The sequence below is a fragment of the Dama dama genome, chromosome 21 (assembly GCF_033118175.1).
Source record: "Dama dama isolate Ldn47 chromosome 21, ASM3311817v1, whole genome shotgun sequence".
NCBI lineage: Eukaryota > Metazoa > Chordata > Mammalia > Artiodactyla > Cervidae > Dama > Dama dama.
This window is the reverse complement of record NC_083701.1, coordinates 17717825-18006182: the sequence shown is the minus strand read 5'-3', so window position 1 is coordinate 18006182 and position 288358 is coordinate 17717825. Positions and strand designations below refer to the sequence as shown.

At 38.7% G+C, this 288358-nt stretch overlaps 1 long non-coding RNA gene across 1 annotated transcript; it reads right to left on the bottom strand.

The window, feature by feature from the left end:
* Window positions 1–117691: 117691 nt before the first annotated feature.
* LOC133042276 (uncharacterized) lies at window positions 117692–247552 on the bottom strand. Its single transcript, XR_009689465.1, has 4 exons — window positions 247470–247552; window positions 196401–196507; window positions 182341–182413; window positions 117692–117785 (listed from the first exon to the last, which is right to left on the bottom strand). It is a non-coding gene; the product is annotated as an uncharacterized LOC133042276 (long non-coding RNA).
* Between the last annotated feature and the right edge of the window lie 40806 nt (window positions 247553–288358).

Here is a 288358-nt window from a genome sequence, read left to right as displayed (position 1 = left end):
GTGCCCTGAGTCAGTCATGAGTTTCTAATGAAACTAGTTGAATAAATTGTTATGGGGCAGTGAGATTATGCTCCTTTTAGCATATCTTCTGGTCACTTTTTTTTTGGTCTTATTAATTATGTTCTCTCATAACTTATTACATTTGTAAGCCAGACATGACCTATCTCTAAACTCACAATCTCCCCCTGTTATCAGAGAGTATGTAGACTGTGCTCAGGCTGAGAAGTTCTGGGTGCCCAGTGTAGCATCCAGGGAAAACACACTGTGCTTTATCATTATAAACCAGATCTCTACTTTCAAACACAGTGAAAGATTATTTTTCCTTTTTCAAAAAAGTAAGTCTAGTCTCATTGTATTGAACCTCATCCCAGTGACTCAGTTTTTTGCAGGCTTGCTCATCAGTCCTGTTGTTCCCCATTCACTGACAACTGACATGCTCACTATTTACTCTGCCCCAAGGGACTTCTTGAGAAATATCAGGCAGCAGCAAATGAGCGCTATTGGGACCCACCAGACCCTGCTTTTCCAGATCACTGCTATAAAATCTTGAGTGTCATGAAAAGAGCTCTGCTATGTTCTTCTTAATGGGGTAAGATAAAACAATCATTAAAGGGAAAGATACTGACCACATAATATACTTTTCTAGCCAGGATTGTTACACTGTTCAAAGCCACCAAAATGTCACCAGGAGAGAATCTGCAACTGTTTTCCATCAGTATCTAGCATCTTTATAATGCTGAGCTTTCAATTCTCCGCCATGTGGTGGGGTTAGCTTCATGTGCAACCAGTTGGACTGTTATTCCTGGGGACTCTAGGCTGACTTCTATAACATGCAACTTTTGTCTGAAGGAGGCCCGTGTAAGAACTTCATCAAATGACTCAGAGAAATACACAACCTTTTGTATTATTTTTCAGCACTCCTGGGGGTATGTCAGTACAGAGCACCCTAATAAACAAATGGAACATAATCAAACTTAAACTTTTGCACAGCAAAGCAAACAATCAACAAAATGAAAAGACAGTCTACAAAATGGGAGAAAATATTTGCAAACAATGCAATCGAAAAGTGGTTAATATTTAAAATATACAAATAGCTTACAACACAATATATTTAAAAAAACACAAAAAAAATAAAAAATTGGGCAGAAGACCTAAATAGATGGCCAACAGGCACATGAAAAGACGCTCAACATGACTAATATTAGAGAAATGTAAATCAAAACCACAATTCTTACGCAAGTAAGAATGACTGTCACTAAAATTTCTACAAATAATAAATGCTGGAGAAAGTGTGGAGAAAAGAGAACCCTCCTTGCACTGTTGATGAGAATGCAAATTGGTATAGCCACTATGAAAAACAGGAGTTTTTTTTAAAAAAAGCTAAAATAGAGCTACCATATGATCCAGCATTCTCACTCCTGGACATATATCCAGAACAGACAAGAACTCTAATTCAAACAGATACATGCACCCCAGTGTTCATAGTAGCACTATTTACAATAGCCAAGATGCAGAAACAACCTAAGTTCCCATCAACAATTGGTTGAAAAAGGTGTGGTACATATACATAGCAAAATACTACTCAGCCACTAAAAAAGAATAAAATTGTCAATTTCGACGACATGGATGGACCTAGAGAATATAATACTAAGTGAATTAAGTTAAACAGAAAAAGACAAATCTATGATATCACTAAGGATGTGGCTCTAAAAAACAATACAAATTAATCTAAGTAAAACAGAAACAGACTCACAGATATGGAAAACAAATTTATGGTTACCAAAGGGAAAGGGGTGAGGGAAGGGACAGATTAGGAGTTTGGGATAACTGATACGTATTACTATAAACAAAATACATAAGCAACAGGGGATGACTGCATAGCACAGGGAACTGTATTCAGTATCTAGTAAATAATGGAAAATAATCTGAAAAAAAATATGTAAAACAGAATTACTTTGCTGCACACCTGAAACTAATACAACGAATCAGCTAATAAACTAATAACATGGCAGATCAGCTGTATTTCAATTAAAAAAATAAACAGTCTAAAAAGAAGAATGTAAAATATTAACAAAGTTTAATACTGATTACATGTTGAAATGATAACATTTTGGGTGTATTATGTTATCTAAAAATATTACTAAAGCAATTACAACCCTCCCCCCAAAAAAGAAAATTACAGAGCACCATGTTGACCCCTTCTGTCAGAGAAAGGCCCCAGCTGGACTATACCCAGACATCAATTTCAGTTTTCTGAGTATTTGGATTTTTTTTTCTTTTATTGTTTATTGAAGTTTATTGATGCTAAGATTAGTTAACTTTTTTAAAAAGAAAATGATAAAGAGGAAAATTAAAATTACCCCAGATGTAGCTATCCATCAATAATTATTTTAAAGATATGAATTTAACTCTCTTCTCTCCATCTCTTTTCCTTTTACTTAAAATGAGAGAGGCTATGGTACATTACAAGAAGTGCATAGTTTGGGGTGGTGTGACAGGAACTTGGGGGTATGGATAGGAGTCATATATGTTTAACATTTTTTCTCTCCCCAAAACATAACAAGAGGCTTTAGAGAAAATAAATATCTTTTACTTATGAATGGGGCTTACAAACAAATCAAAATGAAAAATAATGTTTTAAAACTCTTGAGCCATATTGGCAGAGTGCTGCAATAATATTGAGAATGTGTTGGGAACACTTTAATACCAAAAAAATAAAACTGGTAAAGAATATAAACAGTGCACACACACACACATATGCAACTAAACATACATATATGCACAATTGACTTCCCTGGTGGCTTAGACGGTAAAGAATCTGCCTGCAATGCAGGTGATCCAGGTTCGATCCCTGGATTGGGAAGATACCCTGGAGATGGAAATGACAACCCACTCCAGTGTATCTTGCCTGGAGAATTCCATGGACAGAGGAGTCTTGTGGGCTACATAGAGTTCACGGGGTCACAAAGAGTTGGACACGACTGAGTGATTAACACTTACTTATTTATGCACAATTTTATATATATATGAAAGTGAAAGTTTCTCAGTCGTGTCCAACTTTTTGTGATCCCATGGACTATAACCCACCAGGCTTCTCTGTCCATTTAATTCTCCAGGCAGGAATACTGGAGTGAGTAGCTATTCCCTTCTCCAGGGAATCTTTCTGACCCAAAGATCAAACTCAGGTCTCCTGCATTTCAGGCAGATTCTTTACCGTCTGAGCCACCAGCTAAGCTCAAATATATATATATATATATTCAAAGGTCCTTTGTCTTCATAAGACATCACTAAGAGACATGGTAAGGAATAAGATTTTGTATCTACAATAGTAGAAACAGGTGAAGTTTTTTTTTTTCTTATCTTCCTATCCTTTGCTTGTTCTATCCTCCCTTCCACTCTTAATCTGCAATCTCTCTACCTCTTCTGCAAAGGAATTTTCATCCTGTTTGTTGACTCAAAGACTTGGCTCACAAGGTCCTTTCTAAAATATACCATGATTCAGACCACTTTTTCTTCAAATTTCTTTTGTAATCTATCTGCATCTGAATCAACTACTATGAGCTGGAATTATGCCTGTGCTTTGAAGGAAGAAGAGCAAGAGAAAGTTCACAGCATTATTTGCATCTTAAATCCAATTGGCCCCAAAGATTTCTCTACTCCTGGACTTCTAAGATAAAAGAACTAATAAATCCTCCTACTTGAGCTAGCTTGAGCTGGATTTCTATTGACTTTCAAATCAAATAATTAACAATAATATAAAAAGTGAGACCAAGATTTTAATGTTGGAAATAACACTCCAAAAAAAAGAACAAATTCAGATAGAATAAATTGAAGATGCTAAGAAGGGAGAAGTAAAAGGGAGCTCCATTAGTCACACATTAGGAAAAAAGATGGTTAAACTTTCATCTGGATTTCAGTCCATGTGCACGGCAAACCAGGAAGGGTGAAGAACTTGGTAGAAAAATCTCAGGATGTTGGGATATGTAAGTTGGTTAGTTGTTTTTTATGGTCTTCAGTAGAATTCTTATAGAAAGGAGCCAATTTCCATGTAAGGTATCATGTCTGACATTGGAAAGAGTATTGCATGCAGTCCTTTCCATTTTGAAGAGATGCCATTTTCTATCTGATGCCAACAATACCAGAGTATGGAAAATCAAGCTTTGGTCAAGAGTCAAACAAAACATTTTTCTCTAAGGTTATGTGCAAACAGACAATCCAGCAATAGGTACAGTGGGGATTAATTTTTGGATTCAGGAGTTTATATAAAACTGTATTATGTTGATTCCCCTTACACCACTCCTCCATTATCTCCTGCTCCATTATCTCCTCCTCCTCCACAAGGCAGAGGCAATAATTGCTTCTTTGTGGGATGCATCCTTGTGACAGGAAAACATTGGACTATGCTATTGTTAACCCTGCCTATTATTTTACATCATATCTAGGTACAACAAGAATGAATGCCATTACTCTGAAAGCTATAGGAAAACATGGAAAGGATCAAAGACTATTGCTTAGAAAAAGAAACCACTATCTGATTCATATTCTACAATTTCAGATTTATAACATTTTGGCAATTACTTCTTAATTCATAGTTTTTTACCATAAACAAACTGACTAACCATCGAGTAGGGTGCTATGTTTATACCTGAGAAATTTCAAACAATTTTGTACAACAGCCTAAGTGTTTTTTTGTGTGTGTTTGTTTTGTTTTGTTTTGATTTTGTTTTTTTAACTGCAAAGCAGTCCTTAGGACTGTAAAATCTAGCCAGTTGAAATAGATGGTTTCCTGTCCACTATTATTTCCAATTAAAGAGCCCTCGGTTATGTCATTGAACGGCCAGAGATGGATACAGTTATCCCAGGGAGCATAACAATGTGTTGCTAGTTGTGAGACTAAGGAATTCACACTTATTATAAATGATCTAGGGGCTTCTCAGGTGGTGCTGGTGGTAAAGAACCCACCTGCCAATGCAGGAGACATAAGAGACAAGGGTTTGATCCCTGAGTTGGGAAGATTCCCCTAAAAGAGGGCATGGCAACCCACTCCAGTATTCTTACCTGGAGAATCCTGTGGACAGAGGAGCCTGGCAGACTACAGTCCATGGGGTCGCAAAGAATCAGACACAATGGAAGCGACTTAGCACACATGCATGCACAAGCTATGTAAATTTACCCGAGGACAAACTATTGCCCACCTTAGACAAGTAGCACGTGCAGTCTTCTATACACCCACACTCACTGTATTTTGTTTGTCTGTCCTTGGAATTTTAATGGTGTTCTCACTGAGCCTCTATATTTTGAAAGTTTTTCAGTGGTTGTATGTTTCATCAATATTTAATGGTAAGACACAGGATGATCAGGAGCTACAATGGATGTAAGTAAGCATGAAAGTCTCCTCAAAAAACACAGTCAGATAGCAAATGTGTTTCTTAATTGTTTTCTGGGAGGGGATAACAGTAGTGTGATTGTGTGTGTGTGTGTGTGTGTGTGTAAATGATTCTATTACATGACTGTTAATTTTATGTGTCAACTAGAGTAGGGCTATGGTGCCCAGTTAATTATTCAGACACAAGTCTAGGCGTTGAAGGTATTTTTAGATGTGATTAATATTTACAATCAGTTGACTTTAAGCAAAGGCAATTACTTTCTATAATGTGGGTGGAGATCATTCAACCCATTGAAGACCTTAAGATCACAGACTTGACATGCCACAAAAAGGAATTCTGCCTCACAACTGCAAAAATAGAAACCTTGCCCAACTTGTCAGCCTGCTGGCCTGCTCTTGAGATTTCAGACTTGGTCAGTCCCTTTAATATCATGAGCAAATTCCTTAGAATTTTGCTCTCAGACTCGCTATATATATGTGTGTATAGACTGAGATGTGTATATACTTAAATTTGTATATTTATAAGCATATAAGTTTATATAAGTAAACTTATCTATAAATATGTTTATGTAGGTATATAAATATATATACTTGAGACAGACACACATATATATATGATTTTGTAAAACAACTTGGTATTTTCTTAAATGTCAAATGTATATCAACCATGTGATCTTGCCATTCCATGTTTGATAGTTACTCAAGAGGAAGGAGAGGCTGTACTTGAAGAACTTGTACATGAATATTTATAATAGTTTTATTTGTACTATCTGAAAACTAGAAATAAATGTTCTCCTCCAGGTGAATCATTAAGCAAACTGTGGTAAAAGTCAAACAATAAAATACACTCACCAATAAAAGATGAAAACATCTATTCATGCATGGTACTAATAGATGAATTTCAAAATAATTAACCTAAGTGAAAAATGCCAGTCAAAAATTAATATGCACTATGTAATGTCCTTTATCCTCAAGTCTAGTGTAGTATATCCATGATTTTACATTTCCTAGACTTGTATATGGGAGAAGGCAATGGCAACCCACTCCAGTACTCTTGCCTGGAGAATCCCGTGGACGGAGGAGCCTGGTGGGCTGCAGTCCATGGGGTCGCGAAGAGTCAGATACGACTGACTTCACTTTTACTTTTCACTTTCACACATTGGAGAAGGAAATGGCAACGCACTCCAGTGTTCTTGCCTTGAGAATCCCAGGGACGGGGGAGCCTGGTGGGCTGCCGTCTATGGGGTCGCACAGAGTCGGACACGACTGAAGCGACGCAGCAGCAGCAGCAGACTTGTATGTGGCTTCCCCGGTGACTCATGTGGTAAAGAATCTGCCTGCAATGCAGGAAACCCAGGTTCAATCTCTAGGTCAGGAAGATCCCCTAGAAAAGAAAATGGCAACCCACTCCAGTATTCTTGCCTGGAGAATCCCATGGACGGGAGAACCTCATGGGGGTACAGTCCATGGGATCTCAGAGTTGTGCATAACTGAGCAACTTTCACTTCGCTTCACTTCAGACTTGTGTATAAAGGGTTCAGTTCAGTTCAGTTCAGTCACTCAGTCGTGTCCAACTCTTTGCGACCCCGTGAATCGCAGCACGCCAGGCCTCCCTGTCCATCAACAACTCCCGGAGTTTACTCAAACTCATGCCCATCGGTGAGTGATGCCATCCAGCCATCGCCTCCTCTGTCGTCCCCTTCTCCTCCTGCCCCCAATCCCTCCCAGCATCAGGGTCTTTTCAAATGAGTCAACTCTTCGCATGAGGTGGCCAAAGTACTGGCGTTTCAGCTTCAGCATCAGTCCTTCCAGTGAACACCGAGGACTGATCTCCTTTAGGATGGACTGGTTGGATCTCCTTGTAGTCCAAGGGACTCTCAAGAGTCTTCTCCAACACCACAGTTCAAAAGCATCAATTTTTTGGCTCTCAGCTTTCTTCACAGTCCAACTCTCACATCCATACATGACCACTGGAAAAACCATAGCCTTGACCAACGGGCCTTTGTTGGCAAAGTAATGTCTCTGCTTTTTAATATGCTATCTAGGTTGGTCATAACTTTCCTTCCAAGGAGTAAGTGTCTTTTAATTTCATGACTGCAATCACCATCTGCAGTGATTTTGGAGCCCAAAAAAATAAAGTCTGACACTGTTTCCACTGTCTCCCCATCTATTTCCCATGAGGACCAGAGGCCATGATCTTAGTTTTCTGAATGTTGAGCTTTAAGCCAACTTTTTCACTTTCCTCTTTCACTTTCATCAAGAGGCTTTTTAGTTCCTCTTCACTTTCTGCCATAAGGGTGGTGTCATCTGTATATCTGAGGTTATTGATATTTCTCCCGGCAATCTTGATTCCAGCTTGTGCTTCCTCCAGCCCAGCGTTTCTCATGAGGTACTCTGCATATAAGTTAAATAAGCAGGGTGACAATATACAGCCTTGACGTACTCCTTTTCCTATTTGGAACCAGTCTGTTGTTCCATGTCCAGTTCTAACTGTTGCTTCCTGACCTGCATACAGGTCTCTCAAGAGGCAGATTAGGTGGTCTGGTATATAAAGGGTATATGATACTATGTTGCTTTTACATGATAATCGTTGGTTTATAACTGTGCTTCTCCCATTCTCGCTTAACTCTAAACTGTGTAAGGGAAATGAAAAAGAAATTCATACTTCTTTTCAATTGTTCTTATTACTTTACCAGATATGTAGTAGGCTTTTAGTAAATATTGGCTACTTTAATTTCTGAAATATATCATCTTCTAAATTATTATGGATAGATGATTTATCTATTGCTTTTTTAAAAAATGATTCAAACTCTAGTCCATTAAGCTGTAACAACTATTCTAATTAAGAGTCAAATTCAAGGACATAAGACAAATTCTGCCACTAGGAAAGGAGAGGGTCTTATAGGCAAATGGGGAATGGGAGTTGGTCTCACTGTAACATTTTGTATGACATTTCTCAATTCATTCAAATGTTGAACTCACAACTTTGGCTTTTCCCTCCCCTCACGGAAGGAACCAGATGACAACATTGGTCATCTTCATTAGTACCCATAGAGACCCTCCAAGATTCCCCGACACTATGCAATCCTCAAGACATGCAATTGGCTGATGCAAATGCCAAGTACTGTTTGTAACACAGGGACAGGATTGTGGGTGCCACAAACCCTTCTGTGTCTTTAGAATGACTGTTGTTTTAAGAAATGCCCTTCTCTGTGACCTGCCTGCTATTTCAAAGAGACTGTATGTCAGTCACCATCAAGCAGACTTGGTATTAACATAAAGAAGAAACAGCTGAGCCACTGAGCAAATTACTGGAAACTAGGATTCACTGTGGTGAAGTGCTCTGCACTGAAGAGAAAAGGAGTCTTTAGAAAAGACTGTGCAATTTGCAAATCTTGGTTGAGAATGTGCCCTTTGAGATTTTCTTGTGGAGCTGAGTTTTATGAACTGCTAAAAACAGAACCCTAAATAACATTTGCTGTGATCAAAAGAATTTTTTTTTTCCTTATTGTGCAGAAATCAAATTCTAAGTGCCATCAAATCCACTCATCTCTCAAAATAACCTGGGTTTGCCATTTTTGAACATAGTTTTACCATGCTACTTCTTCTTCCATTCTTTGGTATTTCTGTTGGTATTTGGAACATTTAAAAAAACTTTCTTAAAGTTAATCAAGTTCATGGTAGCAAAACTGAGTTGGCAGAGCTGTACTGATAAAGATCATTTTGTTTTTATACAATCTCCTTTATTTAAAGAAACAAAAACTCAAATATGGGGACTTCTTAATCCTGATGATGAACATTTTTTAAAAGGAAAGAAAGAAGGATATTATTGAGCAAGCCATCTTTCTGGAAAACAGTCCAACATTCACACATTCAATTACTAACAACTTATAAGCAACTATGGGTGAGGCACCGAGGTACAAGTGTGTGTAAAGGAAGAAGCTTTCCTAGCAAAGAGAGAAGTCAGGTAAATATATACATCCTTAGAATGTCAACAATACCATAATTATGTAGGAGTCCATATGCAGAGGTTCCTTCTATCCCTAATACACATGAAGGATGATACAATTCCATCAGTAACAGTTGCTTCTGAGGACAAAAATGAGGGGAGATGGGAGTAAAGAAAACAGTGTGTGCAAATATAACAAGATATATAGGAACAACTAAATCTCACTCATATGGCTAGAACATAGAAGGTAGGAAATGAATGACAGGGTGTTAATTGCGTGGACAACCCCTTTGGCTACAAATTTTGAACCATCCTGCATGTCATAGTAAAAAGTCTGTGCTTGGTAAATGAGAAGCATGAAAGGATTTTACATAAAGATAACAGGATGTTCTTATTTAGAGCTTCAATCAGGTGGCAGTGTAGAGAATATTTTTAATAAGGGCAGATTAAGCTAAAACATGAAGAGTATGAGAAGGCAAAATGATAGGATACTGAAAGAGAAACTCCCCAGGTCGGTAGGTGCCCAATATGCTACTGGAGATCAGTGGAGAAATAACTCCAGAAAGAATGAAGGGATGGAGCCAAAGCAAAAACAATACCCAGTTATCGATGTGACTGATGATAGAAGCAAGGTCCGATGCTGTAAAGAGCAATATTGCATAGAAACCTGGAATGTTAGGTCCATGAATCAAGGCAAAATTGGAAGTGCTCAATCAGGAGATGGCAAGAGTGAATGTCCACATTCTAGGAATCAGCGAACTAAAATGGACTGGAATGGGTGAATTTAACTCAGATGACCATTATATCTACTACTGTGGGCAGGAATCCCTCAGAAGAAATGGGGTAGACATCATGGCCAACAAGAGTCCAAAATGCAGTACGTGGATGCAGTCTCAAAAACGACAGAATGATCTCTGTTCGTTTCCAAGGCAAACCATTCAATATCACGGTAATCTAAGTCTATGCCCAACCAGTAATGCTGAAGAAGCTGAACGGTTCTATGAAGACATACAAGACCTTTTAGAACTAACACCCCAAAAAGATGTCCTTTTCATTACAGGGGATTGGAATGCAAAAGTAGGAAGTCAAGAAACACTGGAGTAACAGGCAAATTTGGCCTTGGAGTACGGAATGAAGCAGGGCAAAAGCTAATAGAGTTTTGCCAAGAGAATGCACTGGTCATAGCAAACACCCTCTTCCAACAACACAAGAGAAGACTCTACACGTGGACATCACCAGATGGTCAACACTGAAATCAGACTGATTATATTCTTTGCAGCCAAATATGGAGAAGCTCTATATAGTCAGCAAAAAGAAGACCAGGAGCTGACTATGGCTCAGATCATGAACTGCTTATTGCCAAATTCAGACTTAAACTGAACAAAGTAGGGAAAATCACTAGACCATTCAGGTATGACCTAAATCAAATCCCTTATGACTATACAGTGGAAGTGAGAAATAGATTTAAGGGACTAGATCTGATAGACAGAGAGCCTGATGAACTATGGATGGAGGTTTGTGACATCGTACAGGAGACAGGAATCAAGACCATCCCCATGGAAAAGAAATGCAAAAAGGCAAAATGGTTGTCTGAGGAGGACTTACAAATAGCTGTGAAAAGAAGAGAAGTGAAAAGCAAAGGAGAAAAGGAAAGATATGGCCATTTGAATGCAGAGTTCCAAAGAATAGCCAGGAGAGATAAGAAAGCCTTCCTCAGTGATCAATGCAAAGAAATCAAGGAAAATAAAAGAATGGGAAAGACTAGAGATCTCTTCAAGAAAATTAGAGATACAAGGGAACATTTCAGGCAAAGATGGGTTTGATAAAGGACAGAAATGGTATGGACCTAACAGAAGCAGAAGATATTAAGAAGAGGTGGCAAGAATGCACAGAAGAACTGTACAAAAAAGATCTTCACGACCCAGATAATCACGATGGTGTGATCACTCACCTAGAGCCAGACATCCTGGAATGTGAAGTCAAGTGGGCCTTAGAAAGCATCACTATGAACAAAGCTAGTGGAGGTGATGGAATTCCAGCTGAGCTATTTCAAACCCTGAAAGATGATGCTGTGAAAGTGCTGCACTCAATATGCCAGCAAATTTGAAAAACTCAGCAGTGGCCACAGGACTGGAAAAGGTCAGTTTTCATTCCAATCCCAAAGAAAGGCAATGTTCATTGGAAGGACTGATGCTGAAGCTGAAACTCCAATACTTTGGCCACCTCATGCGAAGAGTTGACTCATTGGAAAAGACCTTGATGCTGGGAGGGATTGGGGGCAGGAGGAGAAGGGGATGACAGAGGATGAGATGGCTGGATGGCATCACCGACTCGATGGGCATGAGTTTGAGTAAACTTCAGGAGTTGGTAATGGACAGGGAGGCCTGGTGTGCTGCAATTCATGGGATCGCAAAGAGTCAGACACAACTGAGCGACTGAACTGAACTGAACTGATAGTTTCAAAAGCAGGATACCAACCTAAGTCTGATGCTGCTTTTACCTCCTGGAGACAACAGTCATGAGATCAAATCCAATTGTGTCTCCAAGTTATGGAGTTATGACCAAAGTTTCCTTTACAGTTAAGCTAGAGAAATTTGGGGACTTATCTACTAATTATTTTGATAGAGAAAACCCTGACATTTCTTGCATTTTTCAGAATAACAAAAACTAATATTGTGAAATATTCATCTTCTCTGTGAGATAAGGATGGAGAGTTCAATTTCTCCCATATTCTGGAGAGGTTCAGAGTGAGGAATCACTAGCATTGGTTTCCAGGATCTCTCAGAGACAACATTTTGCCTCCCAAAAGGAGGATGTGAACTCTGCCAAATGGAACCCATAGTGTCTGGCTGTTCTCTATCTGGAAAACGAGATAATTCCAATTTTGCAAAACTATTATAAGAATTATAGAAAATACATTCAAAGTGCATAGAATAATGCCTATTTTATAGTGGATCTTTAATTATAATTCATTATTTGTATGTATTATTCGTTAAATTCTGTAAGTTATTCTTGTAAAAAGAAGCTAGGCACCCCAGGAACACCTGGGATAAGGATGTATAGGAATCTAAAGGGAAAACGGATGCGAGCAAGGAGGATTCAATTATGTTATTCACAATATTTCATCAATTTTGACAGAACTTCCTGATTATTCTGGAACATATGGTTTTTTAAAATGTGCAGTAGCAAAAGATGGGAGGGTGGGAGTTTCTGGAGCAGATAAGAGTCTGTGTAGAGAGCTATGGTGTCCATCAGGATGGTAACTATCAGAAGAGATTAGCAGGCCTCTAAGGAAGATAGCAGGGGTTGAAAGCATCAACAGTGGGAAGATAAATGTCCAGAAACTTAGAAATGAAAGGTAAAGTCCAATGTTATCTTATCACTAGAGTTGCTGAAAGATAGTCACAGTGTTCCTATAAGGTTTTCTGGAACTGAAGTAGTCAAAGGAGGTACAGGAGGAAGCCTGGGAAATGCCGTGCAATGACAGACATCAGAGAAATCTGCTTTAGGAATCCCTTCAGCAGATGAATAAATCACAGTCTCTACAAGGCAGACGATATGCTTGCTGCTGCTGTGGCTGCTGCTGCTGCTAAGTCACTTCAGTCGTGTCTGACTCTGTGCGACCCCATAGACGGCAGCCCACCAGGCTCCCCCGTCCCTGGGATTCTCCAGGCATGAACATTGGAGTGGGTTGCCATTTCCTTCTCCAATGCATGAAAGTGAAAAGTGAAAGTGAAGTCGCTCAGTTGTGTCCGACTCTTTGCGACCCCATGGACTGCAGCCTACCAGGCTCCTCTGTCCATGGGCTTTTCCAGGCAAGAGTACTGGAGTAGGCTGCCATTGCCTTCTTCCATATACTTGTTGCTGCTGCTAAGTCACGTCAGTCGTGTCCGACTCTGTGTGACCCCATAGAGGGCAGCCCACCAGGCTCCCGTCCCTGGGATTCTCCAGGCAAGAATAATGGAATGGGTTGCTATTTCCTTCTCCAGCGCATGAAAGTGAAAAGTGAAAATGAAGTCACTCAGTCGTGTCCGACTCTTCCCGACCCCATGGACTGCAGCCTACCAGGCTCCTCTGTCCATGGGCTTTTCCAGGCAAGAGCACTGGAGTGGGGTGCCATTGCCTTCTCCTGGTATACTTGCTAGTTGTAGCCAAACAGTAAGTCATTCCCAAACTTCTAAATTTGGCATGAAAAACTTGAAGATCAATTGTGCTTTATATTCAGATTTTACCCCTTTGCAAACCTCTGAGATTTTTCTCTACAAAGTCAATCTTTTACACCACCATTGGGTCAATGTCTTTATATGGAGAATACACATATACTACTTTTTTTGGAAACTCCAAATTTAAATTCCAGAAGAGCATTCATTCTTCCATTCATTCACTCAACCAATGGGCTAAGTTCTATGATAGCATCTGGGGATAACTTGATGAAAAAGACAGTCCTGGTGTCTATCCTTATAGGACACTGCATTCCAGTAAAGGAGAGTAATGTTAAACAACTAATCACACAACTAATTAACCATATAATGTTCATTGAGATAAAATGCAGGGATACTAAGACAGTGTATACCATTGTACTCACCATTGTCATAAGCAACAGAAAGCTGTTACACAATTAAAGACAGAGCCTGCAATGATTATATTTGCTTTTTCTTAAAAGCTTTCCTGGATGACGTCTTCAAAATGGTTTTCAAATATTTGCTGATTGAAACTCACTTTAGGTTGGCAACATGCCATCATCCAATACCATTCACCTGGAAGCCACAAGTGTTCCCACTGCTACATGGGAACAAACAGTTCTCAGCTATTGCCACCTCCTTCCCTGCCCCCACCTTTTGTGCTCCAGACATACATATAAGGCTGTGTGCTTTGAATTTCATAAACCCTCTTCTTTCTCTAGAAACTCAAAACCTGTCCAGGAGACAAGAACAGGATAGATGACCCATAACACCTCCATCCTTCATCTCTTGGATCTGCATACAGACCCTATGAAAACACATAAATTTTCTCTATCTGCATGTAGATAAAAAATATCTTTCATGCATATCCGTTTATATAAATGATTAGATTTTTAATATATTTTACTTCATTTTTTGTAAAAACACTAAAAAAAATCTATAAACATACTTAATTATATCTAATATATTTACCTAAAATCATTACCAAAAGGTAATTATATATTATCTCTATTTAGATATTTAGATATAATATCTATTATCTATTATCTCTATTTAGATTGTCAGATACATGAAGTTTCCAGTATCTGCAAGAGTTTTGAACAATCAAGTTATTGATTGAGCCCTTTGATCCATTAACACCATAAATTTTTCCAGTTATTGGAGTCTTCTATAATTTTTCTCATCAATATTTTAGTTTTCATAGTTTGGATAGTGTACTTATTTAGTGAAATTTAAAGGTAAGAGTTCATAATTTTGATGCTATTTTGGTATTTTTAGTTGCACTTTCCAACTATTTACTGACAGAGTGTTGAAAACCAGTTTAATTTTGGTACTTGACTCCATTTTCAGCACTGATCTTAATTCCATTTTTTTCTGCTTCTTTTGGATATATTTTTTCTTTTCCTAATTTCTTAAGATGGAAATTTAAATAACTAACTTGATAACTTTAAAGCTATAAAACTCCCCCAAACACCAATTTAGTTATTCCATAATTTTATGTGCTGCATTTCAATTGCTCTTCAATTAAAAATATTTTTATTTCTTTCTGTGATTAGCATTTTATCCATGGTTTTTTAAATGTAGCATGTAAATCCCAGATATTTGGTCATTTTATCCATTTTTTTGTGTGTGTTCATGATTTCTAGTTTACTTTCACCTAGTCAGAAAACATACTGTGCATTATTTCAATTATCTTTAATTTATTGAGATTTTTACAGCTCTAGAATAATTTGTTGATTCTATCATGAACAGTCAAAAATTATGTTTGTTTATGTGTAAGTATATACAAAATATATGTAAACTACTGTGATTCTTTTTAAAATTTTGATTGTGAGTGTCCACCTTTCAGTTCTTTTATTTTTAACCTATTTATAATTTCATATTGAAAGTGGTTTTGCTGTATATAGCATGTAGTGGATTCTCACCTTTTTTAGTTAAACTAAGAAGCTCCAATTTTTTTTCATTGATGTGCTTAGAACAAAGGTTGGCAAACATTTCTACAAAAGACCTGATCATAAATATTTTCATATTTCCAGTCCATTAGGTCTCTGTCATAAATAATTAGTTGTCAGTGTAGTGTAAAAGCAGCCATAATCAATATGCAAACAAAGGTGCATGGCTGGATTTGGCCCTTGGACTGTAATTTGCTAATCCTTGGTTTAAATCATTGAAATTTAATGTGATTTTTGATATGGTTGAATTAAAATCCTCCCAGCTGTTTTCTATTCATTTCATCTGTTCTTTGTTTTTTTCTTTTACTTGTTTTAGCTTCTTTTGGATTGAGTATTCCTTTATTATTTTGCTATTTTGTATTTATAATTAGCTCATTAGTTAGAACTGTTTAAAAAGTAATGTGTGCCCTCAATAGATGTTCTTGAATTTGCAATTTATTGTTGTGTAGTTGCTCAGTTGTGTCCAGCTCTTCTGCCATCCCATGGATTGTAGCCCACCAGGCTCCTCTGTCCATGGGATTTCCCAGGCAACTGGAATAGGTTGCCATTTCCTTCTCCAAGGGATCTTCCCAACCCAGGGACTGAACCCACATCTCTTATGTCTCCTGCATTGGTAGGCAGATTCTTTACCACTGAGCCACCTGGAAAGTCCCGAATTTACAATATATGGTATTTAAATAAATGTGGTCTATATTCAAAATGGGCTTCCTTTGGTTAAGAATCTGCCTGCAATGTGGGAGACCTGAGTTTGATCCCTGGGTTGGGAAGATCCCCTGGAGAAAGGAAAGGCTACCCACTCCAGTATTCTGGCCTGGAGAATTCCATGGACGGTATGGTCCATGGGGTTGCAAAGAGTCAGACATGACTGAGTGACTTTCACTTCACTGCGTATTCAAATTACATTATGACACTTTTGCTGTAATCTAAGGAACTCAAACAGTATACTCCCAATACACTATTCCTATCCATTGTACTAATTTTTAGTACATTTTACTTTTATGTTATATGAACAGACAAATGTTGCTATTTTTAGATAGTCATATTTAAGAGCAATTAAATGAAGTCAAAAGTTATTTTGTATTATCTTTATTTCTGCTATTTCCAACTTTATTCATTTCTTTGTGTAGATATGCTATTTTGTGTTACTTGATACATGCTGGCTGGGATAGTGGGAAAAGGAGGAGGAATTCTATGTTTCTTTGATTCAACATCAATTTTAGTTAGGTACTTGTCTTTTGTCTTGTTCTTTCATCTAGAATATATTCCCCTGCCATCTCATTTTGTCTGATTATCTACATTTATGGTATCTGTTCCGCAGCTTCAGTGTTTTGATTCCTCTTGCTTCTGATGTCTGCCCCTAGTGGATGAGTCTGTCTAAGGAGCTTGTATCTGCTTCCTGGTGGGAGGAGATGGTGCCTGCCCACTGGTTGTTGAGTCTGTCTAGTGGGCAGGGCCATGTTAAGAGGTGTGTCCAGAGGTGGCTGTGGGCTCAGGAAGACCTAGGCAGCCAATCTGCTGGTGGATGGGGGCTGTGTTCCTGGCTATTGGTTGTTTGGGTGAGGTATCCCAGCACTGGGACCTATGGGCTATTGGGTGGGGCCAGGTCTTGGAGTCAAAATGGCAGACTCCAAAACACCTCACACATCGACAATGAGTGCTCCGTGGTATCTCTGTCACAAGTGTCTTTGTTCCTATAGCGAACCAAAGCCACCCCTTTCTCCAGGAGACCCTTCAAGACCAGCAGGTAAGCTTTCCTTAGGCTCCTAAAACGTCACTGATTTTTCCCTAGGTCCTGGTGCAAATGAGACTTTATATGCACCCTACAAGAGTGGAGTTTCTGTTTCTCCCAGTCCTGTGGAGTTTTTGGAATCAAGCTCCACTGGCCTTCAAAGACTAATGCTCTGGGGCTCCTCATCTTGATGCCAGACCTCTAGACTGCGAAGCCTGATGTGGGACTCAGAACTCTCAAACCTGTGGGAGAATCTCTGTGATGCAATTATTTTCCTGTTTGTGGGTCACCCACCCAGCAGGTATGGGATTTGATTGTATTGAGTATGTGCCCCTTCCACTGTCTTCTTTGTCTCTGGATGTGGAATATCTTTTCAGGTAGATGTCAGTCTTTTTTGCTGATGGTTCTTCTGCAGTTACTTGTGATTTGGTGTTTTCATGAGAGGAGGTGAGCTCAAGTCCTACTCTGCCATCTTGACAGTAGACTCATGTATTTGCTTTTGAATGTATTAGTCTGATCCAGTCAGTAGACAGATATCTCAGAGTAATATGAAATGGGAATTTTTCATATAAGGGTTGGTTAACTATGAACAAGGAATTAAATATTACTAAGAGATAAGGAGACCTCAAAAGAATATCCTTGGGTTGAGGGGAGTATCCAAGAGTGAAAGTATCCAAGAGTGAAAAAAAACATCAAACTGTCGTTGCTTCCCAAGGCTGGAATCCAATTGTTGTTAAAGTGTGTATGATTACATCGCAATGCAGAGTGGAGCAATCTCTTGAGTTCCTCCCCAGCAAAAAATTTTCCACAGTTGGCACTGGAGTGTTTGTGGGATGAGGTTCGTGGGCAAGGAAGTATGAGATGGAAATGGCATGCAGAAAATTCCCCACCAGAGTACCACAAGGCTGCATTCAGTGAACAGGAAACCACTTTCTAAGGTGCTAAAGAAATTTGCTGTGAATCTGGGTTTTTTTGTGTGTGGGGGGTGCTGGAATGCTAGATAGGGCATAAGCTGTATTCAACAGAAGGACACTGGGAAGCAGTGAGCTGAGGAGGAAGGAGGGTAGATTAAACACTTAGGGAAGCTGACTATGGAGCTTGCAAAATCAGGAAACTGATCTTGTGAGAATAGTGTTCAACGTGGTGAAACCTGAAGTTTTCATGTAATTCAACAGGAATCTGTCCACATGAGTTGCTGCTAAATTTTCCAGGAAATTGAATGGAGAACTTGTGGAACTTGCCAAGGTATTGTTCTTAGGGAGACTCATTGGACTTGCCTCAGGGAAGTCAGGTGAGGCATCTGTGGAACTTTCCATTGTGTAGAACAGGAGGAAGCCTGCTGGGGCTCCAGGTCTTATTGGGAAGCTGCCTGTAAATGATGCTGCTGACTCATCCAGAAAACCAACTGGACTGTAAAACCAACTGTGAGAGTGCTGCTGAGATTCACTGAGAGTCTGCTCTCCCTGGTGTCAGTTATGCTAACCCAACTTCCCATATTAGAAAGACATGAAATATTTTTGAACCAGGATGAAAAGCCTCATTCTCTTAGTGTCCCTCCAGTGCCCTCTGCTGTCAAAACTTTTTTTTTTTAAGTACCAGTGTCACAAGCAAAGCCATTTGGTGAATTTAGAACTAAGAGGTAAGAAATTAATAAATGGTACAATCCATCCCTTTGGCTCAGCCCTAAAAGCAGGATTAAATCAGTCCCAAATCTCGTCTTTGTGAATCTATCTTCTGGGACCACTCGGAGTACCAATTCTGTGTCCCTCAAGGTCTAGTTAGAAGATGGAAATCACACAATAATATGAAAGAATTTGAACTATTTTCAAAGAATTGATTACTAAAAGGGAATAAAAGAAAATTCTAAAGAATCATCAACTGCTGAGAGAGAACACCCAGGGAATATACAGACATTGAAGGGGATAATCCTCTGTAAGCTGGGGGTTCAGATTTTGTTGAAGTGTATGGGTTCCAACATATATATTTGTTGAGCTGTGCTTGATCAGAGCTGATCAACAGTCAGGTGGGTTGAAAACTACAAACCAGGACTGACAAGCTAAAAATCTACCCTTGGAACACTGGTGATTTGAGGATGTTAGGCAGAGAACTGTGAACCAGGAATGGCAGGCAGTAATTTTTTTTTTCTTCCAAAAATCATATATCAGGCTGAGGTGGGTGGGCAAGAAATTCACCAGGCAGCCATCAAGCTGTCAGCAGAGCGTGTTGAAGAACTTGCAGGAAATGTGGCCAGGCACCAGCTGGGCTCACCAGAACTTCACTGGGAAGATGCCAGCAGAGGGGAGGGTGCTGTGAAACTTTCTGGGAAGTTGCCTGGGGCTCCCACAGAAGGATCAGAAAAGGTACCTGTGGAAGCATTGTTTCACAGGAGGATCTTAGTGATGGGGGCAGCTCCATGAAGGGTCTCCACACCAGCCCCTACCACTGAAACCAAAGGAAGCAAAGCATCCCAGAACCAGAAAGAAAACCTCCATCTTCTCCAGTGTTCTTTCAAAGAAAAAAATAATGCTTATCACATAGGACAAAGCAGGGTGTGATTCAGAGTTAAGACCCAGTGGATGGATAACTGGAGTCCTGGGTCTCCATGTGAGGTCTCCTCAGTGAAACTTTCCATTACTGATCTGGGCTCTGGATTGCGTCCCTGCCCCTGCTCTGCAGACAGGCTTACTGTTCCCTTTCTTCAGCGGCAATGTGTCTTCATCCTTATTCCGAGGGGGAGCGAATTAGCTGCTCTTCCTCCGTCTGCTCCAGGATGACACAGGAGATGCAAGGGCGTCTTCCTTCCTGCAGCAGCATGGTGCCCCTCCACTAGGTCTTTCTCAAGAGGAGGCTTCCTCAGTTCTCCAGCTTTGCCCCAGTTTTTCTTGTTGGACTGTTGGTGAGGCCCATGAAAAAGAGCATTCATGGAGGCAGGAATCCCCTTTATGTTTGTGCAGTTCAGGATGTCCCTACTTTCATACTGGTCCACAAGTAGCTATAAGAACTCTACCACATTTTTTAGCTCAATTATTCCTATAGTCACCCAGAATACAGCAGCTGCTCCAGATGAGCAAGTCTGCTTCTCCAATCTCTCCTTAGTGACGTCTATCTTCCCTTCAATTCTGGGTTAGTTGGTTTCAGTGGGACCTCACCTCTTACATGAACTCAAGAAAGGTTGTGATTTTAGGGACTTTCTTGGTCGTCCAGTGGTTAAGCCTTCACCTTCCAATGCAGGCGGTGTGGGTTCAATCTCTGATTGGGGCACTGAAGATCCCACATGCCTCAAGCCCAAAAAACCAAAAATATAAAACAGAAGCAATATTATAACAATTACAAGAAAGACTTTAAAAATGGTCCACATCAAAGAAATCTTAAAAAAAAAAAAAAGAACGGTTATGGGTTTTAAGATTATCCAGTACATGTTGTTAAGTTGGAAACCGTGCTCCTTTTAGCTTTTTACGTCATAAGGTCAAGTAGAGATATCTTCCCATAAATATATTTTTATAGACAAGTGAAAGAATAAACTTAAGTAATGCTTATAAAGAAAAAGAAAGCATTCCTGACTCCCCAGACTGGGAGTTTTTTTGGATCACCATGATTTCCTTCTGAGTACATACTAGTTCTTTAATATCCCAGTTAAAATGTGCTCTAAGTGAAGTAAGCCAGAAAGATAAAGAACATTACAGCATACTAACACATATATATGGAATTTAGAAAGGTGGTAACGATAACCCTATATGCAAAACAGAAAAAGAGACACAGATGTACAGAACAGACTTTTGAACACTGTGGGAGAAGGTGAGGGTGGGATGTTTCGAAAGAACAGCATGTATATTATCTATGGTGAAACAGATCACCAGCCCAGGTGGGATGCATGAGACAAGTGCTCGGGCCTGGTGCACTGGGAAGACCCAGAGGAATCGGGTGGAGAGGGAGGTGGGAGGGGGGATCGGGATGGGGAATACATGTAAATCTATGGCTGATTCATATCAATGTATGACAAAACCCACTGAAATGTTGTGAAGTAATTAGCCTCCAACTAAAAAAAAAAAAAAAAGAGCTAAAATGGTAAATTTTATGAGTTGTTTACTAGAATTTAAAAAAAGAACCAAGGAGAGAAGTTCTAACAACTATTTAAAGCTTTATTATCTAGCCACGTGATTTTGAATTAAACATTGCTCCATGTTTAGTAAAAACAAACAAACAAAAAAAAAATGTGCTCTAAGTTTAACACAGTAAGTGTATGTTTAATACAGATAGGTTTGACTAAACCAGAACCATGTGAACCTGATTTAATCTCCTGTAGAACAATTTGTTTAAATTGGGCCCCTATATTCTAACAACATATATAATATTTGGCTCAGTTATTTACTATTAATTCATCTATCTATGTATTCATACAAATTTAACATGATCCACATATTTATAAATACATATTTATTCTATACAAGGAACAACATTAAATGTTAGAGAAACAAAAATAAACAAAAGATAAACGAGAAAAACATTTTAAAGTAGTACTTATTCCACACCACAACCTGGAGTCCTGAATGCCCTCAAAATTAATTTTTGGGTTTTTTGCTTTTTTTTTATCTTGGCTCTCAAGTTACCTTTCACTCAGTGCTAGGTACTTTGTATTCTCTACTCATCAAAAACTTGGCAGGCAGTTTGAGTCTTAAAAATATAACAAACTTTGCTTTTCTTTTAAAAAGCTCCAATATGGTTCAAATTATTCTATATTTTAGCACGGTAATAAATAGCTAACCATAAATATTTGCTTGCCATTACATTAAATATAGTCAGACCTTCCAACATCTTTCACCTTAAATAATGTTCCCTAACTGGTTCTCATCATCTGTTGCTTTTTTGTTTGTTTGTTTTCTCAGCTTGGTCCTCTGTGATGACCTAGAGGGGTGAAATGAGGGGGTGGGAGGAAGGTTCAAGAGGGAAGGGATATATGTATAGGTATGGCTGATTCACCTCATTGTATGGCAGAAACTAGCACAGCATTGTAAAATAATTATATTCCAATTTAAAAAGAGGAAAAAATCTAAAAAAAATGAGGCACATCATCCATTGTTAACATTTGAGACTTTTGCTTCTCAAGTGACTCAGTAGTAAAGAATCCACCTGCCAGTGGAGGAGATGCAGGAGATGTGGGTTTGGTCCCTGGGTTGGGAAGACCCCTGAAGTAAGGAAATGACAATCCACTCCAATATTCTTACCTGGAGAATCCCATAGACAGAGGAGCCTGGTGGGCTACAGTCCATGGGGTCACAAAGAATTGGACAAGATTGAGCAACTGAGCAGGCAGGATCCATTGTTAACTCTCAAACCAACTTATTCCACTGTGTTTTGTCTGATAATTCCATAAGGGAAATGAGAACTTCAAAGACTCCAAAGTTTTTCATAATAATTGGAATAAAAGACTCCAAAGTTTTTCATAATAATTGGAATAAAGTCCAAAGTCTAGAACTAATTCTCTAAAATTCCCTAAATGATCTAGCTTTAATACTTCACACTTACTGTTCACAAACATTGACACTTTTTTTTTTTCCATTGTTTGAAATGATATTATCCTCCCCACCTGAGGATCTGCATGATAGCTATGTTTTCTGGCACTAATGCTGTCTCCCAATAATCAGTATTTTCCTTAGTTTTCCCCTAATCATCTTTTTCCTCTCAGACTAAACATCATACTTCACCAAAAAAGCAGAGTGAGAAAATCCTGTTAATTTTCCCTGGTGTTATATTTCCAAAATACTGCACAATCATTTGGAGCCTTCTTCATACTGGTAAGCATTTGTGCATCACTGTAATCAAAGCTAGTTTCTAAGCAGAATGACAGCAGAGATGGTGTCTATCTTAAATACTGCAAAAGTCTCAAATCCCTAACAGAGAATCTGGTAATGTGGAAGGTAATCAAAACTGAAAAATACATTGTAACATTTAAAGCAATAAAAGAAATTCCTTCTTTAGTTATCTATTTTATCTAATTTTTAAATTTTTTAAACTTTTTATTTTGCATTGGGGTAAATAGGAAAAGGAGTACGTCAAGGCTGTATATTGTCACCCTGCTTGTTTAACTTATATGCAGAGTACATCATGAGAATTCCTGGGCTGGAAGAAGCACAAGTTGGAATGAAGATTGCCAGGAGAAATATCAATAACCTCAGATTTGCAGATGACACCACCCTTATGGCAGAAAGTGAAGAGGAACTAAAAAGCCTCTTGATGAAAGTGAAAGAGGAGAGTGAAAAAGTTGGCTTAAAGCTTAACATTCAGAAAACTACGATCATGGCATCTGGTCCCATCACTTCATGGCAAATAGATGGGAAAACAGTGGAAACAGTGACAGACTTTATTTTTTTGGGCTGCAAAATCACTGCAGATGGTGATTGCAGCCATGAAATTAAAAGACGCTTTCTCCTTGGAAGGAAAGTTATGACCAACCTAGATAGCATATTATAAAGGAGAGACATTACTTTGCCGTCTAGTCAAGGCTATGGTTTTTCCAGTGGTCATGTATGAATGTGAAAGCTGGACTGTGAAGAAAGCTGAGCGCCGACGAATTGATGCTTTTGAACTGTGGTGTTGGAGAAGACTCTTGAGAGTCCGTTGGACTGCAAGGAGATCCAACCAGTCCATCCTAAAGGAGATCAGTCCTGGGTGTTCATTGGAAGGACTGATGCTGAGGCTGAAACTCCAATACTTTGGCCACCTCATGCAAAGAGTTTACCCATTGGAAAAGACCCTGATGCTGGGAAGGACTGGGGGCAGGAGGAGAAGGGGATGACAGAGGATGAGATGGCTTGATGGCATCACTGACTCGATGGACAGGAGTTTGAGTAAACTCCAGGAGTTGGTGATGGACAGGGAGGCCTGGCGTGCTGCAATTCACGGGATCGCAAAGAGTCAGACACGACTGAGCGACTGAACTGAACTGAACTGATAGCCTATTAGCAATGTAGTGAGTTTTAGGTGAACAGTGAAGGGACTCAGCCATACAGATACATGTATCTGTTCTCCCCCAAACTCCCCTCCCATCCAGGCTGCCACATAACATTAAGCAGAGTTTCATGTGCTGTACAGTAGGTCTTTGTTGATTATCTGTTTTAAATATAGCAGTGTGTACATGTCCATTCCAACTCCCTAACTATCTTTTCCCCCATCCCCTCATCTTTAAGATCATTCTCAAAGTCTGTGAGTTTCTTTCTATAAAACAAATTCTTATCCAAATATATTTACCTCTTCTTTCCCTAATTGACTAAGCTTTGTAAAACCTATTTTTTATATTTTAGGTGTTTTGTTGGAAGCTATAGAATATAGGCAAGGATTAAAATGATTCAACAGAAAAGAATGTTAAAAATTACTGGCAATTGTCTTTGGTTTTAATCATTATCCTGGGTGGCTCAATGGTAAAGAATCCTCCTGCAACGCAGGAGACACCGGAAATGCAGGTTCAATCCCTGGGGCCATCAGATCCCCTGGAGAAGGAAATGGCAACCCACTCCAGTATTCTTGCCTGGGAAATCCCATGGACAGAAGAGCCTGGTGGGCTATAGTGCATGAGGTCGCAAAGAGTAAGACATGACGGAGCAACTGAGCACACATATATTTATGAATAAATGTATTTATGCTCCTTTTTCTTCAGAGGTTTTGACTTTGACAATGAAAGAAGTTGCCAAACTTACCATGTTCTGATGTTGTCCCCAAGTATTGGAGGTCATTGTGAGTCCACTATGCTTGGGATGGTTCCTTACATCAGCTTTCTATGATTTGTCTTCTATGTAAAGTATCTAATCGTTACAGAATGTACTTATTTATGCCAGCAATACACCTTGTGCTTCTCATTTTATTAGGGTGACAAAACAAGTATATATGGAAATATCAGAACACAAAATAAATCTGAGAAAAAACAAGATCTAAAGGATAGGAGAAATTTTCTTTATAGAAGCATGAGAAAATTAAAGTCAAATGAATTTCTACAGGTCAGAGACCATCATGGAATAATTTGATAGGCTTAAACCAGTTAATAAGGCAGATAAATTATATTAACAAATGATATTTAGAAATGGTTGAGAGTATGGTGTTTTATGTTACATAATACCATTTTTATATTACTCCCAAGATAATAATTAACTTATCATTATTTGACATTTAGCAGACCTCTGCTATCTTACAATTTATTTTTCTTTAAAATAGATGCAATAATACTGACATGTAGTGCTGTTCACAAAATTAATTCAGTGTTCACAAAGAGTGCATTGAATTAGCTAGGTACTATTCTAGGTATTGTAGATCTATTATATATCTATATAGATCTAGTAACTGATAATAAAAAACTTGAGGTCTTAGCTCTTATACAGCTCAAATTCTAGTAGAAAGAGTAGAAACACAAATGCAAAAACATATGTGTTAGCTGTTAATATAATTTATGATGAATATAAGTCATAGTAAGAAGATGGCATTAAAGAACAATGGAACTCATATTTAGAATGTCTCTTGACAAAGTAACAGCTAAGCAGAGACTTGAATTAATTGGGGTAGGTAATAACATCTCTATCTGTTTAGATATTTTTCTGTGGAGCCAGATTGCTTAAAGCCTGTTCTGTCACTTACTAGCTGGGTAACTTTGGAAAGTTTAAGTAGTATCTCATACTACATTTTCTATATCTATAAAAAGGTAATGGTAATAGTTGCTGCCGCTGCTAAGTCACTTCAGTCGTGTCCGACTCTGTGCGACCCCATAGGTGGCAGCCCACCAGGCTCCCCTGTCCCTGGGATTCTCCAGGCAAGAACACTGGAGTGGGTTGCCATTTCCTTCTCCAATGCATGAAAGTGAAAAGTGAAAGTGAAGTCGTTCAGTCGTGTCCAGCTCTTCGCGGTCCCATGGACTGCAGCCTACCAGGCTCCTCCATCCATGGGATTTTCCAGGCAAGAGTACTGGAGTGGGCTGCCATTGCCTTCTCTGAATGGTAATAGTACATACCTACTAAAGCATGACGCTTATGATATTAACTTGTATTATTAGGTATTATTATTTTTATTATCTGTAATGTTATCAACATTAAGGGAACAATATTGCAGATATGAGGATTAAATGAAAAAAGCTTGGACTGGGAATGTCTTGACATGTTGAAAGAACTAGAATATAAGCAACTGCAACCGGAGTAAACTGCAGTTTCCTCATGGAGTAAGTGGCATGAGATAAGAACAGAAACAAGCTTGGGTTAAGTGGGGATGTGCCTGGGAAAAATAGGAATGATGGCTTGTTATTATACAATTTTATCAGTGATGTAACACTTCATTGTTTATTTTATTGAGATAAAACTAACAAAAATAAAAAGATAAAAGCATATGTACTAAGTTGGACACCTTAACAAGGTTTGATAAATGTATACAACATGTAGCCAACACACTAATCAAGACCTTGAATGCTTTTCTTAGCCTAGAAAATACCTTCATTCCTCTTACAAACATCACTTCCAAGTCCCAACCATTCTGAAGCTCTTCTTCTTACCTAGATTAAGAACATACACATACATTTCATTCCTAAAGACACAGTATTCAGTTCAGCACTGCCAAAAGTCTACATGGGGTAAGACATTCTCAGTGTGTGTCTCCTTCCTTTCATGCTAAATCAGCCAGGCTTGTCTTTGGTGATTAGGCTTCCCAGGTAGTTCAGTGGTAAAGAATCCACCTGCCAATGCAGGAGACACATGTTCGATCCCTGGATGGAGAAGATCCTCTGAAGAAGGAAATGACAATCCCATAGACAGAGTAGCCTATTGGGCTACTCAGTCCATGGGGTTGCAAAAGAGTTCAACATGACTTAGCAACTAAATAACAACAGTCTTTGGTGATTAAGTGCTAACTCCTGGCTTCTGCTCTTCTAGGATGCTTTCACCCTATTGAAGTCAGGGACTATAGCCACATGCCCTATAATCATAATAGCTCTGAAAAGGAGAGCAGCCAAAAATTTAAAGGATGTTATTGCTCCATCACAAATATATTTTTTCAATGTGTTGGTAAAGATGATCTTTTACAAACTTTCTCATGAAGTGTAATCGTGGCAGGTAAGTGTGCAACACACAGATAATAAATCCAGGCATGCATTGTAATCCCAAATTATCTGAATCCCTTTACATCATGCCAGGGAAGCTCTGACATCTCAACATCAACAGATTAAATTTTATCTAAGTATCAGTTAATCAAGCAATTAAAATTTAGATCTACCTCCAGCTAAAGAGCCAAATCATAAAATATGGAATTTCTACTAAATGTATGCACATGGTTGAGTTTGGTCCAATTGTGTATTATATTTTAGCTTCATTGGTCTTTCAGCTTTAGAATCCACTCCACACATACTTTTCTGCAGGTATATATTAACAGAGCATTGAAATTCTTTTTGTTAAGTTTTCTTCTATTAGGTTGTAGTATGTACTCATAGTCTTGAAGCATACTGAGTTTTGATTCTATTTATGAGTCTAGTGGTAAAAGGGATAGTTCTAGTTGGTCTTGAGGAGAATATACATTCCTTTTCCATGACATATACCCTAGTAATGTTTTCACAGGGTTTTAAAACCATTAAGGCTAATTTTCTCAGATGCCAAGAACAAGCTCCACCTAGCAAAAGATGCTAATACTGACTTAAAGATTGGAGATTATCAGTTTCATGTGGGTCCACCAAGTGCCCCCGTTAGAAGTTTCAGGATCCCATTCTGTCCCAGTCAATGTGCTTATTTTTCATGGGAATCTTGGTAAGACTATCAATTCAACTAAGATATAATTCAACTACTTACACAATTAAATGTCATGTTTCTTTTTATACAATATCAGTTCTATGTCTGTAGACAATAAGAGATTCTTTAACGGGCATCATTGAGGATCTCTCATTCAAAACTTGTAACTTGTGCTGAGAGTTAATGGACCTGAGCTTTCATTTTCAGCATAAATACTGTAGTTCATTCTCCAGAACCCATCTCCTAAAGAAATCTTTGTAATCTTCATTATTGCCACAACAATCAATCAAGTTGCCATTAGGACTCCTACGAAACTTGCTTCAGTTGGTGTTTTATCACAATCAGCATCAGGTTGACTGATTAACTGATACCACTGCATGCCATTAAAGTACCAGCATCCTATTTCCCATTTCTATTATATATGCTTGAATATTTATATTGAATGCAAAAATACATAAAAATTTGACCTTTTTAAAATTACAATTTGGGTGTCACTTTACTGTACACCTAAAACTAACACAACATTGTAAATCAACTATTCCCCATAAAATTTTTTTTTAAATTAAAATTAAGAAAAAATTAAATCATGGATTTTCTGTAACAACCAACCTCCATTTTTCCCACTCTTCAGGTTAAAGAAGAATTCATTTTACCTATCGTTGCTTTAAGACCTGTCCTAATCAAGGTTCATTATTTCTCCAGAAATGCACACCCCCTGGGAAAATAATATGGCAGATAAGAGTCAAAATCTAGCCTTGCCTGTAGACTATAGCTTACTAACATTGGAAGCATTCTATCATTGACCACATAAAACTGTTTATTTATATTTCCTACCATGTTTTAGAATGTACCAGAAAATTTTAATACTTTACCAACAGATACACTTCTCTTGAGTGCATTGAGTTAGTGTATCTGTGGGGAAGAAAAACATTGTGACCTAGGTCTTTCATATTTCAGTCACTTTAATAAATTCAGTGTGACAGAAGGCGACACTGACAATATAAAAGTTGATTTTTTAATATAGTTATTGGTTTTAGTTCATGAAAATGAAACCCTGAAGCTGTGTAAACAAAATACCATGTAAAAATTTGTATACATTGTGTTCATATCTTTTTTTTTTACCAAGTTATATTTACTAACATTTGTGTTATTTAGACTATGTATTCTTGAGTATGTGACTATTCTATTATTTATCATACAAGTCTTATTAAATATATGCTTTGAAGTTTACCAATACATTTGAATATATATCTATGCATATCTTTCACTTAATATTTTAAAATTCTGGTTATGACACAGTAAGTGATTACATAGCTCCTTAATGAGTTGCCACTCACAATTTGAATTAAAATAAACTAGTGTGATGGATAAGACTATATGTATTAGAGTCAGATATATTTGAGTTTAAATCACAGCTGACCAATAGTATGTGATATCCAAATTCAGTTTGTGGAAATGCTATTAAGTTGGTTCTTTGTCCTTTGGACATTTTCCAATATTTTCTTGAGCACTCTCTTAGCTTCATGACAAAAGAGAGGTTCCCAACCTCACTTGATAATTTTCTTTAAATATTAACTACTCCATTTCTTCATTGTGTCCCTCTTCTTTATAATGGAAACTGGTATTTAGAAAACAAGAACTATGGATTCATTTTCCATTCTGCTTCTTGGCTATCAATGATTCTAGGTCACTAAAATGGACAAATCTAGAGAACAGTAAAAGTGAAGTCACTCAGTGGTGTCCAACCCTTTGCAATCCCATGGACTATAGCCCACCAGGTTCTGCTGTCATGGGGATTCTCCATGCAAGAATACTGGAGTGGGTTCCCATTTCCTTCTCCAGGGAATCTTTCCAACCCAGGGATCAAAACCAGGTCTCCTACATTGCAGGCAGACTCTTTAACCTCTGAGCTACCAGGGAAGCCTATGATATCTAGGGAAGATAAATGAATATATATGATCCCCTCAAAATTATTCTTCTATTCAATAATTCAAAATCTGCCTTCTTGGTAATAATAACACTTATCCTGAACAATATTGGCATATGCATGTGTTTGCTTAAGTCTATTATATCACAGTAAATTTTAAATTGCTATTAACTTCAGTTCAGTTCAGTCACTCAGTCACGTCCGACTCTTTGTGGCCCATGGACTGCAGCATGCCAGGCCTCCCTGTCCATCACCAACTCCTGGAGTTTATTCAGACTCAGGCCCACTGAGTTGGTGATGCCATCCAACCATCTCATCCTCTGTCATCCCCTTCTTCTCCTGCCCTCAATCTTTCCCAACATCAGGGTCTTTTCAAATGGGTAAACTCTTCACATCAGGTAGCCAAAGTATTGGAGTTTCAGCTTCAACATCAGTCCTTCCAATGAACACCCAGGACTGATCTCCTTTAGGATGGACTGGTTGGATCTCCTTGCAGTCCAAGGGACTCTCAAGAGTCTTCTCCAACACCACGGTTCAAAATCATCAATTCTTTGGCGCTTAGCTTTCTTTATAGTACAGCTCTCACATCCATACATGACTACTGGAAAAACCAAAGCTTTGACTAGACAGACCTTTGTTGGCAAAGTAATGTCTCTGCTTTTTAATATGCTGTCTAGGTTGGTCATAACTTTTCTTCCAAGGAGTGTCTTTAAATTGCTATTAAAGTACGTTAATAATAACAAATTTCAGTATGCATATCTTTAGTATATAGTCCATTGAGGAGATATAGTGCATTTTTATTAAGTATTAATTGAGTTAAATCCTCTCTTCTTTTTTTGCGGTGATTAAATTTATATTTGTTTAAGTTACATGTTTGTTTCTGTCTTGAATTTAATTTGTTTGTTTTCAAAAATTTGAGATTTAATATTATTTAATGAATAAGTAAAACTTTTAAATGATCCAAAAGCAAAAATTATGTAAAAAGATACATTCAAAGAAACTTAATGTCTCCTATTCTTAACACCACTTTCCCTCCCACTGCCCATATGCAACCTATTCTTTTGTCATTGTTGTTTGCCCTTTCCTTTTTGGAAAAATAAATATGTGTCCGGCATGTAGTTGTCAATCAATTAATAACAATGTATATTTGTTAAATGAATGAAAAAATTAAAATACAATCATTATTAAAAATCCACCTATATCTTTCTACTTCCATCTTAAAGTTTACTTCTCAGAAACCATAGTCCTCATTGTTTTAAACTTGTTAAAATCTTATTCTATCTCACACAAATAACTGTGCCCTCCCAAGGTAAACACATCATTGTCAAGTGAGACTCTCCTGCTCTCACACTTAATATCAAAAGATTAGTGTTTCTGAAGAATACGTGCTTAGTTGCTCAGTCGTGTCTGACTCTTTGCAACCCCACTCTCCTCTGTCTATGGAATTCTCCAAGGAAGAATATTGGAGTGGGTAGCCATTCCCTTCTCCAGAGGATCTTCCCAACCCAGGGATCAAATCCACATCTCCTGTGTCTCCTGCATTGGCAGAAGGATTCTTTACCACTGAACCATCTGAGAAGCCATTGCTAAAGAAACAGTGGTCAAATGGGATTGTGGGGGAGATGAGTTTGAGGAAAGTTTAGGTTATGCAGATATGATTGATCGAGCTAAGTCACATAAATTTTATTTTAGTGGGAAAATGAACCAGCAAAGATTTTAAGTCAGGAAGTAAACTAAAGGTTTATATATTGGTAAGTCCATACTGTACTTTGGATCTTTGTTTGCAGGTAGGAAGAGGAGAGGGAAAATAGTCAATGGATATATTTGGAGAAAAATAACATTTGTCTCTGAAGTGAGAAAAGACTCAAAGAAAAGATGCAAAGAAAGCAAAAAGAAAGAATAAGTTCCAATTCTGGACTGGAGGCAATAATTTTTCTTCTTTGAATAAAATATTTACTTAAATGGTTCATTTTTTACAGTAAACACACACACACAGAGTCAATTCTCATTTTTCATGAAAACCATGGTCAATAAGGTCACCATGAAACCTGAATAAGCAAATACTGAATCATATTTTCTGGGGACCAGCAGCAAAAATATTTCTCTCACACAAGTGGAAGAGCAAAACCAGGACAGAGATATTTCAAACCAGAGAGATAATCCATTTCATTCTTCAGGGACTCTGACATTTAGAAACAAACAAACAAAAATATACAAGAACTTTTAAATTTTGATCAAGTCCAATTTAACATTTTCTTTCTTTTGGATTATATTTTTGGTGCTATATCTGAGAAATCACTGCATAACCCAAAGTCACAATGATTTTTAAACTTCCCTTTTTTTCTTTCAAGTCTTGACAGTCATGAGTTTTCTATTTAGGTTTATGATCAATTTACATTACTTTTTGTATCTAGTATGAGAAATAAAGCACAATAGAATTACATTTAGAAATTAATAATAGAATAATGTTCAGAAAATAAAAAAGAGATTCAAGACAGTTAAAATGCAACATGAAATTTGAGGATGCAGCTGGAACAGTACTTGAAAGATTTTTTTTTTCACCTAGTATAATGCTATGTGCTATTCTTAAGCACAGAACGTTGGAATACTTTTTAAAACTAGATAATGTGTAAACATGCTTAGAGTTATCTTCCATACTATTCAGCCTAGAATAATATTTGAAAGATTATGGGAAACGCAAACAGTTCACTGACTAGCAGGAACATAATTTTGCATTTTGGAGCTCTTTTTTGTCTTTACAATGACTACTTAAAAATTCTATAAGAGATGTTACATTTTTCCTGTAAGCATTCATCTTCCCCAGAGGCTTTTCTTTCCATGTGTGTGTGTTCATTGCACAGTTGTGCCAGACTCTTTGCAACCCCATGGACTATAGCCCGCCAGTCTCCTCTATCCATGAAATTCTCCAAGCAAGAATACTGGAGCAGGTAGTCATTCCCTTCTCCAGAGGATCTTTCCAACCAAGGGATTGAACCCAGGTCTCCTGAATTGCAGGAAGATTCTTTACCATCTGAGCCACCTTCTAAATCAGGATGCACCATCAATTATCTATCCTGTTACTCAAACTAGAATCATTAGGATTATTATTTAATCTTTCTCTCCTTCACCCTTATTTCCTGTCCTCATTCCATGTAATCAATTATCATATCCTGTCTTTTCAAGCTTGTACATATTTCTTGATTCAATTTCATCTCTCCATCTTCTTTCCACCCCTCTAAGTCAAACCGGAATGATCTTTTGTTATAATACAGTAAATATCTCTGAACTGGTCCCATTGAATCTATGTCTTATTCCATTTAATTAATTCTCTAATTGCTAGATTAATCTTCCTATGTTGGAAATTAGATCATCCTAGCTACAACTTTGCTTAAAATAGTTTGTGGATTTCAACTATTCCTCAAATAAAGTTGAAAAGGCTTCACAGAACTAGAACAAAAAAAAAAATTTTTTTTTAATTTGTATGGGGACACAAAAGACCCTGAATAACCAAATCAATCTTGAGAAAGAAAAACAGGACTAGAGGAATCAGGCTCCCTCACTTCAGGCTATATTACAAAGATATAGTCATCAAAATAGCATGATACTGTCACAGAATTAGAAATATAGGTTAGTGGAACAGGATAGAAAGCTCAGAAATAAACCCATGCTCCTATTGTCAATTAATCTATGACAAAGGAGGCAAGACTATACAAGGTTGGAAAGACAATCTCTTCAACAAATGGTGCTGGGAAAACTGGACAGCTACAATTTTTTAAAAAATGAAATAAGATCATTCTTTAATGCTGTACACAAGAAAACAAGCTCAAAATGGATTGAAGACCAAATGTGAGACTGGACACTATAAAATTCACAGAGGAAAACATAGGCAGAACACTGTCTGACACAAATTGCAGGGATAGCTTTCCCATGCATTTTCCAGAATGATGGAAATAAAAGCAAAAGTAAACAAATAGGGCCTACTTAAACTCAAAAGCTCTTGCATAGCAAAGGGAAAAATTAAAAAATGGAAAAAGAACCCACAGATGAAGAAAAAACAACTGCAATGATGTGACCAACAAGGGATTAGCTTCCAAAATTTACAAACAGCTCATGAGGTTTAATATCATCAAAACAAACAGCTCAATCAAAAAATGGGCAGAAGACCTAAACTGACATTTCTTTCTCCAGAGAAGACATAGAGATGGCCAAGAGGCACATAAAAAGATGTTCAACATTGCTAATTATTAGAGAAATGCAAGTCAAAACTGCAATGAGATATCACCTCATACCAGACAAAATAGCTATCATCAAAAAATCTGCAAGCAATAAATACTGGAGAGGGTGTGGGAGGAAGGGACCCTCCTACAGTGTCGGTGGGAATGTAAATATTACAGCCACTATGGCAAGCAATATGAAGTTTCCTTTAAAACCTAGAACTAGAGCTTCCATATGACCCTGCACTCCCACCCTTGGGTGTATATCTGGAGAAAAACATGGTTCTAAAGGATACACCTAGTCCACTGTTCACTGCAGCACTGTTTATAATAGCCAGGACAAGGAAGCAACCTTAATGTCCATTGACAGAGGAATGGATAAAGAAGACGTGGCACATATATACAATGGAATATTACTCAGCCATTAAAAGAATGAAATAATGCCATTTGTAACAACATAGATGAACCTAGTGATTATAGGCAGAATCTAAAAAAAAAAAAAAAAAGATACAAATGAACTTATTTAAAAAGCAGAAACAGACTGACAGAATGAACTTATGGTTTCCAGTGGGGAGGGATGGGTGGGGAGGGATGAGGGGAATGGATAGTTAGGGAGTTAGGGATGACATGTTCACAGTTCTATATTTAAAATGGGTAACCAACTAGGTCCTACTATATAGTACAGGGAACTCTGCTCAATGATATGTGGCAACCTGGATCGGAGGTGAGTAAGTTAAAAATAGATAAATAAATATAATACTAACAAAAAAGAAAAAGAAAAATGGGTCTCATATCACTGATGTCAGATTCTGCCTTAAGAAACCAGGAAATTAAGACCAAACTAAAATATATTAAGCAGGAAAAAAAAAAAAAAAAAGAAATAGTCATAATCACAGTGAAATCCAGTGATATAAAAAAGCAGGAAGACAATAAAGAAAATAGCACAAAAGTTATGTTTTTGTTCTTGTTTTTACCTTCAATATTAAAAAAATTGACATATCTCTAGTCAAACTGATCGGGGAAGAAGAGACATGATAAAATTTAATTCCATTATGTTCATACAGATTCTTTATGTTTCACTGCTTTTAAAGCACTGCCAACTATTGACAAGAATAAGGTTAAAGAATTATTTTATGATATCAGTCAAGTATCTATAATTGCACTGAGGAGTGAAACAACATGGGATAATTATCTGTGATAACAAAGGAACACATACAGGTGTCAAACTAAATATAATGCCAGGCAAAACCATGAGCCCAAGTTAGAAAAGTAATAAACAGGTCAGATGTTTTTTCATTGGCTACCCAGGTAGCTCAGACGGTAAAGAATCTGCCTACAATGCAGAAAACCTGGGTTTGATTCCTGAATCGGGAAGATCCCCTGGAGAAGGGAATGGCAACTGACTCCAGTGTTCTTGCCTGGAGAAGTCCATGGACAGAGGAGCCTGGCACGGGCTACAGTCCATGTGGTTGCAAAGAGTGGAACAATACTGAGTGACTAACATTTCACTTCTAATCATCTTGAGAGCAGCCAGAATCAGTAGAGCAAGTGGGGTCAGGATTTGAACTTTAGGCAGGAAAGGGAAAATGTTAATGACCTATGGAACGATGAGAAAGACTATTCGAGTTCATAGAAGAGAGTTTTAAAGCGGGTGACGATTTGAAAATTTATTCTTAGATCTTAATATCTGAAAATGTCTCGGATCTAACAATCAGAGGAGAAAGGGAATCTATGGTATTTGCCTGTGGCAGAGAAGTAAGATCTGACTGAGGGTTTTCTAAGATCTGACTGAAGTGAAGTGAAAGCCGCTCAGTCATGTCCGACTTGTGGTGACCCAAGGACAAAAGAGCAGATAAAACCAAGGAGGGTCTTGGAATGCAGGAACAGAAAAACCAGACCCTTGTCGTCCTTCCCTCCCCCATGTTGTAATTATTAATGGAACAGTATAATCTGTCTCCCCTCCTACCTCATAGGGAGAAGGTATTTGCCCTAATCTTCCCCCAGCCAGTATACATTCCTCATTCAATCAGCAAATGACCCACAAGACCCCTATCCCACTCCTTGTACCCTGGATATAAAAGTGAACTAAGGACCCCTGTTCATCATCAGTTCTCCCTTCAGTTGGCCTGTGGTTCTAACCGCATCTCCCACTCTAATAAACTTTATTTCCCTCTCATTCTGTCTCATGTCTGGAAATTCTTTTCCAGCTCGCGCCCAGCCCATGCACAATACGAGCCTCTGCAACTCCATGGACTATACAGTCCATGGAATTCTCCAGCTAGAATACTGAAGTGGGTAGCCCTTTCCCTTCTCCAGGGGATCTTCCCAACCCACAGATCGAACTCAGGTCTCCCACATTGCAGGCGGATTCTTTACCAGCTGAGCCACAAGGGAAGCCCAGATATGGCTGAGGAAAAAAATAAATTAAACTTTTCTGATTATTTTTACAAGCAATATTGCCAAGGACAAAATCTGCAGGAGAAATAATTGACACAGGGAAGCAGCTTTTTTTTTTTTTTGAGTAAAATTGCTTTACAATTGAGAGGGTAACAGGCAGGAAGGCCAGGGGGTCTCCAAATGGAGGAAATAGGCTGCAAGTGTCAGACATTTTTATCTCTCTCTTAAGCAGAAGGAGGAAACAAACAAGTGTTAGATGTTTTTCCCCTTCTCTATACAAATTTTAAAAGAGGTTTCTCTTAAAATTCTTGTGTTGCCAGGATGATACCGGGCTCCACCAGAACTTAACTTTTCTCAAATCTTGAGCTAATCAATGTGTTTTTCTTATGGAAATGTTCGTCTTAAGATATGTTAATGAACTATGCGTTTACCCTAGACTCTGTCTTCAAGTCTGCTCTGCCTAAGGCTCAGAACTGACTTGACAAACCCCTCTGTTTTACTCAAACATTGTTCTCCTAATCTATGTTAGAAAGAAAGAAAGAAAGTGAAGTCACTCAGTCATGCCCAACTCTTTGCGGCCCCATGGACTGTAGCCTACCAGGCTTCTCCGTCCATGGGAATTTCCAGGCAAGAGTACTGGAGTGGGGTGACTTTTCCTTCTCCAAGGGATCTTCCCGACCCAGGAATCAAACCCAGGTCTTCTGCATTACAGGCAGACGCTTTACCCTCTGAGCCACCAGGGAAGCCTAATCTATGTTAATGAAACTATATATTTATGGGGAAACCTGCCTTTCTTCAAGATTCATGTCAATTGTTTTATGGTCTGGGATGACTCACCTGGTGCCAATGTTATCTCAAAATGCAAGGACATCTCCTTTCTATAATTAGCAGGCTGCTGCTGCTGCTGCTAAGTCACTTCAGTTGTGTCCGACTCTGTGCGACCCCATAGACGGCAGCCCACTAGGCTCCGATGAAAGGTCGGGCATATTGAGGCATGCCCCGGAAAAGTGCCGCAGGCAAGTTCCGGAGGCTGGCTAAACTTCCAGGGGCCGGCCCCCTGCAGCCTGGTCCAATCAGGTGCCAACACGGAGCCCTTGGACACCAACCACTGCTGTAGCCCGCGCTTTCATCCTTATATGGGAAGACCTGGCCTGGACCCGGCCCTGGCTATAAAACCTCTCCCCACCCCTCATACCTCGCAGACTCCCTTTGTCTCCTCGCTCACCCGCCCCCGGGAGTTCTGCCCGAGAGCGACTGCCCAATAAAGGCCTTCATCAACGGTCCTTAGAGGTGGCTTTTTCTTCCCGCGGCGTTTTCTAACACCCCGCCCCTGGGATTCTCCAAGCAAGAACACTGGAGTGGGTTGCCATTTCCTTCTCCAATGCAAGAAAATGAAAAGTGAAAGTTAATTCGCTCAGTGGTGTCTGAGTCTTAGCGACCCCATGGACTGCAACCCGCCAGGCTCCTCCATCCATGGGATTTTCCAGGCACGCGTACTGAAGTGGGGTGCCATTGCCTTCTCCAAGCAGACTGCTAATAGTTATATAACATCCGACTAAAGACTAACAGAGGGGCACTCTTTCTGCCCCTTCTGATGTCTACGTCAGAAGCTTTCTCTATCTCTTTGATACTTTAATAAAACTTTATTACACAAAAGCTCTGAGCGATCAAGCCTCCTATCTGGCCCCGGATTGAATTCTTCTCCTTCGGAGGCCAAGAATTCCGGTGTCTTTCATGGTTTAGCAGCAACGTCTCACAGCGTTGTGTTAGTTTCTGCTGTATAGTGAAGTGAATCAGAAACGTGTATACCTATGTCCCCTCCCTGTTGGTTCTCCCCGCTACCCATCCACCATCCCACCCATTTAGGTCTTCACAGAGCACCGAGCTGAGTTTTCTGTAAATGAGGCTAAAGTATCACCTTTCACAGCCAAGAATCTAATGTTATTACACCAGGAAGGACAACATTTCCTTTAGATTCAGAATGTGACAAAGCATGCATTGTTTACTTTCAGGAACTGGTTTATCCCCTTGTCTAAGAGATAGCTTTTTTTCTCTCTCTTCCTAGTGACCAATATATTACTTTCTTATTCAGCACCCCTATATGTGAAATCTAGAAAAATGGTACAGATGAACTTATTTGCAAAGCAGAAATAGAAACACAGATGTAAAGAACAAACTTATGGATCCCTAAGGTAGAAGGGGGAGATGGGATTAATTGGGAGATTGGGACTGACATATATACCCTACAAGGTATAAAGGAGGTAACTAATGAGAACCTACTGTATAGCACAGGGAACTCTACTCATTGCTATGTGGTCACCTAAATAGGAAGGAAATGTGAAAAAGAGGGGATACATGCATATGTATAACTGATTCACTTTGATGTACAACAGAAACTAACACACATTGTAAGCAACTCTACTCCAATAATATTTTTTAAGAAATAAAAATAAATGTTGAATAAAGAAATAAAAAAATCATATATTAAAGGAATGCTACTGGCAATTGCCTCCCAAGAGCTCTGAAAATATTCTCTACCAATGAGATGAATACCTAAAGCCTGTTAAAATGTATTATTTCACTTAAGTATTTTTTTTCCTTCTGCTACCAATAGTATTTTTAGGAAAAAGTACCACTTTGTTTCTTTTCCTCTGGAATTTCAAACATGTTGTTTAGGAAACTCATTGAACTGTTAAGCCTTTAACTATCACCTGTTCTACTGTTCTCTTGAAGGAGGAAACAGACAGAACAGGCTCCATCTTGAAAGCAGGACTCCATCTTGGGCTGGACTGTGGACTTTGAGCTATATGCCCAGTATCTCTGGAAACGACATACCAACTGAAAAACTAGACCCCCCTGAGGAGGAGACCCAAGACCCATACCTAGGCTCTCTGTTGCCTAAAAGAATACCCTAATTATCTGTGTAACTGAATAAAATCATAAATTCTATTATGCTTATTGGGGTATGACCACAGGCCTATTGATAATTGTCCATTGTTAACTACCTAGGCTTAAGGCATATGAATCACGGTTTAACTTTGATTGTATCTTTCTTTTCCTTTGCTCAGACTAGTGTCAGGGAATTTGGGGAGGTGAGTTTGGGCACTACACTTAGGGTATATAAGGTTTTTCACAAAAACTGGTCAGGGCCCTTGGTTAAGAGGAGACTCTGCCTTGGGCCCGCCGGTGTAATAAACTGCACTCCACTATCTGTATTGTCCTTCTGAGTGAGTTTGTTTCCTGGAACATGTGGCTACAACATTTGGTGCATTGGCCAGGAAACTCCTCACTTTGAGGAGACAAGTCTCATTTGGGACTACTCCGAGGCCTTGCAGCTCAAATCTTCTGGGGGTGGGGGGGAGGGGATGGCGCCCTGCCCTTCTGGAAAGATTCTGCTTCTCAGTGCCCAGACCTTTTCATGTTAGCTGGTAGTGGATGGCAGCAGAGGAACTGAGCACTCAGGTGAGGAGGAACCCACCCATTAGGGTGGAAGAGGGGGCCTGATCACCGCCCTGGGAGGGACGAGAAGGGGCACGGACCCACAGAAGCCTGGAATAGGCAGGCGGCGATTGCTTGGTATACAGGTTGACGATCATGTTAGGGCTTAGTAAGGAAATTTTTTTTTTTTTTTTTTTAGGAAGGAAATTTGTGAATATAATTTAGAAGGTTGTGTCCACGCTGTCTTGAAGGAAATTATTACCAAGCAATCGCTAGGAGATTGTGAGGAAAAGAAATGGTCTTTGTATGCTTGTATTTTGCCCTCCCTGAGGAGACGTCTCATCTGCTGTGAAATTCTTGAACCCCTCGGAATTGTCAGGCTAGAAGGAGGGGGATAAATAAGTGAATACGAATTGACTTTTCCTGAGACAGCCTGGGACGTGGGATATTTAACCCATCTGTGTTTTCATCCGCACCCGATCAAGCCCACCAAGTCAGAATGGACTTTAAAAGTTAAGGGAGAAATAGTCTTGGACCACGTGGTGTTCTGGTTCACTGTGCCAACTGACAGCTGAAGACATGCCGATCCCCCTTCTTCCTCTGGGACCTGGCAGGTAAGGCTCTTCTCACCCCAATTAGGAAGGAGGCGGAATGGCAATTTAAGTGTTTCATTGAGTGGAAATATCAGAAGTACATACGGTACCGAGAACTTCATATACAGAATGAAAAGGAAAAGTAGAAGATGGTCCGAGAAGGTAAGCAAGGTGGGAGGAAATGAATCTAAGGCAACTGTATTAGAGTGCATGATTAAAAATTTAAAGAAGGGATTTGGAGGAGACTATGACTAACCTCATCCACATACTCTGTGAGGTTGAATGGCCCCCTATGGGAGTAGGATGGCCACCAGAGGACACCATGAACTTAAAAATCGTGGAAGCAGTCTATACAGTAGTCACAGGAGAGCTGGGACCCCCAGATCAATATCCATATATTGACTCATGGCTAGGGTTAGCTCAAGACCCTCCTAATTGGACAAGGCTCTGTGTCCAGAGGGGAAAGGGAAAAATATTAATGGCATAAAAATTGATGATAAAAAGAAATTCTACAGGATTTGGATGTGGATGACCTGACCCCCATACTGGATAATGACGCGCCTGCCTCCCCGAGCTCCACCAGGACCGGAGGCCAGTTTAATGCCGGATCCAGGTCCAGGTGAAGCTCCTACAGCAGCCGCTGCCCCTCCGCCAGCTCTCCCGGAGATTGTAGAGTCACCGTTTTGGCAGGCTGTGATCCCAGCGATGGAGACCTCTGGTCAAAGCCCCCAGGATTCCACCTCAGCTGGACCTCTGAGTTTGTATCCACCTCTCTCGGTGAGTACTGATAGGAAGGGGGAAGAAAACACAGGAATTAGAGGCTGCACTCCACCAAGGAACAGGAGGAAAGAACCCCACTACAGATACCCCTCAGAGAGCTACAACAGCCTCCGGCTCAGGGCACTACCATCAGCTCCCTGAAGCCTATTATTACAAGACATTTTCCTCTACAGATATATTAAACCGGCAGAGACACACTCCATCATACGCGGGGGAGTCACAAGCCATGATTAGGCTAATAGAGACTATTTTTCAAACCCACTGCCCTACGTGGGATGACATAATCCAACTGCTAGTCTCCCTTTTCAGCACTGAGGAAACACAGGATCCTAACTGAGGCCAGAAAATGGTTCAGAGAAATGGCACCTGAGGGCACTGCAAACCTGCAGCAGGGGGCAGAACTAGCCGCCCCGATGAGAGGCCGACTGGGACTGTGACACAGAGGAAGGGCGGGGCCTCCTGGATATCAGGCGGCTATTTACAAGGTCACAAGCGGGGGCGCCCGAGAACTGATGAGTATGGCAAAATCCTCTGAAGTGATTCAGAGGGAAAGCGAATCACCCTCCGAGTTCTATGAAAGACTGTGCGAGGCCTGTAGACTTTATATGCCAACAGATCCAGAGGCTACTGGGTCTCAGATGGTGATAAATGCAGCCTTTGTGTCTCAAGCCTACCCTGAAAATGTCAGATGGGGGGACACCAAGTGACTCATGAATTTTTATACATCCCTGAATGTCCAGTACCTTTGTTGGGAAGAGACTTTCTGTGTAAACTGGAGGCACAAGTGACCTTTCTGCCCAAGAAAGACCCACTCTTCAAGTGGGCTCAACCACCTATTTACTCTTCTTCTCAGTAACCCCTCAAGACGAATGGAGGTTGCAAGATCTCCCGGAAGGGAAACTGGATGGGCTAAACAGTCGAGAGAGAGAGTTAACGCAACAATTCCCTGAGGTCTGGGTGGAAGATAACCTCCCCCCCTACCCCCCACCCCTCAGGCTTGCAAAACAAGTCCCAGTGGTAATAGAACTCAAACCTGGGACAATTATGTCAGCACCCACCTTGGGCCTGCCAGACCTTGCTAAGCTGTTTACTCTTTATGTGACTGAAAAAGACAAGGTGTCTATGGGAGTGTTGTCGCAGACTATGGGGACATGGGACAGGCCCATGTCTTATCTCTCAAAACGGCTGGACACAGGGTGGCCGGGATGCTGATGGGCAGTTGGTGCGGTTGGTTGCCTTACTGGCCTGAGAGGCAACCAAGCTGACTTTGAGCCAAGATTTGATCGTAAAAGTCCCACATGAAGTCAACACTCTCCTGCGAGGGGACCTCTATCAGTGGCTGTTGACATCCTGGATTACTCAATACCAGGCACTGTTATGTGAGAACCCCCATGTTACTACTGAGCCTCCTTCCTGGGGGAGAAGGTGGGCCCTCACATGATTGCAAGGAAATACTAGAAGAAGTTTATGCCAGCAGACCTGACTCGAGAGACCAGCCAATCCCGGACCCAGATTTGGTCCTGTACACCAATGGCACCAGCCTGGTGAAACAAGGACGACTGTCGGGATCTGCAGGAATCATGGAAGAAACCATCAGTGAGGCTAACTCTCTGCCATCACACTGGTCTGCTCAATGGGTCAAACTATAGGCTCTAATCCGGGCCGTCCAGCTGTCAAAATGTAAGAAGACAAACATTTACACAGACTCCAGGTATGCTTTTGCTACTTTACATGCACATGGGGCTTTATATACAAAGAGAGGTCTTCTGACAGCCAACAGAAAGGACATTAAAAACAAGGAAGAAATCTTGACCCAGATGTTGTGTGGGACCCTGAAAAGGTAGCAGTGATGCACTGTTTTGGGGTCACCAAAAGGAAGAAACAAACACGGGGAAACCGACTAGCAGATAAAGCCACAAAACATGCAGCTGAGAAATTTGGGGCTGCTGGTAGGGGATCTATCAGAACCTTTGTACTCTCAAAAATGCCTGAGTTAACTTTGACTCTCCCACAGTACACCCCGGCGCAAGACCGGCTGGCTGAAGCAGAAAGGGCCACCAAAAATAAACAAAAACCTCCAGGAATACAGTTAAAAGGCACTCTAAGTAGACTTTAAACCCTGCCGACACTCATGGTTTGTACCTTCTCAGGATGGGTGGAGTCCTTCCCCACTCGAACTTTCAGTTTTTTCAAAGCAAATGAAGTGGCTCGCTGTCTGCTTTGAGAAATAATCCCCAGATTCGGGTTCCCAACCAGTATAGGATCAGACAACGGCCCTGCCTTTGCAACCGACTTAACTCAACAGGTATGTAAAGCTCCAAATATCAAGTGGAAATTACATACGGCATATAGGCCCCAGAGCTCTGGGATGGTGGAACGAACCAACCGGACACTTAGAGAGACGTTCTCCAAGAGGATCATAGAGACTGACTGCTCCTGGGTGGACTTGCTTACAACAGCTCTTTTCAGACTCAGGACGACCCCATGGTCCAGTGACTATTCTCTGTACAATGTTGGGTATGGGAGGTCCCCTCCCATAATAAAACAGGTGTCAACAAATTTGCCTCAGGTAAGGGGAGATGAGATTTCACAGCAGATGGAATAACTGGGTAAGGTAATCAACCAGGTAACTAAATTGTACAAGTATCTGTTCCCTGGGGAAGAGATTCACAAATCTGTGCCCAGGGATCAGGTGTGGGTCAAGGACTGGACACATGACTCCTTGGCCCCACATTGGAAGGGTCCGTATACTGTTGTTCTAACCATCCCTACTGCAGTTAATGTTGCAGGTGTCACTCCCTGGATCCACCGCATGACGGTGAAGAGAGCACACCACACAGACCTGGAGGACCTGAGTGGACTACACAAAAGGACCCCACTGATCCCCATGAGAGCAAGATCATCTTAAAGAAGAAAAAGAGATGAACCTCTACAATCAACTGCTGCTACAAGGACTTGCTGGTATCATCTTGAGACTAACCATAGTTTCAGCACAAGGAGGGACCTGTGCTATAATTAAAGTTGAATGTTGTGTATATATTCCTGATTTATCTGGCAATATATCAGCCACCCTAGATGACATGAAATATCAGGTAAAAGCTAGGTCTGATGATAATCTTCCTTTTTGGAGTTCGGTCCTATCTTGGGTGAAGGGTGATTGGTGGAAAACTATATTTACCATTGTTATAGTTTCCTTGATAGTTCTGCTTTGTGGACCCTGCATTTTACAATGTCTTATGAACTTTGTAACCCAAAGATTGGTGTCATTCTCCCAAATTGGCGGTCGGAGAGCCAGGGTGCAATGAATCCTTATTAATGATGCTCAAACTATGAGTTAAGAGTATCAAGAGCAGGGAATGAAGGAGGAAATGGATAGAACAGGCTCCATCTTGAAAGCAGGACTCCATCTTGGGCCAGACTGTGGACTTTGAGCTATATGCCCACTATCTATGGGAACGACATACCAACTGGAAAACCAGGCTCCCTGGATGTAAGAGACCCAGGGCTCATACCTAGATTCTCCATCGCCCAAAAGAATACCCTAATTATCTATGTAACCAAATAGAATCATAAATTCTATTATGCTTATTGGGGTATGACCACGGGCCTATTGATGATTATCCACTGTTAACTACCTAGGCTTAAGGCATATGAATCACGGGTTAACTTTGATTGTATCTTTCTTTTCCTTTGTTCAGACTAGTTTCAGGGAATTTGGGGAGGTGGGTTTGGGCACGTATGCTTAGGGTATATAAGGTTTTTCACAAAAACTGGTCGGGGTCCTTGGCTAAGAGGAGACTCTGCCTTGAGCCCACCCGTGTAATAAACTGCACTCCACTATCTGTACTGTCCTTCTGAGTGAGCTTGTTACCCAGAATGTGTGGCTACAACTCTCAAATAAATTTTCTTAGTAATGACATATATTGATTGTCAAGCTAAATGATATTTTCCAAAACAAAATTTTCTTCACTTAGAAATAATAAATATCATCATTTTAAATTCCTTTAGCTTATTAAATATTTTCACTTAAAAAATAAAACTCTAATATCAGAGAGGCTATCTTTCATCATTTGATATTCCCTTTTCTCTCTCCATTCAACTTCAGCATCAATGACACATTTCCCCACACTTCCCCAAATCCACGACTTATAATCATGCCTCTATGTAAATATAAGCATATGCACTATGGAAGCATAATTTTAAGATGTTTCCAAAAACACTGTTTCCAACCAAATCATCAGTAACAGTTAAACTTCTATGTGAAATTTCTGATATTGGAAGTTTTAAGGAGCAATGAAATAGAATCTATATTTACAATATTTGTTATATAGCTCTTGATATTTCCCCTATACTTCTGTGTTAAATGTGTGCATTGTCAAAGAATTTATATACCCTTGAATACAAAGAACCTGCAGTGAGCTGAATTCTTAGGTGGGCCAGAGGATTTCTGACCTCTGGTGTATAATACCCTCTTCTTGAGTTTAAATGGGACCTTCCAACGTAAGAGAGGGTGCTCTTGGATGAGATGATGCTGTTAGCAAAAGTGAAGAGATCTGAGACTTCCCAGGTTGTCCAGTGACCAACACTCTGTGTTCCCAACGCAGGGGGCCCATGTTTCATCCCTGGTCTGGGAACTATATCCCACATGCCACAACTAAGGGGATTCCCCAGTGGCTCAGCAGTAAGAATCTGCCTGCAATGCAGGAGCCACAAGAGTTACAGGTTGGATTCTAGGGTTGGGAAGATCCCCTGGAGGAAGGAATGGCAAGCCACTCCAGTATTCTGGCCTGGAGAGTCCCATGGGCAGAAGAGCTTGCAGGTTACAGTCCATGGGGTTTCACAGAGTCGAGCACAGCTGAAACGACTGAGCACAGCACAGCACATATTATATTTACAGAGAAACATAAATATCAGTTCAGTTCAGTTCAATCACTCAGTCATCTGACTCTTTGCGACCCCATAGACTGCAGCACGCCAGGCTTCCCTGTCCATCACCAACATCATTATCTAATTTTGAAACATTTTCACATCCCCAAAGAAATTCTTTCCCCATTAGCAATTACTCTCTATTCCCCTTTCCCCATAAAATCTGGCAATCACTAGTTAGCTTTCTATCTATAAGGTTTTCTCAATTTGGATATTCCATATAAATGGAATCATACAATATTTAGGTTTTTGTGATAGGCTCCTTTCATTTAGTAATATTTTCAAGGTGTATCTATATTGTAGCATGTATCAATGCTACATTTCCTACATTTTCCTTTGTATTTCTCAATAACATTCTACTGTATGACTGTCCTATATTTTGTACATTCATTAATCAATAATATTTGAATGAAGAAGGTGCAATGGTGAAATTCCTGGTCCGAATAGTCTGAAATCCTGAAAATCAGAAGCACAAATGTGCTCCTAAGGGCAAGAGAAGATGGATTTCCCAACTGAAACAGTGAGAATGAATTTCCCTTTCCTTCAGCTTTTTGTTTTATTCAGGTCCTCCACAGATTGGATGATGCCCACCCTCACTGGTAAGGGAACTCTATTTTACTTAGGCTGCTGATTCAAATGCTAGTCTTTTCCAGAGACACTCTCACAGACAGACACACCAGAAATAATGTTTTGCCAGCTAAGTGGGCATTCCTTGGCCCAATCAAATTGGTATGTAAAGTTAATCATCGTCACATTAACTATTTTGTTCACTGTTGTATTCTCATCACCTGATGCTTAAGATATCTGGTATATGCTAATTGTAGCAGTCAAAGATGGATCCATGTAATATTCAATAGTTTCATGTGACTAGGAAATACCGTGACACAGATAGCAAAAGTTGTGAACTAACAGGAAGAGCAAATGGTGGTTAGGAAGGTCTTGCCTTCCTTGCATTTGAGGGACTGATTCAGTTCCACAAAACATGCTTGCTTAACTTAGGGATGACTGAACTAATACTGTGGACTAATGACAAAACTGGTCATTGATTGTTCTACCTATGAATAAAATCAACTGCATGAAGTATAAATATCAGGAAGCTAGGGAAGTAGTTTGACCCATTAAGTATGGACACAGTAATTTGAAAATAAGGATAAAACCTAGAACAGAAATTTTACCTACCTAACCTAATTTACCTACCTAGTTAATTACTAATTTAAAGTGTGAGAGTCAGATAAACCCAGAAAAGTAAAAACACAAATTTTTTAGAAAATTAGGTTTGTGACGATAGAGTGATGCTGATACTGTCATTGCCGTCACTTCAGTTTGGAAGTTTCTTTCTACATTGCCGATAACAAAGTTGTAAGGAAATAGCAGGGAGCCAAGATGGTGTCGATCAGGCTCTCTCTCTCCCCAGGCTCTCATGCACTCATGCCCTTTCACCCCACATCCTTTGCATGGTTAGTAACAGCTGAGATCGCTTATAGCACTGCACATGCGCGTTACATTGTATGCGCTTGGCCTCAGGCCACTTTTGTTCTGTAAACGTATAGTATATAAGCCCCACCTGAGATGCTCCTTTTGCTACAGCACCCGCCATTAGAGAATAAACGTGTCTGCAATTGCTTCTGCTCCTCGAGTTTTCTTCCAGCTTCCCGGCTCACGCCTTGCCTACCCTGGGTTCAGCAAACAATATGAACAGCAAGACTAAAGTGTATAAGGAGGATCATATTGTAGGTAAAGTGCATGTCATGTGTGAACACTTCAGTAAGAACAAGTGTAACAGGATGTCCATGTTCTACTCTGATTGGCTCAGATTCTTTCTTAGTACACATGACAATCTATCATATCTTGTCCTGTTTTCTTTTTTTTGTTTTTTTACCTCAGAGAATTTTCTTTGGGCATTAGAGTTGCCTTCTTGCAAGCCCAGAAGGGTCTGGAAATTTTACCCACCTTCAACACACACACAACTTTTCATGAAGCTAAGGACTAAGCTGTGTGGGAAAACAAAAGCCCAACACATTGCATAAGGAAGGAAAAATTCTCAGGTGTAATTTATGCTCTAAAGTTCCATTTGGATCTGAGTCTGAGACATCATCTATAATTAAACACTTGCCTGATTCCTTTTCTTTCTTCATCATGCTTCCCCTACCCCCAAGCCTTATTGGTTTTTCCTGAGAGCACTTTCTTAAATAGTCACTTCTACCTGAATTCATGGCTTAGAATCTGTTTATATAGAAGTCAGTCAAACACTTGGTACCAAGAATGGTCAAAGAAGCAGACCCTAATGACAGGATTGTGTGGCTGGATCACTCACTGGTGGAATGGAAATGAGGAACCAGTCACTGGTGAGATGTAGAGTGTCAACAGCCCTAAAAAATTATATGCTCCAGCCTAAAAAATTCTGGACTCTAGTGATTCCAATGGAAATACATGTGCTGGCTTAACTATTGTACATATATGGACTGTGGAACTAGTTTTTATGGGATGATTCTGATGTGTTAGAGAAAATGATAAACAACTGTTGATTAATTACTAAAGTGTGAGAGATAATCTCCATCTAGTATTTAAAAGAAATGCATCATTTGTAGCATTAAGGAAAATATAGCTGAAGACTAGGCACAGAATGTAAGAGTGAATTTCATGTAAGAATGTAAGAATTTGATGTAAGAACTTAATGAAAGAGTAAAATTTGCATTTAAAGAAAACTGGGCTTCCCAGGTGGTACAGTAGTAAAGAATCTGCCTGCCAGTACAGGAGGTGCAGAAGCTGCAGGTTCGATCCCTGGGTCAGGAAGATCCCCTGGAGTAGGAAATGACTACGCACTCCACTATTCTTGCCTAGAGAATCGAATGGACAGATGAGCCTGGAAGGCTACAGCCCATGCGGTCGCAAAGAGTCAGACATGACTGAGCACTATGAAGCAGAAAGAGCAAAGAAAGCTGATTTAAAAACACAGCCAGGTCTTCAACATCAGAATCAGTGTCCTGATAATGAATTGGGATCATGAGACTGGCAGAGTGATTATATAAATAAATTCACCTGCATGCCCAGAAGCACAACCATCTGGGCCCGCAAAAGTAGCCCACTGTTGCAGACATATCACAGAGTCAGGATGGCCCATCAACAAAACTTAATTTGGACAGCGATACTAATGACATCATCAAGAAGGTTTATTACCCAGGTACTGAGATTTTTCTGGGGAAAGTGGGGCAGTTCCAAAGAACGTTCCAAAATACATTGGGAAAGAAGGGAAAAGAGACTGGCTTGGGGTTTCAATCGGGATTATGGGGTGGGGGTAGGGTGAGGCTTCCTGAAGATAGTTTGAATTTCCCACCAGAACCAAATGAAGAAGCATCCGGAACTTTTGTATTAGATGGCTTATTTGTGAAACAGACAGGAGCAAAGAGTGTGGAACTCCAAACTATCAGCAAACATCAAAAATGGAGCCGGACTTTATCATACATACCTACTTAACTTTATTGTGGTTCTTCCCTGGTGGCTCAGACGGTAAAGAATCCGCCTATCAAGCAAGAGACATGGGTTTGGATCCCTGGGTCAGGAAGTTCCCCTGAAAAAGGCAATGGCAACCCATTCCAGTATTCCTGCCTAGGAAATCCCATGGAGAGAGGAGCCTGGTGGGCTACAGGCTGTGGGGTTGCAAAGACTAAACAACAACTTTATTATAGCAAATTTCTCCCCACCATTACTTGAATATTATGCTAAAGAAGTTGCAATTTGTTCTTTCTCTTTTACAGTCTGCTTAACTACCTTCCTGGCCACCAAACCAAAAACAAGGGCCAAGCCTCAATGTAACCAAGGGTTAAACCTGATAAATAAGGAAAGCAACTTTTCACTGAAGGAATTGCAGGCCCTGGGTAATATATACCGGAAGGAACAAGGTAAGTGTACATGCATACAGATTTTTGAGATGCTGAATCAAAGGGAGTAGAATATCAATCTGAATGCAGTGGGTGAAACTTGAGGGCATTATGTGAAGTGAAATAAATCACAGAATGACAAACATGATCTCATTTAAATGAGGCTTGGAGGGAAGAGGGTGTGTATGTGCTCAGTCATGTCCGACTCTTTGCGACCCCACTGACAGTAGCCCACCAGGTTCCTTTGTCCATGGAATTTTCCAGGCAAGAATACTGGAGCAGATTGCCATTTCCTGCTCCAGGGGATCTTCCCAACACCGGATAGAACCTGCATCTCTTGTGCTGCCTGCATTGGCAGGCAGATTCTTTACCACTGAGCCACCTGGGAAGCCCAGGATGGAGGTAGGTGAGCAAATGTAAAAATGGTCTGAAGGTACAAATTTCAAGTTAGGTAAATTCTGAGGATGTAATGTTTGTATGATGACTATAGTTAATAATATAGTATTAGTTGTTTAGAAGGTGCCCAGAGTAGATCTTGAAAATTCTCATCACAGGAAAAAATGTATAGTTATGTGTGGTGTTAGATGTTGGCTGAACTTACTGTAGTGATCATTTTGCAATATATACAAGGTGTCAAATCATTATGTAGTACACCTGAAATTAATATAATGTTATATGTTGATTATATCTCAATAACAAAGAATATCAATCTGAATAAGGAAGAATTTGTTGACATGCAGCTACTCTGCCATGACTCAGGAGTTAATAATAAATTACTGAGAGGGTTCTTAGATGCTCAGAAAAAAAGGGCCGACATTAAATAATGAAACCAAACCTACCATATGACCCAGCAATCCCCCTCCTGGGCATATGTCCTGAGCAAAACCACAACTCAAAAAGACACATGTACCCTGATGTTCATTGCAGCAATATTTATAATAACTAGGAGATGGAAGCAACCTAGATGTCCACCAATAGATGAATAAAGAAATTGTGGTACATTTATACAATGAAATATTAGCCATAAAAAGAAACAAATTTGGGTCAACTGTAGTGAGGTGGATGAGCCTAGAGCCTCTTATACAGAGTGAAGTAAATCAGAAAAAGTATCATATATATTAATGTATATATGTGGAATCTAGAAAAATGGTACTGATGAACCTAGTAGAGAACCGATTCATGGAAACAGCTGGGGAAGGAGAAGGTGGGACAAATTGAGAAAGTAGCATTAACATAGATACACTATTATGTGTAAAAGAGTTGGTGGGAAGTAGCTAAATAACACAGGGAGCCCACCCTGGTGCTCCGTGATGACCTAGAGGGGTGGGAAGGGCCGAGGAGAGAGAGGCTCAGGGGGAAGGGATATATATATCTAATTAGGACTGATTCCCATTGTTGTACAGCAGAAACCAACACAAAATTGTAAAGCAATTTCCCACCAATTAAGAAACTGAAAATAATGAAACAGTTTCCAGGTAGAATGTGGAAGAAGGAAACAAATATATCAGAAATGGGGTCACATTAAATGAATTTACTGTAGCTTAGAAACCCTACCAACTAACTTGCTTACTCTGCCCCTTATCACTCTAAACATTTTGTGCAAGTATACCAACAGGAAAAGAAAGACAAAAATAGTTACTAGTATTGGTCTGGATAATTAACACTGGGTATCATGAAGAAATGGGGTTGCTGCTGTTTAATTAGGAGAAGAGGAATATCTTTGGCAATCTGATCATTTACTGGGGCATCTGAGTATGCTAAAGTCCAGTTTTATCAGTGAATGGGCAACTGCAGCAAAAATGAGTAGGTAAAATCATGGCAACTTGGAGCTTTGACTTCTATAATAGGAATTCTATATAACCTTCCAGTGAAGACCCCAAAATGTGTGGAAGTGCTACCGTAGGGTCAGGAGACTCCTATAGATAGTGGAATGTGGAGACAATAAGTATTAATTAAATCCTCAATGAATTGCATCTGTTAAGACCCTAGCTTATTTCACTAACTACTCACATATTTTCTCCAGTATTGTGGCTAATTAGAATTCAAGGGAGCTATGTCAGCATAAAGCTAATGTAAAGTGAGATATAAGAGGATTTGAGAATAGAAATGGGTAATCTGTATGGTTTCTTCTGACCAGTATTGACAGGAATACAAATTTCTCACCCCTGGTCCAACTGCTTTGAATAACAAATGCTATATGAGAACAGAGTGTCTGGTTTACATACCTGAGATCCTACTGAACAGTGGTGTCCTGCCTACTGCCCTTCAATTCCTTTTATGGTTTTGAGTACCCATGTTCCAGCTTCCACGCCCACAAGCCTTCTACTTGTGAAATTTTTTTTGCTTTTTATCACTGAAATTATTGTATGAAGAGTTAGAAGTGGCAGAGTTTTAAGCCTTACCCTAACAACCATATTTTGTATTTTTTTGGTTAGATTTCTTCTCTGTGGTTGGTTAAAATTTATATAGTCATGCTCCAATACTTAATAACCTGGGACTTCCCTAGTGGTCCAGTAGTTACGACATCACCTTCAATGCAGTTGTTACAGGTTTGATCCCTGGTCAGAAGCTAAGATCCCACATGCCATACAGCAAAATAAATAATGTAGCAAATTCAATAGAGACTTAAAAAAATGATCCACATCAAAAAGATCTTTGAAGAAAAAAAAAGTGCCTAAGCAGAAAGAGAGCTTCCCAGGTGGTGCAAGTGATAAAGCAAACACCTGCCAATGCAGGAGACCCTGGGTTGGGAAGATCCTCTGGAGGAGGGCATGGCAACCCACTTAAGTATTCTTGCCTGGAGAATCCCATGGAGAGAAGAGCCTGGCGGGCTACAGTGCATAGGATCCTAAAGAGTCAGAGACAACTGAAGTGACCTGGCACACACATAAAGAAGTAATTTGTTGAGGGTAGGGGTTCAGCTCTTTTGCCTCCACATAGAAACAACTCTGAGAAGACATGTATGTTCCAGAGCATGAATGTTCATATCCAACCAACTCTCAAAAATGCCCTACAATGTCAAGGCAAGAGTTTCTGTCCCATCACAGATAGCATAGGCCAGATTCACACCAGCACTAATCAAAACAGACTTTACCATTACCCTCTCAAAACTCTGTGTTCTTGCTCTTCCAAATTAGGAGAAATTTAGAAGGTGAAAGAATATTAGGCAAAGAGGTTTAGCACTTTGGAATACATACACACATACATACACACACACACACACACACACACACACACACACACACACACATATATACGTATAAAATCTCCCTCCCTTTCTCACTGGCAACCCCTTGAAAAAAATGGATCAGAACTGAACTGGCTACAGATTATGAGAAAATATGAACTGAATCTGAATTTTTATAATAGATTTTCCTATACTATTTCATAGCTGAAAATGTGGTTGTTCTAATACCAGACTATAGCAAAGGAAGACATGAAATTGCAAGATATATTGTCCAGGACAGATAAGACCAGAAAATGGTTTTGGAAAAGGTGGCAAGAAGAAAAAACATTTCCTGACTGGTCTGCATTGAGTTCAATTTATTCAAAGAACTGGCTAAATGAGTAGTTTTGTCAAAGCCAGTATTTATTCAACTCTTATTTATTGTGTCATGTCTCCTTATTCTCTTTGCTGGCTTGTCTCTGAATAAAGAAATTAATATATTTGCCTAGGCCCAGGATGCTGCTGGGAAAGAAAGGCAAACACTCTAAACTTATCCCTTTCAGACTGAATTCCTTTCATGGCTCATAGAATATTTTATATAGCCCTCAAAGCTTAATAAAGTGGCTATGTGCACTGAGTATTTGCCTCAGAGATTTCTTGAGAATCAGAGGAAATGTATAATATATCTTTCATTTAGACTATATGTATTTTCTTTCTGTGAGTATTCCACATCAAGTATTTTTGAATTTTTTAGAAAATATGTATATTTTTTCATTACACTCTTTGGAAATTTTAGATATATTCTACATGATATCATTGTGCTATGAAGATTTTTTTCTCAAATGTCTAAACACATGGTTCTAGTAATATATTCTATATCTGGTGTAATGGCCTAAGATTTTCCCTCAAAGCATCAAATATTCTCTCAAATGTAGTAATTTTCAAATATCTAATAAGTTTTTTCCTAACTTTTAATATTGTTTTTAAGCCTATGATATTCCTCTTTTTGGTGTGTAGTCAGTGACACCATTATCTGCATTACCCACACTCTCTCTGTGGACACAACACCAGATTAAGACACAAGCCAGTTAAACTGCCGTGTTCATACTTTTCTCACCTAGATCTTCTAACTAGATCTACCAATGGTAATCCACCCATACAATGAAATTATGTATTTGGAAACATATAATAGCAGTAATGTGAATAGTATGAAAGTGTTAGTCGTGTTGACTCTTTTGGAACCCCATGATTGTAGCCCACCAAGATCTGCTGTCCATTGGATTTCCTAGGTAAGAATACTGGAGTGGGTTGCCATTCCCTTCTCCAGGGGATCTTCCTGACCCAGGGACTGAACCCAGGTCCCCTGCATTGCAGGCAGATTCTTTACAATCTAATAATAGTATATATTGCATTTTATTTATTTGGCCTTTGAAATTAGATCTCTAATGTGTTTCTGGGTAATGCTTTGCAATGTTTGAAAGTTTATTTGTGTATAAGGATACACAAAACATCCAAATCTTTTTATTGAAGTATAGTTGATTTACAGTTTTATGTTAACTTCTGCTATACAGCAGTGATTGTTATACATACTTATACATGCTTTAAAAATTCCTTCCCATTATGATTGATCACAGGATATTGAATATATTCCCCCATGCTTTATACTAGGACCTTGTTGTTTAAACATAATAGTTTGCATCTGTTAATCCCAAACTCCCAATCCATCTTTCCCCTACCTCCCATTCCCCTTGGCAACCACAGTATTGTTCTCCATCTGTGAGTCTGTTTCTGTTTTGTAGATAGGTTCATTTGTGTTATACTTTAGATTCCATAAATGATGTCATATGGTATTTGTCTATCTTCTTATTTCACTTAGTATGATAATCTCTAAATCCATCCAGGGTACTGCAAATGGGTTTATTTTATTTTTTATGACTGGGTAGTAAATTGTGTATGTATATATATATATATATATATAAAAATATATATATATAACACATCTATTTTACCCATTCATCTCTTGATGGACATTTAGATTGTTGCTTCCATGTCTTGGCTATTAGGAAGAGTGTTGCTATGAACATAGGGATGGATGTACCTTTTTGAACTATAGTTTTGTCCAGATATGTGCCCAGGAATGGGATTACTGGATTATATGCTAACTCTAGCTTTTTGAAGAACCTCCATACTGTTTTCCATAGTTGCTGCAACAACTTTCATGTCAACCAACAGTATAACAGAGTTCCCTTTTTATACACACTCTCCAGCATTTGTTATTTTTTGACTCTTAAATGATGGCCAGTCTGATTGGTGTGATGTGGGACCTCATTATACTCTTGATTTGTGTTTCTTTCGTAATTACTGATGTTGAACATCTTTTCATGTGCCTATTGGCTATCTGTATGCCTTCTTTGGAGAGTTGTCTATTTAGGTCTTCTGCCCATTTTCCAGTTGGGTTGTTTTGTTGTTGTTGAGCTTTATGAGATGTTTGTATATTTTGGAAGTTGAGCTCTTGTTTGTTGCATTATTTGCAAATATTCTTTTCTCTGTAGTCTTTTCATTTTGTTTATTACTTTGCTATATAAAAGCTTATAAATTTGATTAGGTCCCATTTGTTTAGTTTTGCTTTTATTTCTATTGCCTTGGGAGACTGACCATCTTTATTATATGATCTTTATTATATGATCTTTATTATATGATCATATTACTCATTGGTTGAGCTTTTTTTTTTTTTTTTTTGGATCTCCTACGTATTTCACTGATGAAAGAAATCAAAGACAACATAAACAGATGGGGAGATATTCCATGTTCCTGTGTAGGAAGAATCAATATTGTGAAAATGACTAAACTACCAAATGCAATCTACACATTCAGTGTGATCCCTATCAAATTACCAATGGCACAGAACTAAAGCAAAAAATTTCACTATTCATATGGAAACACAAAGGACCCCAAATAGCCAAAGCAGTCTTGAGGAAGAAGAATGGAGCTGGAGGAATCAGCCTTCCTGACCTTGGATTATACTACAAAGCTACAGTCATCAAGACAGTATGGTACTGGCACAAAAACAGAAATATAGGCCAATGGAACAAGATAGAAAGCCAAGAAATAAACCCATGCACCTATGGGTACCTTATTTTTGACAAAGGAGGCAAGAATATGCAATGGGGCAAAGACAGCTTCTTCAATAAATGGTGCTGGGAAAACTGGACAGCTACATGTTAAAGAATGAGATTAGAACACTTCCTAACACCATACACAAAGATAAACTCAAAATGGTTTAAAGACCTAAATGTAAGACTAGGAACTATAAAACTCTTAAGAGGACAACACAGGCAGAACACTCAATGACATAAATCAAAGCAAGATCCTCTTGCTTTGACCCACCTCCTAGAGTAATGGAAATAAAAACAAAAGTAAACAAGTGGGGCCTGATTAAACTTAAAAACTTTTGCACAGCAAAGGAAACTATAAGTAAGGTGAAAAGACAGCCCCCAGAATGGGAGCAAATGATGCAACTGACAAAGGATTAATTTCCAAAATAGACAAGCAGCTCATACAACTCAATACCAGAAAAACAATCAACCCAAACAAAAAGTGGGGAAAAGACCTAAACAGACATTTCTCCAAAGAAGACATAGAGATGGCTAACAAACACATGAAAGGATGCTCAACATCACTCATTATTAGAGAAATGCAAATCAAAACTACAATGAGATATCATCTCACACTAGTCAGAATGGTCATCATCAAAAAGTCTACAAACAATAAATGCTGGAGAGGGCTTCCCTCGTAGCTCGGTGGGTAAAGAATATGCCTGCAATGCAGGAGACCCAGGTTTGATTCCTGGGTTGGGAAGATCCCTAGAGAAGGAAATAGCAACCTACTCCAGTATTCTTGCCTGGAGAATCCCATGGACAGAGGATCCTGGCAGGCTACAGTCTATGGGGTTGCAAGCATGAGACATGACTTAGCGACTAAAGAGAGAGAGAGAGTGTGTGTGGAGAAAAGGGAATGCTCTTGCACTGTTGGTGTGAATGTAAATTGTTACAGCCACTATGGAAGACAGTACGGAGATTTCTGTAAAAAACTAGGAATAAAACCACCATATGACTTAGCAATCCCACTCCTAGGCACATACCCTGAGAAAACCAAACTTGGAAAAAGATACATGTATCCCATTGTTCATTGCAGTGCTATTTATAATAGCTAGAACATGGAAGCAACCCAGATGTCCATCCACAGATGAATGGATAAAGAGGTTGTAGTACATATATACAATGGAATATTCCTCAGCCATAAAAAGGAATGCATTGAGTCAGTTCTGATGAGGTGGATGAACCTAGAACCTATTACATAGAGAGAAGTGAGTCAGAAAGAGAAATAAATATCATATTCTAATGCCCATATACAGAATCTAGAAAAATGGTACTGAAGAATTTATTTACAGGGCAGCAATGGAGAAACAGACATAGAGAATAGACTTATGGACATGGGGAGAGGGGAGGAGAGGATGAGATATATGGACAGAGTAACATGGAAACTTACATTACCATATGTAAAATAGATAGCCAATGGAAATTTGCTGTATGGCTCAGGAAACTCAAACAGGGACTCTGTATCAACCTAGAGGAGTGCGATGGGGAGAGTGATGGGAGGGAAGTTCAAAAGGGAGGGGATATATATATACCTATGGCTGATTCATGTTGAGGGTTGACAGAAAACAACAAAATTCTGTAAAACAATTATCCTTCAATAAAAAAATAAAAAAGATTCATTTAGAGTCCATTATTTATACCAGGAATAAATATGCCATTATTTTAAAAATATAGTGACCCACTTTTTTCATACTTCTATGAAGTGATGGATGGCTTCATTTTTATTTTACATCAGATTCCCTTACATGTTTATACATGTGTTTCAGAACTCTAATTTTGCTCCACTGGGTCCAATTTTCTGCTTGTATAACTATACCACAGTGCATTTAGGAGTAAGGCTTTGATATATATTTTAGTAATAACAAGTCAGTTCTTTGCTAACTTTTCAAAATTTATCTTTATCTGTTAAATTTCATGACAGCTCTTGCAAACTGGTACTTTAGGTTCAAAAATGTGTTATCAAAATTGCCTTGACTCATCCTTATCCCTTTCCATTTCCACACATATTTTAGTTTGTATTCATTTGGTTTTTGTTTGTTTTTCTATTTTTTGGCTATGCCGTGAGGCATGTGGGATCCTAGTCCTCTGACCAGGAATCAAACCCATGCTCCCTACAGTGGAAGTGTGGTCTTAACCACTGGACCATCAGGGAAGCCCCTCCATATACATTTTTGATTCAGCTTGTGATTTCAAATACCTGGCATCATTTTGACTGGAATTTCATTTTATCTGTGGATCAAATGATAGTTCCTATTTTTATAATAGTTTGTCTTTGAATGCATAAGTATATAAATACATGTTTTTATACAAGCATCTTCATAATTTTTTCATTAACTTTACCTCTAAATTATTTGTTATTTTTGGATACAGTTGCAAATAATACAAATTTAATTTTTTGTTGAATTTATGTAAAATACATTTACTGGTTGTATACAGAGTTTAAATCTGGTGATATAACACCAGAGACACCTTAAATGTCTATATAACACCTTAAATGCATTAACAACTGCATTTAAAACTGCTTTTAGATTATTTGGATATTCTTCAAATAAAATTATGCCAATAGGACATAATCATATTTTTTCATTGCAATCCTTGGCCCTTCCTGTATCTTTTAATTACTTTATTGAAATATAATTAACATATCATACAATTCACTCATTTAATGTGTACAACTTAACAGCTTTGTTATATCCACAGAGCTGTGTATCCATCACTACAATCACTTTTAGAACATTTCAATTCATCCCCCACAAAAACTGGCACTGTTTAGCTGTCATCCTCCACCAAATCTCCATTCCTCTAGACTTAGGAAATCAGCTTTGTGTCTCTATAGATTTGTCTATTCTGGACATTTTGTATAAGTGGAGTAAGACAATATATGGCTTTTTGTTAATAGCATCTTTAGGTTGGCAACATATTTTCAAGTTTCACTCATGTTGTTGCATGCACCATCTAGTTCACTTCCGTAGTTCAGTCGTGTCTGACTCATTGCGACCCCATGGACTGCAGCATGCCAGGCTCCCCTGTCCATTGCCAACTCCAGGGGTTTGCTTAAACTCATGTCCATCGAGTCGGTCGTGCCATCCAACCATCTCATCCTCTGTCATCCTTTTCTCCTCCTGCCTTCAATCTTTCCCAGCATCAGGGTCTTTTCCAGTAAGTCAGTTCTTTGCATCAGGTGGCAAAGTATTGGAGTTTCAACATCAGTCCTTCCAATGTATATTCAGGACTGATTTCCTTTAGGATGGACTGGTCAGATCTCCTTGCAGTCCAAGGAACTCTCAAGAGTCTTCTCGAACACCACAGTTCAAAAGCATCTGTTCTTCAGTGCTCAACATTCTTTATGGTCCAACTCTCACTTCCATATATGGCCAATGGAAAAACCATAACTTTGACTAGATGTATCATTACCCCTTTCCTTTTTATTCTTTAATAATAGTGCATTACATTGGCATGCAACATTTTATTTATCCATTCATCAGTTAACAAAAAGTTAGATTGCTTTAATTTTTTGGCTATTATGATTAATATGATTAATACAAAGATTTCTTGCTTTTAGTTTTGATTATTTTCAGTCTGTTGTTTGCATTGTTGCTGGTGTTTTAGTTATAGCTTTTTAAATTAATTTTTATTGGAGTATAGTTGCTTTACAGTGTTGTGATAGTTCCTACTGTACAGAAAAACGAATCAGCCATGCATAGACATATATTCCCTTCCTTTTAAACTTCCTTCCCACTTGGGACACCACAGTGCATTAACTACAGTTCCCTGTGCTGTCCTTAAAAAAGCATTACTTAATTCAAGGTCTTAATTTTCACCTATGTTTCCTTCTAAGAGTTTTAATTTTGGCTCCTACATTTACATATTTGATCAATTTTGAGTTTGTATTTTTATATGGTATAGTTAGGGGTCCAACTTCTTTATTTGCATATGGGCATTCAATTGTCTACTCAAGTATCTTTGCCTGGAAAATTCCATGGGCAGAGGAGCCTGGTGGTTGACAGTTCATAGGTTGCCAAGAGTAGGACGCGGCTGAGCATGCACACACATTCAATTGTCTCTGCACTATTTGCTGAACAACTATTGTTTTCCAATTTAGTTGTCTTGTCCTTTTCAAAAAGCAACCGGCAATAAATATGAGCATTCAAGTCTGGACTTTCATTTTCATTTAATTGATATGTATGTCTATTTTTATGCCAGTATCATATTGTTTTGATTACTTTGTTGTTGTGGTTCAGTCACTAAGCTGTGTCCGACTCTTTGCAACCCCACCGACTAGAGCATGCCAGGCTCACCTGTCCTTCAGTATCTCCAAGAGTTTGCTCAAATTCATGTCCATTGAGTCAGTAATGCTATCTAACCATCTCATTCTCTGCTGCCCCCTTCTCCTTTTGCCTTCACTCTTTCCCAGCATTAGGGCCTTTTCCAATGAGTCAGCTGTTCATTTCAAGTGGTCAAAGTATTGGAACTTCAGCATCAGTCCTTCCAATGAATTTTCAGGGTTGACTTCCTTTAGGATTGACTAGTTTGATTTCCTTGTAGACCAAGGGACTCTCAAGAGTCTTCTCCAGTACCACAGTTCAAAGGCATCCATTCTTTAGCACTCAGTCTTCTTTATGGCCCAACTCTGACATCCATACATGACTACTGGCAAAACCATAGCTTTACTGTATGGACCTTTGTCGGGAAGGTGATGTCTCTGTTTTTTAATACTCTAGGCTTCCCAGGTGGTGCTAGTGTTAAAGAACCCACTTCCTAATCCAGAGATGTAAGAGACTTGGGTTTGATTTTTGGGTCAGGAAAATCCCCTGGAGAAGAAAATGGCAATCTACTCTGGTATTCTTGCCTCAGAAATCCCATGTACAGAGGAACCTGGTGGGCTACAGTCTATGGGGTAACAAAGAGTTAGACATAACTGAAGCATCTTAGCAGCATGTTTGTAGCAGCAGCGCAGGTTTGTCAGTCCAGACTCCTTCCATTTTATGCCCCTAGCAGTATTTATTCTTAATCATGACATTTGTCCCTGACATATTATGAAAGTATACATTTACTTACTATCTGTCTTCTCTTTCTAGAAGGCAAATTCTTGAGAAGAGGGGCTTTATGTTGTTCACTTTTGGATTTATACTGTCTTTTGGTCAAAGAGGTGTTGAAAATTTATTGACAGTTGGAAGCAAACTTTTTGAGGTGCATGCATACTTTGGAGATATTGCAGGTTTAGCTCCAGACCACTGGAATGAAGCAAATATTGCAAATTTTCATTTCTCTAGGATAAATATCCAAGGGAAGTTCTGAGTCTTATTTTAAGTGTATATTTACCTTTATAAAAAATGCCAAACTAATTCCAGACTAGCTGTAGCCATTTTACATTCTCATCAGTAATGTGTAAGAGATCTGGTTGCCCTGTACCCTTTCCAGCATTTACTATTGTCAATACATGTTTTCTATTTTATTTGGTGGATTTATTTACACTTCTATAATAACGAATGATTTTGATCACTTTTATATGTGCTATGTGCCATTTATCCATCTTCTTAAATGAAATGTCAAAGACTTCTTCATTTTCTATTTGGATTATTTGCTTTCTTAGCATTTTTATCATATATTCTGTATGCAAAACTTTACAGATGCAATTAGAAACTATTTTCTTAGTCTGTGGCTTGAATTTTAATCTTCATCATAGAGATATTTACAGAGAAAATTTTTTAGTTTTAATGGTTTGTGTTTTTCCCCATTTATGGCTATCCCTCTGTTATTTTGTTTAAGAACATTTGCCTAACCCTAGGTTAAAAACACATTCTATGTCTTCTTCTAAAATCATTATAGTTTTAAGATGTGGGATCCATTTATGAGTTAATTTTGCATAATGTGTGAAGTAAAATAGAGTTTTGTGCAGGCAAATCAATTGTTCAGAGAAATTATAAGTTTGGGAGATCATAAAAAAAAATATGCCAGAAAGCAATCTGTGAGGTACAGATCTAAGATTTGGCAGTGTGTAGTGTGTGAAATGTTCAGTTCATCAAGTTGGCAAACTATAGCTGAGAATATAGCATTTTGTTGCACTCTGAGGAGGAATTACATTGAAATCATTCAAAACTTCTGTACCAAACAATCAAAGAATATAATTTCCTAAGCAATAGATGTTGGTAGGCATCAGACAAAAAGAAGAAATTCAACTGAGATTCTGAAAAGCTCATAGTTATCGTTTAGATTCAATTACACCCAATGAGCATCTGTAGGTGTACGGTGAGAACTCAAAGAATTTATCATTAAATGTATTTATATCTGAGATTGAATGCATTCAAATCAGTGCTTCCCTTGGGCAAGTTCTAGTCTTCTCAACGGAGTGAATTCTTCGAGTGCTCAGTTCCAACAATAGATGTATTCCTGCCTCATGAAGTAAAATGCAGTCCCTTCACAAATCAGTGGAAACCATATGGTCATTTTTTATTCATTTGTCTTATCCAGCATCTAAATCTTTTCTGCATTAAGGAAAGAGCCCACTTCCCACTCCCCACACTCACTGTGAGCCTTAAAAAGGGACAAAAGAGACCACCTGTTATAGAATATTAAAATGTAGGGTGCTTCTTTTCCAAGCCACACTCATGGATAGGTCTCCGTTCCTTCCAATCATATACAATTATCTGGAACTTAAATGGTATCTATGTACTCAAGCAGCAAAAACAAACAAACAAAAAAACCCTGGTGGAACAAAAACAATAGTATTCTCCATAAGGAACTGGTTGCCAGGCAGAGGGACAGAATATTCAGTCAGATCCTTGATAGGAAGGCAGATATTATTTGTGATCATGGAATGAGAGTATGGTTAATTAATGTGGAGAAAAAGCTTTACATGAAGGCAAAAATCTTGCTATCAGAAGAATTAACTGGATTAAATGTAACAGCTTTAATAGTTAGGACAGGTTGTAATTATCTACCTTGGTCAATTTTGACTTTTTTAATGGACACAACTGTGGTATTACAATAAAGACAACCTCAAGATTACTAGGCTTTGCCCTTCAACAAAGAACCATTCTCAGCTCTTGAGTTTAGTGCTTTAATTCTAAAATCTTTTGCTAGAGCGACTATTGGAGAAGGAAATGGCAACCCACTCCAGTATTCTTGCCTGGAGAATCCCAGGGACGGAGGAGCCTGGTGGGCTGCCGTCTAAGGGGTCGCACAGAGTTGGACACGACTGAAGCGACTTAGCAGCAGCAGCAGAGCGACTATAGTCCTAAATTCACTGATTATGTTATTTTCTTCCAGTACAGAGTTGGCTCTTCCTATTTGCAGATTTTGCATCTACAGATTCAACCTAACTGCAGATAAAAAGTAATTTTAAAGGTCCAGAAACTTCCAAAGGCAAAATTTGAACTTGCCGTGTGTCAGCAACTTTAAATGGCATAAATACTGTCATAGGTATTATAAACAATCTATAGATGCTCTAAAGCAATCTATAGTTCTCTAACTCTGGAATCTAATACCTGATGATCTGAGGTGGAGCTGATGTAATAGTAATAATAGAAATAAAGTACACAATAAACATAATGCACTTGAATCATCTTGAAACCGTCTTCCCCCTATCTGTGGAAAATCTGTCCTCCATGAAACTGGTCCCTAGTGCCAAAATGGTTGTAGACTGCTGCTTTAAAGTATAGTCATCTTTATATTATGGGCATGCGAAGGTTATATGTAAATACTATGTCATCGTATATGATACCTGAGCATCCTTAGATTTTATCTACAGAAGGTGCGGAAACTAATCCACAGATGATACCAAGGGACAATTGTACATACCTCATATTACATTCTCATATGGATTCTCAGTTTGCTGCAAATGTAATTGGACAGAATTGTGCAATTATTTGCCATCTGTAGTTTTTCCTCCTGAAATAGACAAGCTTGCAACTCTAGAGTTTGCTGAGGTCTGACTCTAGAAATAGATCTGTAACCCATGTAGGGGATACCAGCTGTGTAGAAAATCATTACTTTGATTGGAAAACTCAATATTTTTATGACATATTCCCCACTCTTAAAAATATCTATGCTGCTGCTGCTAAGTCGCTTCAGTTTTGTCCGACTCTGTGCGACCCCATAAACAGCAACCCACCAGGCTCCACCGTCCCTGGGATTCTCCAGGCAAGAACACTGGAGTGGATTGCCATTTCCTTCTCCAATGCATGAAAGTGAAAAGTGAAAGTGAAGTCGCTCAGTCGTGTCCGACTCTTAGCGACCCCATGGACTGCAGCCTACCAAGCTCCTCTGCCCATGGGATTTTCCAGGCAAGAGTACTATAGTGGGCTGCCATTGCCTTCTCCGAAAAATATCTATAGCTCAAATCAAAATCTCAACAATTACTTCTATAGACTGGCAAGCACGTCATATTTAAATACAAATACAAATTACCTAGAATAGCCACAAAAAAGTCTTGAAAAAGGAAAGGAAAATGGAACATGAAGATTTACATTCCCTGTATCATTCAGGGTTCAACTCTAGGATAATGATGGCAGATAATAAAAGTTAGGTTTAGAGCTTCCCTAGTTCCTGTCTGACAAGACTATGTAGTCTCTGCTGAAAAATCAGAGACTAGTCATACCTGAGGTGACGGTTATAGACTGAATGTTTGTGTTCCCGCAAAATTCATAGGTTGAAATCCTAACTTCATTGTGATGGTATAAGGAGGTGAGGCTTTGGGGAGTCATAAGGATGGAACACTCCTGAATGGGATTAGCACCCTTAATTTTAAAAAAAAAATAGCTCTTTCCCTTCCATTCTGTGAGGACAATGAGAATGCTCTTCAGTTCAGTTCAGCTCAGTCGTGTCCGACTCTTTGCTACCCCATGAATAGCAGCACGCCAGGCCTCCCTTTCCATCACCAACTCCTGGAGTTTACTCAAACTCATGTCCATCGAGTTGGTGATGCCATCCAGCCAGCTCATCCTCTGTTGTCCCCTTCTTCTCCTGTCCCCAGTGCCTCCCAGCATCAGGGTCTCTTCCAATGAGTCAACTCTTTGCATGAGGTGGCCAAAGTATTGGAGTTTCAGCTTCAGCATCAGTCCTTCCAGTGAACACCCAGGACTGATCTCCTTTAGGATGGACTGGTTGGATCTCCTTGCAGTCAAGGGACTCTCAAGAGTCTTCTTCAACACCACAGTTCAAAAGCATCAATTTTTTGGCTCTCAGCTTTCTTCACAGTCCAACTCTCACATCCATACATGACCACTGGAAAAACCATAGCCTTGACTAGGCAGAACTTTGTTGGCAAAGTAATGTCTCTGCTTTTTAATATGCTATCTAGGTTGGTCATAACTTTCCTCCCAAGGAGTAAGTGTCTTTTAATTTCATGGCTGCAATCACCATCTGCAATGATTTTGGAGCCCAAAAAATAAAGTCTGACACTGTTTCCCATCTCTTTCCCATGAAGTGATGGGACCAGACGCCATGATCTTAGTTTTCTGAATGTTGAGCTTTAAGCCAACTTTTTCACTTTCCTCTTTCACTTTCATCAAGAGGCTCTTTAGTTCCTCTTCACTTTCTGCCATAAGGGTGGTATCATCTGTATATCTGAGGTTATTGATATTTCCCCTGGCAATCTTAATTCTGCCTTGTGCTTCCTCCAGCCCAGCGTTTCTCATGATGTACTCTGCATATAAGTTAAATAAGCAGGGTGACAATATACAGCCTTGACGTACTCCTTTTCCTGTTTGGAACCAGTCTATTGTTCCATGTCCAGTTCTAACTGTTGCTTCCTGACTTGCATATAGGTTTCTTAAGAGGCAGGTCAGGTGGTCTGGTATGCCCATCTCTTTCAGAATTTTCCACAGTTTACTGTGATCCACACAGTCAAAGGCTTTGGCATAGTCAATAAGGCAGAAATAGATGTTCTTCTGGAACTCTCTTGCTTTTTTTTTTTTTTTTTTTTTGGAATTCTATGTTTTTTATTGGAATATAGTTGCTTTACAAGGTTGTATCAGTTTCTTTGTACAGCAAAGTACATCAGTTATACATATACACATATCCACTGCTTTTTAAATTCCCTTCCCGTTTAGGTCACCAGAGAGCATTAAGTAGAGTTGCCTGTGCTGTACAGAGGTTCTCATCAGTTATCTATTTTATACATAGAAGTGAGTCATTCTAGCTCTTAAAGAAGGAGTCAGTGAATGTTCACATTCTGCAGAATTTAAACTGCTTCAAAACTACTTTGAATGAATTTAAATATAAAATTCTCAGCTACTTGGCAGATAAAGTAGCTTTCTCATTTTTTACTCTTTTTTTTTTTTTTTTTTTTATTATTATTTTTTTCCAGTGGGTTTTGTCATACATTGATATGAATCAGCCATGGATTTACATGTATTCCCAATCCCGATCCCCCCTCCCACCTCCCTCTCCACCCGATTCCTCCGGGTCTTCCCAGTGCACCAGGCCGGAGCACTTGTCTCGTGCATCCCTCCTGGGCTGGTGATCTGTTTCACCATAGATAGTATACATGCTGTTCTTTTGAAATATCCCACCCTCACATTCTCCCACAAAGTTCAAAAGTCTGTTCTGTATTTCTGTGTCTCTTTTTCTGTTCTGCATATAGGATTATCGTTATCACCTTTCTAAATTCCATATACATGTGTCAGTATGCTGTAATGTTCTTTATCTTTCTGGCTTACTTCACTCTGTATAATGGGCTCCAGCTTCATCCATCTCATTAGGACTGGTTCAAATGAATTCTTTTTAATGGCTGAGTAATATTCCATGGTGTATATGTACCACAGCTTCCTTATCCATTCATCTGCTGATGGGCATCTAGGTTGCTTCCATGTCCTGGCTATTATAAACAGTGCTGCGATGAACATTGGGGTGCACGTGTCTCTTTCAGATCTGGTTTCCTCAGTGTGTATGCCCAGAAGTGGGATTGCTGGGTCATATGGCAGTTCTATGTCCAGTTTTTTAAGGAATCTCCACACTGTTTTCCATAGTGGCTGTACTAGTTTGCATTCCCACCAACAGTGTAAGAGGGTTCCCTTTTCTCCACACCCTCTCCAGCATTTATTGCTTGTAGACTTTTCATTATTAGAGAAATGCAAATCAAAACCACAATGAGGTACCATTACACCCCAGCCAGGATGGCTGCTATCCAAAAGTCTACTCTCTTGCTTTTTCAATGATCCAGCGGATGTTGGCAACTTGATCTCTGCTTGAACATCTGGAAGTTCATGGTTCACATATTGCTGAAGCCTGGCTTGGAGAATTTTGAGCATTACTTTACTAGCGTGTTCTTAGCAGACATCAAATCAAGGCTGGTGCCTTGATCTTGGATTTCCCAACCTCCAGAACTGTGAGAAATGTGACTTAAGTCACTCATTCTATAGCAGCCCCCAAAGAGTAAGACAATAAGGAAATATCAGTAATTTTCAGCAGTATGTTGTCATTTAAGTGGAGCTTTCCAGTGAAAGCTGGCATCAACTGCCAGCAGTGTGAGTGAGTTTCAGTAGATAAAATTATTATTGAGTATTTTGTGTTTTATGTGCCAAGTTAAATTCATTTAAAAATATTTTGGAACATAGAAATGTGATTGACTTGTTTTGTTTTTATTTTTTATTATGACTATCATTTTCCTTTTTTTTAGTTCTAGTGATTTTGCTATATTGTTCATTCCTTTGAGTGTTCTATATAAATAATTAGGTTTTTTCCCTTTTGGTCTTTATGCCATTCATTTTATTTCCCACTAAATTGCTAAGCACAATACTGAATAGAAATAGTGATAAAGAGCATTCTTATTTATTCCTGACCTTAGTGAAAGCATTCAACTCCTCATCAACAGATGTGAAGTTAAGTGTTGGGTTTTCCAAGATGTTGTTCCCCAGACTGAGGGATATTCTTTATGCTCCCTGTTTGCTAAGACACAGGGATCTTTTTAACTTTTTATTTTGCATTGGGGTATAGCCAATTAACACAACGTGGTGGTAGCAGGTGAACAGTGAAGGGACTCAGCCATACATATACATGTATCCATTCTTCCCCCAAACCTCCTTCCAATCCAGGCTGCCACATAACACTGAGCAGTTCACTGTGCTATACAATAGGTCCTTGTTATCCATTTTAAATATAGCAGTGTGTACATGCTCATCTCAAACTCCCTATCTCTTCCCCTATCCTTCCCCACAACAGCCATAAACTTGTTGTCAAAGCTTGTGAGTCTTTTTCTGTTTTTGTATGATTTCTTTTTAGATTCCACATATAAGGGATGTCATATGATATTTCTCCTCCTCTGTCTGACTTGTCTCACTCAATATGACACTCTTTGGGTCCATTCATGTTGCTGCAAAGGGCATTATTTCGTTCTTGTTTTATAGTTGAGTAATATTCCATTGTGTATATGTACCACATCTTCTTTATCCATTCCTCTGTCAATGGACATTAGGTTGCTTCCATGTCTTGGGTACTATAAACAGAAAACACTGGGATCTTGCTTGAATGGATATTAAAATTTCCCAGATGTGTTTTCCACATGAATTATATTGTATTAACTTTTAGAATGTAAATTATATAAATTGTATTATCTTTTAGAATGTGAAACTTGTATTTAGAACTTGGATTTCAGAAATTAATACCACTGGTTTGTGATATTTTATTTTGTGCAATTCTAGAATTGACTTGTTAAAATATTGAGAATTTTTATGTCTTTTTCATGAAATATCTTCGTCAAGTTTTGACATCAGATTTATACTGGTCTTCTAAATTGGGTTGTGCAATGTTATTTTCTCAACAAGTTTTTATTTAAATATGATTGGCAGTCATTCTTCCTTAAATATTTGATTTCTCCAAAGAAGACATCTGGATCAACAATTTTCTGGATAACAAGGAATTTTGATTTATGATAAATTTAATTATTTTTACAATTATGGAATACTATAAATTAACATTTCTCTGTGTCTGTTGTTGTAGGTTTTATCATTCAAGACTAAAGTTTATTTCACTTATGTTGTTAGATTTACTTTGATACAAAACTGTTCATAACATAACTTACTGTCTTTCTTGTGACTAAAGGATGTGTGTTAATGTTTCCACTATTTTTCATTTGAGCTACTGGTTGTTTAGCAATGTGTTTTTAATTTCCATATATTTATGAATCTCCCAAACTTTCCTTGTTTCTGATTTGTAATTTAATTTTATTGTAGTCAGAACATATACTTTGAAACTATCGTTTCTTTAAAACGTTTTAGAGTTGTTTTATGGCCAAAATATAGTTTGTATTGAATAATGTTCAACGTGTACTTCAGGAGAAGTGTATATTTGCTATTGTAGGTGGAGTGTTCTACAAGTGACTGTTGATATACTTGGTTAACAGTGAGTTTTAAGTCTTTTTATTTCCTTATTGATCTCCTGCCTCATTGTCTTATCCATTGCTGGAAGGAGGGTGTTAAGGTCTGCAACTAGTATTCCTGAATAGTCTGTTTAATTGTTTAAATCTGACAGTTTTTGTATCCTTTATTTTGGGACTCTCCTTTGAAATTGTTATGTCTTCTGAATTGAAACTTTTATCATGATAAAATCCCTCCTTTGTCTCTAGAAAAGCTTTTTATTTAATTTTCTATTCTGTTTGATATTAGATTGGTTCTCTTTTGTTTATAGATTGTATTTTATATCTTTTGACATCTTTTTGCTGACAATATATTAATGTATTTGCATCTAAACATTCTCTTTTAGACAACATAGTCACACTTTTATGCATTTTGCTCATATCCATATTTTAAGTGTTTAATCCATTTACATTTTATGTAATTATTTCCAAGTTACAATTTATGTTTTTTCTTATTTGATTGCTATCATGTCTTAGGTAATTTTTTCCATTATTTGCCCATTATTGCCCTTTTTTGTTAAATATATTCTATTGCACCATTTAAAAATCCTTCTTATTTCTTTATTTTTTTCTACTTAACATCTTAACAGTTGTCCTGAGGATTACAACTAACTTCTTAATTTATAACAGTTTAGCTTTATTTAATATCAAATTACTATTAATAGCACACAGAAGATGCTACCGTGTGTCTCCATTCATTGTCCCATGTATGTGAGATCATTGACACATAAATTACAACTTGCTTTGTTATAGATACACCAATGCTGAACTTAATTATTTCTGTGTATTTTTTTTTTTTAATAAAAATCAGGTAGGAAAAAGTAATAAGCAAAAATATTTGTATACTGTCTTTTATATTTACCTGTGTAGTTATCATTATGATGCTCTTCATATCTTTATATGAATTTGAGTTATTTGTAGTGTTCTTTAATTTTAGCTGGAAGATTATCTTAAATTTTTTTGTAGGGAAGGTTAGCTATTGACAACAACTTTCACTTTTTTTAAATCTAGGAAGGTCTTAATTTCTCCCTGATTTTTGAAGGACAGTTTTGTGGCAGTAGAATTTTTGGATGATAATATTTTTCTTTAAATTCCTTCAATGTGCCATCTCTGAATTTTGTGATTTCTGAATAGAAATTAACTATTAACGCTATTAAATATTATACATAATGTCTCTCTTCTTTTTTTGCTGATTTTAGATTCTCAATATTTTTTCAATAGTTTGATTTTGGTCTACCTAGGTGTGAATTGCTTTGGGTTTATTCTACTTGTCCTTAATAGAGCCTCTTGAATGTGTAGATTGTTTTGTTCAAATTTAGAAAACTTTAGCCATTAATTGCATGAATATTGCTTCTGTTTCCTTCTCTCTCTCCTCTCCTTTTAGTACTTCCATTATGTGTATGATGCTGGGAGTATAACAAATCCCCTTTGTTAAAACAGTTGGTTCTGAAAGCAAGCACTATATTATTCTGGCCATTAAACAAATCTGCCTTCTTCCCCAGAAAAGGAAGAAGCATCTGTCTTCCAAGACGATTTGATATACAATAATCCTTGATTTGATAGTTCACAGCAAAAGCTTATAGACACAAGGCGTAGAAATGTTATGGAGATATCTCCACATATATTCTTTTGGAGAAGATCCCTTTTCTTCCTGTTTGCATAAGAAATAACAGTAACTTAGGTAGCCCTGGGGCTTCCCTGGTGGCTCAGATGGTAAAGAATTTGCCTGAAATGAAGGAGACCTGGGTTCAATCCCTGGGTGGGGAACATCCCCTGGAGAAGAGAATGGCTATCCACTCCAGTATTCTTGTCTGGAGAATTCCATGGACAGAGGAACCTGGTGGGCTACAGTCCATGAGGTAGTCCACAAACTTTCGCTTCACCAGGTAACCTAATTTTGCTACTCACCTGTGTGTTAAGTTGTTTCAGTCCTGTCCGACTCTTTGTGACCCATGGACTGTAGCCTGCCAGACTCCTATGTCCATGGGATTCTCTAGGCAAGAATATTAGAGTGAGTTGCCATGTCCTTCTCCAAGGGATCCTCCCAGCCTAGGGATTGAACCCACATCTCTTTTGAGTCTTCTGCATTGGAAGGTGGCTTCTTTACCCCTAGTGCCACTCACAGCACTTACATGTGAAAATAAGAAGTAGGAGTGTTTAACCCTTTTATTTATATTTCAGGTGTAGAAACTTAGATTTGTAACACTCCATTCAATGGAACCACTCATAATTTTCTGTAATCATGCAACTTTTTCCTCTTTCTACCGAGATTCTATTATTATCTCATCACAGATTTACATAGGCAGTGATCTTACTGTGTTTCATGTAGTTCCTTGTAAAGTACACGGTGTTATGCTCCTCTATATCTTATGTACAAAAACATTTATAACAACTTTATATATATATAATGTATATGTCATAAAAAGGGATTGACCCTTATTTTTACCATACATAAAAATTTAAATTTTTAAAAATTAATTTATTTAATTGGAGGCTAGTGACTTTACAATATTGTAGTGGGTTTTGCCATACATTGACATAAATCAGCCATGGGTGTATATGTGTCCCTCCATCCTGAACCCCCTCCCACCTCCCTCCCCATCCCATCCCTCAGGGTCGTCCCAGTGCACCAGCCCTGAATGCCCTGTCTCATGCATTGAACCTGGACTGGCGATCTGTTTCACAGATGGTAATATATATGTTTCAGTGCTAAACTCTCAAGTCATCCCACCCTCACCTTCTCCCACAGAGTCCAAAAGTCTATTCTTTATCTCTGTGTCTCTTTTACTGTCTCATATATAGGGTCATCATTACCATCTTTCTAAATTCCATATATATGCATTAATATACTGTATTGGTGTTTTTCTTTCTGACTTACTTCACTCTGCATAACAGGCTCCAGTTTCATCCCCCTCATTGGAACCAATTCAAATGTGTTCTTTTAAATAGCTGAGTAATATTCCATTGTGTATATGTACCACAGCTTTCTTATCCATTCATCTACTGATAAACATCTAGGTTGCTTCCATGTCCTAGCTATCGTAAACAGTGCTGTGATGAACATTGAGGTACACGTGTCTCTTTCAATTCTGGTTTCCTCAGTGTGTATGCCCAGCAGTGGGATTGCTGGTCATATGGCAGTTCTATTTCCAGTTTTTTAAGGAATCTCCATACTGTTCTCCATAGTGGCTGCACTAGTTTGCATTCCCACCAACAGTGTAAGAGGGTTCCCTTTTCTCCACACTATCTCCAGCATTTATTGTTTGTAGACTTTTTGACGATGACCATTCTAACTGGCATGGGATGGTACCTCGTTGTGGTTTTGATTTGCATTTCTCTGATAATGAGTGATGTTGAGCATCTTTTCATGTGTTTGTTAGCCATCTGTATGTCTTCTTTGGAGAAATGTCTGTTTAGTTCTTTGGCCCATTTTTTGATTGGGTCGTTTATATTTCTGGTATTGAGCTGCATGAGCTGCTTGTATATTTTTGAGATTAATTCTCAAATACAGCATATATAAGCATATATTATCAAAAAGATATTTTATCATCAATGAAATGATTTTACAACTTGCATCTCCAACTTTATATTGTTTTGTAACCTTTGATCTATTTTCTCTTAAGTGGAATTTAGTATGTGATTCCCAATCACTCAAACGATTGTCACAGTCCATTTTTATGGCAGGATACAAAATTGGATCTCCTATAAGTTGATACTTTGCTGACAGATAAGTCTCATATTTTGGTTTATAAATGACCCAATGGTATGTGATACATATGATCTCTGAGGGCACAGTGTCAAAGGCTGAAGACATAGAAAGAGGCAAAAGCAGCCTTACTGAGAAAGTAGATATTCTATATAGTTGCAGCCTGGGTTGAGGGTATATGCCAAATGATGATGAATGAGTAGAACTGCATCACTTGAAAAGGAAGTCTTCTGATTTAATCAGGGTTGTTCTTGAAACAGTCTAGGATAACTGGTTGTGTTGTTGTTTAGTTGCTAATCTCTTGCCACCTCATGGACTGTAGCCTGCCAGGCTCCTCTGTCCATGGGGTTTCCAGGCAAGAATACTGGAGTGGGTTGCCATTTTCTTCTCCAGGGGATCTTCCCCAACCCAGGTATCAAACCTGCATCTTCTGCATTGGCAGGTGGATTCTTTACCACTGAGGCACCAGGAAAGACCAATAATCTGTGTACAAGATCTTTATTTAAGATGTGATCCAAGGAAGCATGAAAAAAGAAGTGAGGAGGGGAAAGAAACTAATAAAAGGTGTATTAACCAGCAGGGTACCATATGGTTCCCTGAAGCTCAGTGGCTGGGAATCAATTGTTAGCATGCCTCAGAGAGGTGCCCCCTGAGAAGGAAGGAAGGTGGTGAGTGGCTTCTCCTGGCATTTATAATTTGCCCTGTGCACAGACCACTTTGTCACCATGGTCAGAGAAAGGCCTTTGGTGGTAGACATAGGTGCTTGGCTTTAGAAGTCATTAGAAGGTATGGAAATTTTTGAGTATCGAGGGAATTAGCAAGACATCAGTATCATCTGCTGCAACATCTCAATGGATATGAGAGTCACTCTGAGGCTTATCTATTGGCTAGTAATTCAATAAATTTATGAGAGTCACTCTGAGGCTTATCTATTGGCTAGTAATTCAATAAATAATATTAGTGGTATAATATGGGCATGACTGAGTGACAACTAAATTAAACAGCAATACATAGCATAGTCACAGTAGTGGTAAAAGTAACAATGACTATTTAGAGGTAGATGCACTAAAAGTAAAGCAGAAAAAGAATTAGTTGGATAAAATTCATAGAGCAAAATTTCACATAAAATCATAAGGTTTTGAAAATATGTTCCAGTGCAAGGAATTTGGATAGGATCCTTCATATCACAAAATACAATTGAGTTATTCTTGTGTTGTGAGTCATAATAAATCTTAATTGAGGAGAACAATCTGTCAGTCATAAGAACAAGAGTCTGGAGAAATGTGCAATAACCCTACAAGAGATTAGCGGGTTAGTCAAACATTTTAAAGGTGAGAAGACTGAAATGTTGTAAATACCTTGGAAGATTTTATTGAAGGGAAGAAATAAACAGATAAAGAAAACATCAATGAGAAAAAGGAAAGAAAGCCTTTATTATGGAAAATGATGTCAGAGATTATGGTGTCCTGACAGGTACAAAGTTGGGAGGATTTTATGAATAAAGATTTGTTTGAGAAGAATCAGTCTAAATGAATCATCACCCAAAGCTATTATTTTCCAGACACAACTAAATATTGATATTTCTAGGATGTGTAAAACCACTCTGATCATGAAAAAAATTATTTTTTAAAAAAGTTATTTTCAATTGGAGAATAATTGCTTTATAATGTTGTGTTGGTTTCTGCCATACATCAACATGAATCTGCCATAGGTATACATGTGACCCCTCCCTCTTGAATCTCCATCCCACCTGCCAGCCCTCTAGGTTGTCACAGAGCACCAGGCTGAGCTCCTAGTGTCAAACAGTAAATTCCCACTGGCTATTTCACATATGATAATGTGTATGTTTCAATGCTATTCTCTCGATTTGTCCCACTCTCTCCTTCCCCTGCTGTGTCCACAAGTCTGTTTTCTATGTCTGCATCTCTATTGCTGCCCTATTTATAGGTTCATCAGTTCTATTTTTCTAGATTCCACATATTGCATTAATATATGATATTTGTTTTTCTGACTGACTTCACTCTGTATAACAGGTCTAGGTTCATCCACCTCACTAGAATGGACTCATATTCTTTCATTTTTATGGCTGAATAATATTCCATTGTATACATGTACCATAACTTCTTTATCCATTCCTCTGTCAATGGACATCTAGGTTGCTTCCACATCCTGGCTATTGTAAATATGGTTTCAATGAACACTGGGGTACATGTGCCATTTAGAGTGGTTTTCTCAGGGTATATGCCCAGTAGTGGGATTGCTGGATCATATGGTAGTTTTATTCTTAGTTTTTAAAGAAATCTCTATACTGTCCTTCATAGTGGTTTTATCAATTTACATTCCCACTAACAGTGCAAAAGGGTTCCATTTTCTCCACATCCTCTCTAGCATTTATTGCTTGTAGATTTTTTGATGATGGCCATTCTGACTGGTGTGAAGTGATACCTCATTGTAGAAAAACTTACATTCTTTTTAGAAAGGTATATATTTATTAGCATTTTCCCACATAATAGGATAATTATAACGAAAAAAGTAAGAACTGAGCCTCGTGGCTCAGTTGGTAAAGAATCTGCCTGCAGTTCGGGAGAGCTGGGTTCACTCCCTGGGTTGGGAAGATCCCCTGGAGGAGGGCGTGACAACCCACTGCAGTAGTCTTGCTTGGAGAATCCCTACGGACAGAGCAGCCCGGCGGGTTACAGCCCTTGGGGTTGCAGAGACGGACATGGCTAAGCACAGCGCACAAGAACAGAGAAGAGCAGACAATCAAGCTGGAGGTTCTCAGAATAATTTGAACACTTATACAATGACATATAAACTTTTATCATTTTAGATTGTTTGCCCAGCTCAATTGATTTCTTCTACATCTGGCCGGAAACCTGTTTTGATGACTTCTATGTTAGTGGCATTACTGGGTACCTGCTCAATTTTTGCTCCAACCTTTCCAATTTACGGTACAATTAGATTTGTTTTGGCATTATCATTGGCAGCAGTATACAGCAATTCTCTTGTACTCCGTAAGTTTGATTTAGTTCTTCTCACCTGGTTTTGTCAGGTTTTTAACACACTGTTTATATGATTAGCTCTTGTTACTTCTTAGTTATAGAATGGATTCCAACCAGCGCCAGACCCATTATGATGACAGTGAGGGCTCTGCTTCTGACCACTGGGCAGGTGATACTGGCTGGACTGACCTATGTCTTCTGGGAGTGATACATGCTGCAGTTGTTCATTTCTGCACCTTACTTCATCTTTTTTCTGTTCCTCTGGTAAGTGGATTTTTCTGGTTTGCTTTCCTTGTGATGGTTGGGCACTGAAACTTTCAATAAATGTGTACTGCTGGTCACTCACATCTTAATGAAATAAGAAAAATGTGCAGAAAAGGACTTAATGGATGAACTTCAAAAGTTTAAGGAATATTATAAATTAAATGTTAAGCTTATTAATTTAAGCAATTTAAAGCAGAATTTTGCTTGAGTTCACACATATATACAAACATTGCTATCACTGTCAAAGAGATAATTAATAGGAAGTAAATTTGTTACAGAAAAACAAAAGTTGAGTTAGTTGACTAATGACCATATTGTGGAGAAACAAGGTTGCAAGAGACATGATAGAACTTCATTAGGCTTCAGGTAGCCTGGCTGGCAAGCTGAAGTCCATGGGGTCACAAAAGAGTTGGATGTGACTTAGCAACTAAACAACAATGGAAGGAATCTTTACCACATGAAACTGTCAATAGTTTCTGAAAGTGTGTTTTTTTTTTTTTTTTTAAGTTAATTTAGCGTCAGTCATGTCTTTTTCTTTTTAATTTTTTTTTTTTTTTATTAGTTGGAGGCTAATCACTTCACATCATTTCAGTGGGTTTTGTCATACATTGACATGTCTGTTTCTTAAAAATTAAAGAAGTCCAGAAATCAAATGTTGTTTTCAAATTAAATAAATTAAAAATAAAATATAAAAAACAGATTTTAATACTGTATCTAAAGTTAAGTGTTGAGGGCAGAAAATGACCCAAGTTCCTTCCTGAATCATCTCTCCCTAACTGGAGAAGCCATAGTGTTCTAGAGGATTCCTGCCATCATTAAATGGAATCAAGGTATCTTTGAATTCTCATTCTGTTTTGGATTAACATATTCCATTTCAATGTTTCTGCCTCTCTTCATAAAGGTGGTCATCTGAATCTGTTCGTTGGCTGAATGTATCTGTCAAGTTGGATAAAGCATTCAAGGAAATGAAGAAAGTAGCCCAGTTAAATGGAAGAAAAGATGGTATGGAAAATCTACACATTGTAAGGAAAATGATAGTTATATCTTGAAGTTTCTTCCTTATCAAGGAAAAAATTAAACATAAATAAATTATACCACCACAAAGAAAGCAAAAACCCACAAACACCACTAAGAGTGGGATCTCAACTGAAGGAAAAGTCCTAGTAATCATTTTTGACCATGAATTGATGACTGAATAACTGTGGTTACAAAGCTATGAATGAATAATATGATTCCATGTAATAGCCTATATTTTAGTCTAACAATGAATACATTAAATGTACAGTGTAGCTCAAATGTGTTACGCCACACAAAATTTCCACAATAGGAATTATGTTGTTTCTTTTACATTACAATTGATCTTGGCTTCATCACCTAAAACTGAAGAAGGCTATGGTTTTCTTCTCCCAGTAGTACTGATGTATATGGTAATTTCTGGAAATTTGGGGGAAAATGAATAGATTACAGTTGAATCAATGAGCTAAGCTTGGAAGTATTCCTAATTCATAAAGAAATAGCCCTGGAGTGTAAAGGTTGTGCCAAGTACTAAGTAGAAAAACTATTACTAATTCTGCTCAAACACACACACACGTATGAAACAATATAAAACACGGTGATATAATGAAAGTATAAACAAAGAGCCATGAAAATATATAGAAAATGATTCTTTTTGAGAAGTTTAAGAAATTTTGTATTGAATATGTCTTAATTTCTTAACTTTGTTTAGTGTCCCCCTTCTTGTAAAGTGGAAATAATATTAATAATTGTCCAACTTTGACACAGGATTTGTACACAACTCAAGTGAGATGAAAAGTTGAAAATACTTCACAATATATAAAGAAAAACACATTTTTAGGTATAATAACTTTAGTGAATACACACACACACACACATGTGTGTGTGTGTGTGTATATATTATGGGGACTTCCCTGGTGACTCATCAGTCAAGAATCTGCTTGCAATGCAGGAAATGCAGGAGACACTGGTTTTGATCTCTGGGTCGAGAAGATCCCCTGGAGGAGGAAACGGCAACCCACTCAGTATTCTTGCATGGGAAAATCCCATGGCTCCTATGGACAGAGGAACCTGGCATGCCATAGTCCTTAGGGTTGCAAAGAGTTGGACACAACTGAGTGACTGAGAACACACACATCTATCTTGTTCCTTAGGACTGTAAGATGTTGTGTAACAGAATATGAAATAACTCTAGGGAAATAAGTTAAAGAATACTTATTACATTTTTTTCCATTCATGTTCCTTTAATGTGCTTGTTTCAAAATATTTTCACTTTGAGGGTTTTGCAAACTGCAATGAAAGAACTTGCTTTTCTCAAACATCGTTCCATAAAACAAAGGCCATTTCAAGTCCCATCATGTGCAGGATAATTGTCTGCCTGTGTTTTCTGAGGTTTGTCTTCTGCCTTCATACTATCAGTTCAGTTCAGTCACTCAGTCATGTCTGACTCTTTGCAACCCCATGGACTACAGCATGCCAGCTTTCCTGTCCATCACCAACTCCCGGAGCTTTCTCAAACTCATGTCCAAAGTCATTTAAATTTATATTTAAATAAATATTTTGTAGGTCAATATTTACTGTTCCATGTTGAAACTTGTTTATACAGAAAGAAAATAGGTCCATCTTCAGTGGGAGAAGAGGGTGAAAAATTTTTAAAAATTGAGAAAATATAAAAATGTAAAGGAAAACAACAGAAAAAATTAATCTGAGAAAATATCAATTCTAAACAAACTCTTTCAGAAAAATGGAATAGTTCCCAACCTCTACTATGAGGCTATGATTAATCTCATAACAAAACAAAGTGAAGACATTAAAAGAAAAATAAACATAGACATATATCTTATGAACATAGATGCAAAAACCCTTAGGAAATTTTAGCAAATTTCAATCCTACTATATATTTTAAAAGTATAATAGGATAAGACTAAACATGATTCATTTCAACATCAGTGTAATGACTCATTAACAGACTAAGATGTTATAAGATGATTGCAATTAAAGAAGAAAAAGCAATTAAAGATGATTGCAATTAAAGAAAAGCAACTTGAAAATATTTGTATACCACCCAAAACTATGGTTTTTCCAGTAGTCATGCACAGATATGAGAGTTGGACCATGAAAAAGGCTGAACACCAAAGAATTGATGTTTTCGAACTGTGGTGCTGGAGAAGAGTCTCGGAAGTTGCTTGGACAGCAAAGAGATCAAACCAGGCAATCCTAAGGGAAGTCAACCTGAATATCCACTGGAAGGACTGATGCTGAAGCTGAAGCTTTAATACTTAGGCCACCTGATTCGAAGAGCTGACTCATTGGAAAAGACACTGATGCTGGGAAAGATTGAAGGCAGGAGGAGAAGGGGACAACCGAGAATGAGATGGTTGGATGGCATCATCAACTCAATTGGCATGAATTTGAGCAAACTCCAAGAAATAGTGAAGGACAGGAAAGCCTGGTGTGGCACAGTCCCTGGGGTTGCAGAGAGTCAGACATGACTGAGCAACAGAACAACAACAACATCATCCATTTAAGAATAAAAAAACTCAGCAAATTACAAAAGATTTTTTTGTACTAATAAAACCTGTAAAATGCCTGTAGCTAACATCATATTTAATAATGAGAAAGAGAATGGCTTCCTAATAAATTCAGAAACAAGGATATCAGGTCTCACCACTCCTTTTCAAGATTTTACCAAAGATTCTAACCAGCAAGTTACAGGAGAAAAATAAATCAAATGTATCAAATTAATCAAAAATAAATAAATCAAATATATAGATTGTATTGGAAGGAAGAAGTAAAACTGTCTTTATTTCAGTTCAGTTCACTCACTCAGTCATGTCTGACTCTTTGCGACCCCATGGATCACACCACACCAGGCCTCCCTGTCCATCGCCAACTTTTGGAGTTTACTCAAACTCATGTCCATCGAGTCAGTGATTCCATCCAGCCATCTCATCCTCTGTCGTCCCCTTCTCCTCCTGCCCTCAATCTTTCCCAGCATCAGGGTCTTTTCCAATGAGTCAGTTCTTCACATCAGGGGGCCAAAGTATTGGAGTTTCAGCTTCAGCATCAGTCCGTCCAAAGAACATTCAGGACTGATTTCCTTTGGGATGGACTGGTTTGATCTTCTTGCAGTCCAAGGGACTCTCAAGAGTCTTCTCCAACACCACAGTTCAAAAGCATCAATTCTTCAGTGCTCAGCTTTCTTTATAGTCCAACTCTCACATCCATACATGACCACTGGAAAAACTATAGCTTTGACTAGATGGACCTTTGTTGGCAAAGAAATGTGTCTGCTTTTTAATATGCTGTCTAGGTTGTTCATAACTTTTCTTCCAAGAAGCAAGCGTCTTTTAATTTCATGGCTGCAGTCACAATCTGCAGTGATTTTGGAGCCCCCAAAAATAAAGTCCGTCACTGTTTCCGCATCTATTTGCCATGAAGTGATGGGACCAGATGCCATGATCTTTATTTTCTGAAAATTGAGTTTTAAGCCAACTTTTTTACTCTCCTCTTTCAATTTATTTACAGAATATATAATTTTTATGTTAAGAATTCATATAAAAATCTAATAAAGGCCCAAGTATATTTAGCAAGATTTTCAAGTGATATAATCAATATGAAGGTAAATTGAACTAATATGAACTTGAATGATAGCAATAAACAACCAACAATTCACAAACACAATGCAAAAATGAAACACCCAAATATAAATCTGACAAAAGACAAAGTACAGTGGAAAAGTAAGAGAGAAATGACTGAGAAAAATCTAAGCAAGTAGATATATCGAATTTATGGAGTAGCTGACATAGCAGTAACTTATTTTTAACCTGTGTGGTAAGACCTACAATAGAAGGTTAGTTAGTTAAGTCGCTCAGTCTGTCCAAGTCTTTGCGACCCCGTGGACTGTAGCCCACCAGGCTCCTCCATCCATGGGATTCTCCAGGCAAGAATACTGGAGTGGGTTGCCATTTCCTTCTCCAGGGGATCTTCCCGACCCAGGGATCGAACCCAGGTCTCCTGCATTGCAAGCAGATGCTTTAACCTCTGAGCCACCAGGGAAGGTTAAGGTTAGGCAAATGTATATTTCCTCCACTGTATTAGTTTGCCATGGCTGCCATAACCATAATGAAATACCACACACACAAACTGGATGGCTTAACACAACAGAAATGTATTTTCCCACAGCTCAGTAGCAGCTGGAAGTGCTGAAAGACCTTTGTGAAATCTTACCCATATAGTTTACCTAATTCTAGGGAGATCTCACAATAAAAAATCATGTTAAACTGCTAAGCTATATTTACTTTTAACAATTTAAAAGTATAAATTGGAGAGATATATCTTATAAAATATCTCCATGCAGTACCACATAGGAAAATAGGAAACCAGAATATTTTATTCCTTAGCTTAGTGAAATTCGGATGTGCAATAGTCTTCAATGTTCTGCTAGGTCATCTCGTAACTACACAGTCTATCTTCAAACAAAAGCTACATAGTAGTTTACCTTTTCTCCATGTCCATGATGATGTCATGAAGTGGAGGATTAAAGGTCTTGGGTAAAAGAGACACATATTGAGGCTGCTATGGGGAAGATGTATAAAGTATCTCCTAGGTATATGTACTAGAGCTGATAATCCGGCAGCAAATGCATAAATGCCCTGTAGAGTTAACCTTCAAAGAAAGACATTTCTTCTAAAAGCCTGAACCTGTAGGTTCTATAAGTTCTAGCTCATATGAACCACTTCTCAGTTAAGCTTATTTAGACTGCTCAAGCCCAGGCACAGGTGAATTCCATTATTTCTGATGACACATACTAAACACTTGCCAACATCCCATAAAATGCATTATTTTCACTTTAGGTATAACTTTTCTTTTCTCATCCATACAGTAAGGAGCTTGAAGTTATATTTTGTTTTACACAGAATTTCCAACAAATGTGCTTTTCAGTTTTCTTATCTGTAAAACTGAGAAAACACATTAATGGAAAGGTTACGTAACACAATATTGGGGTCATCTGATAAACACAGAAGTTAAATTTGAATTGCAGGTTAAAAATGTTTTAGTATAAGTATGTGCCTTGCAACATTTATTTATCCTAAGATGTCATTTATCTGAAATTTAAATTTAATTAGATATGCTGTATCCTCTTGTTTTCTACTTTTTCTTTTCACTAAATCTGGCAGCCCCTGACAATATATGTGAATGTACATTATAAATTCCAAAAATATAAGGGCATATTAGGGACTCCATAATATTTGACTAATGAATAGTTTTTTTATAGAAACTGAAAATCCTGAAAGAAGATGATCATAGGAATTTAAAAATAAAGGAACTTTCTTGACTATTTCATCAAATTAATAGCTAATGTTATCATAACACTTAATTTTTAGAAAACTGTATAAAGTGGCAATTTCACATTTTCTCATTTGATATCCACTAAAATACCTGTGCTGATAGTGGGCATATATTATGTTCCTTATTTTTAAATGAGAACATTGAGCTTCAAAAAAATTAAGGAAACTGGTCAAGAACATAGTTACTCAGGAGTAAACCCAAGACAATATCCAGAGTCAGTTTTTTCATGTGAAACCAATGCTTTATGCTCGTTACTTTATCTATTGTTTGATAGTGTGAAACCTGCTAGAAATATCAGTAAGTTCTCTGCAAACAGAAAAACATGGTATGTTCCTTGCTATAAGGGAACAAATCCTCTTATATATATGAAAAGATATTGCTTAAGAAGATTTCTTTCTTTCACATGTATGAAGAAGCATGAATAGCAATTGATAAGTATTTTACCTTCAAAGCCCATGGAGTATTTGGTAACGGTAATAGAAAAATGCGTAGTGGTTAACTGAACTAGAATAGCATTAATAGAGAAAATAAACCAAATTTGCAGCAAATAAACAAGTAAAAAAATTTTAAAATACCCTCCCAAAAGTAGTAAGTGAAATATTTTTCATGTTTTCTTTTCCACATTGTCTGAATTTCTTCCATTATATTTTAAATGTATTAGTTTATTTAAAATTGTCAAAGTTCTCTAAGATAGAAGAAAGTACCTTCCTGAGAATACACTGGTGAGAAACAATAAGATGAGGATCAGGTTTGGTGAATAGACACAATTAAGTTTCTGCACAGGAGAGAAAGTCTTGACATAAAATTGTAATCCTGTTAGACATTGCTTGTAGGTAACACTAGGCATTGTGTCATCATACTTTTGCCCATTCCTTAATGCACAACATTTTGTCTTTTGCAGATGGGAGTAAAGTGTCTACAGGAAGGTGTATGTTTAGGGAATCATATAACTTCTCTTGCTTTCATTTTCCTCATCTGTAAAATCAGGCTAGAAATGAGATTATCTCATATGAGCAAACTATAGATTTTAACAACTATTCTTTTATTTATATTTACCACTTGCAGTATATCTAGTATGTTATCCAAGTTCTCATATGCTGCTGCTAAGTCACTTCAGTCGTGTCCGACTCTGTGTGATCCCATAGACGGCAGCCCACCAGACTGTGCCGTCCCTGGGATTCTCCAGGCAAGAACAATGGAGTGGGTTGCCATTTCCTTCTCCAAAGTTCTCATGTAGCTATACTGTATTATGAAGAACTGTACATTTAAACAATTAGAGATCAAAGAGAAATAATGCCCCCGAGGGAGCGGGTAGAGGGAGGTGGGAGGGGGGATCGGGATAGGGAATGCATGTAAAACCATGGCTGATTCATGTCAATGTATGACAAAACCCAGTACAATATTGTAAAGTAATTAGCCTCCAACTAATAAAAATAAATGAAAAAAAAAATAATGCCCAATATTACTAAATCTTTAGCAATTTGGAGTTGAATTTTTATATATCTGATTTCAAACATAATGCTGTTAACTTTCTGACTGTTCTATATTTTAATATAAATAGAATTGATCAGTTTATCAGTAAAGAAGCTTTCTCTTCCGAACATTTAGTAGAATCTTGTCAAGGTCCACTCTGCCTTTTCATTTCAGTATTTCCATTCTTCTAGTTTCTGTAAGTTGTAACCATCCAACAAGCCCATTTCCAAATACTTGATTCCTTACAGATTTTAAAAATTCTTTCCTAGCTCTTTTTGCATATGTCTCCCTAGTGGTTCAGATGGTAAAGAATCCACCTACAATGTGGGAGACCTGGATTTGACCCCTGGGTTGGGAAGATCCCATGGAAGAGGGCATGGCAACCTCTCCAGTATTCTTGCCTGGAGAATCCCCATGGACAGAGGAGCTTGGCGGGCTACAGTCCATGGGGTCACAAAGAGTCGGACATGACCGAGTGACTAAGCACACACACACACATTGGGATTTTTAATAAAAGAAAAAATCAGGCATTCACCAAAGAGTGTAGCATGACTGTGGAATAGTTGAATATATGTTAGAAGATAAAAATGAAAACTACTTATGTTAAAAAAAAAAAAAGACACAAAATACTGCCCTGTACATCATACATTTAACAATGACTTCCTTTATCTTAATGGTTTTTGATTGTATCCAGTTTTTCCTTCATTTCTAATCTCAAAGAAAGATTTTTTTAAAAAAAAGCAGAACACCAAAAAATGTTTAGTTCAACTAAAAGAACTTTTATTCCCCAAATTGTTCCTTCTACTCCTGTACTCTGCCCACACTCTACCAAGGAACCAAACCAAAGATGATTGTTTCCTAAAATCGTGTGGGTATGGGTGATATTAAAAATATTTGATAACTGATAAAGCAATTTAAATCATTGAAAAAGTGTATAAACAAATAGTTAAAATAAATTACTTACCTTTTCACTGCTTTCTAGTGGTAAAGAAATTCTTTTTCAATAATTCTACTAAAAAAAATCATTTGTCACTTATTAGAAACCATTGATGTACTCTTTTGTTTGACAGAGTCCTATAATAACTGAGCCATGATTTGTTAGAAAAACATCAGCAAACTCTCCCTGAGATTTTCATATTAAATTAGGTAATCTGTAGTCTTGGTCAAGATTCTTTTCCCTGTTTCTGGTGAACTATCAGAAATATTTCAATTAACTTTTTCTATTATACTATTTGAGCTTTTTTACATGCCAGATTCCTATTAGTTTATATATATAATAAATTGATTTTCTATATTCAACATATAGATACAGCATATTTTATATTTATATATTAAGTTTATAAACCCAATATTTATAAAAACTTTGTTAATCAGCTGCATACACTTTTCAATTTAAAACATCTCAGGGTAATCAAAAACAAGGCTATTTATGTATTTGTATCCATTGCTATATTCCAATCATTGACATCATACACTCTCACACATCTTAATTTTAACAGGTATTTCTATCATATTGGATCACTTTCCATTAATATATCATGTCCTGTATTGCTCAAGAAAATTAAACTTCTTGGCCTTTGTTTTCTTTTTTCTTAAATGAGTATAATAATTATAATTAACCAACCACTTACATTAATCCATCAAACATCCAATACTTATCAGGAGATATGTGACAAAGCCTATGTTATTGTAGACATAAAGTCCTTTAAAAAGAAAATGCCAAGGACTGAGCCAAGATGGCGGAGGAGTAGGACGGGGAGACCACTTTCTCTCGTACAAATTCATCAAAAGAATAACTGAACGCAGAGCAAACTTCGCAAAACAACTTCTGATCGCTAGCTGAGGTCATCAGGCGCCCAGAAAAGCAGCCCTTTGTCTTCGAAAGGAGGTAGGACAAAATATAAAAGATAAAAAGTGAGACAAAAGAGCTAAAGACAGAGATCCGTCCCGGGAAGACTTGGGCGGCATTGCTTGGGGTAGGGTCCGGGCCTGAGTGCCCTGAGGACAATCGGAGGGACCTTCTGTGAGTTGCCAACTTGAACTGTGGGAGACCAAAAGAGGGAGAGTAAATTAACCGGCCCGAACACACTGCCGGCCGTTCGCAGAACAAAGAGACCAAGAAAATCCAGAGAAGAGCTCGCAGGCTGCGGACCGGCCCAGCCCCGCCGGAGGCAGGAGGCAGGGAGGAGGGGAAGGTTGCGGCGAGACACAGGGCGCAGGCACCCGACCGGCGCGGGCGGGGACTGGGGCTGGGGACGCGGAGGGCAGAAGGCGCGCGCACCCGACTGGCGCCAGCGGAAACTGAGACTGGGTCCGCGGAAGGGAGGGGGAGCGCCACACCTGGGGAGAGGGCGCCCACCAAGCCCCTGGCTGCCTGGACCGCTCTGACGGGGAAGGCACAGAGAGCAGGCGCAGCTTTTCGTTCCGCGCTTTTGTGGAACACCCGAGGGCTGGAACCGCGCGCAGCGCGGGGCGCGCTCCATATAGAGCAGCTGGGAGCCTGAGCAGCGCAGACGGAGAAAGCAGCGTCAGCCCCTCCCGGCAGCGCCAGCCCCTCCCCGCGGCGCCAGCCCGTCCCGGAAGCGCAAGCCCCTCCCCGCAGAGCGACGGAACTAGCTACCTGAATAAGAGTCCACCTCCGCCCGCCTATGTCAGGGCGGAAATGAGGCTCTGAAGAGACGGCAAACAGAAGCCAAATAAACAAGGGGAACCGCTTCAGAAGGGACTGGTGCAACAGATTAAAATCCCAGTAGAAAACACTGACTACACCGGAGGACCCTGTAGATATTGAGAAGTGTAAGCTGGAACGAGGAGCTAGCTGAAACTGAGCCAAACCCACACTGACCACAACAGCTCCAGAGAAACTCCTAGATATAATTTTACTTTTTTCTTTTTTTTCTTTCTTTTTTTATTTTTTTTTTAAATTTTTTCTCTTTTATTTTCCTTTAAAATCCCCTATTACTCCCCCATTACTCCTTAACTTTCATTTCCATAGATTTTTACGATTTTTTCAATTAGGGGAAAAAAAAATTTTTTTTTTTTTCTTTTTTCTTCTTTTTTTCCTATCCTTTTTCTTTTCTATTTTCTATTTTTCTTTTTCTCTTATTTCTTTTAAAGTCCTCTAGTACTCCTCTACTACTCCTTAATTTTCATTTTCAATACACTATAACCTTACAAAAAAAAAAAAAAGAGAAGCCCTATTTTTAAACCGAAGATTATTCTCTCCCAATCTTGACTCTCTGTTTTCTACCTCAGAACACCTCTATTTCCTCCTTTCCCTTTCTCTTCCCAATCCAATTCTGTGAATCTTTGTAGGTGACTGGGCTACAGAGAACACTCTGGGAACAGACAGCTGCGTAGATCTGTCTCTCTCCTCTTGAGTCCCCCTTTTTCACCTCCTGCTCATCTCTATCTCCCTCCTCCCTCTCCTCTTCTTCATGTAACTCTGTGATCCTCTCTAGGTGTCCCTAACGGGGGAGAATCTTTTAGCCATTAACCTAGAAGTTTTCTTATCAGGGCTGTATAGTTGGAGAAGTCCTGAGACTACAGGAAGAATAAAACTGAAATCCAGAGGCAGGAGACTTAAGCCCAAAACCTGAGAACACCAGAAAACTCCTGACTACATGGAACTTTAAGTAATAAGTGACTGTCCAAAAGCCTTCATACCTACACTGAAACCAACCACCACCCAAGAGCCAATAAGTTTTAGAGCAAGACATACCATGCAAATTCTCCAGCAATGCAGGAACATAGCCCTGAACATCAACATACAGGCTGCCCAAGGTCACACCTAACACATAGACCCATCTCAAAACTCATTACTGGGCACTCCATTGCTCTCCAAAAGAAGAAATCAAGTTCCACGCACCAGAACACTGACGCAAGCTTCCCTAACCAGGAAACCTTGACAAGCCAATCGTCTAACCCCACCCACTGGGTTAATCCTCCACAATAAAAAGGAACCACAGACCTCCAGAATACAGAAAGCCCACTCCAGATACAGCAATCTAAACAAGATGAAAAGGCAAAGAAATACCCAACAGGTAAAGGAACATGAAAAATGCCCACCAAGTCAAACAAAAGAGGAGGAGATAGGGAATCTACCTGAAAAAGAATTTAGAATAATGATAATAAAAATGATCCAAAATCTTGAAAACAAAATGGAGTTACAGATAAATAGCCTGGAAACAAAGATTGAAAAGATACAAGAAATGTTTAATAAAGACCTAGAAGAAATAAAAAAGAGTCAATTAAAAATGAATAATGCAGTGAATGAGATCAAAAACACTTTGGAGGGAACCAAGAGTAGAATAATGGAGGCAGAAGATAGGATAAGTGAGGTAGAAGATAAAATGGTGGAAATAAATGAAGCAGAGAGGAAAAAAGAAAAAAGGATCAAAAGAAATGAGGACAACCTCAGGGACCTCTGGGACACTGTGAAACGCCCCAACATTCTAATCATAGGGGTTCCAGAAGAAGAAGACAAAAAGAAAGGCCATGAGAAAATACTCGAGGAGATAATAGCTGAAAACTTCCCTAAAATGGGGAAGGAAATAGCCACCCAAGTGCAAGAAACCCAGAGAGTCCCAAACAGGATAAACCCAAGGCGAAACACCCCAAGACACATATTAATCAAATTAACAAAGATCAAACACAAAGAACAAATATTAAAAGCAGCAAGGGAAAAACAACAAATAACACACAAAGGGATTCCCATAAGGATAACAGCTGATCTATCAATAGAAACCCTCCAGGCCAGAAGGGAATGGCAGGACGTACTGAAAGTAATGAAAGAGAATAACCTACAACCTAGATTACTGTATCCAGCAAGGATCTCATTCAGATATGAAGGAGAATTCAAAAGCTTTACAGATAAGCAAAAGCTGAGAGAATTCAGCACCACCAAACCAGGTCTTCAACAAATGCTAAAGGATCTTCTCTAGACAGGAAATGCAGAAAGGTTGTATAAACGTGAACCCAAAACAACAAAGTAAATGGCAACGGGACCACACCTATCAATAATTACCCTAAATGTAAATGGGTTGAATGCCCCAACCAAAAGACAAAGATTGGCTGAATGGATACAAAAACAAGATCCCTATATATGCTGTCTACAAGAGACCCACCTCAAAACAAGAGACACATACAGACTAAAAGTGAAGGGCTGGAAAAAAATATTTCATGCTAACGGAGACCAAAAGAAAGCAGGAGTCACAATACTCATATCAGATAAAATAGACTTTCAAATAACGGATGTGAAAAGAGACAAAGAAGGACACTGCATAATGATGAAAGGATCAATCAAAGAAGAAGATATAACAATTATATATGCACCCAACATAGGAGCACCGCAATATGTGCGGCAAACGCTAACGAGTATGAAAGAGGAAATTAATAGTAACACAATAATAGTGGGAGACTTTAATACCCCACTCACAACTATGGATAGATCAACTAAACAGAAAATTAACAAGGAAACACAAACCTTAAATGACACAATGGACCAGCTAGACCTAATTGATATCTATAGGACATTTCACCCCAAAACAATCAACTTCACCTTTTTCTCAAGTGCACACGGAACCTTCTCCAGAATAGATCACATCCTGGGCCATAAATCTGGTCTTGGAAAATTCAAAAAAATTGAAATCATTCCAGTCATCTTTCCTGACCACAGTGCAGTAAGATTAGATCTCAATTACAGGAAAAAAAATGTTAAAACTTCAAACATATGGAGGCTAAATAACACGCTTCTGAATAACCAACAAATCATAGAAGAAATCAAAAAAGAAATCAAAATATGTATAGAAATGAATGAAAATGAAAACACAACAACCCAAAACCTATGGGACACTGTAAAAGCAGTGCTAAGGGGAAGGTTCATAGCATTACAGGCTTACATCAAGAAACAAGGAAAAAACCAAATAAATAACCTAACTCTACACCTAAAGCAATTAGAGAAGGAAGAAATGAAGAACCCCAGGGTTAGCAGAAGGAAAGAAATCTTAAAAATCAGGGCAGAAATAAATGCAAAAGAAACTAAAGAGACCATAGCAAAAATCAACAAAGCTAAAAGCTGGTTTTTTGAAAAAATAAACAAAATTGACAAACCATTAGCAAGACTCATTAAGAAACAAAGAGAGAAGAACCAAATTAACAAAATTAGAAAAGAAAATGGAGAGATCACAACAGACAACACTGAAATACAAAGGATCATAAGAGACTACTACCAGCAGCTCTATGCCAATAAAATGGACAACTTGGAAGAAATGGACAAATTCTTAGAAAAGTATAACTTTCCAAAACTGAACCAGGAAGAAATAGAAGATCTTAACAGACCCATCACAAGCAAGGAAATCGAAACTGTAATCAAAAATCTTCCAGCAAACAAAAGCCCAGGACCAGATGGCTTCACAGCTGAATTCTACCAAAAATTTAGAGAAGAGCTAACACCTACCTTACTCAAACTCTTCCAGAAAATTGCAGATGAAGGTAAGCTTCTAAACTCATTCTATGAGGCCACCATCACCCTAATTCCAAAACCAGACAAAGATGCCACAAAAAAAGAAAACTACAGGCCAATATCACTGATGAACATAGATGCAAAAATCCTTAACAAAATTCTAGCAAACAGAATCCAACAACATATTAAAAAAATCATACACCATGACCAAGTGGGCTTTATCCCAGGAATGCAAGGATTCTTTAATATCCGCAAATCAATCAATGTAATACACCACATTAACAAATTGAAAGATAAAAACCATATGATTATCTCAATAGATGCAGAGAAAGCCTTTGACAAAATTCAACACCCATTTATGATTAAAACTCTCCAAAAAGCAGGAATAGAAGGAACATACCTCAACATAATAAAAGCTATATATGACAAACCCACAGCAAGCATCACCCTCAATGGTGAAAAATTGAAAGCATTTCCCCTGAAATCAGGAACAAGACAAGGGTGCCCACTCTCACCACTACTATTCAACATAGTGTTGGAAGTTCTGGCCACAGCTATCAGAGCAGAAAAAGTAGTAAAAGGAATCCAGATAGGAAAAGAAGAAGTGAAACTCTCGCTGTCTGCAGATGACATGATCCTCTACATAGAAAACCCTAAAGACTCTTCCAGAAAATTACTAGAGCTAATCAATGAATATAGTAAAGTTGCAGGATATAAAATTAACACACAGAAATCCCTTGCATTCCTATATACTAACAATGAAAAAACAGAAAGAGAAATTAAGGAAACAATACCATTCACCATTGCAACAAAAAGAATAAAATACTTAGGAGTATATCTACCTAAAGAAACAAAAGACCTATATGTAGAAAACTATAAAACACTGATGAAAGAAATCAAAGAGGACACAAACAGATGGAGAAACATACCGTGTTCATGGATTGGAAGAATCAATATTGTCAAAATGGCTATTCTACCCAAAGCAGTCTATAGATTCAATGCAATCCCTATCAAGCTACCAACAGTATTTTTCACAGAACTAGACCAAAGAATTTCACAATTTGTATGGAAATACAAAAAACCTCGAATAGCCAAAGTAATCTTGAGTAAGAAGAATGGAACTGGGGAATCAACCTGCCTGACTTCAGACTCTACTACAAAGCCACAGTGATCAAGACAGTATGGTACTGGCACAAAGACAGAAATATAGATCAATGGAACAGAATAGAAAGCCCAGAGATAAATCCACGAACCTATGGACACCTTATCTTTGACAAAGGAGGCAAGGATATACAATGGAAAAAAGACAACCTCTTTAACAAGTGGTGCTGGGAAAACTGGTCAACCACTTGTAAAAGAATGAAACTAGAACACTTTCTAACACCATACACAAAAATAAACTCAAAATGGATTAAAGATCTAAATGTAAGACCAGAAACTATAAAACTCCTAGAGGAGAACATAGGCAAAACACTCTCCGACATAAATCACAGCAAGATCCTCTATGACCCACCTCCCAGAATATTGGAAATAAAAGCAAAACTAAACAAATGGGACCTAATGAAACTTAAAAGCTTTTGCACTACAAAGGAAACTATAAGTAAGGTGAAAAGACAGCCCTCAGATTGGGAGAAAATAATAGCAAATGAAGAAACAGACAAAGGATTAATCTCAAAAATATACAAGCAACTCCTGCAGCTCAATTCCAGAAAAATAAATGACCCAATCAAAAAATGGGCCAAAGAACTAAACAGACATTTCTCCAAAGAAGACATACAGATGGCTAACAAACACATGAAAAGATGCTCAACATCACTCATTATTAGAGGAATGCAAATCAAAACCACAATGAGGTACCATTACACGCCAGTCAGGATGGCTGCTATCCAAAAGTCTACAAGCAATAAATGCTGGAGAGGGTGTGGAGAAAAGGGAACCCTCTTACACTGTTGGTGGGAATGCAAACTAGTACAGCCACTGTGGAAAACAGTGTGGAGATTTCTTAAAAAACTGGAAATAGAACTGCCATATGACCCAGCAATCCCACTTCTGGGCATACACACTGAGGAAACCAGATCTGAAAGAGACACGTGCACCCCAACGTTCATTGCAGCACTGTTTATAATAGCCAGGACATGGAAGCAACCTAGATGCCCATCAGCAGATGAATGGATAAGGAAGCTGTGGTACATATACACCATGGAATATTACTCAGCCATTAAAAAGAATTCATTTGAACCAGTCCTAATGAGATGGATGAAGCTGGAGCCCATTATACAGAGTGAAGTAAGCCAGAAAGATAAAGAACATTACAGCATACTAACACATATATATGGAATTTAGAAAGATGGTAACGATAACCCTATATGCAAAACAGAAAAAGAGACACAGAAATACAGAACAGACTTTTGAACTCTGTGGGAGAATGTGAGGGTGGGATATTTCAAAAGAACAGCATGTATACTATCTATGGTGAAACAGATCACCAGCCCAGGTGGGATGCATGAGACAAGTGCTCGGGCCTGGTGCACTGGGAAGACCCAGAGGAATCAGGTGGAGAGGGAGGTGGGAGAGGGGATCAGGATGGGGAATACATGTAAATCCATGGCTGATTCATATCAATGTATGACAAAACCCACTGAAATGTTGTGAAGTAATTAGCCTCCAACTAATAAAAAAAAAAAAAAAACTATTAAAAAAAAAGGGAAAAAAATTAAAAAATAAAGTAAATATTACTCAAGTCAACAAATCATGTTAAGAAACTGAGATTCACTTTACATATATTTGAACTACAAGGAGTAAGAAAACAGCTAAGTTTAAGCTTATGATACTTTCATTGATTTTATACTTGTAAAAATACAGACTTTTGACTTAACTGAAGATTGAGAAAGCAACCAGTGACTTTAATCCTTGATTATAACATTAATAATAATTTTGACAAGAATAAACATAATTTACAATCTTAAAAAAAAAAAAAAGAGCTCTAAAGAACTGTAAGGGTTGCCTAGTGATGATTTGGGGAAAGAGAATTCCTAGAGGGAAAACATGTTTGAAGGTATTAAGCTGAGAAAATTATGTAAAGTGCTGCTGAAGCCTGCCTTTCATAGTTTGATGCTTGGAAACAACAAAATTCATGCATCAAGACTAATGGGGCAGTCTAATGGATACTACTTTAATGGCAGAAAGTGAAGAGGAACTAAAGAGCCTCTTGATGAAGTGAAAGAGGAGAGTGAAAAAGCTGGCTTAAAACTCAACATTCATAAAACTAAGATCAAGGCATCCAGTCCCATTATTTCATGGCAAGTAGAAGGGGGAAAAGTGGAAACAGTGACAGGTTTTATTTTCTTGGGCTCCAAAATCACTGTGGACAGTGACTGCAGCCATGAAATTAAAAGACACTTGCTCCTTGGAATAAAAGCTATGACAAACCTAGACTGCATAGTAGAAAAGCAGAGACATCACTGTGCCAACAAAGGCACCTCTGGCCCCCATGCACACCACCTGAGTGTTAAATAATTGAAATGAAGTTTTAGCTCATTGGTTTATTTATATGTATATACTGGAAGCTAATTTCTGTAATAAAAGAGAACATATAATGCTGTCCAGGCACTCATGAATATTAACCAAACAAGAGTGCCAGCTGGCTCTTGGGCAGAGAACAGAGCTGGAAACAGAGCAATGTTAGATTTCCCCTTAGTATTCTCTGCCTTTTTGTATACAAATATATCTCAGGTTGGAAATTTTTCTCTCTTACCATCACTACTCTCACCCAGGCTCCATTATCTCTACCTGGGCAAGCTAAAATATTTTGAGAACACTTGTCCAAGGAAAAATAAAATAGAAAATAAAAAATTGGAATACAGTCGGTGACATATTTCAATCTTTAAAATACAAAAGGTTTTTATCCAACTGAGTTAACGCTCTTCAAATATTTATTACAGCAAAAAATGAAACACAATAAGCAAACGTTGAGAGTAAGTGATGTATTGAACCCAGCAAGTTGGCTCAGACATGAACTCAAGGACATAGCAGATGAGTAAGAGCAGCAGAGTTTTTCCTGTTCATATGTGTATCCCATTTGTTCAAATTCTATTGGCCAGAGCAAGTCATATGAGAAAACTCAAACTCAGAAAGCAGGGAAAATATTTCTGCCTCCTCAGTTAGAGAAATTGCATAGTCACATGTCAAAAGTCATGGGTACAGAAATAGGTGGTGATTTCAAATTTATCACAGGAATTTCATTGAATATGAATATGAATTAAACTACCCTATTTTCCAATATTAATTTCAACTCATGATTCTTTACTTCCCACTCAATGAAACCAACTTCACATTTTTTAGTCATTCAAAGTATGATTAATGAAATATTGAATGCAATTTTCCCTTTTCCCAGAAAAAGTGATGAATGAAGACCAACATTATGGATTAAATGGTTTTAACTCATCATGTCTAAATGCCTTTCAGGCAACTGGGAGTCTACCTCCGCTGTCCTAGTACCATTTTATCATCCTAATGCTGCCTCCATCAACAAACCTTAAAAAAAAAACTTTTTTTTTTTGAGAAGAATGAAATTTGAAGTCTTTGAAGTGAGCAGCTATAACTTTGTGGGTGTAATATTTGTACTGAGAGGTGATTCCCTCCATGTACCAGAAGTGACAAACATGATTTCTTTCCCTGAAATCAAAAGAAAATATTTCCAGGAGAACCATTCCTAACCATTTGGAGAGTAATCTCTTTCCTGTTTGGACAACTGCTTAGGAGACAGACTTGCTGATCTGTACCTGGCACTCTACTCACAAGAAAAATGAATGGAAGAGTGAAGCCAAGGCAGAAAGGGGATGCTGAAGTAAGGAGACCTATGTAAACAAAAGATGAGAGAACTTCCCCTGGGCCAAAAATGCATGGCAAAATGTAGCTAAGCTTGAGAAAGCTTGCTAATTTCCCAATAAAGATGGTTGTCTATCAAGCAAAAGGACCACAGCATTTAAGAGAATCATGTAGACTTCTGATGACTGGAGTTGATGTGGGAGAAAAGTAGTGGAAAGGTTTCCAGGTATCCCACAACCAGACAATAGTGTATTAGGAAGGGTAGTCCAGACGGTCTTCACACAAACATCACTCTTGCAAAAAGGAACCAGCATCAGATGCCTGCTAATCAAAGGATATCACTGTTCAGCCAGTGCTATCCAAACAAAGAGGAAGTTGCATTCTTAAAACAGAGACTAGTTAACTGAACACAAACTCTCCCTTCTTTCACAGACTTTCATTCCTATCACAAATGGCCAAAAAGTTCTACATAGGAAAGCAAAGGAGGAAGTATCTTAGAAACATACTACACATATCTACTAAAACAAGATACTAGCATCTGGAAAAGAGTGAAAGAATAGATTGTGTTCCCTACATAGAGGAATAGCTGTAAATAGATACCCAGACCTTATTGCTAGCATAGAATTTGACAATATTTGAATGAACTATGTGATATTTTAAAATATTATTTTAATGATCAGAAGACAGTATTGTTAAAACTGCAACATTTTCAAATTGGTCTAGAGATTCAATGTAATCACAATCAAAATCTCAACTGCCTTTTGACAATTCTAATCCGAGGATTCATATGTATAAATAAATGCAAGGGACCCACAATAGCCAAAATATCTTTGAAAAAGAATGAAATTGACAGGGTCACACTTCCTGATTTCAGAACTTACTACAAAACTACAGTAATCAAGACATAAGGATAGACATATAGATCAATGGGATGTAATTAATAGTCTAGAAATAAATGCTTACATTAATAGTCAATTGATTTTGACAAGGATGCTAAGATTATTCAATGGGAAAAATAGCTTTTTCCAAAAATAGGGCTGGGTAAACTGCATGCAATGCCCACAGCAAAAGAATGAGATTTGAACACTATCTTTTACAATAAGCAAAAATTAACTCAGAATGGATCAAAGACCTAAATGGAAGGGGGGAAAAGCTATGAAACTTGGAAGTAAACATAGGAGTAAATCTTTATAATCTTGGATTTGTCAATAGTTTCTAAAGTACAATATCAAAAGCTCAAACAACCAAATATAAAATAATAACACTTCATCTAAATCCATTTCTGTTTCAAAAGACAATATCAAGAAAGTGAAAAGACAAGCCGTATAATGAGAAAAAATGTTGGAAAACTGTATAATATCCAACATATGGAAGCAACCTAAATATCCATCAACAGATGAGAAGATGTTATATATAAGTGTGTGTGTATATATGTATACATATACACAGTGGAGTATTAGCCATAAAAAAGAATGAAATAATGCCATTTACAGCAACATGAAGGGACCTAGAGATTATTACACTAAGTGGAGTAAGTCTGAAAAAGACAGACAAATACCATTTGATATCTCTTAAATGTGAAATCTAAAATATGACATAGATGAATTTGTTTATGAAATAGACTCAGACATAGAAAACAAACTTATGGCTACCAAAGGGAAAAGAGGGGAGAGGGATAAATTAGGAGCTTGGAATTAGCAGATAAAAACTAATGTATATCATATAAGTGAGTGAAAGGTGGCTCATTTGTGTCCAACTCTTTGCGACCTCATGGACTATACAGTCCATGGAATTCTCCAGGCCAGAATATTGGAGTGGGTAACCATTCCCTTCTCCAGGGGATCTTTCCAACCCAGGAATCGAATCCAGGTCTCCTGTATTGCAGGTGGATTCTTCACCAGCTGAGCCAAAAGGGAAGTCCATATATATATGTATATGTATATATATATGTGTGTGTATATATATATATATATATATATATATATGTATATAACAAGGTCCTAGTATAGCACAAGGAACTATATTCAATATCCTATAATAAACTATAATGTAAAAGAATATAGAAAAGAATACATACATATCTGTATAACTCAATCACTTTGCTATATACTAGAAACAATCTACATTGTAAATCAACTATACTTCAATGAAAAATATTGGCAAATCAAACATTTAATAAAGGACTTGTATCCAGGTGGTTTAGATGGTAAAGAATCTTCCTGCAATGCAGGAGACCTGGGTTCGATCCCTGAGTCAGGAAGATCCCCTGGAAAAGGCAATGGCAACCCACTCTAGTATTCTTGCATGGGAAATCTTATGGACAGAAGAGCCTGGCAGGCTACAGTCCACAGGGTCGCAGAGTCAGACACAATTAGGCAACACATACACACACACACCCCCCCCCCAGGATCTCTTTTTTAAAAATCCTACAACTTAGCAATAAAAAGACAAAATAACCAATTTGAAAAACTAGAAAGATATTTTTAGACAGATAATTTTCCAAAATGGCCAAAAGGCACATGAAAAGATGTTCAACATCATTAGTCATGAGGGAAATGCAAGTCAAAACCATAATGAGATACTACATCTCACCAATCAGAATGTCTACAATTAAAAAGAAGCAAGCACACAAAAACCTTGCAATAACAAGTGTTGGTAAGGATGTGAAGAAAGAATCCTCACACACTGATGGTGAATTTAAAAAAATGGTACTGTCACTTTGGAAAACAGTTTAGTATTTCCACACAAAGTAAAACCTGGAATTATCATGATGTTGCTTATTGTTTAGTAGCTAAGTGGTATCCAATTCTTTTATGACCCCATGGACTTCTGCCTCCCAAGCTCCTTTGTCCATGGGATATCTTAGGTAAGAATACTGGAGTGGGTTGCAATTTTCTTCTCCAGGGGATCTTCTCAACCCAGGGATTGAACCCACATCTGCATTGGCAGGGAAAGTCTTGGATTCTTTACCACTGAGCCATCAGGGAAATCCCTACAGTTATCATATGACACAGCAATTCCACTCTCAGATACTGTTAAAAGATAAACTGGGCATGATAAAATTCTTAAGTTTATTTGAGTAAATATCAATTCCTTCCTTTTGGTCACATTTTCAGTCTGAGAGATATAATTAAAATATAAGGCATTAGAGCTACTCTCAGCCATCATTCTGGAGTTCTCACAGGCTTTTTTGTTTTGTGTGTCTATGTGTAGTATTCACAGGTCATGACATCATGTTCATACTCTTTAAGCTGGACATTCTCTTTGTTCCGTTTCTGACATTTTAATCTTAGAGAGGTAATTTGTTTGGTGGTTAGTGCTGCAAATATGCATTCAAAGCTTTTGAGAGAATGCAGTGTGCTAGGGAGGCCAGATTAGGATAAGCAGAGTAATTCCCAGTATCTGGAGAGCACTTCAGAGCCATGGTCCTCAAGACTCAAACCAATCATAATCAAATAAGTGAAAGAAAGACCCCATTGTAGGAATCATCTTTTTAAGCCAAAAGTCTTGTTCAGTGATCTTACATAGCTGAGTCCCAACTTCCCCAGAAGTCTCAATCCAAAGGCAAGTGGTGCTGGCCACAGCACAGACACTTCCTTGCTCAGTTAAAACTGTTCTCTTGGTGTTACTTGAGATATCTCCTGGGCTTGAACTCCTAACACTCCCACTGAATAAAACATAACTCTCAACTTTTAGGTTGTGAATAATTTTTTGGTTGGCAACAGCCCATTTGCAACCTAGATTTCATAAAGTACATAATTGCTAATACCAGAAGTTCAACCCTAATTAATTTCAGGATTCCAGAAATGCCACTACTCTTTACTCTTAAGATCATCTCAATTTCTTGAATTTTTATAGATATTCACTAATTTATTTAATTCATTTACTCTTACACATATATAGGTTTCCCCAGTGGCTCAGATGGTAAAGAATCTGCCTACAGGGCTGGAGACCAGGTTCGATCCCTGGGTCAGGAAGATCTCCTGGTGAAGGGAATGGCAACTCACTCCAGTATTCTTGCCTGGAGAATCCCATGGACAGAGGAGCCTGGTAGGCTACAGTCCATAGGGTCGCAAGAGTCAGATACAAGTGAGAGACTAACATTTTCACTTACATATATACATGTATTGGACATTTATTAACTGAATGTTATGAGCAAGAGTAGTGGTCACTTGTCATTAATTAACTTTAAGCAAATGCAAACACTTTCTCAGACCAAGTACTCTAAATTTAACCACCCACTCATAGGAGCCTTCCCTGAGCACCCGGCACTCCCTAGCACCCCACTTCTTTCTACCTCTGAAAAATCTTAGAATACTGGCTGTTTTCTACTTATTTAGGCATGTTTTTGGGTATTTGACTTACTTCAGCAATACCAAACGCAAAATGAACATGGAAAAAGATAGCTGAACAGTAAATCCTGAGCCAATGTAACCATTGCTGACTTTATTCTGGGCATGCAGATAAAGTGCCTTAGTACACAATGAAATTTTTAAGACTGCCTGTGTTCCATTCATTAGTATATGCTTAAGTCCTAGTATTACTTGAAAATATTTTTTGACTTAAACTGATAGAAAAGAGAGCAAGGGGCAGGGGGACATTTAAATACATAACAAACCTAGGAGAAATCATCACCACCCTTCTGGGGCCAGACGTGTTTCTCTTTACTACGCATCATAAAGAGAAACTGAGAGTTCTTGATAATGTGGTTTCTTTAGTAACAGAGATTTTTCCTAAATGGAGTAGGGGCCATTAGAAAACAAAACATGCATTCAATGAACGGAGAAAGTAGCATCGACATATATACATTACAATGTGTAAAACAGATAGCTAGGGAGAAGCTGCTATATAACACAGGGAGCTCAGCCTGGTGCTCAGCGATGACCTAGGTCAGGAGGGAAGGAGGCTCAAGAGGAAGGTGATACATGTATAATTATGGCTGACTGGCACTGTTGTACAGCAGAAGCCAATACAACATTGTAAAGCATATTTCCTCCAGTTAAAAAATTAATTTAAAAAAGAACACAAAACATGCAAATAAACAAGCTTCACTTTACTTGGATGGGTGATTAAAACAGATTTGCTTTATAAGCTAGAGTGATTTTAACAACAGAGTGCATCGTGTCATTTGCAGCTCCACACTAAAGGGAATCTAGGAGAATTTTAACCATGAGGGTTTTGTTAAGCCCATACAGATGACAGACCAGTACTTGGCATTTCTACCCTTAATTACTCATGGAATATGGATAAACTAATGGAATATGGATAACGATCATTGTGCCGTACACCTGAAACTATCACAACATTGTCAATCAACTACACTCCAATATGAAACTAAAATTTAAACAGTGAAAACCAAAAAAATATACTAATGGAGCTACCTCAATCAGACCTATAGTCAGAGTCTTCTTCCTTCCTTTGACCTACAACCAGCCCCTGCTTGAATTTTAAAATTGGTGGTAAGATAATGAATTAACTGAAAGCTCGTTTTCTTCAAAGAATTGACTGCAATTGTGTCTTAAGAAAAATAACCTATACCTTGCTTAGATTGAATGGAAAATAACATTTTAGCTTGGGCTTACAGCTAATTAGATAACCAGTCATTTACTTAATTAATATAAATTAATAAAAACAAATGCATCCTCAAAGAAAGTACTTTATATGTAACAAAAAAGAAAAGAGAAATTATGTTTTGATATCATAAGATTTCAAAGGCAAAGATAAAATAAGTATCACACACGATAATAACTACAGAAAATATCTGAGTGTTCATTGTCTGCTAGCATGTGCTAATTATTTTATTTATGGTTTTATTCCCACCACAAAACCCTGACATTATTTCATTTGGAAGAAGAGAACTATAAGGCTTAAAAAGGCTAAGACCCTTTTCGGGGCCGTATAACAAGAAATCATGAAGCTAAGGTAGAAACACAAGCTGTATGATTTCTAAACCTAAACTTACTACTGAAAGTCTCTGCAAGTGTTAGTCACTCAGTCATATCTGACTCTTTGTGACTCCATGGACTGTTACCTGTCAGGCTCGTGTCCCCATGGAATTCTCTAGGCAAGAATACTGGAGTGGGTAACCATTCCCTTTTTCAGGGGATCTTCCTAACCTAGGAATTGAACCTGGGTCTCCTGCACTGCAGGCAGATTTTTTACCATCTGAGCCACAGGGACTACTGGGTTTCTCAGTTCCATTCAGCCGCTCACTCATGTCTGACTCATTGCCACCTCATGGACTGCAGCATGCCAAGCTTCCCTATCCATCACCAACTCCCAGAGCTTGCTCGAACTCATGTCCATCGAATCAGTGATGCCATTCAACCATCTCATCCTCTGTCATCCCCTTCTCCTCCTGCCTTCAGTCTTTCCCAGCATCAGGGTCTTTTTTAATGAGTGAGTTCTTCGCATCAGGTGGCCAAAGTACTGGAGTTTCAGCTTCAGCATCAGTCCCTACAATGAATATTCAGTACTGATTTCCTTTAGGATGGACTAGTTGGATCTCCTTGCTGTCCAAGGGGCTCTCAAGAGTCTTCTCCAACACCACAATTCAAAAGCATCAATTCTTTGGTTCTCAGCTTTCTTTATGGTCCAACTCTCACATCCATACATGACTACTGGAAAAAACCAGAGTTTGACTAGATGGACCTTTGTCGGCAAGGTAATGTCTCTGTTTTTAATATGCTGTCTAGGTTGGTCATAGCTTTTCTTCCAAGGAGCAAGCATCTTTTTTGATTTCATGGCGGCAGTCACCATCTGGGTCTCTAGAAATCAGAAATTACAAAGCTCTACATACACCATACATCCTCAACTTCGCTAGAAGAGAATAGGTACATTTATTTGACAATGGTGAATAGCTGTTGGTCACAGAAAAGCATTTGAGTAGCTTACAGAGTGAAAGCCACTCGGTCATGTCTGACTCTGAGACCCCATGGATAGCGCATGGAATTCTCCAGGCTAGAATACTAGAGTGGGTAAACTTTCCCTTCTCCAGGGGATCTTCCCAACCCAGGGGTTGAGCCCAGTTCTCCCAGGTGGATTCTTTACCAGCTGAGTCACCAGGGAAGCCCAACCAACCCTAAGAGTCAACCACATAAGACTTTGAAGATAATAAAGAAGTGCAGTGATTTAAAACAAAAAACAACCACAAAAAAACCTGTTTTTAAAAAACAGAACAAAACAGACAAAAAAATGCTGCAATAATTAGTCTTGCTATAAACTTAGGTTTTCAGAAATGAAAAAAAAAGGTCAAATTAGAAGGTATAATGAACAGTTATTTTAGTAATGCCTTCTTTGAAAGTCTCTACATTTTAGTTTCTTCTTATATATGACTTTCGAAAAAATGCAGATTTTTACCAGTACTAAAAATTTTATGAGACTTTTTTTTAATTAGCAAATGAGCAGATAGTAGTATAATATATTTAATTTTACATGATATTTTCCCTAAAAATTTTTGAATTTTTTAAAATTTGCTTTCTAACGCTAATTAATTTCACATTAACTTAGAGCAACTGCTAGAGATCAAATATATTTTCAAGCATCTATTGCTTGTCTAACTCTGGTTAGGGACAGAGTCCATGTTGTTAAGAGTCTAAAATATGGGAAGATCAAATGATGACCCATAAAATTTTTATTGAGCAAGTTACATTCTAAACCATGTGAAAAATTCCCATTTTCTTGAGATTTTACTACACTTAGTTACTAGAGGACAGCAAGGAGATCAAACCAGTCAATCTTAAGGGAGATCAACCTGAATACTCATAGGAAGGACTGATGCTGAAGCTGAAACTCCAGTATTTTAGTCATCTGATACAGACAGCTGACTCATTGGGAAAGTCCCTGATACTAGGAAAAGATTGAGGGCAGAAGGAGAAGAGGGCATCAGAGGATGAGATGGCTGGATGGCATCACCAATGCAATGGATATGAATTGGGCAAACTTCAGGAGATGGTGAGTGACAGAGAGACCTGGTGTGCCGCAGTCCATGGGGCTGCAAAGCACTGGACATGACTGGGTGACTGAACAACAATTACCAGAGGAAGGTATCAGGTAGAAAGTAGGACTCAAGATAAGGTTTAAAAAACTATAAACATGGGGAAAATATATTTCATATGTGAACTAGGAAGTATAATTTTTAAAAAAAAACATGAAGGATGAAGGAATCATTGAATAAATCATAAGGGAACTAGCATAAATGGAGGATCAAGTGATGTGTTAGGGAATAGTAAGGAATATAGTGAATAGACAGTATAGATAGAGCAAAGTTACAGAAAATCTAATCTTAAATATAGGTCATATACAAATCTAGTAGGAAAAATAAATCCTTATGAATTCTCAAATAGAAAGAAGAGGTGTTTTTGGAAAGTCATACTAGCAAAGATTAGCTGCAGATTTAATCATGGCTAACATGTTTCATCTGATACTTGCACAGTCAAGCAGAAGGGATATGTCCCAAAGTAGGTGAAACAAGAAATCAGAGATAAACATTGAAATCAGAAGAATGAACTAACTAACTAAAGAAGTGATTGCAAAGAGGAACCAGATGAGGGTCCATAAGTATTAATAAATCCTTGGGGAACCTGCACATAAGAAAGAAAAGGCTAACAAATAATAAGAATAAAACAGTATTTATGATAAGTTCCTAGAAGAATACAATTTACCAAAACTGAATCATGAAGTTACAGAAAGTCTGTACAGACCTACAACTAGTATGAAGATTGAATCAGTAATCAGAAACCTCCCTACACTCAAAAGTACAGAAACAGATGTCTTCACTGGCAAATTCCATCAAAGAAGTAATGCCAACCCTTCTCAAAGACTCATAAAAAGTTGAAAAGGAAGGAATACTTACAAAATCATTTTATGACTCAGCATTGCCCTGATACCAAAGCCAGACAAAGATACCAGAAGAAAACTACAAGCCAAAATTCCTGACGAACATAGATGTAAAATCCTCACTAAAATATTAGCAAATCAAATTCAACAGCACATTAAAATAATCATACACCATGACCAATTAGAATTTATCCCTGAGATGCAAAGATAGTTCAACATGCAAAAATCAATTAATGTGATACACCAATTGATAGAATGAAGAACAAAAAGTATATGATATGAAAAGATGCTCAACTTCACTATACATCAGTTCAGTTCAGTAGCTCAGTCATGTCTGATTCATTGCAACCCCATGGACTACAGCACACCAGGCCTTCCTGTCCATCCCAACTCCTGGAGTTTACTTAAACTCATGCCCATTGATTTGGTGATCCCATCCAAATAATCTCATCCTCTGTCATCCCCTTCTCCTTCTGCCTTCAATCTTTCCCAGCATCCGGATCTTTTCCAATGAGTCAGTTCTTTGCATCAGGCGGCCAAAGTATTGGAGTTTCAGCTTAAGCATCAGTTCTTCCAATGAATATTCAGGACTGATTTCCTTTAGGAATGACTGGTTGGATCTCCTTGTTGTCCTAGGGACTCTCAAGAGTCTTCTCCAACACCATAGTTCAAAAGCATCAATTCTTCGGCACTTGGCTTTCTTTACAGTCCAACTCTCATGTCCATACATGACTACTGGACAAACCATAGCTTTGACTAAATGGACCTTTGTTAGAAAAGTAATGTCTCTGTTTTTTAATATGCTATCTAGGTTGATCATAAACTTTCTTCCAAGGAGCAAGCATCTTTTAATTTCATGGCTGTAGTCACCATCTGCAGTCATTTTGGAGCCCCCAAAATAAAGTCTATCACTGATTCCATTGTTTCCCCATCTATTTAGCAAGAAGTGATGGGACCAGATGCCATGATCTTAGTTTTCTGAATGTTGAGTTTTAGGCCAACTTTTTCACTCTCCTCATTCACTTTCATCAGGAGGCTCTTTAATTCTTCTTTGCTTTCTGCCATAACGGTGGTGTCATCCGAATATATGAGGTTATTGATGTTTCTCCCAGCAGTCTTGACTCCAGCTTGTGTTTCATCCAGCCTGGCATTTTGCATGATGTACTCTGCATATAAGTTAAATAATCAGGGTGACAATATACAGCCTTGACATACTCCTTTCCCGATTTGGAACCAATCTGTTGTTCCATGTCCAGTTCTAACTGTTGCTTGCTGACCTGCATACAGGTTTCTCAAGAGGCATGTCAGGTGGTCTGGTATTCCTATCTCTTTAAGAATTTTTCAGTTTGTTGTGATCCACACAGTCAGAGGCTCTGGCATAGTCCCCCTGACTACATATCAGGGGAATGTAAGTCAAAACCACAATGAGATATCACCTCACCCTTAAAAAAAAAGAAAAAGAAAAAACAATGTGGATGCAGAAAGAGCAGAATATTTGTACATCATTGGTGGGAAGAAAGAAGGTGCAGCTGCTATGGAATACAGGATGAATGTTCCTTAAAAAATTAAAAGTAGAGTACCATATGCTCCAGCAATTTCATTTCTCGTTATTTATCCAAAAGATTGACACTAGGATCTCAAAGAGATTATCACCACTTCCATGGTTACTTGTATCATTTCTTAGTCTGTTCAGACTACTATAATAAAATACCACATACTGGACAGCTTGTAAACATAAATTTATTGCTCTCTTTATCACAGTTCATGTATTTTCTAAATTTCTTCCTCACGCACAAAAGGTTTTGGCAACACTTCAAAAAATATGCACAACAGGTCAGGAAGCAACAGTTAGAACTAGACATGGAACAACAGACTGGTTCCAAATAGGAAAAGGAGTACATCAAGGCTGTATATTGTCACCCTGCTTATTTAACTTATATGCAGAGTACATCCTGAGAAACGCTGGGCTGAAGGAAGCACAAGGTGGAATCAAGATTGCTGGGAGAAATATCAATAACCTCAGATATGCAGATGACATCACCCTTATGGCAGAAAGTGAAGAAGAACTAAAGAGCCTCTTGATGAAAGTGAACGAGGAGAGTGCAAAAGTTGGCTTAAAGCTCAACATTCAGAAAACTAAAATCATGGCATCTGGTCCCATCATTTCATGACAAATAGATGGGGAAACAGTCGAAATAGTGGCTGACTTTATTTTTCAGGGCTCCAAAATAACTGCAGATGGTAATTGCAGCCATGAAATTAAAAGACGCTTACTCCTTGGAAGGAAAGTTATGACCAACCTAGACAGCATATTAAAAAGCAGAGACATTACTTTGTCAACAAAAGTCCATCTGGTCAAGGCTATGGTTTTTCCAGTAGTCATGTATGGATGTGAGAGTTGAACTAAAAAGAAAGCTGAGCACCAAAGAATTGATGTTTTTGAACTGTGGTGTTGGAGAAGACTCTTCAGAGTCCCTTGGACTGCAAGGAGATCCAACCAGTCCATCCTAAAGGAGATCAGTCCTGGGTGTTCATCAGAAGGACTGATGTTGAAGCTGAAACTCCAGTACTTTGGCCACCTGATGGGAAGAACTACTCATCTGAAAAGACCCTGATGCTGGGAAAGATTGAGGGCAGGAGGAGAAGGGGACGACAGAGGACGAGATGGTTGGATGGCATCACCAACTCAATGGACATGGGTTTGGGTGGACTCCGGGAGCTGGTGATGGACAGGGAGCCTGGCATGCTGTGGTTCATGGTGTCACAAAGAGACATGACTGAGTGACTAAACTGAACTGAGCAGATGGTACCTTTCCTATTGGAACACTTTTACCGTAACCTCCACTAGGTTGTAAGTATTTTACACCAAGTACCACATCTGTTTCATTCTGCTGAAAGTGAAAGAGTTAGTCACTCACTCATATCTGACTCTTTGTGACCCCATGGACTGTAGCCAGCTAGGTACTTCTGTCCATGGAATTTCCTAGGCAGGAATATTGGAGTGGGTTGCCATTTCCTTCTCCAGGGTGATCTTCCTGACCCAGGGATTGAACCCACATCTCCTGCATAGGCAGGCAATTTCTTCACCATTGAGTCACCAGGGAAGCCCCAACATTCGCATTACCCAATCTTTTATCCACGTTTGCTGTCTTGATTGGTTCATTTCCCTGGTTCTGATCTATAACTTTATCCTCAAGTTCATTACTTCTTTCATCAGTTTGCTCTCACACATCCACTAATCTAACCTATCTTGTCATTCACAGAGAGTTCTTTCTAGCATAGACTGGTACTCCCAGCCTCTGATCCTTTGCTGTCTCAGTAATTGAACCATTCACAATAGAAACCAGTGTACTAGAATAGAAGGAAATGGATTGCAATGCATGACTATGTGTACCTGTGTATACACAGGTTGGTAGGCGTATGAGGAGATGACTGCAATCGGAAAACAACTTAAAGGACAGGAGTTCTTATGTGTAAGAAGACACATTCAAGGGACACAGGATTCTGAAGATGAAATCTGGGTAATTTTTCAACTTTGTTCCACAGGTTCTATAGTGAAAAGTTGTTTCAAAAGTAATCTCAACACACTAGGAAAAGCAGAAAAGCTGAGTCACTGCACCGTTCTCATTTTTTCTTCATTAAATTTCATTTCATGTTCTTTCCTCATTCTGTATTCTGATCTTTTATTCTGTAAAAGAGTTATTCTTTTTATTTTATTTATTTTATTCTGTAAAAGAGTTATTCTTTTTTACCAGCTTAGTTTCCAGTTTTATCATTCCCAACTGATCATATTCTGCAAAGTTTCACTTTAAGCTTAACCTGATACCACATGTTTTATAGAACTTGGATGAACTCTCAAGAGAGACTAGATTTTCAACTTGTTCTAAATGGGGGTCCACTGAGACATATTAAGGAATGGATCCTAATGTAAAAGCAGTTACATGAAGACAAAATTTTGAACCTATACCACTATTTTGAGCAAAGCAGCTCCCCATAACCCAATTTATCGATTTTATCTTAAGATTTTATTTGAAGAAAGCATAGCATAGCCTAAAAAGCAAGTTTGAAAATCAATGACTGTCATTCTTCAATTTATAAATGGCATGGCAGAAAAAGAAATAGTACTTTTCCCAGTATCACAAAACTAGTTATAATAAGTGGCAAATTCTAACTCCCTGGTATGGGACCTTTCCGTGATTCCTCAGCACCAGTTCCATCATTCCTAAACTGAGATTTTGGCCATATATGGTACCCAGGCATTCAACAAGAAAAATTTGAAATCTATGATCAGGTATCAATTTGAAGAATGAGGAAGATCCCATGAACAACAGAAGAGATCAAAAACAGAGCTTAAGAATTTCTGTCCAAACAAGCAGAGCTAAAGAAATGTCAAACTAAGGTATAAGAAGAAAACAGAAAAGTTATTCAAGATACAAAGCCAAGATTAGCTTCAAGAGGGCCATTTTATGATATGATAAAAGGGATAGGATACAAAATCCAATGAGGAACTTGGAATTCATATCCAAAATCTAAACCTACACACACCAAAAAAAAAAAAAAAAAAAATTTCAGGAAGAAGGATGGAAAGCAAATCTATAAAAACTTAACAGTTCAATACCAGCAACACAGCAATGTCCCATCTTTCTGACTAGGATCAAGATGAACTCTGTGCTCTAATATTGTTTGGAAACCTAAAGCAGTGGAAATTATTCCTTCGTTAGGTAGAGAGCCAGAGAGAAATAGGATTCACCCTTGGACTTCCAGGTGGTCTGAAGGTAGGGATCTGGTCTATGCTGGATATGATAATTAGTCCCAATAGCAGAGAACATCATGTTTCCAGCAAGAGCAGAGATCATCCCTATAGAATAATAAGTGCCTTCATTAAATCAAAACACAATAGCATTGATTTCCACATCTTGGCTCCAGTCAATGATTTTTTTACTTACACTGAGACAGGCCAACTTGCTCTCAAAATCAGTTTTGAAAAGCTGAGAAGCAGCTAATACTATCTAAAATATTCACAGCTCAGGGCTACTTCAGACAATGCCAGACTACCTGTTCCCAATGAAGGACAGTGAATAGCAGAGAATGTATGCTCACTATGGACAAGAAACACAATTTACCCAGGGCTGAATATTATTCTGCAACAATTTGGCAAAGTCATTTTCTTAAGGTGAATTAATTTCCTCAATTTTGCTTGGCTTTTATTGCCTTTTCAAAATTCAGACACATAATATCAAACAGATGGCTTGAACCAATGGATAAATAAGTCATAAAAGGGTTTTGTATACTTCATTGTTCTGGTTTATGGCAACACACAGAAATCAAGCTCTGTTGAAACCTGGATAAAATTGCTAGTTTCACTTTGTTTGAGTTCCAGATGATCTGGAAGAAATAAAACTTCTCCAGGAGCAAGTGTTCTTGGAATCCCTTCTTCATGTAATTTGCCCAAGAAATCAATTCAACCTTTCTGAGGTTTTTCCAAGCTATAGCTTTAGAAAAAAAATTTAAGAGAATGATAGTTTTATCATTGTTCACACAGATCAAAAATGCTACCTGGTTAGTTAGATATCATGGAGATTATTCAAGAGATAGAGTAGGGAGTGATAAACACAATGGAGAAGTTGTGTGGACACTACAAATATAGAGCTCAAACCATAAAAATATGCACTGAGAATCTATCAGTACAGGTACAATCCTCCCAGATGGCAACAGATCACATTCAAGAAATCTTAGACAAGGAATTTTATTTCCTTATCTTTCCACTCCGAGAACTAGATTTTACATTAAAATTGTCAACCATGGTCTTTTCTTACAACTAGCTAACTGACCAGGTTCTCCACTGAGATTTTTATGAGAATAACAGAAGACTGAGACATAGAGTCAGGCTATATATGAAGCTATATGAAACGACCAGTTAGATAATATAGTGAATTATCTGATATTAGGGAAATGTGATGATGATGGTAACCAGGACAGGTAATGTTCCATCTAAAGGAAGAGATGCTGCTTCTTTCCAGCCAATGCTGCTATGTGTGTTTTGCCAGAACTTCTAATTTGTGAAAGAGAATCTTTTCCCAGATTCAGTTAGGTTAAGATAAGATAAAACCTGATAGACAATCTTTATTCATAAACTGTCCAATATGCAATCTGAAACTTATGATGACTGAGCTCTGAGAAGCACAATGCACCAGAGTATCTAAATCAGAGGAAACCAGAATGGTTACCCGGTTTGACCAAGTCTCTTAACAAAGGAATCCAATCGCAGTGCAATGCAGTATCCCTAACAAACTGGTTGTTCAACCACTGCTTATACACCATGAAGGAAACTTACTGCTGAATGTATGCAATTCATTTAGGTTTATACTCAAGATAATTCCTTTGAAGAACACGGACCACTATCATGGCCCCTATTCTACTCAAACCTAATGAGCTGAGACCAGAAAATTGTTGGATTCAGTCTTTGCCCCCTGGTATCGGGTCCTCTCTCACCACCTGAAAACTGGTCACTAAAAGAAGTTCCCATCAAAAACTATGTAGTAAAAATATACTGCAATTTGTATGGCACATTACATATGTTATGTACACTAAATATCAAAATAGTTACTTAAATATGTTATAAATGAAATTATTTATGAAACAAACATACAGACATAGAAAAAACAAACTAGTGGGGAGGGGGATAAATTATGAGTTTAAGATTAGCAAATACATGCTTAGACAAGCAATAAGGTCTTACTGTATAGCACACAGAACTATACTTATTATCCTGTAATAACCTATAATGAAAAGAATAAGAAAAGAATATGTATGTACTGATATAACTGGATCACTCTGCCGTACACCAGAAATGAATACAACATTGTAAATCAACTACACTTCAATAAAAACTTTCAAAAATTAAAAATAGTTATTTAATGTCATGCAATAGCATGAATCATATCCTGAACAACCACAACAAAAGAGAAGTCAGTGGAAAGACTCGTAAAATTCAAATAAAATCTGTGTTTTAATTAATACTTTGTTCTATTGTTAACTCTGTATTTGAGATAAATGTATCATGGTTATGTAAGATGGTCCCTGGTGACTCAGATGGTAAAGAGTCCTCCTGCAATGTAAAAGACCCAGTTTCGATCCCTGTTTCAGGAAGATCCCTGGAGGAGGGCATGTCAACCCCCTCCAATATCCTTGCCTGGAGAATTCCATGGAGAGAGAAGCCTGGTGGGCTACAGTCCACCGGGTTACATAGAGTCGGACATGACTGAGCAACTATCACTTTCATTTTAACATTAGGTGAATACGAATGAGGGTTACATGGGATTTTTGTAATATATTTGCACCTTTCCTGAAATCTAAAATGGTTCCACAATACAAAATAAAATATACATTTTTATTTATTTTTAGCTGCAAATGCCATGTGAATACAGCACTTATTAAAGGAAAAGTTAATGAAAACAAAACCAGGTTGGTGTGGAAGCAAGAGTCTGCTCCAATAAGACAACCAGAGCTATTAATTGCCAACCAAATATTGGCAGCTACAAACCAATCAGGTTGGTAAATTTAAAAGATCACAGTATGGATTTAAAGCTTTACCAATCACTATCCAAAAGGTTTGTTAGGTTATTTACTTTCTTTAGTTCACCCACAAATGATGCAATGCCTATTATTTGTTAAGAACTGATGCCAGTGGTAAAGAACCCACCTGCCAAGGCAGGAGATGTAAGAGATTCGGGTTCGATCCCTCGGTTGGGAAGATTCCCCTGGAGGAGGACATGGTAACACACTCCAGCATTCCAGCCTGGAGAATCTCATGGACAGAGGACCCTGGTGGGCTATAGTCCATAGGGTTGCAAAGAGTTGGACACGACTGAAGTGACTTAGCACTCATGGAGTTCCTGGGAGATTCTGGCTGACCTAAATAGACATAGTTCCTGCCTTCATGGAGCTAACTGTACAACTAAGGGACACAGACTTTGAACTAACAAGCATACAAGTCAATTTCTATGAAAACCAGCCCTAAATCAACCAGACAGCCCACAGTCCAAAATAGTGTGTGCACATACAAACTCTGAAAGAAAAAATTAAAATAGACTATGCTTGTCTTAATCATACTTTTTACACTGATATATATGTCCACAAGATGAGTAGGAAATTTTAAAGTGGATCATCCACTTTATCTCATGAGCTTTCTTTACCTCAATTTTTTTACTACTGTGTAGTCTCAGTTCTTCAGAACAGTCATGCAACTCCACTCTCAGGGTAGTTAGGGAATCTTTCCTCTTGAGCTTTCTGTTACAGGTTCCTCATAAGGGAGGGAGAAAGGGAGGGAGAAGGGAAGAATGAAAAGGAAAAATGATAATATCTTTCGTATCCCACATCCAGAGCTATCTTTCCAAGTTTTGTTTTGGTATATCACTGTTATCACCTCCTTTAAATTGGTTTATCCTTTCTGTATTGTATGTTATCATTATAAGCTGTTAAAAACCATTTTTGGAAAATAGAGGTTTGTTCAAATTGGAAAATAATAGAAGGTATCATCTTCTCTATTGCATGTCTCCTGGACCTGCTCTAACAAAATACCATAAACAGTATAGTTTAAATTTCATTATGTCACAGCTCTGTTAGACAGGTCTAAGTCCAAAATCAAGGGTGGGTACAGCCATTATCTCTCTGGAAGCTCTGAGAAGAATCCCTCCCTTAGCTCCTTAGCTCTAGTAGTTGCCAACAATCTTTGTTGTTCTTGGCTTGTAGCTACATCACTCCAGTTTCTGTCTCCATGTTCACATGGTCATCTCCCATCTGGGTATGTCTCTAACTCTGCATCTCTACACTCAGAACTTCTTTGTCCTTTCTTTCATATTAGGGGCCACCCTAAGCCAATATGACTTTAATTTGATTACATCTGCAAAGATTCTATTTCCAACAAGATTACATTCATAGTACAGGAAATTAGGACTTGAAAAAATCTTTTTTTGGGGGGGACACAATTCAATTCACAATATTTGCCTACTCAAATGAGTACATGACAACCATCAGAGGCTTTCAATTTTCAATGCTTTCTGCTAAGAAGAAAATTTTCATTTTGGTATCATTCAACATTCATTTAACCACACTGAAAAGAGAGCTCTTATTTAGAATGTTTTGATATAGCACAGTGAAGTGAAAATTGTAGTGGACATGGAGGCAGAAAAATTGGGGTTTCTCTCTCAATTTCCTACTTACCATTCTAAGGACCATAAAATGTAAACCATATGTCAGCTGCATTAAATTTGGCCTGAACCCCGATTCTACCCCCTGTCAAAGTCCAAAGCCCTCCCCTTCACATTCATGGATTCCCAGTTGCTTAGTTCATCAGGTTTCTCTCCAAGTCAGCATCTTGGCTTCAAGCTTGTTCCTTTAGTGCTGCTCACAGCAATCTGATGGCTGTCAGGGAAAATTGTGAAAGACTTTGAAATGGGCAAAATAGTCTCTGAGTGGCCTATAACCCTTCTGGGTTATCTGTACCTTTCTGGTCTTCAAGCTATTTCATGACTCCGTAACTTGTAGGAAAATGATAGTAATACACATAAATGGTTTAAATGTGTTTCTATCCATTGAAACACAAATGCCTTTTGACCAGTGGAGATGTAATTCATAGCCCTTCTCCACTGGAAGAAGCTAGTTTTGTACCTATTCATAAAATAGTTTCAGTAATCCTGGCTGATTTTATATCAATAAATGCAGGTCCTCTGAATATTCCTTCGTGCTGCTTACAATATTTTACTTGTTCTCGCAACTAATGAGATATAAGATATTTGACACAAGTTTAATTTTATATAATTAATGATTTTACTTTGCTTAAAACTTCTTATTTTATATTGGAGTAGAACCAGTTAACAATGTTGTGATAGTTTAAGGCAGACAGCAAAGGGACTCAGCCATACATGTGTATCCACTCTCCCCCAAACTCCCCTCCGATCCAGGCTGCCACATAACATTGAGCAGAGTTTCCTGTGCTAGACAGTAGGACCTTGTTGGTTATCCACTTTAAATATAGTAAAGTGTACACATCCATCCCAAACTTCCTCTCTCTTCCCCACATTACTTCCCCCTCCAGCAACCGTAAGTTTGTTCTCTAAGTCTGTGAGTCTCTTTCTGTTTCATAAATAAATTCATCTGTATAATTTCTTTTTAGATTCCACATATAAGGGATGTCATACAATATTTCTCCTCTGTCTGACTTAGTTGATTTTACTTTTTTAAAATTATCATTGGGACTTCCCTAGTGGGCCAGTGGTTAAGACCCCATGCTTTCACTACAGGGGGGCACAGGTTTGATCCCTGGTTGGGAAACTAAGATTTCACATACCATGCAGAATAGCCAAAACAAAAATAAAATAATCATTGAACAAGGCAAAGTTCAAGGCTTGCACTTCAAAATATATTTGCCTCAAGATTTTCAAGGATTTGGTAAGTTTCCTAAAACCTGGTAGTAGGAATTACAGGTGAGGACCTATGCTTCCACATCTCCCGTACATCCCCTCCTTCTGGTTCTCTTAACTTGAAAAATATTCCACAATCTACACAGGGTCTCACCCATATGCATATCCTGGAGGTTCAGTAACCACTAGAAATGGTCTTTAAAAAATCACACTCTCAACTAAAATAGGTCTCCCTGCAAGAATTTATAAACAGTTGATTAAAGCACAAATTTTCTTTTTTCCATCATGGAAGTTTATACAAACTTTCTGAGCCTTAATCACTCCATAAGCCAAATAGTGCTTATCACAATAGCTCAAGCAGCACATGAGATTTAAATATGATAGTATATATTCAATAGAAAGGCACACAGCACAGAGACAGAGAGAGGAGTTTCAATACATTTTAGCTGAACCTGAAACCACTTCAATAAAGTACAACTGAAATACAGAGTTGGTCTAAAGATAACAGTTACAATTTTCTCAAAGGTCTCAGATAGGGATCATTCTTTAGTTGTCAATAAGCCGAGTAAGAGGAGGTAATGTTCCATAGTCATCCCCAAACTCGAATAGGAACTGTTCACAAAAGGAGTTCCTTCCCTCCTGCTCTCTGCCAACCAATGCTGCAGAATGCTGTTTGGTCTGAGAGAGGCACTAACTGATGATCTTTTCTATTGGCTATATACTGTTATGAAAAAAATCCCTCCTTCCATGATTCACTCTGAAATCGAGGCTTACTTATTTGCCCCCATTAAACTAAAGAGACTTCCCTGGATTGTGGGGTGTAACAGGAAGAAGGGGCCTCAGAGATTTAATACGTGAGTGACTTTGCAGTGGATTTCTATTCTGAATCCAGAATCTAGTTCTAGACAGAAGCCCACTCCTCAGGTTGAATTACACTTCTAAGTTCTATCATTTACTAACTATTCTTTCTGGGAGTCTCCTCAAATCTCACTAACTTCATCTGTAGAAGTGTACCATTATTTTTTGTTCACCTTCTACTTGCTCATCTCGCAGTGTTATCCTTAGCTAAACATTTTGTATTCGAAGTAAGACCAATATCTGGAGGTCAAGAGAAGTGCCAGGATACAGGTTATTTTTATTAAAGAGCTGCAAAGAAAGGACAAGGGAGGGGGACATTTTCCAGAACCCAGAAAGAAACCTTTCCATTGGTTTGAGATCTATAACCCTTTAATGCAATTCAGGAATGCTGTCCATAGAGCTTCTTTCTTCCTGGGATCCACTTTATGATGATATTTTGGTCTAAGATTAGCACCCAGCAAAGACCCATATTTAGCTACCTTTTCACAACCAGTTAACTCTTAACCAAATGTTACTCATTTGGTTTATATACATACATGTAACCAAATGAATAGTATTTGGTTATATGTATATAAAAGAAGAGCGAAAGACTAAATATTCAGGAAAGTGCATATAAGCATATTTTGAGAAAAGTAATGTTAAAAGCAGGGACTTTGTGGCCAAGCTAATACTTGGAATTAATCACAGACCTTTTACTAATTAATGTTTGATGATGGAAATTTATATAAATCTCTAAATCTTAATTTACTTATCTGTAAAATGATGCAATGGATTCTATCTATAAGATTTTTGTACAAAGGATATTATTTAAATATCACCTCCATAGAAATTTAATTCCCAGGCCAACTAGATACTTACTTTCACACAGCACCTTATTGTTTCCTTCATAGTAATTTAAATTCAAAATTCTATACTTATATTTACATGTATGTGCATATGCATATATTTTTGCTAATTTGATTATTTATTTGTTTACACATGAATATTACTTAGGTCTTCCATTAAACTATGAGCTCTATTTGAGAATTGATTTTGATTTTGCTCATCTCTCTGTTCCTAGAATTACATACATTGTGGATGCTCTGCAAACCTTTGTATAATTAATAATTTAGTTCTTTTTATGAACATTAGTTTAAAGGTTTAAAAAGCAAGTAGTACTATCATCAGAGTTCACGTATAATATAAACAGTAAAATTATGAACTCTTCAACAGAGAGTAAGCTATTTTGTAAAGAAAAACTAAGAGAAGTTTCAAGCAGAAACAAAATAAATAATCATGTTTCAGGGTTGCCATAGCAAAATGTTCTGCCCTAAATTGAAGTTTGGACTCATTTAATAAAATCATGTAGGCTTCTGACCATGAGTTAAAAACTATTGATGAGCAAAGGTAAAGCCAGCCAAAACCCCCCAAATAAGTTCACATCTGCCAAGAAGAGGGAACATGAAGACAAAATGACCATAAAGTCATTTTCTGACTTAGCTTCTGACCAAGACACTCAGCTTTTAGATTTGAAGATGGCTTCTCATTACCTCCAGACTGAAAATTCAAGGGTTTCCAACAAAACATGGGAGGAACATTAAAGGAGCCATCAGTGAAATATACAACAGGCAAAAAATTGGAATAGAGATACCCACCCTTGGCCTCCCTCCCCTGAAAACAGTTCCTACCCCAACCACAGGCTTAAATCACTCACTTACCATTAGAGAAGAAAGATTAGAAGTGGGAAAATCGCTCAGGCCTTGACAGAGAGGAGCCGTGCTTCACATCAGTTTCCTGGTCCCTTGGGATGTCCAGGCACTGGAATACAGTAATTGTTATCTCTCTCATTTAATTCTCATAGCAACCACTGAGTAAGGAGGAGGGAAAATGACCCAGATAGAGATTTAAGTGGGGCCATGAGGCTATTAGTTATCAAGGTCAGAGTTAACACTCAAGAAAATCCAGTTCTCTTATTTTTTCCCCTAAACAAAAACAACTTACACAGTCACTCTGACCTCTATCCTACCTCTTGACTCATTAAGTGCAGAGTTCTAACAATTTGTGTAGAGAGTTCTTGTCGAGCGGCCTGAAAGTCTTATAAACAAAGGAAAGCTGGAGAAGTAGAGGTACATTTGCCTCATCCCTCCTGCAAACCGTCGTGCCCAGGAGAAGAATGATGATGTGGGATTTAGAAAGTAGCTTTCTTCCTTGAGAGTGAAAAGAACCACTGTGTTGTTCAGAAGAGAAAAAAAAACAATCCTCAGGAATCTCTGATTTCATGGTCTGGCCCATATTTTTGTTCTCTAATTTTGATCATCACTCTTGTCAAATAGTACTTGATAACTCATATCTTTCAAATATTTCTTAAAGGATCCAGCTTATTCCAAAGTAAAAGATACATAAAACAAGCAAAAAATTTTCATTTACACACCTTAGTCCTTTTCATAAATTGATGTGCTTCCATTTTAACTATTCACTCATTTTACTTCATCTTGAGAGCATAGGCTAGGACAGCAAGAGGGACCAAGTAACAGAGCAGAAGGATTAAGTCTTGATTCTTGGACTCAAGTTTGTCCAAGGCACCACTGAATTTATTTTACATTGATGATTCCTTTCTTCCTCACTGGCCACATCCAGTCAATCCTGAAGCCCTGTTGATATAGTTCATTTATATTTCTTGAATCTACCCACTTACCTTTTGCAGCCCCTTAATACCACCATCATCCCTTACAGGGATTACCCTGGTATTTTCCTTGCTTTAAATCTCACTACTCTTTCCTTCCTCATCTAGTCTCTACTCAGCAGCCAACATGCAAATCTGCCCTACACTTCTCATCATCCTCTTCCTTAAAATCTTTCAGTATTTTACATTTATCCCTGAAATTAAATGGTGTTGGGTAAAGAAATTGGGGGGGATTATTCAAGTAAGTATTTGTAATCGGAATAAAGAAACTATAAAAATTTCAAGTGCTTGCAATTTCCCTAACGTCACACTTCCAACTTTAAGATGGAAGAGCCTCTGAGACGCTGTATCTATCTTGAAAACTAATGACCTGAGTTTTTTGTGATGTTAATGGTAAAAATGGGGATGACAGGCTAAGGGTTTATTCTGGAATGCACAGAGAATAACTACCTGGAGCAAAAGGGGTAAGAAATTAAACGAGGAAAAAAAAAAAAGGAATGCACAGGTTAGGTGAACGTGTTTTGGCAAGTTTGAAAGAAGCACCTAGAGGACTGTGGGATACTGTTGTGTTTATAGAAAATGGAAGGATATGAGGTAAAGAATTTTGCCGTTCATTGTTAATACAACCCTCACTATTGATGGTCTTCATAGTGTAAATTATGGTGAAGGTATATATTGCATTTTGGTTTTTTTTTTTAAATATGGAACCAATGTATCTTAGAATTCCACAGCAAGAAAATCCTATCCAACTCATGGGCTATTTACAAGACAATTCCATCTGACAGTCCTGATTTTTCCTGAATTTCCTGAAAATTTAAGCAAAAAAAAAACACAAACTTTGGATCAAGCCTCAAATAGCACTGGCTGTAGTTATTACTAAAATCCATCAGACTGTCACCTACTCTACAAGCTATTCTCATCCGTTGCACCAGAACTTGTTTTTTCAGGCTCATCTCCCAGGGGCACAAAAGACCCCTGCCACAAGGTGCTCGTCTATTTTCTTAGCAATCTGATAACCACAGTATCTGATGGAGAAAAACTGGAGCCAATACTAATGTGGAAAAGCACACTTTTGTAACCACTTCCATATGAGGATCATTATCATTCCAATCTATCTCAGTTGTCAGAAGACTTAGAATATAAAGATGTGTATACCAAGTCATTATGACCTTTGCAGTCTGTTTAACAGCATCAATGTCCTAAGAAAAATAATTTATATTCCTACTGCCTATCCACACACAGACCTGTGCACTCATGAACCGTAGTAACTAGGTAGACAGATGTTGATGATATAGAAGGATGGAGAGCTAATAGAAGTAGATGATAAAATATGCACACATAAAGAGAGTATAGATTTTTATACCAGAGGCCAGACTTTATGTAATTTTATCAGTTTTAATAACTGTTATATTAATATAATAATAATGGTACATGTTAAAGAGAATAAAATATTATTTAAATGTTATAACATGGTATCTATCTTTTTTATAGTTTTATTTATTTACTGATTTATTTTTGGTTGTACTGGGCCTTTGTTGCTACATGGGCTTCTCTTTAGCTGCAGAGAGCAGGAGCTACTCACTAGTTGAGGTGCTTGGTCCTCTTGATCCGGAGCACGGGCTCTAGGGAGGATGGACTCAGTGGCTGCAGCTCCCAGGCTCTAGAACAGAGGCTCAGTAGCTACGGGACACACACTTAGTTGCTCCCCACCCCCTCCACATGTGGGGTCTTCCTGGACCAGGGACCCTGCATTGGCAGGGGGATTCTTGACCACTGAGCCACCAGAAATCCCCTGTATCCACCTTTATACAAGTAAATACAGAAATCAGAAGATATCCATTGTCAGACTACATGGCCTGGGGTTATATTCAAATTATTATGGTTATAAGGAGCATTAAGCGTACAGAATTGTCATATGAAGTCAGGGATCTCTCTATATCAGGATGCTCCTCTAGTCCTATTTACCAGCAGAGAGCTAAGTGGTTGGGAATACCATCAGTGAGGTCAGAACGAGGCTGACCTCCAATCTGGCTATTACTAGCTCCAGCCTTCGGCAATTTAACTCTCCTCTCTAAGCCTTATTAAACTAGTCTATAATAATAGAAATAATAAAATCCCCCTCCTAAAGTCTTCATGAGAATTAAACAATGAAACCTAAGCTAAAGCATTTGCTGAATGCCTAGTACAGGGCAAGTTTTTAAACAATATTTGTATTATTAAAACAATTACTAATATCCTCAAAGGTCATACATGAGGTAAATGGGCAGAAGAAAGGAGATTTCTGACTCTTGCCAAAGATCTGGTGTGAAACTTGATAGTTTGGGACAAAACCTCATCTTTGTGAGCAAGGGTACCACTGTGTCCTTTAGCACTTTTCTTTCCTCTCAATTTTCTACATAACCCAATTCAGACTCTTTTTTTTTTCCTATTCCCACATTGTTTTCAGGTTTCATCACAAACATAAATAACTTAGAATTTAACATCTCACATCACTTTAGGATTTATCAGTACTGAAACCTTGGTTGGTTCTTTCCCACAGACAGTTCTATTTTACCATCTTTCTTTAATCTTCATACTCTTTCTCAGTCACTCCCTCATTCACTATATTTTCTTACATTAAATCCTTATCATTAGTTCCTGTAACAGAAAAAATTGGGAGGAGGGGAGACAGTGCTTGCTTCTTCAGTGTGACTAACTTGCAAAGTATGGCAAAAACCACCACAATATTGTAAAGTAATTAGTCTCCAATTAAAATAAACTAATTTAAAAAATAAAATAAAAAATACAATCTCAATTCAGGAAACTTACACATATTCTGCTTAGAATAAATGCTAGATATTCAATTTTAAAATTATTATGATAACCTTCTATACATTATCTGTAATTTATTTCATGATTTTAAATTTTATTCTCTCTCACATTTTTCTATTCTCTCTCTTTGTTCTCTATGTATTTGATTTTGAACTCCATTTATTGTAAAAATCAATTGCAACCGGGAACAGATCTGGCTGAACAAACAAAAATAAAACTCTTTGATGCAGCTTCTTTCCATGTTCCAATAAAATACTCATAAACACAGAAAGATAAAAACTTACAACAACACTCAGGATGTCAGTTGACTCTAGAATTTGGAGAGGATTTTCATTGAGTACATACAAATGTGAAATATAAAACAAACTACCCATGCTGTGCATTGAGTTGGTCAAAAACTTCCTTTGGTCCTTATTTCAGGGGAAATGCTTTCAATTTTTCACCATTGAGGGTGATGCTTGCTGTGGGTTTGTCATATATAGCTTTTATTATGTTGAGGTATGTTCCTTCTATTCCTGCTTTCTGGAGAGTTTTAATCATAAATGGGTGTTGAATTTTGTCAAAGGCTTCCTCTGCATCTATTGAGATAATCATATGGCTTTTATCTTTCAATTTGTTAATGTGGTGTATTACATTGATTGATTTGCGGATATTAAAGAATCCTTGCATTCCTGGGATAAAGCCCACTTGGTCATGGTGTATGATTTTTTTAATATGTTGTTGGATTCTGTTTGCTAGAATTTTGTTAAGGATTTTTGTATCTATGTTCATCAGTGATATTGGCCTGTAGTTTTCTTTTTTTGTGGCATCTTTGTCTGGTTTTGAAATTAGGGTGATGGTGGCCTCATAGAATGAATTTGGAAGTTTACCTTCTGCAATTTTCTGGAAGAGTTTGAGTAAGGTAGGTGTTAGCTCTTCTCTAAATTTTTGGTAGAATTCAGCTGTGAAGCCATCTGGTCCTGGGCTTTTGTTTGCTGGAAGATTTTTGGTGACAGTTTCGATTTCCTTGCTTGTGATGGGTCTGTTAAGATCTTCTATTTCTTCCTGGTTCAGTTTTGGAAAGTTATACTTTTCTAAGAATTTGTCCATTTCTTCCAAGTTGTCCATTTTATTGGCATAGAGCTGCTGGTAGTAGTCTCTTATGATCCTTTGTATTTCAGTGTTGTCTGTTGTGATCTCTCCATTTTCTTTTCTAATTTTGTTAATTTGGTTCTTCTCTCTTTGTTTCTTAATGAGTCTTGCTAATGGTTTGTCAATTGACCATATGACCCAGCAATCCCACTTCTGGCCATACACACTGAGGAAACCAGATCTGAAAGAGACACGTGCACCCCAATGTTCATCGCAGCACTGTTTATAATAGCCAGGACATGGAAGCAACCTAGATGCCCATCAGCAGACGAATGGATAAGGAAGCTGTGGTACATATACACCATGGAATATTACTCAGCTGTTAAAAAGAATTCATTTGAATCAGTTCTAATGAGATGGATGAAACTGGAGCCCATTATACAGAGTGAAGTAAGCCAGAAAGATAAAGAACATTACAGCATACTAACACATATATATGGAATTTAGAAAGATGGTAATGATAACCCTATATGCAAAATAGAAAAAGAGACACAGAAGTACAGAACAGACTTTTGAACTCTGTGGAAGAAGGCGAGGGTGGGATGTTTTGAGAGAACAGCATGTATATTATCTATAGTGAAACAGATCACCAGCCCAGGTGGGATGCATGAGACAAGTGCTCGGGCCAGGTGCACTGGGAAGACCCAGAGGAATCGGGTGGAGAGGGAGGTGGGAGGGGGGATCGGGATGGGGAATACATGTAACTCCATGGCTGATTCATGTCAATGTATGACAAAACCCACTACAGTATTGTAAAATAATTAGCCTCCAACTAATAAAAAAAAAAATTTCTTTGGGTTTTTCTGTTAACTTTTTGGCCAACCCAATATATCACATTCCACTTACACCCTGCCTCACAAGCTCTTTGCCCCCTTTTTACTCCAGTACTGCTACGGCAACTGACCCTGGGCTGATGTAACCCAACAGGTCCTCACCTCAGCTACACTGACTATCTCGCTTCTTGCCAATACATCTCTACTGCTGCTGTGAGTGACACCCACAGGACTACACAGCTATTTGGGCACGTTGGCAAACTTGTGTTAATGAGAAAGTCACCCCAAAGAGCCACCCTTGCCCAGTGAGGCAAGGGCTCAAGTGGATAAACCCTTTCCTGCATCTCAGCATCTCCAGCTGCCCGTGGCAGCCACCAGCTCAACAGCAGACCCTGGGACTGGCTCTGCTTTCTCCTCCGCTGTCCTCACCTCAGTCCTTACAGAGCCTAAAGTCAATGAGCTCTGGGAAAGCTCATCTCAGGCTCTGCTCAGTTTTTCCCAGAACTCAGGCCAGGACACTGTGTCTGCTTAGAATAGGAAGGAAGATGCTTTCTCTCTCTCTCTCTCTTCCTCTCTTCCTCTCCCCGCCCCCGCCCCCGCCGCCCCCCCCCCCCCCCCCAACCAAGCAGCCCTTCTCCACTGGGCGGACACGACTTTCTAAGGAATCAAGACTATTGTATATCTCCTACTTTTACAGTCCACCCAAATCAACTTCTCTCTTTACACCTAAGTTAGATAATGTGATTCCTAGAGCAACAGAAGAATTAATAGGCGGAAAACAATACAAGAAATAGTGAGAGGAGTGAGGGGCTGGCCCGTTGAATCCGGGAAGTCTCCCTGCAGCCTCTGTAAATTTGGCACCTAAGTTCAGGACAGAGATAGGAAAACTCTTAGATGCAAAGCAAATGGGGGTGGAGGTTTTCCTGCCCGATTTCAATTCATCAGAGGGCTAGGAAGGGGGAAGACCTCAGCTGATCAAACAGAGTTGCCATAGCTGAATGCATCTGATGCACCGGAACTCTAGGTGGATGCTCTGCACACCCTCATCCCTCCACCTCTGCAGCAGAGGATCAGGCTACACCCAGGTGGATATAGAGTGAGAACACATGAAATCCAAGGACCAGGACACTGGAAGATGTAAGTCTACAGAAAGGAAGATCTCCATACTCCACATGAAATGTTTTTAAAACTATGGCTTTTACTCGTTTCGTCTGTATAAGATCTTCTAGAAATCTTATTACTTCTTTGACCTACATCAGCAGGCATGTAAAAACACTTCATAGCACACATTTCCTATACTACCCTCCTCACAGGCCTCTTTGTTCTTGCCTTCAATTCACCTTGTAAGATTAATTTGTAAATGTTTATACTTTGTTATAACGTTTTTGTTCAGCTCAGTCACTCAGTCATGTCCGACTCTTTGTGACCCCATGGACTGCAGCACACCAGGCTTCCCTGTCCATCACCAACTCCCGGAGTTTACTCAAACTCATGTCCATTGAGTCGGTGATACCATCCAAACATCTCATCCTCTGTCGTCCCCTTCTCCTCCTGACCCCAATCCCTCCCAGCATCAGGGTCTTTTCCAATGAGTCAGTTCTTTGCATCAGGTGGCCAAAGTATTGGAGTTTCAGCTTCAACATCAGTCCTTCCAATGAATATTCAGGACTGATTTCCTTTAGGACTGACTCATTTGGTCTCCTTGCAGTCCAAGGGGCTCTCAAGAGTCTTATCCAACACCACAGTTCAAAAGCATCAATTCTTCAGTGCTCAGCTTTCTTTATAGTCCAACTCTCACATCCATACATGGCTAGAAAAACCATAGCTTTGACTAGATGAACATTTGTCAGCAGTGTTTTGTAAACTTCCTCAAATCTGTGGTATGTGGCATATATAAAAAGAAGCATATTTGAAACCACAATAGAGCATAGTAGTAAAATAAATGATATAATAAGCTATAATCCAGGGAGAAACTTTTCACAACAGAAAGAAAATACAACTTTCTACCACTTTTCCCTTGGGTTCTTACTAATGTTAGCAGTTCTTGGCTTCAAAAACTGAGTGACATACTGTATCCCCATTTTGCCTTTCTATACCCTTGTCCTTTTTTTTTTTTAAAGTGAAGTATAGGTGATTTACAATGTTTCAGGTGCACATCAAAGTGATTGAGCTATACTCATATATCTATTCTTCTTCCTTTTTTAGTGATGATTCCAAACTTTTTATTTTTTCAATTAATTAATTCATTTTACTTGGAGCATAGTTACAATATTGTGATGGTTCTTTCCCATTCTAGGTTATTACAAGATATTGACTATAGTTCCATCTGCTGTAGAGTAGGTGCTTGTCGTTTCTTTTTATTTTTTTTAAGATTTCTGATGCGGACCATTTTTAAAGTCTTTATTGAATTTGTAACAATACGGCTTCTGTTTTGTTTTGTTTTTTTTTTTGGTCAGGAGGCATGTGGGAACTTAGCTGCCCAACCAGGAATCAAACCCCACCCCCTGCACTGGAAGGCGAAGTCCCCACCACTGGACCACCAGTGCAGTCCTATATGTTATAGATAGTAGTCCATATCTATTAATCCCCCCAAATCCTAATGTATCCCTTTCCCCTCTGTCCCCTTTGGCAGCCATCAGTTTGTTTTCTATGTCTGTGAGTCTATTTCTGTTTTGTAAATAAGTTCATTTGTATCATTTTTTTTTTTAGATTCCACATATAAGTGACATCATATGATATTTGTCTTTGCTTCTTCTTTCAAATGCCATGTCACCATACCCGCCAAATTGTTCTATTTGGAGCTGTACCCCAACTGCACAATCACTCCCTCTTTTCTTCAGTCATTAGAACCTCCTGTGCTGTTAGCCAGAGAACCACAGGATCTAGCAGCATGTATTAAGGTTTTAATCACTGATTATATTTTAATTTTTAGTATTAACTTATTTTAAGGTCCATATCAAATCACAAGAACATAGTGGTAGTGGTTTAAGGTCACCAGTAGTTGCTGGAGAATATTATGGGATACAGACATCTTCCAAGTGCCATGAGGATCCCTCCCTACTGTGGCTACTTCTTAACCAATGCTTTATGCAAAATAAAACCAACAAGGTATCTCCCCTTTCTGTTCAGTTCAGTCTTGCCAGAAAATGCTAAGGTCTCAAAAGTCAAAGTTTTAGTAATTCATCAAAGCCATCTAATAAAATCCCAATCAGAATTCAACATGTTATTTCTATCACATATATGTGCTGCATTAGGGACCATTAAAATTAAATTTTCTTTAGAAATATTTATATAATTTTTTGTATCAAATATGTTCCTACTGCTTATTTTTATTCTTTTACTTTTTGCCACCATTCTAAACAGGAAGGCAGGACTCTCATGTTTCCTTGTTTTGGTAGATTTTTTGATGGTGAAAGTTAGAAGTCATAGTGATGTTACTTTCTTTTTTGAAATCTCTCTGACATTATTAGAAGGGTCTAATTATCAGGTGAAAGAGGAAAAAGTACTTGAGGGCAGGAAATCAGGAGATTCTGGCAGAAAGGACAAAAATTCAGAAATCAGAGGGCCTTGAGTGGTGGAGAACTACATGGTACCTAATGGCAGTGCCCTAGAAAGTAAATGGACCTTCATCTGGTATTTCCACAGTGATATCATGGAGTCAACAGCTTTTCCAAGTCTGAAGAGGTCATCTGGGCTTGAACAGCAATATTCTTGGTAGAGCCCAGTGTAGACTAATAACTGAAAAAGTTCCTCCTGCCCCAGTGTACTGAGCAAGACTACAGGATTTCTCTAAGTCCAAGTGGAAGACAGATACCCCCAGTGTTCACTGGTGTTGAATTTCACACCAGCCTAATAAGAAAATGCTTAGAACTGGATTTAAACTGTAATGCGTTATTACAAAAAGACCCCCAAATGCTGTGGCCTGTTTATTATAGGAGCTTATTTCTCTCTCATCTAGAAGTCCAGAAAACATTATCCTAGAGCTGGCAAGCTGACGTGCCCCACAATCCCAGAAGTCCTTGATTACATGATCAAAGAAGACTTCCCTTCATATCCATGTTCCATCAAGTCAAATGAGCATAAAAAGAAATCTGGAGTTCTATCTTTAAGGATCTGGCCATCTAGTTACATGCATTTTGCTTACTCAGTCGCTAAATTGTGTCCAACTCTTTGTGACCCCATGGACTGCAGCCCACCAAGTCCTCAGGCCATGGGATTTCCCAGGCAAAAATACAGGACTGGGTTGCCATTTCCTTCTCCAGGGGATCTTCCCCATCCAGGAACTGAACCCATATCTCCTGCATTGGCAGACAGATTTCTTACCACTGAGCCACATCGGAAGCCCCAGTTACATTCATTACTTCTGCTCATATTTCTGTTGGCCTGAAATTACTCACTTACATAGCTGTCTCACTATAAGGAAGATTAAGATTATATAGTCTCTAGCTGAAGACCACATGCCAAGCAAATCCTGTAGAGTAATGGCTATTTTTAAGAAGAGGAAGGAGTTAACGAAAAATAAGATTTTATCAACACAATCAATAGATATGATAATTCCCTTATGATATCTGAATCTAAGTATTAATCATCATAGGTTAAATAAGAAAACAGTGATATATGGATGATGCTCAATTTTTACAGCATAAAATTTTCAAGGTATTTTTCTTCATGTTATTTTATAACCTCATGAAAAAGAGGCATAGGATGGCTCTCATTGAGCACAGATATCACAGTGATATCAGACAGGAAAATAAGGTATCACTGATCTTTAGAGGGAATTGGGGGTGGGGGACAGTAAAGAAAACACAGTGCATAATCTTGAGTAGAAAGCAGATCAGTCATGCCTTGAAGCGAACATGTGCAAAACATTCTCCAGACTTTCTTACAAAACTACAGAGCCCATCAGTATGGAGTCTTTCACCAAAATCCACACCTTTCAAAACCCGTTGAACATCAGATTTTTAACAATGCATTTCCATGCACATTGAAGAAAGCGTTTTGTCACATGTGCGTGTATTAGAAAAGGATATGGATGTCTGAGCATCCAGGCTCCTGACTCCAGGAACCATATGTTTTTTGTGAAACTGGAAAATATCCCATAAGTTTTCCCCATGATGATTTGGAAGAGTCCTGCCCTCTCATTCATTTCTCTGTGTCTTTCCTGTACATTAGCTCTTCTGCCTCCCTCTCTGTTCTGCTTGTTTACTTTGGACCACCTCTCTCTACATCTTTTTCTATGTCTCCATGTCTCTGTCATCTGTCTCCTTACTCTCTACTCTTTTCTCTTTGTTGAATGGCTTCCCTGACTGTCTTCCACCCACAAACTGGCTCAAAATCTAGTTTTGAATATAATGATTTGATGTTGACCTAAATACAGGCACCTTCTTGCTCTTCCATAAACTCAGTGCTAGGTATTCTTCTTTTCTTCTTCTACAAGGAGGTAAATTCCTATTTTAATCTTCATTTTCAAACACCAGAATGATCACCAGAAATGTCCTTTCTGCCAAACTACAAAAAATTGTGAATTCTTTTGCAGTTTACAAGACGGTCCCCACAGAATAAACATGAATTTCACAGTAAACGTCTCTATTCCTTAAGGGAAACCAACATTTTTTTCCACTTCCAAAAAAAAAAAAAAAAAACAGCTTCTGTGTAACATAGTTATTTTATAAAGCAGATAATAATCAAGATAGATATCAAAAAATTGATTCATATTTTTTGATGACCAACTAAAATGGCAAAATCTTGTATCATTGTACAGTCTACCTGCTGACTTAACTAATGTATCATTACAGTAATGTGAGTGCCTCAGGAGGAGGAAACCTGGAATGAGCTTAGAAACTAAAGTGCTTTGTTCACTCAGATTCTGAATCAGGTCATCACATGACCTAATGGATCACTAAGCTCATCAGGGTCATAACAACCATTATGGTCATTTTTGGCATAATAATCAGAAGAGTTTAGGTTTTCCAAAGAGTAGATCACATTTGTACTGCATCTACAAAACACTAAATGCAAAAAAGTTTCAAACCATTCAATTGGTTCCCCTTGAAGTCAAATTTGCTTTTCTTTTTAAACTAACTTGTCTCTTGGTTATTAATGGGTCACCTAAGTTTCTGTTAACTTCCAGGCTACCTAGGAGTCATAGGTCCCAGACTTCCTAGTGACCATTCCTGTCAGGTTTCCTCAGATGTACATCCCAGTCGCACAATGGAAAATCAGCCAGGTTATACATTGTAAAATAGCAACAGTCAAATGGATGAATTGGCACCAGACAGACAAAAAAAGAAAACATTTCCACATTTCAAGATGATGTTTGTACATTTTATATGGGATAGTAACTGTATTGTCACCTAGAGCATTATTGAAATTTTGATTATAGATGACACCTGTATGTGCCCTAACACCCAGGTTCTGCATCTCCTTCATTAATGTCAAGTCCCAAAGCTAGAGTTGAAGCTGGTAGCTATGGTGGGACAGAAGAAAAATGTGAGGTACAAGCATGGCCATCTGCAAACCAATGGAGATTTCTTGTCTAACACTGTGTTAAATGGCTTCGAGAATAACAAAAGTAGATAAGGCATTTTCCTTTCCCAGTGTGATGATTTAAGCTCCTTAGGCAGACAAGTCCTACATTCATCAAATTACTAACAAATAAAAAATAAGATACAGTACAGGAAGAAATGATCAAATACTCTACCCACCTTCTCTGTGCAAAGTCTTTACTATTCTAAGTTTACAGGTGAGAGAGTTGGGAGAATTCAGCTAAGAATTGTAAAAAATTATTTTTAAATAGCCAACACTTGTTGAGCATATACTACATGCCAGGTATTGCCCTCCATAGTTTAAACCCTTGTTTTATTTTCATAATAACACATTTAGGTGGCAATTCCTGTTCCCAAGTTCTTACCACTAGTATGTGGTAGAGTCAAGATATATATCTGTTCTATGCTCTCAGAAGGTCATACCTTTAAGCATCATAACTTTTAGAATTAGATAGTACATTAAAGGTTATAAAATAGATAGTATCAAAGGTGTATATATGTCAATCCCCACCTCCCAATTCCCCGCAGTCCACCCCCTTCCCCCTTGGTATCCACTTATTTGTTCTCTACAACTCTGTCTCTCTTTCTGCTTTGCAAATAAGGTCATCTATACCATTCTCTTAGATTCTCTATATGTGCCTTAATAATATGATACTGTTTTTCTCTTTCTGACTTACTTCACTCTTTATGACACTCTCTAGGTCCATCTGCAGCCTCTACAAATGATACTTTGTATAAAATAGACAGCTGATGGGGAGCGACTTTATAGCACAGGGAGCCTTACTTAATGCATGGTGGGGGGTGGGGTCCTAAACCGGAAGAAGGTCCCAAAGGGAGGGGACCTAGGTAAACGTGTAACCGACTCACGATTCACATCTGCTGAGCAGCAGAAACTAACACAGCACTGTGAAGCAGCTACACTGCAGCAAAATTGAATAAAAAACAAAGCAAACAAAAGCTATCAAACAAACATATCTGAAATGGAATTCTGACAGCATGTTGCATATGCACGTGTGTGCACATACAGGGTACCTTGTATGTATTATTATGTATTAATTAGGTATATGTATTAATATGCACACATACAGGGTATCTTGCCATCAAGTACTATGGTTAGATGGCAAGACCAGTGATTGCCCAGAGTTCTCTCATCTTCAAAGCACCAGGAAGCTCTTTTATCAGGAGTCTTGGGTTCATTAGTCCCAAGAGACTTTAAAATGTATGTGGTTAGTATTTCCCAGCATTGAGGGTCTCAAGGCACAGATCCATGGTAACCCCTGACACCCAGTTCCAAACCCCAGGGACAAAAAGACTGCAAAACATCTCTGGGTCATTCTCACTGTCAAGTTATATTTTCATTCACAATTGATTCAATACTAAAGAATGTTCACTGGTATTATTTGCAGCTTTAACCATCTATTCTGAAAAACAAAACAAAAAAAGGCTTCGCTTTGTAGATAAGTTCATTGGTACTTTTCTTCAGATTCCATATACAAGTGATATATATTTATCTTTCTTTGACTCACTTCACTCATTATGACAATCTCTAGAGCCTAGATAGCAAAAGAATCTAAGAAAGAGTAGATATATGTATATGATAACTGATTCACTTTCCCATACAGCAGAACAAACACAATATTGTAAATCAACTATACTCCAATGAAAAAAAATTTTAATTACTTATTCTTCCATGGTATTCTACTGATCCATACAATCTCTCTGTCCTGGAGAGCTATAAATTATCTACTTGTTCTTTCATCCAAGCCTTGAATTCCCATTGTCCTGCAGAGAAGACTCATCTTTCTCTGGTGAGTCTCTATATCTCCTAATCGAGATATAGCAATGGCAATGGAAGTTTTAACTTACTTACACCCATCACAAGCAGGGAGCTAATATTGGTCCTAACCAACCCACTAAATAATCAACATTCACCTCCCACCTTCGCCAATTAGCTATTGTCTAAAGGAAAAGATTTTCATTCAAAAATCTTAGTGAAATGAAAAGATGAAATGAAGGGGACTGAAAAGTTAGATTAAAAATACCTGTCAGATGTATGCTAATGATGTAGAAAACATACCCGAAAATGTATTTCCCTTAAGAATAAAAATTTAGAATTAAAGTAGTCAATCACTTTGTGACTCAAGCAGCTGAACAGATTTATAAGAGGACTTTTTTAAATTAAATATCAAGAATCCTTTAGCCAAAAATGATTCTTGCACCTGATATAGGAAAGCAAAGCAAAATTCCTTTCCAAAATATGTCTGATAAAATGAAGAAAATTTACTGGAATTTACTCAAATACACAGAGACCCTTGACAGCTAATAAGAAAACCTAACACTCTGCCTCTAGGCAGGGCTACAGCAAGATCTGTATGATCATCAAACTATATGGGGAAATACTGAAAATATAGTTAACCACCAGTGATTCTGTCTACTTGACATAAATCATCTATATGTTTTGAAAATTCACTCTCCCATTTTTTTTTCCCATCTCAAGTAGATTTTCTTTTCTTGTTAGCACCAATCATTCTAGTGATTAAAAGGCTAAGGTATTTAGATATCAATACACTGAAACTCTAACATAAGGATTCTGCTGAAGAGAAAATTTTGGTGAAGTTATTAAGGCAAAATTTATTTCTAAGCACTTCAATATTTCATCATCTAAGGAAGAAACATCAGAATAATTGCCTGTATTTTTCCCCTAAATAATATATCTTTTAATTAACCCACTCAAAGGAAGGTCACCTGGCAAAATCTGAGAGCCAAACTTTTTAAGATATCACAGAGTCTGAGGTCAGAAGAAATTCTTCCTTGAACAAAGGAATATATATTCTTTGACAATAGGGGCTTGTCAAATAACTTCTCCTCATTCAGAATCTTTTATCACACCAGGTAATTAAAATTGTTTACCAACATAGAGTAAAACTGAAGAGAGGGAATGGCGGACAATGCTTTCACATTAAACTATTTGATGTAATTTCAAAATTATCTATGAATATGAGAGATTTTCATAATTTTAAAAGTAAAGGCAATCATAATAAGTAGTCTTCTAGAGGGATTTCCATTAGGTATGCCAATCATCAGGGAATACTGATTTTGTCATCCTGTGAGGTCTTGAACACTGAATGTCTTGTGGGACCTCCTAAGGTTCCAACACCAAGTATGAAAATCACGGGGTCTGGAGGCTCTGGGCAGAAGTGAGGTCAGGAACCAAATCAGAAAACTCAAGTCCAGAGGCTAAAGACCGTGTGAATCTTTAGCCACATCTACATCTCAAGTCCACTTGATAGACAGTAACCAGGAGTGGACATCAGTCCTGTCCTCTCAGGCTCATCCAGCAGCAGTCAGCTCCATCTTACACCTAGAATCAGCCCCACCCTGGTCTTGAATCCATCTCAATCAGGACAGGACTCGCTTAGGAACATGCAGCTTGTGGGTCTGAAATGTACAATGCAGTTGTTAGCTTATATTAACCTTGAGGAAACTCTGCTATTGCACACCCACTGAGCCATCACCTTTTCTTCATCCCCATTCTTTCCTTATAGACTTGCCTTCTGCCTCACTTCCTGTTTAATTCATCCCTCTGCTCAGAGTAGATACTCAGAAAGTCAATTGACTTACTCCTGGTCTCAATAACATATCATGCTCTTGTCAACCCTCCTTCCTAGCAAGCTGAACTTTGTAGGAAACTGCTCTTGATTGCCCGTTCATCTGAAATATGCCATCCCACCTAATTTTGAATATTAGGTACATATTCTATTCCCGCTGCATACCACCAATTATAATGTCACTAACCTCAGTGAAGCCCAAGTTTTTTGTATTAATTCTCCCACAGCATTTTTGGAATACCTTAAAGGCCAAATCCATGCCAATATCATTTCCCTATTTTGGTCCTTCTCCTGCCTATTTGGGCTTCCCTGGTGGTTCAGATGGTAATACATTCACCTGCAATGAGGAGACCTGGGCTCTATCCCTGGGTTGGGAAGATTCCCTAAAGGAGGGCGTGGCAACTCACTCCAGTATTCTTGCCTGAAGAATCCCCATGGACAGAGGAGCGTGGCAGGCTACAGTCAATGGGTAGCAGAGAGTCAAACACGACTGAGCAATTATGCACACACCTGCCCATTTTGGTTCATTTATCACCTATCTATACTAATATGTAAAGAATTTAAGTAACCAGAAGACAAGAAAAGGAGATGGCAACAAGAACACAAAGAAAAAATTTGGTTTAAAATATCTGAATTTAATATGCTTTATATAAGTACAATCATAGCCATTATCTTGTAATAATTTCTAATGGAGTATAATCTGTAAGAATACTGAATCACTGTTCTGTACCCCTGAAACTAATATAATATTTGAAATCAACTGCACCTAAATGTAAAAGATTCTTTTAAAATAAAATATTTAATTAACCTGATGATAGAATTAGACTATGTCTTTCGAGCTCTATCACTAGGCCAACCCCTCTAAATAGTCCCACTTGGTGCTAATAGCCACCCCATCCTTACTTGTATAATGAAGACACAGAGATCCCTGAAGGGCCTGCGGTGTGTTCATTCATGAGTGAATCTAGGAGCTCATAAAGTCACTCTTAAGTTACTGTTAGTCACTCACTCATGTCTGACTTTTGCAACCCCATAGACTGTGACCCACAAGGCTCCTCTGTCCATGGGATTCTCCAGGCAAGAATACTGGAGTGTGTAGCCATTCCCTTCTCCAGGGCATCTTCCTGACCCAGGGATCAGACCCGTGTCTTGTCCGTTGCAGGCAGATTCTTTACCGTCTCAGCCACCAGGGGAGCCCAAAGTCACTCCCTTACCTGGAACATAGCTTCCTACCTTAAAAACTGAGGGAGTAATGCTGTACTGAGACGTTTACCATCAAAATCACTTGTATAACTGGGATGTACATATGCTCCAAGACAGTGTCTGATCGTTTGCCTGTTTGCGCTCGGTTCTGTTTTTTGCCATTCCTTTACTCTGAGATGGCCCACTGGAGGCTACCTTTCACAGGCTTCTTTGTCAGTTGGCTTGTGGTTAGGTTTGGCCAGTGCCAAACGCTGGTAAGATATTAGTGAATAAGAAAGGAGAAGCCATAGTATTAGCCCCCAGCCCTGCAGCTTTACTGCTCCTAGTGAATGGGGAAGTACAGGTAGAAACAGGAATTGCCCCCTAATGCTTGATTTAAGGCTTAGACACCAGGATCCATCTAAAGAGCAGATAGTCAGCCTACTTATGGACATCTCTGGGTGGTATTACTGCAAATACTTGATTGACTCCATGGCTTCCACTCCTGCTGCACAGCCTTTGATTTTTCGATTCCAGCTTCCACAGGAAAACCTCCATCGAGGTTCTAGCTGCCTGGAGGGTCCTCTGGGCACTACTGTGACCACCTCCTCTATCCGTCCCCACAACCTCAGGCAAGGAGTGCCCTCCTGGTCTTGCTCATTCATCTCTGGGTGCCTCATTTTGTCCTGTTTGATTTTTCATAATTACCTCAATAAGTTTCTTTTTTTTTTTCTTTTTTTGAAACATACAAAGTGGTTTCTGTCTTCTTGACCAGACTGTGACAAACATCTTTGTCTAGAGATTTTTATTCAGGAGAACTATCGGGTTGGCCAAAATGTTCATTTGGGTTTTTCGTACCATCTTGTGGAAAAATCCAAACAAACTTTTTGGCGATCTCAATACAGTGGGCTCCTACTAGTTAAGACTCAGTGAATAAATGAACTCTGTGACTTCTTGCTTTAAACATTGAGTTATAAGAATTGTTTAATCCCTTCCAGGTTTAAAATACTATGATTATTAGCAGGAAAGAAGACAGCTAGTGATTCAATTTAATTTAAATATCACTCTGAGCTTTACTACTATCAGACAACACACGTGCAGTTTGGAGATACCAGAATCTCAAATAAAATACAGGAGAAATACTACTGAAAAACTATTTCAGTGCCAATGCTACCACTGACACTGAAATAACTATTTAGAAACTATTTAGAAAACTAACCACCATCAATGACAGGAAGATTCTTCTATATCAGCTTCCAGTTTAAAATCCAGAGCTAGTTTCAGTTCATTGACCAAGTCTAGGTCACTTGCCCATGCCACAGCTATAAGAAAACCTGAGGGAAAAAATGGCATCTGGAATTTTTGACTTTTATAGTTGGAGATAAACTTTATCTTTCACTAAGAGTACCATGGATTCCTTCCAGGTAGTAAAGAAACTCAGAGGCTGGCACATTAAAAACTGACAAATTGTCATGATAGTTATTCCTTTAGGCTAGCAAACATCAAATAACATCTTCTTCCTTATAAATATTTTCAACACACATATACATATACCCTAACATGAAATTGTATTCCTAATAAATTCAATCATCCCCTGAAGGAAGCAATCCCAATTTTTTTTCAGTTACTGAATCTAGCATAGGATCTAGGAATAGAGAGAAAAAATGCAAACACTCAAGGTCTCCTCTAAAGATTCTGACTTAGCAACTGGAATGGGACCCAGGCATCTACAAGATGAAATACCCCATAGATAATATGCCTCAAATTCCTAGTTAAAACCAATCATACCCAATAACCTCTAAGTATCCTCTCACCTCTAAAATATCAATTGTATCAAGAATGTAAGTAATATGAACTTTCATAATCTAAGTCCAAAACTAAATTGTGAAGTGATAGACATGCAAATATCTTAAAGTACAAGAAATCCTTAATTTTAAAAAGTTAATATATACAGTCTATGGTCAGAATTGAATTTCTTCCTTTACTGCTCAAACCATACCCTAAACTTTCCTTAGCCAGCAACTCAGATGGCAAGGATTCATTTTTTTTAAATTTTTTAAAATTTATTGGAGTATAGTTGATTTACAATGCTGTGTTGTTTCTGCTGTAGAGCGTGCTGTATCAGTTATACATATCCATATGTCCTCTATTTTTTTAGATTCTTTTCCCATATAGATCATTCAAAGTTACTGAGTAGAGTTCCCTGTGCTACACAATAGGTCCTTGTTAGTTATCTATTTTATAAAAAGTAGTATGTATATGTCAGTCCCAAACTCCTGGTTTATCCCTCCCTCTCCCCTTATTCCCTGGTCACCATAAGTTTGTTTTCATGACTCTCTACCTAACTTCATTCCTTAGAAACTCAACCTCTTGATTATTCTGCCACTATGACATAGATTTAACTATCTATGATTAGATCCCCTGATTTTGGTAGTTCCAATGAATCCGTGAACTGCTTTGATCTTTTTTCCATACCCTACTTTTGTAGAAGCTACATTATTCTACTTGAGAGTAAAGATTAATAACTTCAGCTAATCCCATAACTCATCCACTTTTTTTTCCTTTATTTACCAGTTGCATATGAAGTTCAAAATGTCAAGATGGACGTTTAAGCTTCCAATTCAGAATAAACATTGTTAAATCTTTGTTTATCCCTTGGATATTTTAAGTTCTAAGGCAGTACAGTTCAAGTTTCCAAGGGAGGAAAACATGAAATACTGTCATTATGATATTTAAAAGGCCACTGGCTTCTGGATGATTGAGAAACCAAAGAATCATATGAGCAGTAGCTTATTGCCCAACTTCTTTTGTATTACAATGTGTTTCCTATTTCAAATCAACATTGTTGTTAATATGACCCTGCATAAATTATTCAGTAAGTCCACTGTTGGTAGAGTTGGCAAAAGCTAACACACAGAAAAATAAATGGAAATTTGAGCATGAATACCTATTCCAAGGAGGTTATTCATTGTCTCCTCCATCATAGGCAGTGTCCATGTAACAAACTTGCCTTTATCTCTTTTGTTCCCTGAGTAATCAATAGAATGTTAATGTTCAAACTAGTGCCTGATAAGCAATAAGTATCCCATTGAATGAATAAATGACAAGAGGCTCCATTTGCATGGCTACTTGATATCTCATGGTCAAGTGTTTATTCTCTGCTAGGACCCAGTAACAAGCCATGAGTGGCTATTTTTCAGAAGGATGAAAGCTACTTATTACTTGATGAAGACAGCTTTGTTCTAAAAATTTTAGGATGGCTTTTTCCCCCAAGAGTTTGGTTCAGTTCAGTTCAGGTGCTCAGTTGTGTCCGACTCTTTGCAACCCTATGCACTGCAGCACGCCAGGCCTCCCTGTCCATCACCAATTCCTGGAGTTTATCCAAACTCCAGTTGGTGATGCCATCCAACCATCTCATCCTCTGTCGTCCCCTTCTCCTCCTGCCTTCAATCTTTCTCAGCATCAGGGTCTTTCTCAATGAGTCAGTTCTTCACATCAGGTGGCCAAAGTATTGGAGTTTCAGCCTCAGCATCAGTTCTTCCAATGAACACTCAGACTGATCTTCTTTAGGATGGACTGGTTGGATCTCCTTGCAGTCCAAGGGACTCTCAAGAGTCTTCTCCAACATCACAGTTCAAAAGCATCAATTCTCCAGTGCTCAGCTTTCTTTATAGTCCAACTCTCGCATCCATACATGACTACTGGAAAAACCATAGCCTTGACTAGACAGACCTTTGTTGGCAAAGTAATGTCTCTGCTTTTTAATATGCTGTCTAGGTTGGCCATAACCTTCCTTCCAAGGAGTAAGTGTCTTTTAATTTCATGGCTGCAGTCACCATCTGCAGTGATTTTGGAGACCCCCAAAATAAAGTCTGTTGGTCTACCACAGACATATGGAGCATCATAGTGTCTATTGATTCATAAAGGCAGAGGGGTAGAAATGGTTACATCTTACAGTCTTACATCTTATAGTCTTACAGTTGGAAATTCTTCTTTTACTTTGGACAACACTCAAAGCAAACAACCTTCAGGGCCTAAGTTTGAAGTAGCACATCCAAATGTAATACACAATGCTGTCATGACCGAAAGTGGTTCTTCTTAACAGGAGAAGGTACAAGAGGAGGCACAGTCTTTCACATTAGAGAGGAAGCAAGGTCTGAAACCTTTCAAAGCAAGGCTGATCTCACAGATCTTGATGACTACCCTGCTTTATTTTCAACCAATTCACCCAAGACAGCTCAAAGCATTGCAGACGTCAATTGCTAAGAGTTAAACCTGGCCCCATGAACTGTCTTTTCATTGCCCCTTGGCTCACTCATGACAGAAAAATGTGCCATCAAGAACCTCGAAGAGATTCACTCTATATGCTTACCACTCTCTAGCCCAAGCAGACTGTCTCTGCCCTGCATCTGCAGAAATCCACCCAATATAGCCTGAACTTGCTCTTACCCTTGTCTCTTAATGGAGTGTAATATATCAGTTCTATTCTGTCAATTTGTCTCATCCTCTATAGTCATCCCAACAAATCCATAGTTATTACATAATAGACAAAATGCACCATGAAGTAGAAATTCTACTCAGAGAAAGTTCCAGTGTTCTCATAAACTGAGTATAAAACTCTGCTGAATCCTTTTTTTTTTTTTTTTTTTAACATGAATTTCCCTGGGAGACGGTTTTGGTGATAGATTAAACTACAATAACTTTAAAACTACAATACCATAATCTTCATTTTTTCTGAATTTCCAGAGTCTTCTACACCTTTACAATTAGTTTTAGGCACATGAAAATTTTAAAAAGATGGCGGGAAAGTGCTATTCTGCAACTCAACACTATTTTTAATCACAATTTACTCACAGCCAACCATGGGCCAGGTACTACATTCAGGCCTATACTTATGACCAAGGGGGTCTTTTTGGTTTGTAGAAGCTGGAATGGGTCTTTCTTTCCTCCCATCTACCTATTTACTCCCAGATAAAATCCTGCAAAATCAGGCTTGACTTTTTGCTGCCAATTATCCCCAGATTTGTTTATCATAGGCAGTTGATGACCAGACAGCCCAGTTGACCCACAATGGGGAGTTTTCTGGGATTTGGGACTCTGAGAACTAAAATCAGAACAATCCCAGGAAAACTGGGACAAGTTGGAAACACTAGTTCCTATCTACCTTCTCAGCTGTGATTTAGAAAATCACCTCTGACAGATTCTCACTACAAAATTGATCAGATAAATTCCACTAATTAATGTTACCAGGCAAGTACAGCTAAACTTTGATATAACAGACATCATTTCTGAAGTGATCTTTGCAGGTTGCATGCATGCATGCATGCTAAGCTGCTTCAGTTTTGTTCTAGTTCTAATTAATTGAATAGAAGTCAACTTTAATTGTTTTCTCATGGTTTCAACATTTTAAAATGTATAACTAGAGTAGAAAGTTGATGGTTTTATTTGCTTATCTTAATTACTAATGAGGTTAATGTATTTTACTGGCAATCTACATAGAAGCTGGCTTTCAGTTGTGGCTACTAGAGGGGACTGCCCAGAAGTCGTATCCCTTCAGGATAAAGGCACTCACCCCACCCCACCCACTTCTGGAAGTACTGGTTACTGACAGCTCACAGCTGAGTCCATCTCCAAGACCTGACCTGGAGACCACAGGGGTTTGTCTCACCCAACATCACACGACTACTCCAGAGACAGTCCACATCCAATAACTGATTAATGATAAATTCAAATGTCCATTCCCCTTAACTCAGTTCAAGAAAACTCTGAAGGACCACCCAAGTGCCAGAGCTCCCTGAGAGATCAGTTGAGGTCATTTTTGAAACTGCATCACAATTCATCTTCTTTGCCTAATCTTGCTTTCTTCACATTCCCACAGACAGTGAGCCCAAGAGTACTCCATAATAAAATTTCTTCATGGAATTCTCCATCTCTGTCTTTCTATGGACCTTGATCAAAGACAGTTCCCTGTTGTATCTGCAGATTCGGCATATGTAGTGGTAAATGGTGGGCCAGATGCTTGGTGGCAGGGAGCCTCTTAAAGTTTATGAGCATTTCCATCCATTTTACCACATTGACTTGCCATGAAAACTATAAGTGGATAGAGCAAGGACATAACATATACTAAACCTGCCACAAATCATGCATTTACAGGTTTGTATATTATTAATAACAACAAGTAAAAAATCATACCATATAACCTATACTTTAGTTAGAAGATACAAATCTAGCACCAGAATTTCACACTACTGTGTTCAAATAGAATGACTGAAGATTTATGGAAACATCTTGAGCCATAAGTTGGGGTCCCCTGCATGCCACTGATTAGTGTTTTTATTATTAACTATGTTTTTATCATTTCTTCTCTACCAGAGAGGCCTAGCAGTTGCGTGTGATTTTAATAATAGCATTTGAAAGCTTTTATTTCAAACTTTTGTTTTAAAAGCTATTAATGTGTCAACAGTTTATTACAATAACTTGTGAAGCTGTTCTAAAAATTCATGGGAAACACTGAATTCTTGCACAGAACTAGCTATTGATTCTCTTGACTTTACAATGACTGAGCCCTTAATGAAACCAAATACTGAAATCAAAGATAGATTTCATATTTTGCTGAGGACAAAAAAGAATCACTACTACCAAAAACCAGAAAAAAAAAAAAAAAACTAGAAAAAAACTGAATGCAGGTGACTATGCGATAAATATGTAAGATGATAAAAAGCTGGTAGTTACAAAAATTGAGCCTAATTTTAAAGTCCCCAAGAGTTTATTTGGCAGCTTGTAATACAAAGTGTCCATTTACCCATTCCTTATGAGTCCTTAAAAAAAAAGGAAATTTTTTCACTCTCCGAACATTCACTAGATACCCTTAGTTTGACTACCTGATTAATTCTTTAAATATGTAAAAATATATTTATCATAAGGTTCTGAGCTTTCCTGACAGGGCTAACAACTGACCTGGAAGAGGGAGAAGCATCTCCTGGGGAAGAGGTATATCAGTTACCTTAACTTTGTATCTGATGCCCACAAAAGAACAGTGACTGTTCAGAGCTACGTTTCCTGCTGCGTAATATTGGGAGGCGAGTGAACACATGAATTATACAAGCTGTGGCAGTGCATAGAGAAGGTTCATATTTTGAGCTCAAAAAAAGACACTGGAAAAAAAGGGAGAACAAAACAGGAGATGTGTAGAGTTTGTAAAGGTTTACTCAAGGAACTCAGACCCAGAATCCTTTGGAAGCTGTAGAGGAAGGGAACTGTGAGGCTCCATCTGAAGCTGACCCCCGTGTGCCCAGCATCCAACACTGCAATCACAAAAAAGGTACTATCCCCTTTTCCTCAAAAACTGAAGCAGGCAAGGACAGTGAGCACAGGTAGGGCAACAGCTGATAAGAAAAATATCTCAAAGGATAAGAAGAGCTGTGTGTGAGTTCTTAGTTGTGCTCAACTTTTTGCTGCCCCATGGACAACAGCCCGCGAGGCTCCTGTGTCCATGGTTCTTCCAAGCAAGAATATTGGAATGGGTCACCGCTATTTCCTCCTCCAGGGGATCGACCTGACCCAGGGATCAACCCGAGTCTTGTGTGGCTCCTGCATTGGCAGCAGGATTCTTTGCCACTGAGCCACCTGGAAAGCCCAAGAACTGACTTTGTAACAGTTACTCTGAGAGATAAGACATAGCATAGAGGAAGAAGCCCCTGACATTTCAGACAGGATTGGAGCAAAGGAGAAATCCTTTACACATTTGGATCTAGGATTCAAGTATCTAAACTTATGTTTTCTGCTAAATAACATGGTAGCAGTTCAAGGCACCATTGAGAGAGAGAAGGAAAAAAAAAAGGCGGGTACATAACGGTTTCTTCTTGAGGATATTGGAGAAAATGTTATAATTACTGCTGCCCAATGATACTGATGTGTCCTTTCAAGTCTGCCTGTCATTAGCGCAGGTTTTGATTCTGAATCTATCCATAGCCAGAGAGATCACACACACCCACAGAGGAAACCTAAAGACTTGGCTGGGGACTTTTCAATCATCAAGGTTAGTTCCTGGTATAGTTTAATCATCTTTTCAGAAGACCCGCAAGACTGTCACATAACTTCTCTTTTTCCAATAGATTTTAACATTATTTTAGCATAGTCCACAATTCAAGAGAAATAGCCATTCAGCCTAGGGTCAAAAAACTTAGGTACGAGTCTAGTGCCACTATTTATTTATTGCTGGGCTTTGAGACAAACCTTATGAGATTGTATTTATCACATGCCAATAGGGAGAATAGTCATAACAATGCAATGACTTTTTCTCACTTTCTATGTGATACTGTGTAAGCACTGTATGTGTGCACGCATGCTCAGTCTCTAAGTTGTGTCCGGCTGTTTGTGAACCCATGGACTATAGCCCACCAGGCTCCTCTGTCCATGAGACTTTCGAGGCAAGAATATTGGAGTGTGTTGCTATTTCCTCATTGGAGAAGGAAACGGCAGCCCACTCCAGTATTCCTGCCTGGAGAATCCCAGGGACGGAGGAGCCTGGTGGGATGCCGTCTATGGGGTCACACCGAGTCGGACACAACTGAAGTGACTAAGCAGCAGCAGCAGCCTCTATTTTCTCATTCAGAGGATCTTCCAAACCTAGGGATCAAACCCACGTCTCCTGTGTCTCCTGCACTGGAAGATGGATTCTTTACCACTGAGCCACCTGGGAAACCCTGGCACTGTATGCGTACCATCTTATTTATTTACAAAGGATAAATAGCATTGTCATCTTCATTTGACACATGAGGAAACTAAAGTCTGCTCTTGTGTGACAACAAAGTTATCATACTTGAGAAACAATGCTATTAGTGTGAGACAATGTCTTGTCACACTTTAGGAATAAAAATCCTTATTCTTTTAAAGTCTTCTTTAGATTGACCAATCTCCATACCAGAAAATTTCACATTCTTCTCCAGATATTTTTTATAATCTTTTGCCACATAGATACCCAAGTCATGATCCACATAGAACATTTTTAATTCCAAAAGATGAGACCAAGTGCTGTGCAAAACTTTTTCATAGAACAAAAACTACCCTTGCATCTATAATTTGTAAATCAAAATAATACCCAAGTTCGAGGTATTATTATCCTGCAGCACGTGAGATCTTAGCTCCCTGACCAGGAATCAAAGCCACGCCTATTGCAGTGGGAGCACAAAGTCCTAACCACTAGACTGCCAGGGAATTCCCAATACCAGCTTTTGTATACATAAAATGGGTATTATTTTAATAGGCATGTCCGTACACATGCATACACATACATACATATAGCTACTGGGAGAAGGGGCCATGAGCTGATAGTTAGTCACAAAGTCACACAAGGCTAGACACTATTGGAGTCCAACAATCAGTTATAGTAACTGTGAAACACCTAGGTGTTCAGTTGAATTCCAAAAAGGCTGCATTTTAAAATTAGCGCTACTCTGGTTTTACAGAAAGTATTACTGTAGACCAACTCCAATAAAGGTTAAAAGCACCAATTTATTAGCAAATTAAGTACATGCCAAGATAAAACACAAAATCTCTAAAAGAAAATACAGACTCCCAATAATGCAACACCGTCTCCCATATAACTTTAAAAATTAATTTGACATTGCAAAAATTCATGACATTTGTCGTATTTTGGAGGGGGAATGATTAATACCGACTTAACACAGAAGTTAAAATTAAGAGACAACAAATTTTAAATGCAATTATAAATATGAAAGTGAAAGTCACTCAGTCATGCCTGACTCTTACGACCCCACGGATGGTAGCCTGCCAGGCTCCGCTGTCCATGGAATTTTCCAGGCAAGAATACTGGGCTGGGTTGCCATTTCCTACTCCAAATATACTCAAAGATAAAAAATGTGTACATAATGGGTAAAAAGATGGAAATCTCATCAAGTAAAGGAAAAGCATAAAAGAAAATCAAATATAAATTCAAAGCCTAAAAATATCTGGAATGAAAAATTCACTGACAAAAAGCAATCACAGATCAGATGCGCAGAAAAACAGATGTGTGTATTTAAAGACAAAGAAACCATGCAATGTAAAATGCAGAGAGATGGAAGACTACATATATTTTAAATAAATCTCAGAATCAATATACTGAGCAAAATATCCAGACATAAAAGTATATGTACTGTATGGTTCCATTTATATGGATATTCAAAATAAGAATATGAATTTTTAGTGATAGAAATCAAAAAAGTGTTTATCTCTTGTGGGGAGTAAATTGACCAGGGAAGGGACCAGAGACATTTTCTAGGGTGATATCAATGCTATCTTAATAGGCATGTTAACTAAATGGACACATTTGTCAGAACTCACTGAACTGTGCCCTCACGTCTGTGCATTCAACTGAGTGCCAATTATACCTGAAAAAAATTGTACAAGAATAACAGGGACATGGAAGTGATCACGTAAATAGATGGATTTTGAAGAAGTAGAAGGTTTTGATCATTTCTGAGCAATGTATACTTTAACAAGGATTTCTTATGTCCCCATTTGACAGAGGAAATGAGCCTAACACCAAATTCAATATATTGATAGGTGGGGCTTGCCTTTGAAGTAGTTGTATAGTTTCCAGACAGATGAGGGGCAGGGCATGGAAGGAAGTGAAGTCCCAGCTTTGGAATCCCCATCTGCTTCCCACTTGGTGTCCCCAGAAGCATAAGAGGGGATTTGGCATCAGCTTGAATCACAGATGGGAGGGACACCCTGCAAATACTCTGAGGGGAAAGAGCCAGAGTTGAGCCTTCTCAGCCCTACACACAAGATTCCTGTGATAACCCACAGGCTCCTCAGCCAAGTTTCCTCTGAAAAAATAACCTTCTTTTGTGCTGTCAGCCCTACAGTATGATTCATGATGTCTTCAACCTCGGGAGCGAGGCTTCACAAGGATGTCTCAACTCCATGACTCCATGATTGCCTAATGGGCCAGATTCTCATGATCTGTAACAACTCCGGGGGAATCCAGGATGGAATGGAGCCCAAGTCGGCAGTGCTGATAGCGGCAAATCTTTGTCCAAATGTCTGGGTCAATGTTAAGCCTCCCACGTAATGTGGGTGGCCAGAAATGCATTCTTCTGCAGCTGCTAAGCCAACTAACTGCATGATTTCCCACTAAAAGTCATTCCCCTAAGGACCTTGAATCAGACACATCTAGACTATGCTACTGTAAATAAGTATAGCTGGTCTTGCCCACTGGTGACATGTTGCTAGAAGCACCAGTGGAATTTCTATAATATAGAGTAGGGGTTGCCACTAATCAATAGGCTGGATCTTCCTGAATTGCATAACTGACCGCACTTGCAAAGTATGTCCAAGCTTAGAGTAAAGCAGATTGATTCATAGTGATTTCCATGTAGTAAAGTGGTAAGGAAAGAAGGACAGTGTTCCATGCTACCAATTTATAAACACAGGTACTTTTTAAGGGTCGAGAAGGAAATGGCAACCCACTCCAGTATTCTTGCATGGGAAATCCCATGGACAGAGGAGCCTGGGGGGCTACAGTCCATGGGGACACAAAAGAGTCAGACATGGCTTAGTGACTAAACAACAACAACTATTTAAGAGAGCATGGGACCTGGCCATGAAAAAAACCTGAATTCTAGCCCTGCACCTAACACTAAGTAACTCTATGACACGGGGAAGTACTGCATCTCTGTGGGTCTATATTCTCAGGAATAGCAACAGTTGATCTCTAAATATTTCATCACCTGTATTCTGTGAATCATCAAAACTGCACTTCTCTCCTCCTAGGTAGGCTCATGTCTCCCTGCTTTTCTCTCATCCCATAAAATCCATTATATGTATAGAGGGGCAAACTCAAACAATCAAAAAAAAAGAAAGATAAAACATGATAATTTCTAATCAATTGTCATATCATTAAATTCATTCAATTTAAAGTAAACATAACTGGGTAAAATATATGGATTTTTAAATTATTTTTCTGATCTATACAAAGATTGTTAAGTTGCAAATTAATGCTATTAACTTTATCATCAAGAATTCTGACCTGCCTATAATGTGCCCTGAATGTGCATCCTATGAATCTTTACTAGTTGATAATATTGTTATACACTTTCTAGTTTGCCAGCCATGTGTCTTCATTATCTTATTTGAATCATACAAATCTATGGAGTTGACTGGTAGGTTATTTTTACCTGATTCTATAGGTGAATTAACTGAGGTCTGAAGAAACAGAGTCATTTGCTTTGATTGACTCATTCAACTCGTAAGTAGCAGAAAGGAGCAGGAATGCAGATTTCTTCCTGTCTCAAACGTTCTCTACTCTATGAGAATAAGATTTCAACTCTTCCAACTTCAAAAGTCAATATTCTTCCTATTTCTTGAACTGCATTAATTATTTGGAAACCTAAACCAACCAGCCATATGTCTGGAGTGATCAGAAGCTAAGAAACCCCTGGGTAGGGATATGGGAAATGGGACTCAAGCACTGAGAAAAGGACCAGAACAGACGATCTTTAAGGCATAATCAAAGTCTGAAATGCCATCATCAGCTCAATGACAAAAATAAATATGCTTTTTTTCCATTTTGTTGAGGTGGCCTTTTAAAGTTTTTCAGCCTGTTTCTTTTCTTTTGTTCTTTGCACTCGATTTTCCTGTGAGGCAAATAAAGACAGATTCAAGGACTTAGATATGGAAAAAGATTGGATTAACATAGCAAAGACACTAGTATTGGCCATTCCCAGGAATCCATAAACAAATTAGGAAGATTTGGGAATTTTGTGTCATCATCTCTTGTTCATAGTCACCATCTGCCTCAGGGCTCCTACCCTCCTGGATACAAAGGCAGTAGACTCATAGAATTTTATCATTATGACTAAAGGGTAAAGGAAGAGTTACTTAACAGTGCTTTATTGCGCAAGAAAACACAGGAGGAGAGAGTTGATATTAGAAGAACCTTCTATTCAGTATCTTCTAAACACTAAATGGTAATATTTCCTTGGACGAAATTTCTACCACTAAAATAGAAGATGCCTGGGACACTAGAATAGCTTTTAACAGCTACTACAAATTTACATTTATGTGTATGGACATGAGGTATGTCTAGGACTGTATGGGTTTTTCCTTCTCCAGACAAATAAGTTATCAGATGGAAGCATTAGCTGATTTAAAAAGATACAAACCAACTCTCTAAATAAGTTGCTATTCTCTAAATGTCCACTATGATCATGAAAACAATTAAGATTAAGGATATTAGGTCTGAAAAAGAAAATTTCTTAAATCTGGGAAAGATATATTCAAGAAGAGGAGTAACTCTGCCCAGGAAGGGAAGAAATAATCTCTTCCAGAAAATATGAAAAGGGCAAGTCAGAATGCCAACAAAGACTATTGGGTAAGAACAATGGAAGTGTCCAGATGTGTTGAGGAAATCAGTTACCACTGAGCTATATGGTGGAAGGAGGGAAAATGTGCAAAAATATTCATTTCTTTATTCATTTTTCCAGGTGTAAATAAAGTCAATGTCTAGACAACTCTGCATTTAAAGCTGGTTTCTATTTTAACATGATTATAGATTTGTCATCAAATCTGCCAGTTTTCAGAGGCAAAGCCAGCCTTAAATATTGTGTTATGGTGAATGAACTGTTAGAGAAATTTGAGTATTTCAGCAAAATGTAACTGATCAAAGTAATGCAGGAAATCTTTAAATGGAAACAAACCTAAATCAAAAAGATTAATGCCCTCCAAAATGCAGACTTATAGCTTAAAGAAATATCTCCATTATTCATAGATATATGTTTCATAATGCGTGCATACACACAATAGCTATATTGAATACATCTCTAATTACAAATGTGTGTAGGTAGCACTTTTCTAATTATAAGGTCTGAGCTAGGTTAAGCATAAATATCCTCACAATCATAACTGCAAAACTGACTTTTTAGTACTGCTATATATTTAGTTTACCTTCAGTTTAAAATTATTTTAAATATGGTTTACATTATTTAACTAGAAAGTCTCATCTTATAGTCTTTGCAAATACATAAAGAAAGAAGGGGATGTATCATTAGTAAGCCTTTTCAAATGTACTGTCCTTCTTCAAAGAAATGCGGAATTCCACAGGGAACATTTTTATGTTTAATGTTGCAGTGGAATGAACATTGCTCAGCATGGGAAAATATTATCACATCACATAACCAGAGACACACAGTTATCTGACAGCACTATAACGTCCAGAAGACAACTATTTCTAAAAGATTATTTTTTCTAAATAGAGCCTAAAGCAAACGAAGAACTATTTATTATCTTAAAACTCAAAGAGTTTCAAACCTTTGCAAATCAAAACCATGATGAGCTATCACCTCACATCTGTCAGAACAGCTATCATCAAAGAGACAGAAATAACAAATGTTGGCAAGGATGCACAGGAAAGAGAACCCTCATCCACTGTCAGTGGGAATGTAGATGGGTGCAGGCACTGTGGGAAACAGTATGGAGGGTTCTCACAAAACTAAAAATAGAACCATCATGTGACCCATCAATTCCACCCCGGGGTATATTATCAGAAACAAAAAGCACTGATTAGAAAAGATGTATGCACCCAATATTCATAGCAACATTATTCACAACTGCCAAGACATGGAAGGAACCTGAGTGATTGCATCTTGATACAAAAATAGAGAATATGATAGAGAGGTGCCTAGGAAGGCAGAGTCCTAGAAAGGAGTTTTTTTTTAATACCATATAAATGAACATATACATAATACTTCCACTCATTCATCAAGAAAGACTTGGTGGTTATCTATTCTGTGGTGGGCACTATGCTAGGGTGTTAGGGTTATAGCATGGACACATTCCATTCTGTTTCTGCACTCATGAAACTCACATTTCAGTAATGACACTCTCAGTGGGTAGAAAAGGAAATATTAAGTTTAAAGGTACAAATGGTAGGCATAGATAACTCCTCCAGGCAATGAAAGTTATGAACGTGTTTTTCAGTCTAAAAATAAAAGAAGAACATCTAAGAGTTTGGGAGTGATTATTATAACTATCCTCCCCACTACCAAATTCATAAAGAGTTGAAAGAGATGCAGGAGTCAGACAAATGGAAATGAAATTGTCAGCTTTGACACTAATAAACCTTTACCTTCAGAGCCAGAAGTTTATCCTGGCTCTTCTACTGAATTTGCTAAAATCCCCTCATTCAGCAAGCCTGGACTGAGATAACCAACTTACAAGGGAGCTTGTATTGGTGGAGAGCTTTTCCCAAATCATTACCTTCTTCTATTCATCTGGCTCAAAGAAATCCAGCTTCAGTGATGAGGGACAGTGACAGATAGAAATAGTCTCTAGATCTTTCTCTAGAAGGTAGACCACAGACCTATCCCAGGTAAATTTATCTGAGAAAGGCAGAAGAATGGTGGGCTGCCTCCTATGGGCACGCAAATAAGAAAAGGGAAAGAACCAAAAAGAAGCTGAGACTTTTCCCAATCTCACAAATTAAATATCATTGTTCTTCCCTTGGTAAGGAGAGAGGACTGGACAGAGAGACAGACTAAAGGATTCCTCTACCGAAAGTTCCCAGATAGAAACTCCCTGAAAAAATACGCAGCTGACTGTCAAGTCTGTGACTAAATTTAATGTGAAAAAACAATTGTATAGAAGAAAAGATGTTTTTGAAAACTAGTCAAAAGATGAGAACCTTGAGTCCCAGAGAAGCCACTCAAGTTCATGAGCATGAAACTGGTCTCCAAACCCAAGTTAAAACAATGACATTTGTCTCAGAAAATTCTAAAAGAAGTAATTAGTGTGGTTCTGGAGAAGTGACTAGAAAGTTAAAGACTCATTTGGGGCTTATTTTAATAATGAGGAAGGGGAAAAAACAGTATTAAACAATAATATATTAATAACCAGGACAAGATGCCCAGACACAGGTTAACATAAAAACCTATCTCACACGCACACGCAAAACCTATCATAAGAAAGACATTAAATATAAGGGACTCTTACAGTTTTCCTACAAAAATACACACTTTAGAGCCAAGATATCTAGATAAAAAGCAATTATCAATCCATTTTAATTGTTCAACTTATTATTGATCAATAAATTAAATAGAACAACTAAATAGAATAATAGTTTTCTGTGGTTTGTCCTAAAAATTAAATCACCACATATGAAAAATATATAGTTTTTCAAAAATTATGTGCAGTGTCTTTAAACTAATTTATTTATATACACACTATCATAAGTGAGCAAGAGAAAAATAAAAGACAAAATTTCTCTGAATCTCCCCATTCTCACTGATTATGCTCATTTTTCCATGGGTTGATAGCCCATTACTCCATTGCAATGGAGTTTTTTAAAGGACTGAGTGAACCTACAGGTGTAAAATATTTCCAAAATGAAATCCCGGTGTCCACATCAAATAGTTTTGTATCTGTACAGCCAGGCAATCACTATTTCCTGCTTTGTCTCTCTATTCAGAAGAGCAATCATTAGAAGATGAAGTAAAAATATGGATTGAGGAATATAAGAAGAAAAATTCTGTAAAATGCATTTCCCATACAGCTGCTTCTGTTCATTGAGTTTAAAAAGATAGCTAACTTGTAACTTTTGGTTACTTGATCAGTAAGTTGAAATCCAACATTAATTAATTAATCAGTCATCTAACATATGCCAATTAATAGTCAAAATGACTAAAATTTCTAGGATAATTATAAAATTGGCTCAAAAATGGTCACAAGGAACAAAATCAGATGTCTAGCTTTGAAAGTATGCTTGCCCACTGAATTACACTCCAGCTTTAAACATCTGATATGATGAAACAATTAACAGAGTGATATTAAACATTAGTAACCCCAGAATGCAATGTAAATACGGAGTATTTGACAGGTCAGAATTGGGAATAAGGATGTCCCATTCTTTAGCAAAATAGGAAAATGTTAATAATCAGCAATTTCAGTAAGATTCTTTGGATGGTTTTCTCTAGGGGAACTGATTGGTTTTTACCGTCCCATGGAGACCTTGTTTCTATCTGTGAGACCGAAGTCTCATCATTCAAATGGATTGATATACTCCTCAAACACGGACAACCCCAGATAAATGAGCATTATACTTCAAATGGGACTGTAGATAGTGATTATTTTCCAAAAATCCAGCATCTGAAGTCATCCACGAACGCACCCTTGAGGTTTTCCACATTTCTGAGCTATCTGCAAGAAGCTCTTGCACATATAAGTCCAGGCACAGCGTGGAGCCAGCAGTCTGTCTTTGTATATTGTAGCCATGAAGAACTTAAACCTCAGTCTCACACAGGCTTGAGTTTGACTCCTGGTACGCTACTCACATAGCTATATGAGCTTACAGAATTCACTTTAAGTCTCTCAACCTCAGTGTCCTCATCTTTTTAAAATTTTTATAATTGAATTGTATTTAACTTACAATATTATATTAGTCTCAGGAGTAGAACATAATGGCTCAACATTTTATAGATAATTCAAAATTATTACAGAATTGTTAACTATATTCCTTATGTTGTCCATTACGTCTTGTGACTTATTTTATAATTGGTAGTTTGTACCTCTCAATCTTCTTCATCTATTTGCCCACTCTCATGCCCCTTCCTTTCTAGGAACCACAAGTTTGTTCTCTGTATCTGGGAATCTCTTTCTCTTTTGTTACATGTTATCTTGCTTTTATAGATTCCTCATATAAGTGAGCCCTGGAAAAGGAAATGGCAACCAACTCCAGTATTCTTGTCTGGAGAATTCCATGGACAGAGGAGCCTGGAGGGCTATAGTCTATAGGGTCACGAAGAGTCGGACACGACTAAAGTGACTTAGGATGCACGCACATATAAGTGAAAATATACAGTATTTGGTTTTATCTGACTCAACTTATTTCACTAAACATAATACCCTCTGGGTCCATTCATGTTGCTGCGAATGACAAGATTTAATTCTTTTGTATGGCTGAGTAATATTCTATTATATACATATGTGTTTATGAATATACACATATATGTACACATATATATGTGTGTGTGTATCTATGTTTGTGTTTGTGTGTGTGTGTGTGTGTATCTTAATCCATTTATCTGTCCATGGACTTTCAGCTTGTTTCCATATCTTGGCATTTTTAAATAACATTGCCATCAACATTAGGATGCAGATTTCTTTTCAGATCTGTGTTTCTGTTTTCTTCAGATAGAATAGAATTGTTAGATCATATGGTAGTTCTATTTTTCCTTTTTTTTTTCCTTGAAAATACATACTTTTTTCCATAGGGCTGCACCAATTTACATTCCCAACAACAGTGCACAAGGGTTCCCTTTTATCCATATCCTTATCAACACTTATTTCTTGTCTTTTTGATGATAGCCATTCTGACATGTGGAGGCTGATATCTCATTGTGGTTCTGATTTGCATTTCCCTGATGACCAGTGATGTTAACCTTCTTCTCATGTGTCTGTTGGCCATCTGTATATCTTCTTTGGAAAAATGCCTGTTTAGGCCCACTGCCTATTTTTTAGCAAATTTTTTGATGTTGAGTTTTAAAAATTCTTTATATATTTTGTGTGTTAACTCCTTATTGGACATACCATTTGCAAATATTTTCCCCTGTTCAGTAGGTTGCCTTTCAGGCATGTTGTTGATGGTTTCCTTCATTGTGTAAAAGCTTCTTAGTTTGCCATGATCTCACTTATTTTTGCATTTGTTGCCATTGTCTGAAGACACAGATGCAAAAGTATATTGCTAAGGCTGATGTCAAAGAGCAGACTGCCTACATTTTCTTCTGGGAGCTTTATAGTTTTAGGTATTATATTTAAGGCTTTAATCCATACTGAGTTAATATTTCTATATGGTGTGAGAAAGTCCAGTTTGTTTCTTTAGTTTATGTTTTGTTGTTTTTTTGTAGCTCTTTTATTAAATACACAAACTGAAATGAAAACTTGAAAGTTTTTTCCCATGGAATATTTTGTGGGAATTAGAAGAAAACTACCTAATTAAGGTATCTCCAGTTATGTACCTAAACTAGGAATTTCTTTAGTGACCCTCTATGTTCTCTAGTGACACAAACATAGGATTTTAAATAAATACAATAACTTAACTGAATACAATATGGTGCAATCTAAAAATTTTACAAAAGTCTTGCATTAAGTTTGAAAGATGTTTGAAATAATAAGTATTTTTTTTACCAATAGCATTTTTCACAGAACTAAAACAAACAAAAAAAAAGATGTTATAATTTGTGTGGAAACACAACAAACTGTGGAAATTTCTGAAAGAGATGGGAATACCAGACCACTTTACCTGACTTCTGAGAAACCTATATGCAGATCAAGGAGCAACAGTTAGTACCAGACATGGAACAATGGACTGGTTCAAAATTGGGAAAGGAGTATGTCAAGACTGTGTATTGTCATTTTGCTTATTTAACTTATATGCAGGGTACATCATGTGAATTGCCAGGCTGGAAGAAGTACAAGCTACAGTCAAAATTGCCAGCAGAAATATCAATAACCTCAGATATGCAGATGACACCACCCTAATGGCAGAAAATGAAGAGAACTAAAGAGCCTCTTGAAGAAGGCCAAAGAAGAAAGTGAAAAAGTTGGCTTACGACTCAACATTCAAGAAACTAAGATATGGAATCCAGTCCCATTAGTTCATGGCAAATAAATTGGGGAAAAATTGAAACAGTGACAGATTTATTTTCTTGGGCTCCAAAATCACTGCAGACAGTGACTGCAACCATGACATTAAGACACTTGCTCCTTGGAATAAAAACTATACCAAACCTAGACAATGTATTAAAAAGCAGAGACATCACTTTGCAACAAAGATCCGTGTAGTCAAAGCTATGGTTTTTCCAGAAGTCATGTATGGATATGAGAGTTGGACCATAAAGAAGGCTGAGTGCTGAAGAACTGATACTTTTGAACTGTGGTGCTGGAGAAGACTCCTGAGAATCCCTTGGACTGCATGGAGATCAAACCAGTCAACCCTAAAGGAAATCAGTTCTGAATATTTATTGGAAGGACTGATGCTGAAGCTCCAATACTTTGGCCACCTGATGTAAAGAGCTGACTCATTGGAAAAGATCTTGATGCTGGAAAAGACTGAGAGCAAGAGGAGAAGGGGTAAACAAAGGATGAGATGTTGGATGGCATCACTGACTCAACAGACATAAGTTTGAGCAAACTCTGGGAGACAGTGAGGTACAGAGAAGCCTAGCATGCTTCATGGGGCCACAAAGAATCGGACATGACAGAGTTGACTGAACAGTAGCAACAATGGAAACACAAAAGACCTTGAAGAGCAAAAACAATCTTGAGAAAAGGAAAAGGAGTTAGAGGAACCAGGCTCCCTGACTTCAGACTATACTACACGGCTGCAGTAATCAAGACAATATGGTACTAGCACAAAAATAGACATACAGATCAATGGAACAAGACAGAAAGCCCAGAGATATGCCCACTCATGTATGGTCACCTAATCTATGACAAAGGAGACCAGAATATACAGTGGAGCAGAGACAGCCTCTTCAATAAGTGGTGTTGCAAAAACTGGATAGTTACATATAAAAGAATGAAATTAGAACAATCCCTAACACCATCCACAAAAATAAACTCAAAATGGATTAAAGACCTAAATGTAAGACCAGAAAGTATAAAAAAAAAAAAAAAAAAAACTCTTAGAGGAAAACATAGGCAGAACACTCCTTGACATAAATCACAGCAAGGTCTTTTTTGACCCACCACCTAGAGTAATGAAAATAAAAACAAAAATAAATGCCACCTAATTAAGCTTAAAAACTTTTGCACAGGAAATGACACTTTAAACAGTCTGATTCTTTGCATATAACTGGGCTTCCTTGGTGGAACAGATAGCAAAGAATCAGCCTTCAATTGGGAGACCACAGCTCAATGCCTGGGTAGGGAAGATCCCCTGGAAGAGGAAATAACAACCCACTCCAGTATTCTTGACTGGAGAATTCCATGGACAGAGGAGCCTGGCGTGCTACAGTCTATGGGGTTGCAAAGAGTAGAACATGGCTGAAGCAACTTAGCAGGCACACACATCCACGAAGAGACAGTATTGTCCCCATTCTTGCCTTTGTCATAGATTAATTGACTGTATATACGTGGGCTTATTTTTAGGCTATTCTGTTTTGTTGATTTATGAATGTGCCAGTACTATATAGTGTTTTGATAATTACTGCTTGTAGTATAGTTTGAAGCCAGGAAGTAGGATACTTCCTGCTTTGGTCTTCTCTCTCAAGATTATTTTGGCTATTTGAGGTCTCTTGTAGTTTCATACCAATTTTAGGGATATTTGTTCTAATTCTCTCAAAATGTCATGGGCATTTTGATAAGGATTGCATTAAATTGGTGTATTGCTTTTGGTAGTATAAACATTTTAACAATGTCAATTCTTCCAATCCATGAACACAGTATATCTTTCCATTTATTTGCATCATCTTCAATTTCTTTCATCAAAGTCTTAAAGTGTTAAGAGTATAAGTCTTTTACCTCCTTGTTTAAATTTATTTCTATGTATTTATTCTTTTCAGTGGAACTCTAAATGGGAATGTTTTCTTGATAACAATTTCTGATACTTCAGTATTAGTGTATAGAAATGCAACAGATTTCTGTGTATTAATTTTGTATCCTGCAACTTTACCAAATTCATTTATTAATTCTAATGGGTTTTCAGTGGAGTCTTTAGGAATTTCTTTTAATAGTATAATGTCATCTGAAAATAGTGACAGTTTTATTTCCTCCTTTCCAATTTGGATGCCTTTTGTTGACAAGGGTTCTGGCTATGGCTGGGATATCCAATACTATTTTTAATAAAGATGGCAAGAATGTATATTCTTGCTTGCTCCTGATCTTAGAGAAAAAGCTTTTAGCTTTTCACCATTGACTATGATGTAAACTATATGACTGTCATAACTGATCTTCATTATGTTTAATTATGTTCCCTCTACATGTACTTTGTTGTGACTTTCTATCATAAATGAATGTTGAATTTTATCAAAAGCATTTTTTTCACCTATTGAGATTTGCATGCAATTTTTATTCTTCACTTTGTTAATATGATATATAACATTGATTGCTTTGTGGTACTGAGCCATCCTTATATTCCTGGAATAATTCCCACTGTGAACCTTTTAATGCATTGTTGAATTCAGTTTGCTAATATTTTGGTGAGGATTTTTGCATCTATGTTCATCAGGGATATTAGCCTGTAATTTTCTTTTATATGTAGTGTCTTTGTTTGGTATTAGTATCAGAGTAATGCTGACCTCATAGAATGAATTTGGAAGTACTCCCTCCTTCTCAATTTTTTGGAATACTTTAAGAAGGATAGATATTAATTCTTATGTTTGGTAGAATTACTCTGTGAGGCTATCCAGTCCTGGTCATAAGCACTGCTGTATTTTCAAAAACAATTAAGGGAGCTCATTTTCCTGGTACTGGTCTCTAGGGCTGAGATGCCCAATATGGTGCTCAAACCCTTTGACTCCTACGGAATGACCTCTGAGTTTGTGATATCCCCTCCCACTTTTGAGTTCTCTTCCAGGGATGTGGGTCTTGCATGCATGCTCAGTTGCTCAGTCATGTCCGACTCTGCAACCCCATGAACTGCAGCCCACCAGGCTTCCCTGTCCATGAGATTCTCCAGGCAAGAATACTGGAGTCAGTTGCCAGTTCCTATGCCAGCAGGATGTGGGTCTTGACTAGATCACAAATCTTCTGCTTCTACCCATCTCAATGTGTTTTCTTTATATTCTTAACTATGGAAGAGCTATTCAACAAATTTCCAAGTCATTCTCAGAGGGGGGTTGTTCTATATGTAGCTATAGTTTTGGTGTCCACGGGGGGAGATGTTTCCCCTGTGGCTCATCAGTAAAGAATCTGCCTGCCAGTGTAGGAGATGCAAGTTCAATCTCTGGGTTGGGAATATCCCCTGGAGAAGGAAATGGCAAGCCATTCCACTATTCTTGCCTGGAAAATCCCATGGACAGAGGAGCCTGGTGGGCTACAGTGCACAGGATTGCAAAGAGTCAGATTCAACTGAGTGACTAAACAACAACAATAAAATAGAAGGAGGTGAGTTCAGGATCTTCCTACTCTGCCATCTTGATCTTGCTTCAATGTCCTCATTTTTAAAGTAAGGATAACTTCGTATCTTACATTGCAGGGCTTTAAAGGATAACTGTATCCTACCTTGCAGGGCTGATACAAGATTCAAGTTACACAGTGAAAACCAGTTAGCACAGATCGTGGCACGACATTCTGTACCACACGACTCTCTCTGCCAACTAGCAGGCAGGGCCAGAGCTGGTCTCCAATAGCCCTGTGTCCTACAAGTGCCCTACCGTGGGTACCTCATCATCTACGATTTGCCATTTACTCTAGACAGCAAAATTAAATCAAGTAAAGGTAAAACCTCCAATTATAAAAAGTAGAAGAAATTTTAGGTGAATAATTATATGATATCTAAATAGTTGTGAGATTATGGTAAATGGAGTTTTATAATTTTCTGTAACTCAAAGCTTTTTTATTTTTCAAATTGAAGAATTCAATTAAAAAGCAAAATCATTACCAAAAATGTTACTTATATTATGGAAGGATAATAAAACTTACATAATAACCTTCTGATTCTTTTTTTTTTTCCTATTTGCCTCACCTGAGAAAGGTCTGATGCATATTTCCCTATCACCTGTCAGAGCAACTTGCCATATTTTTTTGCCATTCTAGGTCTATTTCTTCTCTGATCCTTTCCTCAGTCACAATCATCACCTTCTATTCATTCCCCAGCCATGGTCGAGAATGCAGATGTGCTCTAAGTGAGCATATTTCTTTGGCCCTCATGGCTCAGTTAACCAAGGGAAAATGTTGATGGCAACCCCCTCCTTCCAGTGCCATCTGATTATATGTAGTTATGGTCTGACATTGAAACCTCAGTATTTGTGAATTCTGCTTTCAACTAGAATAGTCCTATACTTGTATATATCCTCAAGCTTTCTGCTAACTTACTGAACCCTGGAAATATTTCCATTGACAATGGTAGCAAAACAAAGAACATCTTTCCAGGCCTATAACTGGACTAGATTCAGGAGGCTGTAACCTATACATCTTTAATATCCGAACACCTTACAGAAAAGCTATGCAGTTAAGCATTTTGTTATTCAGGATTTCTCTAGGAAAAACGTTAAGTAATTAAACCTTCATGACAAATTAGTTTGTCAGGCAAATATTTTCCTTGAACCATGCATCCTCAATGAGACATCAAAACAGCACCATCAAGTGGAAAACACAGTGAAGAGATTATAAGAGTGAAACCAAATTCCACCTTACATTTCTTTTCTAGAACTCATTTATTTTCAATAGTATTCTCATAACCAATTCTTTGAATCCACAAATGTTTTACATCAAATCATTATACTTTTCCAAAAGCTGTTTAGATCTGGCACTCAGGAACAATGAAGGAAGTCGTTGGATTCTAGCTGGATTCCAGTCTGGGCTTTTCCACTAACCAATATGTCTTACATATGTCAATCTGCCTCCTTAGACCTCAGATTACTTATGTATAAAAACAGAAGTTAAATAAAGTCAGAAAGGCTTTTTATAGCTCTAATATATTATGGTTCAGTATCACACTTACTTTGAATGACACATGAGCAAGGGCTAAAATTAAAATGGCATGTTTGATTTATAGACTCATGAAGTGAGAATTGGAAGAGACCTTAAAGATATCTAGAGATCATAAAATCAAACCTTGGCATTGGAAAATGAGATATTTGTTTTAAAATGAAAATGTTATGTAATAAACAAATGCAGCCAAGTAATCTTAAAATAAAAAGCATATGAGCATATTCTCCATTATTTTGCTTCTGAAAATATCAGGATGGGGGAACAAAAAGCATGTATCATCCATTATTTCAGAAAGGAAGTCACCATTTACTTTATGCTTACTATTTTATGGATATTTTGCTAAGTATTTCACACATTTTTATTCAATAAGAACAGCTTTATGAGAGAGATGTTAATATCCCCATATAACTGATTAGGAAAGTGGAGTGCAAAAATATAATAACATACATAAGGTTATTCAATCCATTCAAGGCTATATATTTAATAAGTGGAAATCCAAGAATACTCAAAGCCAGGCCTGTTTGACTCTTAATATTTATGTTTATTTTACTCTATGACACACTTGTCTTACTTTAAGATTTTCTTGACAGTCTAGCTTTCCCAAGAATTCTAGACACGGCCTACTTTTGAAAACCAGAGAAGAGGAGATTCATCTTAGATGAGGTAAATGTCACTGCATTTCGTTTCATCTGATTGTTCATTTCCCCTTTGGAAATATAAACCAGTTCACAGGGAAAATAGCCTAACAATAAAGCTCCCTCATTTTAAGGGTATAAAACTTCCCTCACTTCAATGCTATAATTGTTTCTGTAATAGCTACTTAATAATATTAAAATTGCTTGAAATTGCTTCCCTTTTACCCTTAATCAGTTATCATCATAATAATCTTGGAATTTCACAGTTATGTCAGAATGCTTACAATGGAAAGCCATAAAGGGCATAAAAACCAGTAAGACTCCACACTTTAAATATAAGGGACACGAGTTCAATTCCTGTTGGGGAACTAAGAGGCCACATGCCACTCAGCATGGTCAAAAAATAAAAATAAAATGAAGGTAGGGAGGCATAAAGCCAAATACTTTAACTCCAGGAGATTCATACATATATTTTGCTGCAGTCCTGTATTTATTATTTTTATTTGGCATGTACTAACAGCACAAACCATATAGTTCTCAAAATATCTCTGATCATATGTGGGGTAAAAGAAATTTCTATTTTTGTTTACAATCCTCTTAAGTCTATGCCATTTCTTCCTAAGTATGAGGCTATTGAGAGAATAAGAAATATAAGTAAAATTATATTATCTGCCCTTGGAACTACAAAAGACAACAGATGTTATAGTGGAGACTATTGATTTCATAGAACTGTATCTCCAAAACAACAAATTATATTAAGGTATTTCTAATTGAAAATTTGGGGGATTAAACCGAGATTTTGATAGTAGAGCCACGCTTGGATATTTTAATGTCCATAACTAAATAAACTGATGAATAAAATGCATATATATGTAATACATATAGCATAAACACATGTACACATACATATACCATATACATGTATAAATATGTTAGAAAGTTAATATGACTAAATAAAACACATGCACAAACGTCAGTACAGTTCAGTAGCTCAGTCATGTCTGACTCTGCGACCTCAAGGATTGCAGCACCCCAGGCTTCCCTGTTCATCACCAACTCCCAGAGCCTACTCAAACTTGTGTCTATCGAGTCAGTGATGCCATCCAACGGTCTCATCCTCTGTCATCCCCTTCTACTCCTGCCTTCAATTTTTCCCAGCATCAGGGTCTTTTCTAAGGACTCAGTTCTTTGTGTTTTTTTTTTTTTTTCTGTTTACTATTTTTTTTTTCCCCCAGTGGGTTTTGTCATACATTGATATGAATCAGCCATGGATTTACATGTATTCCCAATCCCGATCCCCCCTCCCACCTCCCTCTCCACCCGATTCCTCTGGGTCCTCCCAGTGCACCAGGCCGGAGCACTTGTCTCATGCATCCCACCTGGGCTGGTGATCTGTTTCACCATAGATAGTATACATGCTGTTCTTTTGAAATATCCCACCCTCACATTCTCCCACAAAGTTCAAAAGTCTGTTCTGTATTTCTGTGTCTCTTTTTCTGTTTTGCATATAGGGTTATCGTTACCATTTTTCTAAATTCCATATATATGTGTTAGTATGCTGTAATGTTCTTTATCTTTCTGGCTTACTTCACTCTGTATAAGGGGCTCCAGCTTCATCCATCTCATTAGGACTGGTTCAAATGAATTCTTTTTAATGGCTGAGTAATATTCCATGGTGTATATGTACCACAGCTTCCTTATCCATTCATCTGCTGATGGGCATCTAGGTTGCTTCCATGTCCTGGCTATTATAAACAGTGCTGCGATGAACATTGGGGTGCACGTGTCTCTTTCAGATCTGGTTTCCTCAGTGTGTATGCCCAGAAGTGGGATTGCTGGGTCATTATGGCAGTTCTATTTCCAGGTTTTTAAGAAATCTCCACACTGTTTTCCATAGCGGCTGTACTAGTTTGCATTCCCACCAACAGTGTAAGAGGGTTCCCTTTTCTCCACACCCTCTCCAGCATTTATTGCTTGTAGACTTTTGGATAGCAGCCATCCTGACTGGCGTGTAATGGTACCTCATTGTGGTTTTGATTTGCATTTCTCTAATAATGAGTGATGTTGAGCATCTTTTCATGTGTTTGTTAGCCATCTGTATGTCTTCTTTGGAGAAATGTCTGCTTAGTTCTTTGGCCCATTTTTTGATTGGGTCATTTATTTTTCTGGAATTGAGCTGCAGGAGTTGCTTATATATTTTTGAGATTAATCCTTTGTCTGTTTCTTCATTTGCTATTATTTTCTCCCAATCTGAGGGCTGTCTTTTCACCTTACTTATAGTTTCCTTTGTAGTGCAAAAGCTTTTAAGTTTCATTAGGTCCCATTTGTTTAGTTTTGCTTTTATTTCCAATATTCTGGGAGGTGGGTCATAGAGGATCTTGCTGTGATTTATGTCAGAGAGTGTTTTGCCTATGTTCTCCTCTAGGAGCTTTATAGTTTCTGGTCTTACATTTAGATCTTTAATCCATTTTGAGTTTATTTTTGTGTATGGTGTTAGAAAGTGTTCTAGTTTCATTCTTTTACAAGTGGTTGACCAGTTTTCCCAGCACCACTTGTTAAAGAGGTTGTCTTTTTTCCATTGTATATCCTTGCCTCCTTTGTCAAAGATAAGGTGTCCATAGGTTCGTGGATTTATCTCTGGGCTTTCTATTCTGTTCCATTGATCTATATTTCTGTCTTTGTGCCAGTACCATACTGTCTTGATCACTGTGGCTTTGTAGTAGAGTCTGAAGTCAGGCAGGTTGATTCCTCCGGTTCCATTCTTCTTTCTCAAGATTACTTTGGCTATTCGAGGTTTTTTGTATTTCCATACAAATTGTGAAATTCTTTGGTCTAGTTCTGTGAAAAATACCGTTGGTAGCTTGATAGGGATTGCATTGAATCTATAGACTGCTTTGGGTAGAATAGCCATTTTGACAATATTGATTCTTCCAATCCATGAACACGGTATGTTTCTCCATCTGTTTGTGTCCTCTTTGATTTCTTTCATCAGTGTTTTATAGTTTTCTATGTATAGGTCCTTTGTTTCTTTAGGTAGATATACTCCTAAGTATTTTATTCTTTTTGTTGCAATGGTGAATGGTATTGTTTCCTTAATTTCTCTGTCTGTTTTTTCATTGTTAGTATATAGGAATGCAAGGGATTTCTGTGTGTTAATTTTATATCCTGCAACTTTACTATATTCATTGATTAGCTCTAGTAATTTTCTGGTAGTCTTTAGGGTTTTCTATGTAGAGGATCATGTCATCTGCAAACAGTGAGAGTTTTACTTCTTCTTTTCCTATCTGGATTCCTTTTACTTCTTTTTCTGCTCTGATTGCTGTGGCCAGAACTTCCAACACTATAAAGCAAAAGCTGAGAGAATTCAGCACCATCAAACCAGCTCTTCAACAAATGCTAAAGGATCTTCTCTAGACAGGAAATGCAGAAAGGTTGTATAAACGTGAACCCAAAACAAAAAAGTAAATGGCAACGGGACCACACCTTCACCTTTTTCTCAAGTGCACACGGAACCTTCTCCAGAATAGATCACATCCTGGGCCATAAATCTGGTCTTGGAAAATTCAAAAAAATTGAAATCATTCCAGTCATCTTTTCTGACCACAGTGCAGTAAGATTAGATCTCAATTACAGGGAAAAAATTGTTAAAACTTCAAACATATGGAGGCTAAATAACACGCTTCTGAATAACCAACAAATCATAGAAGAAATCAAAAAAGAAATCAAAATATGTATAGAAATGAATGAAAATGAAAACACAACAACCCAAAACCTATGGGACACTGTAAAAGCAGTGCTAAGGGGAAGGTTCATAGCATTACAGGCTTACATCAAGAAACAAGAAAAAGGACTCAGTTCTTTGTAACAGGCGGCCAAAGTATTGGAGCTTCAGCTTCAGCATCAGTCCTTCCAATGAATATTCAGGACTGATTTCCTTTAGGATTGACTGGTTGGATCTCCTTGCTGTCCAAGGGACTCTCAAGAGTCTTCTCCAACACCACAGTTCAAAAGCATCAATTCTTAGGTGCTCAGCTTGCTTTATATTCCAACTCTCACATCCATACATGACTACTGGAAAACCATAGCTTTGACTAGAAGGACCTTTGTAGACAAAATAATGTCTCTGCTTTTTAATATGCTGTTCAGGTTGGTCATAGCTTTTCTTCCAAGGAGCAAGAGTCTTTGAATTTCATGGCTGCAGTCACCATCTGCAGTGATTTTGGAGCCCCCCAAAATAAAGTCTGTCACTGTTTACATTGTTTTCCCATCTATTTCCCATGAAGTGATGGGACCAGAGGCCATGATCTTAGTTTTTTGAATGTTGCATTTTTAAGCCAGCTTTTTCACTCTCCTCTTTCATCTTTATCAAGAGGCTCTTTAGTTCCTCTTAGTTTTCTGCCATAGGGTAGTGTCATCTGCATATTTGAGGTTGTTGATATTTCTTCCAGCAATCTTGATTCCAGCTTGCACTTCATCCAGCCCAGCATTTCTCATGATGTACTCTGCATATAAGTTAAATAAGCAGGGTGACAATATACAGCCTTGATGTACTCCTTTCCTGATTTGCAATCAGTCTGTTGTTCCACGTCCAGTTCTAACTGTTGCTTCTTGACCTGCATACAGATTTCTCAGGAGGCAGGTCAGGTGGACTGGTATTACCGTCTCTTTCAGAATTTTCCAGTTTGTTGTGATCCACACAGTTAAAGCTTTCGGCAATAAAGGTTAGTCAATAAAGCAGAAGTTGATGTTTTTCTGGAATTCTTTTGCTTTTTCTATGATCCAATGGATGTTGGCAATTTGTTCTCTGTTTCCTCTGCCTTTTCTAAATTCAGCTTGAACATCTGGAAATTCTCAGTTCATCTACTGTTGGAGCCTAGCATGAAGAACTTTGAGCATTACTTTGCTAGTGTGTGAGATGAGTGCAACCATGCAGTAGTTTGAGCACTCTTTGGCATTGCCTTTCTTTGGGATTCAAATGAAGACTGACCTTTTCCAGTCCTGTGGCCACTGCTGGGTTTTCCAAATTTGCTGGCATATTGAGTGCAGCACTTTCACAGCATCATCTTTTAGGATTAGAAATAGCTCAGCTGGAATTCCATCAAGTCCACTATCTTTGTTCATAGTGATGCTTCCTAAGGCCCACTCGACTTTACACTCCATCCAGGGTGTCTGGCTCTAGGTGAATGATCATACCATCATGGTTACCTGGGTCATTAAGATCTTTTTTGTATAGTTCTTCTGTGTATTCTTGCCTCCTCTTCTTAATATCTTCTGCTTTTGTTAGATCCATGCCATTTCTGTCCTTTATTGTGCCCATCTCTCCATGAAATGTTCCCTTGATGTCTCTAATTTTCTTGAAGAGATCTCTAGTCTTTCCCATTCTATTGTTTTTCCTCTATTTCTTTGCACTGATCACTTAGGAAGGCTTTCTTATCTTTCCTTGCTATTCTTTGGAACTCTGCATTCAGATGGATTCATCTTTCCTTTTCTCCTTTGTCTTTTGCTTCTCCTCTTCTCTCAATTCTTTGTAAGGCCTCCTCAGACAACCATTTTGCCTTTTTACATTTCTTTTTCTTGGGGATAGTTTTGATCACAGCCTCCTGTACAATATCATGAACCTCTGTCCATAGTTCTTCAGGCACTCTATCAGATTTAATCCCTTGAATGTATTTGTCTCTTCCACTGTATAATCATAAGGGACTTGATTTAGGTCATATCTGAATGGTCGAGTGGTGTTCCCTACTTTCTTCAATTTAAGTCTGAATTTGGCAATAAGGAGTTCATGATCTGAGCCACAGTCAGCTCCTGCTCTTGTCTTTGCTGACTGTATAGAGCTTCTCCATCTTTGGCTGCAAAGAATATAATCAATCTGATTTCAGTATTGACCATCTGGTGATGTCCATGTATAGAGTCCTCTCTTGTGTTGTTGAAAGTGGGTGTTTGCTATGACCAGTGTGTTCTCTTGGCAAAACTGTTAGCCTTTGCCCTGTTTCATTTTGTATTCCAAGGCCAAACTTGCTTGTTACCCCAGGTATCTCTTGACTTCCTACTTTTACATTTCAGTCCTCTGTGATGAAAAGGACATCTTTTTTGGATGTTACTTCTAACAGGTCTTGTAGGTCTTCATAGAACCGTTCAACTTCACCATTAGCTTCTTCACCATTAGTGGTTGAGGCATAGACTTGGATTACTGTGATACTGAATGGTTTGCCTTGGAAACGAACAGAAATCATTCTGTCATTTTTGAGATTGCACCCAAGTACTGCATTTCAGACTACTGTTGACTATGAGGGCTACTCCATTTCTTCTAAGGGATTCTTGGACACAGTAGTAGATATAATGGTCATCTGAATTAAATTCACCCATTCCGGTCCATTTTAGTTCACTGATTCCTAAAATGTCGATGTTCACTCTCCCATCTCCTGTTTGACCACTTCCATTTACTTTGATTCATGAACCTAACATTCCAGGTTCCTATGCAATATTGCTCTTTACAGCATCGTACGTAACTTCCATCACCAGTCACATCCTCAGCTGGGTGTTGTTTTTGCTTTGGCTCTGTCTCTCCATTCTTTCTGGAGCTATTTCTCCACTTTTGTCCAGTAGCATATAGGACACCTACCGACCTAGGGAGTTCACTTCTCAGTGTCATATCTTTTTGCCATTTCATAGTGCTCATGGGGTTCTCAAGGCAAGAATACTGAAGTGGTTTGCCATTCCCTTCTCCAGGGGATCACATTTTGTCAGAACTCTCCACCATGACCCATCCTTCTTGGGTGGCCCTACACAGCAAGGCTCATAGTTTCATGAAATCAGTACCACTCAGATCTAGGGAAGGATAGTAATTAACTTTTGTTCCATACGCTTGAGGGAAAAACACCTCTACCTGCATCATAGTAAAACTGGAGAACTTTAAAGAAAAGAGATTTTCTAAATGAAATCATCTAAAATCTATTGATTTTTATATTGACAGCTGACGTCTAATAGCATCCATAGAATCCAAAATATAATGGAATACTATCTTTAATGAGTTGAAGGAAAATAACTGTGTATCACAAAGTTTAAATTCAGCAAAACTGTCTATTAAGAACAAAGTCAAAATAAGGATATTTTCCAAAAAAGATAAAAATACTAGAAGGATATAAATAAAAATTTGACAGTGCTTATTTCTTAGCATTGTGAGTGTCACAATATTGTGTTTTCACATAAGTATTTACAATAATACACAGGCAGTCCAAGCTTTGCACAATAGTTCAGAACCATAAAAATGACTGTCTTGCAAAACAATCTTTTTAATAATCAATTTTGAAAAACTATAATTGTTCCACAACCTTTAAAATTTTTTGTGAAAACATCAAGTGGTTTTTTACTGTCAGCTATAAATATATAGGGAAATGAGAAATAGTAAAATTAATATGTAGTATAGTATAATTTTAAACATTAGAAATACTGAGAAGTTAGTTTGTTTTTGGTAAGAACTTATCAAGATTAGTTTGAGCAGTGATTTCCTTCTTTTCATTCTATAATTTATAATATGGAGTGAACATCTTAGTTACATCTTGCCAAATTATAATACTCATTTCTAAGTTTGGATCAGCTTCCAAGACTTTATCTTTTTGCTTTTAATGTCATGAACTGTCTCCAAGGCTTGCTTTAATATGTTGTTAGCCAGCATCACTTCCTCTGGATTATCTTTGATCACAACTGCTTTCCTCACTTACTTTTACAAGGTTGTCTACACCACGTTCCTCTAGCTCTATCTCTGTCATCTCAAACAGCGACACTGTCAACAGTCTCACAAGCAGCCATTTCTTCCAAAAGTCCATTTTTATGTCTAATTCAAATTCCATTTCATGTCTCTTTGTCACACTTCATCTTTGTTGGCCAATTCTCTCTCTTGGTTACCTATTTTTATAAATGCCAAATGAGTTTATTGCCAAGAGACTAGAAGGAACGTATCCATATACATTACTCTCTGTAAATGAACTGAGCACCAGATGTGCTGTGATCACATCACTGACAAGACCCTGAAAGAAGTGGCCTGATTGGTCACTGATCCCAGGTAGCTATAGGTTATTTCTATAGTCATTTGTGGAATGAACACCTAGCAGCAAGGTTTGTATTTTATGCAGTGATTCACAGTTAATACAACACGGTAACTGAAATTTAAACTGTGTTGATGGAAGACAGATGTTATTTAATGAAACCATGATAACTGATATTTGTGCATATCAGAAACATGCAGAATGAGGACTGCCTACATGTGATATGTATTATTATATGTAATTTTCTATAATGAATATTTATTACATTTGTGATAAGTAAAAAATTTTCAGACCAGTAAAAATTGAGAGTATTTAGCACCAACAGTCATTCAGAAAAGCAATTGGAAAGGGTTGTGCTTCTGGCAGGAAGAAAATGATACCAAATGGGAGGTATAAAAAGCAAGATGGAATGAAAGAAGATATTGGTAAATACATGTGTATGTCTTTTATAAATGATCTTATTTAAATATATGTGGAAGAACAAAACAATTCCTCTCATCACAACCCTTCCAAATTAATAATTATCAAGTGTTTTAATTCCAGTTTTGTGGTATGAATACTGATTGCTTTGTTAAATATAGTTTGCATGTTAAAATAGCAGGGGTGAGCACTAAAAGAATATAAAGAATGTACATTCCAAAAAATTAGGGGAAATAATAGGAGAAAAATAGAAATTTAATCCAAAGAAAGCAATAAAAGAGGGAATAAATATAAACCCCAAAAAAGAAAAAAAAATGGAAATAAAGTGGAACAATATCTTTCACAACATGTGAATATTAAATAATATAATGCATGTAAAAGTGACCATTACATTACAGACCTACAGTAGATATTTAATAAATGTACATTTGCCTGGGTCAGAAGTTCATCATGTATATGTAATGGAATAAGAACCTCTCCAATTTATGTCTGAGACAGATTTTGGGGCAAGATTGGACTTAAAAATCAGTTTGCAAAGTATACAATATTTGTTGTACAACAGCAAAATATGCAATTGCTTGTGTAGCAAATCAGATCTCCACACCAGGTAGAGTTTGCCCACACAGTGGAACTGTGATACATTGAAACAATTTGGGGTCAGGTCTACTGATAGAAATCCTGAATGCTTCAATTGGTTGGCCATCATTACAATACTAAATTCTTAAAACACACTAAAAGTGACTCTAAAAGTCACCTCTAGAACGCCTAACTAGTTGTGTGCTATCTACTGGAAAATGCACACATCTCTCTGCCCTTCCTTGGAAACCCAAGATTTGGAGTAAATACAGTTTTAATCTTTCTTTGGCGATGACTGAAGACTCCTATCTTGGGGTACATAAACTAACTTGAGATCTGGTAACTGGACTGAGTTCAGAGTAAGTTTTTAATAATCACTCAATACAGCAGAATGTATTGGAATGAACAACTGGGATAAGGCCCAAAGAAAGTTAAAATGATTAAAATTGGGGAAAACAGCTTCCATGGAGAAGACAAAATAACTCTGTTTGCTTATCCTAGGAGAAGAAAAAGGGTCAGCACAAATGTGAGATACTTAATAAAAAAAAAAAAAAAATCCTCCACCCATTAAAAGACTATTGTTAAACAGCCTTTCAGTTTCTATTTGAGAACATTCATTACCATGATTTTTAAAAAGGCACGAAGTATAGATTCCTCAATGTAAAAGTGAGTAAAAATGCCATTACTGGGAAAGGACGTAAAGCTTTTTTTTTTGAAGACTTTTACCAAAAAAATTAGAACTATTAATACTTTTCTTGAGCACCTGTTTGTTACGTGACAAACTTTGCCGGATAAAGTAGAAGCACGTCTTTAGTTATCTACATTTCTATATATATTAAACAGGTTAATACATGTAGGTATATATAATTCAGCTTCTAAACAACTCTTTGATAAAGAAGAATAATCAGGGAAAGCCCTGGTCATCCAGGGGTTAGGACTCCATGCTTTCACTACCAAGGGTGTGAGTTCAATTCCTAGTCAAAGAACTAAGATCTTATAAGCCATGGCTTGGTCAAAAAATAAATAAAAATTTTGAAAAGAATTATCGATTTTATTATATAATAGAGGAAACAGAATCAGAGATTTAGCACTTTGCCTAAGTTCATACTGCTGCATAATGGAGGCTCCAAGATGGAAACTTAGGTCTCTTTGCTAACAATTTCTGTCTTTTACTTTGCCTCATTCTGCAGGTCTGTTTCAATTGATTCCACCAATTTCCTACCTCTGAGTGGGAAGTCGAGTGATGAACAACCCAAGCTTTCCTAAGCTCATGTAAGATTCTTCTAGTTCAGGAAGCAGCAAACATTTTCTGTAAAGGGTCAGAGAGCATTTTTGTTTTGCAGGTTACGTGGTCTCTGTCACAACTATGGGGCCAGGATTGCATGAATACAGCCACACACAACCATAAATTAATGAGCTTGGCTGTGTTCCAATAAGACTTATAGATACTGAAATCTGAACTTCATATAATTATCAGGCATCACAAAATATTCCTCTTCTTTTGTTATTTTTCTCCAAGTGACAAAAGTTCATGGGTCATACTAAAAAAGGCAGTGAGATTTGGTTCATGGGCCAGAGTGGACCAATCCCTGCTCTAGCAAAAACCTACAGGAAAGCGTTGTTCTCCGCTGCTTTTATTGTCCAGTATTTGTGGAGAATCAAAGTTTCCTTCCCTGGTAAGTAAACTGAGGAACAGTCTGTTGGAAAGCAAACCGTTTTAATGAATACTCTCCCTTTGTCTGTGTCTGGCAAGATTGTCTGCAGTCAGGAAGGTTCTTTGGACTAAAATTTGCAGCTGGAGAGCAAACATTAGGAATTGGTTCATTAGCTTCACAGTGAGAATAGCTTGGCATCATGGATTTAACATTCTGGAAATGGCCTCTGGCTAGTAAGGACAATTCAGTTCTTTAATCCTACATTCTTCTGAAGAAAACAAAATGTCTGTCTAAATAAATTGAGAAATCGCTTGTCAAAGATAAATATTTCTGGAGGCAACATGAAATTCATGAAAATGAAACATTGACAAGTATGGGCGCATCTTGAGTTTCTAGGGATTTAAAAGGAGATTGACCATTTTTCTTAAAAAGTCTGGGGATTAAGGAAAAACAATCCTCATCAGATCAAAGTCCTCAGTGGTTTTTAGCCCCTTTCAGTTCTAATTCAAACAAAACTGGAGCCTAATAGATCAACGGAACAAGATAGAGAACCCAGAGATAAACCCATGCACCTATGGGTACCTTATTTTTAACAAAGGAGGCAAGAATATACAATGGGGCAAAGACAGCCTCTTCAATAAGTGGTGCTGGGTAAACTGGACAGCCACACTCAAAAAAAAGAAATTAGATCACTATCTAACGCCATACACAAAGATAAGCTCAATATGGATTAAAGACCTAAATGTAAGACCAGAAACTACTAAACTCTTAGAGGAGAACCTAGGCAGAACACTTGAGGACATAAATCAAAGCAAGATCTTCTATGATCCACCCCCTAGAGTAATGGAAATAAAAACAAAACTAAACAAGTGGGACCTAATTAAACTTAAAAGCTTTTGCACAGCAAAGGAAACTACAAACAACGTGAAAAGACAACCCTAAGAATGGGAGAAAATAATAGCAATGGAAACAACTGATTAAGAATTAATTTCCAAAATTTACAAGCAGCTTATACAACTCAATATCAAAAAAGCAAACAACCCAAGCAAAAAGTGGGAAAGGGACCTGAAGAGACATTTCTCCGAAGAAGACATACAGGTGGCTAACAAGCACATGAAAAGATGCTCAACATCACTCATTGCCAGAGAAATGCAAGTCAAAACTACAATGAGATACCACCCCACACTGGTCAGAATGGCCATCATCAAAAAGTCTACAGACAAATGCTGGAGAGGGTGTGGAGAAAAGGGAACCCTCTTGCATTGCTGGTGGGAATGTAAACTGATACAGCCACCATGGAAGACGGTATGGAAATTCCTTAACAATCTAGGAATAAAACCACCATATGACCCAGCAACGCCACTCCTAGGCATGTACCCTGAAGAAATCAAAACTGAAAAAGACACAAGCACCCCAACGTTCTCTGCAGCTCTATGTACGATAGCTGGCACGTGGAAGCAACCTGGACGTCCATCGACAGATGGATGGATAAGGAAGCTGTGGTACTTATGCACAGTAGAGTATTACTCAGCCATAAAAAGGAGCCCATGTGATCTGTTCTAATGAGGTGGACGAAACTTGAGCCTATTATACAGAGTGAAGTAAGCCAGAAAGAGAAATACATATATTGTATACTGCTGACACATATGTATGGAATCTGAAGAGATAGCACTGATGAATTTATTTTCACGGTGGTAATGGAGAAACAGACCTGTGGACAAGTTGGGGGAGAGGAGGAAGAAGGGAAGAGGTGCAGAGAGAGTAACATAGAAATTTACAATACCATGTGTAAAACAGATAACCAGTGGGAATTTGCTGGATGACTCGGGGAACTCAAACAGGGGCTCTGCGACAAGCTGAGGGGTTGGGTGGGGAGGGAGATGGGAGGGAGGGGACATGGGTGTACGTATGCCTGATTCTTGGTGATGTATAACAGAAAACTACAAAACTCTGTAAAGCAATTATCCTTCAACTAAAAAATTAAAAAAAAAAAAAAACAGGCACCAAAGAAATTCATACAGTGTGAATTAAACCAGAAGTTCAAATAATAAAATATTAATAATGTTTATCTCTTGGGTAGTAGAATTATGTATACTTTCTGCTTCTTTCTGATTGTGTTCCACATTTTTTACAAGGATGAAGAGCTTTCATAGTCACAAAATTTATCAAAAAATAAATAAAATGTGTTAAAATGAGTGCCAATAAGGGAATGCGAAGGAAGGCAGGGGAGCAGCAAGGGTAGCCCACCAGCTCCTCTGAGATGAGGAGGGAAATAAGAGCCCTCACTGAGAAAGAGTTTACAAGATGAACAAATGGTCAAGGAGTCTATCAAGGCAGGCTAGACCAAAGAATGGGACTCGAGGGGATAAATGCAAAGGCGGTCACTTGCTAGTCACTCTTGTCTCCTTCCCACCATCCCGCACTGTGTCAGGCATGAATCAGGGGAAGGCAGTTGGCCTGTGATGAGGAGCTCAGATTTGATGAAAAGCACAGAAGGTTCTAATAAAAGTAGATGGTGTTTAAAATAAAAACTGGAGCCTAGCAATTCAAGCCCTGTGGAATCTACGGCAGGAAAATAGTATCATTTTGAGTTTACCAGTTTGTTCATTTCACAAATGTTTGGGCATGGAATTGCTGCATAAATCTTCAACTTCTATTTAAGCTTCCATCTGCCTAATAAAAGCATCTCCACCAAGGACAGCTTGACATGTGCTGCTTCCTGTAAAATCTGAGTCCTGGTGCAAACCAAAGTGTTCATTCCACAGTTACCAAGGGGAGCAACCCTGTTGATGAGGAGGTGGGAGGTATCTCCTGCTTGTGCCTCTGAAAAGGGTGTGCCAGGCCAATACTGGCCTTAAATATCCCTGCTATCCATTCAGTAAACATATTCCAAATGCCTCTTGTGCTAGTAAAAACCTATAAACATAATATACTTTATTACTAATATACAAATAGGTAATTTTCTTGCATTCAGCAGATGTTTAACACATTTTCTAGATGAATGATTCAATTAAGTGAGTGAATTTATGACTTGTCAACAAAAAAGATTTTGCTGCCAAAGCTGGGCATTGGCAAGAGGCACTGTCAATGTTGGCATGGCTCCTCCTAGAGGAATACTTATTCTTATAAATTACTTGCCACCTTCGAGCACATTGCTTCTGCCAGAAACTCATTTTCACTGTGAGAGAAGTGCTAATATGGTTCTGGTTTTACAGATAGGCAACTGAGTCTCAGAAAGAAAATAATCGGCCTAAATCACACAGAAAGGACCAAATTAAGACCCAAACCCATTTCTGTTTGACTCAGAACTCTATGGACTCAACTACTACTCACTGCAGCCTCTTAGAACACAAGCTTGTTACTTTTCATCACTGGAGAAGGGACAAGATGCACACTCACACCGGTATACTGGTTCTCCTTCATGAAGCCCTATCACTCTCATTCTATTTTAGGGCTTTTCTGGGGAAATTAGATATACTTGGATATATTGAAATCCTAAATCCAGAAGAATACAAGCAAGTAGACTAGCCTTCAGGTACACATCTCCTGAATGACTCCTATCACTTTCACCTTTTCTTTCCCTGGTATTAGCTACCTATGTATTCCGTATGCCAATTTCCAATCCTGTCCTGTCATTACCACTGATTCCAAACATGCCTTTTGCTGCTTCCTTGGAGGATGAGGAGGAGGAACAATGATTCATTATTCATTTGCATAAGACCTTGCCAAGGATAGGATCAAAGATGCAAACTGGTAAATTAGCCAAACACACACTACATTCTGAAGGCAAGAACACTTTTGGAGTGTGTAGGAGAAGGCAGTAAACATCTCTGTTCTCCGGTATTTTTTCCAGGAATAAGCTCATTCTTTTTTTTTTTTTTCATTTATTTTTATTAGTTGGAGGCTAATTACTTTACAACATTGTAGTGGTTTTTGTCATACATTGACATGAATCAGCCATGGATTAGGAAAATGGTTTGATTAATAGGGTGTGGGGCCAACACATTCAAATACAGGTAAGTCAGGCACCAGAGAGCATATAGGTTGGGCCAGACACAACATTTGATAGAATTTTAGTAAGAAACAAATTTAAAAACATCACTCCCTACTTTAGTTTACATCCTCTGAATATTTTTTCTTTGATATATCTATCACGTAGAATCTATGTGATTGTGTTTGTACATTCTGTGAAGTTTGAATCAAATGTTAAAGGAAGAAGAAAATGGCCTTCCTCAATAAAGTTGATAACAGTATAATCATTCATCATGCGCTAATTAGCTAACTCTCACTCTAAGTCGCTCAGTTTTGTCCAGCTCTTTGCGACCTCGTGGACCATAGACCACCAGGCTCCTCTGTTCATGGAATTCTCCAGGCAAGAATAAGGCAGGCACAAGTGGGTAATCCAGGGCCTATTAGACTAGGGACATGTTTTTTTAAAGGGGTCAATGTTACAAAAAGAAGAAACATCAGAGTTTATAACATTTAAAAATCCACACTAAAATTCATTTTTGAGCTCAAAAAAGAAAAAAAAAATCTCCTAAATGATGATTTCCATGTAGCAACTGAAGCTGAGTAAAAAGTGCCCCTGTCAATAGAACATACATCATCCAGGTCAATGATATGCCCAGCCTGGTGAACAAATTATCCTGAAAGAATTTGAGTTTATAGCCTCTGATGCCAAAAAGTTAAGAACTTCTAATTATTCTCCATGTGGGGAGAAGACAAAAATCTTCAGAATTTCCTAATAACCTGAGGAGATTTTACACCATAAGTTTTCTCACATATCTACCCTTGCCACATTAACTCCCTCCTATGTTAGAATTACCTCCATAAAGTGAGTCATTTCCTTCGGATTGATGGGCAAAGACTGAGAACATCTTTAGATACTTGAGTCAACTAAGAAAAGAGTGAACTTGAACATACTCAGAATATTTATTTCAAGGATCACTGAATAAAGTTCAATCTCCACTATTGGTTTACACTGGCAAAGATGAGTTAAGATGATTCGTGAGCATTTGGGGGCTGATTATAACAATGGAAAAGTAACCTCTGCCTAATGAATGAGTCAGAGTGATTGTGTGGAAAGTTTTCTAACACAAGGAATGTTTTCTCTCATAGAATCTTTTGTATTCCAAAACATACAACAGATAAACAAGTTTCTTTGCTTGAATATGAGGAGGGTTCGCCCATGTCTTTTGGAACATTCACACAATGCCTGCTGCTGCTGCTAAGTCGCTTCAGTCCTGTCCGACTCTGTGCGACCCCATAGACGGCAGCCCACCAGGCTCCTCTGTCCCTGGGATTCTCCAGGCAAGAACACTGGAGTGGGGTGCCATTGCCTTCTCCAACCCAATGCCTAGGGCACAACAAATAAGAGTTTGAGAACCATGGAAAAAGATTATACATTATCATTTTAGGTTAATTATCAGCTTTTGATATCCATAATTCACTGATACTGGAATAGCATTTGTTTCTCATAAAGTCCTCTTAGTAGCCATATCACCTCTGGCAGGTAAAGTTTTTGAACCTCTTATTTTATAAAATAAGAATAATAAAATGTGACAGTAATACACATACACAAAGTGTGTGTATGTTGTTTGCATTTGGGGTCCAATCCTTTCCTGTCAACACCCTATTAGATTCAGACAAAGCTGGTTTCATTCCCCAGATCCAAAGGTGACACAGACACAAGCTATGACACAGACATAAAAAAAATATCACACCCAGAAACTTTTGGTGAAGTGTTGCTTTTTCTGGGTTACTGAGCAATAGAATGCATGGGGAATAGATGGGGAGACAGTGGGAACAGTGTCAGACTTTAGTTTTTTGGGCTCCAAAATCACTGCAGATGGTGACTGCAGCCATGAAATTAAAAGACGCTTACTCCTTGGAAGGACAGTTATGACCAACCTAGATACCATATTAAAAAGCAGAGGCATTACTTTGCCAACAAGGTCCATCTGGTCAAGGCTATGGTTTTTCCAGTGGTCATGTATGGATGTGAGAGTTGGACTGTGAAGAAAGCTGAGTGCCGAAAAATTGATGCTTTTGAACTGTGGTGTTGGAGAAGACTCTTGAGAGTTCCTTGGACTGCAAGGATATCCAATCAGTCCATCCTGAAGGAGATCAGTCCTGGGTGTTCATTGGACGGACTGATGCTGAAGCTGAAACTCCAATACTTTGGCCACCTCATGTGAAGAGTTGACTCATTGGAAAAGACCCTGATGCTGGGAGGGATTGGGGGCAGGAGGAGAAGGGGACGACAGAGGATGAGATGGCTGGATGGCATTACCGACTCGATGGGCACGAGTTTGAGTAAACTCCGGGAGTTTGTGATGGACAGTGAGGCCTGGTGTGCTGCGATTCATGGGGTCGCAAAGAGTCGGACACGACTGAGCGACTGAACTGACTGACTGACTGACTGAGAATGTATTGAATTAGCCAAAATGCTTGTTTTGGTTTGTCCACAGGATGTTACAGAAACATTGGGATGAACTTTTCGACCAACCCAACAGAAGACCCAGAGCTATTTGCAGGCATCTTTGCTGCTATGTGATAACAGGCTACCTGAAAATGATGCCAAAAGAGATCAAAGTAGAGCACAGGAAAAAGAGAGAAACCTCTTTGCTTTTTATTGCCATACCTAGATTATCCCAGACTTTGTGAAATTAGACAAGCTAATGTATTTTCTTAATTTAAAAGCTAATCCACTTTGAGTTTTCTTTCATTTATAACTGAAAGAGTGTTAATAATAAGGTCTTAACTATGGAGTGACTCTAAAGATTTAACTAAAACATGTCCATGAAAACAATGTGAAATGTGCTAGCATTAGGTTCTTCAAATCACCATTTCAGCATATTCCATCATTCTCATTCAAAAGGAATTTCCATCTTTTACCATCAAATGGCATACTATTTCTGATTCAAGGTGAGTCAAACATTTCGGAGAAGGCAATGGCAACCCACTCCAGTACTCTTGACTGGAAAATCCCACGGACGGAGGAGCCTGGTAGGCTACAGTCCATGGGGTCACTAAGAGTCGGACACGACTGAGCGTCTTCACTTTCACTTTTCACTTTCATGCATTGGAGAAGGAAATGGCAACCCACTCCAGTGTTCTTGCCTGGAGAATCCCAGGGACAGGGGAGCCTGGTGGGCTGCCGTCCATGGGGTCGCACAGAGTTGGACACGACTGAAGCGACATAGCAGCAGTAGCAAACATTTTGTCCACTATGCAATTTTTTTTCTTTTTCTTTTTTTGCTGACAAGTCACAGTTATTTTAATGTCAAATCAGTCTATAATGTATAACTATTTACAAACAACAGCAGTTCTTCAAACACACAGTATGAAAATTCACCATCAATGTTTGCCACCAACAAGTCAGGCAAAGATGCCAGGTCATTGGTATTTTTCAGATGACATTTGACTTGCTTAATGCCCAAAGCTGTCTGGGTTTCTGGAGCATGAAAAGTTTATTAGCAGGATTTGACTACATTTTAAAACATAGAAATGGGCAAAATCAGGAAAAGGAGCATGAGAAGTAATCTGAAAAAAAAAAGACTAAGACTAAATCAGATTACTTCAAGGGTAGATTGCGAGCTATGAGAAATAATTTAAAATGTAATAGAGACGCAGACACAGAGAAAGGCCTTGTGGACACAGCAAGGGAAGGAGAGGCAGGATGAATTGAGACGGTAGCATTGACTTATATTTGCGTGTGTGTGTGTGTGTGAGTGAGTGTGTGTGTGTGTATGGATATAAACACCACCATGTGCAAAGCAGATAGCTAGTGGGAAGCTGCTGGACAACACAAGGAGTTCAGCTTGGTGCTCTGCGATGACCTACCAGGGTGAGATGGGGGACGTGGAGGGAGGCTCAAGAAGGAAGGGATATATGTACACACATAGCTGATTCACACTGTTACACAGCAGAAATGAACACAACACTGTAAAACAATTATCTTCCAATTTAAAAATATATAGTATGATTAAAAAAAACATGGAATTTTTTGTAAATAAGTAACAGAAGTAAAATAGAGTCTACTTATTTAAAAAGAAAAAAAATGTAGGAAATTGTATCATGGAAGCTAAGGGATAAGACTTTTAGGAATTTCAAATGTTACAGAAAACATACAGAGAGATCAAGATGGGGGGAAATAGCCACTGGATTGGTGAACTCTGCTTGAGCATATTCAGTACAGTTAAGCAGGGGAAAGAAGATTGGCATGGGAAAAAAGTGAGATAAATAAGTAGAGGCAGTGATTACTAACTTTTTCTTTTTGCAAGTTTAGAGATGAGAACCAAAGGGAAGAATTTCATTAGAATGAGAAAATTGAGTTAAAAAATAACTGAGTGAAAATTGATCCATGCTCATATTATCCTATTTTTTTACACATAATACAATTAAACTAAAAACTTGAAGGTCAAAACAGCCTCTGGACTGACCTGATAATTCATGAGTTAAATAGACTATATGTTTCTTGAAGGTAGTGACAATACCTTCTAATCCTTTGAATTTTCCATGATACCCAGCTCTGTGAATGGGACAAGGGAGCCATAGGGTTGAAATAATCATGTGAACAAGCAAAAATGTTAGTCTTGTCACAGTTCATTAAAAACATTTCAGATTATTTCATGCCTTTTGTACAAGAAATATAAATCATTGACCAAATAAATTGGACTCTTCCAGTCTTCAACAGACAAAATAATCCAGAAGAACATAAAGAATAGTCAGTTATAATAGTAATGTAATGGTTATTGTCTCAAATTGATTTAACAGTTATTTTAAAAAATAAGCAAAAGAAAAAGGTGTTCTTTTAAAGGAAGGAGACTATTAAGTAATGAAACAAATTCTGAAAGAACTTTGTCTTCAGGTATCTAGAAAATAATAAACTTGTAACTAGTTAGCATGAAATTTACAAAATCTGTCTGCTCTTCTAATTGAAATACTGAGTTTATGTCTGAAGAAAGGGGTTATAGGGCTTGTATACTACCGGTTTTAATAAAGCAGTAGATAAGAAAACAATTACAAATCTGAATGCAAATCTTCCTTAGCAATCCCAATCTAGATGCCCACACTGTCTTAGGTCAGATTCTTGGTAGCAGAGCTTACAGGGTACATGTGAAGAGTGTTTATTAAAGAAGTGCTCCCAAGGAGACTGGTAAAGAAATAAGGAAAGCAGGATAGGGAAAAGGAGAAGACGCCAAGAAAGGATGGATTTTCACTAAGTCCCAACTTCAGTCAGGATGCTTTAGTACTGCACTGGTCAGTTATTAGTACAAATTATTAGTCAGTTATTAGCACAATTAGTTATTAGTACAAGCCACTGATGGTAGGCAGGCAAACAGGCAGTAGGTAAATCTCCAGGCAGAAATGCAGAGGTGGTTGGGTCCAATAGCTCAAGGGTAATCTTCTAAAGATAGTTGAAGGTTCTACTGTAGCAGCAAAATACACAGAAGTGGGGTGATGTGTGTGTAGCACCAGTGTAAGTGATCAAAGGCGATTGGAGAGACCACCCATATAGCTCATACTCTAGCTAGCTATATCTTACTTTTTATACTTTGAGATATACTTCATTTACAATATTAGTTTCAGGTTTACAACCCAGTGATTTAAAAATTTTACTGCTCATACTCTATTTAAAGTTATTATAAAATATTGGCTACATTCCATGTTCTGTACAATATATCCTTATAACTTATTTTATTCATGAGCTAGATACTTTCAGATTGGTTTACTCTATTAGAAAAGATGGAAAGCCAAAACCTGTTATTTCCCAGATTTCCTTGCAGCCAAAGTTCTGTACTAGAAATAGATTGTATGAGATTTGGACAGTGGAAATGAGGTGGTGAAATCCTCCTGCAGCTGTTGAATATCGTTGCTATCTAGGAGGGTCATAAAAACATAAGTGTTCCCTGAGCTATATTGTGAAATACATTTTCCAGCTTTGTACAGGTCAAAAAGCAGTTCAGAGCACCAAAAAGAGCAAAATGCTTAGTAAATGTAACCGAGGTGAAAGACCTGGAAACTGACAACTATGAAACATTGATAGAAGAAATTAAAGGAGCCACAAATAAATGGAAAGACCTTGTGTTCACAGATGAAGATTTCATATTGTTAAAATGTTCATACTATCCAAAGCAATCAATGAATCCAATGCAATACCTGTCAAAATCCCAATGGCATTTTTTTGCTGAAATTGAAAAAAAAAAAAATCCCAAAACTGATATGGAATTTCAAAGTACCTCGAATATTTAAAATGATCATGAGAAAGAAAAACTAAACACTTCATATTTCCGGATTTCAAAACATATTTCAGGGACTTCCCTGGTGGTTCAGTGGTTAAGAATCTGCCTTGCAGTACAAGAGATGTGAGCTCAGTCCCTGGTCAGGGAGCTAAGATTGCACAGGCCACGGGGCAAGTAAGCCCCCATGCCACAGCTAAGACCCAACACAGCCAAATAAATAAATATTTTTTAAAAAACATATTATAAAACTACCTTAGTCAAAATGGTATAATACTGGCATATAGATCAGCTGAACAAAATAGAGTGAACAGGCATAAATTCTCACATGTATGGTGAAATTATATTCAACATGGATACCAAGAATACTAAGTATAGTCTCATCAAAAAAAGGTATTGGGAAAATGGAATGTCTACATGCAAAAGAATGAAGCTGGACACTTACCTTATACCATATATAAAAATTAACTCAAATTGGATTAGAAACCTAAATGTAAAACCCAGAACTGTAACATGGGATAAAAGCTTTATAGCCTTGCATTTTTGACAATGATCTCTTGGCTATGACACTGAAAGCATAAATAACATAAAACAGACAAATGGGACCTCATCAAACTGAGACGGTCTACACAGCAAAGGAAACAACCAACGGAGTGAAAATGCAACATATGGAACGGGGCAAAACATTTCCAAACCAGATACATGAGAAAGGGTTAATATCCAGAATATTAAAGAATTCCTACAACTTAACAAAAATAATAACCTGCTTTTTTACTTGCCAAAGGACTTGAATAGACATTTCTCCAAAGAAAATATATAAATAGCCAACAAGCATATGAAAAGATGTTCCAAATCACTGATCATCAGGAAAATACACATCAAAACCACAATGAGAAATAACTTTATACCTGTTAGAATGTTCGGTAGCAACAGAAAACAAGTGTTACAAAGAATGTGAGGAAACTGGAACACTTGTCCACTGTCGGTGGAAATGTAAAATCATGTAGCTGCTATGAAAAGCAGTATGGAGGTTCTTTCAAAAATTAAAAATAGAGTTACCATATGATCTAGTAGTCCTACTTCTAGATATATATCCAAAAGAATTGAAAATAGAATCTCTAAGACATATTTGCACACTCATGCTCATTGCAGCATTATTTGTAATAGCCAAGAGGTAGAAGCAACCTAAATGTCCAATAGCAGATGAATGGACAAAGAAAGTATAGCATATACATATAATAGAATATTCTTTAGCCTTTAAAAAATCCTGTCATATGCTACAACAGGAATGAAATTTGAGAATATTATGATAAGAGAAAGAAGCCAGTCACAAGAAGACACATACTGCATGATTCCTCTAATATGAGGTGTCTAAATCAGCCAAACTTAGAAACAGAAAGTACAGTGTGCTTACCCAGGCTGGTGCAAAAGGAATTGTTCAATGGATACAGAATTTCTGTTCTGCAAGATGAGAAAGCTCTAGATATCTGTTGCGAAAGAATGTGCACATAGTTAGCATTATTGCACTGTACATTCAAAATGGTCAAAATGATAAATTTTACATTATGTGTTTTCTACCACAATTAACAACAACAATGAAAAAAGCAGTGGTGGTGGCAGAGGCTACTTGTGCTGACTTTCCTACTCCTGGATCGAATCTTTAGTGTCCATTCTCTAGGTTCTCCCCATGGACAGAGGAGCCTGGCAGGCTACAGGTCCATGGGGCTGCAAAGAGTCAGACATGACTGAGCACGCTCGCTTTTTTCTAGGTTCTAGTGTGAAGAATTTTGGCTGCTGGGCATCAGAGTCTCAAAAGTGTTCCTGAGAAACAGCGGTTCCCATACTTTAGTGCAATGCACACAAGTCACTGGGAAAATTTATTAAAACCAGATTCTGGGTTGAGTTAGTCTGGGATCGGACTTGAGATAAACAAGCTCACAAGTGACTCAATGCTTCTGGTCCCCAGACCACACTTTCAAGCTCTAAGATCAGGTCTGTGTGCTTCTGGAAGTTGAGAACCTATTTTTTCAATCCTTTGATTTTACAAGCAACTTATTGCCTGTACTAAATCTCTTCCTAGTTAGAGTACTCAAGGTGGTTTTTACCTCCTGATTGAATTTTGAATAAGCTGCAGACAACTGTTCAGCTAATTCGTTTAACAAATATTACTGAGACTGTATAATACACCAAAGTCTACTCTAAGAGCTAATGCAAGAGTGGTAAGCAAAACAAGCAAGATCTGTGTTTTTATGAAGCTTGCATAATATTGATGAGAGACAGTCAGCAAACAAAAAGATCACATAGTGAAAAATGCTCTGAGGTAAAAGGCTGCTAGTTTTATCAGGGAAATTGGCTTAATCAATCTCTCAATCTGATGAATATATGCAGGGATGCATGAGGCTTAGAGAAGGAACAAAATAAGCCTATGTGGTTCTCACACTAAAAGGACCAATCAATTACATCCGTAAAAGGCCCAGATTTGACATGTCAGGAGAGAAAGGCCAGGTACGTATCTCCTTCACCCCCAACATATTAGTCAGGTGAATTAAGTCCTAGGAAACTTGGCTTAAACAACCAGGCAACCCAGCAGATGGATCACAAGGCTTTTTTGTCTGGTGAAACCTTTACAGTTGAAGAGAATGGGTAGCATGATAATAAAGTTAACACAGAGCAAGAAAGAAGGGCGAAAAAACAGAAGTTAAAAAAGGATGGAGGAAGAGGAGGAGTCATTCAAAAAAGGATGAAGATTCAGAAAAAAGAAAAGGAAATGACTTTCTGCAAGTCATGAAGCTCCATCTACTGATCAAAGAAAGTTTTGCCTTATGTTTTTATAGAATCTTCTCTTCCATGACATAGAAAAAATGACCCGACAATATAAATAGGATTTGGTGTCCGAGTCCCCTACACTTCACCGCTGAACATGTAACCTTAGGTAAGCCACGACTTCAGTGAGCCCCAGGGGATGAACCATCACAGCCATACCTTCTAGAGAGGATTTTAGAAAGTGTTATTAATAGTTAAAGTGGCAAGTGTGGAACCTATGACAAATACGAGGACTCACTAGGGCACACGTGCCGTTTACTCTCCTGTCATTTGTCACTTTGAGGTAATATTTTTTGAGCAGATATTGGCTCTAGGAGAAGGGTCAATTTTGTACTCTGGGCAATCAAAGCAGGGTTCCAATCCACATTGTTCTCACTCTCGCCCACCTGAAATCCCACTGCAGATATAGCACAGTGTAGCACTTTTAGGTTTTTTTAATAGTCACAAATGGAATATAGTTAACTTTTATTGATTATATTTCATCTTATTTCAAAAGTGTTTCAAGATTGCTTAAAAAGCTATACACAGTAAGTGAACATATAAACTTAAAATTGATATAGTATGAGAGCAGAAGGAAAACCAGGAATAAGGACATTAAATTAAAAAATGAGATTAAAAAATTAATATCAGTATGGTCCTCATATTTTTTTCTTTGAGCTTTCTGACAGTTAAATGTATGGCTCACCATTTTCTAAACTGGGAGATTGTCTACAAATGAGAACTAAACAATGACCTACTAGAAGGAAAGCCACTCTTAGTTCTAAGATCAGAAGTGAAAACCTTGCTACAAAGAACACTGCAAGAAATGGTTCATATCCTTAAGACAGACACAATGGCAGGTCTTATCATCTTCAGTGTAGCCTGATGTATCACACTGAAATCCACTCAATAAAATCAATTCTGGGGTGACGGCAGGTGGTGGGGACAGTACTTCCATGCGTATTGGGATTACTTGTCACACTCCATGAGATATTTTAAAGTCATATAAAGGCACTTAGTGGGGAGAAGAAGAATTTTGCAGTTAGACAGTTCTGGATTTAAATTCCATCTCCACTACTAAATAACTTTGTGTTCTTAAGCAATTTTGTAATGCTGCTGAGCCCCATTTTTCTTTCTTTAAAAAGAGGAGTAGGCACCACTTTCTAGGATTAAATGATACATAGGAAAGCAGTGAGCATGGTGTGAGGCACACTTTGTTCATTTTCTTTCTTTCTTCTTATTCTCCACAATCCCCAGCACAACCTTCCACAAATAGTTGACATTCAATAAACACTTGCTCAGGGATTTCCCTGGGGGTCTGGTGGTTAAGACTCCACATTTCCACTGCAGGGTGTGTGGGTTCAGTCCCTGGTGGGGGAACTAAGATCCCATACACCTGGGGGTACAGCCAAATAAATAAAATGATATAAGAAATTTTAAAAAACACTTGCCCAGCTGCCCTCAAGCCTCTAAGATACCCTGATACGATTCTGTCCCTGAGGCCCAGAGTGACTCAAAGAAAAATACCTTGGACTATCCTACAAATTTAGATTGTTTGAAATAAGATTGTCCAATTTTTCTTAAACCTCAATTCAATGCAGGCAATGCTGAATATTTCAGGGACCAGGTGGGAGGCAGTTTCTGAAAGGTCCCCCAGTGATCCTCACCCCCTGATACTCAAGCCCTTGTGGAAACCTGAGTGCGAGCTATCCCCTGTGGTTTTTCTCCACTGAATAGAATAAAAACAAGGTGAGGGGTTATCACTGAGATTAGGTTACAGATGGCTGACTTCCATTTCTCACTCTCTCATCTGCTTGCTTTCATGAAGCAAACTGTTCAATACTCTAACCTGCCCCTGGAGAAGACCCGCATGGCGAACTGAGGGACACCTCTGACCAACAGCCTGAATCCTGCCAACACATGGGTGAATTTGGAAATGAATTTTTTTCCTGGTGGAGTCTTTAGAGTATTTAGGTACCTGCAGCCCCAGTCAGCATCTTGATTGCACACCGGGAGGAACCATAATGCACGTGACCCAGTTCAGCTGTATTCAGATCCCTGATTCACAGAAATCAGACATGATCAAGTGTGCATTGCTTTAAGTTGCCACATTTTTATGCATCAATAGATAATACAGGTCCTTTACTCCAGTGGAGCCCAAACCCGAGATTTCCTTGACTTCTACCGGGGACAAGATAATCTCAGACAAATGATAGTAGGAAAACAACACAGTACCTCAAAACTAATCCATAATCTCTAATCATTTTTTTTTAAATTAACTTTTGTTGGAGTGTAGTTGCTCTACAGTATTTTTGTGCTACTTTCTACGGAACAGCAAGACTCAGCCATATGTATACATATATCCCCTCTCTTTTGAACTTCCACCTCATTCGGTTACTGCAGTGCATTAAGTAGAGTCTCCTGTGCTATACAGTAGGTTCTCATTAGTCATGTATTTTATATGTAGTATCAATAATATATATGTGTCAATCTCCTAATTGCCCCCATCTCCCTTTCCCAGTTGGTATCCATATATTTGTTCTCTACATCTGTATCTCTATTTCTGCTTTGCAAATAAGATCATCTATACCATTTTTCTAGATTTAACATAAATATGTTAATATAAGATATCTATTTTGAATTTAGCTGGTGTCTAAGGCAGTAGGGAAGCTCTGTGGTTAGGTTTAGAGGCCCCGCTGACCTTGAATTCATAGGTGTCTAATGTTGGACTAGTAGGATTTAGTCTTTCCATTTTGAGTGGTCTTCAAGCTCTTCTCTCCTTAGAGATGCCTGCAAAGTCATTATAAGGCAGCTCTAGCGCCACAGGCCTTAAATAGAAAATAGCATTATTATTAGCCAAATGCATAGAATTCCAGATATTAATAAATCAATCCTCAAGGCTAATCTATAGAACAATCTGGGAAGTACAAAGTTTTCCATTGAGAAGTTTGGTATACTTCAGTAAATTAAGTTTCCCTGCCAACTGTTTCTCTCCTTTTCAGTGAGGCCTGAAATGAAGCATCTACACATTCTTCTGGCAATTTGTTTCCACCCTATCCCATGTGCACTGGCTCCACACACACACACACACATAACACACACATACACACACAACACACACACATATATACATACACAGTTGGAATTTCCAACAGTAACAAAGATGAATTGGCCAAAATGACATTGTTTTTGAGTAAACTAGATGCAAATTGCTCCATCAAAAATAAAAGAATTACAATCCTTGCCCCTTGCCAAAGGTGTCATAACCCTGTGTACCATCTTGATCTCTAAGTCATGTCCAGGCACACATATTGTTTCCTAGATGCAGATATAACAGCCTATTGCACAGAAGAGAGTGGGGTGGAGTTTCACCACATCAAGCAAGTTAGTTTGTGACATGAAAAACATAGTGTGGGCTGAAATGTCAAAGATGCAGGGTCAACATTCACCAGCCGAGACCACAAACCAGGAGTGAACAGAAATGCTCCAGCTGCCCCCGGCTCAGTGTTGCCCTGGAAGAAAGGAATCTACCGGATCCTGACAAGGCCTGGAAGTCAGGTGGCTGAGTTTGCATTCTCTGGCTCAGCAGCTGGCTTCCTTTGTTTGAGAAGACTTGCATCCCTCCCAAACAGGTTAGGCATAAATTTAACTCTTCATTAAATAAGGGCAAAATCTCAACTTTACCTAGTTATAATTTCCAAATTATGTAGAAAATTTTAGATATTCATATTTGTAATGCTATAGCTTGCCAACACATAGGCATATCCTTCTTGCTGCATCCTAGAAGCATTGCCTGGGCTACATCTCCATTTACTGATAAGAGAAATCAAGCACAGAGAAGTAGTCTAAGTGCTATACTTGAACCCCAAGATTTGGCTCAGTCACTCACTAACTGTGTGATGCTGGCCAGTCACTTAAACGCTGTCACTAAAACTAAAGGTAAATACTGCCCCTGTGTTTGTAAGGGTTCTATGTAAAGTTCTGTAGAGACTTTAAGGCAAACACAAATGTGGTCTATATGATTACTAAGCATAGTTCAAAAAATTAAGTAGAGGAGTCAAGAATGGTCTCTGAACTCCTTGCTACTCAAAGTGTGATCTATGGAGCAGCAGTAGCAACAACCGCAGGAAGGAAGCTTGTTAAAAATGTGAATTTCAGTCTGTAGCCCAAAACTTCTAAATCAGAGATGTGCGCGTCAACAAAGCTGCCAAGTGGCTCCTATGCACATGAAAGTTGTGAAGCACAGCCTTTACATCAGTCTCAGAGTTGATCATTCTTCCCGAGCAGACTCTCAGGAGCCATCCAAACAGACCAGGGGGGTTCACTCCTGAACCTTCCCCCATCTCCTTTCTCCATCCTCCAAAGAGCAATGTTTCAGAGTAGATATTGGTTTACTTAAGAGTGTGGGCAGGGAGTGAGTGGACAATCATCTAATATAGGCTAACCTTATTTTTTAAATTATTATTATTATTATGGATTATAAACCTAATGCATGTAGAAAATATTTTTTAAAAGAGAAAATATTTAGGAAAAAACCTTATTATTTCCCAGTTAACATTTAGAGGTATTTTATTTGATTTTCCTTCATCAGTCAGTTCAGCTCAGTCACTCAGTCATGTCCGACTCTTTGTGACCCCATGAATCGCAGCACGCCAGGCCTCACTGTCCATCACAAACTCCCAGAGTTTACTCAAACTTATGCCCATCGAGTCGGTGATGCCATCCAGTCTTCTCATTCTCTGTCGTCCCCTTCTCCTCCTGCCCCCAGTCCTCCCAGCATCAGGGTCTTTTCCAATGAGTCAACTCTTCACATGAGGTGGCCAAAGTATTGGAGTTTCAGCTTCAGCATCAGTCCTTCCAATGAACACCCAGGACTGATCGGATCTCCTTGCAGTCCAAGGGACTCTCAAGAGGCTTCTCCAACACCATAGTTCAAAAGCATCAATTTTTTGGTGCTCAGCTTTCTTCACAGTCCAACTCTCACATCCATACATGACCACTGGAAAAACCATAGCCCTGACCAGACGGACCTTTGTTGGCAAAGTAATGTCTCTACTTTTTAATATGGTATCTAGGTTGGTCATAACTGTCCTTCCAAGGAGTAAGCGTCTTTTAATTTCATGGCTGCAGTCACCATCTGCAGTGATTTTGGAGCCCCAAAAAATAAAGTCTGACACTGTTCCCACTGTCTCCCCATCTATTTCCCATGAGGTGATGTTTCGTTCATATACATATATTATACAACATAATTCTTAAAATTGAACTGGGTTTATACAATTTATATACTTTTGTAAACAATTGCCTCAATCAATATTATACTGATTGGTGAATATTTATACTTGTCATTAAACATTAAAAATATGACTTTTGTTGCGTGGTACTTCATCATAAGCTTATACTAGTTACCTTTAAGAGAAACATGCAGGTATTCTTCACAAAACTGAGACACTATTTAAGCATCATCATGTCATCCCTAAGTTCAGCACAGCACTGAGCACATAGTAAGTGCCCTCAGTAACATTCCTTGCACTGAGGACAGAAGGTGTTTTAAATTTATAATCAAAATTTTCCGTAATGAAGACTTATATTAGCACATACATTGAATCTGCCTCTAATGAGTGGTTCCAAAATGATTCATTAATGGACTACATATTTCTGTTACAGGTTTCATGTTGCAAGTAACTGTGGAGAATACAGTAGTAATTCCCAGGGAACTCCTGACTGGATATAAGTTCAGTGCAGAGAAATGCTTCGAAGCAGAATCAAAAGTGGCAATGGCATCACTGTCATTGAGCAGGGATAGTTCAGGTGATTCTGCCAGGGCTCTGTCCCAACTTCAGAGCAGTATTCTGTCCCTAGCAATGCCATGCATTTCACCATTTCAGAAAAGCTCATCTCTCTGTGCCATCTAGTGTCAAGGAGTTTGTTTCATATCATAGGGTTATTTCAGTGGCAAAAAACGTTTCAGTGGCTCTGAAACTGTTGTTTCAGAGCATAAAAAGGACTGAGTATCAGAAACGTAGCTCTGACGACTGGACATGTACCTAGAGAAAGGCACCCAGCACTGCTGGCATGTTCTTTGCTGTGGAGAGAAGTGCTGTGCGTTGCGGGATGTTTAGTAGCATCTCTGGCCTTTACTCACTACATGCCAGTAACCAACTCTGTTCCCTGAAATACAACAACCAAAAATGTCTCCAGATGCTGTTAAATGTCCTCTGAGGGCAAAATCACCCCATTATTAAGAACAGATCAATTCATATTTACATAGGATGGCTGTAACTTTTTTGAAAAGATAATAGCAAGGGTCGGCAAGGATGTAAAGAAATTGGAACCCTCATGCACTACTGGCAGGAACGTGAAATAGTGTGTGCAGATGTTGTGGAAAACAGTTTCTCAAAAAGTTAAATACAGAACTACTACGTGACCCGGCAATTCTACTTTTACATTTGTATCCAAAAGAACAAAAAGCAGGGACCTGAATATCTGTACACGATGTTAATGGAAATATGATTCACAATAGCCAGAGGATAAACAAGCCATATGCCCATCAACAGATGAATAAACAAAATGTGATATGTGTGTGTTATTTATATCAAGATTTTTACATATTTTTATGCATAGAAAACTCAGTCATAAAGAGGAATGAAATTTGGATACATGCTACAACATGACTGGACATTGAAAACATTACATTTAATGAAATAAGCCTGGAGGACAGGTTTTGTACCATTCCACTTACATGTGGTACCTAGAAAAAGCAAATTCAGAGACAGAATGCAGAGTAGAGATTACCAGGGACTAAGGGCAGAGGGAAAAAGGAAGTTATTCCTTCATGGATACAGAGTTTCTGGTTGGAATGATCAAAAGGTTTGGAGTGCAACAGGGGTGATACATCGTGAATGTGTATAATACCACTGATTTATATCTTACAAATGGCTAAGATGATAAACATTATATTATATATGCATGCACGCATGCACACATGCTAAGTCGCTTGAGTCATGTCCAACTCTGTGACACTATGGACTGTATGTAGCCTGCCAGGTTCCTCTGTCCCAGGCTCTTCCATGGGATTCTCCAGGTAAGAATGCTGGAGTGGATTATCATACCCTATATTTTATCACAAGTTTTTTAAAACTTAAAAAAAGAATTGACCCAGAGTGATTATATTCAGAAGCATAATTTTGAAAAAATCGAGCAAAAATATAAATTTCTGTTTATTATTAATTATGTATCTTTTTTACATGACTTATTTATTCTATTAGAAGATGGGAGGAGGGAGGAATCCCTTGCCTAAGAAACTGGGAGACCTGGATTCTGGTCCTAATTCACTGTATGAAATTAAGCATATTATTTTATCTCACTTATGCTTAGTTTCCGTATCTGTAAATTGTAAGCTTTGCATTAATAACATTATGACTATTTGCAGTTATAAATTTCTATATTCTATAATTCTGAGAATGGACTATGAAAATCATTTTCAGAGCATTTCTGAAAAATGCCTGTTAAGCATCATAAACATTTCTTTGTGTAGAAGTATCAGAAAATGATGTGACATTGTGTTGAACTGGACAAAGTATGATGATCTGAAAACTACAATCCTAACACAGTATTTCCACTGTGATAAAAACACAAAGATTTCCTTGGGGTGAGATGCTAACTCTGCTTCTCAACTTAAGGTATGAAGGTTTCTTAAACAGCAACCCTGTCCTCTCCCCTTCCTTTCTCCATTCTCTTCTCCATCCATCTTGTTTATTATCTATTTTACCTATTTTGTTACCTGTATTACATATTCCTTCTCACTTAATAGAAAGTTTAACTCCAAAAATTATATGAGAATATCATTAGAAGTACATTTACTTGGGCGATGGTTAGAAACAGTACTCCCAGAAACAATCAGAATGAAGATGAAGTGATTATAAAATAATAGCTAACATTTTTGAGCATTTAAAATGTGGGCCAGTCACTGTATCACTTTTAATGTGATATCTGTCATATTGGTAAGTGCTATTTTGATCCCCATCATACAGGTTCAGAAACTGATCTTGCAGCTATGAAGTGACAGAACTGGACTTGAAAACTGGATATTTCTGAATACAGAATCTGCACTCTAAACCATTTCTAATATTTGCCCTGTCTTGAGCCCTAAACCATCAACCAAGCAAGGAATCCAGAGCATCTAGAATAAGGAGAAAAGCAGCAGTATGTTCCCACATCTGTTACTAAGGAAATGGAAAAGAAGATCGCTTTCTAACCTTTTTGAATGAATAAATTCATGAATAAGTGACAGCTAAAATCCCAGTACAGGCAAAAAACATGTTAGCTTAAAAAGACTCATTACTGGAAGGGGTTTACTGGATAGCACTGTGTAAACCTCCTTACCAGAAAAATAGATAACATCTCATCTTCAATATACAAAACTTTTTTCTGGTGACCTCTAGATACCACAGCCTTCAAAAAAAAAAGAGAGAGAATGACCACCTCCATCAGGCCTCATTTCTTCCTCCACCCAGTGTCTCTTTGCCAGTCAGTTACACAAGCTCTTTGCCTTCTGAACTTAAGCAGCCAATAGATAGCACAGTTTCTTGGTATCTGTCGGTCTCTGTGTCACGGCCACAACATACCCTTCTCAGATTTTCTTTCCTAGTGGTCCCTTGAGCCCTTCCACAAAGATGGTTTTCTCACATCTGGGCAGGTATCCTAGTCCCTTACCTCTCTCATTAGTAGTCCATCAAATCCCTCCCATACTGGCTTTTATATATCAGGAGAATATGTTTTATAATGAGTCAGAAAGGCCTGATGGCTTACAGTCTCTTGGCAACACGTTCTGGCAGCAAAGCCGCCTGAGGACTTATTGGGTTAATGCATGTGTGTTTCTGAGTCTCTCCATTCCCCCTAAGAAGGGAATAGATATTCCCTTGAGCGTGACTATGACAGGATTGAGATTGGATTAATTAGCAGGCACTGATCCCCTGCCTAGAGATGCAAGTTTAAAAAAAAAAAAAAAAAAACAGGCACAAAATCATATTGTGTCAGCAGGGTGCTTATAGCATTGGCAGTCTTGGTTTTTTAACATATTTCTAAAAGACTGTTTTCCACATTGAAGAAGTTTGAAGAGTAGATGCCTTTGAAGCTAGAGATATAAAACTCCTTTAATATCCAATAGAGTTGATGCATACCAAAAAAAAGAAAAAACCCAATTGAAGAGATAAAATGAAAGGCTTTAAAATCCTCAGCACTTTAGTTCTTTATTAACTTCTTGGAAGGGATTATTATCCACATACAGATTTATCTTCTCATTTTGTCTGCTTATCTGTTTTCAGGAAAAAGAAAAGCACCCAAACCTGGGAGAGGAGGAACCATTTCCCACCATATCCCAGATTTGGGTATTTTCTTATCAAAGTTACCAGCTCAAATGGCTGACTCAACCAGGTTTTGCAGCCCTGTCAGTTTAAAATTACATAAGACAATGGGAAATGCAATAAACCAAGATCAATAGAAAATACTGTACTGTACTTGAAACTGTTTAATAAGAACAGGGATAAACTGCTTGTCATTTATCCCCCAAGTTGTCTCATGAACTTTAACTGTAATAGTAAAGGTTTAGAAATCTTATTCTGTTGCACAACTCTATTGGAATCAGCATCCCCATTTTATAGATAAAATGTCAGTTGCTCACCCAAACCCTTACAGTTGGTATGTAGCAGGCACTCCATAAGAATTAGGGAAAAGAGAGGAAGGCTGGAGGAGGGAGGGAATTAATTGGCAAGTAACTCTAATCCATTCTCCCCTCACTTTTATCTAGTTGTAGCAAAATCAGTGGAGCAGTGGTAAGAACCCACCTGCCAGTACAGGAGGAGATGCAAGAAGATGCAGGTCATTTAGATCAGGGTCAGGAAGATCCCCTGGGGCAGCAAATGGCAACCCACTCCAGTATTCTTACCTGGAAAATCCCATGGACAGAGGAAACTGGTGGGCTACCGTCCATAGGGTTGCAAAGAGTCAGACACAAGTAAGCACACACACAGCAAAATATATTGATGTGTATTTATTTTGTCTCCCCTTCCTTGCCCTGTCCCCAAAGTAGGTGCTATTTGATGGTAAATAATCTAAAACATAGTGAGGTGAAGAGGAGCAGCAATGATCTGGAATAATCCAGGAAAAAAATCTTCCCAGTGTTAATATGAGAGTGAATCCACCATAGGCACTTTCTGTTTTAAAGTAGGACACTATGTTATGGTAGAAAATGAGAGTCAGCAGACAGGGTCCTCATTCTCTTCCCTGCCTGCAACTAGCAGTGTGACCGACAAAGTAGCTAAACTGCCTGGTTAGCTTTATCACCTGTAAAAGTATGATAGTTCTCATGCTGGGATTTCTGGAACAAATTTAAAAGATGATATTGGTCAAACAGCATGTCAAATGATTGTTGCAATATTTTTGTAAGATACAAATCTGACAAGCACTCAGTAAACTGTAGCCTTTATTATCACTGATATTTACTCCTTTAGTTTCTCAAGAGATTCTGGTGTGCATTTTTTTAATAGGCAAAGGGTATATGGAACAAACAACAGTTTGTTTGGAATTTAACAGTTTATGATAAATAGCCTAGAAGGTCTATTTCTAATTACATGACCTTTAAGAATGCATCTCATCTGTTTGTAAACTCTGAAATATTCAAATCCTCCTATACCTGTCTCTCACATCTGCCTTAGCCCTCCCTATTATGTCAACAAAGTCCCAAAGAGAGGAAAAATATTATTTCTACTCTATCCCCAGCACTTAGAGCATAATAACAACTATATATGCACGTACACATACACACACATTCTTTTCTCCCTGTTACATTGCTGTTTTGTAAAGTTCATAGTTAATCTTCTTATTTATAAATTCCTATTTTCCTAGCTCCCAGAACAGTGCTTTTCACATAGCAAGTGCTCAGCAAGCATCTGTTGAAAGAATTGGAAACGTTATTCACAGAGAGAGGGGAAAAAAGAGTAGAGAGAAAAAAACAAATCTCCAAGCAGAAATTGATAAATACATCTGACAGTGAGCTGGGCAATGAGACGCAGGGTGTGATGTGAGAAGACCAAAACTCAACATGTGGTTTTTCCAAGCAGCTTTGTGCTTCATCCTTTGCATCCTTCACACCCTTTGTGCTTCGTCTTTTGCATGTGGTAGTGACTGATTTCTGTGGCCAATGCCTAACTTCCTTGAGTGACTCAGCCTTGTTGCCTCAATATGTTGCCAAGAGCTAATTGTCTTTCCTCCTGCTCTAGAAGTAATGACAACCACAAATGCTGAGTGCACATATGTGCCAGGTACTTAACTGACTGCTGATCCTCCTCAATCTGCGTCCCTGGACATTAAAAGGAGTCGAGGAGTACACTATTACACAGCCCCCAATTATTAGCACTAAATTAAACTCTGCAGAAAGCCCTTTGCCTAGTTACCTTAAATGAAGTCAGTTGTCTTTTCTAATTAAAAAGTTGCAGTCAATGTGGTAACTTTCCAGATGCTGCTGGCTAATAATCAGTACATCTTCATCCCTCTTTGCTTGTTATTGTACCACAGGGACTGAGAACCTGAAAAACACATACCCCTGACTCCCATGTTAGAAACAATTAAAGTCAGAGAATGGGAGATCCCTGTGTGAGATTTGAAAGGTGGAAGAGAAGGAAAAACCATCCCTACCCACTGACACTGTCAACATACACATATCACACACCATACACCTCCCATACATCCCACACATATGCCCACACAAGGACACACATCACACACAATGCACATACATACACACTCCACTCCTTAGGACCAAGGCTTTCATTAACTTGATTCTTCCTTAAGTCACACCGAGGCTAAATTTTTTCTCAGAGGTTCCTGAATTGCAGCTTGATGTGCTATGGCAAAGATCATGTAAACATCTTCCCTGTAAAAATCTGGAACAACACAAAAAGAACACTTGAGGAGCACATTTGCCTATGTTAGAAACCAACCTGAACTCTATAAACCATGTTATAGAATTGAAAGGTTATTTAGTATTAATTACATAGGAGAAGAAAAACTGTTTTCTAAGACTCACAAGCATCATCATCAAAATGGAAAATCTTTAAAAAGAAAATATCTCTAGCAGCATCTAAAAATAGCACAATAGTAACTGTCCAAGCTATGAAAGCAAGAGCAAATTTAAGAATTATGATCCTCAGGAACTTTCCAGAAGACACAGACATACTGCTTTTGAAGATTGACTTGGAAACTGTAGGGGGCACCTAGAAATGGAACCCCCAACTGGATGCACAAACTTCAGATGTGCCCAGTAGTCAACACAACCACCATTCACTGAGACCCAACTTTTGACTGAAGAGTTTAGCGAAGATCCTGAACCACCATGTATGTTTTATCTTTTTTTTCTAAAAAATGGTCAATAAGTATTAAGTGTAAATGTGGTTTTTTTTTTCATTTATTTTTATTAGTTGGAGGCTAATTACTTTACAATATTGTAGTGGTTTTTGTCATACATTGACATGAATCAGCCATGGATTTACATGTATTCCCCATCCCGCCATGTATGTTTTAAAGTCTAACCACAGAGCAAGAAATTATAGGATTTACCAACCTTAACAAGAATATACCTGTGATGGAAAATGTCATTACATAAAACCAGAAACTTACCAGGAAAGACTGCATACAGAGGAGTACATGGCAGAGGAGTCTTGGTGGTCAAACTTCAAGTTCAAAAAAAGTTGTTTGAGAGAGAGAGGCCATAAATGAAGAGCAACCTAGAAGAGGAGATGCATGAAAACTCTCTAAGAGGAAACGTATCAAGTCTGAAAATTATTCTAGAAATTGAATTGTGGAACATCCTTAGTAGTGTTTGAAAAAGTAAAATAAAAAGGCATGAGGCAGTGCATCACAGGGCCTTCCCAGGTGGCACTAGGTATAAAGAACCTGCCTTCCAATGCTGGAGACATAAGAGATGCAGGTTCAATCCCTGGATCAGGACGATCCCTTGGAGGAGGGCATGGCAACCCACTCCAGTATTCTTGCCTGGAAAATCCATGGACAGAGGAGCCTGGTGGGCTACAGTCCAGGGGATCGCAAAGAGTTGGACATGACTAAAGCAACTTAGCACATAATGCATCACAGCGGGAAGAGCCTGAGCTTCAAATAAGCTCTCTTTTGCTGCAAGAGAGTGACCTTCACTAGATCTGAATGTCCTCATCTATCAGTGTGGGATGTGGTAGGTGCTAGAGGTGACACTGCTAACTTGCAAGTAGACAAGGAAAGAGTGAGCAAATACTTACACACCAAGTAAATACAATCTGTCGAAGCCTATGCTTTTAACCAACTCATGCTGAAGCTGTTTGCTCATTCAGTTAATTATTCTGATTGCTTATTGAATATGTGTAAACCCATGAGGGAGGAGAATTATTTTTTTTTAATCTAGTCTTGGACACAGACAAAAAGTAAATAGACAGATATAATTGAGGATTAAAACAAATACTACAAAGAACATTGGAAGAAAATGATGTAAGACCTTAAACATTGAAAAGATTACCTTCATGCAAAGATCTAGGCTGACATAAAGACATGAGGCAATGTTCAGGCAGAAAGACAGCTTGTGCAAAGTTCCGGCATCAGAAGAGGGCTATTTGAGGAACCGAGTGATCCAGGAAGGGATTAGCATCAAATGATGTTAGAGGGATCTTCTTTTACAAAGAAGAGGATAAGGATTTTTTTTTTTTTTTAACAAATTCTAAGTGTAATTGGAACTATTTAGTGATTTTAACCAGGAGCATTTTGTAAATAATTTGTGTTTTTAAAAATCATTCTGGTCGCTGCATGGAAAGTGAGCTGTTGGAATAAGAAAACCATTCTGTTACTGTATAGCAAATATGACTGAAAGTCAGTAGGAATGGGTTTAACATGTGTTTTCATCATTTACTAGAAAATTCTTGAGTCAGACCTGAGTTCCAAATGGGAAAAGAACGGACAGAAACATAAACCCAAGGGTAGCTCATGTCTATATCAATGCATGTATTCAAAAGCATTTGAATAAATAAAGGAATTAGAATTCCTCCTTGTTCCAAGAGATAAAAAGACTATTTCCTCGCCATATTGAGTTACCCCATGAGAACTGGAAGGTATGGAGTGCTGCCATATTCTTTCTTTGTATTCCAGAAAGATAATAGAGATTTACAATAGCCACGTGCCATTGTTAAGAGATATTATATGTACTTTCCAGGGGGACAATAAAAAATAACATTGGGTGCAACCAAATAACTTGTTCATTATAATTAGAGTCAGGCATGTACTTCTCAGTATTTTCAGTCTCCACATACTATAATTTTCCAGCACATCATGACGACTCTCTCTCCAACTGAGTTAGTTGAACAGTTACAGGAACAGTTACGCATACAACCATGCAAGTTCAGAGCTCCAAATTCAAGGCCGTGCAAACTAAACTATTACACTTCTTAAGTCTTGAGCACTTCTTTTAAGTTTGTGATTTCATCTCCTTCATCATAATTTTAATGAGATCCTTAAGGATCTTCATCTTTGAATTTGCACTTATTTTTGTTTTTAAAAAGGAAGTAAGATTCTTTTTTGTTTATATTTCACTGTGATGAACATACAAATACTGATTATTACCTAGATGACATGAAACAATCTTTGCACAGTGAACTCAACACATGCATTCTTTCTTGTAGATATAGGTAACTCTTCAAATATAGCAACATTCAAAATCTTTTAGTAGGCAACTCATATATTTCATATTTTATTAGAAGATTTGAATTTGACAGAGAAGGCAATGGCAACCCACTCCAGTACTCTTGCCTTGAAAATCCCATGGATGGAGGAGCCTGGTGGGCTGCAGTCCATGAGGTTGCAAAGAGTCAGACACGACTGAGTGACTTCAGTTTCCCTTTTCACTTTCATGCATTGGAGAAGGAAATGGCAACCCACTCCAGGGTTCTTGCCTGGAGAATCCCAGGGACGGCGGAGCCTGGTGGGCTGCCGTCTCTGGGGTCGCACAGAGTCAGACACGACTGACGTGACTTAGCAGCAGCAGCGGCAGCATAACCAAATTTACACATAAGGCCATACTGAAAAATTCTTTTAAATGCTTGTAAGTAATTTGACAACTGATTCTGGAAAATCATAAAATCAATGGCAAAGTATCATAAAATAGTATTTATTTTATAAAATTTCATATATTACCAATAGTGTGCAGAAATCACTCATAGACCACACACACAAAAATAAAATTAGTACTCAATTTTCAAACTCTTGCCAACAATTCCTGTATTTAGAGCATGAAATCTAACAAAAATAAACTAATATAAAAGTTAAAAATAGCAGAACTCCATCAGACTGACCTCCTGATTTACTTTCCTCTTTTTTAGTTTTTATTTTTTGATTAACATACTAAGATTATATTTCTCTTCAGGGGAAATTTGATCTTCTCTCTGTTGATTATATTTAATATAAGCATTCCATCACAAAAAAATTTTAATTGATGGCTATTAACAATATACCCTCTGGGTGTATCAAGTCATTTAAATGTTTAGATTCATTATGGGAATTGACTTGAGAATCCAAATTGTTATGAGAAGTATCTAAGAAGCTCTGATTTATTATGTTTTTAATACCTTATATCACAGATGACATGTGGGGAAAAAATAAGAGTAGAAAAGAAAGGGAGGATGAAAAGAATAGGAATGTAAAAGAAAAATTAGGAAGATACACTGAAACTCAGCGGTAAATAAAGGCAAAATAAAATGAAAGAGCAAAGTTTTAAGTGGACGTGGCTAACCAGTATTGGCCATAAACATTAAAAAATAAATGGCTTTACACAGGGAACCCTGTTCAAGGTTATGTGGTAGGCTGGATGGGAGGAGCAGGGAGTTCAGGGGAGAATAGATACATACATGTGTAAGGCTGAGTACCCTTGCTCCACCTGAAACTATTACAACATTGTTCACCAGCTGTACTCCAATATAAAATAGTTTTTTAAATGGTTTTAAAAATGATGACACTTAAGAATAAACAAAAGTTTTAAAAAAACTTGGGGGACAAAATTTAAAGTCAATGAAATTATCACATGTGTTAAAGAACACACTTGCCAAGTTATTAGGTTTCAAACTGACATTCTGAACATTGAGACGTGGCTTTTTTTCTTTGGAGACATAATTGAAAAGCCAGCTTACTACTAATGTATTTGTAAAAATCAATTTAGAGTAAGAATATTTCATATTAACATTCTTACAGCTATAGACCATCATAGGTGAGGAGAGTAAGATCAATGCAAATTATTTCCAATTTAGGTGTACCCTGAAAAGACTTGTCACCAGAGGCAATTTTACTGTCTATCATTGATGGTTATTGTTGGCAAATTGTCAATACTTCCTTCACAAACAGCATTAAACCTATACAACAGTTCTCTTGCTTAGAGAGGTTAAATCAGTTGTTAGAATTAATGTTCTATTTTGATTTTTGTAACTAAGTTGCTCAAATTAACAAAAGTTATTTATTTCTTGAGACACTCATCTGAAGGATAATTATGAAAATGGGAACTCAGAAAGAAATTCAATATTGGAATGAGAAAAACATGCTTTTGTAAAAAAACGAAATTTGGAATGACCATAGTTTAGTTACATTTGGGCTAAATTTTCTTGCCAAGTTTTATATTCAAGATAAACATGGCTGAGATTAGAAGGGAAGCCTGATATAGGAGGCCCTAACCAGAAGGGCAGAGAATGAAAGTTCAGTCCACGTCCCCTATAATGACTTGATACATGGCCAGGGCAAATTTCCCCAGTTAGCTTTAACACCACCGATAAAAACAAGGTCCAAAAGAAATATCTGTCAGACTTTCTCAATGTTAGTCCTAATCACATCAATCATAGGCTCGTTCATTTTCTATCAGGTGTGATATAAGTTTTTTTTTGTTTTTTTTTGTTTTTTTTTTAATTTATTTTTATTATTATTATTTATTTTTTTTCCAGTGGGTTTTGTCATACATTGATATGAATCAGCCATGGATTTACATGTATTCCCAATCCCGATCCCCCCTCCCACCTCCCTCTCCACCAGATTCCTCTGGGTCTTCCCAGTGCACCAGGCCCGAGCACTTGTCTCATGCATCCCACCTGGGCTGGTGATCTGTTTCACCATAGATAGTATACATGCTGTTCTTTTGAAATATCCCACCCTCACATTCTCCCACAAAGTTCAAAAGTCTGTTCTGTATTTCTGTGTCTCTTTTTCTGTTTTGCATATAGGGTTATCGTTACCATCTTTCTAAATTCCATATATATGTGTTAGTATGCTGTAATGTTCTTTATCTTTCTGGCTTACTTCACTCTGTATAATGGGCTCCAGCTTCATCCATCTCATTAGGACTGGTTCAAATGAATTCTTTTTAATGGCTGAGTAATATTCCATGGTGTATATGTACCACAGCTTTCTTATCCATTCATCTGCTGATGGGCATCTAGGTTGCTTCCATGTCCTGGCTATTATAAACAGTGCTGCGATGAACATTGGGGTGCACGTGTCTCTTTCAGATCTGGTTTCCTCAGTGTGTATGCCCAGAAGTGGGATTGCTGGGTCATATGGCAGTTCTATTTCCAGTTTTTTAAGAAATCTCCACACTGTTTTCCATAGCGGCTGTACTAGTTTGCATTCCCACCAACAGTGTAAGAGGGTTCCCTTTTCTCCACACCCTCTCCAGCATTTATTGCTTGTAGACTTTTGGATAGCAGCCATCCTGACTGGCGTGTAATGGTACCTCATTGTGGTTTTGATTTGCATTTCTCTAATAATGAGTGATGTTGAGCATCTTTTCATGTGTTTGTTAGCCATCTGTATGTCTTCTTTGGAGAAATGTCTGTTTAGTTCTTTGGCCCATTTTTTGATTGGGTCATTTATTTTTCTGGAATTGAGCTGCAGGAGTTGCTTGTATATTTTTGAGATTAATCCTTTGTCTGTTTCTTCATTTGCTATTATTTTCTCCCAATCTGAGGGCTGTCTTTTCACCTTACTTATAGTTTCCTTTGTAGTGCAAAAGCTTTTAAGTTTCATTAGGTCCCATTTGTTTAGTTTTGCTTTTATTTCCAATATTCTGGGAGGTGGGTCATAGAGGATCTTGCTGTGATTTATGTCGGAGAGTGTTTTGCCTATGTTCTCCTCTAGGAGTTTTATAGTTTCTGGTCTTACATTTAGATCTTTAATCCATTTTGAGTTTATTTTTGTGTATGGTGTTAGAAAGTGTTCTAGTTTCATTCTTTTACAAGTGGTTGACCAGTTTTCCCAGCACCACTTGTTAAAGAGGTTGTCTTTTTTCCATTGTATATCCTTGCCTCCTTTGTCAAAGATAAGGTGTCCATAGGTTCGTGGATTTATCTCTGGGCTTTCTATTCTGTTCCATTGATCTATATTTCTGTCTTTGTGCCAGTACCATACTGTCTTGATGACTGTGGCTTTGTAGTAGAGTCTGAAGTCAGGCAGGTTGATTCCTCCAGTTCCATTCTTCTTTCTCAAGATTACTTTGGCTATTCGAGGTTTTTTGTATTTCCATACAAATTGTGAAATTCTTTGGTCTAGTTCTGTGAAAAATACTGTTGGTAGCTTGATAGGGATTGCATTGAATCTATAGACTGGTTTGGGTAGAATAGCCATTTTGACAATATTAATTCTTCCAATCCATGAACACGGTATGTTTCTCCATCTGTTTGTGTCCTCTGTGATTTCTTTCATCAGTGTTTTATAGTTTTCTATGTATAGGTCCTTTGTTTCTTTAGGTAGATATACTCCTAAGTATTTTATTCTTTTTGTTGCAATGGTGAATGGTATTGTTTCCTTAATTTCTCTTTCTGTTTTTTCATTGTTAGTATATAGGAATGCAAGGGATTTCTGTGTGTTAATTTTATATCCTGCAACTTTACCATATTCATTGATTAGCTCTAGTAATTTTCTGGTAGAGTCTTTAGGGTTTTCTATGTAGAGGATCATGTCATCTGCAAACAGTGAGAGTTTTACTTCTTCTTTTCCTATCTGGATTCCTTTTACTTCTTTTTCTGCTCTGATTGCTGTGGCCAGAACTTCCAACACTATGTTGAATAGTAGTGGTGAGAGTGGGCACCCTTGTCTTGTTCCTGATTTCAGGGGAAATGCCTTCAATTTTTCACCATTGAGGGTGATGCTTGCTGTGGGTTTGTCATATATAGCTTTTATTATGTTGAGGTATGTTCCTTCTATTCCTGCTTTTTGGAGAGTTTTAATCATAAATGAGTGTTGAATTTTGTCAAAGGCTTTCTCTGCATCTATTGAGATAATCATATGGTTTTTATCTTTCAATTTGTTAATGTGGTGTATTACATTGATTGATTTGCGGATATTAAAGAATCCTTGCATTCCTGGGATAAAGCCCACTTGGTCATGGTGTATGATTTTTTTAATATGTTGTTGGATTCTGTTTGCTAGAATTTTGTTAAGGATTTTTGCATCTATGTTCTTCAACAAATGCTAAAGGATCTTCTCTAGACAGGAAATGCAGAAAGGTTGTATAAACGTGAACCCAAAACAACAAAGTAAATGGCAATGGGACCACACCTATCAATAATTACCCTAAATGTAAATGGGTTGAATGCCCCAACCAAAAGACAAAGATTGGCTGAATGGATACAAAAACAAGACCCCTATATATGCTGTCTACAAGAGACCCACCTCAAAACAAGAGACACATACAGACTAAAAGTGAAGGGCTGGAAAAAAATATTTCATGCAAACGGAGACCAAAAGAAAGCAGGAGTCACAATACTCATATCAGATAAAATAGACTTTCAAATAAATGATGTGAAAAGAGACAAAGAAGGACACTACATAATGATCAAAGGATCAATCAAAGAAGATATAACAATTATAAATATATATGCACCCAACATAGGAGCACCGCAATATGTATGGCAAACGCTAAAGAGTATGAAAGAGGAAATTAATAGTAACACAATAATAGTGGGAGACTTTAATACCCCACTCACAACTATGGATAGATCAACTAAACAGAAAATTAACAAGGAAACACAAACCTTAAATGACACAATGGACCAGCTAGACCTAATTGATATCTATAGGACATTTCACCCCAAAACAATCAACTTCACCTTTTTCTCAAGTGCACACGGAACCTTCTCCAGAATAGATCACATCCTGGGCCATAAATCTGGTCTTGGAAAATTCAAAAAAATTGAAATCATTCCAGTCATCTTTTCTGACCACAGTGCAGTAAGATTAGATCTCAATTACAGGAAAAAAATTGTTAAAACTTCAAACATATGGAGGCTAAATAACACGCTTCTGAATAACCAACAAATCATAGAAGAAATCAAAAAAGAAATCAAAATATGTATAGAAATGAATGAAAATGAAAACACAACAACCCAAAACCTATGGGACACTGTAAAAGCAGTGCTAAGGGGAAGGTTCATAGCATTACAGGCTTACATCAAGAAACAGGAAAAAAACCAATTAAATAACCTAACTCTACACCTAAAGCAATTAGAGAAGGAAGAAATGAAGAACCCCAGAGTTAGCAGAAGGAAAGAAATCTTAAAAATCAGGGCAGAAATAAATGCAAAAGAAACTAAAGAGACCATAGCAAAAATCAACAAAGCTAAAAGCTGGTTTTTTGAAAAAATAAACAAAATTGACAAACCATTAGCAAGACTCATTAAGAAACAAAGAGAGAAAAACCAAATTAACAAAATTAGAAATGAAAATGGAGAGATCACAACAGACAACACTGAAATACAAAGGATCATAAGAGACTACTACCAGCAGCTCTATGCCAATAAAATGGACAACTTGGATGAAATGGACAAATTCTTAGAAAAGTATAACTTTCCAAAACTGAACCAGGAAGAAATAGAAGATCTTAACAGACCCATCACAAGCAAGGAAATCGAAACTGTCACCAAAAATCTTCCAGCAAACAAAAGCCCAGGACCAGATGGCTTCACAGCTGAATTCTACCAAAAATTTAGAGACGAGCTAACACCTATCTTACTGAAACTCTTCCAGAAAATTGCAGAAGAAGGTAAGCTTCCAAACTCATTCTATGAGGCCACCATCACCCTAATTCCAAAACCAGACAAAGATGCCACAAAAAAAGAAAACTACAGGCCAATATCAGTGATATAAGTTTTTTTTTCATGGATTTCATTAAAAAAATTTCCTCATTTTATAAGGCTTAGTCCCCCTTTTGCAATATATTTATTCATTGTCTAAGACAATCATCACCCTTGAGAGCAGAATGGCTTGGTTAAAATAGTCACAGGATAGTTTTGACTTTGACATTGCCAAACTTCTTCAGTGATTAACACATCACTTGTGCCACTGGACAATCTCCCTATATTCAAAGACAAAACCTGGAAATGGGATTTGTCAGCCTCCCTTTTAAGCTTGTGGTACAGCTATTATTTTAGGGGTGTGCTAGTCAAAAGGAGAAATCTCTTCTAATTCAAGGCAATACTTGAACTCCTCTGAAATAAGGACTCCTCTGACATGTGATACTTTCCTAGTATGTAGAAACAATGGAGGAAACACCCAGAACTTCAAAGTTTCTGCATTATCATTGTCTTTCACAAGAACTGTAGGAAAACCGATCAAGGCATCTTGAATGGGCATATTGCCCATTGTCCTTTGTTGGGGAGACCCTAACCAGAAATTAACTAAATCTTCATTGTGAAGATGGTTGTATAGGCACAGCCATGTGGAATGATTTGTAGTTTCTCATTAATTCATTTAGTCAGCAAATATCTTTTTTTAGTTTCTATCTTGTGTCAAATACTGGAATAGGACTTGGAATACAATGATGGCCAATATAGAAAAGTTCCTATTATAGAGTATATACTCTCAGGGTGATAAATAGGCAACTTTAATACTGAGGTATGATGGAGGAAGTTCAAGAGCAGCCAGCAGGAATATTGAACTCAGTCTAAGGGTGGAAGTGGAGACGTGTACAGTTGGCCCTCATTATCAATGGATTCTGTATTTGCAAAGTCATATCACTAAAATCTGTAACCCTAAAATCAATAATTGAAATTATTTCTGGCTCATTCATAGACATGTGCAGAGCAGGGAAATTTTTTAAATGTCCAGACTCACATGTACCCAGCAGAGATGGAAGAAGATAATGCTCTGTCTCCTCATTTCAGCTCAGAGAGGAGCAGAGGGTGGAGACTGTGGGGTGCTGGTGGGGAAGAAGGTTTGCAGGGCAATGCAAGATGCTCTGACACCAGCCCGTTAGACTGGGTTTGAATCCCAACTCTGGCTCCTGTTACTGGGGCAACCTCACATAAATCTCTCTAGTACTTCTGAATGTCGCTTTCACTTTTATAAAATAAAGAAAATAGAATCTACCAGGATATTTTGCTTTTAGGATTTTACATTATAATCTATGTGATATATGTATATGTGTGTGTTCCCCCTAGGAAACAGTTCAGTATTTGCTAATGCAGTGTTGCTGGGATTTCATAGAACGTTAACCATCATGATAACAAGAATCAGTTTTATAGGTCTAGGAGTTTAAAAGTCCAAGGAGGGATTAAAATACATGCAGAGGGTTTCTGCATTTTGAAGAACTGAAAAATTTCAGAATGCAAACTAAGCTTTGTGCTCAAGGAAGAATGTAGTGAGACATAAGATCTAAAAATTCAATAAGACAAATAATGAAGGATTACTGAGATCCAAAAATGAAAAAAATTGGAATTTATATTAATGGGCATTGGAGACCTCAGCTGAAGGATTTTAAATATGAGGGTGCCACAATCAGATGTAACCCAAGATAACTGTTCCCAGGAACATATTCAGTCCTGTCATTGATGCGTTTTGTGGTTTGATGTTTCCAGCAGCATCCTTTTAATACAGAGGCAGGAGCCTTGGTCTTAGAACTGGAAAGAGAACATGAAGAGAACAATGAGTCTGCAGAGGACTTAATGAAGATTATCAGAAAATGGAAAAATGGTTTTCTGTAAAATACTAGAATTTTCTGCTTCCTGAAAGTGTCATTCAGTCATATCTGACTCTCTGTGACCCCATGGACTGTAGCCTACCAGGCTCCTCTGCCCATGGAATTCTCCAGGCAAGAATATTGGAGTGGGTTGCCATTTCCTTCTCCAGGGAATTTTCTCGACCCAGGTCTCCCACACTGCAGGCAGATTCTTTCCCATCTGAGCCACTGCTCCTTACCACCATCACAAATGAGTCCTAACTATTCAATACATCTGTTGTCAATCTCTCCAGACTCAAATCCCAGGTGAGTGAATCATAACAGACAAGCCAAGACACCACGCCCTTTCTCTGCCAGAGGAAGGCTGAGAGAGACTGTCCCCTCTCAGGCATTTCTAGTAGTAGGTAGCACTGCATTCCACCACACAGTAGGAAGGGGAATTGGATTTACATACCCAAATGTAACAACAAATGTCCAACATACCCACAAAATATGAGAAGAGGAAACAAAATGCCGAATTACTAATGAAAGCATTCCCTTAGAAGAGAGAACTTACAAACCAATAAACTATTTTAATGTCTCCAGGGTCATAAGTCCTAAGAAACCAAAGACTCTTTGGTCTAAAGGTACATATATGGGAGTAAGCATGTGTTTTATTTACCACCTGCTATGTATAGGAGGACACATCCTAAGGCATTTTTAGAGCTGTCCCCAATTCACTGACAAGAAGATAAATGTCCTTAACATCAGCTATGGCTTTGTTGACATAGCATCACCAACTTAAGTCCCTCTGACATTGCTAAAAACCTTTTACCTTGTTCTTTCTTCCCTAACTCCCATACCTCCCACATCTCCCACAACCAACCCCACTCAGTCAGAAAATCTACATGTTAAACCATAATTTGAGCACATTTTCTATATCAGGAACTAGATTCATTAGCATTTGTAAAAATGTCAAGCATTATCTCTAAACTTTAGATCAACCCTCAAAGCAAACAGCACGTCCCCCATTTTTAAGGATGGAATGAGATGTTAAGTAACTTTCCCAAGATCACATAACTGACAACCACTAGATGCACATGTCAAATCCAGATCTGCAGAACTCCAAAGATATTTATAGGCAATAAATTACTACACCTTCTTGATTTTTTTTCCTTTACTTTCCAAATAGATCTGAGGGAGCTGATAATTTCTTAGGCCTTGTTTTCTGTATCTGCTGAAGGAGACAAAGACTGAGGCACCATTGTTCCCTCCAGGTGGATACTATTCTGGTTTCCCAAGGATTAGGATTAGAGATGGCAACTTAATTAAAGTATATAAACTGTACTGGTTTAAAAAGAAAATCACAAAGAAGATGTGGTGCATATGTACAATGGCAAAATACTCAGCCATAAAGAAGAACAAAATAATGCCATTTTCGGCAACATGGATGCACCTAGAGGTCATCATTCTAAATGAAGTAAATAAGAAAGGGAAAGACAAATGCCATATGATGTCACTTAAATGTGCCATCTAAAATATGACACAAATGAATCTACTGAAACAGAATCACAGACATAAAAATCAGACTGGTGGTTGCCAAGCGGGAGGGGGTCAGAGGAGGGGTGGGGTGGGAGGTTGGGGTTAGCAGACTTAAGCTTTTGTATTTAGAATGGACAAACCACAAGGTCCTACTGTATAGCACAGGGACCTATAGTCGCTATTCTATGATAATGTAATGGAAAAGAATATTAAGAATGTGTATATAACTGAATCACTTTACTGTACGGCAGAAATCAACACAAAACTGTAAACCAACTACACTTCAATTTTTAAACATTGATTAAAGAAAAAAGAAAATCACCAAAATGGACATCCAAAAACTATAATTTGTGGTATTTTAACAGAATGGCTTTAATTCTTGACTATAAAATAACTCTACTCTCTTCTCTATTCTTCTATGCTCTTTTCTTTCCCTTTCTTTCAATCTTCTCTTGCATCTTCTCTCCTTATCACTGCTTGAAGTATTTTGACTGTGAACCAACTGGAGGCTAAGGAGTATAAAGTGCTTCTGACTATATCTCAGTGTTAAAAGGTCAATTTGGGAGACAGTACACAGTTGCGGGGGGGAAAAAAAGCAAAGCCAAACAAAGGAGAGATGTTATATAACATCAATAAAAAAAAAGAACTGGGTGTGGAATGTCTAAATAGCATGAACTATTAATAAAATCCTATTTGATTTCCTTAATTTTTTATGGAGTATTATTATTCCCATGTAATAGATGAAGGAATTGAGTCCTGCGTAAAGGAAGTGATTGGCTTGATCTTGGACCAGGTGAGTGATAAACTGGGTGGAGCAGGCTGGGTGTAAATTGGGAACGGAGGTGGCAATGATGACTAGGTCTTAGGGCCACAGCCATCCCTCAGCACCAACTAATAGTTTCCAAGCATTAATGAGTCTTCTAACTTTCCAAGAGATTCTGGAAATTGCAGTTTAGTGAAACAGTCTACTGTGTATTCTCTTTCCTATGAGCCAGTGCACCTGATCAGTGCAGGACATTTGCCTTTAACAACTGAATAAGAGCAGATCCAAGCCCATGGCTGCAGTCTTTTAGCTCTTGATCTGGTGTGGTCTCTGCAACAGCACTCTCCCTGCCAAAGGCTACACCACATGTGTGTGCATACAGATGAGGATAGGGCAGCCAGATGGTATCAGAGATGGTGGAGGGGCCTAACAAGACTGCTTTTCCAAAAAGTAGAGAGAGAACAAAAGAGGTACTTATTGAAGAAGACAGTTTTGACAGGACTGTCATCAGCAATACGGTTAACTCCTAACATTTTCTCTCAGTAAGACTTCTTCAACTTGATTTATTTTGGAGAAAAGTACATAAGAGAAAACTTTCCCCTTTCACTTCATGTCAGTTGAAAGTCTATATCAAAAGGCATTTGGGGACAAAAAATAGAATTAAAAAGCCAGGTATCTGGAGTCTTTTTTTTTTTTTTTGCAAGCACGAGGAGCCGGGCGTGCCGGGTAGGTATCTGGAGTCTTTTACTATGAATGTTTGGAGTCTTCATTTGTCCATTCAATACCCAGTTACTGGGTATCTCCATGAGCCAGCCACTGAAACTGATGATGGCAGGCCAAAGCTTCTTATATTTAAGAGGGTCAACTTTACAACAGCTTTAGTTATAATACAATGGAAACCGCTATGAAAAATGTTTGCCTAAGACCAAGTCTTAAAGTTCACCTCTACCTGATTAAACTTTGGACTGTAGACCTCCCTTTTCTTAGAGCATCTACTTTAGGAACCTTTCTGTTGTAAATTCTTTCAAGGCTCCTTCTCCCAGCCTGTTGCCAGTTGTATAGCCCAGGAATATCTTTCTCACGGACTTGGGAGGCATCCCTGCATCTCTTATGTCCTGTGTTGGCAGGCAGGTTCTTTATAGGGTCACCTGGGAAGCTCTTTGCAATATAATCATCAAGAAAGACAGTGTCAGGGACTTCCCTGGTGGTCCACTGGTTAAGAATCTGCCTTGCACGTGAAGCTGGAGCCCCTTATACAGAGTGAAGTAAGCCAGAAAGACAAAGAACATTACAGCATACTAACACATATATATGGAATTTAGAAAGATGGTAATGATAACCCTATATGCAAAACAGAAAAAGAGACACAGAAATACAGAACAGACTTTTGAACTCTGTGGGAGAAGGCGAGGGTGGGATGTTTCGAGAGGAATCGGGTGGAGAGGGAGGTGGGAGCGGGGATTGGGATGGGGAAGACGTGTAAATCCATGGCTGATTCATATCAATGTATGACAAAACCCACTGAAATGTTGTGAAGTAATTAGCCTCCAACTAATAAAAAAAATTAAAAAAAAAAAAAAAAAAGAATCTGCCTTGCAATCCAGGGGATATGGGTTTGATCCCTGGTCTGGGAACTAAGATCCCACATGCTGTGGAGCAATTTAGCCCACACCACAACTGAGCCTGCATGCCACAACTAGCATGCTATAACTAGAGAGTCTGCACACTGCAACAAAAGATCCCACATGCTACAATTAAGACCCAGTGTAGCAAAATTTTAAAAAATAATAATACAAAAGACAGTGCCCCTATTTTTTAATTTCTGTGAGAGGGTAGAAGTCTAACTTCAGTAAACAACAATTAGCAAACACAGATGGCCTAATGACTTTGGCCAACTTCCCTGCTAAGTGCTTCCAGTACTTTTTCACTAGCTCATCCAGTGCTTAAAAATCCTCCCACCTTTTGTTTTGGTGGAGTAGAGTTCAATCTCACTCCCTATTGCAACAGTCTTGAATAAAGTCTTCCTTGCTGATGATGCAGTAAAAATTTGACAGCTACCTACTTGTCCACTTACAGGAGGGAGAAGTAGGTCATTGGTAACTGGAGAAGAAGGAGGCAAACTTCATGTAAGAGGTTATTAAATGGACCTTTTGAAAGATGAACAGTGAACTGCACTAATCATACTAGTGCAAACTATTCCAAGCAGTAGGTCTCCCTGCACCTTCACAGACATGTGAGAGCAATGTCTTTGGAAAATGGCTGGAAATGACTGGCAGGCTGTAAAAACACTAAAACTATTATTGTGAAAGTTTCTGTGGTTTTTACTTCTGTTCCACTTTATAATTCTGTCTTGAAGTTTTCACCTTAAATGTTATCATAATTATAAAAAAGAACACTGAGTCCACAGTGAAAGACATACCAGCTAGAATTCATGTAGTTAATTCAATAATTTAAAGTTTACTGAGCACCTACTATATGCCAAGCAAATAGATACAAATACCCTTGTTGTAGAAAGGACCAGGTTAAGAGCATGGACTCTTGAGGCCACACAGTTTGGCTCCAAATCCATACTCCGTACCCACCACGTGACTGTGTGACCTTGGGCAAGCGACCTGGCCTCTCATGACTCAGTCTCCTCATCCATAAAACAGTATACTTGATTTTTGTATGGTATATACTTGATTTTTTAACTTAATGATTTAACACTATATCAAAAGGCATTTGGGACAAAAAAAATAGAATTAAAAAGCCAGGTATCTGGAGTCTTTTACTATGAATATTTGGAGTCTTCATTTGCTCGTTCAATCCCCAGTTACTGGGTATCTCCATGAGCCAGCCACTGAAACTGATAATGGCAGGCCAAAGCCTGCCAGTAAGTGTTAAATCAGGGAAAACATTTATGACAATACCTGCACACACTAGTTGTTTAATAAAATTTAGCTATTATTTGACATTTATTAAAACCAAGCTTAAGTCTAATTTATGGCTAGCTAATGCTTGTATTTCAAAAAAGCGTTATTAGTAATAATACAGCCTTAGAAGAAATCACTACTTTTTAAAATTGCCTTTTATATACCTTCTTTCTAAATATTCTTACATTGGGAGAGGAAGAATTCCCTGCTAGTGGATGACCCCAGCTCTCCTCTCTCTCACCACGAACATGCATGTATAAGATCTCGTGCTTAGCGCAGCAATTTCACCCCAACTCTCCTTAGGGTTTTTCTCAGTTTCCACCAAACTGTCATCAGCAACTGATGCTTGGCCCATCAGAGTTAATTAAGGAAAGGCCTATTTTGGCCTTCCTGTCTCCTTCTGACCTATGAAATGTGCTATGTCCTCACCTTCTTTATTTGCTTTTCCACTCTACAATGGAAAGACAGAAGAGAAAAAATAGGAGAGGAAGTGGAGAGAGGGATTGGGGAGTAGGCAAAAGCAAGGGCAAATCTCAGATTAGCCTGGAAGCCAGGCTGCCTGAGTTAAAATCCAACTTCATAAATCATGTGACCCTAGGTAAATAATTTACTTCTTTGTTCCTTAGTTTTCTCATCTGTAAATTATGGATAAAACAAGTACCCATATCATGGGTACTTGCAAAAAAGTAAAATAGGTTACTGTATCATATAAAGTGCTTGGAACTGAACCTGACATATGTCAGCTTTTTTCACTAATCCAATTATAGTTTCCTGACAACATCCTTCTCCTCTTCATACTAAGCTTCCCTATCCCTTTCTGATGAATTCTTCATTTGAAATAAATATTCTGAGTACTGGGCACTGAATTAAATCTTGATCCTCTTAAAAACCATCACACAGACCAAAATAAATGAGTGCTCCTTCATATTCACTGTGTCTCCCATCAAACCTTAAATTCCTATTAGTCCTTCTAGCCCCACAACAGACAACAGATTGTTGACCAGTAAATGTTTCTTGATTTAAGTATACAAACTTCTATGAACACAGACTTCTTTCTAAACTTTAATAGAAATTCCATTGAAAACATTTTATAAACATATCAGATTCACTAAATAATATATAGAGTACCAAAATGCATAACAAAGAAAAATATTTTAAATCCTAAGAATTTGAACCAAAAGTTATGGTTTTTCCAGTAGTTTGTATGGATGTGAGAGTTGGACCATAAAGAAGGCTGAGCACTGAAGAACTGATGCTTTTGAACTGTGGTGTTGGAGAAGACTCTTGAGAGTCCCTTGGACTGCAAGGAGATCAAACCAGTCCATCCTAAAGGAAATCAGTCCTGAATATTCATTGGAAGGACTGATGCTGAAGCTGAAACTCCAATACTTTGGCCACCTGATGCGAAGAACTGACTCATTTGAAAAGACCCTGCCATATGACCCAGCAATACCACTGCTGGGCATACACACCGAGGGAACCAGATCTGAAAGAGACATGTGCACCCCAATGTCCATCGCAGCACTGTTTATAATAGCCAGGACATGGAAGCAACCTAGATGCCCATCAGCAGATGAATGGATAAGGAAGCTGTGGTACATATACACCATGGAATATTACTCAGCCATTAAAAAGAATTCATTTGAATCAGTTCTAATGAGATGGATGAAACTGGAGCCCATTATACAGAGTGAAGTAAGCCAGAAAGATAAAGATCATTACAGCATACTAACACATATATATGGAATTTAGAAAGATGGTAATGATAACCCTATATGCAAAACAGAAAAAGAGACACAGATGTACAGAACAGACTTTTGGACTCTGTGGGAGAAGGCGAGGGTGGGATGTTTCGAGAGAACAGCATATATATTATCTATGGTGAAACAGACCACCGGCCCAGGTGGGATGCATGAGACAGGTGCTCGAGCCAGGTGCACTGGGAGGACCCAGGGGAATCGGCGGGGGGGGGGGGGGGGGGGGGGGGGGGGGGGTCGGGATGGGGAATACATGTAACTCCATGGCTGATTCATGTCAGTGTATGACAAAACCCACTGCAATGTTGTGAAGTAATTAGCCTCCAACTAATAAAAATAATTTTAAAAAAAATTAAAAAAAAAGAAAAGACCCTGATGCTGGGAAAGATTGAAGGCGGGAGGAGAAGGGGGTGACAGAGGATGAGATGGCTGGATGGCATCACCCACTCGATGGGCATGAGTCTGAGCAAGCTCCAGGAGTTGGCAATGGACAGGGAAGCCTGGCATGCTGCAGTTCATGGGGTTGCAAACAGTTAGACACGACTGAGCAACTGAACTGAAGAATTCGAACAGAAACAGTTTTCCAGTAGTCATGTACAGATGTGAGTTGGACCATAAAGAAGACTGAGCACCAAAGAATTAATGCTTTCAAATTACATTGCTAGAGAAGACTCTTGAGAGTCCCTAGGCCAGCAAAGAGATCAAACCAGTCAATCCTAAAGGAAATCAACCCTGAATATACATTGGAAGGACTGATGCTGAAGCTTAAATTCCAATACTTCAGCCACCTGATGTGAAGAGCTGACTCATTGGAAAAGACCCTGATGCTGGAAAGATTGAGGGCAAGAGGAGAAGGAGGCAACAGATCCTGAGATGGCTGGGTGGCATCATTGACCCAATGGACATGAGTTTGAGGAAACTCCAGGAGATAGTGAAGGACAGGGAAGCCTGTCACGCTGTAGTTCATGGTTTCAGTGTCAGACACGACTTAGTGACTGAAAAACAAGTATGCCTGAAAGACATTTGCATGTTATTTTAAATGAATAATAATATATACTAGAAAAATACATAATAATGGTTATTAGATCTATAACATAGTATGGGAAGGAAGAGTTCATATACTGTTATCTCTTTTCAGGGAAAACAGAATTTTAATTATGTTTAGATATTAATGGAGGCTTTTCTCCCAGAAGCTTTGTAAAGGAGAAGGATGAGTTCTGCAACCCTGAGCTGAGCAAATGATGGGTGCTGTTCTAATTCTTGTTGAGCCCGAGGCACACTTAAACACCACAGAAGGGATCTTGTGGAGATACACAGTCATCTCATATTGGAGTCACTGCCTTAGCTATGATTTGTCCTATCTAAAGAATGAATAACGGCATCTCTAGATAGATACTCTCTTGAAATTAGCAGAAGGATCAGAAATGTATACAATTATTCAGAATCATTTAAATAGTCTGTTTGCAGAACTAAGTGAAAGATTCCCAAAATGGGGAAAATCCACAAAGTGGGGACTTAGGGAAGAATAAGATAATGGGAACTGGAGAAGATTCAAAATCTAACAATAGAGGATCAAGAAGATATGCCTATCAGGGAGGTTTCAAAAGTATGACACAGACATAGCACAATGAATCAGAAACAGTGATGAGTCCAAAACATCTGGATGAAAAGCAAAACTAATAACCTGAGAATTACTAAAGATGAAATCACATTTAAGGAGACAGAAGTATTTGTATGCATGTGTGTGTGTAGTTTACAAGCAGGAAAAATAGATATAATCATAAAATCTACTGGACCACCAGACCATTGGATCATACAATTATCTTCTTTGAGACCCATGAAAACAATAGGTATCTCTTTTCACTAACTCACCCTTATACAAATAACTTCCTAGAGTAACATTCTAAGATTCAACCTAGTACATCTATTATCCACTTATTATCAGCTTATATAGGTAAATTATGTAGGTAGAATCAATGGACTTGATGATAAGATGAAGAATAAGAGTAAAAGATGAAGAGTCAAGAATGACTTTTATTTTCTGTCTTGATTTGATGAACCAATGACTGAGTTGGTTTACTCTGAGGAATAAAAAACTACAAAGGAAATCAAAGTTTCAGAGGAGTCAAGTTTGAGGTGCTTGCTACTCACCCAAGAAGAAATGATATACAACTGGGTATATGTATGAAGTGTGAAACTCTGAAGAAAGCTCCAGATTGGAGACTGATTTTGAGATCAACGTTAATATATAAATCTTACAATGGGTGGGATCATCTCATAAGAGTGTACAGAGAGGAGAGAAAACTTGTTTTCTCACCTTAGATGAATAACAACAATAATTTTTTAGCTTTTCAGATATACTGACTTCTACATAATACAAATAAGAAATATTTATCTGATTTAAGTATTGTAAGTCTCTTTTATAATTATCTCTGAAAATGATACAGTGTACTTGAGTTCAATCCGTGGATTGGAAAGACCCTGGAGGAGGAAATGGCAGCCCATGCCAGTACTCTAGCCTGGAAAATTCCATGGACAGAGGAGCCTGGTGGGCTATCGTCCACAGGGCTGCAGATAGGCGGACAAGACTGAGCGACTGAGCACACCTTCAGGACTTTTGTGTCATAAGCTATATCAAGTGTCTCCCATGAATTTCTTCCTCACAAGAATGCTATCAACAACACAGAACTATTATCCTAAATATACAGATAAAGAACTTGACACAGAGAGATTAAGAAATATAATTAATGATTGCTCAGTTTGTTTGAGAGCAACTGGAATTAAACTTATGAATTATATAATTCCAGAATTCCACTTTATCATTGAGCTAAATCACTTCCATTTAAATAACTCTAATTTTTCAAAGTATTTTTATATAGTCTTTACAACTTCCTGGTAAAGTTGGAAATACTACAGACACACATTTTAAAACTTTAAAGCTCATAGATGATACATAATTTGCCAAGTGCATACTATCAGCCCTAAAGACAATGTTTGCCACGTGATACAGTTTATCCAAGCACAACTAGGCAAAGACATTGCCAGTATTAGAAAATAAGTACTACAGATTACAGGTGTATCCAAGACAAGGTACCTTGGTTCATAATCCAAGGCCAACGAATTATAATTAAGTAAGTGAAGTTTCATCTTACCTCTTTTATTACTGTAACATTCATAGGCCTACAACCCATGAGTCTTAGTGATAATAAACAAAGGTTCTCTTATAAACCTAAATATTTAAGTATCTCTGCATTTTTTTTTCATTTATTTTTATTAGTTGGAGGCTAATTACTTCACAACATTGCAGTGGGTTTTGTCATACATTGACATGAATCAAATACTACTATATTCATAGGACTTGAACACAATTTCACTCTTGACTCAGAAATGGGAGAAATTAGGAACAAAGAAAGGGAGAGAGGAAAAAAAAGAAGGGATGAAAGGAAGGAAAAAGAAAGGCTTGTGTTTTCTTGATTAAACATTCATACTTATCCCTTCCTAGCAATAACAGCTGAGTTTCACTTTTAATATAATACAGTGTTTCTCAAGGAAACATGAAAAATAGACATTGTTCAATAATAAGAAACTCATCAAAAGGGTTGTTTGGTCTGGTGAAGGCCAAATAATCAGCTGATGAATGAACTCTTCAGATTCCCATTATTTATTTAGGCATTGTATAGACGAGTAATCCTTATTCCTTTTGAAGTTCCAGCTTCAAACAACATCTTCTTTTTCAGTTTCTTAAAAAAATATATATTTACCTTAACTTGTAAAAAACCAAGTGGGTGAAATTTGGTAACATGCCTAGAAACCACGGAAACAACAACAGATTGGGAAATCCCTGGTGTAGCTGCAGCCTGAATCACTCAGTTGTTTTTGCTGTTGTGTAGACATGGCCTTCAGGGCCAGTGATGGATGAGTGATGGAGTCAGCCTAATTCTTTGCAAAATCCATGCTTGAAGTGGCAGCCAAGGTCAAAAGACAAAGCTGGCTGGATCTCTGCACCTAGTGTACTGTTCCTGTTCTTTCAGGGACTCTGGGGAGGCCCTTCAATGTGGGGGGGCAGGCTCAATATCAACCTATCCTTCTCCCACTCCTGCACTCAATACACATTGTTACCTCATTTCCATAATAAACTCATACGTTCTGGTTACCACAGCAAGTATGCCACCCATGTTCAGTGCCAGGGCAGAAAAAGTAATTTTGTTTGGCTGAGCTAATATTAATCTATTCAAAAAGTCCACAAAGCAAATGTAGTCTGATTCAGCCATTACATTTCTTCCCAGTCCTGTTTAGCAAGAAGTATACTTTGGCTCAAATGTGTATTAACAAGGAAATCTATGTTTGTAGTGACTTGCTCTGAATGGGCCCCATTCTTACAGAAAATCTTCCACTATACCAAAGGAAAAAGTCCTGATAGGTTGGAGAGAGTAATTCATAGAGAAAGATGTGCTGACAGCTCCGAATGAATAGCTTTCTTCCTCTAGGGCTCCAGCTCCAGTAGGCCCCCAGACGCAGGGAACTTATTCACATACTAGAATCCCAGAACAGCAGTCATATCCAACCAAGTCCTGGAAGTGATTAGAGAAGAGACTTCTTTCCTGAGAAAAGCAGTCTTTCAATTAGCTACACAGATTTTTTTTTTTAACTAGAGAGTAGAGAAAGATGAAATTTCAGACTCTGGGTTTCAATAAGCCTCTGATTTTTCTCTCTACAATGGCTTTCTGTATCCTCTGCATGACGAACCAAATGGAGCCGCCATCTTGGAATAGTTATGAGCTGTTCAAGAGCAGACCAAAAGAGTGGAACCTGTAAGGAACAGGTACAAGGCAAGAAAGAATGCTTTGGGTTGTCTTTACGTCACCCCCAAATCTTGCCCCCTTTTCTTCCTTCATTTAATTGAGTTAGGATTCATTAATGTTTGTTATGTGTTTACTATGCACCAAATACCCATTGAATTCTTTCACACGCATTATCTCATAAGATTTACTCTTCCCATGACACAAATGAAGAAAAAGAATACAAAACAGATTAAGCTACATAACAAAGATCACACATGTAATGAGTAACAGGGAGATATTTAAACCCGTCCTTTAAGGTTTTCTCTTTTCAAGATCCTACATACCCCACTGTTGTGTTGTGTTGTGTTTTGATTTGTTTTGGATTTCTACCCGGTCCCATCACTTCATGGCAAATAGATGGGGAAACAATAGAAACAGTGACAGACTATTTTCTTGGGCTCCAAAATTACTGCTGATGGTAACTGCACCCATGATAGTAAAAGATGTTTGCTCCTTGGAAAAAAAGCTATGACCAACCTACACAGCATATTAAAAAGCAGAAACATTACTTTGCCAACAAAGGTCCATCTAGTCAAAGCTATGGTTTTTCCAGTAGTCATATATGGATGTGAGAGTTGGACTGAGCACTGAAGAATTGATGCTTTTGAACTGTGGTGTTGGAGAAGACTCTTGAGAGTCCCTTGGACTACAAGGAGATCCAATCAGTCCATCCTAAAGGAAATCAGTCCTGAATATTCACTGGAAGGACTGATGCTGAAGCTGAAACTCCAATACTTCGGTCACCTGATGCAAAGAACTGACTCATTTGAAAACACCCTTATGTTGGGAAAGATTGAAGGCGGGAGGAGAAGGGGACAACAGAGAAAGAGATGGTTGGATGGCATCACCGACTCAATGGACATGAGTTTGAGTAAACTCCAGGAGTTGGTGATGGACAGGGAAGCCTGGCATGCTGCAGCTCATGGGGTCACGAAGAGTCAGACACGACTGAGCAACTGAACTGAACTGAACCTCCACCAGTGCTTTGACCTTGACAGAATTACAGGTTCCATTTTTTAGTTCCTGAGAACTGGCATGGTTTCAAAAACAAACAAACTCAGGTAACAGATGGGAGATAGATACAGGCACTCCTGAGGATGCCCCTGGGGTCTAGAACAGCATCAGCTGCAGGTAAAGCTGACAAATGCCCTTTGGGGAGGCAGCCCTTGGTGTTTCAAACTGAATGTTCAAATCCCTCTTGAAAGAACAAGGCATTTTTTTAATCAAAAAGTTCTAGAAACTTTTCAGAACACCAGGGAATAGTTTGACTATATCAAAATACCCTTAAGTCATCTTGTCATTTGAGGGATTTCTTAATTGCTAAGGTAAAATCACTGTTTGCTGATTGGTTTTTTTAGAAATGAAGTGTCTCTTCTGCTTCCAAAAAATAAGTTTGGTTTTAGTGAAATATAATTTTCTTAATTATGAAGAGAAAACAATCTATTCTTGCTGAAGAAGTTAACTATGAGACAGATGGAAAGTATTGACTGTCAAAAAGTAGAGCACAAAATTGATGATAACAATGTCAAAAAAGTATTTGTCCTAATAAGCTTATCATGGCTATACTGAGACATATATGATGAAAGTAAAATAATTTTTGTATAATGCATAATTTTATTCATCATGACTTTAGGAAAGCACCTGCTAACTGAGAATATACTGAATTGATTATTTTTTAAAAAGAAAAAACTACATAGAGGATAATTAATAACACTGTGGAAATTCTTGTTAACTCCTCAATGTCAGTTAAACAAAATAAACCAAGCCTGAAATGTTGAGATTATTCTTTGTGCTTTCTGTTTGGGAGACAATAGAATACATACCATGCAAAAGCAGAGGAATCAGATGAGCAAGAATGAAACTCCAGTAAAACATCTTAGGATATAAATGAGGCCTATTTTCTGCATCAGTAATAGAAAGTCTTAGGATATGAATAATAAAGGATCTATGACATAGAGTTTCATTTAAGCCTACATGTGTGAACAGTTGAGTTCTGGACCTGTTTTCTTTTCAAAATAGATGTGTCATCTTGGGCCTATCTTTTAAACACTCTGTCCTTAGTTTCTTGTTTTTTCAGATTAAGTTTTACTGGAGTGTAGTTGCTTTACAATGTGTGTTAGTTTCCACTCTACAGCAAAATGAATCAGCTGTATATACACATATAATCCCTTCCCTTTTGAACTTCCCATTCAGGCCACCACGGAGCATTAACTAGAGTATATTCTCATTAGTTATCTATTATGATCCTTATTTTCAAAGTTAAGAAAAATACATTCCTATGTTATGGTTTTTTAGGACCAAATGTGGACTAAAGAGTGCTTTGTAAATTCTAACGTAAGGTTAAAGCTGTGTTCTTGACCTGCATAGTGTTTAGAAATAAAGTAATTAATTGCTCTTAAACTATCAATTAAAAATCAGGATATTTCATATAAAATTTAAATGTCAGGATTCTCTTGAAAAAATCAAGCATTCTGACAATACTGGCCCATATAACTCTATAATTGAATTGTCTGAAAATTAATATCATTTGCTCCCTTAGAACAAGATATTCCTCAGTTTCTTTAGCCCCTACAGTTCCCTATTATTTTACTCGGGGGCCATTTCAAACATCCATATGATCTGAAACCCCGGGTTATTAAGTTTATTCCCCCCCACACACACTGCATAAAAGCAAGATTAATATTAAAGTCAATAGTCAGTAGATATCAAGTGAGGCTTAGCACCCAGTTGTAACTTAATATTTTATATTGGTCACTTTACTGAAGAGGTTTTTATTGGCCTCGAATAAAATAATCTACAACCCAAATCTCTGAATTAGTATCATTGCTCCTCCATTCAAACTACTGCTACTATAGAATTATTTCATCTGACTTTGTCCACATGTTCCCAGCCACTATTTATCTGGAATTCTATTGAATGCATATTTTAATTCTGGGGTCATTAGAAAAATATAGGAGATGATCTATATACCACTCCTTGCGCTGTGAAAGAAGAAGAAATACCAGTAAAAAAGTGCTTCTGATAATGTAGCTATTCAGGCTACCAAACAATACTAGGAGACGGATGACTTTGCCAATAAGCACCGCAATCACTTTTCTAAACTTAACTGCAATCATCTTTAGAGAGAAAAATATCAAAGTCTGAAAAACATACTATGTAGTTTGAAAATTATTTTGCATTCCTATTTAAGTATTCTTAAAGCAACCATTAAATTTCAATCTATTAATAAAAGAACTTTTAGCTTTGGACTATTAAAAACCACTAGATATTGTCCAAGGCCATCTAGCCCCCCAAAAAATAACTTACGGTTATTTTTTAACTGTAACTAATGTTTTGATCTTGGAAACAGAAATTAATTCTTTTTCAGTGCCCAAGTCAAACATTTTTGACTACTTCAATGGATTGAAGTTTGCTTAGAAACAGACAAGAAGATACCAGCCACAAATGGATTTCCATTTGGAGGCATTTTAGATGCAAAAGCAGAAAATAGCCATCTCCCCTCTTTTCTAGTGGAAAGGATCATGGTGGCTCCGTATCAATAGACATTAAGAAGAGCTCTCAGGTCAAAAGATGAGGGAGAAGGCAGAAGGCTCAGATGAAGGAAGCCCTGGATGAGAAAGTATCCAGTTTAGGGAGGCAGATAGGCAAGAATTTCTAGGGGGAACTTCATCTAGGATGTGCAGGTCCTGTCTGATGACAGGTAAGACAGAGTGCTTCTGATGTCCCTAGCCTTAGCCTTACCTAAAATCCTATATGGAACTATCTCCTCTGGTGGGATTTCTTTCTTTGATCTGTGTTGTTTTTAACATTTATTTGCAAATACTCTCAGTTCCCAGGTTTCCAAAGGTCTGTGTTTCCATTTGCCTGCTCAGGCTATGGTGACCACACAGATGATCCACCTTCTGTGTGAACCTCTCTTCCTCTGATACCACTTACTACCAGGGCATCTACTGATGAGATGCAGTGTGAGAAGCCCAGGCCTTTCCCACAACTGCACAGGCTTCACATAATTCATGCTTCTTCCACCATCTCCAATGATGGGCATAAGGCCTCAACCACTTTTCTGGTCTTAATTTTAAAGTCTACTTGGAAAGATCAACTCCTCTTCTGACTCCTTTTACTCAATCAAACAAGTCAGAAGAGACATTACAACAGACTCCATGGTTTCTGCTGGTTTATCTTAGTGAGGCTGATAGTTAACCACCTTGCTGGCTGTGGGTTGGTTGCTTCGTTAATTGGCATTAATAGTTTATTTGTCCATTTATAATCTGAAGGGTGTTTCCTCAAGAGAAGAAGCTAGGAGAGGCTATCAAATCTCTCTCACTACTAACATATACTCCACAAAGTGCATAAATAATGAGAAGTGCAGATTAGATGTGGTAAGAGTCATCCGTCTTTGGAAACAAGCAACTTCAGGTTCACTTGGTAGAATAAACTCTAGTAGTTCTTAACACATTGACCAGGGGATTTTTGCAGAAACGAATGCCTGTGGCTGGTGATTTATTATATAAGTGAATATTGAAACACTTTAGTCAGTAACATCCGAGTAACAAAAGATGTATTAATATGTCTCTGGTCAATAAGTTGTTAAAATATGGGGATCATGGACAGCCCTCAAGATACCAAGCAAAATCATAATAAGCCTTCTTTCTACAAAAATGCACAATATTGAGCAATCAAGAATTCTAAATCCACTCATGGGCTTAAAAGATTCATAGACCTCAAGCAAAAGCCCAGTGAGGAATGCAAATAAATATTCTTCTGTTTTCAATTCAAGGCTTTGGTAGGAACATTAGTTACACAATTCAGTTAATAGATAGTCCATAAGAGAGATCTTTGAGTAATTACCAAGTAAAAGATTGGAAATTCAATGCAACTTGATGTCAAAACGCTGATATGCTGAAGTGATTACTATTCCCAGTTTATACATGAGAACCCTGAGGCGTAGAAAGGGTAAGAGTCCCAAGTTTATACTGGAGGACAGAGGAGCCTGGCGTGCTAGAGTCCCTGGGGTCGCAAAGAGTCAGACATGACTAAGTGACAGAAAAACAACAATAGTAAAGCTAGAATTTTAACATAACAAGATCTACACTAGAGGATGGTCCCACTTACATGACTTTCACCTGAAAATACACCAATATATACTCAACACTGTCCATAATCAGGAAACTTTTCTTTATGTTTTATAAAATCACTTAATCTATACATGGCATCTTATGTCCAGCTTGAAGGTCATGTGACATCATAGCAAAGTAATAAGGTCTATAGAGTGAGAAAAGGAAGACTATTTTATCTTCAATCAACACATGAGGAACATGGACTTATTTTTTAAACTACAGCTTAAATATATTTGCTGTTATGTTAGTTGGTCAGTTGTGTCCAACTCTGTGACTCTATGGACTGTAGCCGGCCAGGCCACTCTGTCCATAGAATTCTCTAGGCAAGACTACTGAAGTATGTAGCCACTCCCTTCTTCAGGAGACCTTCCTGACCCAGGAACTGAACCTGAGCCTCCTGCTTTGCAGGCAGATTTTCTACCATCTGAGCCACCATTCAGTTCAGTCAGGTAGGTTCAGTCACTCAGTCATGTCCAGCTCTTTGCAACCCCATGGACTGAGTACATCAGACCTCCCTGTCCATCACCAACTCCTGGAGCTTATTCAAACCCATGTCCATCGAGTCGGTGATGCCATCCAACCATCTCATCCTCTGTCATCCCCTTGTACTCCTGCCTTCAATCTTTCCCAGCATCAGGGTCTTTTCAAATGAGTCAGTTCTTCACATCAGGTGGCCAAAGTATTAGTGTTTCAGCTTCAGCATCAGTCCTTCCAATGAATATTCAGGACTGATTTCCTTTAGGATGGACTGGTTTGATTTCCTTGCTGTTCAAGGGACTTTCAAGAGTCTTCTCCAACACCACAATTCAAAAGCATCAGTGCTTCACTGCTCAACATTCACTATGGTCCAACTCTCACATCCCTACATGACTACTGGAAAAACCATAGCTTTGACTAGATGGACCTTTGCCAGTAAACTAATGTCTCTGAATTTTAATATGCTGTCTAGGTTTCTCATAGCTTTTCTTCCAAGGAGCAAATGTCTTTTAATTTCATGGCTGCAGTCACCATCTGCAGTGATTTTGAAAACCAGAAAAATAAAGTCTGTCACTGTTTCCATTGTTTTCCCATCTATTTGCCAAGAAGTGATGGGGCCAGATGCCATAATCTTCGGTTTTTTTGAATGTTGAATTTTATTTTAATTGATTAATTTTAATTGGAGGCTAATTACTTTACAATATTGTGGTGGTTTTTGCCATACATTGACATGAATCAGCCATGGGTGTACATGTGTCCCGCTGTCATGAACCCCGCTCCTTCCTCCCTCCAACCCCATCCCTCTGCGTTGTCCCAGAGAACCAGCTTTGAGTGCCCTTCTTCATGCATCAAACTTGCATTGGTCATCTCTTTTACATAGGGCAGTATGCATGTTTCAATGCTATTCTCTCAAATCATCCCACCCTCACCTTCTCCCACAGAGTCCAAAAGTCTGTTCTTTACATCCATGTCTCTTTTTGCTGTCTTGCATATAGGGTCATCATTACCATCTTTCTAAATTATATATATATATATATATATATATATATATATATGCATTAATATACTATATTGGTGTTTCTCTTTATGACATTTCACTCTGTATAATAGGCCCAGTTTCACCCACCTCATTAGAACTGACTCAAAAGCATTCTTTTTATAGCTGAGTAATATTCCATGGTGTATATGTACCACAGCTTCCTTATCCATTCATCTGCCAATGGGCATCTAGGTTGCTTCCATGTCCTGGCTATTGTAAACAGTGCTGCGATGAACATTGGGGTGCACGTGTCTCTTTCAGATCTGGTTCCCTCGGTGTGTGTGCCCAGCAGTGGGATTGCTGGGTCATATGGCAGTTCTATTTCCAGTTTTTAAGGGATCTCCACACTGTTCTCCACAGCGGCTGTACTCGTTTGCGTTCCCACCATGAATGTGAGTTTTAAGCCAGCTTCTTCATCCTCCTCTTTCACTTTCAGCAAGAAGCTCTTCAGTTCCTCTTCGCTTTCTGCCATAAGTGTGTTGTCATCTGCATATTTGAGGTTATTGATATTTCTCCCTGCAATCTTGATTCCAGTTTTTGCTTCATCCAGTCTGGCATTTTGCATGATGTACTCTGCATATAAGTTAAATAAGCAAGGTGACAATATTGGTGAAAAAATTCATCTGCGTTTTTCTATAAGGAAAAGCCCAAACTTTCTGGCCAACCCAATATAACAAAAGAAGCACTTGGGTATCTTGATCCCTGAGTTCTTACTAAAATTCTATTAACCTGTAGACAAATAACTTGTTTGAGCCTTAGTTTCCTGGTCTATTTATTGAAGGTGTGTAGGTGTTTTCTAAAGTGCTATGTGCTTGTGATTTGAGTCTGTTAGAGAGAACTTTGGAAGGCAACCCAGACTCCAGAGTTCTACTAAAAATATCCTCCAGGGAGTTGTCTCTGATCAGACAAGTCTGGGTAAGTTCCCTCCCCTATGTGTCCCTGATGCTCTTAATTCTAACACACTATTTATATACTATTTTGAAATCATCTACTTGCTAAGCTGCTAAGTCACTTCAGTCGTGTCCGACTCTGTGCGACCCCATAGACGGCAGCCCACCAGGCTCCCCCGTCCCTGGGATTCTCCAGGCAAGAACACTGGTTGGGTTGCCATTTCCTTCTCCAATGCATGAAAGTGAAAAGTGAAAGTGAAGTCACTCAGTCATGTCCAACTCTTAGAGACCCCACGCACTGCAGCCTACCAGGCTCCGCCGTCCATGGGATTTTCCAGGCAAGAGTACTGGAGTGGGGTGCCATTGCCTTCTCCCAATCATCTACTTATCTACCTCATTAAACAATAAATTCGCTGAAGACAGGGACCCAAGTCTTTTTACCATCCATTGAAGAAGCAGAACAACATGCAGTATAAGATCACAGACTCTGAAGTCAGAATTGTTTGCATCTCAGTTTTGTGTGCTTGGGAGAATTACCCTATAACTTGTATTCTTCACATGTAAAATGGATACAAGAATGGGACAAAGCACATGGAATTATCATGAGATCTATGTATATAAGACATACAAAGCATTTAGAAGGCTACCTGAAATGCAATGAACATTCAATAAAGTCATTACTATCACTAAAGTCTAACAAATTCTGGCATGTGGTAGACGACCAGATATTTGCTAAATAGGTGAAATGTACTGATAAATGAATTCCTCAGCATTCAAGATCTGAACCCTGAAGAGTCCAAATTAATGACAAACTATGACTTAAGCAGTTTGTCTAATCCAAACTGAGGGGTTTTTGAAAAAGAATAGATACATATATAACTAAATTACTTTGATGTACACCTGAAACTAACACTGTTAATCAACTATACTCCAATATAAAATAACAAATTTTTTAAATGAGGTGTTTTGTTATCTATATTTAACACTCCACATATTATATTAGGTTGTATTTTGGATGGAAATAAGAAGATAGGAAGCTAATGCTCTTGTGACTGGTTTCAAACACTGGTGAACCTTCAAACTTCACAGATCAGAAGTTGTAACAAAGAGGGACTTCCCTGGAGGTCCGGAGGTTAAGACTCCAAACTTCCACTGCAGGGGGCATGGGTTCAATCCCTAGTCAGGGAACTAAGATCCCTGCATGCCACATGGCTTGGTCAATTTAAAAAAAAACAGATTGTAACAAAAAGAAGCATTTCCATTGTCAACCATCTACTTTGAAATATATTATATGAACAAAGAGTATAAAAAGATATGGTTACATGAGAGACTAGGAAGTTCTATGAAAAAGATCAATATGCTGTGTGATTTTCACACCAAAGCATGGGCTCAACTCTTCTGTATAATTAGATACTGAGCCTTCATTTACATAAGTTCCTATCTTGGTACTTACCCTCATCATCTTTCACTGAAAACGCCTCCATTCTGTTTCCACTTCTGTTACTGGATACATGACAATATTGTTGTGGCCTTCCCAGCATAATGGTGCTAGTTGATTTGCAGAAAACTCATTTAGAATGCATTTGACTTGCAGATTATGTTTCGGTGAACTGCCTCCTCAGATAAACAAACATATACTCAAAATAATGCTTGGAAGTCTGAGCTACAGCATCATTAAGATGAATAGCTCCACATTTTAGCTTGTCCATGCTCAGAAAAATATAACCTTAACACCAAGTTCTTACTAATCCTTCAAGAACAAAGATAGCCCTTTAGGAAGGAGCACTGTTCAAAGGCATTACAGATATCTGAACTGTTGTCCTTATAAGAAATAAATGTTAATTCGTTAGCTATTATGATTCATAAAGAAAATTCTGGTCCATGTACATTTAAACTATCATTTTCAATAGCTGTCTGAGTAGGAAGAACAGAACAAAAGGCATGCAAGCATCCCACATAAGCATAGATTTTTGACTATGCATGCTCCCTAGAATTTCAGCCTGGAATTAGAAGAGATAAAGGATGATACAAAGATAAAGGAAAGAAGAGATAAGAGGAAAAGGATGTGGGATGAAACAATTTCAATGTATTGCCCTCTCTGGGATTCAGTTTTAATCAAGGGAGTGTCAAATTACCATCTATTGTAATAATCCTATAATCTCACCACTCTCTAATGCCCACAGCCTGGTTGTAAAATGATTTACTTTCTGTCAGTCAGTAATTAGCAAACTACACTCAAAAAGCACACTACATACATTTTAGCTTTGAAATATTTTGCCCCAACAGGGTTTCTTAAAACAATAATGATGTTATAGCAACTTAATTTGTCAGTAAGTTGACATTAAATTGTTTTCTCAGTTGTATGAAGTGACAAGAATCAGTTCCACATGTTTATCACATAGACTATGATTTATGATTCCTGAAATAAATGTTTTCATCCACTGGAATACATTTATTTATTTTAATTCTGAGGCTATTTGGGGGTAGGGAGAGGGAACACATTACTCTCCTAAGCTTCTTTTAATGACTATATTAGAAGAAGAAGAGATTAAGAAGAGGTGGCAAGAACACACAGAAGAATTATACAAAAAAAGTCTTAATGACCTGGATAACCATGATGGTGTGGTCACTCGCCTAGAGCCAGATAATCTTGGGGTGTGAAGTGAAGTGGGTCTTAGGAAGCATTACTAAGAACAAAGCTAGTAGGGGTGATGGAATTCCAGCAGAGCTATTTCAAATCCTAAAAGTTGATGCTATTAACGTGCTGCACTCAACATGCCAGCAAATTTTAAAAGCCCAGCAGTGGCCACAGGACTGGAAAAGGTCAGTTTTGATTCCAGTCCCAAAGAAGGGCAGTGTCAAAGAATGTTCAAACTACTGCACAGATGAATGCATTTCACATTCTAGCAAGATAATGCTGCAAATCTTTCAAGCTAGGCAAATAGATGGGGGAAAAGTGGAAATAGTGACAGATTTTATTTTCATGGGCTCCAAAATCACTGACAACTGTGACTGTAGCCATGAAATTAAAAGACACTTGCTAAAAAAAAAAAAAAAAAAGACACTTGCTCCTTGGAAGAAAAAGCTATGGTAAACCTAGTCAGAATTTTAGAAAGCAGTGACATCACCTTGCCAAAAAAAGACCTGGATAGTCAAAGCTATGGTTTTTCCAGTAGTCATGTACAGATGTGAGACCATAAAGGAGGCTGAGTGCCAAAGAATTGATGCTTTCGAACTGTGGTGCGAGATGATACTCTTGAGAGTCTCTTGGACAGCAAGGAGATAAAATCAGTCAATCTGAAAGGAAATCAATGCTGAATATTCCTTTGAAGGACTGATGCCGAAGCTGAAGCTCCAATACTTTGGCCACCTGATGGGAAGAACTGACTCCTTGGAATACAACCTGGTGCTAGGAAAGGTTGAAAGCAGGAGGAAAAGAGGGCCAAAAGAATGAGATGGTTGGATGGCATCACCAAATCAGTGGACATGAGTTTGAGAAAACTCAAGTGACAGTGTAGGACAGAAAAGCTTGGTATGCTGCAGTCCATGGTGTCGAAAAGAGTCAGACACGATTTAGCACCTGAACAAGAACAGTCAAAGTAGGAGTGAAATCTTCAAATATACTCTTGCATGCTTCTTCAAAATGTGTTATTTCCAGTTGTAGAAAACAGCACTGAACATGTAACCCTACATGTAGACTCAGATGACAAAGCTAATTAAGCTGCTTTTAAATTAGGAAAAAAAAAAAAAAAACCTGTTTTAGTGATTGCTTCTGTCTGTACACTGTCACCAAGGCAATACTAAGGGTGGCAGACAAAGTACGTTTTCTTTCTGTATGAACATAGCTTTGTTGTTGTAGCTAAGTTGTGTCTGACTCTTTTGCGACCCCATGAACTATAACCCACCAGGCTCCTCTGACCGTGGCATTTCCCAGGTAAGATACTGCAGTGGGCTGCCATTTCCTGCTCCAGGGAATGGGATTCCCTAGTGGCTCAGATAGTAAAGAATTTGCAATATGGGAGGCCTGGGTTCGATCTCTGGGTCAGGGAAAAGGAAATACTCCAGTATTTTTGCCTGCAGAATGCTATGGACAGAAGAACCTGGTGGGCTACAGCCCATGGAGTTACAAAGAGTTTTACACAACTGAGTGACTAACAATTTCATTTTTCTTCTTTCCAGGGGATCTTCCAGACCCAGGGATCGAACCCATGTCTCCTGCACTGGCAGGCAGGTTCTTTACTACTGAGCCTGGGATGCCGTGACTATAGTTTAGGTAACCTTAATAGAAAAGGAAATTATATCAGAATCCAATCTGACTCTGAGAAAATGCTGAACTCTACCCAAATTTCCCCCATGCAGTGGGATGTGGTCTGTTTTTATAGATTGAATAATCCCTAAAATTCCGACCAATCATTCACCATAAGACCTATATTCATCTCAGAGTCATGACCCCCAGCAACTGCGGCAATGTATGACTAGTCTACTAAGAAGTGAAGCAAGAGGCCTGATGAAATCAGATGGCTAAACTAAAGGAGAATATTCCCAGGCTCTCTTAAGTAATCTCCCGCTTTCACTGGATTTTCAGAAGTTTCCCTGGGGCTAAGATGGAGGACCATATGACATTTTCTGCAGAGAGATGTCTGATTCATTTGGCTACTACTACATGTAGCAATTGAAAACAGATAATAGAGAGCAGATGAGTTTGCACCATTGAAAAATAAAACCTTACAATAACCTGCAGAAAATGGCAGGGTCAAACAGGTTTTTGTTTGGGAAGCAAATAAGATAGAAAATATTGTTCTTTTTATTTTATTTTTAGAATTCTTAATTGAAGGATAATTGCTTTACAATATTGCATTAATTTCTCCCCAACATAAATCTGCCATAGGTATACATGTCCCCTCCCTCCCATCTTTTTTTAAAATTATTTTAATTGGAGATTACTTACTTTATGATATTGTGGTGGTTTTTGCCATACAATGACATGAATCAGCCATGGGTGTACATGTGTCCCCCATCCCAAACCCCCCTCCCATCTCCCTCCTCATTCCATCCCTCTGAGTTGTCCCAGGGTTTGAGTGCCCTGTTTCATGCATCAAACTTGAACTGGTCATCTATTTCACATATGGTAATATACATGTTCAGTGCTATTCTCTCACATCACCCCACCTTCGCCTTCTCCCACAGTTCAAAAGTCTGTTCTTTATATCTGTGTCTCTTTTGCTGTCTCGCATATAGGGTCGTTGTTACCATCTTTCTAAATTTCATATATTTGTGTTAATATACTGTATTGGTGTTTTTCTTTCTGATTTACTTCGTGCAATAGGCTCCAGTTTCATTCATCTCATTAGAACTGACTCAAATGTGTTCAAGAATATTGTTTTTGAGAACTGTCTATACACGCAGCACTTAAAGATGTTTTCTCTCCTACAGCATAAAGCTAGCATTGATAAGGAAATCAAAAGACCAAAATAAAAATGATATTTTTAATCATTGGATTTGTTACTAAATGCACAGCTAAAACTTATTTGAATCTAAGTTTCAGCTATTCTAACATTAGATCAAAAGGAAGCCGCTCTCACCTCACATGTTATAAACAAATAGTAGATTGTCAATAAATATTTGTCAAATGAATGATGAAAAACCAAATCTATTTATCCAAGTTATACCTAAATAATGCCTGTTACATATCCAAGTTGTATCTAGATAATGCCTGTTGTCTAAGGTTGCAGTCAAACCTTATACCTGACGGAAAAGTATAAGGGGCAGGGCACACAGCTGGATCTTTGAAGCATCTCACAATCATTTAGTTATCTATGACATTCTAAAAAAATTTTTGGCCACACCCTGAAGCATGTAGAATCTTAGTTGCCTGATCAGGGATCGAACCCCCACCCCCTGCACTGGAAAGCAAACCCTTAACCACTGGGCTGCCAGGGATGTCCCATCATCTATGGCATTTTACAAGTGATAACACGAAGATACATTCAGGACCATCTAGGCTGAGAAGTAGGCAACACATCCTGGGGCTTCCCAGGTGGCACAGTGGTAAACAATCTGCCTACCAACTCAGGAGTCTCAGGAGACCTCGGTTTGATCCCTGGGTCCGGAAGATCCCCTGGAGAAAGAAATGGCAACCCCGTCCAATATTCTTGCCTGGAGAATCCCATGGACAGAGGAGCCTGGAGGGCCACAGTCGATGGGGCTCGCAAAGAGTTGGACACAACTGAGCACAAACACACACCACATCCCATTTGAAGATGAAGAAAAAGTAATAATCGTTGCTAGGAATTAATGAGTACCTATCAAGAATTGTAGGTTAGCCTGAGAATCTGATAATCGTTTTTATTAATAATGGTTTACATTTGAGTGCATACATTGAAACAGATGCAGTGCCAAGCACTGTTAATATAATTTTATTCTCATAAATATTCTGTAAGGTAGGTTTTACTGTTCCCAGTTTATCTATATAAGGAAGTTGAGTCTAAAATAAGTAATTTCTCTAAAATTACACAACCTGTGGGTGAATCAGCTGTAAGTCATTCTGGTAGACCGGGAAAAAAAAAAGCCAATTCAAGTATTTCCCCACATTAGAGTAACACGAGATAGACTTCAAGAGAAATGTATTCTAGACACTCAGATGGGAAGGAAGGAAAATCATTCCAGGCAGAGGGAATGGTTGTTATCTGTGTGCATGACTGTATGAGTCTAACCCAAAAGAATGGTAGATGGACCAACAGTAATCAGCATGGAAAATCACATCCATGTTTGCGATTATTAGCCTCTGTTCAAAAAGTAAATCTACACACATGAACTTTAGATAGATTTATATAGACACCATAGTGTTTAACTGTAATTTGCTTTAGATAACCAATTTTTGCTCTAGGTTCTCCAAGGCCAAGACTGAGAAGCAATAATTTTGACTTAAGATGGCTCAAACACTCTGATAAAGATTAAGAAAATAATAGGTAACACATTTGATTGGGAAACACAAAAGGGGCTCCACTTGCCCAAAGAGACTTAAAAGGAAAAAATATGTTCCTGTGAGACATAGTGTAAAATTGATAGGATTTTACTCAAGATTATAAAGTAGCTCAGAACCACAATTTATCAGCACAGAGACACTCTGGTGAATCATCCATCCCTCTCTTAGGAAAAATAAGTCAAACCAGGTTTGCTACACCAAGAAGGAAATTCACAAATAACAAAGGAATCCAGGCAGGCCACTTACGGCTAAGTCAAAACTCATGGATCAAATACAGGATAACCATGAGACATCCACAAAATTTCAGGATCTCAAAAGATTGAAGATTTTACATGGGAATGGAGTGTCTTGGAATTAACTACTCATATCCTTAGAATTTCTGCATCATATCATATCCTTTGAGCTTCATGAGAGTCATTTTCTTCAGTAATCTGGTCAATGCTTTTGACCAAAAATCAGATTATTCTTTTCAAAGAAAGACACTATGTCTTTCTGGAAATTCTTGCCCAACATCTCAGAGACTAACACTAATTAAGGTACAGTTACCTTCCAATCATCTATGCAAATTGCAGAATTCTGTCTGGGTCCCCTAAAATAGGAGGTTGTGGCTGTTTAATCACTAAGTTATACCCGACTCTTTTGTGACCCCAAGGACTGTATCACCAGACTTCTCTGTCCGTGGGATTTTCTAAGCAAGAATACTGGAGTGGGTTGCCATTTCCTTCTCCAGGGTATCTTCCAAGCCCAGTAATCAAACCTGAGTCTCCTGCTTGGCAGGCAGATTCTTTACTGCTGGGTCACTGGAGCAGACCATAAATATATTAAGCTTCTTAATTCACATTCAAGATTAAAATACCTAAATCATGACACCAAGATGCTGTCAAGTTGGTGTCCACACATGAATTTGATCAGTACATAAAACACTAACAATTTTTTTTTAAAGATAATACTATTTAACACTATTACCATCCTCTAGACTTTTTCCAAAACCATTATTCTAACCTTGGGGTATAAATGTATTGATTAAAATGAAACAACCACCTATAGAAAGGACAAAAGCTACTGACAGCCAGTGTTTAAGGAGCTTCATTGCAAAAAAAGAAAGACATGTGGTTGAGAAGTCCACAGCTCCAAGGAGAGCCTAGGATGAGAACATATTACCCCCTAAATTTTGTAAGTCAAACATCAATCCATAAAGGAAAACTGCAGAAAATCTGTAAAAGAGGATAAAGAATAAAAAAAACATCTCCTACATCACAGGCAACTTCTTTACCACTGAGCCACCTGGGAAGCCTTGGTATTATCCTTACACAAACCCTAAAATTCAATATTGGGCAACCCCTTGGCTAAAATATCAAAGGCTATTAAAACACAAACATTTTAATGACCTCACCCACAGCAAGCCCTTACCATGTGTCAGCCAAATGTACCACACTGCCCTGGGTATGAGACGCTGGAGCAGGCATGGGAATGGGCTGCTTAGATATCCTTCCAGGAGAGCCTGACATGAGGATTGGAGTGAGTGGACAGTGACCCGCTGTTATGTTCACATGGAGGACACTTTCCCTCTGGGCTGCCCCAGCTAATGAGCACAGCAGGGGCACTACGGCCAGGCCATTCCAGCCCAACACGGGGCTCCTCCAGCAGGTGATCTTTGCTCCCCGACACACTAGCTAAGACTTTCTCAAAGCTGCCCCAGAGTCTGAGATGCCTACTCAATCTCCTTTCCTTCTCTCTCCCTTTTTAGACCTGCCTCATGGTCTGACCCTCCCTCCAACTACTTCTGCTACTAATCCCCGTCATCCTTCACAGGTGTTTCTAGTTCTCTCAGTGTCTGCTTCCTAGAGCAGGGGTCCCCAACCTCTGGGATCTAATGCCTGATGATCTGAGGTGGCGCTGATGTAATAATAATAGAAACAAAGTGCACAATAAATGCAATGTCCTTGAGTCATCCCCAAATCATCCCCCTCGCCCAGGTCCATGGAAAAACTGTCTTCCACAAAACCAGTCCCTGGTGCCAAAAAGGTTGGGGACCACTGTTCTTAGAGCATCTGAACTGACCCAGACCACAAGAAATGTTAAGATCTCTTATGCCTTGTTAAGACACTTACTTAACCTCTATAGAAAGAACTCTTTAAGAATTTGCAGAACCTTTATATCACCTAGCTTATCCTCCTCAGCATTTCAGCATCTTTTCTGCAGCACTGACAAAATTTGTGTAGATATTGCCAGAACAATTTTGAAAATAGGAAGGCCCATACTCAGTGGAACAGTTCATGCTATAGGCAACTTAGCTTCTCCCTACAGAAACTACCTGCCCATTACTCCTCTCCACTGCTTCTAGTTTTGTACCCTAGGGCCACTCAGAATGAGTTTACATAACCCTCACATAGTGACCCTTCTAACATCAAAGGACACATACTTGCTTAACGAGCAGAACAAACAACCCTGGTTCTTCCCACTGTTAGATATTGGATATGGTTTCCAGAGTCATTATCACTATGCTTGCTCCTCTTGTGCTCCAATTTCTCAATGTCTCTCTGAAAATGTATCCCTCAGAGCTGCAAAGGATCATTATTTATCTAGTCTGCAAATCCACAGTTAAACTGTAAGCACGACAAAAACTGTAAGCACGACAAGGGCAGTATCAAATCCCTATTCTTTATCACATAGTTAACCTGTGACAGAAACCCAGTGTATGTGTATCAGATGAAGCAAGGAAGAAACAAATGTTTCTAATTCTCAGGTCCTGAATTCTCATGAGACCACACTCCATCCACCACTGAGGAATCTAGACTGCAGATCCCTCTAGGATCTGAAAAAGGTATTGAGCAGATCCTCCTGATCAAGTCAAGGTGAACCCTCCAGATTCCTGCTGAAGGTAGACTGCCTTCAGATACATGCAGGGTCCATCTCCCAGAAGGTACAGACTACAGTAATCTGAACTCTTATCCTCTTAGTCAAAGAAAGAATGAAAACAAGCTGCCAGGGCCTACTGAGGGCAAGTGAGCCTGATCATTAGTAAATGTGGCTCAATAAATATCCTGATCAAATTGCCAACATCCATTGGATCACTGGAAAAGCAAGAGAGTTTCACAAAAACATCTACTTCTGCTTTATTGACTACACCAAAGTCTTTGACTGTGTGGATCACCACAAACTGTGGAAAATTCTTAAAGAGATGGAATACCAGATCACCTTACCTGCCTCCTGAGAAACCTGTGTGCGGGTCAAGAAAAAACAATTAGAACTGGACATGGAATAATACACTGGTTCCAAATTGGGAAAGGAGTACATCAAGGCTGTATATTGTCACCCTGCTTATTTAACTTATATGCAGAGTACATCATGAGAAATGCCAGGCTGGATGAAGCACAAGCTGGAATCAAGATTGCTGGGAGAAATATAAACAACCTCAGATATGCAGATGACACCACACTTATGGCAGAAAGCTAAAAAGAACTAAAGAGCCTCTTGATGAAAGTGAAAGAGGAGAGTGAAAGAGTTGGCTTAAAACTCAACATTCAGAAAACTAAGATCATGGCATCCTGTCCCATCATTTCATGGCAAATAGATGGGGCAACAACGGAAACAGTGAGAGACTTTATTTTCTTGGGCTCCAAAATCATGGCAGATGGTGACTGCAGCAATGAAATTAAAAGACTCTTGCTCCTGGAAGAAAATCTATGACCAACCTAGACAGCATATTAAAAAGCAGAAACATTACTTTGCCAACAAAGGTCCTTCTAGTCAAAGCTATTGTTTTTCCAGTAGTCTTGTATGGATGTGAGAGTTGGACTATAAAGAAGCACAGTGCTGAAGAATTAATGCTTTTGAACTGTGGTGTTGGAGAAGACTCTTGAGAGTCCCTTGGATTGCAAGGAGATCCAACCAGTCAATCCTAAAGCAAATCAGTCCTGAATATTCAATGGAAGGACTAATGCTGAAGCTGAAACTCCCAATACTTTGGCCACCTGATGCAAAGAACTGACTCATTGGAAAAAACTCTGATGCTGGGAAAGATTGAAGGTGGGAGGAGAAGAGGACGACAGAGGATGAGATGGTTGGATGGCATCACCAACTCAATGGATGTGAGTTTGAATAAGCTCTGGGAGTTGGTGATAGACAGGGAAGCCTGGGGTGCTGCAGTCCATGGGGTCACAGAGGCGGACACGAATGAGTGACTGAACTGAACTGAACTATCCTGAAGTCCACCCAGTTTTGAGAATCCTCATTCTTCTGAATGTAGGTTAACGAGACTATGTAGTTATGGAGAACAGAATTTTGATCTTTAACTTTGCTGGATGTGAGTTTTAGGGAGATTTCATTTTTATTTCTAATGTAATAATTAGAGCATCATTCATCTTGCTCACTGGGACATTATCATACTGTTAAAACTGAATTATTCTGGGTTATTTTTATACTGTCTTTTTGTACTTGTTAAAAAAAAACAGTATTATATCTTCAAATTATGTCAGGACATAATTTGAAATGGGAATAGGGGATTTACTCTTTCTATAAGGTACAGTGTACACTTGAAGTGTACTTACTATTCTTTACAATACATTTTAGAACCTTCTGGGACAAAAGCTAAAATTCCTAATGGCCATGGAAAACCATGGGAAAAGAGGGAGCAAACAGCCCCAATAAAGATGAAACTGCCACTGCAGAGATTCAGTGCAGGCCCTTTCCCTGGAGGAAGGATAACCATAAATTTAGCTACTCAGCCCAAGCAGTTAAAAGTATAAACTGTTGGAAAGTGTTGAAAAGAGGCAGCCTTTATTCCTTGTCTACACTTGTATCTACACCTGTGACACTCCACGGGGCTAATATTCCTCAATTCAGTAGGGAGAAAACTAGGAGGTACCGCATTATCATCCAGTCTAAGACATGCCCTTCAACATGGTTTACTGCAAGTCATAGGTTTACAGAGTTTTGAGAACTGCTGACCATCAATAAAAAGAATACTTTGGCCACCATTTTCTCTAAGTCCCTTATGAGTATATTTTATTAGTTAGAACCTGGAGGGTGAGAACTTCAGAGAAGCCTGAATTGACTCTTTCAGTGACAATATTCATTCTACAGTTATTATGGAAAGAGGAAATTCAGAACAATATTTCCCAGCATGTGACCCATAGAATATTAGCTACCATAAATATGAATCTCTTTCATGAATCACAGCCTTGCTGGCAAGAAGGGGTTTGCATAACTCAGTGAAGCTATGAGCCACGCTATGCAGGGCCACCCAAGAAGGATGGGTCACAGTGAAGAGTTCTGACAAAATGTGTTCCACTGGAGGATATGGCAACCCAATCCAGTATTCTTGCCTAGAGAACTCCATGGACAGTATAAAAAGGCAAAAAGATATGATGCCAGAAGATGAGTGTCCCCAGGTCAGAAGGTGTCCAATATGCTACTAAAGAAGAGCGTTGGCCAATTACCAACAGCTCCAGTAAGAATGAAGTGGCTGGGCCAAAGTGGGAATGATGCTCAGTTGTGGATGTGTCTGGTGGTGAAAGTAAAATCTAATGCTGTAAACAACAATGTCATTGCATAGGAACCTGGAATGTTAGACCATTAATCAAGGTAAATTGGACAGGGTCAAGCAGGAGATGGCAAGATTGAACATCAAAATATTAGCAATCAGTGAACAGAAATGGTCAAAATTAATTCAAATGACCATTATATCTACTACCGTGAAGACGAATTCCTTAGAAGAAATGGAGTAGCCCTTATAGTCAACAAAAGAGTCCAGAATGCAGTACTTGGGTGCAATCTCAAAAAACAACACAAAAATCTCTGTTCATCTCCAAGGCAAAACATTCAACATCACAGTTATCTATGTCTATGTCTATGCTAAAGCATTTGATTGTGTGGATCACAGCAAACTGTGGAAAATTCTTAAAGAGATGGGAATACCAGACCACCTTAGCTGCCTCCTGAGAAACCTTTAGGCAGATCAAGAAGCAAAAGTTAGAACCAGACATGGAACAACAGACTGGTTCAAAATTAGGAAAGGAGTATATAAAGGCTGTCTATTGTCACCCTGCTTATTTAACTTATACGCAGAGTACATTATGTGAAATGCTGGGCTGGATGAATCACAAGCTGGAATCAAGATTGCTGGGAGAAATATAAACAACTTCAGATATGTAGATGATACCACTCTCATGTCATAAAGTGCAAAGGAGCTAAAGAGAATCTTGATGAGGTTGAAAGAGGAAAGTAAAAAAGCTGGCTTGAAACGCAACTTGAAAAAAACTAAGATCATGGCATTTGGTCCCATCACTTCATGGTAAATAGTGAGGGAGAAAGTGGAAACAGTGACAGACTTTATTTTCTTGGGCTCCAAAATCACTGTGGACAGTGAACTTCAGCCAGGAAATTAAAAGACACTTGCTCCTTGAAAGGAAAAATATGGCAAACCTATATAGCATATTAAAAAGCAGAGACCTCACTTCCCCAGCAAAGTTCCATATAGCCAAAGCTATGGTTTTTCCAGTAGTCAAGTACAGATGCAAGAGTTGGTCCATAAAAAACGCTGAGTACCAAAGAATTGATGCTTTTGAATTATACTGCTGGAGTTTAGAGTCCCTTGGACTTCAGGGAGATCAAACTAGTCAATCCTCAAGGAAATCAACCCTGAATGTTCACTGGAAGGACTATTGCTAAGACTGAAGCTCCAACAACTTGGCCACTTGATGCAAATAGCCAACTCATTGGAAAAGACTCTAATGCTAATAGAAGGCAAAAGGAGAAGGGGACAGCAGAGGACGAGATGTTTAGATAGCATTACCGAGTCAATGGACACGAATCCAGGAGATAGTGGAAGACAGAGGAGCCTGGTGTGCTACAGTTCATGGGTTTGCAGAGTCAGACATGACCTAGCAACTGAACAACAACAACAAGATATCAATATGTTATGCATTTAAAAATAAATCCACACTCAAATATGTTTGGTAAATAGAGTTAAAGTTAGGCTCTATGGATCTTTTCTGTGGCTTGATAATCTAATGTGCACTCTGATTACCTACAGTGGATATGAAGTTTACCATGATTACCATAATTATTTAACCATGGAAATTCTTTGTTTTAAGCAGACAATATTGCAGAAAGAATTCTTCCACAGAACTTGACTTTGGGAAATTCTGATTTAGAGTAACTCTACGGACTGAGCAGCATTTCTTCTTTTAGAAACATTCATTCAGATCCCACCATGTGCATGGCACTGGTTAGACAATGGAAAAAATAGAAACAAGACAGAGTGTCTACCTTCTAAGGACTTATATAGCCTGGTGGTGTGATCAGACTCACAGAAGACTGGAAGCAAATTAGGTGTTTGATGCATCAGTGCTGATGAGGACTGATGCATTAGTCCTGATAAGGAATAATATGAGAGGCAGCTATAGGGAAAGGAGGGGAGCAGTACAGAAGGAATTTAGAGACCCAAAACATGTTTAAAGAATGTGTATGCTATGCAAGACAAATGTGTTAGATAAACGACATATGACAAATTCAAAAAAGAATCTCACCAAAGCATGAATTTCCTTCAAAGGGAATTCTCTAAAGTGACCATAGGCTGAGTTGGTAAGATGAGAGGAAGAAATGAAATCGTAACTGTGATGTTATGGGATAGTTATAGTCAGTTCTGGTGAACCTCAGCTAAGAGCTCATCAAAGCTCACAGCTGAGCATACCTCCCACGGTTTAAGTACCAAATAGTAAGTCTGAAGACCACCAGGAGGGAACTCTGCTGCCAATTGGGGAGCTAGGCAGAAGGAAGATTGATGGGGAGAGATTATCTTCTCAACTGAAGATGAAAGCATTTTGAACCAGGAATAAGAATATTTGAGGCAGTTTTCTTCTTGTGCTTGTGCTTAGTCACTCAGTCATGTCCGACCTTTGTGACCCCATGGACCGTAGCCTGCCAGGCTCCTCTGTCCATGGGGATTCTCCAGGCATGAATACTGGAGTGGGTTTCCATCCCCTCCTTCAGGAGATCTTCCCAACCCAGGTATCGAACTCCTCCTGCACTGCAGGATGATTCTTTACGGTCTGGGCCACCAGGGAAGCCCCAATTTTCTTCTTAAAATAAACTGTATCTCCAATATGAAAAGTCACTTTTTTTAAAGTCCCCTGTGGAAGGAGCAGAAATTGTAGAAGGCATTCATGGAGAGGTGGCATTTCACTGAGATCCCTGAAGCTCTGAGAATGTTACTCCCGGGCACTTGCTCTGCGTGGGTATGTGCAACAGTGAGTGAGTATTAGTTAGAAGTGCAGAAACCTGTGGCTGAACTTAGCTGAACCAGAAAACTGGGAAGGACTGAACTATAAACATAGCAGAAGAGAAGCCTAACTCTCTCATTAGTGTATCATCAGCTTCAAAAGAAAAGTGCCCAGCCCAGAAAGAGAGAGGCAGACACAGAGAAGACTCTGGACAGGGGCCGAGGGAGTGGGGAGGAGAGTGTGGGGTGAACTGAGAGAGTGGCGTTGATATGTATACACTACTGCATGTAAAGTAGACCGCCAGCAGGAAGCTCCTACACAGTCCAGGGAGCTCAGCTTGGTGTTGTATGATGATCTAGCAGTGTGGGATGGGCGGTTTGGGAGGCTCAAGAGAGAGGGTATATATATATAAATATAGCTGATTCATGTTGTACGGCAGAAATGAATAATATTGAAAAGCAACTACACTCCAATTTAAAATAAATAAATAATAAAATAAAATTAACCAACAAGGACCTACTGCATAGCGCAGGGAACTCTGCTCAGTATTATGTAACTACCTAAGTGGGAAAAGAATGCTGCTGCTGCTAAGTCACTTCAGTCGTGTCCAACTCTGTGTGACCCCATAGACGGCAACCCACCAGGCTCCCTGGTGGGCTTGCCTGGGATTCTCCAGGCAAGAACACTGGAGTGGGTTGCCATTTCCTTCTCCAGCGTATAAAAGTGAAAAGTGAAAGTGAAGTCGCTCAGTCGTGTCCGACTCTTAGCGACCTCATGGACTACCAGGAGCCTATGAGGCTCCTCCGTCCATGGGATTTTCCAGGCAAGAGTACTGGAGTGGGGTGCCATTGCCTTCTCCATGGGAAAAGAATAGATACATGTATATGTATACATGAATACACCTGATTTTGATTGCCGTACACCTGAAAATATACTTCAATAAAAAATAAAAAGCTAAAAATGAAAGTGCCCAGCCTTCACGAATCTCATCATAGACAAGTGGGGGATGACATCAGACACAGAGATTCACAGACACAGAACCACAGGGATGCCAAGGAAGAGGACCCAGACCAGATTTCAGATCAGCGCTCCCAGCTGAGCCAGGCATCCAATGCTAAGTGCTCTCACAGGCCTTAGGAAACAGAACCAGCAGCACCATAGCTATCTTTCACTCAAGGGATCAAGATACATGTACAGCCTTTTGAAAGTGGATCTCAGATTTTAGAGCAAATGCACTTTAGACTGATCCAAGCCAGATTTACCCAAATGATTACAACTGCCAAAGGCTATGGTTTTTTTTTTTTTGCTAGAAGCAAAACAGCTCTGTTCACTCTGGAAGCACTTCAACTTTGTCTTTCTCTCTCCAGTAAATGTTTTATGTGAAAGGCTCAGGGCCTTTTTTCTTTAGTTTTCAGCAACAAATTCCATGTTTGGCAAATTAACTGTTGCACATTTTCCAGTCTGTTTCCTTACTAGGGTTTTGCATAATAAATTTATCTTCCCTCCTCTGAACACCCTTGTTCTTATGGTTCTAATCCACAGTCTATACTCCTTTCCCCAATGACTTTTGCAATAAGTGTGTGTAAACCACAAGTTATCCCGCCTTTATATGTGGTCAATCAGATTGTTCTTATCCACTGCTCAAAACCTTCCAGTGGTTTCCCTTCCCAAGCTTGGGAGGAAAAAATTTCCATTTTCAGAGAGACCTTCCCTGGCTACTCTATTTAAATAATTTTGCATCTTATTCATATCCTTTCCACTCAATATGGTGTATATTTGTGTGTTTGTCTCTCTCTGACCAGAACTTATAACTGTTTGGATCACAGAGTCTGTCCATAGTAGCTGCTTAATAAAATTTATTAAATTCATAGAATGCAAGATCTCTAATTCTTTGTTCTCTGTACATCACGCAGACACACTTCCGCTAACCTTCTAAGTCATATGCAAGGCAACATACCTATTCTTTTCATCTACCCCCACATGAGGGCAAGCAACGGAAATTCTGCCCTGGGCCTTATTCAAAATCCCAGCCAAAACGTCGTTGCCTTATATTTGTCTCCACATTCAGATTTTCTCTGCTCAGACATCAGAGAGCCACCTTGCTGGCAGCCCCCTCTCCTAAGGCCGCCTCTTGCCTGCATATGCCTAAGTCATAAATCTTTAGGTACTTGTAGTCACTGGCCCTGGTATAGTGGGTATTGATGTTCAGTATTTGAGCTTGAAAAAGACAAAGCAACAAACCAACTTAAATCACACCACCCTGTCACACTTAACGGACACTCTCAGTGAAGAAAGCCAAAAGATTCCCCCCTACTCATCACCCTGATTCAGAACACTTCTCCTAACCCTTCCTCAGTGTGGACTTGATCTTACCTCTCAGCAGCTAACCCTATTTCTCACCCTACTCTTTTCCTCTTTGCCTCTCCTTCAGAGATGTTACCTTTAGTCACTCCTCACAAGGGAGGAGTCAGTTTTGCTCTGGTTCCACTGCCACTGATCACATGTGACAGACACCATGTGGGGTTTCAGTTTGTCTAGCACCCCTAGGAACACCTCTCTGCCCCAGAGGAAACTCTCCTTAAAAGGCGCAACTAGTAATCTGCTGCTGCTGCTGCTGCTAAGTCACTTCAGTCGTGTCTGACTCTGTGAGGCCTCATAGACGGCAGCCCACCAGGCTCCCCCGTCCCTGGGATTCTCCAGGCAAGAACACTGGAGTGGATTGCCATTTCCTTCTCCAATGCATGATAATGAAAAGTGAAAGTGAAGTCACTCAGTCACTTCCAACTCTTAGCGACCCCATGGACTGCAGCCCACCAGGCTCCTCCGTCCATGGGATTTTCCAGGCAAGAGTACTGGAGTGGGGTGCCACTGCCTTCTCCGAACTAGTAATCTGGGCTCCCATAAACAGCAAATATCTTCAGCCTTCCATGTACATGTAGTCATTCTCAGATGCTCTTAATGTTTTAATATAGCTTTGAACTAGAGAACCCCTCTCAGTATTTCAGGGGTCACAAATTCAAATACCCATGGTTGCTAGGCAGATATCATAAGCATGAGAAGTGACTGGGTATAACACAACAGAGATTGTTGAGACTGGGGCCAGTAGAAAGCACATATCTTGCCTATGGGCTTTCTAATTCAGGCATACTTAACATTGTTCTATTCAGGATTCAGTTCACAGGCTACTAGACTATAAGCCCTGAGGTATGGTTAATGAAAATACCTGAATCAGGTGGGATAAACCAACCACTTGGCCTAAGACGGTATTTCCCAATCTTGGCCACACAGAATCATCCAGAAACTTAAAAAATACTGAACCCTAGCAGGACTCTGTGGAGCTCCTAGGCACAGAAGCTCTTCTGTGTCTTCCATATTCTATTTGCAGGGAATAGACTACAGCCTCCACGACATTCCCTGAGTTCCAAAGGACAGATTCAAACAGTTGCTAATCAGGGAAGGGAGGGGATCCAGAGACAAGGGAGGAGCACCCAAGAAAAAAATAGAGCAGCCTTCGGGCAGCATCCTGGTTCTGCCTCAAAGGAGACACAGGACAGTATCTTTGAGCTCCTCTATAGAACTAAACCCCCAACCAAAAGACGATGTATTGGGCCTCCCAGGTAGCACTTGTTATTGTTCAGTCACTCAGTTGTGTCCACCTCTTTGGGATCCCATGGACTGCAGCACACCAGGCTTCCCTGTCCTTCACTGCCACATGGACTTTGCTCAAACTCATGTCCATTGAGTCAGCAACACCATCCAACCATCTCATACTAGTCGTAAAGAATCCGCCTGCCAATGCAGGAGGCACAACAGACATGGTTCGATCCCTGGGTCAGGAAGATCCCCTGGAGGAGGAAATGGCCACCCACTCCAGTATTCTTGCTTGGAAAATTCCATGAACAGAGGAGCCTGGTGGGCTACAGTCCACAGGGTTGCAAAGAGTCAGACACGACTAAGCGACTGAGCTCAGACACAAAGAAAGATGTTCAGTTCAGTTCAGTCGCTCAGTCGTGTCTGACTCTTTGCAACCCCATGGACTGCATCACCCTAGGCTTCCCTGTCCATCACCAACTTCAGGAGCTTACTCAAACTCATGTCCATCGAGTCGGTGATGCCATCCAACCATCTCATCCTCTGTTACCCACTTCTCCTCCCACCTTCAATCTTTCCCAGCATCAGGGGATTTTCCAGTGAGTCAGTTCTTTGCATCAGGTGGCCAAAGTATTGGAGTTTCAGCTTCAACATCAGTCTTTCCAATGAATATTCAGGACTGATTTCCTTTAGGATTGACTGGTTTGATCTCCTTGCAGTCCAAGGGACTCTCAAGAGTCTTCTCCAACACCAAGGTTCAAAAACATCAATTCTTCGGTGCTCAGCTTTCTTTATAATCCACCTATCACATCCATACATGACCACTGGAAAAACCATAGCCTTGACTAGATGGACTTTTGTCAGCAATGTAACGTCTCTGCTTTTTTAATATTCTGCCTAGGTTGGTCATAGTGTTTCTTCCAAGAAGAAAGCATCTTTTAATTTCATGGCTGCAGTCACCATCTGCAGTGATTTAGGAGCCCGAGAAAATAAAGTCTCTCACTGTTTCCCCATCTATTTGCCATGAGGTGATGGGGCCAGATGCTATGATCTTCGTTTTTTGAATGTTTAGTTTTAAGCCAGCTTTTTCACTCTCCCCTTTCACTTTCCTCAAGAGATGGCAAAAAACTTCAGTAGTCCTGGCTTGAAAACCCCATGAACAATATGAAAAGGAAGATGTTAGCATCCTTCATCCCAGAGACAGTCACAGTTTGATAACCTCAAGAAGCTCATCAAGAGACTACCTGAAGCCAGATTACAAGACTTCAGACCCAGCACACATCCTGATCCCCAGCACCTCTGCCCTTGAACCATTGCTAGAACACTCCTCACCAAACGTCCCCAGGATGGGACACGTGTACTTGGGCCAACCCCCAACCCCCACCCGGACCCCCACAATGAAAAGGAAAAAAAGAGGAATGAGTTTTTCTCTTGCTCTTTCCTGAGAACAAAGATAAACCAACAGTGAGCAGGACTGAACATTCCTGTTTTTTTTTTTTGTCTTTACTTTAACTGCCCCTAACTTTGCATGTCTATAACTAAGTTTGCTTTTCTGCCCCCTAACTCTGCAGGAGTGACAGTTCACATTTTCTCCTTTGACTCTATGCTAAATACATTCTCCTATCTGGTGTTTATCCTTAGAACATCCTTCCCTTTGCAGTTACATATCAGAAAGCAGGTCGCAGGGCCACCAAACTGCCAGACTCAATTACTGGGTTACTGACGCCAGATTATGACTGTCTTTGAAATAATGCAAGAGGAAGAAATCAAGATCCTATCACCTTTGCTCCACCATCAACTTCTGACTGTGAGCCCTTGCCTTATTTAAGCCCCTGGACTCCTCATGGAGAGGAGGCACAGTTCTTGAGGCATGAGCCTACTGCTTTCCCGTCTCCACTGGCTGAGAAGAAAAGCCACCTTTCTGTTTCCTCCAAACTCTCTGTATTTTTCATTCAGCTTCAGTGGGCAGAGAAGGCCAAGATTTTGGCCAGCAACACCCCTTTGCCTGGCAAAGCAATAAAGCTATTCTTTTCTACTTCACCCCAAATCCTGTCTCTGAGATTTGATTCAGCACCAGCATACAGAGAACAAGCTTTCAGCATCAATACTGAGGCTGTGATTCTGATATAATTTCCCAGGTGGGCCTGAATGATTCATGTACAACCAAGTAAATACCACTCCTTTCAAGGGTTCTTTTAATGAAACTTACTAGGCTGCTGGTAGCAGAAGTGAAGTCTGTATATACAAGCCTTGCTCCCAAAGTAGTCAACATTTTTAAAAATAAAAAATAGCATAAATTTGGAAGAAAAGCCAGTTGATTTATAAAAGAAACATAAACAGCAAATACTTAGGGAACAAAAGATTTCACAGGAATACAGCACATTAAATTCTTAATATAAACAGTCAACTTCTAACCAAAAGTTTTCCCAATGGTACCTTAGCAGAACAAAACGCTTCAAGCACATAATGTACCCTCCTCATAGCATGTCCAAGAGAGCTGGTATTATTTTAGGAAGAACAACTCATTTCCAAGGGTCTATGCAACGTTTCTGGAATATCAACATTAAAAGGAACCATGTTTTCTTTAGAAGACTCATGGGCATACATACCAGAAGTTCATTTCAATCCAAGCCCAAGGATTTAGCCACAGATGTTGTAAGCATCAACCCCCTCACTGCCTTGTGGTGAAAATGATGAAACTGAAATTATTCAGTAGCCGAAGGATAAGGAAATTGTTCTCCTTTAGTGGAGTCATGAGATGGGAGACAGGATGAAGTCAGTTTTTATGGGTTCACTTTTTTTTTAATCTATGAACTTCATTCTATGCAAAATAAAAAGCATGACTTGTATCAATGCCTTCCATAAATACTCAAGACTTCACATTCTTGGAAGTTGCTATATTGGGATTCCTGGAACCCTTAACTATGGATACTGCAGTGCCTTTTTAATCAAGTTAACCACAACCAGAAACAGAGAGCTCAGTAAGCACACAGCTCTTCTTGAATGATGCCCTGAAAATAAACTGGTATCATTCATTATAAAGATGGGAATCACAATTTTGCCTGTATCCACGAAGTGCAAGGACCCTTAAAGGTCTTGTTTAGACTAACATAAAACAAAATGTCCTAAAATGTGATACCTGAAATGTTCTCAAAATAAGGAATGAATGGGCAAATAAGTTTAGGAAAGGTGTGTAACAGTCCTCCTCCTTGTAGATTCCCAATGCTCATCAGAACAATAAGGACTCTTAAAAATAGGTTTCCTAAACAAAATCCCAGAACTCCTTTTTGATTGGATTAAGCATTATTTTGCATGGGATTAGTTTTGGAGGGAGTATACTTCTAGAAACATTTGTGTTTCATGCAGAACATTAGGCTCAACATCAAGAAACCAAGAATATAGTCCCATACTTGACATGAGCAGTTGTACAACCTTGACCAAACCATTGATGAGCAGTTGTGTGACCTTGATCAAACCACTGAAGTTCTGTTTTCATTTTGCAAAACCATGAGAGAAAGAATGTTGGCTCAAAATTCTAGCCTGGACCTTGGAAATAGATTCCAATAATACATCTACCATTCAATGTTATTTCAGATCCACAATCCCTCATCCATAACTTAAAAATATAGAAAGGCTCTGAAATCCAAAATTTTGTAACTGACTTAGTACCTAAACCTGGCCTAAGCTAATATAAGCCTGTTTATACATGTTTTCCCAGTTAGCATGACTGCCCATCCATTCAGCTGCAGAATTATCCAGTTGATTACAGTGTGCTCAGACTCTGTAGCTGTTAAGTATAATAAACTTTTGTCTCATATCACATTTGTAAAATCTGGAAAAATTCTGAATTCCAAAACCTATCTGTCCCTCAGGGTTTCAGATAAGAGTCCGTGCATCTATATGAACACTTTCATCACACTTATCATATACCAGGCATTATTCTAAGCGCTTTAAACATATGAACTCATCATTCCTCATAATAACCCTGTGAGGCAGAAACTAATGTTATTTCTCTTTTCAGATGTGAAAATATGAAAACAATAAATAACTTGCTCAGAGCAACATAGATAATATGTGAAGGAGCCAAGACTCAAATCCAGGCATTTTTCCCCACAGTCCAGCCTTCTGACCACAATGCTAGTCTATAAGAATTTATGAGTCTCATTTAAGCAGCCTTTGATTTCCTCATCTGTAAAATGGTATTAATAACAACTACCTTTCGGGGAAAACTTATGGCCAACTCTCAATGGCTTTTGCAAAAGAGACTCCATTTTCAATAATCAGGAACTTTCATATGATATTTTATTACCCATATCAAGGTCTGCAAGGGGCAATGCAGCTAACAGAAAAGAAGGGGCTGCTTGCTCATTTTAATCTAAAGCATTCCCACTCTCTTGTGCAATTTAGACACCTATATAAAAATTTTTTTTTAAAAATTGTGCTATGCCCAGGGGCACATTACAGATTACCTAAAAGTACATTGCAATGTGTCATTTGAAATTTAAATGAAACACTATAATCTCCAATCAAAGCAGTTTAATATCAGGAACTGTGAAGTTTGGGAACTGATGGATAACGAAGGCCTTGAGGGCCCCTTTTCCCAGCAGCTGTTCTAGTAGGCACCCCATGATAAACACCTAAAAATCAGGCCCACAAACCACCTGCCCAAAGTGGGGGAACAGCTGGACAAGTCACTAGGGAAGTGGAAAGGCAATAAACTAAATAAGCTTGATTTATTTTTATCCCTCCCCAGGGCTCGGTATATTTTAAGGTTCAAGTATATTTTGCCTTCCAGGTGCATTTGGCTTCCATCTTTGAGTCTAACCTTTGAATCCACTCCAGCCTTTCCTTCTTCCTTATTTCCACGCTACCTTAACTTTCAGTCTGTTTAGCATTACCCTCCTGACCTTAGGCTGATTGTCTTCATTAAGCCCAAGGATTTCCTCTTCCTGAACCAATGTCAGGTTACAGAGCAAGAATAATAAAAGACTGATTGGGACTGTAGTATCATAGCCAGGGCCCCAGTGTCAATCTTTTGAAAACAACCTGACTTCAGATACCCCATCCCACTGGGAGATTCAATCATAGCAGCATTGCTATCTACCAACTGGGGAGAACTGGTATATGAACCAAGAGTGTTTTCTCCAGGAATCTTGTTTCTTATTCAAAGAGTTGGGCAGAGGGAATTAAGGAAAAAAATGGCACGTTAAATCAAAATATGTTATTTAAAAAAAAGTAGCAAATCTACTGTGCCTAATCCTACAAGTTCATTTAACGTGTTTGGAAGAAATTCATAGTAAATGAACGTACTAGCACTTTGAACAAGCACTGACTTTAAAAACTAATGCACAGCACATAAGTTAGGAATGTTTCTTAATAGGTCCAGCAACCTTCACCCTAAAAGGTATATAAGATGCACACTTACATGGCATAAGGAAATAATTGTAATTAGAATCACATGTCATTAGAAGTAAAATTTTATCTATATTTTAAATATAAAACTCAGAATGATTCAACATCTGTGCCTTCCTGAAGGCAATGAAAGTCTAGGCAGTATTTTAAATGATGTACCCTTGGACTTTATGAATAATATTCTCAACTATCCGGTCAGTAAAACTCCTCAGAACCCTCTTGGGAAATGGGTAAACAATACAGAGTAGTTTCTACTCCAAAATTAAATCCTATCCCTAGAACCATAACTCTTTCCTTCTCCCACTTGCCCTAACCAAACAGCCATGGGAAGGCAGGTGATGGGCTTGGTGAGAGGAGAGAGGAATGACTGGAGGCACTTCTAATGAATACACCAGTAAATTAAATATGGTCAGCTTTGCCCAGGAATACTTTCTACACAAATCTTTTCTTCCTTCTTTAACTCATTCCAACAAATCAGGCCAGCTACCACCTCTCACCTTTTGCTGCCCATTTCAGTATCATTCCAGTCCTTATACCACATATATATAACAGATTAAAAATATAACTGATTTTTTTCTCTGCCACCAAATAAGTATATATTTGGACTCAGCTATGACTAACTCTGCCCATCCTGTATAGTAACTGGAATAAGTCACACCTTCCAAGCAATACGGCCCCAGACCATATGAACTAGCCACTAATGGTGCCGACTTTTATCTGTGGAATTCTGCAAATACATCTGTCGGTCTGCTTTGTTTAGCCTCTGTCTTAGTTCAAGTTGCCATAACAGAATACTATAACGTGTGTGACTTTAGCCAACAAATATTTATTTCTCACAGTTCTGGAGGCTGGGGGAAGGCTCTGAAGATCCATCGCCAAACCTCTCTCCAAACTTCGTTGTTCACAAACTGGGAGTTTCTTCTGCTCTCAGGTGGGCATTCCAGAACTTGTTGGGGAAACTGCTTTTCAATCTCCAAACTGATAAATAGATGAAGCAATAATAGAAAGTTAGAGCTCAGTCTCAAACGAAGAATTCAAGTACATGGTCATCACACTCAGTTATCACGTCTGAATGGACTAAGATAATGGTGTTTTGAACTGACTCATATGAGCTTGGAGAAGGAAATGGCAACCCTCTCCAGTATTCTTGCCTGGAGAACCCCATGGACAGAGGAGCCTGGTGGGCTGCTATCCATGGGGTCGCACAGAGTCAGACATGACTGGAGCAACTTAGCATGCATGCATGCAGTAGAGAAGGAAATGGCAACCCACTCCAGTATTCTTGCCTGGAGAATCCCAGGGACACAGGAGCCTGGTGGGCTGCAGTCTATGGGGTCGCACAGAGTCAGACATGACTGAAGTGATTTAGCAACAGCAGCATACGAGCTTAATGGTTAAATTTTTTAGAAACTTGTAAGATGGTTGTTAAATACAGCCATTATTTTTAAATTACATAAATTATGTCAAAAACCAAGATAATGCTCAAAACTCACCACTTTTTAATTATTTTTATAATATTATTGTCTATGCTCTTGAAGTTATTACTACATCTCTGGGGTGAACATATACAGATAGTGGGTTAAGAAAGCATCCAGGCCCTAAAAGGGTATATCTGCCAAGGCCTTCTACAGTTGTGGACAAAAAAGAACGGCAAGAATAAAATCTCCCAGAGAGTGGATCTAACGTTAACAGAAAATAGACAAGTTGGAATATGAGCCCTATTCTCAGAGTTAATCAGGAACGTTCCCCACTACCAAACCAGGAGCCCTTTGTCATGTCTGCCCCAGGGGATTTCAAAACTGCTTTGAAAGAGTGACTAGTGCATTTCTCTCCTTCTTCCCCTCCATGAACGGAAGTGCTGAAATCAGTGTTCCTGTTCTACCCGTAGGTTAACTGGATGAGTTAGGTGGTAGAGGGAGCAGAACAAGAAGTCTTTTTAGTTTGTAGGTCTCTGAATCTAGAGAAACTACATTCGAAGCTGACACAGAAGTCACTGAACACCTTCTCCAATGAAGAAACCACCTGACATCATATAGCTAGCCTTTCAAGTAGCTATAGGGAATGAGTTGAGTTTGAGTCAATTCCTTTTAGGATGGAATAAGTACGTTCCATACGGAGTGAAGAGACAAAACAGAGTGTCTTTGGCCCACAGAGGAAAACAGTAGACAGCCATTGCTGTCTACCAAATATTCCCCTTCTTGCAGGCATTTGGTGTGATTGTACTTCTCCAAATCCCTGACGATGGATGTGATCAGAGGATATCCTCTGGCCAGAGAAATGAGAGCATCAGCGGTAGGGGTAAACTTCAAAGCAGTGAACAATTTATGACTTCTATTTTTCCCTTCAGCCACAATGACCAGCAGTGTTCCCAACAATGTCTATTTCATCAGAATGAATCCTGGATAAAGGATGATGAGAAGCCAACCCAGAAGAACACGTAGCACAAGCAAGAATAAACTTGGTTTTAAGCCACAGAGGTTTGGGCGCCATCAAGCCCCCTCTGACTGGTACAACCACAGTTCCACACTTTCTGGCATGGCATACCCACAAGGAGATGAAGCTGTGCTATGTTTGATTACTGGAACACATGCCAGAGGATTTCCTATCGCAGACCAAACAATGCAACGGAAGACAGGAAAAGTTGCCAAATTCCACAAAATAGTTTAAAGAAATTTCAAAGCAATGAAGCATTGGTATGAGCAAGTTGTGCTTCACTCAGAACTGCCAAGTATCAATTTGTCAAAACTTTACAGTGACTTTGATCAGAAGCTACTAAACTTCTGGCTGGAAGCATGCAATTCAACTGAGGGGAAAAAAAACACAAACAAACAGGAAAATGTCAACATCAAAACTGAAGAAAAAGTTTGAGCAGCTTAGCTAGTATAGAGGATGCAGAACAAAAACTATTAAGATTTTAAAAACATCTTTTATGACTTTAAAAATGATTTAAAGATATAGATGTGAAGATATTTTAAGAACACCGTAATGATAGTTTTATGGTTTCCTTCTTATGTATACAAAAAATTGATATACAACACAAATTCACATTTAAATGTCATTAAGATGCTCTTTTAACAGGTATGATCAAAATTCAAAGTGCTAGGGAGGTACTATATCACAGTTTAATTAGCAGCATTGTCTCTTCCTTCTAGGCTGTACACAAATAGTATGTCTTTTTAAAAAATGGTATCTAGATCTGAAAGAGACACGTGCACCCCAATGTTCATCGCAGCACTGTTTATAATAGCCAGGACATGGAAGCAACCTAGATGCCCATCAGCAGATGAATGGATAAGGAAGCTGTGGTACATATACACTATGGAATATTACTCAGCCGTTAAAAAGAATTCAGTTGAACCAGTTCTAATGAGATGGATGAAACTGGAGCCCATTATACAGAGTGAAGTAAGCCAGAAAGATAAAGAACATTACAGCATACTAACACATATATATGGAATTTAGAAAGATGGTAATGATAACCCTATATGCAAAACAGAAAAAGAGACACAGATGTACAGAACAGACTTTTGAACTCTGTGGGAGAAGGTGAGGGTGAGATGTTTCAAAAGAACAGCATGTATATTATCTATGGTGAAACAGGTCACCAGCCCAGGTGGGATGCATGAGACAAGTGCTCGGGCCTGGTACACTGGGAAGACCCAGAGGGATGGGGTGGAGAGGGAGGTGGGAGTGGGGATCGGGATGGGGAATACGTGTAAAAAAAAGAAGAAAAAAAAATAAAAATAAAAAATGGTATCTTAAATGAACTTATTTACAAAGCAGAAATAGACTCCAAGACATAGAAAACAAATTTATGGTTTGCTCTTGTTTTTATTTCCTAAATAGTGTCTGACACTTTGTGACCCCATGGACGGTGGCCCACCAGGATTTTCTCTGTGCATGAGATTTCCCAGGCAAGAATACTGGAGTGGGTTGCCATTTCCTTCTCCAGGGGATCTTCCCAACTCAGGGATCGAACCCACATCTCCTGCAATGGCAGGAGGATTCTTTACCACTGAGCTGCCAGGGAAGCCCAAACTGATGGCTACCAATGGGGAAATTGGATGCGGGGGGGGGGGGGGGGGGGGGGGAATAAACTTGGAATTTGGGATTAACAGATACACACTACTATTAATATACATGAAATACATAAACAACAAATGCTATACAATATAGCATTGTATTCAATTTCTTGGAATAGACTATAATGGAAAAGAATCTGAAAAAGAACAGACATATCCACGAATAACTGAATCACTTTGCTGTATATGTGAAACATGTTAAATCATAGATCAACTACATTTCAATTTTTTAAAGGCATCATTTAAAAAAATCAATGGTATCCTGTAAACAATAAAATGAAGCATTGGAAAAGTAATAGTAATCATAGGATATGCTGAAGGATAAATTATCACATGTATACTCAAACGTAGAAGGCAATGGCACCCCGCTCCAGTACTCTTGCCTGGAGAATCCCATGGACAGAGGGGCCTGGTAGGCTGCAGTCCACGGGGTCACAAAGAGTCGGACATGACTGAGCGACTTCACTTTCCCTTTTCACTTTCATGCATTGGAGAAGGAAATGGCAGCCCACTCCAGTGTTCTTGCCGGGAGAATCCCAGGGACGGGGGAGCCTGGTGGGCTGCCGTCTATGGGGTCACACAGAGTCAGACACGACTGAAGTGACTTAGCAGCAGCAGCAGCAGACTCAAAAAGGAATTCCAAAACAGAGGAGATGTACGTACATGTACAGCTGATTCACTTTGCTATACAGTAGAAACTAGCAACATTGTAAAGCAACTATACTCCAATAAAATTAATTTTAAAAAAGTCACTTACTATAAGATGGGCAAACAAAATCATAATACACATATCAGTATGTAATATATATGCATAGACATACCTATGTATAATAGAATTCATTTTAGGGATTTTGTAAGAAAAGAATGGAGAGAAATGTTCTTCCATGAAGATATCCTCTTGGAAGTTCCAAAGGAATGACTGGTCTCAATTTTACCAACTAGGAATGGGAATAGTGACTACAATTCTCCCCAGGAAGAAATATTTAAGCATTATGTAATGAAACGCCTTTGAAAGAAAAAGACGTTCTCTAACTCAAATCATCACCACATCATGGGAGGCAAAAGGCCCTTAGAGCCCTTCCAGAGTGTCCTGGCTGAGCTGATATATAGGATCCTAATTCTGGCTTGGGAAGCAGCCCAAGCTTTGGCAATCTTACACATTGTATGTTCAATCTGCTGTGTGCAGTGTGAGCTGTTATCGTCTTTTGTTTTTTAATTGGGATACAGTTGCTTTACAATGTTGTGTTAAGTTGTTATACAACGAAGTGAATCAGTTGTAAGTACACATATACAACCTCCCTCTCGACATCCCTCTCACCCCCTTGCCCCCCGCGTCCTGCCCATCTAGGTCATCACTGAGCACTGAGCTGGGCTCCCTCTGCTACACAGCAGGTCCTGTGAGCTATCTATTTTACACACGGTAGTGTATTTACGTCAAACCTAATCTCTTCATTCGCCCTAGCCTCCCCTTCCCACTGTGTCCACATGTCCACTCTCCACATTTCCATCTCTATTTCTGCCCTGCAAATAGTTTCATCTGTACCATTTTTTCTAGATTCCACATATATGCATTAATATATGATATTTGTTTTGCTCTTCTGACTTACTTCTCTCTGTATGACAGACTCTAGGTCCATCCAAGGATAGAAATTAGTTTTTGAAGACAAATGCTTCAAGTCACACAGCCAGGGTAGAATTTCTCGTCACAACGAGGTTTTCTGATTCCCTTCTTCTCTGAACGTTTGAGTTCCCAAGGCTGTGTCTTGTCTTTTAGCACCTGTGTGCTCTTTTATGTTGGTTTCAAACAAGGATGTCTTTTCTGCAACTCACTAAAAATACCATCAGTACTTGAGGATTAAAATCACGGTTGGGTAGTGATAGTTATAACAGCTAATATTTATGGAATGTTTACTTTGTGAGATTCATTGGGCTATGCTTTACAATTGTTTTCTTTTGCAATTTCCATAAGAGCCCAGTGACTTAGTCACACAGCTATTTAGAGACTAAAATGCAGTCCCACTGCACTAGACTGCTACTCATTTAAGGAATGTTAAATCTTGACATAAAGAAACAAACATTTCAATGCAGACATTAACTAGTATAAAGGCTGTTAATCTTCCTTAACATACACTGCTGTCTGCCAGTCTGGATGCTGGTTACCCGATTCAAATACTTTATCTTTTACAATAACGTGTCTTTTAACTAAGAATTTCATAATGTCAGCAATGAAAACAATACACTTCAAATTAACTCAACCCTCACTACAGATCTAGAACTATATCAAATACCTAATATTTAGGTAGTTGAGTGCACTATGCATAAAATCTATTGCTGATTCATGTCAATGTAGGACAAAACCCACTGAAAAAATAAAGAAAGAAAGAAAGAAAGATAAACAGATTGATATGGAGACTAAGAAAACCCTGGAGAGCTGGGAGATGAGACAAAATCTAAACTTATAGGCACTATGAGTTACACACTTAAAGGGATTGTGTGTGAGTGTGAAAGTTGGTGCACAGACAGGTACAATCCATTATGGTGGTTCAAGTGCAAACTTTTCAATATCCTCCACAGCCTACTCCCAACTCTCTGTGAGGCATTTGTGAAAATCTTAGCTCAGGGAGGTCCATGAGCCATCAGATCACCGAAGTCACTTATTAAGAGACAGATTCCCAGGCACCGTCCAAGAATCTCAGGTGCCTTAACTTGGATTCCCTCATATCAGACCCTGAGACCAGAATCATAAGGAGACTGAGGCAGAGATGGGAAGGGACCAACACTAAACATGTGTGTGAGCAGATCACTGCTTTGGACAAGTGAGGCTGAATCTCTCCGTGGGTCTGGGTTAGAGTCTTGGTTCTCAAACACATGTTCTCACACTCCACCTCCTTTATATTCTAAATTATTGAGGACCTCAAAAACCTCTAAAAAATTGAGGTTTTGTTGAGTTATATCCATTGATAGTTACCATTCAGTTCAGTTCAGTCGCTCAGTCGTGTCCGACTCTTTGCGATCCCACGAAATGCAGCATGCCAGGCCTCCCTGTCCATCACCAACTCCCAGAGTTTACCCTATTAGATGTTAAAACTATTTTTTATTTATTTTTTTTATTGGAGTATAGTTGCTTTATAATATGTTAGTTTCTGCTCTATAGCAGAGTGAATCAGCTTTATGTGTACACATATCCCCTCTTTTGGGGATTTCCTTTCCCTTTAGGGCACCACAGAGCATTACGTAGATTTCCTTGTGTTACACAGTAGGTTCCCATTAGTTATCTAATTCATACATAGTAGTGTATATATGTCAATCCCAATCTCCCAATTCATCCCACTCATTTCCCCCCTTGGTGTCCATAAGCAAAACTATTTTTTAAACAGGAATTCACAAGCATACCTTCCCTTAGCTGTCCTAGAACTGATATTATCGCCTACAGAACACTTCATTGTACCCCCATGAGAAAATCAGAGCGAAAGAGGCAAATACCTTGGTATTAGCTCAAAAATAGGTTGATCTCACAGGCCTCCTAAAAGGATTTGGGAGTTCCTCCATAAAGCCCCTCAACATACTTTGAGAACCACTAGCACAGAACATACCTCGAAGCTGCAGCATTTAAAAGGCTAAGGAACTGGGATGTTTATGTTCCAACTTCCATTTATGATGGTTTCAGGATATACTAACTCTAAGGAATTTCTCACCTGCCTTGCAAGCAGGTTGAAGGTATTCCTCCAGCCAGAGGGAAAGTCCCGGAAGAGAGTTGTGGGTGCGACTAAACAAGACCAAAGAAGAACTAATGCTTTAGAAGCCCAATCTCCTAGACCCTAGCAGAATCATCTCTGACTTCATCCTATTAGTATTCCCTTGCTTTCATTTTTCTAGTCTATACTTTTATATCAGAGCATTCAAGTATTAGAGAACCATCAGTCTCTCAGACTGCAATTGCTCAAAGTTCACACCTTATACAGTGGTTCTCAAATGTATTTTTATGAGGTTCTGATTTCTGCCAATATGCTCTACAAAAAAATCCTAGCACCTGTCATGAATAACTTCAGAATTGGCTGCTTTATTAATTCACTACTAAGACTAAACTCTGTCTCTCCTGCTTCAATATCTAGTTAAGCCATGTCTGTGTCTCTGTTACGATGGGGGACAAATTTAGATGGTATTTAGATGAAAATAATATCTTCCAGATTGGGCCCAAGAAGCAAATGATCCCTCATTGTGAAGAAATATTGTTGTTGGCCTCTACCTTACTACTGTTTGTCCCAGGGAAGGGAATTGAAGGTGTCTTCCAATCTAGTTCACCAAAGTAGTAAAGGAGACAAGATTCAAGTCAAGAATCCTTTGTTCAGAAACAAAAGTGAATAATGATGGCTGAGATGGTAAAAAATCTGCTTGCAATGCAGGAGACCCGGGCTCAGTCCCTAGCTTGGGAAGGGTCCCCTGGAGAGGGGAATGGCAATCCCCTCCAGCATTCTTTCCTGGAGAATCCCAAGGACAGAGGAGCCTGGTGGATTACAGTCCATGGGGGTCGCAAAAGAGTCGAACATGACTGAGTGACTAACACACCTCCAGGTTCAAGATACCACGCGCCAGGCACATAAGCATGGCAGATAGTGCGGAAGGGTGAGGGGCAGGGCTGTGCTGAAGCCTACAGCACCAGCTCATAAGAGTTGACTGTGCATATTTCTTTCCAACTCTGCCATCACCGATGTCTCACTGGCAGCTTGAAACCAGCCACAGAATAAATATTGGGACTACTTATACTATAAAAATTGGCAAACACAAAAATCTCTTTCTAGAGATAGCCAGTTGTCAAACATTTACCTACACACCACAGATATGAAATCCCAGTAAGGTGAGGCTCTGCTGGTGTGAGCAGTTGTCTCCTGCTTGTCCGGGTTACCTTCTCCAAACTCAGGTGCCCTCCCCTCTATCCAGGCAGCCACAGCTAACTCTGAGGTCTTGAGATATTAGAAATGTCTAATTACAAGTCCCTCAGCAATGCCTGCACATTCCTGATATCCTATTTCTACAGTTCAATGCCTCTGGAGAAATCTGTATGTAGGTCAGGAAGCAACAGTTAGAACCGGACATGGAGCAAAAGACTGGTTCCAAATAGGAAAAGGAGTACGTCAAGGCCGTATATTGTCACCCTGCTTATTTAACTTATATGCAGAGTATATCATAAGAAACACTGGGCTGGATGAAGCACAAGCTGGAATCAAGATTGCTGGGAGAAATATCAATAACCTCAGATATGCAGATGACAGCACCCTTATGGCAGAAACTGAAGAGGAACTAAAAAGCCTCTTGATGAAAGTGAAAGAGGAGAGTGAAAAAGTTGGCTTAAAGCTCAACATTCAGAAAATTAAGATCATGGCATCTGGTCCCATCACTTCATGGCAAATAGATGGGGAAACAGTGGCTGACTATTTTTTTTGGCTCCAAAATCACTGCAGATGGTGACTGCAGCCATGAAATTAAAAGACGCTTGCTCCTTGGAAGGAAAGTTATGACCAACCTAGACAGCATATTAAAAAGCAGGGACATTACTTTGCCAACAAAGGTCCATCTAGTCAAGGCTATGGTTTTTCCAGTGGTCATGTATGGATGTGAGATTTGGACTGTGAAGAAAGCTGAATGCCGAAGAATTGATGCTTTTGAACTGTGGTGTTGGAGAAGACTCTTGAGAGTCCCTTGGACTGCAAGGAGATCCAACCAGTCCATCCTAAAGGAGATCAGTCCTGGGTGTTCATTGGAAGGACTGATGTTGAAGCTGAAACTCCAATACTTTGGCCACCTAATGCAGAGAGCTGACTCATTTGAAAAGACCCTGATGCTGGGAAAGACTGAGGGCGGGAGGATAAGGGGACGACAGAGGACGAGATGGTTGGATGGCATCACTGACTCAATGGACAGGAGTCTGGGTGGACTCCAGGAGTTGGTGATGGACAGGGAGGCCTGGCGTGCTGTGGTCCGTGGGGTCACAAAGAGTAGGACATGACTGAGCGACTGAACTGAACTGAACAGTTCAATAGTTCCTAATTTCAGAGAGGTGCATTTAGCGTCTCCTCTGCAGTAGTATCAGTTCTCTCAGGAACTCCACTCACGCTTAGGGCACCAAAAGCCTAATGGAAAACCAACTCATCACTATTTCTCAGATCCTCATTCTGTTGGATGAAAGGGCATCCCTTCCCCAAAGAATTCCACCTGATTTGTCCTAACATAGGAAGGGCATCTAAAGAGTCCCCAGTTTACTCTCTATCCATACAAGTTTGGGGAGAAAAGAGTCAAACCACTGTGTTGGTTCAGATAAAAGAATGCATCACTCTCACACACCAGGGAAAGCTTCCTTCTTTGAAAGTTCTATGCACAAACGCTTAAGAGTTGCTGACTTTTTTAAATTAAAGACTAGAACTCAGAGATCTGGCTACGGATTATCAGAAACATTTTACATTATATGTATTCTCTTTCAGGTTTCCCCATCTCCAAGAGATCCTGAGTCCTTAGAGATACCATTCTCAGAGATGAGGGTGAAATATTTAAGGTATGTATGTATTTTTTTTTTTAAATTCTTTAGAGTATGGTTGTTTTACAATGCTATGTTAGTTTCTGCTATACAGCAATGTAAATCAGTCATGTGTTAGTCGCTCAGGCATGTCTGATTCTTTGAAACCCCATGGACTGTAACCTGCCAGGCTCCTCTATCCATGGGATTCTCCAGGCCAGGATACTGGAGTGGGTTGCCATTCCCTTCTCCAGAGGATCTTCCTGATCCAGGGATGGAACCTGGGTCTCCTGCATTGCAGGTGGATTCTTTACCATCTGAGCCACTAGGGAAGTCCAGTATACATATATCAGTGTATATATGTATATTTGTATATGCGTACACAAATATTCCCTGTTTTGGATTTCCTTCCCCTTTAGGTCACCACAGAGCATTGAATAGAGCTTCCTATGCTATACAAATACTGCATATTAACACATATAGGTGGAATCTAGAAGAAAATGGTACAGAGGAACCTATCTGCAAAGCAGAAATAGAGGGTGAAATACTGATACAAAGTCATAGACCAGGGAGGTGAACATCCACAAAACACGGTAGAACAGGAGTAACTATTGTCAAAATAACTACAAGTTTATATTCCATGGAGGATTGGTCCTTCTAGAGGAAAAAAACTAGTTGTGATCTAAGAATTGTTTTGCTACTCAGCTTTCTTTGGTTGTGTCTACTCACAGAATGAAAGGTCAAAAGGTCCTGAGAAATAATTTTTCCATCACATCATGAATAATGATATGCTTTCATGGTTGTGTGATCAGAAATGACTGGCCTCTGTGGATATATTGACAATGAAATATATCTGTCAGATATATTGACCATGAAAAGTTAAGTGTCTTGACCAAAAAATAGTGACCAAACACTTTCGGGACTCTTTCCACTGTCCTGAATCATTGACACAGCCTCTGTCTCCCTCTATAGGCCGTATGTCACATCTAGATAGTGATCAATAAATGGAAATCTGTGCTAATCCTAGGTGGCTAAGGATGTAGCGAAACTAGTGCCTGCCTTGGGAAATCATATGTCCCCTTAAACACAGACCATGACTAAGGGAAAGCTACAGTATCTATTTCATCCTCAGCTGTGATTTGGAAAAAATAGCTTTTCCATTAATGGACAAGATCTGAAAGATCAAAGAAAGCACTAAGTCTGACTTGGGAGGAAAAGAAAGGAGCAAAGTAATAAATTCAGAAGACAGACCTAGGTGGGATGGTTAAGCATACACAGTTCATCCAATCTCACCAAAAAAGAAAAAAAAGAGAAACCATACACTCTGGGAAAAAGTGATGTCTTAATAGGATCCCAGTTCTCTGATTACACTCCTGTTGGCTTGTTACATTCATGGATGAGCTGATTGTAGTCCACACCATAATAAAACAATGCTGCCTGCCTTGTCTGCACCTAGGCTATCGGAGTAGAAGCTGAAGCCCATTACAGAGCCTTCTCCTGACAGCTGTAACCAGAAACTAAGTAAATACAGATCTGCAGATGGGTTTCACATGGTGTAATCTTGCCTCAGAGAGGGAAAAGTCTGCTAAGCTTTCCAACACCAGGTATGAGAGTCACACCCACCAAGGGACAAAACCCCAAGCCTGCTCCCTCTAATCAACCCAGACAGAACAAAAGAAACCAAACACCTCAGAGGTCTGCCCCAAATACACAAGCTTGTGGGTGTCTACATGTTTAATGCTGGATGTTAAAGAATTATAGTAGGAAAAAATTCATATGTATATGAGTATATTCTACCCTTCAACATTTTCTTATCTATATTGCACCACTTCATCATTTCAAATTTCCTCTTGACACCACAGAAGATATTTCAAAAGGCAGTCAGTGATTGTGTGTGTGTGTTAGTCACTCAATCATGTCCAACTCTCTGTGACCCGCCAGGCTTCTCTGTCCATGGGGATTCTCCAGGCAAGAATACTGTAGTGGGTTGTCATATCCTTCTCCAGGGGATCTTCCCAACCCAGGGAACAAACCTGCCTCTCCTGCATTGCAGGCAGATTCTTTACTGTCTGAGCCACCAGGGAAACCCTAGTTACTGATTAATTCCTTTCAAATAATTTTTCGGTAAACAAATTTCTCTTCCAAAACCATAATTTGGACAGTTCTTAAGAGCTGACTGAAATGTTAGGCAACAGTAACCCGTTGACAAGAATGTATGGAGGCACCCTTAAAAGCAAAGGGTAAGGGACAATGTGGCCTTGGAGAGCCTAGCTGGAACTGGGTTTGGACAGCAGACCTGTCACTTACCACCTATGGACTCTAGTTGAAGTATCTAACACTTCTGTGCTTTAGTGTCTCATGTAGAAAACAACACCCACCCTTTATTCTGCTATATGAGGAATAAAGAAAATCATGCACTGAATGCTTAGCACTGGCCTGAGAACATTTAATAAATGACAGCTATTGCCATATGCCATGCACTCAAGATCCAGAAATAGAAATGAATAGAAAAAAAAAATCAGTGCTCTTGATAACTGAGAATCTCACAATAATCTGTTTCATTGTAAGAGGTCAGATTAGAATCTGAAGAATCAAAAGACAGTATGGAAGAATTTTGTGCACAGTTTGGGGGTGTCTGCCCATCCTCTGCCACCATCCCATTCACAGGAATGGCCTCCAGCAGTCACATTTATTTCAGAGTTCTTCTCTCCTGAACGCAGCACAGTGAACTCACTGAGGGGAGGACACGACCCAGACCAGGACAATGAGTGTTTGTCTCCCAGCAATTTAGAATCTCAACCAAGAGAGCTGGGTTTCCACGGGTGGCCTGGAACAGTAAGATGCTGAATTAGGACCTAGTACATGGAATGGAGAGGAGAGATATTGTCTTCAGAGGGAGAGAATAACTCAGCAGACTCAAGAAAAAAAGAACAGAACAGAACAGAGATGGACAAAGTGGGCTTTTCACGCCAGAGGTCTGCGTTCTGCTTTTAGGTCGCTTCAGACAGCCCCATACACAAAATATTTTCCCTTTTCTTGTTGATGTCAGATTTTCCTTTTTCTTACTACTGTCTTAAGGATAATATCAGGTGGCAGCATTAGCTCTTGACCAATAAAATGACCAGTTGAAACAAAGGAGCCAAAAGACAATATAAAGGCCATAGGTTTCAATGCTTGTGGTCTTAACCAAACAGGATGTTCATCAAAGCTTCCTTCAGTAGAAATATTAGACCTTAATATACCCATGGCACCCAAATCCAGCTTTCTTCCCTGAACGCTATACTTGTAAATCCAATGGCATACTAGAATTTAATTATCATAAGAATTCTTCATTGAACATCTACTGGGGAATGAAGTACTGTAATTGTTTTATATAATCTGGGGCATGAAGCCTTGCACAATTGTTTTATACAATCTTACAACAACCCTATGTTACTCTCATTTTGCCTACCAGGAAACAAAGGCTTAAAGCAGTTGAGTGACTGAGCCAGAGATTTACAGAAACTGGAAGAACCAAAGACTACTGGATTCTACCCCAAAGCCTGAGCTCTTTTCTATTTCATCTCTAATAACTCCCTGGGTCTGTACCAGAGCTCTTCATAACCGACCGGCTGAGAACAAAGTCGCTGACTGCAGGTGACATAGGATGACCTGAGTTTGAATCCTAGTTTTACTTCTTCACAGCCAGTCACTTAAAACTCCCTCAGACTTAATTTCTTCATTAGCAAACTCAGGGCAAGAAGACTGCCCTACCAACTCCCCCAAAATTGTGGAGAGGATGAAGGAAGACAATGTATGTGAAAGCACAGCATAAATCCTGAACAAGGATGCCAATAATTATACTAATCTTATCATTTGGCCTTTATGGTTTCAGTATTTATAGAATTAAGATTGAAAAAAAAAAAACCTGATCCACATTCTGATCAGAGTCTTAATGATGTTTAAATGAGATGTGAAAATATTTTACACATTCTGAAAGGCACTGGAAGTTTAAGGATTAGCATATTGAGTTAACCTTGAATTCACTGCAAGATTTTCTCAGACTGTTTCAACACATATATGGTCCATGACCTCCTGAAGTTTATAGTTCTTTGAGAAGGGAGAGAATGTGTAAGAAAGTAACGACAAGTATGAAACTCTAAAGTGCAGTTTCTTTTGTGTAAATGTCCTCATCTCAGACTTCACCTGAAGCCTTCTCTGAACCCCCATGCAGCCACTTCCAAGGGTCTCAAGCAGCTTCATGTAATTGCCAGACAAGTATTTACTTACATATCGATGACCCCCTCAACATAACACATTGATTGATAGCAAGGTGTCTTGTAAAGCAGGGGTCCCCAGCCCCAAAGCCTTGGACCAGTACTGATGAGGAACTGGGCCGCACAGCTGGAGGTAAGCAAGCAAAGCTTCATCATTATTCCCTGTACCACCCTCCCCTCAATCTTCCACCCACCCCCCCAACTCCTCCACGCCCCCACCTTCTGTCTGTGAAAAAATGGTCTTCCATGAAACTGGTCCCTGGAGCTAAGGGTGCCAAAAATGCTGTTGTAAATCACCTGACAATTGATTTTTTTTTTATTGTAAGGGCCTGACATCAAGCTTCTCATTGCCAAAATATCCACTTCAAAGACATCCACTTCCAATAAACACAGTGCCAGCTACACAACTAGCTAAAAAGCCAGGCCACCCTACTCAAGAAGTTCCCTTTTTCAGAAAGCCCTGGGTAATCTACATAACTGACTTTTTGAGTGACCCTGCTTTTCAAAACTTCCTCAGTTTTAAACCCTGCTCTGTTTTAATTCAATGGCAACTCACTCCAGTGGTCTTGCCTGGAGAATCCCAGGGACAGGGGAGCCTGGTGGGTTGACATCTATGGGGTTGCACAGAGTCGGACATGACTGAAATGACTTAGCTTAGCTTAGCTGTTTTAATTCACCAAAGAAGAGTGAACCTGAGAACCTGAGGTTCCTGACCAGAGGCCCCGCTCCAGCTGGGACCCTGCCCTACCACAAACCTAAAGACTTAAACAGTAAAAGTACAGCCAAATGTGTCAACTTACAGTTCTGGAGGCTCCATTTCTTTGCCTTTTCCAGCTTCTAGATGCCAGCCACATTCTTAACTCATAGCCTCCTTTTGTCATCTTCAAGACCAGCAACCCTACCCCATGCTCCTACCTCATTCTGACCCAGTGTTTTCTGCCTCCTCTTCCCCCTTTTAAGAGTTCGGGGTTACAGTGAATACACCTGGGCGATCCAGGCTTATCTACTTAAGTCAGCTAATTGCAACCTTGCTTCTATCTGTAACTTCAATTGCCCTTTGCCACATCACCTAACATATCCCCAGCTTCCAGGGATAAGATTTGTACATCTGTGAGGGCAATTATTCTAACTACCACAGTGCATTTAAGCAAAAACCTGGAGGAGGTAAGGAAGTAAACCTTGAGGAAACTGGAAAAGAAGAGCTTTCCAGACAGAAGTAAAAGTGAAAGCCAAGGCACGTGTGTGCGTGTGCGTGTGTCCTCTCAAATACTCAAGACTGAATACCTTCATATAATGTTCATGCTAGTTTTGAGTGAACCCAAAACACAGGAACCCATAACAGTAGGAAATAGATCCTTCCAAAAAGCACAAGGTATGATAAGATGGAAAAGTAAGGCTATGTTTTGTCCAGAATGTTTAAACCATTTATTTTCAATACTGAGAAAGAATAGTAAACCTAATTATTTGAAATTCACAGATAACAAAGCAACTGGATATGTTATCTTTTTTTTTTTTTTGGTAAAATCTCACAGAATTGCAGAACATTATTTTTGGAAGAGACTTCAGCAGACATCTTCTATCTAAAGCACTTAGTCCATGACTACTTAGTAGTTGCTCAGTAATTATTTTCTGAACACCCTCAGATTAAGAATGAGAATCGTAACAACATGTGCCCTTCACAACCACTTGTAGGTTTAAATCCTCCCTCCCTCTTTTTTCCAGCTCTTTCATGGAATAACCATATTCCTACATGACCTCTACCCACAACTGATCAATCCCACCATAAGCATCTAGCTCAAGCTTGAACTTATCAGAGATTTTTTTTCCTATGATTTTGAACTTGGGACCACTGAGCAGTCACTGCCTGCTGACAGAAGTTTTAAGGTATACAATTCAGGAGCTTCCCTGAGAAAATATAGAGCTGGCACCCAGAGGGAAACAGAAAGTCAGTGATTCTGACCTGGCATCATTGAGTACCTGAACCCAATTATTTCTGAGCTTCTGATGAAGTCTCTGAACTTCTCAAGTTATGTTTGTCAACATTTTCTTGGAATCCCTGAATGAATTAATTCCCTTTCGTTGCTCTTAGATAAGAGCCTAGTAAGTTGCAATATTAGACTCACAGGGTAGAAACCTGGAAACCAGAGCCAGGTAAGTCTTTATTCACAGGGGACAGCCATAATTAGAGAGCCGGAACCCAGTGAGGTTTTAGTCCCCCACTTTGGGATCTCCCCACAAATAATATGATCCAAACTGAGGACTCTACTCTAAACTATTTCCTATATCTATCAATTTATTTCATTTCCATCACCACCATCCTAGTCCAGGCAGCCATTATTCTCACCCAGACTACTCCTTTCTGTTATACCAAGGATAAAACTAAATTTTTACTTTTCATGCAATGCTTGATAATGCCTCACTTTCTGACTTCATCCAGTCCTCCTTCAATGTATTCCAGCTATACAAGTCTTCTGTTAGTTCCCAAATGTCAAGTCCTTCACTCTGAGATCACTTATGTAGCCATGTCCTCATTCTGGAATGTTTTTCCTTAACTCCATATTACCGGTTCCTTTCCATCTGTCATATCCTTGCCTTCTTGTGAGGTTTTCCTTCAGCACGTGTTAAAGGAGGCTCCTTCCCTTTGGTCACTTACCTCAGTGCTTCATATTTTTCATAATGCTTTGAATATTCTACACAATTTAGAATTTATGATTAAAATAGCATTTGCTAGTTTAAAAAGAAATTTTAAAAAGAAATCTCCCAGTAGACTGTAAACTCCATGTGTTTTCCTCACCACTGCACACCCAGGACTTAACCAAAAACCTAGCATTCAAAACAACTCCTCACTTTCTCGCATATGCTATACATGCAATCCATCAGCAAATCCTGTTGGCTTTACCTTAAAAATGTATTTCAAATATGGCCACATCTTTTAGCCACAACCACTACTTTTGGAATCCATGTCAACATCATCTCCCACTTAGACTAAGGTATTTGCCTCCTTGAAGGTCTTCCTGATTCCTCTATTGGTCTCCTAATGTCTGTTACCCCAAAGCAAAGATGCTCCTAGAGATTCTCTTAAAACAGAAATAATATCATGTCACACCCCTTCTGTAAAGCCCTCTGGTTTCTATTATTAAAAAAAATTATCCAAAATTTGGAAACAACAAAAGAGGACGCACTGGTTGACAGAGTTACCTAAGAATTTTTTAACACCAAGGAGAAAACACCTTAATTTGTCTTGACTAGAGTCCAGATTCTGTGAAGTGCCATGTGAACTTGGATATTTCTCTCTGATGGAAAACCCCAGGGTTAAAGTTGCATTGTCCTTTAAGAGAGTAACCAGTGTAGATATGTTAGCAAATTTACCTTAGCATGTCTTTCCTCCAATTTTCTTTTGAACCAGCTTTACCACTTTTTGGATCCCTCATTAATTAATGAGTTTTTATAAAATATATGATACATGTTCATTCTACATTTTCAGAAGTCATCTTTCTAAGCTTTTGAAAATTAAACTTGACAGATTTGGGTGTCTCACCAGGATGTCCAAGCGGAGTCACCTGTTATCCAAAAGAGGCACCTGATATTTTAAGCCGAGACATGTTTTCTGGTCCTGAAATGATTCCCAAAAAGCACTATGTCTTTGTTTGGGCTACTATAACAAAATATCATAGACTAGATATGTTCATTTGTACCATTCTTTTAGATTTCACATATAAGAAATATAATATGATTTACAAAACAGAAATAGAGTTACAGATCTAGAAAACTATCTTATGTTTACCAAGGGGGGATGTAGGGAAGGGATAAATTGGGAGATTGGGGTTGACACATACACACTACTATGTAGAAAACAGATAACTAATAAGCACCTACCATATAGTACAGGGAAATCTACCCAATACTCTGTAATAACCTATATGGGAAAAGAATCAAAAAAGAGTGGATATATGTATAGGTTTTACTGATTCCCTTTGCTATACAGAAGAAAGTAGCACAACACTGTAAATCAATTATACTCCAAAAACAATGTTTTTAAAACTATCATAGACTAGATGACTTCAAAACAAATACTTATTTCTTACAATTCTGGAGGCTGAGAAGTCAGAGATCAAGGTGCACCAAACTCGGTGTCCGGTAAGGACACACTCTTTGATTCACAGACTGCACCTCCTCACTGTGTCCTCAAGTGGTGGAAGCAGTGAGGCATCCCTCTTGCGTCCCTTTTATAAGGGCACTAATCTCATTCTTGAGGGCTCCACCCTCACAACCTAATCACCTCCCCAAAGCCCCATCACTCTTACACCATCACCATGGGAGTCAGAATTTCAATATACGGATTTTGAGAGGACACAGCAGTATATAACAGCAGCAGCAAGCAGTATATAACACACTAGAAATTTATCTGTGTTGAATTTTTTTAATTTCTGGGACTCTGTTTTTGTTTCTATTTCTTAGCCAGGTTTGTTTCTGGTTTCATGATGCCCTACCTCTGTTCAAATGGATTATTTTGTCTTGTATATATATAAAACCGAACCTTTGGACCACAAACTTAATACAATTAGTTATTAGAATAATAATAATATTGTCTATACTTGTTGAATGTATATTATGTGCCAGTTTGATTCTAAGTATTTTACGTGTATGAGTTATTCAAACCTCATAACAAACTCCATGAAAAGTTATTACTATTTCCACTTGGCAGATGAAAAGAATACATAGACACATATACTTCAGTTTTGTTTACAAAGCAATTATGGCATAAACTATTTTTACTTCATCTTGAGAAAGACTGTATAAAATTGGAAGTGGAATAATTCTTATTCCCATTTTACAGGTGGGGAAATGGAGATTCAGATGTTTTATGGCTACCCAAGAACTCGAGTTTTCTTCTTCCAAATCTAGTATTTTTGCTTCCAAGCTATACTCTCTCAGTATAAAAGAGCAAAAAGTAAATAAAGATGTCACAAGAAAATTTTTAAATGAACACAAAAATTTAGGTACTCTACCCAGTATAGACATAATTTTATAATATATAACTATCAAGAGCCAATTCCAAAGAAAAAACAAAACCCCCTCCTACATTTGTAATAAAAGCACAACAGAGGCACTGAAACCAGAATATTAAAAATAATCTGTTTTACCTTGGACAGTCAAAGATGTTTTCCAAACTATTATATGTTTAAAATATCAGCAGCAGTTTTGGGCAACCTCTGAAGTAAAACAAGAAAAATCATAATCTTTTTAAAAAATATTTTGACAGGCTACCACTATTGTTCCTAAGAAATTATGGCTCCAACTTGAGAGTGCTCCAAAAGGGTTTCAATTAAACTAAATATCTCTTTGCAGGATTTAAAAATTAATATTTATCAGACCTCTTGCCAGCTCCCTAGGAAGAAGAAATGTACAGTCCAAAACTATGCTGAACGTGGGATTCAAGCAATATGTCTGTCTGAACACAGTGACTGTAACAATCCAAGAAAATAAAACCTGAATTACACCAGAAGAATTACAGATCAACCAAGGAATTCTACTGTGCATTGTCATCATAATTGAGATTTAGAGATTCCTCTAAGAGCAAAGCAAGATGTAAGGCTCCAGAGTCCTGACACTAACAGTGCTTATATTCATCAAGTTGGGTTGAAAATGACTAAAATCAGAGTGACCTCAAATGGCCATGAACCTATCTCCTACTCTCTTATAGAAAATACCAGCGAATGGTGAATGGCCATTTAAATGGTGATTGTCCTTGGATTTCTTCCACGCTCTCAAATTATATCCTAAGGTGTTTTGCTATTTCTGGAATATCTTTTGCCTATGGTGATAAAAGTTCTTGTCCCAGTTTCTTTCTCAAATTACAATACCTCTCTGCTCTCAGCCATCCGAAAAAAGAATATTAGCAATCATTATGTGCCAGGGTTTTTTTTTTCCTAGATACAAGATATTTGGGAGGACAATCTGTTTCTAATGCCAATATGCCCAGTCATATATTGTGATATAAATAGATGTATTTACACAACACACTCACAATTTGTGATAAAAGCTAGTTAATATTCCTTATAGAGGTTTTCTCTGATCTTTTTACAAGGTAGCCACCACCCTTCCCCTTAGAAAACACCTTTAGCTACACTTCTATTTGATTAGTATATATCAGACCTGTAACCATTTTCACAGCTTCAAGTTCTAATCAATGTCATGATTGACTCAGTGAGGGATAGAGGGGAGTACATAAAAGAAACCAAGGCATCATTAAGACCAATATCAAAAATTCTATTTTTGATTGGGGGCAGGGTGAAACATGGAGGTCTGCTTACAGATTTGTTGCAATATAGTGCTTACCTCCCAAGTTTTGGATAATGAGGCTTATATTCAAACAACCCCAAGTTCAAATTCTGTTCTGCCTCTCACTAAAACTAAGATCCTTTAAAATTTCTTTATTCTCCTAAGGTTCCACTTCCTCATTTGACAAACTGAGGTAATGATGCGGCACAGTGCTGAAATCCCAAGTAATGAGATCATGGATGGAGGGAGTGTGGTGAAGTGCCTGGCACATAATAAATATTTAATAAATGGTAGCTATGATTATGATTATTCATGCTGATTATCATGGATTCATTCATCCATTTGACAAGGAATAATTGAGCTTAAGCTATCCTATTTTCTCACTTTTGAGAGCAACACTTTTTTCACATTTCAGTATTTTTTAAATTGAAGTGACATTACATTAAATATACACCGTGTATACTTCTTTTTTCTTCTGCAAAGATGTCTATTAATTTGCTGATGTATCCTACAGTGACAATGTCCTAGGGCTAGCCACTGCTCTAGAAAGTAGAGGGTAAAAAAATAAGTAATTAAGCCCATGTTGAGTAGGAATCTGCAGCCCCTGATGCCTGGCAGAGAGGCCATGTGGCTTCAGGTTACAGACTCAATCCCTGAGCTGCTACTACCTGTTTTGGGATCTTATCCTAATTGTTGGAAAGATGTGGGACACCAAGGGCCACTCTGAGAATCTGACAAAAGTTATGTGTTTTCTCTCCAGGATGAAAGTACACATATATTATCAGTTTTACACAGAATTTCAAGAGTTCTGTAGACTCTCCAAAGATAATCTGTGGTATTACCAAAAGATTCTATGAAACCTAGATGAGAACCCTGTTTACCCACTTACAAACAATCCCCAGTTACTCTGCAGGTCACGTTTTTGATTCTATGATCCTGCGAGTTTAAGCGTTAAGTATGTCCTAAAGATGAAGAATGAAGTGCAGAGCTAAGAATCACTGGCTCAGAGAGTCGCCAACAACAGCTTAAGCTGGGCTGGTATCCAAAAAAAATCAAATTTAAGGAGAAAGAAAAGGGGGTTTATATCCACCTTAGGAAAAACAACCTACAACTTGTTACTTTTCTCATTCATTTAGTGCAAGTCAACCAGCCACTGTGTCAGTGTTTGATTTACTCTCCCATTAGAACGACCCATCTTTGTAGCCCCGTGATCATTACTCCAAATCTAGACTTGTGGTTTGGCTGGGTCTCAAGACTGTAACCATAAACGTCAATGTAAACACACATTTTCTAGAAGGATGATAAAATCAAAACAATCTATTTTCAGGAAACCAATGTGCAAATGCATCATCGTAATATAATTTTTTCTACAATTTATAAAACTCTGGTCAAAGTGCTTGTCAAAAAGAATTCCTAGTGGGATGCTGATGTGAGCCACCAGGCTCTCTTCTTCAACAAAGGCAGTATATCAGATCGCACTAAGGAGCACCGAGAGTCTGTGCTGGCTCTTAAACAGATTATCTAAATGAAGGCTTGGAGCATCCAGGGAGCTCCTTTAGGGATCTATAGTTTAAAAAGAGGAGACCCCAGTTCAAAGGTCAAGGTCAGGCGGATGTCCAGAGCCAGAGTCTTAGAGTGGGAAGTATTCATTTGTGATATGATGGTTGCAAAAGCAGAGAGATGAGCTAAGCTGGAAATCAAACATGGACTCTGAAGTCCAAATATTAAATATAACCAGGAAGAATGAAAATTCTATTAAAGACCAGAAGTAGAAATTAAAACTAGGTATGGAGTCAAAATTGGAAACAAAGGAGGGGATTTATTTATTTATTATGGCAGAAAAGTGAAGAGGAACTAAAAAGCCTCTTGATGAAAGTGAAAAGGAGAGTGAAAAAGTTGGCTTAAAGCTCAACATTCAGAAAATTAAGATCATGGCATCTGGTCCCATCACCTCATGGGAAATAGATGGGGAGACAGTGGAAACAGTGTCAGACTTTTTTTGGGCTCCAAGATCACTGCAGATGGTGACTGCAGCCATGAAATTAAAAGACACTTACTCCTTGGAAGGAAAGTTATGACCAACCTAGACAGCATATTAAAAAGCAGGGACATTACTTTGCCAACAAAGGTCCATCTGGTCAAGGCTACGGTTTTTCCAGTGGTCATGTATGGATGTGAGAGTTGGACTGTGAAGAAAGCTGAGCACCGAAAAATTGATGCTTTTGAACTATGGTGTTGGAGAAGACTCTTGAGAGTCTCTTGGCCTGCAAGGAGATCCAACCAGTCCATCCTGAAGGAGATCAGTCCTGTGTGTCCATTGGAAGGACTGAGGCTGAAGCTGAAACTCCAGTACTTTGGCCACCTCATGTGAAGAGTTGACTCATTGGAAAAGACCCTGATGCTGGGAGGAATTGGGGGCAGGAGGAGAAGGGGACGACAGAGGATGAGATGGCTGGATGGCATTACTGACTCGATGGGCATGAGTCTGAGTGGACCCTGGGAGTTTGTGATGGAGAGGGAGGCCTGGCGTGCTGCAATTCATGGGGTCGCAAAGAGTCAGACATGACTGAGCGACTGAACTGAACTGAACTGAGGACCAACCTAGACAGCATATTAAAAAGCAGAGACATTAATTTGTCAACATAGGTCCATCTAGTCAAGGCTGTGGTTTTTCCAGTGATCATGTATGGATGTGAGAGTTGGACTATAAACAAAGTTGAGCACAGAAGAATTTATGCTTTTGAACTGTGGTGTTGGAGAAGACTCTTGAGAGTCCCTTGGACTGCAAGGAGATCCAACCAGTCCATCCTGAAGGAGATCAGTCCTGGGTGCTCATTGGAAGGACTGATGTTGAAGATGAAACCAATATTTTGGCCACCTGATGCGAAGAGCTGACGCATTTGAAAAGACCCTGATGTTGGGAAAGATTGAAGGCAGGAAGAGAAGAGGATGACAGAGGATGAGATGGTTGGATGGCATCACCAACTCAACGGACATGAGTTTGGGTAAACTCCGGGAGTTGGTGATGGACAGGGAGGCCTGGAGTGCTGCAGTTCACGGGGTCACAAAGAGTCAGACATAACTGAGCGACTAAACTGAAACTGAATAGTTCTAAGCAGAAATGATCGGCGGACAAAGGGGGTAGGTAAGAAGGGTGATGAGACCCTGACATGAATGATGATCTCAGACACCACGCACATAATTTTAATGACCAACTGGAATGTGTTCTTCGTAAAGATTGGCTTAAGAACCTCTAAATGTGGTCATAAAGATACTTTTTTCCCCAGTATGCATAACTATTTCTTTAAATAGCACAGTACTTTTAAAAAACTATAAGAAACTCATCATGCTTTGAATTCTAAACCACACATTGAATTTGGACTCTCTTGGCAAAAACAAACTGGATATTTCCATTATATTCATGATACCAGACTTTTCTAGTGATGATGTGGCCACTAGTCCAGTCGCTCCCAAAGCCAAACTTTACTTCCTCCACTCAGGATTCCTTCCTCTATAAAAAAAAACAAAATAAAATAAAATCATATTTGCTAACTGCATTGTTGTAAAGACAAATATAACCCCAATCAGGTTATGTCCATTTTTTCTTCTGATTTCAAAAAAACTTAACTTTTTTGTGAGTCCTAGTTACCTTATACCTAACAGTGGTGTTAAATTAATGAAGCAAAGATACCATTAGACTGATGGTTCTAATATCTTTGCTGTTTTTCTGCTGCTAAGTCATGTCTAACTCTTTGTGATCCCATGGACTGCAGCACGCCAGGCTGCCCTGTCCTCCACTATCTCCTAGAGTTTACACAAATTCATGTCCATTGAGTCGGTGATACTATCTAACCATCTCATCCTCTCCTGCCCCTTTCAATTTTTTGCCTTCAATTTTTCCCAGCATTGGGGTCTTTTTCAATGAACTGGCTCTTCACATTAGGTGGCCAAAGTATTGGAACTTCAGTCCTTTTAATGAATAGTCAGTGTTGATTTCCTTTAAAATTGACTGGTTTGATTTCTTTGCAGTCCAAGGGACTCTCAACAGTCTTCTCCAGCACCACAATTTGAAAGCATCAATTCTTCGGTGTCCAGCTTTCTTTATGGTCCAACTGTCACATCTGTACATGACTACTGGAAAAAGCATAGCTTTGACTTTATGGACCATTGTTGGCAAAGTGATGACTCTGCTTTTTTAATATGCTGTCTAGGTTTGTCATAGCTTTCCTTTCAAGGAGCAAGCATCTTTTAATTTCATGGCTGCAGTCACTGTCTGCAGTGATTTTGGAGCCCAAGAAAATAAAATCTGTCACTGCTTCCACTTTTTCCCCTTCTATTTGATATGAAGTGATGGAACTGGATGCCATGATCTTAGTTTTTTTAATGTTGATAACTTAAAAATGGAAATTTTCTTTATAAATGGAAATTTTCTTTATAAAAGAGGAAATTTATTCTCTATATTTAGTCAATTAGGAGGAGATAATCAGCTTTTCCTGTGTCTGCTTGTTCTCAATGGTCTTTAGCTCAGAATAATCCGTATGTCAAAGAAGTGACAAATTCCAGTACCCTTCAGTGGACCATCAGTTCAGTTCAGCTCAGTTCAGTTCAGTCGCTCAGTCATGTCCAACTCTTTGCGACCCCATGAATCGCAGCACACCAGGACTCCCTGTCCATCACAAACCCGGATTTTACTCAAACTCATGTCCATCGAGTCGGTGATGCCATCCAGCCATCTCATCCTCTGTCGTCCCCTTCTCCTCCTGACCCCAATCCCTCCCAGCATCAGGGTCTTTTCCAATGAGTCAACTCTTCGCATGAGGTGGCCAAAGTATTGGAGTTTCAGCTTCAGCTGAAACTGTTCATTGCAGTTCCTTGCAATGAACACCCAGGACTGATCTCCTTCAGGATGGACTGGTTGGATCTCCTTGCAGTCCAAGGGATTCTCAAGAGTCTTCTCCAACACCACAGTTCAAGAGCATCAATTCTTTGGCGCTCAGCTTTCTTCACAGTCCAACTCTCACATCCATACATGACCACTGGAAAAACCATAGCCTTGACTAGGCAGACCTTTGTTGGCAAAGTAATGTCTCTGCTTTTTAATATGCTGTCTAGGTTGGTCATAACTTTCCTTCCAAGGAGTAAGTGTCTTTTAATTTCATGGCTGCAGTCACCATCTGCAGTGATTTTGGAGCCCATACCAAGAAGTAAAAAATAGTCCAGCCCAAAATGTCAATCTCACCTCTATGAAGAAATTAATCAGATTGATCTGGGAGTCAAGGCATAATAAAGAGAGGAAAAATAAAAGAAAGTATTACCTATCTTAATGACTTATGAACAAATTAGAAAATAAATGCAAATATTATGTTGAAAGGAGACTAATCATTAAAAGCAATGGGAATTATTACTGAATCTCTCTGTGTCTATTCTTTCATCTGTAAAATGGAGTAATAGTAACTGCTTCATAGGGATGTTAAGATTTATAATATATATAAAGCATTTTGAATTGTACCTGGTACATAGCAACACTTAAGACATTTTATTATATCATTTATAAGGAAAAAAATTAAACTATAAAAATTTTCTTTGGGAAAAAAGTAGTTTTTGCTTTTGAACAAAAGCAATCAACATTGGTTTAATACCCCTGACTCCAAAATGAAAAGGTTTTCCCCATTACTGTTGATGTTTAGGACATGGCAACCCACTCCAGTATTCTTGCCTGGAAAATCCCATGGACACAGGAGCCTGGAGGGCTATTGTCTGTGGGGTCTCAAAGAGTCAGACGTGACTGAAGTGACAGCACACGCAGCACACAGAGCATAGATGCTTGTCTCCACTCTAGACCCAAGGAAATTCATCGTGAAGGTCCTTCCCCCAGACCCCAGTGCTTCTCCAAGCAGAGGTCGCACAGCTCTAGGGGGTTCAGAAAGAACAATCTGTCTCTGCCAAAACCTGTCTCCCAGAAGCCATCAGACCTGCTCTGGCCCCAGCTGTGCTCTGAGACCACAGCTAACAGGAAATTAGCAGCAGCCTTTGCCAGCCCCATAAATTCTGAGTCACAACTCCTCAATCTGTGCTACTCCAAGAGTCTTCTGAACCAATTCTGATGTCCCAACATATGGTCTTCAGTTTTGTCCAGGGTTCTTTGTGGGGACCAGGGGATGGCTCCCAAATGAAGTTTAGAGGGAGCTCAGCCCAGCCTATAAGCACTGCAAGGGCCTGGATGTCTCCGGCACACTGGTCTGGTTCTCTAGCATCTCTTCGGACACTGCCTGTATCAGTGGCATGCCGGCATGCCCACCATCCTTCCTCAATGAGGGTGCATCATTTGCAGCTTACAGCAATCTACAGCTTCATTTTACAAACGGAGAGATTTGGAAGATTTTCAAAGCACAGAGCTAGAGACAGTTTGAGGAGTCACATAAATAATTTATATGCTGATTATGTCCTATCTACTGACCTGTATAGGCAAAAGCCTAGCTTTAAATCCCACAAACCTAACTGCAGGTTAAAACAACAGTTATGATAATTAAGAAATTAGAGGGAACTGAAACCAAAGTGGAGAATGTTTTCTGAATGCTGTTATAATTTCCATCCCATTTAAGAAAAAAATTCCCTGACTAGAGAAAAACATTTTCTTCTAATATGTATCAATGAACTAAAATAATTAAAAGTAGCTATCAATCTGAATCATGACTCTACTATTTATACAAGTTTTTAGACATCAGTATGACTCAATTTCAAGCAGGATTTGTTTCACAGGATTGCTATGAGGATTGATGAGGGTGAAGGAGGAAAGTGAAAAGGCCAACTTAAAACTCAGTATTAAAAAAATAAGATCAAGGCATCTGGTCCCGTCACTTCATGGCAAATAGAAGTGGGAAAGGTGGAAGCAGTAACAGAATTTCTTCGGCTCTAAAATTACTGTGGATGGTGACTGCAGGCATGAAATTAGAAGATGATTGCTTCCTGGCAGGAAAGCTATGACAAATCTAAACAGTGTGTAAAAAAGCAAAGATATCATTTTGCTGACAAAGGACCATATAGTCAAGGCTATTGTCTTTCCAGTAGTCATGTATGGATGTGAGAGTTGGACAACAAAGAAGGCAGAGTGCTGAAGAATTGATGCTTTTGAATTGTGGTGCTGGAGAAGACTCTTAAGAGTCCCATTGAAAGCAAGGAGATCAAACCTATCTTAAAAGAATCTTAAAGGAAATCAACCCTGAACATTCCTTGGAAAGACTGATGCTGAAGCTCCAATACTTTGGCACCTGATATGAATAGCTGACTCATTGAAAAAGACCCTGATACTGGGAAAGATTGAAAGCAGAAGAAAAAGAGAGCAACAGAGGATGAAATAGTTGGATGGCATTACCGATTCAATGGATGAGTTTGAGCAAACTCCGGGACATAGTGAAGGACAAGGAGGCCTGGCATGCTGCAGTCCATGTGGTCACAAAGAATCTAACACAACTGAGTGACTAACAACAACAAATATCTCAATGATAATATCCCTTGAATCACACACATTTGTGTTACTGTCATGCCCTTGACACTGAGGTGATGGGCAGCTTAACTTTCAGTTTCTATTTTATATTTTTGCCATTATTTATTCTTCTAGTAAGTGACACCTTAATGAAATGACCTGGGATTAAAAACAAATAATAATATAGACTGAAATAGTCAGGGAATACTCATCTTCTAATTTGTATATTTTAAAAGTGTAGTGTACTTATGAAATTTTTGAAGCAAACTGTAAAAGTGGGCACACTACAAAATCTGACATGAGGCAAAAACAAAGAATAGGAATTAATCAAAGCAAGCACTGGGAGTCGGGGTTTCCGAGAGCTGGATGTCGGCTGATCTCTGCGTTTGACCACAATGCTTTTCACTAAACGTGATAGCAGCTTGCATTTGGGGAAAAGAGAATGGACGGAACAAAGGGAAACGTATTACTTTTCATTGCTTGACCAAAGACCACATGCCAGTGTAACCAACTCATACTGCCCTCAGTGAGAAATCTCTAAGCATATATTGAGTGCCCACAATAATTCCTATTTTTGAAAATAAAGTAAAAGTAATTATATCAAAGGGCTTCCCTGGTACTCAATGGCAAAGAATCCATCTGCCAATGCAGCCAAAAAAAGGAATCACAGATCCTAAGAGTTCTAAAGGATATTAAAAGTCATTCACACAGTCACTTATTCAGTGCTTAAGGCCCCTCCCAAATATGTCTGCAAATTGATCTCCCAGATTCTGCTTGATGCCCCTTCTCATGACAGGAATTAGTACATCCTATGGCCTTCTATTCTATGATCCAGCATCTCTGCTAGAAATACCTCCATGTATTAAGCCAAAATCAATCTCTATTCTTAATTCTATACTCCCCTCTGAGCATAGCAAATAGATTGTTTCTTCAGGAGGAGGAATGAGGTCTCCTTATATTCCTCAAGTGAATTAGAAAAACTTCTCCTTCATGTTTGTCCACAGCACTTACCGCGATGTATCGTGATCATCTATCTATAAACCTAGACCATGAGACATAGACATCAGGCAACTTGTACCCCTCGTACATGGATCAGGGCCAGGCTCCCAGGAGGTCTTCAGGAAGGAGTTGACAGATGTAAGGATGGATGGATGGATGAATGAATATTTGGGTGAATGAATGGGTATGTGGATGGATGGGTAGAAGGATGGATGAATGTGTAAGTGGGAGAACTTTTTAAGTTATTGTTTATTGAGCACTTACTTTATGCTTATAATTTACTCCATCTATTGAACAAACTATAAAGAAGATATCATTGTAATTGTCTCCATTTTACCACTAAGGGTAACAAAGACTTAAAGAGTTACATTAACTCTAAAGGATCCATATTTAGTGTTTAGGTCTGAAAAGTGGATGGATAATATGTAAATCCATGGCTGATTCATATCAATGTATGACAAAACCCACTGGAAAAAAAAAAAAAATTTATACTTTTAGCCACTATGTTTTAGTGACATTAATTAAGGAGAGACTGAATGGTGAATCAATCTATCAAATAATTTTTTTTACAGAATCCCACCATTTCAAAAATTCTAAATGTGCTTTGGAATTCTGTTAAAGCTTTCAAAAGCAAGGCTTAGATTTGGCTGAAATCAACTTGTATTCAACCTGTTGAAAAATGTGGAGCAAAGCTATCACAAACCAGCCACTACCCCCTATTTTTAAGGATAGATAAAATGGACAGCATTTATCTCTACCTCCCCTTTTGTTTTGTTTTTTTTTCTTTTTCAAACTTTAAGCTTTTTATTTTGTCCTGGGGTACAGCCAATTAACAATGTTGTGATAGTCTCAAGGAAACAGCAAAGGAATTTAGCCATACATATACATGTATCCATTCTCCCTCAAACCCCCTCCCATCCAGGCTGGTGCATAACATTGAGCAAAGTTCTGTGTGCTATACAATAGGTCCTTGTTGGTTATTTTAAATGTAACAGTGTACATGTCCATCCCAAACTCCCTAACTGTCCCTTCCCCCAGCAACCAAAAGTTCGTTTTCTAAGTCTGTGTGTAGCTCCCCTTTTGAACGTGGGACAAACCTCAGCTCCCATCAGTGGCGATCTGACAGTTACAGCAGTAGAGATTTAAAATGTACACGAACTTCATCTAAACCTCATTTGGGCTCCTCCCTTACTTTGGAAAGCTTTACATTAAACTTTGTAACATAAGGAGAACATGCAATTTAAATTAAAGAATTGAGGGAGGTTTGGGTATCTTCCAGCCTGGGTCAGCAAACCCCAAAGGCCTATAATTAGATTTTCCCTGTTTCTTCTTAAACATCAAAACCATAGATGAGAATAAAGCTTAATCAGATAGATTGCCTACTCTTCCTTCAAGATGCAAATCTATTATAGACACAAAAATATCTTAAGGGATATTTTCCAAATACCTCCAAATCTGTTTAGTTGGCTGTTTTCATTCTGGTCTGTCCCATCCTTATAACCAAGCACCATGATTCCAAGCACAAAACTATAATATAACTCTAATATTACACAGATCTCACCTTGAGGGAATTGCCTTTGTGTTTTCTGATAGCAGTTTTTCAAGTAGTACATTTCTTATGCTTCTTAATATAAGAGGTACAGAAATAACTGAACCAATTTCAGGTCTGTATTCTACCTTATAGTGACACCAAAAGGTACAACTGGGGCAAGCAATGAAAGCCAAAAGGACTTCCCTGGTAGCTCAGCTGGTAAAGAATCTGCCTGCAATGCAGGAGACCTGGATTCAATCCCTGGGTTGGGAAGATCCGCTGGAGAAGGGATAGGCTACCCACTTCAGTATGCTTGGATTTCCCTGGTGGCTCAGCTGGTAAAGAATCCACCTGCAGTGTGGGAGACCTGGATTCAATCCCTGGGTTGGGAAGATCCGCTGGAGAAGGGAATGGCTACCCACTCCAGTATTCTGGCCTGGAGAAGTCCATGGACTGTATAGTTCATGGGGTTGCAAAGAGCTGGACACGACTGAGCAACTTTCACTTTCACTGAAAGCTGTAATTTGAAAGGTCACCTCAAAGAACTATAATTTCTCTCTTAATAATTCCTTATGTTGGACTTCCGTGGTAGTACAGTGGTAAGAAACTGCCTATCAGTGTAGAGGACAAAGGTTCGATCCCCGGTCCGGGAAGATTCCACATGCTGTGAAGCAACTAGGCCCATGCATCACAATTCCTGAGCCCTCCTGCTGCAGCTTCTGAAGTCTGCAAGCCTAGAGCCCACGCTCTGCAACAAGAGAAGCCACTGCAATGAGAAGCCCATGCACCGCAACTAGAGAGCAGCCCCTGCTCTCTACAACTAGAGACAGCCCATGTGCAGCAAGAAATACCCAGCACAACCAAAAATAAATAAAGGATTTCTTGTGTTTGTAAAGCTATACTCATATGGTACATACACATGTGACTTTCTCTACCACATGCAGGAGTCGGATTGGCCTGAATCGGGAATACACAGATGGGCTGTTGGTGTTTCTGGTTCTAGGCAACATTATTGAACTCAGATTATGTGTTTACCTCATTTTCTTTATCTATGAAATGGAACTTTATTTTTTTATTTTTTATTTTTTTTGAAATGGAACTTTAAAGATGCTCAGATGAGGAAAAATAATTCCCCGAAGATCCTTCAGTCTGGGATTAACCATGGTTTATATCTTGATCATTCTCCCTGTGGTTCCCCTGTCTCCCTACCACATGCTTTCTATTAAACCACACCAGTGAGCACACAGTTATCCTGGAGATGGGAAAAATCACCATGCTGGCATCAGAGTTCAGGAAGGAGAATTTAATCTATTGATTACAGATGCACCTGCCCCATGTAATATATGTAACAGATTAAAGCAATTTACCATGTAGTATTTATCAGTACCCTTTATAGGTTTATGTTTCACATTTGTTTTTCAGTCACTCAGTCATGTTAGACTGTTTGCGACCCCACAGACTGCAGCACACCAGGCTTTCCTGCCCTTCACTATCTCCCGGAATTTGCTGAAACTCATGTTCATTGAGTCAATGATGCCATCCAACCATCTCATCCTCTGTCACTCCGTTCTCCTCCTGCCTTCAGTCTTTCCCAGCATCAGGGTCTTTTCCAATGAGTTGGCTCTTTGCATCAGGTATCTAAAATATTAGAGCTTCAGCTTCAGCATCAGTCCTTCAAATGAATATTCAGAGTTGATTTCCTTTCAGATTGATGGATTTGATCTCCTAGATGTCCAAGGGACTCTCTAGAGTCTTCTCCAGCATCACAATTTGAAAACACCAATTCTTCAGCGCTCAGCCTTCTTTATAATCCAACACTCACATCTGCACATGACTATTGGAAAAAGCAGTTTTAACTATATGAACCTTTGTCTGCAAAGTGATGTCTCTGCTTTTTAATACACTGTCTAGGTTTGTCATAGCTTTTCTTCCAAGAAGCAAGTGTCCAAACTTTATTTTAAAAACTGTATAATCATTCAAATGCTCCTATGACAGCTACCTCTTCCTTGAGTCCTAATATCTTTCCTTTTTTCTTTTCTTCTTGGTGTTAGCTGCTCAGTCACCTCTGACTCTGTGTGACCCCCATGGACTGTAGCCCCCCAGGCTCCTCTGTCCATGGAATTTTTCAGGCAAGAATACTGGAATGGGTTGCCATTTCCATCTCTAGGGGATCTTCCTGACCCAGGGATCAAATGCAGGTCTCCTGCATTGCAGGCAGATTCTCTACCACTTGAGCTACCAGGTAGTCTTTTCTTCTTAATCGGAGTATAACTGCTTTACAATGTTGTGTTAGTCCCTGCCGTACAACAACGTGAATCAGCTATAAGGATACACATCTCTCCTCCATTCTGAGCCTCCCTGCCACTCAACGCCCCCATCCTACCCATCTAGGTCATCACAGAGCACCAAACTCTGTGATATAAACCAACTTCCCATTAGCTATTTTACACATGGTAGTGTATATGTCAATGCTACTCTCAATTTATCCCACCCTCTCCTCCCCCAACTGTGTCCACAAGTCCATATTCTGTCTGCTTCTCTATTCTTGCCCTGCAAATAGGTTCATCAGTACTACTTTTCTAGTATCTTTAAAAATCTGAAAGGCAAATAAAGTAGTCAAAGAGTAATGTATCAAAGTCCTTCCCAGGCAAGGCTCTGGTTTTCTAATTCAAAGGTTACTGGCTTCAAATCCTTCAGCTTTCCTTTTAGGAAAACAGAACATTTGCATGGTCTGCAAGTGTTAACATCAGAGATAAAAATCAGGGGCCAGAAGTGACTTCATGCTATTTGTATTGAGACAGCATACTGTTGTCGTTCCGTCGCTCAGTCATGCTCAACTCTTTGCGACCCTATGGACGGCAGCATGCCAGGCTCCCCTGTCCTCCACTATCTTCTGGAGTTTGCAGCAAAAAGTTTTTAAAGGACTGTATGGTAGACAGATACTTTAAATACTTTCCTTCACATAGAAAGGACTCATACATATAGGCAGGATTAGGTTGGGCAGCAAATGGTAAGACAAATGATAGTGGACTAAGCAAAACAGAAATGTATTTCCTTTTCATGTGAATGAAGGCTTGTGCAGAGCCTCTGTGATCATCAGGCCCTTCTGAGTGCCTTCTTTTTCATTGTTTGGTTATCAGCAACATGTGTTACCTTTGAGCACTATGATTTCTGTTCCAGTTCCAGACATCACATCTGAATTCAAACCAGCAGGAAAAAGGAAAAGAAAGGAGTGGGCACACCTCCTGCCTATAAGGGCGTTTTATAAATTTGCATATCCACTCAAAGCTTCAAGTCTATGCTGGGTATTTTCTATCTGTGCCTCCACCATAGACACTTCTCCATACTGTTTTGTGCTTTGAAGGACTTACCTGAATGGACACCATCAATGAGCCTCCTTGCCCTCTGACTTCCACTGATTCCAGTCAACTGAGATACACTCAGGAGACCAGAGGATGGAGGAGGGTGAGGATGGGTATGTATTTCCCCAGCCTGTCCCCTGTCAAGTTGCTAAGGGTTGGCTCTGTCTCTTTATCTAGTGCATGACTGAGAGTGTCTAGCAAAACCAACTAAAAGTCAATCTTTTATTATTACCATGCAGAAACAATTCTTGGCTTCCCAGGCTCAGTGGGTAAAGAACCTCCAGCAATGCAGGAGATGCAGGAGATATGGGTTCGATTCCTACGTCTGGAAGATCCACTGGAGGAGGGCATAGCAATCCACTCTAGTATTCTTGCCTGGAGAATACCTTGGACAGAAGAGCCTGGAAGGCTACAGTCCATAGGTCACAAAGAGTCAGACATGACTGAGCACACACACACGCACAGACAATTCTAAACAATGTCAAGGGTTAACACCACTCCTGACACCTACAGACCACTCCCACCTTTACTTCTTCCCACCTGTGGCCACTGCCTCCCACGGGTCACAGTTCCTGTCAATCATCCATCTTCATCCAGTGACTCTCTCCAGGTTTATTAATCACTTCTTTCCCCTTGCCCCTCAGGGCTGAAAGCAGCTCTCTGTGTATGTTCCTCTGAGTTTCCAAAACTCCTACACACACTCTCTCCTTAGTTACTTTATTAGTTCAGTTCAGTTCAGTCGCTCAATCGTGCCCAACTCTTTGCGACCCCATGAATCGCAGCACGCCAGGCCTCCCTGTCCATCACAAACTCCCAGAGTTTACTCAAACCCATGTCCATCGAGTCGGTGATGCCATCCAACCATCTCATCCTCTGTCGTCCCCTTCTCCTCCTGCCCCCAATTCCTCCCAGCATCAGAGTCTTTTCAAATGAGTCAACTCTTCACATGAGGTGGCCAAAGTACTGGAGTTTCAGCTTCAGCCTCAGTCCTTCCAATGAACACCCAGGACTGATCTCCTTTAGGATGGACTGGTTGGATCTCCTTGCAGTCCAAGGGACTCTCAAGAGTCTTCTCCAACACCATAGTTCAAAAGCATCAATTTTTCGGTGCTCAGCTTTCTTCACAGTCCAACTCTCACATCCATACACGACCACTGGAAAAACCGTAGCCTTGACCAAACGGACCTTTGTTGGCAAAGTAATGTCTCTGCTTTTTAATATGCTATCTAGGTTGGTCATAACTTTCCTTCCAAGGAGTAAGTGTCTTTTAATTTCATGGCTGCAATCACCATCTGCAGTCATTTCGGAGCCCAGAAAATTAAAGTCTGACACTGTTTCCACTGTCTCCCCATCTATTTCCCATGAAGTGACGGGACCAGATGCCATGATCTTAGTTTTCTGAATGTTAAGCTTTAAGCCAACTTTTTCACTCTCCTCTTTCACTTTCATCAAGAGACTTTTTAGTTCCTCTTCAGTTCCTGCCATAAGGGTGGTGTCATCTGCATATCTGAGGTTATTGATATTTCTCCCGGCAATCTTGATTCCAGCTTGTGCTTCTTCCAGCCCAGCGTTTCTCATGATGTACTCTGCATATAAGTTAAATAAGCAGGATGACAATATATAGCCTTGACGCACTCCTTTTCCTATTTGGAACCAGTCTGTTGTTCCATGTCCAGTTCTAACTGTTGCTTCCTGACCTGCATATAGGTTTCTCAAGAGGCAGGTCAGGTGGTCTGGTATTCCCATCTCTTTCAGAATTTTCCACAGTTTATTGTGATCCACACAGTTGAAGGCTTTGGCATAGTCAATAAAGCAGAAATAGATGCTTTTCTGGAACTCTCTTGCTTTTTCGATGATCCAGCTAATATTGGCAATTTGATCTCTCGTTCCTCTGCCTTTTCTAAAACCAGCTTGAACATCTGGAAGTTCATGGTTAGTTACTTTATTAAACTCTCGCCAATTATTCTGTTTGAGTGCATCGTGTATTTCTTGCTGGCACTATGGCTGATTCCACTCAGCAGCAAGGGAGTTTTCAGCCTGAAGTAGTCAAAAGCCAAGATAAAATTTTAACGTTCTTTATTGAAAAAAAATGATAGCCTAGATATCAGGAGAACAACAATCTCTGTCATCCTCAATACATGATTTTCCCTTATTTGAACTTAGAGATCACAGATCTACCAAAAGTAAATACTCTTAAGATTATTCCCAGGCAACGCTCTCATTCCTCTAACCACTTTTGCTCTTCCCTCCAAGGAAAGTCTCAAGGAAACCAGCTAAATGGGTGCCACTAAACAGTATGTCCAATTTGCTACCCTAAAGCCAAGTAAAAGGAACTTGATTCAGTCCTAATATCCACTCAGAGGTGCCCTTAGGAAATGCTGTATTCAGAATATGACCAACTGAACAGAGGGACATCCCGCCCAGTTAGAACATACACTGCCGGGACTTCCCTGGTGGTCCAGGGGCTAAGACTCTGCCCTCCTAATGCAGGGGGCTCGGGTTCGATCCCTAGTCAGGGAACTAGATCCCACACACCACAACTGAAGATCCTGCATGCCACAACTAAGGCCTGGTACAGCCAAATAAATAATAAAATAAATAATAATAATAATAAAAGAACAGACATTGCCTGCTGTGCCATTCCAGTGCAGATCCACTGGACATTTTCCTACCCCTTAGGAGAATGGGAAAGACAGCATTTGATCTCATTCCTGTACCCACAGACTCTGGGCACCTCCTCATCCCAGTGTCTGTTTCATGAAGTCAGGCCTGTCCACACCAGCCCATCCTTGGCTCCTGGGCTGGATCAGCCTCCCCACAGGAAAGGCAATTTGACAGCTCCTGTTTCTTAACTGTGAACCCCAGCCAACACTCACTTTTAGCTTGCCAGCATCCACACGGCCACTTCCTTGTAGTACTGATTTTACGAAGGAAAGGCAATGTTTATTTCTTTCTTTAAGGCAATGTTTAGAAGCAATAAAATGGCCAAGGATGAACAATTAATGGAAGAACTTTCATTTCCCTCCCTACCCACTCCCCAAATATAAAGTACCTAGTAAGTTTGGATTTCATTGTCTTATTATAACACAGTCTGCCCTGGGAGAGCCTGGTGAAGGAGACTCCACAGAGCAGTGAGATGTGCTTTTCAAAGCCATGTGTCATTGTCATGGCAATCAGTAGACAGGCCCCTATTGTGTGCAACTCAGCTCCAGGGCCCAGGGCACAGGACATCCTGTGAGTGGGCTGCTGGTTGTTTGGCTGTTGCTACAACAAGCCTCAGAAAGAACTTCCAGGGGGTGGGGGTCAATGTTTGAAGTCCCCACAAGTCTGAATGCAGGTCTCATTTCTCCTCCTTGTGGTTGACTGAAAATGTCAAGCTCTTCTAAAAGTGAGACAAAGCCTAGGGAAACATTGAGGGTGGGTTTTGTTCTGGCTGATTGTTTTTAATCTCTGTGCCAGACACTTCACACACACACACACACACACACACACACACACACACACACACACACACACACATGCCACCACTAATCCTTACAAGATCCCAGAGAAGTAAATGTGACTATTTTTGCTGTTGCTTAGT